Source organism: Patella vulgata, chromosome 1 (assembly GCF_932274485.2).
Source record: "Patella vulgata chromosome 1, xgPatVulg1.2, whole genome shotgun sequence".
In the NCBI taxonomy this organism is placed as follows: domain Eukaryota; kingdom Metazoa; phylum Mollusca; class Gastropoda; family Patellidae; genus Patella; species Patella vulgata.
Genome location: NC_065879.2, coordinates 261,602 through 545,113, shown reverse-complemented (window position 1 = coordinate 545,113; position 283,512 = coordinate 261,602). Strand labels below are relative to the sequence as shown.

General features: G+C 37.0%; 5 protein-coding genes, 8 long non-coding RNA genes and 1 other non-coding gene across 21 annotated transcripts; 7 read left to right on the top strand and 7 right to left on the bottom strand.

Annotated features, from left to right (window-relative positions):
• Positions 1 to 13,006: 13,006 nt before the first annotated feature.
• Positions 13,007 to 20,129, bottom strand: LOC126808521 (serine/threonine-protein phosphatase 6 regulatory ankyrin repeat subunit A-like). Its single transcript, XM_056102402.1, has one exon. It carries the CDS (start codon positions 20,096 to 20,098, stop codon positions 16,973 to 16,975), a length of 3,126 nt encoding a protein of 1,041 aa, XP_055958377.1. The 5' UTR covers positions 20,099 to 20,129; the 3' UTR covers positions 13,007 to 16,972.
• Positions 20,130 to 20,166: 37 nt separating this feature from the next.
• LOC130013616 (uncharacterized) lies at positions 20,167 to 44,468 on the bottom strand. 2 transcript variants are annotated; one of them, XR_008788810.1, is made up of 4 exons: positions 44,083 to 44,468; positions 24,952 to 25,066; positions 21,639 to 23,469; positions 20,167 to 20,687 (listed from the first exon to the last, which is right to left on the bottom strand). It is a non-coding gene; the product is annotated as an uncharacterized LOC130013616 (long non-coding RNA). The 2 variants fall into 2 exon arrangements; XR_008788809.1 differs by lacking the exon at positions 24,952 to 25,066 and having other exon boundaries at positions 21,639 to 21,702.
• Positions 27,516 to 28,607, top strand: LOC126808589 (uncharacterized). The gene is made up of 3 exons (XR_007674691.2): positions 27,516 to 27,812; positions 28,245 to 28,433; positions 28,558 to 28,607. It is a non-coding gene; the product is annotated as an uncharacterized LOC126808589 (long non-coding RNA).
• On the top strand, positions 28,662 to 39,002 carry LOC130013613 (uncharacterized). The gene is made up of 6 exons (XR_008788804.1): positions 28,662 to 29,312; positions 34,620 to 34,752; positions 35,688 to 35,820; positions 36,713 to 36,845; positions 37,536 to 37,624; positions 37,988 to 39,002. It is a non-coding gene; the product is annotated as an uncharacterized LOC130013613 (long non-coding RNA).
• A 16,159-nt stretch (positions 44,469 to 60,627) lies between the features above and the next one.
• On the bottom strand, positions 60,628 to 83,866 carry LOC126808517 (uncharacterized). Its single transcript, XR_008788808.1, has 4 exons — positions 83,773 to 83,866; positions 83,302 to 83,371; positions 61,804 to 61,867; positions 60,628 to 60,852 (listed from the first exon to the last, which is right to left on the bottom strand). It is a non-coding gene; the product is annotated as an uncharacterized LOC126808517 (transcript).
• LOC126829600 (uncharacterized) lies at positions 68,220 to 77,911 on the top strand. Its single transcript, XR_008788802.1, has 6 exons — positions 68,220 to 68,632; positions 69,065 to 69,253; positions 69,378 to 69,653; positions 75,745 to 75,877; positions 76,563 to 76,651; positions 77,092 to 77,911. It is a non-coding gene; the product is annotated as an uncharacterized LOC126829600 (long non-coding RNA).
• Positions 70,976 to 71,906, bottom strand: LOC126808580 (uncharacterized). The gene is made up of 2 exons (XR_007674680.2): positions 71,765 to 71,906; positions 70,976 to 71,262 (listed from the first exon to the last, which is right to left on the bottom strand). It is a non-coding gene; the product is annotated as an uncharacterized LOC126808580 (long non-coding RNA).
• A 12,505-nt stretch (positions 83,867 to 96,371) lies between the features above and the next one.
• On the bottom strand, positions 96,372 to 123,801 carry LOC130010256 (putative ankyrin repeat protein RF_0381). The gene is made up of 3 exons (XM_050533289.2): positions 123,418 to 123,801; positions 100,965 to 101,028; positions 96,372 to 99,957 (listed from the first exon to the last, which is right to left on the bottom strand). Exons 2-3 carry the CDS (start codon positions 100,976 to 100,978, stop codon positions 97,416 to 97,418), a joined length of 2,556 nt encoding a protein of 851 aa, XP_050389246.1. The 5' UTR covers positions 100,979 to 101,028; positions 123,418 to 123,801; the 3' UTR covers positions 96,372 to 97,415.
• LOC130013617 (uncharacterized) lies at positions 106,847 to 107,938 on the top strand. Its single transcript, XR_008788812.1, has 3 exons — positions 106,847 to 107,143; positions 107,576 to 107,764; positions 107,889 to 107,938. It is a non-coding gene; the product is annotated as an uncharacterized LOC130013617 (long non-coding RNA).
• LOC126808572 (uncharacterized) lies at positions 107,993 to 118,373 on the top strand. The gene is made up of 6 exons (XR_008788803.1): positions 107,993 to 108,643; positions 113,951 to 114,083; positions 115,019 to 115,151; positions 116,044 to 116,176; positions 116,867 to 116,955; positions 117,319 to 118,373. It is a non-coding gene; the product is annotated as an uncharacterized LOC126808572 (long non-coding RNA).
• A 21,555-nt stretch (positions 123,802 to 145,356) lies between the features above and the next one.
• Positions 145,357 to 227,029, bottom strand: LOC130013609 (putative ankyrin repeat protein RF_0381). 4 transcript variants are annotated; one of them, XM_056102394.1, is made up of 4 exons: positions 226,864 to 227,029; positions 168,466 to 168,535; positions 150,638 to 150,701; positions 145,357 to 149,686 (listed from the first exon to the last, which is right to left on the bottom strand). In XM_056102394.1, the coding sequence occupies exons 3-4, from the start codon at positions 150,649 to 150,651 to the stop codon at positions 146,464 to 146,466; spliced, it is 3,237 nt and encodes a 1,078-aa protein (XP_055958369.1). In that variant the 5' UTR covers positions 150,652 to 150,701; positions 168,466 to 168,535; positions 226,864 to 227,029; the 3' UTR covers positions 145,357 to 146,463. The 4 variants fall into 4 exon arrangements, with proteins under 4 accessions (XP_055958369.1, XP_055958368.1, XP_055958375.1 ...); XM_056102393.1 differs by lacking the exon at positions 226,864 to 227,029 and adding an exon at positions 168,929 to 169,163; XM_056102400.1 differs by lacking the exon at positions 226,864 to 227,029 and adding an exon at positions 168,977 to 169,163.
• LOC126808586 (uncharacterized) lies at positions 170,448 to 174,086 on the top strand. 2 transcript variants are annotated; one of them, XR_007674688.2, is made up of 3 exons: positions 170,448 to 170,556; positions 171,439 to 171,817; positions 172,941 to 174,086. It is a non-coding gene; the product is annotated as an uncharacterized LOC126808586 (long non-coding RNA). The 2 variants fall into 2 exon arrangements; XR_007674687.2 differs by lacking the exon at positions 170,448 to 170,556 and adding an exon at positions 170,581 to 170,826.
• Positions 227,030 to 234,581: 7,552 nt separating the features above from the next.
• On the bottom strand, positions 234,582 to 240,912 carry LOC126814470 (ubiquitin carboxyl-terminal hydrolase 32; the record flags this gene model as incomplete). The annotated part of the gene is made up of 6 exons (XM_050539624.1): positions 234,582 to 236,366; positions 237,220 to 237,363; positions 238,172 to 238,317; positions 239,076 to 239,192; positions 239,908 to 240,315; positions 240,899 to 240,912. Coding segments are annotated over 6 exons (957 nt in total), but the record flags the coding sequence as incomplete, so codon positions are not given.
• A 14,938-nt stretch (positions 240,913 to 255,850) lies between these two features.
• Positions 255,851 to 269,594, top strand: LOC126811290 (activating signal cointegrator 1 complex subunit 1). 3 transcript variants are annotated; one of them, XM_050536834.2, is made up of 8 exons: positions 255,851 to 256,043; positions 257,299 to 257,423; positions 260,869 to 261,075; positions 263,095 to 263,273; positions 263,722 to 263,858; positions 264,337 to 264,456; positions 265,510 to 265,714; positions 268,224 to 269,594. In XM_050536834.2, the coding sequence occupies exons 2-8, from the start codon at positions 257,309 to 257,311 to the stop codon at positions 268,338 to 268,340; spliced, it is 1,080 nt and encodes a 359-aa protein (XP_050392791.1). In that variant the 5' UTR covers positions 255,851 to 256,043; positions 257,299 to 257,308; the 3' UTR covers positions 268,341 to 269,594. The 3 variants fall into 3 exon arrangements, with proteins under 3 accessions (XP_050392791.1, XP_050392792.1, XP_050392790.1); XM_050536835.2 differs by lacking the exon at positions 255,851 to 256,043 and adding an exon at positions 256,105 to 256,208; XM_050536833.2 differs by lacking the exon at positions 255,851 to 256,043 and adding an exon at positions 256,222 to 256,336.
• The last annotated feature ends 13,918 nt before the right edge of the window (positions 269,595 to 283,512 follow it).

Here is a 283,512-nt window from a genome sequence, read left to right as displayed (position 1 = left end):
CCACCCCTCTCTGACAAAAGGGTCACAGAATACAATTTTCACAAATTTGGGAAAATTTCAATGTTTTCAACATCTCAAGGCTCAGAGGCACCATACAAATCTTTATTGCAATTCTTGTGCTGAAGCAAGATGTCTGGACCTTTACATCAATTGCCTGAAAAAATGATGTCCAAAAAGGAATTATGACAGAGTTGACAAGATGAAGGAGGCCTGAAAAGGAGCAATATTAACATTTAACTGTTCTATAAGTAACATAAATGCAACAATCACCACAAATTCTAGACTTTGATAAGAAAATATTGAACATTAAACTGACATTTACACATCTACACCAGTTTTATATTAGGGTGTGGTCTCATTGGCCTGACATGTCTCTGGGTTCTAAGTTTGACTTTAAACAAAAAGGCTTAGAAATCTTTGAAATGTACAAAATAGCTATTTATTAGTGAAAAACAACATTCCTAGCTGTAATTCAACCACAAATTCCAATTACTATCATTTAATTGTCAACACAGGTGCAATTAAATCTCTCAAAACACATTAATAAAAAAAGGGTGGGGTGGGGCATTTATAGCCTCTCCTAAGGAAGTGGTGGAGTTAAAAATGGCTAGAAAGACTGGAATATTGCTTTCTACGTGAAGGAAATGCAAGAATTTAATGTTACAAAGAAGAAAAAAATGCTTGTTCTGGGTAAAACAGTAGCAAAATTGAGCCAACCCCTGTTTTGAACATGTTGTACAAACCCACCTGCTGTACATTATTAACTCAGTTTTACCAATTTTCAATTTTCTGCAAGAAAGCTGGGGCTATTTCTAAACCTGATAAACTTGTAGATCCCATCTAAGTTATATTAGCAATGAAACTCAGATGCATTTTAGACATTTTGACTCATTTGAGTAGTCATGAAAGGATTGATTTCTACATTGAAATGGGGGGAATCCAAAGATTTTCTGTGAATATTCCTGATTTTTAGACAAAATTTGGTGAAATTACAATACTGTTCACTGTATCTGTGCTTTCTGAGGTTGAATAAGCCAAAATTGGACATTAAAATATTTTTCTTACTAATAGAAATTAAATAAAAACTGAAAATTGAGAAATTTGCAGTAAAATCACAATTTTTCTCCAAATTTTGATTTTTTTTTTTTTTAAATTTAACTTTTTTTAGTTTTTCAGTAGTCAAAATATTTTATTCATATTTTCTGAGAGTTTAATCTTCATATTTTCAAAACTAAGGCATATCAGTCTCAGCCTGTCACACATAGACAGGCCACAGATCACTAAATATTTGCCCATTGACTTTAATGTTAATTCTCATCTCTTAGACCGGCTCTAACCTTTTTCCCAAATTTTCATTGGGTAGAACGCTTTCTACCATAGATGGAGCAACATGTGGCAACTTCTTGCCCAAAAGCACGTATGAGGTTCACCATGGAAAACTTGAGATACACAAGCTGGAAGTAGAGACAAGAAAACATGCAATTTTGGACCCTACATTTCAACAATAGGTGACTTGTACCAAAAACAAGATAGAAGTCAAATTATTATTATTTTATTTGCCTGAAGGGAAATAAAAACTTGATACTGACATGTTGGTGTTTTTACTCAATATTTAGACATGATTAGGGACTAGCTAATTCAAACATGATAGGGGCTAGCTAATTCAAACATGATAGGGGCTAGCTAATTCAAACATGATAGGGGCTAGCTAATTCAAACATGATAGGGACTAGCTAATTCAAACATGATAGGGGCTAGCTAATTCAAACATGATAGGGGCTAGCTAATTCAAACATGATAGGGACTAGCTAATTCAAACATGATAGGGACTAGCTAATTCAAACATGATAGGGGCTAGCTAATTTAAACATGATAGGGGCTAGCTAATTCAAACATGATAGGGACTAGCTAATTCAAACATGATAGGGGCTAGCTAATTCAAACATGATAGGGGCTAGCTAATTCAAACATGATAGGGGCTAGCTAATTCAAACATGATAGGGGCTAGCTAATTCAAACATGATAGGGGCTAGCTAATTCAAACATGATAGGGACTACTGTGTATATTTATTATAATTGTCTGTTCTAATTGACATGGATTTATTTTTTCAGGAACGAACCAGGAATGCTCAGTTTATAATTATATCACTACGTAGTAATATGTTTGAACTAGCAGACAGACTTGTTGGTATTTATAAAACCCACAACTGTACCAAATCTGTCACCATTAATCCCAATAAACTATCCCTCGGCAGTCTCGATACCAATGCAAACATAGAACCGGCTGTCAAAGAAACAGAGAAAACAGAGAAAAATGATGAAGAAATTTTTACAGAAATAATCCAAGCTGTGTCATAAATACAAAAACTTTCAGTCATCTGAAGTTTAAGATGTGCCATAAATACAAAAACTTTCAGTCATCCGAAGTTTAAGATGTGTCATAAATACAAAAAAAACTTTCAGTCATCTTGTGTAAAAAAACAATGGGAGGGTGCTTGGTACAGAGAATGTATGTTTAAGTAGGGAGGGGGGGGGGTGTGGGGGGGTGTAATTCTGTGATTGTGTATTAAGACAAAGGTTACAGAGATGTAGAGATTGTTTTAAAATGTTCTATTGGTAGTTATAGATAATTATACAGTAGAAATTATTTTGGTGCAGGGGGGTGGGGTGGTTATCCATTATATTGATGTCAATAAAATTTATCAGGGATTTGATAATTGAACCTTCGGTACATTTCCGTTTTTTATTCAAATTTCTTTATATAATAACACGTGGCAGGTCTAGTTAATTGTTGTAAAACGTGGACAAGATTTATAGGCGGTAGACTGTTCTTTATAATAAGTGGACAAGATTTATAGGCGTTGGACCGTTGTTATAACATGTGGACAAGATTTATAGGCGGTAGACCGTTCTTCTAACACGTGGACAAGATTTATATGTGGTAGACCGTTCTTATAGTTTGAAATAAAAAAAGGTCAAACAGCTCTTTATAAGTGATGTAGGAGTTTTTGAGAAGAAAAATAATTTGTTAAGTTGGCCTTACCTGTCGGTGTAGAGATATCAACATATTTCTGTAACATTTTATAACTAAGGTATATTTTGTTACACCTTTGTTTAATTGGCCTTACCTGTAGGTGTAGAGATTATATTTCTGTAAGATTTTATAGATTATATTTCTGTAAGATTTTATAACTAATAATATTTGTCTAATTGAGATTAAAATTGATGGCAGAAATTATAGTCATAAAATATATAAAAATATCAAATTGATTGTTTGTATTTTACTGTAAATGTGAAACAAGAACTGAATTTAGCATCAAGTTAAAAATCAAAAGTTGAACTACATGTCACCTGTCATATACTTTCATGGGGGCTTGTCCAGTCATCTGTCATATACTTTCATGGGGGAGTGTCCAGTCATCTGTCAAATACTTTCATGGGGGCTTTTCCAGTCATCTGTCATATACTTTCATGGGGGCGTGTCCAGTCATCTGTCATATAGTTTCATGGGGGCGTGTCCAGTCATCTGTCATATACTTTCATGGGGGCGTGTCCAGTCATCTGTTATATACTTTCAAGGGGGCGTGTCCAGTAATCTGTCATATATGTCCACGGAGGCTTGTCCAATAATACTTCCACTGTCAACGGGCGCGTCCAGTATATCACATACTTTCAGGGGGCGTGTCTAGCAATCAGTCGCAACATTTCAGGTTGGGGGGGGGGGGGCGTGTCCAGTAATCTATCGGATCAGCTCACTATATCATATACTTTCAGGCGGAGTGTCGGATAAGCTCACGATATCATATACTTTCAGGGGGCGTGTCCAGTAATCTGTGGGAAAATTTTACTATATCGACTACTTTCAGGGGACGTGTCCAGGAATTTGAGCAGCCAGGGGTATCCATGATTAAGTTAACGTCACGTTTAGCATCAGGTCTCTGGGATTAGCCGCCAATGTTAAGAAATCCGAAACTCTGGGAATACATGTATATGATTACAGTGAAGGGAGGCCAAAATGGCAGCAATATTTTACATGATTTTACAATATAGGAGAGATAATGATCTACGTGAGCTAGGAAGATTCTGCGCCGCCCTTTTAAACATGCGCCTGACTTGGTGGTGTCAGTGGTCAGAATACTGTCCTTCCTGTTTTTATAAATACAAGATGTTGAATATGTTTAGTAATTTAGAAATTGTTCTTTCACAAGTATGTGTTATAGTTTATTGTTCTATTTACTAGACACATATAGACGGCCATCTTGTTTTATCACATGACCTGACACATATAGACGGCCATCTTGTTTTATCACATGACTTGACACATATAGACGGCCATCTTGTTTTATCACATGACTTGACAGATATAGACGGCCATATTATTTTACAGACAGACCTCTATGTTATTTGTGTATTATAAATTCTATTATCTTAAACGAGCTAAATCTCTATTCCTTGTCATCTAGAAATTGATACAAATGGACCACAACACATATAACAATGTAATTTGAATGTATATAAACTGATTTACATTCAATCGTTTCTGTTTTACTGTAAATTCTTATCAGCTATGGTTGGCGAAACACGCGTAGAGTACAAATTGTCTGGTTATTCCAGTCTACACCGGTAGTATTCCTCTGTGGGTGCCCGTTCATCGAGTCGCTTCATTACAAATGGCGCCTGAAAGCATTCTAGAACGTGATTCGTGTGCCAATTATAAAATGTTTTTTTTTGCAAGAAGCCCATGTTTTCACTGTAATGTATATTATATATTATATCCCCATTGTTTCATGTCATATCAACATCTCTCTGTTAAGCGATAGACTGTCGCCATATTTCAAGACTTAAGTCTAAATGAATGCCTCGTTGAGAGATCTCCATTAGCTAAAGATATAATAAAATATTGGTTCATGTGTAACACTATGCGTCGCTGGTTAGATGTGGAAAGACAGACTACCAAAAAGCTCCCAACATCCAACGTGTAACGTAGGCCTATACTCTCTTCACTGCTACATATTATATCCCTGTGATCGTCTAGTATTGTCTCTGGTTATTTTTGTAATTCTTTACTCCAGGACTCCACTTTAAATATTGTGTATATATCTTTATCGCAGCCGCTAAAACATTAACTCTGGAAAACTTTTTATGTTATAAATCCGTTTATATATCGAATACAACATCCACAATACAAAGGTTACATACAGGAAACTACACACACAGCTATGACATTAAATATAAGTTTTCTGTCCCGTAAATAAGCTATCCACTAGCTTGTGTTTTGCGGTGGTGTTTCCCAGCTTTAGCCGAGGAGGCTGTGCGAGCGTCCTTTTGAGAATACCAAATGATGCCTTCACCCTAGCCTCTTAGCCGAAGAGGTTGTGGGTAAGATGTTCCCCTGAACCCGCGGGAGGGTGGCGAGGTACATCTTTATCTGATTGGTCAAATGCTGAGACTCTACCCCGGATTTAAACCCATTGTTAGGGTGACCCACCATAAATAAATATCTCCAAATATCTCGACAATTACGCCACAATATTTATATATATACCAAGCCTCAAATCAGTTTCACACAATTATAGTCACTAAATAAACGATCATGTTGTACTTAATAAGCTATGACCATTAATCATGTAGAAATAATAGACTGAAAACTGGTTCCAAGTGTCGTCCATAACATCCAGTCACTTTTGAGTAAAAGATAGGTTACGTGCCCTTGTTTTGAAATTAGTCTCGCTTAACCAGTCTATCGATCATTCTACGTCTGATTGACAGGTCGGGATAATCAAGACTACTTTTTTACGAAACATAACAGAAAGCTAGAACAAGAAATTGAATATAGAAATAAGCACTTTAGACAACTCAACAATTGTTTTAAGAAACTTGTAAAAGTAAAATGAAACTACTGCTAGTATCACGTTCCTGTCTAACCCGAGTGTTTCAGAGATATTATTTGTACTAAACCAAAAGATGCCGCTCTTAACGGTACAGTTAATGATAAAGCAATTTAAAAAATAAAACAAACGTAATTTCTAAAGCTGCTGTAATAACCAAGAAGCTAAATTTTACTGCTATTCAAAATCGTCAACAATAGATTTTTTACGGCTGTAATAGTTGATATATTTGTAGAGAATTGCACGTGCATGGCTATTTATCGACTCAAAGAGAGTGCGGGGTAGTCAGAAATCAGTTCGAGACACGCAACTGAAGCGTGCACATTTAGCCGTGTCGAGACCAACTTTCTGTAGAGTGCACGGGTCATCCTACCATTGTACTAATATGGGCAGAAGGAGGTTTGTTGATTATCTATTGACTTCCGGTATAGATAATGGACGGCATTCAGAGATTTATTCTCGTAGTATGATGTAGATGGATCTCTGTGTGCAGAATACCATATTTGGTGGTGTTTGTTATTGACTTTTCTCTGTAAATCTAGGGGCTGAGTGGGAGACGTTTTATGGGAAATAATGTATTTGTAATCTTTTATTTATAATCTAGCGAGTGGGAAACACAATACCTGTAAATGTTTTAGGTTTATTCAATAACACGACGCTTCGAATATATTGAATTAATAGGATCACATTGTAATTCAATTTCATTGATGCAAAGCATTCAATTTTTTATGTAGCTGAGCAGAGTTGGGTTATGACCCTCACCCCCAGGATCCGTCCCTGGATAGATATCAAGTAAGTCCAATAATAGTTTCTGAACATTCAGTAGCCCGGTTGTTTCAACATGTTACTGCTCCGGGCCCTTATTCACGAAAACTTAAACTAAGATACAATCGAAATTTTAAGAAATACTGCAATTCGATTGGCTGACCAGTAAAATCAATTTGCATATATCCAATTTGCATATTGGTCAGCCAATCGAATTGCAGTATTTCTTAAAATTTCGATTGTATCTTAGTTTAAGTTTTCGTGAATAAGGGCCCCGAGTCACACAATCCTTACTAGTACCGGAAGAGCACGGGTTGGACTGATTTAATGTATGAAGGACCAGTAAGTGTGGATACCAATGTACGAGCAAAGGAGGCGGGCAGATTTCATTCGAAATCTGCATGACTTTCCACAAGAGGTGTCTGAAAATTTACCAGCAGTCAAAATTTTGGTGCGCCAGACAAATTAAGCAGGTCTAGGCAAATCAGACAAATAACGAGGATCACGTGGTGTCGGTTATTGTTATCTGTTGCTGTGCAATTGCCTATGTATTTATACGGGGGTTTGATGACTTAATGGTTAGCGTACGTGTGTTGTATCATAAGGTCTATCATTGAGTCAACAGGCGTGGTTTCGATTCGCCGGGTGTACGTGACAAGTAGTAGGCTAGCCTGTCCAACCCCGTGGGTCTTCTCATGGTCCTCCCATGATTATCCTTCACTCATTGTTCCTACATTGTACCCATATACAATAGATTAACACGGGTGTGTGCATGTTTTCTGTTTGTTACCGATATACTATGTAACTGAGAACGTGTATCCGTTTGCTAAGTAATTGGTAGTATTAGGTTGGGGATCATTCACGTTCTCACAGTGTATTCTGGGGGATCTAAAAATTGTAAGGACTAGTAAGATATTTATAACGCTTTTCAGAGAGTATAGCTTCATGAGTATATCCTGGAGACAGCCTGGTTGATGGGGAGTTAAAATGGATTGGTTCATCAGGATGATGCAGGAAAAAGCGAAAGCCAATTGCAGAAAAATCAAACGCATACCTATCTTTTCTAGTGCCTAGATGTACACGCATAACGCTTTTTGCGTGGAACTTAAGCGGTGTGTAGTCATATGTCTTATTCAAATATCTCCCGTTAAAAGTTAAACATTTTTCTAAGGGTCTCCTGTAGGTTACTGACAATTCGGATTTCACATTGTACACTTTTGGAGTAGCTATTACTGAAAACATTATCATATCATAGATATCAAATCCCAACTTGTTTAATTCTGTTTCGTTCGGTCTCAAATCTAGCCATTTGGAATCAGATGGATTAATAAATGTACGTATTGTTCCACATAGTCCACCACCCGAGGATCCGCTTTATTAATGTTATTGAAGTTGGATTCATTAAATTTATTTTTGTCAAACGGATCTAAGTTTCAGAGAGTGACAGTCAGGAATTCCCGTTCAGGATGATACGTCACACTTGTCCTGGTCAAAAAATTAAATTCCAGATATTTCATAAAGAAAGTACAAGTCGTGTAGATCAGGGTTCTAGCCATTATACTAACACATAAAAACCACAGTGTTCTTTTCACAGGCCCATGCTGCTAACTAAATGTATTCTTACAGCTATGTAAGTTTACAATAATACAATATAACATAAGTATGTGTTATAGTTTAATAATACGAACCGTTGGGATATTTTAAAATGGCATTATACCAGGCTATATCGGTTCCGTTCCGTCTTCAATAGCTCAGTCGGATCAGAACAATAGGTCATGAAACCCCATTTCATTAATATAGGTTACATCATTGTACCATAATAATTCATTAATAAATGGCAGCTATATTTTCTAATAGTAATGGCGAATTGTTTACATTTTGACATTTACCATCGATCCTCTTAGGAAGTTGTGTTGGTTTTGTGGCGTCTATTCATATCTAGTTAAATGTAATTAGTTGACCAGCTAGGGAAATATCAACCTATAATGGAGGGAATTTAGTTTGTCAACTTTTTATCAGAATCGGCTTGATTGATTTCAACCATACTTAGTGCGTTTGTTGATTATCTATTGACTTCCGGTATAGAAAGTAGTGGTACCAGTCAATAACCCCCTCCCCCCGATAATTATTACGTAATATTTTTTAATGGACGGCATTCAGAGCAGAGATCTATTCTCCAAGTATGATGTAGGTGGATCTCTGTGTGCAGAATGCGAAGAGTCTTCCCACAAGATCAAGACTTGGATGAACTCAAACATGCTCAAGCTAAATGAAAACATGACTGAAGCCATAACATTTGGAACAACAACAAAAGTATCTAATTACAATACCAGCCCCATTAAAATTGTCTCCAGCATCTGCATTTCATCCTCAGTGAAAAATCTGGGAGTGATTCTTGATCCAGCTTTGTCTATGAATAAACAGGTTGACGATGTTCGTTCAAAATGTGTGTTCCATCTCCGAAATATTGGTTCCATCCGAAATCTAATTACCCCTTCTGCCATGGCAACACTAGTCCGTTCTCTTGTATTTTCCCGTTGGACTACTGCAATAGTCGATATATAAACTGCAGCGCAGCGCGGATCGTAACACGAACTTCTTTGAGAGACCGTATTACCCTGTACTTAGGTAACTTCACTGGCTTCCAGTGCAAGCGAGAATCGACTTTAAATTGATGTCTCTCACATATCAATGCGTATACTGTGAAATGTTATCTTATCTGAGAGAACTTATGGTACCTTACATGCCATCAAAAAAACTCAGATCTAGTACTAAGAACAACCTTGTTGTCCCAAAATATAAACTAAGCTCCTTTGGAGCTCGATCATTTAGTGTTGTTGCTGCCAATTTGTGGGAATCGCTACCTGAAAATCTTCGATCCAGTCCATCATTAGACTCCTTTAAATCCAGATTGAAAACATATTTATTTGAGAAATATTTGCATGAGTGATTGTGTGTTTTTGAAGCGCTATGGGCACGACTATATGGGGAATTAGCGCGATATAAATGGATTTATTATTATTATTATTTATGGACGTCAGAAGCTTTTAGGGTCATCAACCAAATCTCCGACAGCCGAGCTATATAAAACGCGTACTAACCCGTGGAAACGCTTAACCAAAAAATTAATGTTGTACACGAAAGTTGAGTTAAATTATCTCTGATGGGGGTAAAGGGGACGTTCTTAAGGGGCGAACAATGGATCGGGCATCTATAAGCAGAGTTTTTAAATGTAATCTGAGGTAAGTTTACATTGCCAGGAAGGATGGTATATGTAGGCTGAAGTTGACTTAAATCGTCAGTTTTGGCCATTTCATCCTAGTCCCGTTCCCTCTTTCTTATCCGAGATAGAAGGGGATTTCGGGTTCTAAAGTTAGTGTTATGTTCTAGTGAACCAATAGCGAAACTTTTAATAAAACAATTAATGCTGAACGCGGAATTCGAATTAACTCATCTCTAAGGGTGGGGGGGGGATAAAGGGGGTGTTCTTAAGGGAGGAAGGAAGGATTGTGGGTCTTCTTAAGCAGTGTTTTTGATGACATCTGAGGTTGGTCGACGTATGCACGAAAGTTGATCGCTGTACGCAAAAGTCGAATTAAATCGTCATTTTGGTCATTTCACCCATGGGTCCCCAGTTGGCGTTCTTATCCGGGATAGAAGGGGATTTCGCGTTCTTAAGTTAGTGTTATGTTCTAGCGGACCAATAGTGAAACTTTTAACGAAAAAATTAATGTTGTACGCGGAAGTCGAATTAACTCCTCTCTCAGCGGGGTAAAGGGGGTGTTCTTAAGCAGTGTTTTTGGGGACATCTGATTTTGGTCGACGTATGCACGAAAGTTGATCTTTGTACGCAAAATTCGAATAAAATAGTCATTTTGTTCATTTCACCCATGCCCTCCCCCCTTTTTTGTCGCTCTTATCCGGAATGGAAGGGGATGTCGCGTTCTTAAGTTAGTGATATGTTCTAGCGGACCAATAGTGAAACTTTTAATGAAAAAATTAATGTTGTACGCGGAAGTCGAATTAACCCCTCTCTCGGGGGGGGGGGGGTAAAGGGGGTGTTCTTAAGGGAGGAAGGAAGGGTCGGGGTCTTCTTAAGCAGTGTTTTTTGGCGACATCTGAAGTTGGTCGACTTATGCACAAAAGTTGATTGTTGTACGAAAAAATCGAATTAAACTCAAAAATTTGACGTTTTGTCGGGTTCAGAGTATCGGACACCACTGTCCACTTATCTAGCATAGTAGAAATTTTGTACGCGATTTTCGAAACAACCTGAACCTAGCTCCCTAACAATATGGGGAGGGGGTCATAGTTCATCCTTCAAACTGTTGACGTTTACACCGTACACATCACGTGCATAGGGAGGGGTCATAGTTCATCCTTCAAACTGTTGAGGTTTACACCCTACACACCACGTGCATGGGGAGGGGTCATAGTTCATAGTTCAAACTGTTGAGGTTTACACCTTACACACCACGTGCATTGGGAGGTGGTCATAGTTCATCCTTCAAACTGTTGAGGTTTACACCCTACACATCACGTGCATGGGGAGGGGTCATAGTTCATAGTTCAAACTGTTGAGGTTTACACCTTACACACCACGTGCATGGGGAGGAGGTCATAGTTCATCCTTCAAACTGTTGAGGTTTACACCCTACACATCACGTGCATGGGGAGGGGCCATAGTTCATCCTTCAAACTGTTGAGGTTTACACCCTACACATCACGTGCATGGGGAGGTGGTCATAGTTCATCCTTCAAACTGTTGAGGTTTACACCCTACACATCACGTGCATGTGGAGGGGTCATAGTTCATCCTTCAAACTGTTGAGGTTTACACCCTACACATCACGTGTATGGGGAGGAGGTCATAGTTCATAGTTCAAACCGTTGAGGTTTACACCCTACACATCACGTGCATGGGGAGGTGGTCATAGTTCAAACTGTTGAGGTTTACACCCTACACATCACGTGCATGGGGAGGAGGTCATAGTTCATAGTTCAAACCGTTGAGGTTTACACCCTACACATCACGTGCATGGGGATGAGATCATAGTTCATAGTCCATACCGTTGAGGTTTACACCCTACACATCACCTGCATGGGGAGGAGGTCATAGTTCATAGTTCAAACCGTTGAGGTTTACACCCTACACTTCACATGCATGGGGAGGAGGTCATAGTTTAAAGCAGTGATTCTCAACCAGTGTGCCGCGGTACACAGGTGTGCCGTGAGATTTTCCTAAGTGTGCTGCAAAATTTTGTACGGCGCACTAAGAAAACGTGAAAAACCACGTGATCCCAATTGAGCATTCACTGGTGTCTACTGGTAAGTTCATCGCTGTGTTTTTCTTTATTTAGTTCTAAGTCATTCTATGTGTCTTTGACTAGTCTGCGTCGGTTGTAAAATTCAACTATTTTTCATATATATTAAGCCAGGCGCGCTAGCCAACCTGATAACCCTGTTATCCCTCCGCCTCAACATCATGAATATTTACAAAAACCTGGCAGAAAAGTTTAATTCAAACCCTCTTCGTCCATTCTAGACCAAAAAATCAACAAAAATGGGCATGCAAAAGGCGAGAAAAGAGAGAGAGAGAATTGCTAAAAATAGACAAACTACGTGGGTACCGAGATGGTGAAATTTAATGGTGGTCTGAATCCAATTCTATTGATCAAGGGGCATAACTCTTGAGGCAATAATTCTATTGTAGGCGAACAACATATTATCAATTGTTAAGTGGTTTTTTAAAGATAGGTTGCCAGGCAACGAAACATACGCCCACAGCAATTAAATCGTTCGGGCAGTCAACAAGAGTTGTCGCATATTTTTAACATTCCACGAAAGTTCATCTGGATTTGTCAGTGTGGTTTCCCCTTTGTTAATGATGGAGGACGAAGTATCCAATTCGTTAGGGTGGTACAAAATACCATGGCTAGAACCCCACCTGTCTGGTAGTGATACAAAATACCTAGGCTAGAGCCCCACCTGTCTGGTAGTGATACAAAATACCAAGGCTAGAACCCCACCTGTCTGGAAGTGATACAAAATACCATGGCTAGAACCCCACCTGTCTGGTAGTGATACAAAATACCTAGGCTAGAACCCCACCTGCCTGGTGGTGATACAAAATACCATGGCTAGAATCCCACCTGTCTGGTAGTGATACAAAATACCTAGGCTAGAACCCCACCTGTCTGGTAGTGATACAAAATACCAAGGCTAGAACCCCACCTGTCTGGTAGTGATACAAAATACCATGGCTAGAATCCCTACTGTCTGGACAAAATTAATTACACATTTCTGCCCCACTGTTGATATAAAAAACAAAGTTTCGTTTTTTACATATTTTTTATTTCTCGTACAATATATTTTCTTTTCTTATTTTACATCAAATGATTTTATATTTTTATATTTACACAATTTTATCACGTTTATCTGAACAACTGAAGGTTTTACAACAAAAACACGTATTTATTATACATCAGTCAAGCCTAGGTGAGGAACTCATATAAATTCTAGTTACAGTGGAACCCTTGTTACAGTGGAACTAGATACATGTATACAGTAACTACAAACCAGGGCCCTGTTTCTTGAAATTTTAACTAAAGATAAAATCCAAATTTTAGTAGATACTTCAATTTTGATTGGCTAAACACTAAAATCAATCTAATATTATCCTATAAAATTACTAAAATTTGGATTTTATCTTAGTTAAAATTTCGTGAAACAGGCCCCGGGTTTTTTGACACGCCTGTACTGGTAGGCATGAGCATGATCTGTAGCTACCCGATTTAATCATTTTGATATTTTTATATTTGGCCCCAGTTAACTATGTTAGATCCATGTCCATTTGATAGACATAACCTTCTGTAGGAATCCAAGTTATGATTTTTGTATTGTTTATTGTCAAGTTGAGTGCAACTTCCTGTTTAAAACACGTGTTGACATTTTGATAAAGTTAGTCTTTAATTGCCTATATTATGGCAAGAGAGCGGTTTACGTGTGTGCTACATATGGTTAGACGGCGTGTGTAATTAATCAGAGGGCAGCGTGTTTTCAACTATACCATGCCGTTTTGTAACCTTTTTTAATTTGCGAACTTTGACCTTTGCCCTTGTTATGGGAATTTGTTTGCATTATAATATTAACAAACTTTCTGATATTTTCAACTGATTATTCTTATATATCTAGTGTGACGGGATTCACCTAATCATTATCATTATCAGTATCAATACCATCATAAGAAAAACTACGACCATAAGGGAATTTCTCAGGTTTTATGAAATATTGTCTTCTTAGTGTGACGAGATTCACATAATCATTATCAGTATCATTATCATAAAAACTACGGCCATTAGGGAATGTGTCAGATTTTATGCAATCTTGGTCCAATCAACATATTCATCCTCTTCATTATCATAAATAATACAGCCATTAGGGAATCTAGCAGTTTTTATGAAATCTTGTCTTAGTTCATGATCCGTATTGAGAGTAGAATACTGGTAGTTATATTGACTAATCATCATCTCTATCTTTACCTATTAGGCGGGTCAAACTAACATTTGACGTAGAACAAATTGCAACAAAAGGTTTTTTGATTTCTATTGACTCATTATGATGTCCTAAGTAAGGAAAAGAAAGTTTACCAAAATCGGAGTCCAAATAAGGCCAGGGGGCGTGGCCAAATCCAAGATGGCGGTTGTCGATCAAAAATTGCAAATATCTCTAAAGCTATTGGATTTAGACACCATAAATGTATTGCGGACACATAGGAAGTCGGTATCAGCTAGTCCAAAAATTGCGACGTTATGTCTCTATGACGTCAGGACGTTGCTGTGACGTCACAACGGCATACCAGACGTCGCATTTCTTCCAAAATTAGTTCATTTATGCATCTTAACAGCAGAAACGAATGCTGATGCAGAGAAGAGTGTTTCCCCATTATGTTGGGTTGATAAAGAAGAACACTATGTTACAAGTACAGAGAAGGGGGCTAAAAGAACTACTGCTGGATTGCCGATATGTGATACTATTAGAGTAGCTGCAGGAACACGGATTCATTTCAATTGTTGCAGAAATGAAATAAAATGAGTTAATACATCCTATTGCTCTGCTCCGATTTGGCCTCCTTAGTGTGCTATGAGGGAAAATTTGCCAGCCTTCACGTATATCGAATTTCATCCGCCAAGAGGTCTTTTACTGAAGAATAAGTGCATCAAAGGGTGAATGGGTGGGGCTGATCAATTTTGACATTTGGCCCAAAAATCATCAGAAAGATTTATATTTTGACACCGGTTTCGTAGATGTACCCGATATGTGTTACAAAACCAACTTTCGCGGTAATGTGAACAGCACCCCCAGGCGTTGTCCTCAAAAGCATTACTTTATATGTGGACAGATAGGAACTCGATACCAGAGAGTCCATAAAGGTGCAAATCGGCCTGCCCTGTCCATGCAAAATTCAATGCACTTCCACAGTACAAGCACCAAGTGGGTGTCAAACATTGAATCGCTGAGCTCCTTAATGTTGCTCCTTCATGGCCTGCTACAGCGAGATCCAGGCCCTGGGACAAGCAACTCGGCGAAAGGCTTTGAAAGACACATAGTCAGCTTCACTTGGCGTATATCCGGGGTAACTGGAGGTCACTTTGCTAAAGCAAACGAGAACGGGTCGGGGCTCCAGGGCACTAAGGCTGGGGCAGGTGATTTATAGTTTTAAATTTACCAATTTTTCCAAAAAAGTAGAACTGACAGAATCCGATTCTAATCTTCCCCATGGAACTAGATACCTACATTCAGAAAAGTTACCGGTTTTCTTCTGCTTTACGATCAAGTAACATTGTGGGTTTTTTTATTACTTTATACCAACAAATGTATTTTTTTTAAACATTACCATTACGCGGCATACCTCCGGTACCCTGGACAAATGTCGCAGTCCCCCCCCCCCTCTTACGGCCCCTGCTTTATTTCCATTGCAAAGCTTAACTTGGTCTTTGACTACCGGACTAGTACCATTATGTCACCGTCAGACCGGGTGGCGTCCTTACTGCGCTGCTGCGACCGTACAACGACCAGAAAATGTACAAGGTCGCCACGAAACGTAAACATAACGTGAGAAATGTCCCCAAAAATTACAGACTTGAAAAAAGTCGTGTGCTTATACCCCTTTACTGCGCTGCTACGGCGACGGAAAATGAACCCAGAGTACGTCAAGATCGCCATAAGCGTGATAAAAGCGTGGAAAAACGCCAGATATTGCGCTGTGGTCTCGATGGTCGCAAATGATCGCCGAGTCACGGCGTTTGTTTTGAGTATGTTCAAAACAAACGCCAAGGTTCTGTGATCTGCCCTGGAAAGATGTGAAAACGCGATTTTTTTTTTCGAGTTTGTAATATTTTGGGACATTTTCGCACGTTGTGTTCACGTTTGCCGGCGACCTTGGGCATTTTCTGGTCGCTGTACGGTCGCCGCAGCGCAGTAAGGACGCCATCCCGGTCGGACGGGGGCATAACAACTTTCCAGATTAGATCTTAGAGCCTTGGTGTTTGTTTTTAATATGCTTAAAACAAACGCCGTGACTCGGCGATCATTCATGACCATGGAGACCACAACAAGATATTCGGCGTTTCCACCACGCTTTTACCGCGCTTATGTCGATCTTGACGCGCTCTGCGACCAATTTCCATCGCCGTAGCGTCGCAGTAAGGACGCCACCCCTGCAGTCTGACGGGGTTATTAGCCTGGCTCATCAGGAAAAATACATCCCAACAGACTTTCAGCTAGAGCCCGTGGCAAAACGTAAAATGTCGGGTAGACCAGTTTTCATCTTTTTGAACTCTGTGGTATTGACTTCCTGTCTGTCCACATATACGGGGCCCCAAAACGTAATTCTTTAAGTGATGCTTTAAGGAACACTGCCAGAGGGCGCTGGTCGCATTGCAGCCCCAATTTTTTTTTTGTAACACATCTCGAATACGCTTGTGTCAAAATATAAATCCTTATGGTGATTTGGGGGATTAACCAAATGTCAAAACTGGTCAGCCCCGCCCATTCAACCTTTAATGCACTTCTCCAGTAAAAGGCAGCTTTGCAGTTGGAATTCGATATAAGAATGTCTTTGCGCCACTGCACGGCAAAACTCCCCTCATAGCACACAGTAGGACGTATATGTATCACCCCATTTCATTTCATTTCTTTTTATTGATGTAGGCTATTTTTGTCGACAATTGAAATGAATCCGTGTTCCTACGGCTACTGTAATAGTATCACCTTTCGACAATGCAGAAATATTCATATACTTTTAGCTTCCTTCTACGTTATTGTAACACATTGTTCTTGTTTATCAACCCATAATGGGCATACCCATATTCATCCTCTTCATTATCATAAATAATACAGCCATTAGGGAATCTCGCAGTTTGTATGCAATCTTGTCTTAGTTCATGATCCGTTTTGAGAGTAAAATACTGGTAGTTATATTGACTATAATCATCATCTCTATCTTTATCTATATCATAACCATCATAATCATCATCATCATCATCATTACAACCATCATCAATATTATCTATGTTGTAATCTTTAGGATGAAGAACATCTTTCAATAGAAGAAAGTCGTTTAATTCGCGAGGCAATTCCAGATCCTTAACCTTCTCCTTTATTCCCAATCCAAGATTCTGTCTGATGAATCTTCTGCACAGGGACTTGAGAGATATATTACTACAGAAACTAACGAATTCTGCTCTGTCTCGTGAGTGGATAATGTCTGTTCGTTCATATCTTTTGTCTTCCTCGTCAAAATTTAACGAAGTCATAATTTCCTCCCCTTCGGCGCCACTAAGATACAACAGTTTTCTCAGCCTATCTCTTTCTTGAAGGTTTAACTCAGTAAGATCAATTTGGTTATAGCTACTTTCAAGTGATGATGGTACGAGAATCTGAAGACAGCAGTTTTCAGCAACTAAATATCTCATAAAACAAACAACATGGTATGGTTCCCAGAAAAAGGGAAAACACATGGTTGTTTGAATAATTGTGTTACCATCGATACAGGGTAAATTGAGAAGACCAGTGCTACCATTAGATAGAAGTAATTTAAAACAAGTCAAATCAAACACACTCTGATAAATATTAAGATATTGTAGAGCAGATCTTCCTGAATAGTCTAACATGGTAACTATGGCACCAGCTTGAAGTAGTTTCCTTGTAAGAACTCTGTCGTTTTTCATTGCAGCCATCATTAAACTAGTTCTACCTCCATTATCGGGAATATTTACATCAATTCCATCAACACCAAGCAAAATATCAATACAAGCCATGTATATTGGATATATCTGTCTACAATAATTCTTAACAACATCATTTACCTGTCTCTTGTTCAAGCCATCTTTAAACATAGTAAATCCAATGATACAAAGGTGTAGAGCTGTATGACCCTGGTTATTTTGTGTATTGATCTCTAGTCTGGGATGATGTGTCAACAATTCTAAATATTTACTGTTTAATAAAAAGGATGTTATCATAGTAGGTGTGTTGGTATTAAAACAGGGATGGTTGATGTCTAGTTCGTTATTTAACAGCCATTTAAACTTGCTTACAGAATAATCATAGTTTAAACGAGCTAAAAGATGAAGCATATTTTCTCCTTCAATTGTAAAACCATTAACAATCAACTTACGCCCGATGTAACTGAACACCCACAACCTCTTACATTTTAAAATATCATGGAATAACTTAACTCCGTTGTCACGTGACATCAGATCTGAACCTGAATCTACTAAAAGTTTAAAGACGGCTGTAGAATTGAACATGTGATATTTGACACAATACCTAATTGCTGTTTTACCCTTATTATCAGTTAAACTTAGATCAGAATGTGGAATTAACAGTTTTAATATACTGATATCAGCTTGGTATTTTATATAGCTCATTAAAGCCGTTCGTCCCAGTTTATTTTGATGGTTCACATTACAACCAGCTTTTAATAAAATGTTAACCAATTTAAAATACAGTGGACCACGACTGTCCTGTCCTGTCTTTAGTTTCGATTGTAATTCGATCCGTTCAAGCCGTTTATCCGCGTAGATTCGAACGACATAGAACAACGGGGTTTTACCATCATTGTCAGGTTGATTTATGTCTACTCCTGTTTTTATTAAAGTATTAACGACCTGTATACACTTCTCTTCAAATTTAACATGGGAATCCGAAAAAACTAAAACATGGTGAAGAATGTTGCGTTTTAAACAATCAACATAATGTACATCTACTCCGTGTTTTAAAAGATATATCATAACCTCATACAACCCTTTACTAGCAGCTATCAATATAGGTGTATCTCTATCATCATTCCCCTGGTTGACATCTACACCAGCATCAACTGATTTAACCACACATTGTAATAACAAATCACGCCTAGCTGGTTTGTAATATCTATAGTTAGATACAAGTATGTTTAACAGGTTATTCTTATAGCGATCAACATAATGTACATCTACTCCGTGTTTTAACATATATATCACAACTTCATACAACCCTCGTCTAGCAGCTATAAATATAGGTGTCAGTTTATCACCATACTCCTGGTTGACATCTACACCAAGATCAACTAATCTAACTACACATTGTAATAACAAATCACGTCTATCTGGTTCGTCATCACTATCAAAGTTAGATAAAAGTATGTTTAACAGGTTGTTATGACGATCATCAACATAATGTACATCTACTCCGTGTTTTAACAGATACATTACAACTTCATACAACCCTCGTCTAGCAGCTATAAATATAGGTATCAGTTTATCATCATTCTCCTGGTTGACATCTACACCAGCATCAACTAATCTAACTACACATTGTAATAACAAATCACGTCTATCTGGTTTGTCATATCTGTTATAGCTAGCTAAAAGTTGATGTATCAGGTTGTTCTTATATCTATCAACATGATATATATCTACTCCGTGTTCTAACAGATACATTACAACTTCATACAACCCTCGTCCAGCAGCTATAAATATAGGTGTCTGTTTACAATCATTCTCCTGGTTGACATCTACACCAGCATCAACTAATCTAACTACACATTGTAATAACAAATCACGTCTATCTGGTTCGTCATCACTATCAAAGTTAGATAAAAGTATGTTTAACAGGTTGTTATGACGATCATCAACATAATGTACATCTACTCCGTGTTTTAACATATATATCACAACTTCATACAACCCTCGTCTAGCAGCTATAAATATAGGTGTCAGTTTATCACCATACTCCTGGTTGACATCTACACCAAGATCAACTAATCTAACTACACATTGTAATAACAAATCACGTCTATCTGGTTCGTCATCACTATCAAAGTTAGATAAAAGTATGTTTAACAGGTTGTTATGGCGATCATCAACATAATGTACATCTACTCCGTGTTTTAACAGATACATTACAACTTCATACAACCCTCGTCTAGCAGCTATCAATATATGTGTCTCTTTATGTCTATTCTCCTGGTTGACATCTACACCAAGATCAACTAATCTAACTACACATTGTAATAACAAATCACGTCTATCTGGTTTGTTATATCTGTTATAGTTATATAAAAGTTTATGTATCAGGTTTTCCTTATATCTATCAACATGATGTACATCTACTCCGTGTTTTAACAGATACATTACAACTTCATACAACCCTGTACTAGCAGCTATAAATATAGGTGTCTCTTTATGTCTATTCTCCTGGTTGACATCTACACCAGCATCAACTAATGTATCTAGACATTGTAATAACAAATCACGTCTATCTGGTTTGTCATATCTGTTATAGTTATATAAAAGTTGATGTATCAGGTTGTTCTGATGGGGATTAATATAATGTGAATCAATACCGTGTTCTAACATATAAATTACAACTTCATACAACCCTTGTCTAGCACATGTAATTAAAACGTGCTGCTTATCTTGTAATGATAATGTTTCTACGAATCCCTGTATATTTCCGTCTGTGTGAGCTTGAAGTAGTTTAATCCCCAACCTAAAATATATTAAACATATTGTTTTAGTTTTAAAGATGGTATAAATACAATAACAATGTAAAAATTCAACGTATTCTGTCTTATTAATCACGAATTATTCAATACCTCTTTATTATAAAACAATTCTTATATTTGAAATATGTAATTGTCTAAATATACATGAATTATTTATACCGTTTAGTTAGAGTGTTATTATAATCTGTCCACTGGAGATGATTTAAACAGGATACCGTACACCAGTTAACCCTGATGTTCACCGTATGTACAATAGGCTAGTGTATACAGTGGCGGCGCCAGCCGTCGGTGATTGGAGGGGCAAAGCTGGGGCAAAGTCCAAGGTTAAGGGGGCAAAGGCACGAGCTTCAACTAGGGGTAGGGGGCCTCCCCCAGAAAATTTTGAAAAACAGGTTGCCGGAAATGCACCCTGGCAGTATTTCAGGCACTGATCGATGAGGTAAAGTGTCAAACGAACTGACTTGCGAATCACCAAAGCCCACTCACGAGCGTCAAAGTAGGGAGTCCTCCCCCAGAAAATTTTGAAAAATAGACTGCCGGAAATGCTGTCTTACAGTATTCTGTCAGGTACCGATCGTCGAGATAAATAGATCTGCCCAGATACTGTTCGTCGCCTGAGCACTAGTTTATCCGACTAGAGAACAAAATTTTAAACGAACGGACTTGCGAACCTCAACGAATTCCCCTTGTGAGCGCCGAAGTAGCGAGTCCATTGGGGACCTCGACTAGAAAATTTTGAAAAATAGACTGTCGGAAATGCTCTACAACATGCAAGTTTATGACTGAGTGGGGATGTGGGATTTATTCACCGTAGAAGGTATTGATTACCGAAACGTATCACAATTATTTTTCTTTATTTTCTAAAATTATTGGGGGGGGGGGGGCAAACAGAGGGCGCCGCCACTGAGTGTATATAATATATTAAATATACGAACCTATATTCATCCATCTTAATTCTCTGTTTGACTATATCCTGTAGCCGTTATTATGTCAACATCACTAAAAAAACATATAAATACAGACTATTAGTTATGTATATATACCTACTTCTGTACACCATACCATACTCGAGATATCTAATACTGGATTCTGTGTGATGGACAGATTCTACAGACATGAAACCATACCATACTCGAGATATCTACGACTGGATTCTGTGTGATGGACAGATTCTACAGACATGAAACCATACCATTCTCGGGATATCTACGAACTGGTGTCTGTGTAGTGGACAATCATTTTCTAGCCAGTAAAGAACTTCAATTTATGTTAAGAGGGATCGCCTAAAACGACTGAATAATTTTATATTGTCGTCGCCCCTATCCTTCCACACGTCTGAACGTCCGTCCATAATTTGTATGTGGGTACTATCCGATTTTGAGGAAACTTAAAACTCCCAAAAATTGCGGTTCCTGTCGATACTGTCATGTATCGGACCCCCACTTCATGGATTAGGGCCCCTGATTTTTAGCTTGTGGACACTCTAGAGTTCACTTGATGAAATATATATCTATAACCAAAGATCTCGGTTGATTCGATATTTGCACTAATCGGACTGTAACTTTTTGATTATGGCACCTGATTGTACGAGATAATGGACCCGCTAGAAGTCAGAATTTCAATCCGATTTTGTTGAAACTTAAGATGTAAGTTTATATCCCAAACATCTCGGTTCTTTTCGACATTCGCGCAAATTGGATTGTATTTTACTGGATTATATGTATAATACTATAGGGTCTATATACAGTAGCGTTTATTTAAGTTCTGTAAAATGCTTTTGTTAATGTATTTTAGCTAGTACCAGTGAGAACTAGGCAAGAATATGTCTGGTAGTTAAAAATCGGGCAATGGCATCATAGTCTGCTAAAATAAATATGGTAATCCCATGTGTTAGAAACGTGGTTAGCCGCCATCCTAGGTGCCCATATAAGTACACTGTGTTTAAATCCAGGGTTGCGTCTGTGCATCTGACCAATCAGATAAAGGACGTACCTGGTCAATTTTCCGGGGCTCAGTACTGACTCATGCGCGTATCATCTTTATATGATGATATAAGTTTAATTTCAGTCCAGACATTATTCGGAGCTCAAGGGGAACATACCCATAGCCTCCTCGGCTTAGAGGCTTGGTCGAAGACATCATAGCGAGAACATCATGTAGAACTAACATTAGGTGTGTGGCTCTTGTCATGTTTCAGCCGTTTTTGTCTGAGATAAAACAGATATTAAACTCAGACCGTCGATATTTTAATAACTCGAAAAGTACTATCATAGATATTTTAGTTTCCCTTATTTAACCTTTGTAGTTTGCTGTATTTGATATATAAACAGAGGAGCAACACAAACTGTGTTTTTAGAGTTATTGATCATTGGAAAAAGTTATCACAACGTGAAGTCAAAGAAAGTCCTAGACGATAGTGTCACCCTAGTGTCACGGGCCGTATCCACAATGTGGAAGGAATTCATAATTTATTTATTTAACGACACACAGTAGTGTCACAGTTTAGTCTTTTTGGTTCCGCGACACAGGATAGTGTTACATATGGTCCCTGATTGAACGAAAAATAAATCGTACATGTAACACTATTTTAGTCAAAATTTATTTACATCGGGAACAGGAACATAAATACACACGAACATAAATCAAACATCAACACGGTACATTACGCCCTTCTGTCTCGGCAGCGGCTGAACTCGGGTGAGCCCATTCGCTGGTCTCTGCTCCTCTCTTCTCCTCCCCGTTCGTCTTTCTTCTGCGTCTCTTTTACTGTAAGTAAACTGGTGGTTATATACCTTTCAAATGGGTCTACACACACGAAATCATTACTATATATGGTATTTACAAGTTATCAAATTTCGCTGACTGATATAAATATATACATGTGGAATTGATAGTCGTTAATTAGTGCGTACGTGTTTAGAACAAAGTGTATAGTTGAAAAGCCAATATCATGTACATGTATTATCAAAACCAGCTGGGATCAATAAGTTCACTGCATCTAAATAATTGTTTGTATTTTATAAAATAGAAAATTAAGCACTTTGTCACATACATCCTAATGATCGTTGAGTTTTAATTTCGTGAAAATCTGACTGAAACTTCTCGATAAAATTGCCGCTCCTTGTGCGCAAATGGCATTACATACTTTTACACTAAGATTGTGGATTCTCTAGAGGTCACAATTTTTATTCGATTTTGATGAAACTTAAAATACATGTTTATATCCCAAAGATCTCACTTCCTTTGGATATTCACACATTTTGGATCGTAACTTCTTGGATTATGGCCCCTGATTGTATGAAAAATCGATTAGCTTGTGGACCCTCGACTAGAGGTCACAATTTTTATCGATTTTAAAAACCGTTCAAATATATCACCTTTACATCATTGTTGAAATGATTTCCATGTTAATGTTTTTGTTATCACAGGCTAAAATTTACATGAATATATTAAATGATTCCCTCAAAATTCCTATAATTCTTTTGTAGAATTCCTTAGAACCTTTTTTTTAAGTTGTCCTGAAAACTTAGTAGATTTTGTAAGACTTACTGACATTAGCAGCATTAATCGTAAGTAGATTTAGAGAATCATTTGTAGATCTTATTTTCATTTAGTTTTTATCGTAAACAATGATAATTAATAAATGGGTTGTAGTTTGTTGCTCTAATTGCCCATCACATGTGGTACCTTGTGCGAGGTCCAGCTTACTTAAATTTATTCAAGGGAGACAACTACAGTTAAAGTCATTACGTAAAAAATCGAAACTAGTAGAAGGAACAGTTGAATATGCTGTGTTATAATTATATGGTACATGTTTGAATTGTTAGATAATATGAATAACTAATGTATGAATAGTTAGTTAATATGTTGTTATTTCTTTATGGTAGTGAATCACAGTTTATTTGAATCGCAGTTTACCAGTTACCAGATTTCATAGTTGTAGAATATGGTCATCAGTTACAAAAGGTTTGCCCCCCCCCCCCCCTCCAAATTGGTAGCAGGTGTCCGTACGAGTAAAAATCAATTGGTCAGATCGGGCAATACTGGAGCGTATAGCAACACACCTTAAAGTAGCCCCCAGGGGTGCTTAAAACTGAGCTTCTCCTTATTGGACCTGATCACAGACTTAATACCTGCATTGTGAAATCTCTCAATAGGCAATTCAGATATTCCGATATCAAATGTTGTGAAAAATCTTGGTGTGTCCTTAGATTCAACACTCATATAAACAATATCTGCAAAATTTACCATTTTCATCTTCGAAGAATAGGATCAATCCGTCATCTGATACCCGAAGGTGCAGCCGCTGCACTGGCTCGATCATTCGTGCTGTCCAGAATTGACTACTGCAATGCCGTACTTTCTGGAATAAATGATGAACAAATTTCCAAGTTGCAAGGATCCAAAATCGTGCTGCACGAATTGTGATTTAAGCTAGATCAAAATCACACATCACTCCCATCTTAAATAATCTTCATTGGCTCCAAGTGCACGAGAGGATTAACTTTAAAATTTTAACTCTGACATAAAAAAAAACATTAAATAAAACAGCACCAAGATATCTTCAGAATCTCTTGACACACTACCAACGAAACAGGTCACTGAGATCCCAGAATAAATTATTGTTAGATGTACCGGTTTATAAGATGAATAAATTTGGTTCAAGGACCTTTCAGTATAATGCATCAATTCTATGGAATTCACTGCCACCTTCCATTCGAACATGTGAAACATTGTCTGTCTTCAAATCAAGTGTGAAAACCTGGCTGTTTAGGCACTATAGTTGACCCATGTGAACACTTTCATGGTCCTAGAGCATTCCCAAGTGGGATGAATTGTTGCAAAATATAAATTTTGTTATTATTAATAATTATTATTAAAATTTAAACGGCGCGAGTAAGCGCGAGGGGCGTTAGCCCCGAAGTTTTTCTTTGTATTTACATAATGGACAGTCTGAGGCTATTATCAAACTTAAAACATAGCACCATAGAGATACAAATAACGGATAGTTTTCTAAAAGAGTAAGCCACAAAATAATGGATATATTCTTAAAACAACATGCACATGACAAATCACTCCAGTCATATAATGCAAGCATACACAGATAGTCCAAAATATTCATTTAGCAAGATATCTTTAAGTGGAGACGACATGTTTATAACACAGCCGAAAACAAATATTAATGATGAGAATATTTGTGATAAGAATTTGGATACTGATAACATTTGGTGATGTACTCGATAAAGGGTAATAGCCACAAAAATTGTGATGTTCTTGATATTGGGGATAACGGACGTCAAAGCTGTGATGGAAAGGCTGCTCACGAAAATGATTTAGGTATTGATAATATTCTTAGTACTGTGGTTAATGTGGAGGGTATTAGCCGTCCAAATATTGATTTAAAATTAAATATATACTCTGATATAAGTGACAGTGAAATAGGATCAAAGCGACAAACCAATTCACGAATTTCAAAGTCAACCGTTATTATGGTGTAAAGGTGATATATTTGAACGGTTTTTAAAATCGGATAGAAATGGTGACCTGTACAGTTTCCACAGGCTACACTGAAAAAACACTTGTGTTGGATCTCAACACAAGTACTTGTGTTAAAACTAATCTACACAAGTTATGTGTTGTTTTGCATTGTATTAACACAAACTTGTGTCGATTTATAAAATCTTGTGTTTTTTTCATATCATTAACACAAGTAATGTGTACCTTCCAAGATTTGTTTTCTTTTTTAAAAAAAAACTCCATACAAAGTCTGAATTCGGGAGTCGTCAAGTTTTAAGAAAAGTAATAAAGGGCTTAATTCACATCTCGAAAATCACATGCTGTTCTTCACTGGAAGGGTGTGAGTACCAATTAATCAGACAATTGCCAGACAGACTTGAATGTTAATTGATGTTAAGTTGTCTGTAAAGTTAAAATGTCTGTCTTTTTTTATTGACCCAATAAACTGATAGATCAAATGAATATATAGTGTACATGTGATTTTCAGCACCCTGGTGTTTTCGAAAATTGATTCAATGTACAATGAACAAAAAAAATGAGTAAAACTCTTAATAATGTAATTGGTTGATGTAATCGAAATTGGACAGTATTGGTTAACTGTAAAGTAACCAATCAAATTTAATTGACCATCCACGTGTATCTCATAATCGACTTATTGATATAATGGTTCTCCAAGTTATCTATACTTTTTGTCTGCGATATCACTTCGGTGGAAGCGGACGTAAAATACAACTAACTAAGAAGAAGTATCTATACTTTAGTCATTGCGACAAATTCTTTCTTTGATATTATATCAGCGACATTCAGTTAGATAGATGTAGTGAAGTTAGCATCAACAGGGTGCTTTAGCCGTGATATTTTAAAAAAAATTATAATGGTCACATAGAATACCAGACCGCAGGTTTGTAAATTTTTACAAAAAATAAAACCGTGTATTTAATTTAGCATGTATATATTGCTTCTATGTATATAATAATTCGTTTCGTTTAAAACATTCAGATTTAGATCTACTGCCACTAACTGCACCGGAAGTCTATTTAAAAAATGTTCCGCTAATTCAGCGATCTAATGAATCTGTCTTAATTTTTCTGAAATCGTGCTTAATTATTATTAGCTAATCGGCGCTACACCGTTGTTCAAATACTTATAATTCCTTGAAACCCCCGACTAGGACCAGCAGGTAATTGTTGTTGTTGTTGTTGAGTTAGTTGTATTTTACGTCCGCTTCCACCGAGGTGATATCGCAGACAAGCCAGCAGGTAAGAATCTGTCTTTATTTTATAGTAATACCCGGTTGCAATTATTGGCCGCCATCTTTGATTTTTATAGACGTTCGGGCAAAAGGAGAAATGTATATCCAGACATGGACTATAGCTAGATACTAACTTTTGTGTTAGTTGTTTAGTTGAAATGTAATCTTATTTCTGTAAAAGAAAAAAACAACAACAAACAAATCAGCCTTTTTTTTTATATCAATGTCATCAATGTGTAGGCCTAATATTAGACTTTCAATGATTCAGAAGTTTCTCTACAGTTTCGTTATTTTTTTTTCCAGTCATTGATGTTAGCATGTACTACACAAAGAAAAACAGGTAACAGAATTTCATTTCCTTTTAATATATTTTTTTAATAATGGCCAATAATTGTTATTGTATGTAACACGAAAAGTATTTATCTCTGTAGAGAGAGGGCGAGTAAATGGGGTTTAAAGTTCACTAAATTCACTTGACACAAACTATGCCATTCATTTCCTTGTATTAAATTGGTCGAATCAAGTAGGTCCATGCTATATATATGTCCTAAAATCAAGTAGGACAGGTAGTCTTCTTCCGCCCTTTTTCTGAACACTGTCTCATTCTATTGCCATCTGTGTATGTTGTGTTATATTAATTCTGCATAATTAACTCTAGTTAACCTAGTTAACTCTATAATAATAAATGAATTTAATATATAAATAAATAAATAAAATATAAATAAACCAATAATATATTTGTAGTTTAATATGTTTTATCTTATCATTACAGGCAAAGCATGAAGCCAAAGAAAATGTTTTTACCAAGGCATGTTCCTCAATAGCGGAGAGAGTTTTATCCAGTGTCGGTTCTGCAGAAGAACCCATTCATAGCAGACCACCCATTGCAGCACTTGTAAGGTCGCTATAAAGAACCCGACAGACTCTGCGACCAAAAGATCCCACTGACGTGTCGTCAAGCGTAAGTACTCATGCAATTAAATACCCATGTATATAAGAATTTATTAACATGTAATTAAATGTACAATTTTATTTATTTATTAACATGTACTTAAATGTACTTTTTTATTTATTTTTTGTTTTAGCTTGACGAAGATTTCATCGATCATAGTGCACCGGGATTTTATCAAAAAAGTATAACATAGTTTGAGTTAATAGAAATAAAACATGATCTGGATGCAACATTTTATTCTAGCATACTAGATATACTATAAAGTCGTACCTGGTCAGCCGCCAAAGCTGGTCTGATTTACATGAAAAACCAAAGCCAATTTATACTAAATTCACTTTGATAACACGGGTAATTAATAATATGGAACAAAAGGACTTATGTAAAGACTACATAATTAAATCATTTGTCATTGATAGATTATCTCACTATAAGCATATGGCAGGCTTCAGAACAATTGATGTGTGACAGCTAACGCTAGTAAACGTCATTAGTGATCAGCGGATTATCTAACTTGACCATTATACATATGGCAGCATCTGGTTCTTTATTAAATGAACAATAGTGTGGTCAATTAGAGAACAGTGGAGAGTTTATTACACATGCGGTCATAGGATAATTATAATCTTTTACCTATCACTGTCTCTCACACTATGTAACAAAAGAGTAAAAGTTGGGGAAAGGCGCCATCACATTTTTTGTACTGATAGACAGATGCAACTACTCGCACGTGCAAAAACTTGGTATATGGATGCAACTTTTCGGGTGGTGAACAAGCCATGGTCTCAGCTGTTTTCCATACACGCCTTCATTAAGACTGGAGAGACCACCCGACAGTTACCATTGGTGTTTTGTGTAATGTCGGGTAAAAGCCAAGACGACTATTATAAGGTAAATAGCACTTACTGATTGAATTACTATTAATAGTAAAAAAGGACTATTATTTGGGACCTTGAAATTGTCACAAATGGGTCGCACTAACAGCGACATTTGTTTCAGGCATATTTGTTTCATCGGTGACACGTCTGGTGTCATGTGAATGCAACGACAACAGCCTGGTTGATTGATTTGTTGATTGGAGTTCAGATGTCTACATTAAAATCGACCACTTTCAGGTTGCCGTATTCACGGCCAGGCAAGACCGACTTGAAATTTCTGGAAATTTTTCTGGGGGAGACAGGCCCCAACAAATCCCCCGACGGTGCGTTTCACGACTTTGGCGCAAGACGGTGACCTTGAAGAGACGTCGAAAACCATTTAATAGACATAGTAAAAGTCATATCTTACGAGATTATCGCTGGTCTTGTCAGAAAATGCTATTTTATATATGACCAGTTTGTGTTTAAAAAATAAAATTATTTATTCTCCCACCATTAAAGCACACTAATTACGAAATATCGCTCTCAGAAACTTCATGGTTTCTTTTGCAATTTGTTTGGGGTAAGACGTTAAATAAATAATATCAATCTGTCTACCACACAAATTTAACAGATACAAATGCATGTTATTCCACAGGTAGACAGACAGGGCCTCCTTTGAAGGGACTCAGTGAAGGGAACGCGGTTGGTTTAGAGTTTGTCTGACCCCTTTGAATATTTGCGTCTCATCTCCAATGAAAACAATCATGTTGCTCTCATGCTGTTCTCAACCAGAATCAAACATATATCGTACCTGAGATTTGTTAGCATGTTCCACACAACCCAACATTTATCGGCACCGGGATTAAGGGTGTATATCTTTGTTTCTAACGCTTATTGGGAATACGCCACGGAAACTACAATAAAAAATTATTTACAAAAACATTCTAAAGAGGGAAAACTGACATATTTCAAGCTTTACTGTATTTAAAGAAATAATTTAAATCAGCCGGCTGAAACCCCGTCTCCGCTATTTGTTAAGTCATTCTATAGGTATAGTGCCAGTTTCCACCGACAATGATATTGCAAACAAGTGTCCAATCTATAAAAGCATACATTCCTACAAAATGTTTCTTTAGTCAAGTGAAACAATAAATTCATAACTATGCGAGGGTGTGGTGAGTAAATTCGTGGTAACAAGTGTGAATAGGCTAATGTGACATAGAACAAGGTCACATTGATGTTGACAAATACGTAAGACGATATGAACATCAACTAAAAAGATATGTAATGTGATTCAGCTGCAAGGTGATATATGCATATATGCAGCATAGATAATTAAAACTTCTATTCAAGTTAAACCAACTGTATCTATTTATTTAAGTCTTACGTCGAGCTGAATACATTTTATGATTTATTTTCATCTATTGGTGGTTAACAGTGTGTAACTAAAAACTAAAATTGGATCTTATTATTGCCAATGATATAATGTACATGTAATAGCAAGTGTATATATATTTTTTGTTCAGTCTGTACACAGTAACATATCTGAGAACCATATTATTATCATTTCTGCCCAAGGCTCCCTGTGCCTTATAGTTAGCAGTGATACAAGGCAATTAACAATTTTCCATGTTCTTGGCCTGAAGAAATAAAATAATAAAAGTCAAGTTTTTATTATTATGGAAGTGGAAAAATACACTTATTCATAGTATGATTTGAATAAATACAACTGATTTGAAGTTGGAATTATTATTTGTCTAAGATGACTGGGCATTTACAAATTGAAATAGCTACTCTTCATCAAGAAAATACATGAATATTTTTCCCAATTCACCTGGATTTTATTGTAGGTCTTTGTACGTGAAATAGCTTTATTTAACGTCCGCTACCACCGACGTGATATTGCAGAAAATTAACAAATTCGGATTCCCTTTTAAAGGAAATTGACTGCACTATCGCTGGATTTTATTATATAGGTCATGTCAGTTTTTTTTCAAAATGGCGCCCAGAACACAAAACAAACATTGCAATTCAGGGCTGACTGGTGTCGAGGCTGTATCCTAAGAATGATTTTTTGAATATTTAATCACACAGAAACACAAGTATGCACATGCAGTTATGATATAATATTAAATTAGCTTACCTCAAATACCTCGAAATATACTGTTTGGTCAGTTTGTCCGCCCGCCATATTTCTATTAGTCACACATCCTTCGGCCAATTAAAATGGACGTATATTTTGTTTTAACCGAAACGAAAAATTTGCGTTATAAATAGTAAACGAGCTTGATTGACCGACCACTGCTAATGTTTTTTCGTGAAACGGTATAACTGCAATCAACACACGGCCGCCATTCTCGATGATTGACAACTCACGTTTTTCCTCATCCACCAAAGAACCGTTAGGTTTCTTTGAACATACTGCAATAACATCGGGATTATCAGTTAATCAGCTTTAATTATCCCGCTTTGATCGTTGCCATTTCTTATATTTTCCACAAAAAAACTTTGCCTTGTACGCACTAATTTATCAATTGGTATTGCCATCTACGACAAGCATGTCAACGTGCAGCTCACGGATTATCGTTAACAATTTCTAGGGGCTTGTAAAAAAAGATTGCATGTCGTGTAAATATTTATTTTGTTTTTTGTGTAGGTCATTTTCAAATAAATTCATCAGCATATTATTCGTTTTAAATAAATATAAAACTTTTATGAGAAACGATGATTATCAAAGAACCATAAGTGCAACTAATGTTTTATCGTTTGGTTGAGCCTTTTACTAACCACGTGTTTCATGTTAATAAATATTTTCTTTCGTGTTTTGTTTGAATTGGCCTATTTCTAATAAATTATCCCGAGTCCCAAACGTCGTTAACCCGAGTCCCAAACGACGTATACCAAAGTCCCAAACGTCGTATACCGGAGTCCCAAATGTCGTGGTCATATTTTTTTGAGTCCCAAATGACGCGAGTCCCAAATGACGTGAGTCCCAAATGACATGTAATCAACCTAGAGTTGTTAGTGTTTGTCGGATAGATCCTTTATACTTACTGGCGCTAGGTAATTTCGAGGCTAATATTGTTCAATTTTATTTGAATGATTTGCTTGCGCGTACCGTAGGAGTGTATTAGAAACAGTGTTTGCGCAGGTTCGAGAACGGCTGAAGAACATGAAAACACTTTCATGAGTCTCGAACATGAGAGAACGGTATCCATGGTAACAAGATGAATTAATTTTATACAATCTGTTACGATAACTTGTTTAGTATTTACTTCGCTATTAAGCATAATTTTGATAAATTATGACACCGTTTTACTCCTTTTCAATTCTTTGGATGACGATTACATCACCTTTTGATACGCCCTCGTCCGTAGGTTTGTCCGTCGTCTACAGAACTGATTATTTTGAAATTGATATGTTGTTTATTGTAATGAGATGAATCCTATTTAATTTCAATAATTTCTGTTAGTTTCTTCTGGAGTTATGGCCCTTGTTTCACTTTGTGAAATTCATTTGAATCTTTTAAATTAGTGAAACGAAGACGTCTATTAAATTACTGCGATTTCTGTGAATTATGTCTAGAGTTGTGGCCCTTGTTTCACTTTTTCGAACCTTGTGAACGCACGAACAACAAAATTATCATCCGATTTGTATGAAAATTGTATGCATTATTTAAATTAGTAAAACACAAAACAAAAAAATCTGTCAAATTTCAACAATTAAGGCCCTTGTTTCAGTGTGTAGAACCTTTGTAAACCCACAAACGACGAAAATTATAATCTTGTATGAAATTTTCTTGTAAATGCCCACATTACCTACAAAAGAATGAATATGTGACAATCCCTGTTGACTGCCCAAACGATTAAACTGCTGTGGGCATATGTTTCGTTGCCTGGCAACCTAACTTACTTGATGTTATACTGGCCACATACTACATCCAATTTTCGAACGGTATTAAACTTCTAAATTAATAAATGCACCCATGATGCTGTTTTCTCAGCAGTTATCGATGCGTCGACCATGTTTGTTCTCCCTCACTATGAGGTAGTGTGGGATTTGAGAACGGGAATGTGTTCGTGAACGCATTCCAGACTGCTCAAGTCCGACAAGAACCCATTCTCCGTCCGTTCTCTGCACCGGAACACTGTTTCGAATACACCCTAGGGGTATTTAGCAAAGGGAGGAAACCGGAGGACCCGGAGAAAACCCACAAGGCTGGACAGGCGACCCTATTCCTAGTCACATTCAAGTGGGGAATCACATAATAATGGCCTATTTCAAATAAGATATTTGCATATAAAGAAAGTAGGCTTACAGCCTCTTTCAAATGTGATATTTGCATATAAAGAAAGTACAAACTTAAATCGTCAGTGCTGGATAAACTAGCCAAAGGATTTGGCTGAATCAATTGGCGCTAAACTTCACCTAGTTTATCCACTGACATACGCCCGAATCAAACATGTTTGATATATTTGGCCGAATTGTATTTGAGTGGTGTGTCCGCTTCGCCGAAGCATTCGTCTGATTTTAGAATTCATTAGCCAATCACCACTCATTCATATCGAGTGGGTATCGCAAACTAGCAGTCGAACTGTGACACGGGTGCTACAGCCAACAAATTCCAACTACCATACTATCGGCTTAAATGCACGCCAATGGGACCTCAGGTTTTGTGTTCCATTGAAACGACTAGAAATGAAATGAAATGGGGTTTAACGTCCTACTGTTTTGCTCCGAACTGGGCTAATGAAGACAGGCATGCACCACACAGTGTGCTATATGAGGGAAATTTTGCCCGGACAGCGGCACTGCGGTGTATCGAATTCCAACTGTCAAGGGATCTTTTACGTGCACGCCAACGTGTACACGGGACCTCGTTTTTTCATTTCATCCGAATGACTAGACAGCTGTCCTTGTCAGGCCCTCCGTCCTGCATCACTGACAAGGGGGAACCACGCCGGGAAATCTGGGTGAACTTTCTCGGCCAATGCAGGGATCGAACACCCGACCTCCAGGCTAGCGAGCCAGCGTCTTACCCACCATGACGACTAGGCATGGAATCCATGCTGAAAAATCCAAATGAGCTTTCTCGGTCAACACTGGGAGCGAACCCGCAACCTCCCGGGTACCAAGCCAGTGCCTTACACACTAAGCCACATGACTCTCTTCTAATTACTGTGACAGTCCAGTCACATGACAAACAAGGGTTATTAAAACAGATTTTCAAGGCGTGGGTAAGACCTTCGGGATTCAAATGGTTTTAGATATCACACAGTTTGTATATGGTAAGGTATCTTAAACAGTTTATTACATGTCACATATTCATATTTTTCAGTTTCCATATTAGATGCCATAGCAAATCAAAGATCATATAATAAAATAAGTCAAAAAACCCAAATATGGAAAAAGAAAGTGCTGAAGAAATGGTGATTTGAGCACCTATGCTTTCTCATAGGTGTTTTTGGAGGGTGAGTGTTCAATTCTAATAGAAAAGATTGTTGTTATGGTATTTTAGAATCTCACCATAATGTGTTTGGCACAATATATCCCGGTTGGAGCTGATGTGACATAAACCTCCATTTCATTTTATTGTTTTGAAATTTAAAATTCAGTTTAGTATAGTAAATTTGTACACGTACATGTATGTGCACAAACAGAATCTTACTTATGTCCAGATACATGTAGATATGACTGTCTCATCTGTGGGGGACCACGGTGGCCAAGTGGGTTAGACACTGGCTCGCATATTTTAAGGTCGCGGGTTTGCAGTAAGACATTGCAGTACGGAGGACTGGGCTAATGAAGTTGGGCATATGCCATACAGTGTGCTACGAGATAAATTTTGCCGGGTACCGTGATCTTAAGGCCTTCTCTGGTATCAAATTCTAACTGCCAGGGGATCTTTTACATGCACACCAATGTGTACACGGGACCACGTTTTTTTGTTCAATCTGAATGACTAGACAGCTGTCCTTGTCAGGTCCTCCGTCCTGCATCACTAACAAGAGGAAACCACGCCGGAAAATCTGGGTGAACTTTCTCGGCCAATGCAGGGATCGAACACCCGACCTCCAGGCTAGCGAGCCAGCGTCTTACCCACTTAGCTACTATGACGACTAGACAGGGAATCCATGCTGAAAAATCCAAATGAGCTTTCTCGGTCAACACTGGGAGCGAACCCGCAACCTCCCGGGTACCAAGCCAGTGCCTTACACACTAAGCCACATGACTCTCTTCTAATTACTGTGACAGTCCACTCACATGACAAACAAGGGTTATTAAAACAGATTTTCAAGGCGTGGGTAAGACCTTCGGGATTCAAATGGTTTTAGATATCACACAGTTTGTATATGGTAAGGTATCTTAAACAGTTTATTACATGTCACATATTCATATTTTTCAGTTTCCATATTAGATGCCATAGCAAATCAAAGATCATATAATAAAATAAGTCAAAAAACCCAAATATGGAAAAAGAAAGAGCTGAAGAAATGGTGATTTGAGCACCTATGCTTTCTCATAGGTGTTTTTGGAGGGTGAGTGTTCAATTCTAATAGAAAAGATTGTTGTTATGGTATTTTAGAATCTCACCATAATGTGTTTGGCACAATATATCCCGGTTGGAGCTGATGTGACATAAACCTCCATTTCATTTTATTGTTTTGAAATTTAAAATTCAGTTTAGTATAGTAAATTTGTACACGTACATGTATGTGCACAAACAGAATCTTACTTATGTCCACGGTGGCCAAGTGGGTTAGACACTGGCTCGCATATTTTAAGGTCGCGGGTTTGCAGTAAGACATTGCAGTACGGAGGACTGGGCTAATGAAGTTGGGCATATGCCATACAGTGTGCTACGAGAGAAATTTTGCCGGGTACCGTGACCTTAAGGCCTTCTTATGTATCAAATTCTAACTGCCAGGGGATCTTTTACATGCACACCAATGTGTACACGGGACCACGTTTTTTTGTTCAATCTGAATGACCAGACAGCTGTCCTTGTCAGGCCCTCCGTCCTTCATCACTAACAAGAGGGAACCACGCCGGAAAATCTGGGTTAACTTTCTCGGCCAATGCAGGGATCGAACACCCGACCTCCAGGCTAGCGAGCCAGCGTCTTACCCACTTAGCCACCATGACGACTAGACAGGGAATCCATGCTGAAAAATCCAAATGAGCTTTCTCGGTCAACACTGGGAGCGAACCCGCAACCTCCCGGGTAGCAAGCCAGTGCCTTACACACTAAGCCACATGGCTCTCTTTTAATTACTGTGACTCTCCAGTCACATGACAAACAAGGGTTATTAAAACAGATTTTCACGGTTTAGGTAAGATCTTCGGGATTAAAATGGTTTTAGATATCACACAGTTTGTATATGGTAAGGTATCTTAAACAGTTATATGTCACATATTCATATTTTTCAGTTTCCATATTAGATGCCATAGCAAATCAAAGATCATATAATAAAATAAGTCAAAAAACCCAAATATGGGAAAAGAAAGAGCTGAAGAAATGGTGATTTGAGCACCTATGATTTCTCATAGGTGTTTTTGGAGGGTGAGTGTTCAATTCTAATAGAAAAGATTGTTGTTGTGGTATTTTAGAATCTCACCATAATGTGTTTGGCACAATATAGCCCGGTTGGAGCTGATGTGACATAAACCTCGATTTCATTTTAATATTTTGAAATTTAAAATTCAGTTTAGTATAGTAAAACTGTACACGTACATGTATGTGCACAGACAGAATCTTACTTATGTCCAGATACATGTAGATGTGACTATCTCATCTGTGGGGACCCATGGTGACCAAGTGGGTTAGACACTGGTTTGCATATTTTAAGGTCGCGGGTTTGCAGTAAGACGATGCAGTACGGGGGGCCTTACAAGGACAGCTGTCTAGTCGTTCAGATTGAACAAAAAAACGTGGTCCCGTGTACACATTGGCGTGCATGTAAAAGAGCCCCTGGCAGTTAGAATTTGATACAAGAGTAGGCCTTAGGGTCACGGTACCCGGCAAAATTTCTCTCGTGGCACACTGTATGGCATATGCCCAGCCTCATTAGCCCAGTCGAAGCTGAACAGCAGGACGCCAAACCCCATTTCATTTCATTTTTTTCATTTTGTCTCATCTGTGACAAAGCAAACCAACACATTACAATACAATTTAATTAAATTTAAAACTTTCGTCTATTTAAATATTGAATCGATTTAAGTCAACTAAAACATAGTATGTTTTTTTTCTCAGTTAACTACATCAGAAAGATGAAGACAGTTGGAAATGGCTATTCATATTATGGAAACTTTTTCTCACAGAGCTTGATAATCAGGTAAAATGTAAGTAACATACATATTTGTATTTTTAATCATCAACTAGTTCTATACACTTGATTAGTAATCTAGTTATTCTTCTTGGGGCAATGCCTAGGACTCTCCTATTCAAGTCTTGGCATTCTTGATTTTTGACAATCACATCCATTGATTTTCTTCAAGTTGTGATAGACCCTATGTGTATTTTTACAGTAAGTAGCAGTATAAAAATGGACAATATTTTACTTTTCAAATAGATTTTAATAGGTAATATCCAATTTGTTGTCGATGGAGACTCAGTCTCGATGTGGCAAAATAAATTGTTTATTTAAACATTGTGAACCATAAATAGTAAGAAAGTATTCTTATTGCCTACTTTTTATTTTTTAGGCTGGAAGATTATTTGATGTATGATAACAACAAGAGATCCCAAGCATCAATTTATTTTATAATTCTGGAAAAGAATGCATTTGACCCAATTTTTGAATATTTTTTTTTGTTTTTACTGTTAAATATTCATCCCAAACACAATTAGATTTTAATTCTCTACAGAAATTTATGTATAATATAGAATGTAAAGTGACATATAATTCACTTAGAATTTGGTCGGAAATCATAAAGTATTTAATAGGCATAGTCTAGAAACCAAATGTAGATCAAATATACCCAGAATTACAAAAAACCTTGACCTACATTAAGGTGACTTTCCCTTGCTTATGAAATGAAATAGGGTTTAATATCCTACTTTTCTGTGTTATTATGGTGATTCTGCCCTACAACCTACTCTTATATCAAATATTTCAACTGTCAAGGGTTGTTTAAAGGGAACCCAGGAGGGCCGAATGGTTAACAAACGCACATTGGATCAGAAGGGTCTGTCATTGAGTCAGATAATTCAATTGTCAAGGGTTCTTTAAAGTAAACGCAGTGGGGGTAGTTTCAATTCTGGGCTTATACCCAATTATCCCTTGCCATGTCCTACACTACTGACGTGTGGGAACTATGTCGGAAAATCCAGTTGAAATTTCTCGGCCAATGCACTCACTGAACCACAGTGGCTCCTCCTTGCTTTTGACTTGTGATTATTTATATATATTTTGTACATATTATTTAATGTTTGCGATTTTCTCTGATATTTTTTTATTTTTCAATCCTGTAATCTTGATGCTTTGCTCCTTTTATGTACAAAATATTCATTTTGTTTGTTTTGTTTTTTTTAATGAGGAAAAGGTTCTACATCATTTTATTACTCCTGCAAAATAGTGCATTTTCCTTTTGTTAGTTTTCTGTGTATGCTAGTTATTTCTAGATGCCTCACAAATCACTTGTAATATGACTTTGTAGCACTTTTCAGTTTCTGAAAGTATTTCAATTTAGTGCATAATTAATCTAATTAGGGCTTGGTTTGGATGTTATTAAATTGAGATATATTTGAATTATATATTTTTGGGGTTATGGGGTAGGGATCTTTCTTTTCTCAGTTCTTGTTTTCGGGTAAAGAAAAAATTAAATAGCTATTTTGTATTTTGTGATGTGGGGGGGGGGGGAGGGGGGCAAAGTATAACAGAAATTTTATTAGTATTAGAATTATATCTCTGTTTTTCTGTTAACATTTCAAATGATGTCTATTTAGTTTTGATTTGGTGGTGTTAATTTACTTTTTCCTATCATTTTATGAATAAATGATAATTTAACAAATAAAATTATTGTTACCTCATTTATCAAACTTTACAGGTTAAACAGAGCAAAAGGGGTGGGGGGCTGCATGGGAAAGATTGCTAAATTGAGGGAAAATAAAACACAAGTTTTTGTTGGTGGTTATACACAAGTTTTTATGAAACCACACAAGTTTCAGAAATTTCAACACAAGTTTCAGAAATTTCAACACAAGTTTCAGAAATTTTGATACAAGTTTCAGAAATTTCAACACAAGTTTCAGAAATTTCAACACAAGTTTCGACACAAGTATTGTGTAGATTTTCACACAAGTTTCAACAAAAGTTTGTGTTGTTTGGTAAATTTTAACACAAGTCTTGTGTTGTTTCAACATTTAACACAAGTTTGTGTTCTTTCAACACAAATTTGTGTTGTTAAATAGAGACACCTAACTTGTGTACAAACACGGTTTTTTGTTCAATCAAGGGCCATAGTCCAGGAAGTTACGTTCAGATATGCGCCAATATCGCAAGGAATCGAGATCTTTGGGTTATAAACATACATGTTCAGTATCTTCAAAATAGGATAAAAATTGCGACCTCTAGTGGGTACAATCAGGGGCCATAATCCATGAAGACACGATCCCATACAAGCCAATATCGAAAGGAACCGAGATCGTTGGGATATACAGTTATAACCCGTAGAGTGTCTACAAAGAAATTGTGAACGAACGGACGGACATAAGCGACGTCAATATACGTCCACGTGAAAATGTGAGCGTATAAAAAACGTATCATCGATCAAGTGCCGAACGTACTTATAAACAGACCAGTGACATACAACAGGCGGATTTAAGTTGAATTCTTTATGTAGGAAAGAAACCAAAATTCGCTGACAACAAAATAGACAATATGGAAACAGTAATTTCTTCACATCGACAAACAAGCGAAATCAACATTAGGTTATCTGAGATTTCGATAACTATGAAGTTTTAAAGTATTTTCATGCACTGGTCTAATATTGGTAAAACTGTCCATTATTTTCAATAAATAGTGGACAATTTTATAAATAATAGGCGATTGTTTAAGAAAAGTGTACAATCTCCTATATACCGGTTAAAAACACCAAAGGGTGACGTCATATCTATGTATTAACATCTATTTCTATGTAACTATTGTAACACCTCACTGCTTTCCACGAATAAAATGAATAGTCAGACCTTTTATGCCCCTTAAATCCGTCACACGTGTAAAAATAAAATGGATATATGAGTAACATCCTTGTTGAATAAGTATGCCAATAACAATATTTATAATATAAAAGAAGACGGTGTGTGAAATTGTATACGTATGTATAACATCAACGATAAATAGATTCATTATTTATACATTTAGATCATGGTGAGACATTTAAATTTTTTAATAACAAAAAGCCTTTTATGAAGGGTGTTTTACCAGTGTCCTCTTACCGAGATACATCTACAAATATCAGATAAATTTATACATAAATTGTCCCGTGATACATAGGCGTCCGGGGTCGATGAGTGGTAGAGGTTAGGAGTTGAGAGGGTGGATGGGTGGCAAAACCTGCCATGCCCGAAAAAAATGAGAGTCACAGACGGTGGTGTCCGGTGAAGGAGCGGACGGTAACAAACGCGTTTTCCTGCGATCCCAGCTCATGAATACATCAAGTACAAAATGGCCTAACTTAAGTAGCTGACTCGAATTCCTATCAACCAATCAATCTTATACTGTCCACGAAGATGGAGCCATTAGGAGAAAATTTTGAAAATTTAACTGCCGCAAACGCATTGTCCTGCTATTCCAGCCACTTCCATGTGGTCCAATATAGCCTACCTACGACGCGATAAAACTGACGGAGACTCGAAATCGGCGACTCGTTTACGATCAAGTGGAACTGATTAGTCGTGACTACTTGGGCGACCTGAGCGCTCTTGTGTTTGGTGTAAGTCGGACGGCAACCAGTCGCCGTCCAGTCGTCTCCAGTTTCTCTGAGAAACATGTTCTACTCTTACGACTGATGACAAGCAGTTGTCCCTAGTTGCAAGCGACATGAACGCACCTATGACTGGCGTGAGTCGGCGCTCCGCTGACGTAGCCAATAGGATTCGGTTATTTAGTCACGTGGTACCCAGGGGACAAGTGGAATGAGGTCATTTTGAAGGTTATTACGTGTCAGTCATGTGATCCGTTGTGGCTCCGATTCTTCAATTGATACCGGGCGACATGGGCGCGCTTACGACTATGATCAACTGATTGCTCGTGATTGCGTCCAGTCGTGGATAAATTCAATCATAGCGACTAGTTAAGTCAGAATGTCACGTTTGACATTTTTGTCCCAACCTGGCAAAAGCTTGTTAATATTTTGCAAGACTTGTAGATGGCATTCAAAACAGACAATTCCAAAAGAAAAGCAAGAGCACATCGCTTTAATCTAAATTTAATCTGTTTCTTGTGTCTTTTCAAGCAAAAACAGAGCAAATGTAACTGGATATCAGCCCACTGTAATTCATTGTCCGAATACTAAACCTGTCGTACTCTAGTTTACTTGACTATCTTATTTCATGGCCCCCGAAAATCTGGTGGAATGTGGTACCACAACGGGGATTGAGGGTCTCAGAAGAAATTTTTGAAAAAATTGAATTATTTTCTATGTCCAATATCTTGTGGAACTCTTGTGGTGAAAAACACCACAGAACAAAACTTTGTAGGATATACTTTCCCAAAATCTTAGAAGATGATAGGATAAACTACTAATGTTCAAACAAAATAAATAGAAAATGTATCATAAAATGTTCACGGTCCAAGTTTTCCAAACGCCCCCAAACCTTACCATGTCTATAGATAATTTTAGCCATAGTATAAAGACAAACCCCTACAAAATTTGGTAATGTTGACTTTTGCTTTTATTTTGAAAGTTATTCGTTTGTTATCATCATTTATTTGAAGCGCAATATATTCTACTAATTTCAGCAATGTTATAGTTTAGCATTTTATGATTTATATACAGTTCTATAAATTGGAATTTCAAGCTAATAAAATAGTAATAAAAGAATGTAATTATGCTGTTTCAATTTGTAAATAATTTTGATTCCAGAGAGCATGTCCTTCCTGTAAAATCAATCCAGAAACATCACACCATTAACATAAATTTGATATCACGGTTTTTTTTTTTTTGGTTTTTTTTTTAAAGCAATATTTTTATTCAGATTTGTATCTGAATAGGGATTGAGGAACAATCATAGCCTATATTAAACCCTTCTCCCGTTTGTCTGGAAATATATGATGCTAGTGCCAGTCAGTACTCATGTGACGTAGTTTGTGGAAATATATTTCTTGACAGAATATTTCCAGTTTTCTTTCAAAAACAGATAACTTTATGTCAACCCTGTAACAATTGTGTCTTTACTGTAACATAATAGTCCTTTCTGTAAGACTGTGAATAAACAGTCAGTAAAAATGATAGCAAGCCTAAATCTTCAGTCGTCCTACTTATCTTCAAGGATTCATTGATGTATCTCAACAGAACATGACGAAATAATTGTCTGAGTACACATACATACTTAAATTAGAAACAATCCATAATAATTCATCTAAGTATAAACTAGGTACACAAAAAAAGTAGCCAAACTGAGGAAAACATGTTTTAGTATGCTTGAATGACCAATCATTAGAAATAATATGCTTTAAAAATGATCTTATGAAATATTCACAAATTTTCAACAAAATTATTAATCGTTGAGGGAAATTTCATATTTCCAACTGGTGACCGATAAAAGCTGGCAAAAAAATATTAATTCTGTAAAATTGTTCTAAATTCAGAACTGACACTTTGAACTATGGTTTATCAAATAATAATAAAAAATAAACAATTAATCAAATCTGAAATTTGCTCATTTGGGATTTGCAATTAAATAAACAATAGACTAGTGTTTATTTAATCTAACATATGCTAGGAGAAGAACCACCAACCGCCATGTTTATTATACACAATAGAATTCCAGTGAAGGAAACCATCATATTAATTAACTATATTTATGATATCCCGATAAATAATCTAATTTGTAGATCTGCAGTTATTCACGTGAAGGTCGAGACATTATATGTGTGGCTCTATTTGATGATGGCAAGTACCGGTTATAATTATTTTGAAGAAAACGTGGCATTTTTTTACCCAACCTCGTTTCGGACAAAATACCTCGTTTCAAAAACATGGCAATCTAAAAAGCTACGTTTCTGCACTCCAGACAAACGTGGCATTTTTTTTACCACTTTTTTTACCACGTTACAACGTGGCAAAATTGTAGGTAAAATATTAACACACTTTTGCCACGTTTTGCCAAAAATGGCATTCAATTAAAAAATTTGCGGCACTTTATTTTGCCAAATAGATGAAATAATAATTTTCGCTTTCACTTTACCCGTTGCCCGAAAAGTTAGATTGCCCGAAAGCTAGGGGGCAGCTGACCCCCTCCCCATCCCACCAACTGGCTTGTACGCCTATGAATATACTTTTTTCATTCTTGACCAAAAAACCGACAAAATCAAAGGGAATTTACCTCCCCGGCCCCCCACTCCCAATGAGAGTAACAAAAACATAAACAAATCGAAACACCAGTCGATGGGCACATATTACCTTTCCCCTTGCAGGCCTACTGGGCTATCGGGGGTGTCGGAGGGAGAGGGGGCTCCCGAACAGTCTTAATCACAACCCGCCACCAAAGAAAGTGTAGCCTACCTTACCCAGTCGAACAATGTTCCTCGGAAATTTCCCGTCTTTATAACCCCTTTATCATAATAAAAACTCACCTATTTACTTGAACAATCTTGTAGTTGCCTGATTCTATTCCAAAATGTCAACAAAAGTTTCCATGTAAATCTGTGAATATTATATCATATTGGTCACTTGTATATTACTGTATAAATGTCGGGTTGTATCTAATATAATATTATAATAGTCAGTTTCAATAAATGAATACCTGCTTGTCTCGATAACATAACATAAGTATAGTGGCCTATATACAAGTCTATAACGTATATATATTTATATAGACGATAAAATAGTCACGGTCTGTTTGGCAGTAAATAAGCCCCACCTAACTATTACACCTGTAGATTACAGTTGAAATTCCTGTTGTTAAATCTAGTATCCGATAGACGATGACAACTATTAGGGTCCCCTCTCGCTCTCCCTCTGTACAGTGTGGGGGGGGGGGGCATGACATCCACTCCCTTCTGCTCGAACAACTATACTCAAAATTTTTACCTACTTTCAGATCGTCCATTCTGTTCCACTATGCATTGATTGTAATACTTAAACATGTATCCCCACCCCCTAAATATGTCACTGACTGAATGAATCTAATCTTTGGTTGCAGAAGTAACATCATCAAAGCAATATGTCTAATAGCTATGTTTTACCATCCCTGGCTAACATATGTACATATAAACTAAAATATGTGCAATAAATATGAATTATGGTTAAAAATAGGCCTTGATGAAAGCAAAAAAATGTCATATTTGGTCTATGACCACCCCTCTCTGACAAAAGGGTCACAGAATACAATTTTCACAAATTTGGGAAAATTTCAATGTTTTCAACATCTCAAGGCTCAGAGGCACCATACAAATCTTTATTGCAATTCTTGTGCTGAAGCAAGATGTCTGGACCTTTACATCAATTGCCTGAAAAAATGATGTCCAAAAAGGAATTATGACAGAGTTGACAAGATGAAGGAGGCCTGAAAAGGAGCAATATTAACATTTAACTGTTCTATAAGTAACATAAATGCAACAATCACCACAAATTCTAGACTTTGATAAGAAAATATTGAACATTAAACTGACATTTACACATCTACACCAGTTTTATATTAGGGTGTGGTCTCATTGGCCTGACATGTCTCTGGGTTCTAAGTTTGACTTTAAACAAAAAGGCTTAGAAATCTTTGAAATGTACAAAATAGCTATTTATTAGTGAAAAACAACATTCCTAGCTGTAATTCAACCACAAATTCCAATTACTATCATTTAATTGTCAACACAGGTGCAATTAAATCTCTCAAAACACATTAATAAAAAAGGGTGGGGTGGGGCATTTATAGCCTCTCCTAAGGAAGTGGTGGAGTTAAAAATGGCTAGAAAGACTGGAATATTGCTTTCTACGTGAAGGAAATGCAAGAATTTAATGTTACAAAGAAGAAAAAAATGCTTGTTCTGGGTAAAACAGTAGCAAAATTGAGCCAACCCCTGTTTTGAACATGTTGTACAAACCCACCTGCTGTACATTATTAACTCAGTTTTACCAATTTTCAATTTTCTGCAAGAAAGCTGGGGCTATTTCTAAACCTGATAAACTTGTAGATCCCATCTAAGTTATATTAGCAATGAAACTCAGATGCATTTTAGACATTTTGACTCATTTGAGTAGTCATGAAAGGATTGATTTCTACATTGAAATGGGGGGAATCCAAAGATTTTCTGTGAATATTCCTGATTTTTAGACAAAATTTGGTGAAATTACAATACTGTTCACTGTATCTGTGCTTTCTGAGGTTGAATAAGCCAAAATTGGACATTAAAATATTTTTCTTACTAATAGAAATTAAATAAAAACTGAAAATTGAGAAATTTGCAGTAAAATCACAATTTTTCTCCAAATTTTGATTTTTTTTTTTTTTAAATTTAACTTTTTTTAGTTTTTCAGTAGTCAAAATATTTTATTCATATTTTCTGAGAGTTTAATCTTCATATTTTCAAAACTAAGGCATATCAGTCTCAGCCTGTCACACATAGACAGGCCACAGATCACTAAATATTTGCCCATTGACTTTAATGTTAATTCTCATCTCTTAGACCGGCTCTAACCTTTTTCCCAAATTTTCATTGGGTAGAACGCTTTCTACCATAGATGGAGCAACATGTGGCAACTTCTTGCCCAAAAGCACGTATGAGGTTCACCATGGAAAACTTGAGATACACAAGCTGGAAGTAGAGACAAGAAAACATGCAATTTTGGACCCTACATTTCAACAATAGGTGACTTGTACCAAAAACAAGATAGAAGTCAAATTATTATTATTTTATTTGCCTGAAGGGAAATAAAAACTTGATACTGACATGTTGGTGTTTTTACTCAATATTTAGACATGATTAGGGACTAGCTAATTCAAACATGATAGGGGCTAGCTAATTCAAACATGATAGGGGCTAGCTAATTCAAACATGATAGGGGCTAGCTAATTCAAACATGATAGGGACTAGCTAATTCAAACATGATAGGGGCTAGCTAATTCAAACATGATAGGGGCTAGCTAATTCAAACATGATAGGGACTAGCTAATTCAAACATGATAGGGGCTAGCTAATTCAAACATGATAGGGACTACTGTGTATATTTATTATAATTGTCTGTTCTAATTGACATGGATTTATTTTTTCAGGAACGAACCAGGAATGCTCAGTTTATAATTATATCACTACGTAGTAATATGTTTGAACTAGCAGACAGACTTGTTGGTATTTATAAAACCCACAACTGTACCAAATCTGTCACCATTAATCCCAATAAACTATCCCTCGGCAGTCTCGATACCAATGCAAACATAGAACCGGCTGTCAAAGAAACAGAGAAAACAGAGAAAAATGATGAAGAAATTTTTACAGAAATAATCCAAGCTGTGTCATAAATACAAAAACTTTCAGTCATCTGAAGTTTAAGATGTGCCATAAATACAAAAACTTTCAGTCATCCGAAGTTTAAGATGTGTCATAAATACAAAAAAAACTTTCAGTCATCTTGTGTAAAAAAACAATGGGAGGGTGCTTGGTACAGAGAATGTATGTTTAAGTAGGGAGGGGGGGGGTGTGGGGGGGTGTAATTCTGTGATTGTGTATTAAGACAAAGGTTACAGAGATGTAGAGATTGTTTTAAAATGTTCTATTGGTAGTTATAGATAATTATACAGTAGAAATTATTTTGGTGCAGGGGGGTGGGGTGGTTATCCATTATATTGATGTCAATAAAATTTATCAGGGATTTGATAATTGAACCTTCGGTACATTTCCGTTTTTTATTCAAATTTCTTTATATAATAACACGTGGCAGGTCTAGTTAATTGTTGTAAAACGTGGACAAGATTTATAGGCGGTAGACTGTTCTTTATAATAAGTGGACAAGATTTATAGGCGTTGGACCGTTGTTATAACATGTGGACAAGATTTATAGGCGGTAGACCGTTCTTCTAACACGTGGACAAGATTTATATGTGGTAGACCGTTCTTATAGTTTGAAATAAAAAAAGGTCACACAGCTCTTTATAAGTGATGTAGGAGTTTTTGAGAAGAAAAATAATTTGTTAAGTTGGCCTTACCTGTCGGTGTAGAGATATCAACATATTTCTGTAACATTTTATAACTAAGGTATATTTTGTTACACCTTTGTTTAATTGGCCTTACCTGTAGGTGTAGAGATTATATTTCTGTAAGATTTTATAACTAATAATATTTGTCTAATTGAGATTAAAATTGATGGCAGAAATTATAGTCATAAAAAATATAAAAATATCAAATTGATTGTTTGTATTTTACTGTAAATGTGAAACAAGAACTGAATTTAGCATCAAGTTAAAAATCAAAAGTTGAACTACATGTCACCTGTCATATACTTTCATGGGGGCTTGTCCAGTCATCTGTCATATACTTTCATGGGGGAGTGTCCAGTCATCTGTCATATATACTATTCAAAAAAAGTAGGGGATATTTGATTTTGGGGGCATAATACTAAAATATGCAAATGACTACGAAAAAAGTCACTATAGAACCTAACAGAAGAAACATTTCCAGTTACATGTGACGCCCAAACGCACCAATAGCTACCGCATGGAATGCAGGTGATGCTTGGGATCATCATGGGGGTCCAACCCAAGATTTGCACGACTCTGACTTTGAATGTTACAGTCATTGTGGCATTGAATTCCAGGGTGGAAACATCAGTTTAATTGTTTTAGTGACCAGAAAACAAATTTTGATATGCGTCGGCTTACCCAAAATGAAAGGTTACGTGCCCTTGGCATGCTACAGATCGGCACAACACAGGCGGTTGTGGCGCGGACGATGAATGTTTCTCAGTCTGTCATAAGCAGGCTATGGTCCAGATACCTTGATACACAATCTGTACATGACAGACCACGCTCAGGTCGACCAAGGGCGACAACTCAAGCCCAGGATCGATTTATCCGTACCTTGGCCTTGAGAAATCGTGTCATCACAGCAAATCAGATCAGCGCTCGTCTTCAAACAGACACTGGTGTGAGAGTGAGTGGCCAGACGATTCGGAATCGACTGCATAGGGGTCACCTTCGCGCCCGACGTCCTCGCGTGATCCCTTGTTTGAGAGATCATCACATTCAGGCAAGACGTCGTTGGTGTAGGGATCGTCAACACTGGGATAATCGACGCTGGAGCAGTGTGATGTTTTCAGATGAGTCAAGGTTCACTGTTGATTTTTTGGACAGACGTAGGGGGGTGTGGCGTCGTCGAAACGAGCGCTTCCAAGACGTTAACGTCATCAGACATGATCGATTTGGGGGTGGTTCTGTTATGGTGTGGGGAGGCATCACTGTTGCTGGAAGAACGGCTTTACATGTTGTTGCAGGGCGTGTTACAGGCCAGTACTACCGGGACAACATCTTGGCAGTCCATGTTGTGCCGTTCGCACGACGTCATGGCCGCCGTTTCATCTTCCAGGATGACAACGCAAGATGTCACAGGGCCAGGATCGTTACAGGTTACCTCCAACAACAGAACATCACCACATTACCTTGGCCAGCACTGAGTCCCGACCTCTCCCCCATCGAGCATGTCTGGGACATGCTTGGACAGAGGTTATGTCAACGTCAACAACGTCCTGCCAATGTCCAAGAACTTGCTGCTGCGTTGCAACAGGAATGGGACAATCTGGACCAAAATGACCTTAGACGTCTCATTAGGAGTATGCCACGTCGGATCAATGCTTGTTTGGCAAACAGAGGAGGATTTACCCGTTACTGACTTGGTTGTGATGCTGTGGTAACTTTGCTGTTTGACCCCGGGTATCATTTTACCCTTATAATGGTCAGTCTGTGCCTTACTTAGTCTAACGATCATTTGGAATAAATCGATGAATGTGAACTTCATTTCATTTTGTCATTTGTTTCTTCGCCAGTTTCATTAGGTGACTTTAATAACACTTAAAAATCAAATATCCCCTACTTTTTTTTGAATAGTATAGTTTCATGGGGGCGTGTCCAGTCATCTGTCATATACTTTCATGGGGGCGTGTCCAGTCATCTGTTATATACTTTCATGGGGGCGTGTCCAGTAATTTGTCATATATGTCCACGGGGGCTTGTCCAATAATACTTCCACTGTCCAGTAATCTGTCATATACTGTCAACGGGCGCGTCCAGGATATCACATACTTTCAGGGGGCGTGTCTAGCAATCAGTCGCAACATTTCAGGTATGGGGGGCGGGGGCGTGTCCAGTAATCTATCGGATCAGCTCACTATATCATATACTTTCAGGCGGAGTGTCGGATAAGCTCACGATATCATATACTTTCAGGGGGCGTGTCCAGTAATCTGTGGGAAAAATTTACTATATCGACTACTTTCAGGGGACGTGTCCAGGAATTTGAGCAGCCAGGGGTATCCATGATTAAGTTAACGTCACGTTTAGCATCAGGTCTCTGGGATTAGCCGCCAATGTTAAGAAATCCGAAACTCTGGGAATACATGGATATGATTACAGTGAAGGGAGGCCAAAATGGCAGCAATATTTTACATGTTTTTACAATATAGGAGAGATAATGATCTACGTGAGCTAGGAAGATTCTGCATCGCCCTGTTAAACATGCGCCTGACTTGGTGGTGTCAGTGGTCAGAATACTGTCCTTCCTGTTTTTATAAATACAAGATGTTGAATATGTTTAGTAATTTAGAAATTGTTCTTCCACAAGTATGTGTTATAGTTTATTGTTCTATTTACTGGACACATATAGACGGCCATCTTGTTTTATCACATGACCTGACACATATAGACGGCCATCTTGTTTTATCACATGACTTGACACATATAGACGGCCATCTTGTTTTATCACATGACCTGACACATATAGACTGCCATCTTGTTTTATCACATGACCTGGCACATATAGAACGCCATCTTGTTATATCACATGACTTGGCACATATAGAACGCCATCTTGTTTTACAGACAGACCTCTATGTAATTTGTGTATCATAAATTCTATTATCTTAAACGAGTTAAATCTCTGTAATTTGGCATCTAGAACGGACATAAATGGGTTGCAACACATATAACAATGTAATATGAATGTATATAAACTGATTTACTTTTAAAGGACAATATTGGTGCCAGTCATTATCACATATGTGATAGAACTGGTTAAACACATTCCAAATATAATTTTAACAGAGAGATCACTGCTACGATAGCTGAGTAATACAGGCTTCGCGAATCGGAAGTGACGAACGCCAAAGGAAAACACGGGGCATACCTCTATATAACTGGCTGAAGTGCCGACTGATAACAGATACATGGGCGAATTTCTGCTCACTAATAATTCCTTCGAAGACCAAAAGTTGTTATATGGGACTGTAAGAGAGGATAGCTGACAATTCAATACAGTAATTGAATGTCATTAGATAAGAGAACACGAGAAAAATAGAAACAGTCCGTACATTCCCTTGTTTATATTCATTCTATAGGGGAGAGCGGGGCTAGTTCGCACCATTTTTAATGAAACCAACATATCTCGATAACTTATGAAGCTACGTTACCGTAGACCAGTGATTCCCAACCAGTGTTTCGCGGCACACAGGTGTGCCGTGAGATCTTCCTATGTGTGCCGTTTAGTTTGAGCCATACTATGTGTCTATAACTAGTCTGTGGCTACAGTTGTATGCTGTCTATGATTTGCCATGTTTTTTATTTTGCAAAAAAAAATCAATTTTTCATATATACTATTCAAAAAAAGTAGGGGATATTTGATTTTTAAGTGTTATTAAAGTCACCTAATGAAACTGACGAAGAAACAAATGACAAAATGAAATGAAGTTCACATTCATCGATTTATTCCAAATGATCGTTAGACTAAGTAAGGCACAGACTGACCATTATAAGGGTAAAATGATACCCGGGGTCAAACAGTAAAGTTACCACGGCATCACAACCAAGTCAGTAACGGGTAAATCCTCCTCTGTTTGCCAAACAAGCATTGATCCGACGTGGCATACTCCTAATGAGACGTCTAAGGTCATTTTGGTCCAGATTGTCCCATTCCTGTTGCAACGCAGCAGCAAGTTCTTGGACATTGGCAGGACGTTGTTGACGTTGACGTAACCTCTGTCCAAGCATGTCCCAGACATGCTCGATGGGGGAGAGGTCGGGACTCAGTGCTGGCCAAGGTAATGTGGTGATGTTCTGTTGTTGGAGGTAACCTGTAACGATCCTGGCCCTGTGACATCTTGCGTTGTCATCCTGAAAGATGAAACGGCGGCCATGACGTCGTGCGAACGGCACAACATGGACTGCCAAGATGTTGTCCCGGTAGTACTGGCCTGTAACACGCCCTGCAACAACATGTAAAGCCGTTCTTCCAGCAACAGTGATGCCTCCCCACACCATAACAGAACCACCCCCAAATCGATCATGTCTGATGACGTTAACGTCTTGGAAGCGCTCGTTTCGACGACGCCACACCCTCCTACGTCTGTCCAAAAAATCAACAGTGAACCTTGACTCATCTGAAAACATCACATTGCTCCAGCGTCGATTATCCCAGTGTTGACGATCCCTACACCAACGACGTCTTGCCTGAATGTGATGATCTCTCAAACAAGGTATCACGCGAGGACGTCGGGCGCGAAGGTGACCCCTATGCAGTCGATTCCGAATCGTCTGGCCACTCACTCTCACACCACTGTCTGTTTGAAGACGAGCGCTGATCTGATTTGCTGTGATGACACGATTTCTCAAGGCCAAGGTACGGATAAATCGATCCTGGGCTTGAGTTGTCGCCCTTGGTCGACCTGAGCGTGGTCTGTCCTGTACAGATTGTGTATCACGGTATCTGGACCATAGCCTGCTTATGACAGACTGAGAAACATTCATCGTCCGCGCCACAACCGCCTGTGTTGTGCCGATCTGTAGCATGCCAAGGGCACGTAACCTTTCATTTTGGGTAAGCCGACGCATATCAAAATTTGTTTTCTGGTCACTAAAACAATTAAACTGATGTTTCCACCCTGGAATTCAATGCCACAATGACTAACATTCAAAGTCAGAGTCGTGCAAATCTTGGGTTGGACCCCCATGATGATCCCAAGCATCACCTGCATTCCATGCGGTAGCTATTGGTGCGTTTGGGCGTCACATGTAACTGGAAATGTTTCTTCTGTTAGGTTCTATAGTGACTTTTTTCGTAGTCATTTGCATATTTTAGTATTATGCCCCCAAAATCAAATATCCCCTACTTTTTTTGAATAGTATATATTAAGTCGGGTGTGTCGCTGTTTTTTCATGTGTTTCAAGGTGTGCCGTTGGCACAAAACGGTTGAGAACCACTGCCGCAGACCATACTAGATTAAAGACAGTGGAGTTGGCTAATTTACGGCATACATTAAATAGTTTTATTGACAGGCGTATACAAGTAATTTCATCTCAAAGTCACCATGTCCGAATGGGCGAACATCAAGCCTCGGCTGTATGACAGTAAGTGATATGTACCTACGCCTATACAATTGCGATGCGGCACCGGTTTACTTATGCCCCCGTCAGACCGGGGTGGCGTCCTTACTGCGCCTCTGCGACCGTACGGCGACCAGAAAATGCACAAGGTCGCCGGCAAACGTGAACACAACGCGCGAAAATGTCCCCAAAAATTACAAACTTGAAAAAAAAGTCGTATTCTCATAGTTTTACAGTTTAGATCGCAGAACCTTGGCGTTTGCTTTGAACATGCTCAAAATAAACGCGGTGACTCGGCGATCATTGGCAACCATGGTGACTACAGCACGATAGCTTATGGCGATCTTAACGCGCTCTAAAACTATTTTCAATCGCCGAAGCAGCGAAGTAAGGACGCTACCCCGGTCTGACGGGGGTATTATTAGGAAAACTTGCCGCTTTTAGAAAGAAGTTCTCAAAACTGCGTCGTTCGAAACGTATGTAGACTTTTCAGTTCAAACTGGTCCGTGTCTAAAGGAAATAGGATAAACTTGAAAGAAAAACAGCTTCAGACTTTGAAATCTTTGTATGGTAAAACTTTCTTTAAATGCGTCGTCATGGGCAACGGCGTTGGTAATCCGGAACTTGAAAGTAGTCCCAATGGCGGACTTCGTCATACAGCCGAGGCTAGATGTAGGGTACTGGAATCTGCTGAGGTTTGGCCGAGTGGGCGCGAGATATGAATGGGGTCGGACTAACCCCGCTTTCCCCTACCTTATAAAAACATGGTAATGCACGGACTTTTTTTCTGGTTTTTTTTTGTGTTCTCTTATCCACTGGCAGTCAATTCTTTTTATAAATTGTTAGATATCCTCTCACAGTCTCACACAACAACTTTTAGTCTTCGAAGGAATTATTAGTGAGCAGAAATTCGCCCATGTATCTGTTATCAGTCGGCACTTCAGCCAGTTATATAGAGGTATGTCTCGTGTTTTCCTTTGGCGTTCGTCACTTCCGATTCGCGAATCCTGTATTACTCAGCTATCGTAGCAATGATCTCTGAGTTAAAATTATATTTGGAACGTGTTGAATTAGTTCTATCACATATGTGATAATGACTGGCACCAATATTGTCCTTTAATCGATTTGTTTTACTGTAAATTCTAATCAGTTATGTTCTGCGAAATACGCGATGGGTACAAATTGAATGACACTCTTTTAGCGTTTGGTTATTCCGTCTACACCGGTGGTATTCCTCTGTGGGATATGTTTAGCTTCGTTCATCGAGTCGCTTCATTACAAATGGCGGCCGAAAGCATTCTAGCACGCGATTCGTGTGCCAATTTTAAAATGTTCATTTTGTCTTAAATATTGGACATCAGAAGCCCATGTTTGTTTTTACGGTAAGATCACAACATCAATGTTGATTTAAATTTACCAGTAAGTCGTGTTTACAAGAAGACTGTGGATGATATTGAGTTAAAGACTTAGCTCCTTTAATCTTTTTATTTTATTTTCATCTTGCTGTAGATTAAATATTATATTATACCCTCATTGTTTCATGTCATATCAACATCTCTCTGTTAAGCGATAGACTGTCGCCAAATTTCAACACTCGCGTCCTAATGAATACCCAAGCGGATAGATCTCCATTAGTTACTTTAGCAAGTTTAGTCCGTTAATTGATGTACAGCACGAATTTTTCGTTTACGGTAAAATTCCATTCCTAAATTTGGAATATTGACCGAGTGCAATTATGAACTGGTCCGCTCAGGTGCAAATTTTACAAAGGCGGATCAATTCAAACAAATGCTGTTTGAGTTTTTGTATCGCGCAATTCTACATGAAAATAGTGTTGTGTTGGATTATTCTAAATTTGTGTCGGATGTGACAAGAAATGATTCGCTTTGGCGATCAAAGAAGAATCACGGTGAAGAATAGACAGTGGGCCTGCTTGATTTGTCCGCCGATAGGCGAGCCGGTTTGTACAAGGCGTACGCCGGTCAGGTTACCGTATCAGTGCAAATCAAGTGACCCGGCTGATAATAAATTTGGCGTCGGATAATATTAAACCGGTAACATCACATGTTTTAATAACGATAGGCTGCCAGTCAACGAAACATACGCCCACAGCAGCTAAAGCGTCCGTGCAGTCAACAAGAGTTGTCGCATATTTTTACTTTTTTCGGTAATGAAACATTTATAATACAATAAAATCTGATTAAAAGTCACAACACATTAAGTAATTATCAAGTTCTGTCACATGCTAACGTTTAGAATACGAAACATTTAATATCATGGATTTAGCTGTTCAGTTATCAAAAGTCATTGAAAAATATACCTGTTCGTCTCAAGACCTTAAACTCTGTATCAATCTGAAGTCAATCGGATGATAAATTTGGCCATAACGCTGGCGGTAATTATCGCTGAAAATCAATAGGCTTCTTCGTCCCATGACCTTAAACACTGTATAAATTTAAAGTCAATCGGATGTTAGCTTTGGCCTCTAGAGCGTCCACAAGCAATTGTGGACATCGGACCGATGGATGGACGGACGGACGACAATATACGACCACATTTCAAGGTGGGCGTGTAAAAACAGTATTCATGAAAGCATTACCATAAGTACGTGACTGCAAAAAAATACAGAAAATTATTTGTAGCATTACCGAAAAAAATAAATAAATAAATGACATGTGAACATTTGGTTAATTCAACTTTAAAGCATTTGGTTTAATTTTAACGCTTTAATATTCGTGTTTAATGGCATTCCTAACTAACGTGAATTTTATCTCGTTGACATGTTCACCATCTTGCGCCGGTGATCGCCGCTGCCGACAGATAAGAAATCGTTACAAAAGTAACTAGATCTCGATTAGCTGACGGAGTAATAAAATATTGGTTCATGATTGAATAATTATCACAATTTAATTTAACATGTTCTATCCGTGATGTCGTTTAAACCGCTCACCCAGTTCCACGGTCTATTCATTTAGTATGTTCTATCCGTGATGTCGTTTAAACCACTCACTCAGTTCCACGGTCTATTTATTTGTACGCAAGTGTTAAAATTTGGCGACGTTCTCAAATATTACCTTGAATGCTTTGTTTCCAAACATAAAATTGTTGTGTCATATCAAAAGCAAAATCACACCCTACAAAACACGTACATGGGGAGGGGGCCATAGTTCATCCTTCAAACTGTTGAAGTTTACACCTTACACTTATTTGTATGGGAAGAGGTTCAAAGTTCAAATCATTGAGCTTTACACCCTACATATCGCGTGTATTGGGAGGGGATCATAGTTCATCCTTCAAACTGTTGAGGATTACACGCTACACATCACGTTTATGGGGAGGAGGTCATAGTTCAAACTTCAAACTGTTGACGATTACACTCTACACATCACGTGTATGGGGAAAAGGGTCATAGTTCAAAGTTCAAACTGTTGAGGATTACACTCTACACATCACGTGCATGAGGAAAAGGGTCATAGTTCAAAGACATAACTCTGGCAGTCATAATTCTATTGTAGACGGAAAACATGAATTTCTCAAAGACCAATAAACAGTGGTATTGAGAAGATATGCTTGCATTCCTTGATAAATTCTTGGGGGGATTCTTGATTTTCTTCTCGGAAATTGTGCAGGTAGATGGTGAAGTTTGAATTTTAGAGCCAACTGCAGATTTCATCAAGGGCATGTGATTGCTGACGAGATTGTGAGCTAGGGTAGGATTAGCACTAGCCTGTTTACATCTCGTGGCCTTTGACCAAATCTGCAGTTGACCTTAATGTTTAGACCAAACCGCAGGCAGACCGGTTGACCCATTAAGACTGATGACTGGAAATCATCGTGTGATGAGACCCTAACATGATCAAAACACTAATTAGGGCCTAACATTCCACGAAAGTTCATCTGGATTTCTCAGGGTGGTTTCCCTTTGTTAGTGGTGCAGGACGGAGTATCCAAGTCGATAGGATTGTACAAAATACCATGGCTAGAACCCCTACTGTCTGTTAGTGATACAGGACGGAGTATCCAGTCGATATAATGGTACCAAATACCATGGTTAGAACCCCTTTTGTCTGGACAAAACTAATTTTACACTTCTTACCCACTGTTGATATACAAAACAAAGTCTTGTTGTTTTTTTTTTACATATTTTTGGTACAATATATTTTCTTTTCTTTTTTACATCAAATGATTTTATGTTTTTATATTTACACAATTTTATCACATATTTATCTGAACAACTGTGGGTTTTACAATAAAACAAAAACACACAGTAATATGGCTACATTACATCACTCAATCATACAAACCGTGGGGGGCACTCATACAAGTGCATGAAGGGGGAGGGGGTGCGGGGTCACTCATACGAGCTAAGAAGAAGAGAGCAATAGAACAGTAGATAGACAGGTAGACACACCTGTACAGATAGTCAGATTTAATATATTGTTATAATAATAATAATGATGTACATTTATATAGTGCTTAATCCATCCATGCTTTACTACTAGATAATCTACGAGTTGAGATTCAGTCAGATTACAGGTAGTGCTCGATTGTTTCTACCCAGGGGCGGATCCAGGAAGTTTTGCAGGAGGGGGTTTGCCAGGTTCCTGAGACAATGTATTCCCCCCCCCCCTCCCGCATGGTCTCTATCGTCATTGTGGCGTATATACATACACATTGAGCTTTTTAAACAGAGAAATTCAAAACCTCGTTTGGCGTCAATTTTTATTATGAATTAATACAATGACATTGTGATTCAATTTCATGGATGCAAAGCATTAATTGTGATATCACATAATGTCTTTATCATTATCTCGTGCTTTGCGTGCCCATCCTGTCCCACATCTGACGATAAAGGATAAAGCACACGGTCTAGAAACTTCTCATAAAAAGGGTTGATTTACAAAAAAATTATGTAGCTGAGCAGGAGGGGGGGGGGTCACAACTCTCCCCACCCCCTCTGGATCCGCCCCGGCTACTATATCAAGCTGCAGGTGATGCTCGCTTGTTTCTACCATATCAAGATTACAGGTAGAGCTCGCTTGTTTTTACCATATCAAGATTACAGGTGTTGCCAGCTTGTTTCTATCATATCAAGATTACAGGTGGTGTTCGCTTGTTTCTACCATATCCAGTTTTTATCGTCTTTAGAACAATGACCAGTTCACTATATCTTTCTTATAATCAACGTCCTTATATTAAATAAACATCACTATAAACAGCACTACTACCATTAGGAAATATCCTGTTTATGAAATCATCATCATCATCATCATCAGCACTACTACCATTAGGAAATATCCTGTTTATGAAATCATCATCACTATCATCATCATCACTACCACCATTAGGAAGTGGGTTGTTTTCTAGGAAATCTTGTCTTAGTTCATGATCCGTATTGAGAGTAAAATACTGGTAGTTATATTGACTATAATCATCATCTCTATCTTTATCTATATCATAACCATCATAATCATCATCATCATCAAAATCATTACAAACATCATCAATATTATCTATGTTGTAATCTTTAGGATGAAGAACATCTTTCAATAGAAGAAAGTCGTTTAATTCGCGAGGCAATTCCAGATCCTTAACCTTCTCCTTTATTCCCAATCCAAGATTCTGTCTGATGAATCTTCTGCACAGGGACTTGAGAGATATATTACTACAGAAACTAACGAATTCTGCTCTGTCTCGTGAGTGGATAATGTCTGTTCGTTCATATCTTTTGTCTTCCTCGTCAAAATTTAACGAAGTCATAATTTCCTCCCCTTCGGCGCCACTAAGATACAACAGTTTTCTCAGCCTATCTCTTTCTTGAAGGTTTAACTCAGTAAGATCAATTTGGTTATAGCTACTTTCAAGTGATGATGGTACGAGAATCTGAAGACAGCAGTTTTCAGCAACTAAATATCTCATAAAACAAACAACATGGTATGGTTCCCAGAAAAAGGGAAAACACATGGTTGTTTGAATAATTGTGTTACCATCGATACAGGGTAAATTGAGAAGACCAGTGCTACCATTAGATAGAAGTAATTTAAAACAAGTCAAATCAAACACACTCTGATAAATATTAAGATATTGTAGAGCAGATCTTCCTGAATAGTCTAACATGGTAACTATGGCACCAGCTTGAAGTAGTTTCCTTGTAAGAACTCTGTCGTTTTTCATTGCAGCCATCATTAAACTAGTTCTACCTCCATTATCGGGAATATTTACATCAATTCCATCAACACCAAGCAAAATATCAATACAAGCCATGTATATTGGATATATCTGTCTACAATAATTCTTAACAACATCATTTACCTGTCTCTTGTTCAAGCCATCTTTAAACATAGTAAATCCAATGATACAAAGGTGTAGAGCTGTATGACCCTGGTTATTTTGTGTATTGATCTCTAGTCTGGGATGATGTGTCAACAATTCTAAATATTTACTGTTTAATAAAAAGGATGTTATCATAGTAGGTGTGTTGGTATTAAAACAGGGATGGTTGATGTCTAGTTCGTTATTTAACAGCCATTTAAACTTGCTTACAGAATAATCATAGTTTAAACGAGCTAAAAGATGAAGCATATTTTCTCCTTCAATTGTAAAACCATTAACAATCAACTTACGCCCGATGTAATAACTGAACACCCACAACCTCTTACATTTTAAAATATCATGGAATAACTTAACTCCGTTGTCACGTGACATCAGATCTGAACCTGAATCTACTAAAAGTTTAAAGACGGCTGTAGAATTGATAATGTGATATCGGACACTATAACTAATTGCTGTTTTACCCTTATTATCAGTTAAACTTAGATCAGAATGTGGAATTAACAGTTTTAATATACTGATATCAGCTTGGTATTTTATATAGCTCATTAAAGCCGTTCGTCCCAGTTTATTTTGATGGTTCACATTACAACCAGCTTTTAATAAAATGTTAACCAATTTAAAATACAGTGGACCACGACTGTCCTGTCCTGTCTTTAGTTTCGATTGTAATTCGATCCATTCAAGAAGTTTACCCGCGTAGATTCCAACGACATAGAACAACGGGGTATTACCATCATTGTCAGGTTGATTTATGTCTACTCCTGTTTTTATTAAAGTATTAACGACCGGTATACACTTCTCTTCAAATTTAACATGGGAATCCGAAAAAACTAAAACATGGTGAAGAATGTTGCGTTTTAAACAATCAACATAATGTACATCTACTCCGTGTTTTAACAGATATATCACAACTTCACACAACCCATAAATAGAAGCTATAAATATAGGTGTATGTTTATCATCATTCTCCTGGTTGACATCTACACCAAGATCAACTAATCTAAATACACATTGTAATAACAAATCACGTCTATCTGGTTCGTCATCACTATCAAAGTTAGATAAAAGTATGTTTAACAGGTTGTTATGACGAACATCAACATAATGTACATCTACTCCGTGTTTTAACAGATATATCACAACTTCATACAACCCTCGTTCAGCAGCTATAAATATAGGTGTACGTTTAAGTCTATTCTCCTGGTTGACATCTACACCAGCATCAACTAATGTATCTAGACATTGTATTAACAAATCACGTCTATCTGGTTTTTTATATCTGTTATAGTTATATAAAAGGTGATGTATCAGGTTGTTCTGATGGGGATTAATATAATGTGAATCAATACCGTGTTCTAACATATAAATTATAACTTCATACAACCCTTCTCTAGCACATGTAATTAAAGCTTGCTGCTTATCTTGTAATGATAATGTTTCTACGAATCCCTGTATATTTCCGTCTGTTTGAGCTTGAAGTAGTTTAATCCCCAACCTAAAATATATTAAACATATTGTTTTAGTTTTAAAGATGGTATAAATACAATAACAATGTAAAAATTCAACGTATTCTGTCTTATTAATCACGAATTATTCAATACCTCTTTATTATAAAACAATTCTTATATTTGAAATATGTAATTGTCTAAATATACATGAATTATTTATACCGTTTAGTTAGAGTGTTATTATAATCTGTCCACTGGAGATGATTTAAACAGGATACCGTACCCCAGTTAACCCTGATGTTCACCGTATGTACAATAGGCTAGTGTATACAGTGGCGGCGCCAGCCGTCGGTGATTGGGGGGGCAAAGCTGGGGCAAAGTCCAAGGTTAAGGGGGCAAAGGCACGAGCTTCAACTAGGGGTAGTGGGCCTCCCCCAGAAAATTTTGAAAAACAGGTTGCCGGAAATGCACCCTGGCAGTATTTCAGGCACTGATCGATGAGGTAAAGTGTCAAACGAACTGACTTGCGAATCACCAAAGCCCACTCACGCGCGTCAAAGTAGGGAGTCCTCCCCCAGAAAATTTTGAAAAATAGACTGCCGGAAATGCTGTCTTACAGTATTCTGTCAGGCACCGATCGTCGAGATAAATAGATCTGCCCAGATACTGTTCATCGCCTGTGCAGTAGTTTATCCGACTAGAGAACAAAATGTTAAACGAACGGACTTGCGAACCTCAACGAATTCCCCTTGTGAGCGCCGAAGTAGCGAGTCCATTGGGGACCTCGACTAGAAAATTTTGAAAAATAGACTGTCGGAAATGCTCTCCAACATGCAAGTTTATGACTGAGTGGGGATGTGGGATTTATTCACCGTAGAAGGTATTGATTACCGAAACGTATCACAAATACTTTTTTTTATTTTCTAAAATTATTGGGGGGGGGGGGGGCAAACAGAGGGCAAACCACTGAGTGTATATAATATATTAAATATACGAACCTATATTCATCCATCTTAATTCTCTGTTTGACTATATCCTGTAGCCGTTATTATGTCAACATCACTAAAAAAACATATAAATACAGACTATTAGTTATGTACATATACCTACTTCTGTACACCATACTCGAGATATCTACGACTGGATTCTGTGTGATGGACAGATTCTACAGACATGAAACCATACCATACTCGAGATATCTACGACTGGATTCTGTGTGATGGACAGATTCTACAGACATGAAACCATACCATTCTCGGGATATCTACGAACTGGTGTCTGTGTAGTGGACAATCATTTTCTAGCCAGTAAAGAACTTCAATTTAAGTTAAGAGGGATCGCCTAAAACGACTGAATAATTTTATATTGTCGTCGCCCCTATCCTTCCGCACGTCTGAACGTCCGTCCATAATTTGTATGTGGGCACTATCCGATTTTGAGGAAACTTAAAACTCCCAAAAATTGCGGTTCCTGTCGATACTGTCATGTATCGGACCCCCACTTCATGGATTATGGCCCCTGATTTTTAGCTTGTGGACACTCTAGAGTTCACTTGATGAAATATATATCTATAACCAAAGATCTCGGTTGATTCGATATTTGCACTAATCGGACTGTAACTTTTTGATTATGGCACCTGATTGTACGAAATAATGGACCCGCTAGAAGTCAGAATTTCAATCCGATTTTGTTGAAACTTAAGATGTAAGTTTATATCCCAAACATCTCGGTTCTTTTCGACATTCGCGCAAATTGGACTGTATTTTACTGGATTATATGTATAATACTATAGGGTCTATATACAGTAGCGTTTATTTAAGTTCTGTAAAATGCTTTTGTTAATGTATTTTAGCTAGTACCAGTGAGAACTAGGCAAGAATATGTCTGGTAGTTAAAAATCGGGCAATGGCATCATAGTCTGCTAAAATAAATATGGTAATCCCATGTGTTAGAAACGTGGTTAGCCGCCATCCTAGGTACCCATATAAGTACACTGTGTTTAAATCCAGGGTTGCGTCTGTGCATCTGACCAATCAGATAAAGGACGTACCTGGTCAATTTTCCGGGGCTCAGTACTGACTCATGCGCGTATCATCTTTATATGATGATACGAGTTTAATTTCAGTCCAGACATTATTCGGAGCTCAAGGGGAACATACCCATAGCCCCCTCGGCTTAGAGGCTTGGTCGAAGACATCATAGCGAGAACATCATGTAGAACTAACATTAGGTGTGTGGCTCTTGTCATGTTTCAGCCGTTATAGTCTGAGATAAAACAGATATTAAACTCAGACCGTCGATATTTTAATAACTCGAAAAGTACTATCATAGATATTTTAGTTTCCTTTATTTAACCTTTGTAGTTTGCTGTATTTGATATATAAATAGAGGAGCAACATAAACTGTGTTTTTAGAGTTATTGATCATTGGAAAAAGTTATCACAACGTGAAGTCAAAGAAAGTCCTAGACGATAGTGTCACCCTAGTGTCACGGGCCGTATCCACAATGTGGAAGGAATTCATAATTTATTTATTTAACGACACACAGTAGTGTCACAGTTTAGTCTTTTTGGTTCCGCGACACAGGATAGTGTTACATATGGTCCCTGATTGAACGAAAAATAAATCGTACATGTAACACTATTTTACTTTAGTCAAAATTTATTTACATCGGAAACAGGAACATAAATACACACGAACATAAATCAAACATCAACACGGTACATTACGCCCTTCTGTCTCGGCAGCGGCTGAACTCGGGTGAGCCCATTCGCTGGTCTCTGCTCCTCCCCGTTCGTCTCTCTTCTGCGTCTCTTTTACTGTAAGTAAACTGGTGGTTATATACCTTTCAAATGGGTCTACACACACGAAATCATTACTATATATGGTATTTACAAGTTATCAAATTTCGCTGACTGATATAAATATATACATGTGGAATTGATAGTCGTTAATTAGTGCGTACGTGTTTAGAACAAAGTGTATAGTTGAAAAGCCAATATCATCTACATGTATTATCAAAACCAGCTGGGATCAATAAGTTCACTGCATCTAAATAATTGTTTGTATTTTATAAAATAGAAAATTAAGCACTTTGTCACATACATCCTAATGATCGTTGAGTTTGAATTTCGTGAAAATCTGACTGAAACTTCTCGATAAAATTGTCGCTCCTTGTACGCAAATGGCATTACATACTTTTACACTAAGATTGTGGATTCTCTAGAGGTCACAATTTTTATTCGATTTTGATGAAACTTAAAATACATGTTTATATCCCAAAGATCTCACTTCTTTGGATATTCACACATTTTGGATCGTAACTTCTTGGATTATGGCCCCTGATTGTATGAAAAATCGATTAGCTTGTGGACCCTCGACTAGAGGTCACAATTTTTATCGATTTTAAAAACCGTTCAAATATATCACCTTTACATCATTGTTGAAATGATTTCCATGTTAATGTTTTTGTTATCACAGGCTAAAATTTACATGAATATATTAAATGATTCCCTCAATTCCTATAATTCTTTTGTAGAATTCCTTAGAACCTTTTTTTTAAGTTGTCCTGAAAACTTAGTAGATTTTGTAAGACTTACTGACATTAGCAGCATTAATCGTAAGTAGATTTAGAGAATCATTTGTAGATCTTATTTTCATTTAGTTTTTATCGTAAACAATGATAATTAATAAATGGGTTGTAGTTTGTTGCTCTAATTGCCCATCACATGTGGTACCTTGTGCGAGGTCCAGCTTACTTAAATTTATTCAAGGGAGACAACTACAGTTAAAGTCATTACGTAAAAAATCGAAACTAGTAGAAGGAACAGTTGAATATGCTGTGTTATAATTATATGGTACATGTTTGAATTGTTAGATAATATGAATAACTAATGTATGAATAGTTAGTTTATATGTTGTTATTTCTTTATGGTAGTGAATCACAGTTTATTTGAATCGCAGTTTACCAGTTACCAGATTTCATAGTTGTAGAATATGGTCATCAATTACAAAAGGTTTGCCCCCCCCCCTCCAAATTGGTAGCAGGTGTCCGTACGAGTAAAAATCAATTGGTCAGATCGGGCACTACTGGAGCGTATAGCAACACACCTTAAAGTAGCCCCCAGGGGTGCTTAAAACTGAGCTTCTCCTTATTGGACCTGATCACAGACTTAGTACCTGCATTGTGAAATCTCTCAATAGGCAATTCAGATATTCCGATATCAAATGTTGTAAAAAATCTTGGTGTGTCCTTAGATTCAATACTCATATAAACAATATCTGCAAAATTTACCATTTTCATCTTCGAAGAATAGGATCAATCCGTCATCTGATACCCGAAGGTGCAGCCGCTGCACTGGCTCGATCATTCGTGCTGTCCAGAATTGACTACTGCAATGCCGTACTTTCTGGAATAAATGATGAACAAATTTCCAAGTTGCAAGGATCCAAAATCGTGCTGCACGAATTGTGATTTAAGCTAGATCAAAATCACACATCTTAAATAATCTTCATTGGCTCCGAGTGCACAAGAGGATTAACTTTAAAATTTTAACTCTGACATAAAAAAAACCATTAAATAAAACAGCACCAAGATATCTTCAGAATCTCTTGACACACTACCAACGAAACAGGTCACTGAGATCCCAGAATAAATTATTGTTAGATGTACCGGTTTATAAGATGAATAAATTTGGTTCAAGGACCTTTCAGTATAATGCATCAATTCTATGGAATTCACTGCCACCTTCCATTCGAACATGTGAAACATTGTCTGTCTTCAAATCAAGTGTGAAAACCTGGCTGTTTAGGCACTATAATTGACCCATGTGAACACTTTCATGGTCCTAGAGCATTCCCAAGTGGGATGAATTGTTGCAAAATATAAATTTTGTTATTATTAATTATTATTATTAAAATTTAAACGGCGCGAGTAAGCCGTTTAAATGACGTCATCGGTAACCCGAACGCACTCATGGAGGCTCGCGTAAGCGCGGCGCAAGTAATCGAACGTACCATATATATATAAGAAAAAGAGAGGTTAAATTTCCCTTCAGACGTAATTCCGAGACCCTAGAGAAGACATCATTTGGTGTTCCCAGGGAGGACATCATTGTCGTTCCCTGAGGGACGTACAGCTGCCTTGGCTTAGGGTCCGGGATAGAGACAATATATAGTGTTTCAGCCGTTAGGTCTGAGTTCTAGGCTTGTTAAACTCAGGGTGTAGATGTTGTACTATTAAAGATTTTGTAGTTCCCTGTATTTCATATATAAACATAGTTATAACAACACAAGACAGTGTTCCGGAGTCAATTAATAATTGAGGTTGTATATGAAGCATGAATGGCCTGACTAGATAAGTGTTACCCTAGTGTCACTGGCTATATACACAACGTGGAAGTAATTCATAATTCATCTATTTAAGGACACCGTAGTATCACATTTTGTGGACATTTTGTAGCTGTGCATCCATCAAATCTGCTTTTTTTGAGATTTAAGTTTGAATATCGAAAAACGAGCTAGTTGCTTTTCGATATTCACCAATATCGAAACCGAAAATCGAGCTAACTTCACACTTGTCACCTAGCATTAGGACGGTTGTATTATGTGATGGATAATGGTCGAAGACTGTCCATTATGTAAATATAAGAAAGAACAACTGAGGGGCGTTAGCCCCGAAGTTTTTCTTTGTATTTACATAATGGACAGTCTGAGGCTATTATCAAACTTAAAACATAGCACCATAGAGATACAAATAACGGATAGTTTTCTAAAAGAGTAAGCCACAAAATAATGGATATATTCTTAAAACAACATGCACATGACAAATCACTCCAGTCATATAATGCAAGCATACACAGATAGTCCAAAATATTCATTTAGCAAGATATCTTTAAGTGGAGACGACATGTTTATAACACAGCCGAAAACAAATATTAATGATGAGAATATTTGTGATAAGAATTTGGATACTGATAACATTTGGTGATGTACTCGATAAAGGGTAATAGCCACAAAAATTGTGATGTTCTTGATATTGGGGATAACGGACGTCAAAGCTGTGATGGAAAGGCTGCTCACGAAAATGATTTAGGTATTGATAATATTCTTAGTACTGTGGTTAATGTGGAGGGTATTAGCCGTCCAAGTATTGATTTAAAATTAAATATATACTCTGATATAAGTGACAGTGAAATAGGATCAAAGCGACAAACCAATTCACGAATTTCAAAGTCAACCGTTATTATGGTGTAAAGGTGATATATTTGAACGGTTTTTAAAATCGGATAAAAATGGTGACCTGTACAGTTTCCACAGGCTACACTGAAAAAACACTTGTGTTGGATCTCAACACAAGTACTTGTGTTAAAACTAATCTACACAAGTTATGTGTTGTTTTGCATTGCATTAACACAAACTTGTGTCGATTTATAAAATCTTGTGTTTTTTTCATATCATTAACACAAGTAATGTGTACCTTCCAAGATTTGTTTTCTTTTTTAAAAAAAAACTCCATACAAAGTCTGAATTCGGGAGTCGTCAAGTTTTAAGAAAAGTAATAAAGGGCTTAATTCACATCTCGAAAATCACATGCTGTTCTTCACTGGAAGGGTGTGAATACCAATTAATCAGACAATTGCCAGACAGACTTGAATGTTAATTGATGTTAAGTTGTCTGTAAAGTTAAAATGTCTGTCTTTTTTTATTGACCCAATAAACTGATAGATCAAATGAATATATAGTGTACATGTGATTTTCAGCACCCTGGTGTTTTCGAAAATTGATTCAATGTACAATGAACAAAAAAAATGAGTAAAACTCTTAATAATGTAATTGGTTGATGTAATCGAAATTGGACAGTATTGGTTAACTGAAAAGTAACCAATCAAATTTAATTGATCATCCACGTGTATCTCATAATCGACTTATTGATATAATGGTTCTCCAAGTTATCTATACTTTTTGTCTGCGATATCACTTCGGTGGAAGCGGACGTAAAATACAACTAACTAAGAAGAAGTATCTATACTTTAGTCATTGCGACAAATTCTTTCTTTGATATTATATCAGCGACATTCAGTTAGATAGATGTAGTGAAGTTAGCATCAACAGGGTGCTTTAGCCGTGATATTTTAAAAAAAATTATAATGGTCACATAGAATACCAGACCGCAGGTTTGTAAATTTTTACAAAAAATAAAACCGTGTATTTAATTTAGCATGTATATATTGCTTCTATGTATATAATAATTCGTTTCGTTTAAAACAGTCAGATTTAGAACTACTGCCACTAACTGCACCGGAAGTCTATTTATATAATGGCGCCACAAAGAAAATTTTTTTGATGTGTTCTAAAAGTGTTCCGCTAATTCAGCAATCTAATGAATCTGTCTTAATTTTTTTGAAATCGTGCTTAATTATTATTAGCTAATCGGCGCTACACCGTTGTTCAAATACTTATAATTGCAAGAAACCCCCGACTAGGACCAGCAGGTAAGAATCTGTCTTGATTTTATAGTAATACCCGGTTGCAATTATTGGCCGCCATCTTTGATTTTTATAGACGTTCGGGCAAAAGGAGAAATGTATATCCAGACATGGACTATAGCTAGATACTAACTTTTGTGTTAGTTGTTTAGTTGAAATGTAATCTTATTTCTGTAAAAGAAAAAAACAACAACAAACAAATCAGCCTTTTTTTTTTATATCAATGTCATCAATGTGTAGGCCTAATATTAGACTTTCAATGATTCAGAAGTTTCTCTACAGTTTCGTTATTTTTTTTTCCAGTCATTGATGTTAGCATGTACTACACAAAGAAAAACAGGTAAAAGAATTTCATTTCCTTTTAATATATTTTTTTAATAATGGCCAATAATTGTTATTGTATGTAACACGAAAAGTATTTATCTCTGTAGAGAGAGGGCGAGTAAATGGGGTTTAAAGTTCACTAAATTCACTTGACACAAACTATGCCATTCATTTCCTTGTATTAAATTGGTCGAATCAAGTAGGTCCATGCTATATATATGTCCTAAAATCAAGTAGGACAGGTAGTCTTCTTCCGCCCTTTTTCTGAACACTGTCTCATTCTATTGCCATCTGTGTATGTTGTGTTATACTAATTCTGCATAATTAACTCTAGTTAACCTAGTTAACTCTATAATAATAAATGAATTTAATATATAAATAAATAAATAAAATATAAATAAACCAATAATATATTTGTAGTTTAATATGTTTTATCTTATCATTACAGGCAAAGCATGAAGCCAAAGAAAATGTTTTTACCAAGGCATGTTCCTCAATAGCGGAGAGAGTTTTATCCAGTGTCGGTTCTGCAGAAGAACCCATTCATAGCAGACCACCCATTGCAGCACTTGTAAGGTCGCTATAAAGAACCCGACAGACTCTGCGACCAAAAGATCCCACTGACGTGTCGTCAAGCGTAAGTACTCATGCAATTAAATACCCATGTATATAAGAATTTATTAACATGTAATTAAATGTACAATTTTATTAATTTATTAACATGTACTTAAATGTACTTTTTTATTTATTTTTTGTTTTAGCTTGACGAAGATTTCATCGATCATAGTGCACCGGGATTTTATCAAAAAAGAGTAAAAGTTGGGGAAAGGCGCCATCACATTTTTTGTACTGATAGACAGATGCAACTACTCGCACGCGCAAAAACTTGGTATATGGATGCAACTTTTCGGGTGGTGAACAAGCCATGGTCTCAGCTGTTTTCCATACACGCCTTCATTAAGACTGGAGAGACCACCCGACAGTTACCATTGGTGTTTTGTGTAATGTCGGGTAAAAGCCAATACGACTATTATAAGGTAAATAGCACTTACTGATTGAATTACTATTAATAGTAAAAAATGACTATTATTTGGGACCTTGAAATTGTCACAAATGGGTCGCACTAACAGCGACATTTGTTTCAGGCATATTTGTTTCATCGGTGACACGTCTGGTGTCATGTGAATGCAACGACAACAGTCTGGTTGATTGATTTGTTGATTGTTGTTCAGATGTCTACATTAAAATCGACCACTTTCAGGTTGCCGTATTCACGGCCAGGCAAGACCGACTTGAAATTTCTAGAAATTTTTCTGGGGGAGACAGGCCCCAACAAATCCCCCGACGGTGCGTTTCACGACTTTGGCGCAAGACGGTGACCTTGAAGAGACGTCGAAAACCATTTAATAGACATAGTAAAAGTCATATCTTACGAGATTATCGCTGGTCTTGTCAGAAAATGCTATTTTATATATGACCAGTTTGTGTTTGAAACATTTAATTATTTATTCTCCCACCATTAAAGCACACTAATTACGAAATATCGCTCTCAGAAACTTCATGGTTTCTTTTGCAATTTGTTTGGGGTAAGACGTTATATAAATAATATCAATCTGTCTACCACACAAATTTAACAGATACAAATGCATGTTATTCCACAGGTAGACAGACAGGGCCTCCTTTGAAGGGACTCAGTGAAGGGAACGCGGTTGGTTTAGAGTTTGTCTGACCCCTTTGAATATTTGCGTCTCATCTCCAATGAAAACAATCATGTTGCTCTCATGCTGTTCTCAACCAGAATCAAACATATATCGTACCTGAGATTTGTTAGCATGTTCCACACAACCCAACATTTATCGGCACCGGGATTAAGGGTGTATATCTTTGTTTCTAACGCTTATTGGGAATACGCCACGGAAACTACAATAAAAACTTATTTACAAAAACATTCTAAAGAGGGAAAACTTACATATTTCAAGCTTTACTGTATTTAAAGAAATAATTTAAATCAGCCGGCTGAAACCCCGTCTCCGCTATTTGTTCAGTCATTCTTTAGGTATAGTGCCAGTTTCCACCGACAATGATATTGCAAACAAGTGTCCAATCTATAAAAGCATACATTCCTACAAAATGTTTCTTTAGTCAAGTGAAACAATAAATTCATAACTATGCGAGGGTGTGGTGAGTAAATTCGTGGTCACAAGTGTGAATAGGCTAATGTGACATAGAACAAGGTCACATTGATGTTGACAAATACGTAAGACGATATGAACATCAACTAAAAAGATATGTAATGTGATTCAGCTGCAAGGTGATATATGCATATATGCAGCATAGATAATTAAAACTTCCATTCAAGTTAAACCAACTGTATCTATTTATTTAAGTCTTACGTCGAGCTGAATACATTTTATGATTTATTTTCATCTATTGGTGGTTAACAGTGTGTAACTAAAAACTAAAATTGGATCTTATTATTGCCAATGATATAATGTACATGTAATAGCAAGTGTATATATATTTTTTGTTCAGTCTGTACACAGTAACATATCTGAGAACCATATTATTATCATTTCTGCCCAAGGCTCCCTGTGCCTTATAGTTAGCAGTGATACAAGGCAATTACCAATTTTCCATGTTCTTGGCCTGAAGAAATAAAATAATAAAAGTCAAGTTTTTATTATTATGCAAGTGGAAAAATACACTTATTCATAGTATGATTTGAATAAATACAACTGATTTGAAGTTGGAATTATTATTTGTCTAAGATGACTGGGCATTTACAAATTGAAATAGCTACTCTTCATCAAGAAAATACATGAATATTTTTCCCAATTCACCTGGATTTTATTGTAGGTCTTTGTACGTGAAATAGCTTTATTTAACGTCCGCTACCACCGAAGTGATATTGCAGAAAATTAACAAATTCGGATTCCCTTTTAAAGGAAATTGACTGCACTATCGCTGGATTGTATTATATAGGTCATGTCAGTTTTTTTCAAAATGGCGCCCAGAACACAAAACAAACATTGCAATTCAGGGCTGACTGGTGTCGAGGCTGTATCCTAAGAATGATCTTTTGAATATTTAATCACACAGAAACACAAGTATGCACATGCAGTTATGATATAATATTAAATTAGCTTACCTCAAATACCTCGAAATATACTGTTTGGTCAGTTTGTCCGCCCGCCATATTTCTATTAGTCACACATCCTTCGGCCAATTAAAATGGACGTATATTTTGTTTTAACCGAAACGAAAAATTTGCGTTATAAATAATAAACGAGCTTGATTGACCGACCACTGCTAATGTTTTTTCGTGAAACGGTATAACTGCAATCAACACACGGCCGCCATTCTCGATGATTGACAACTCACGTTTTTCCTCATCCACCAAAGAACCGTTAGGTTTCTTTGAACATACTGCAATAACATCTGGATTATCAGTTAATCAGCTTTAATTATCCCGCTTTGATCGTTGCCATTTCTTATATTTTCCACAAAAAAACTTTGCCTTGTACGCACTAATTTATCAATTGGTATTGCCATCTACGACAAGCATGTCAACGTGCAGCTCACGGATTATCGTTAACAATTTCTAGGGGCTTGTAAAAAAAGATTGCATGTCGTGTAAATATTTATTTTGTTTTTTGTGTAGGTCATTTTCAAATAAATTCATCAGCATATTATTCGTTTTAAATAAATATAAAACTTTTATGAGAAACGATGATTATCAAAGAACCGTAAGTGCAACTAATGTTTTATCGTTTGGTTGAGCCTTTTACTAACCACGTGTTTCATGTTAATAAATATTTTCTTTCGTGTTTTGTTTGAATTGGCCTATTTCTAATAAATTATCCCGAGTCCCAAACGTCGTTAACCCGAGTCCCAAACGACGTATACCAAAGTCCCAAACGTCGTATACCGGAGTCCCAAATGTCGTGGTCATATTTTTTTGAGTCCCGAGTCCCAAATGACGTGAGTCCCAAATGACATGTAATCAACCTAGAGTTGTTAGTGTTTGTCGGATAGATCCTTTATACTTACTGGCGCTAGGTAATTTCGAGGTTAATATTGTTCAATTTTATTTGAATGATTTGCTTGCGCGTACCGTAGGAGTGTATTAGAAACAGTGTTTGCGCAGGTTCGAGAACGGCTGAAGAACATGAAAACACTTTCATGAGTCTCGAACATGAGAGAACGGTATCCATGGTAACAAGATGAATTAATTTTATACAATCTGTTACGATAACTTGTTTAGTATTTACTTCGCTATTAAGCATAATTTTGATAAATTATGACACCGTTTTACTCCTTTTCAATTCTTTGGATGACGATTACATCACCTTTTGATACGCCCTCGTCCGTAGGTTTGTCCGTCGTCTACAGAACTGATTATTTTGAAATTGATATGTTGTTTATTTTAATGAGATGAATCCTATTTAATTTCAATAATTTCTGTTAGTTTCTTCTGGAGTTATGGCCCTTGTTTCACTTTGTGAAATTCATTTGAATCTTTTAAATTAGTGAAACGAAGACGTCTATTAAATTACTGCGATTTCTGTGAATTATGTCTAGAGTTGTGGCCCTTGTTTCACTTTTTCGAACCTTGTGAACGCACGAACAACAAAATTATCATCCGATTTGTATGAAAATTGTATGCATTATTTAAATTAGTAAAACACAAAACAAAAAAATCTGTAAAAATTTCAACAATTAAGGCCCTTTTTTCAGTGTGTAGAACCTTTGTAAACCCACAAACGACGAAAATTATAATCTTGTATGAAATTTTCTTGTAAATGCCCACATTACCTACAAAAGAATGAATATGTGACAATCCCTGTTGACTGCCCAAACGATTAAACTGCTGTGGGCATATGTTTCGTTGCCTGGCAACCTAACTTACTTGATGTTATACTGGCCACATACTACATCCAATTTTCGAACGGTATTAAACTTCTAAATTAATAAATGCACCCATGATGCTGTTTTCTCAGCAGTTATCGATGCGTCGACCATGTTTGTTCTCCCTCACTATGAGGTAGTGTGGGATTTGAGAACGGGAATGTGTTCGTGAACGCATTCCAGACTGCTCAAGTCCGACAAGAACCCATTCTCCGTCCGTTCTCTGCACCGGAACACTGTTTCGAATACACCCTAGGGGTATTTAGCAAAGGGAGGAAACCGGAGGACCCGGAGAAAACCCACAAGGCTGGACAGGCGACCCTATTCCTAGTCACATTCAAGTGGGGAATCACATAATAATGGCCTATTTCAAATAAGATATTTGCATATAAAGAAAGTAGGCTTACAGCCTCTTTCAAATGTGATATTTGCATATAAAGAAAGTACAAACTTAAATCGTCAGTGCTGGATAAACTAGCCAAAGGATTTGGCTGAATCAATTGGCGCTAAACTTCACCTAGTTTATCCACTGACATACGCCCGAATCAAACATGTTTGATATATTTGGCCGAATTGTATTTGAGTGGTGTGTCCGCTTCGCCGAAGCATTCGTCTGATTTTAGAATTCATTAGCCAATCACCACTCATTCATATCGAGTGGGTATCGCAAACTAGCAGTCGAACTGTGACACGGGTGCTACAGCCAACAAATTCCAACTACCATACTATCGGCTTAAATGCACGCCAATGGGACCTCAGGTTTTGTGTTCCATTGAAACGACTAGAAATGAAATGAAATGGGGTTTAACGTCCTACTGTTTTGCTCCGAACTGGGCTAATGAAGACAGGCATGCACCACACAGTGTGCTATGATAGGGTGACCCACCATAAATAAATATCTCCATATATCTCGACAATTTCGCCACAATATTTATATATGCCAAGCCTCAAATCAGTTTCACACAATTATAGTCACTAAATAAACGATCATGTTGTACTTAATAAGCTATGACCATTAATCATCTATAAATAATAGACTGAAAACTGGTTCCATGTGTCGTCCATAACATCCAGACACTCTTGAGTAAAAGATAGGTTACGTGCCCTTGTTTTGAAAGGAGTCTCGCATAACCAGTCTATCGACCATTCTAGGGCTGATTGACAGGTCGGGATAATCAAGACTACTTTTTTACGAAACATAACAGAAAGCTAGAACAAGAAATTGAATTTAGAAATGAGCACGTTAGCTAGCTAAACAATTGTTTTAAGAAGCTTGTAAAAGTAAAATGAAACTACTGTTAGTATCATGTTCCTGTCTAACCCTAGTTCTTCAGAGATATTATTTGTACTAAACCAAAAGATGCCGCTCTTAACGGTACAGTTAATGATAAAGCGATTTAAAAAATGAAACGAACGTAATTTCTAAATCTGCTGTAATAACCAAGAAGCTTAATTTTACTGTTATTCAAAATCGTCAACAATAATTTTTTTACGGCTGTAATAGTTGATAGATTTGTAGAGAATTGCACGTGCCATGGCTATTTATAGTATCATACTGTCAGAAAGTTGGGCTCGACACGGCGAATGTGCACGCTTCAGTGGTAGTCTCGAACTATCAGCGGTTGACTGTATTTATGTAGGTGCATGGGCCACCCTAGCTATGAGGGAAATTTTGCCCGGACAGCGGCACTGCGGTGTATCGAATTCCAACTGTCAAGGGATCTTTTACGTGCACGCCAACGTGTACACGGGACCTCGTTTTTTCATTTCATCCGAATGACTAGACAGCTGTCCTTGTCAGGCCCTCCGTCCTTCATCACTAACAAGAGGGAACCACGCCGGAAAATCTGGGTTAACTTTCTCGGCCAATGCAGGGATCGAACACCCGACCTCCAGGCTAGCGAGCCAGCGTCTTACCCACTTAGCCACCATGACGACTAGACAGGGAATCCATGCTGAAAAATCCAAATGAGCTTTCTCGGTCAACACTGGGAGCGAACCCGCAACCTCCCGGGTAGCAAGCCAGTGCCTTACACACTAAGCCACATGGCTCTCTTTTAATTACTGTGACTCTCCAGTCACATGACAAACAAGGGTTATTAAAACAGATTTTCACGGTTTAGGCAAGATCTTCGGGATTAAAATGGTTTTAGATATCACACAGTTTGTATATGGTAAGGTATCTTAAACAGTTATATGTCACATATTCATATTTTTCAGTTTCCATATTAGATGCCATAGCAAATCAAAGATCATATAATAAAATAAGTCAAAAAACCCAAATATGGGAAAAGAAAGAGCTGAAGAAATGGTGATTTGAGCACCTATGATTTCTCATAGGTGTTTTTGGAGGGTGAGTGTTCAATTCTAATAGAAAAGATTGTTGTTGTGGTATTTTAGAATCTCACCATAATGTGTTTGGCACAATATAGCCCGGTTGGAGCTGATGTGACATAAACCTCGATTTCATTTTAATATTTTGAAATTTAAAATTCAGTTTAGTATAGTAAAACTGTACACGTACATGTATGTGCACAGACAGAATCTTACTTATGTCCAGATACATGTAGATGTGACTATCTCATCTGTGGGGACCCATGGTGACCAAGTGGGTTAGACACTGGTTTGCATATTTTAAGGTCGCGGGTTTGCAGTAAGACGATGCAGTACGGGGGGCCTTACAAGGACAGCTGTCTAGTCGTTCAGATTGAACAAAAAAACGTGCTCCCGTGTACACATTGGCGTGCATGTAAAAGAGCCCCTGGCAGCTAGAATTTGATACAAGAGTAGGCCTTAGGGTCACGGTACCCGGCAAAATTTCTCTCGTGGCACACTGTATGGCATATGCCCAGCCTCATTAGCCCAGTCGAAGCTGAACAGCAGGACGCCAAACTCCATTTCATTTTTTTCATTTTGTCTCATCTGTGACAAAGCAAACCAACACATTACAATACAATTTAATTAAATTTAAAACTTTCGTCTATTTAAATATTGAATCGACTTAAGTCAACTAAAACATAGTATGTTTTTTTTCTCAGTTAACTACATCAGAAAGATCAAGACAGTTGGAAATGGCTATTCATATTATGGAAACTTTTTCTCACAGAGCTTGATAATCAGGTAAAATGTAAGTAACATACATATTTGTATTTTTAATCATCAACTAGTTCTATACACTTGATTAGTAATCTAGTTATTCTTCTTGGGGCAATGCCTAGGACTCTCCTATTCAAGTCTTGGCATTCTTGATTTTTGACAATCACATCCATTGATTTTCTTCAAGTTGTGATAGACCCTATGTGTATTTTTACAGTAAATAGCAGTATAAAAATGGACAATATTTTACTTTTCAAATAGATTTTAATAGGTAATATCCAATTTGTTGTCGATGGAAATAAAATATAATAATCTGCCTGGGCCTGTTACTGGACAAGACACAATAAGTGTTACCCAAAGATGAAACAAAATAGAGACTCAGTCTCGATGTGGCAAAATAAATTGTTTATTTAAACATTGTGAACCATAAATAGTAAAAAAGTATTCTTATTGCCTACTTTTTTTTTTTAGGCTGGAAGATTATTTGATGTATGATAACAACAAGAGATCCCAAGCATCAATTTATTTTATAATTCTGGAAAAGAATGCATTTGACCCAATTTTTGAATATTTTTTTTTGTTTTTACTGTTAAATATTCATCCCAAACACAATTAGATTTTAATTCTCTACAGAAATTTATGTATAATATAGAATGTAAAGTGACATATAAATCACTTAGAATTTGGTCGGAAATCATAAAGTATTTAATAGGCATAGTCTAGAAACCAAATGTAGATCAAATATACCCAGAATTACAAAAAACCTTGACCTACATTAAGGTGACTTTCCCTTGCTTATGAAATGAAATAGGGTTTAATATCCTACTTTTCTGTGTTATTATGGTGATTCTGCCCTACAACCTACTCTTATATCAAATATTTCAACTGTCAAGGGTTGTTTAAAGGGAACCCAGGAGGGCCGAATGGTTAACACACGCACATTGGATCAGAAGGGTCTGTCATTGAGTCAGATAATTCAATTGTCAAGGGTTCTTTAAAGTAAACGCAGTGGGGGTAGTTTCAATTCTGGGCTTATACCCAATTATCCCTTGCCATGTCCTACACTACTGACGTGTGGGAACTATGTCGGAAAATCCAGTTGAAATTTCTCGGCCAATGCACTCACTGAACCACAGTGGCTCCTCCTTGCTTTTGACTTGTGATTATTTATATATATTTTGTACATATTATTTAATGTTTGCGATTTTCTCTGATATTTTTTTATTTTTCAATCCTGTAATCTTGATGCTTTGCTCCTTTTATGTACAAAATATTCATTTTGTTTGTTTTGTTTTTTTTAATGAGGAAAAGGTTCTACATCATTTTATTACTCCTGCAAAATAGTGCATTTTCCTTTTGTTAGTTTTCTGTGTATGCTAGTTATTTCTAGATGCCTCACAAATCACTTGTAATATGACTTTGTAGCACTTTTCAGTTTCTGAAAGTATTTCAATTTAGTGCATAATTAATCTAATTAGGGCTTGGTTTGGATGTTATTAAATTTAGATATATTTGAATTATATATTTTTGGGGTTATGGGGTAGGGATCTTTCTTTTCTCAGTTCTTGTTTTCGGGTAAAGAAAAAATTAAATAGCTATTTTGTATTTTGTGATGTGGGGGGGGAGGGGGGCAAAGTATAACAGAAATTTTATTAGTATTAGAATTAAATCTCTGTTTTTCTGTTAACATTTCAAATGATGTCTATTTAGTTTTGATTTGGTGGTGTTAATTTACTTTTTCCTATCATTTTATGAATAAATGATAATTTAACAAATAAAATTATTGTTACCTCATTTATCAAACTTTACAGGTTAAACAGAGCAAAAGGGGTGGGGGGCTGCATGGGAAAGATTGCTAAATTGAGGGAAAATAAAACACAAGTTTTTGTTGGTGGTTATACACAAGTTTTTATGAAACCACACAAGTTTCAGAAATTTCAACACAAGTTTCAGAAATTTCAACACAAGTTTCAGAAATTTTGATACAAGTTTCAGAAATTTTGATACAAGTTTCAGAAATTTCAACACAAGTTTCAGAAATTTCAACACAAGTTTCGACACAAGTATTGTGTAGATTTTCACACAAGTTTCAACAAAAGTTTGTGTTGTTTGGTAAATTTTAACACAAGTCTTGTGTTGTTTCAACATTTAACAAAAGTTTGTGTTCTTTCAACACAAATTTGTGTTGTTAAATAGAGACACCTAACTTGTGTACAAACACGGTTTTTTGTTCAATCAAGGGCCATAGTCCAGGAAGTTACGTTCAGATATGCGCCAATATCGCAAGGAATCGAGATCTTTGGGTTATAAACATACATGTTCAGTATCTTCAAAATAGGATAAAAATTGCGACCTCTAGTGGGTACAATCAGGGGCCATAATCCATGAAGACACGATCCCATACAAGCCAATATCGAAAGGAACCGAGATCGTTGGGATATACAGTTATAACCCGTAGAGTGGCTACAAAGAAATTGTGAACGAACGGACGGACATAAGCGACGTCAATATACGTCCACGTGAAAATGTGAGCGTATAAAAAACGTATCATCGATCAAGTGCCGAACGTACTTATAAACAGACCAGTGACATACAACAGGCGGATTTAAGTTGAATTCTTTATGTAGGAAAGAAACCAAAATTCGCTGACAACAAAATAGACAATATGGAAACAGTAATTTCTTCACATCGACAAACAAGCGAAATCGACATTAGGTTATCTGAGATTTCGATAACTATGAAGTTTTAAAGTATTTTCATGCACTGTCTAATATTGGTAAAACTGTCCATTATTTTCAATAAATAGTGGACAATTTTATAAATAATAGGCGATTGTTTAAGAAAAGTGTACAATTTCCTATATACCGGTTAAAAACACCAAAGGGTGACGTCATATCTATGTATTAACATCTATTTCTATGTAACACCTCACTGCTTTCCACGAATAAAATGAATAGTCAGACCTTTTATGCCCCTTAAATCCGTCACACGTGTAAAAATAAAATGGATATATGAGTAACATCCTTGTTGAATAAGTATGCCAATAACAATATTTATAATATAAAAGAAGACGGTGTGTGAAATTGTATACGTATGTATAACATCAACGATAAATAGATTCATTATTTATACATTTAGATCATGATGAGACATTTAAATTTTTTAATAACAAAAAGCCTTTTATGAAGGGTGTTTTACCAGTGTCCTCTTACCGAGATACATCTAGAAATATCAGATAAATTTATACATAAATTGTCCCGTGATACATAGGCGTCCGGGGTCGATGAGTGGTAGAGGTTAGGAGTTGAGAGGGTGGATGGGTGGCAAAACCTGCCATGCCCGAAAAAAAATGAGAGTCACAGACGGTGGTGTCCGGTGAAGGAGCGGACGGCAACAAACGCGTTTTCCTGCGATCCCAGCTCATGAATACATCAAGTACAAAATGGCCTAACTTAAGTAGCTGACTCGAATTCCTATCAACCAATCAATCTTATACTGTCCACGAAGATGGAGCCATTAGGAGAAAATTTTGAAAATTTAACTGCCGCAAACGCATTGTCCTGCTATTCCAGCCACTTCCATGTGGTCCAATATAGCCTACCTTAAGCCTAGCTTATGTCGCCCTACGACGCGATCAAACTGACGGAGACTCGAAATCGGCGACTCGTTTACGATCAAGTGGAACTGATTAGTCGTGACTGCTTGGGCGACCTGAGCGCTCTTGTGTTTGGTGTGTCGGCGCTCCGCTGACGTAGCCAATAGGATTCGGTTATTTAGTCACGTGGTACCCAGGGGACAAGTGGAATGAGGTCATTTTGAAGGTTATTACGTGTCAGTCATGTGATCCGTTGTGGCTCCGATTCTTCAATTGATACCGGGCGACATGGGCGCGCTTACGACTATGATCAACTGATTGCTCGTGATTGCGTCCAGTCGTGGATAAATTCAATCATAGCGACTAGTAAAGTCAGAATGTCACGTTTGACATTTTTGTCCCAACCTGGCAAAAGCTTGTTAATATTTTGCAAGACTTGTAGATGGCATTCAAAACAGACAATTCCAAAAGAAAAGCAAGAGCACATCGCTTTAATCTAAATTTAATCTGTTTCTTGTGTCTTTTCAAGCAAAAACAGAGCAAATGTAACTGGATATCAGCCCACTGTAATTCATTGTCCGAATACTAAACCTGTCGTACTCTAGTTTACTTGACTATCTTATTTCATGGCCCCCGAAAATCTGGTGGAATGTGGTACCACAACGGGGGTTAAGAGGGTCTCAGAAGAAATTTTTGAAAAAATTGAATTATTTTCTATGTCCAATATCTTGTGGAACTCTTGTGGTGAAAAACACCACAGAACAAAACTTTGTAGGATATACTTTCCCAAAATCTTAGAAGATGATAGGATAAACTACTAATGTTCAAGCAAAATAAATAGAAAATGTATCATAAAATGTTCACGGTCCAAGTTTTCCAAACGCCCCCAAACCTTACCATGTCTATAGATAATTTTAGCCATAGTATAAAGACAAACCCCTACAAAATTTGGTAATGTTGACTTTTGCTTTTATTTTGAAAGTTATTCGTTTGTTATCATCATTTATTTGAAGCGCAATATATTCTACTAATTTCAGCAATGTTATAGTTTAGCATTTTATGATTTATATACAGTTCTATAAATTGGAATTTCAAGCTAATAAAATAGTAATAAAAGAATGTAATTATGCTGTTTCAATTTGTAAATAATTTTGATTCCAGAGAGCATGTCCTTCCTGTAAAATCAATCCAGTAACATCACACCATTAACATAAATTTGATATCACGGTTTGTTTTTTTTGGGGTTTTTTTTTTAAAGCAATATTTTTATTCAGATTTGTATCTGAATAGGGATTGAGGAACAATCATAGCCTATATTAAACCCTTCTCCCGTTTGTCTGGAAATATATGATGCTAGTGCCAGTCAGTACTCATGTGACGTAGTTTGTGGAAATATATTTCTTGACAGAATATTTCCAGTTTTCTTACAGTCAGTAAAAATGATAGCAAGCCTAAATCTTCAGTCGTCCTACTTATCTTCAAGGATTCATTGATGTATCTCAACAGAACATGACGAAATAATTGTCTGAGTACACATACATACTTAAATTAGAAACAATCCATAATAATTCAAGTATAAACTAGGTACACAAAAAAAGTAGCCAAACTGAGGAAAACATGTTTTAGTATGCTTGAATGACCAATCATTAGAAATAATATGCTTTAAAAATGATCTTATGAAATATTCACAAATTTTCAACAAAATTATTAATCGTTGAGGGAAATTTCATATTTCCAACTGGTGACCGATAAAAGCTGGCAAAAAAATATTAATTCTGTAAAATTGTTCTAAATTCAGAACTGACACTTTGAACTATGGTTTATCAAATAATAATAAAAAATAAACAATTAATCAAATCTGAAATTTGCTCATTTGGGATTTGCAATTTCTACCGATTTTGATAATGACCCATATAGGTGTTAAGTAACCACTGCGGTTTGGTGATACCTGATTGAGCTCGTAAATTAATTAACAACGCCGTCTGTGTGAAATAATGATAATAATAATCCTCTATTTATATAGCGCGATAATACTAAAACTAAAGTTTCTATTGCGCTTTACTTGACGTCTGCTTCCACCTAACTGATAATTAAATAAACAATAGACTAGTGTTTATTTAATCTAACATATGCTAGGAGAAGAACCACCAACCGCCATGTTTATTATACACAATAGAATTCCAGTGAAGGAAACCATCATATTAATTAACTATATTTATGATATCCCGATAAATAATCTAATTTGTAGATCTGTAGTTATTCACGTGAAGATCGAGACATTATATGTGTGGCTCTATTTGATGATGGCAAGTACCGGTTATAATTATTTTGAAGAAAACGTGGCATTTTTTTACCCAACCTCGTTTCGGACAAAATACCTCGTTTCAAAAACATGGCAATCTAAAAAGCTACGTTTCTGCACGTGGCATTTTTTTTTACCACTTTTTTTACCACGTTACAACGTGGCAAAATTGTAGGTAAAATATTAACACACTTTTGCCACGTTTTGCCAAAAATGGCATTCAATTAAAAAATTTGCGGCACTTTATTTTGCCAAATAGATGAAATAATAATTTTCGCTTTCACTTTACCCGTTGCCCGAAAAGTTAGATTGCCCGAAAGCTAGGGGGCAGCTGACCCCCTCCCCATCCCACCAACTGGCTTGTACGCCTATGAATATACCTTTTTCATTCTTGACCAAAAAACCGACAAAATCAAAGGGAATTTGCCTCCCCCGCCCCACACTCCCAATGAGAGTAAAAAAACAAAAACAAATCGAAACACCAGTCGATGGGCACATATTACCTTTCCCCTTGCAGGCCTACTGGGCTATCGGAGGGAGAGGGGGCTCCCGAACAGTCTTAATCACAACCCGCCACCAAAGAAAGTGTAGCCTACCTTACCCAGTCGAACAATGTTCCTCGGAAATTTCCGGCACGGTGTCGCCTTTGTCAGTGGTGCAGGACGGATAGTCTGGCCAGGACAGGGTCGTTTGGATGTGATGAAAACCCGAGGTTCCGTGTACACATTGACGTGCATATAAAAGATCCCGTCTTTATAACCCCTTTATCATAATAAAAACTCACCTATTTACTTGAACAATCTTGTAGTTGCCTGATTCTATTCCAAAATGTCAACAAAAGTTTCCATGTAAATCTGTGAATATTATATCATATTGGTCACTTGTATATTACTGTATAAATGTCGGGTTGTATCTAATATAATATTATAATAGTCAGTTTCAATAAATGAATACCTGCTTGTCTCGATAACATAACATAAGTATAGTGGCCTATATACAAGTCTATAACGTATATATATTTATATAGACGATAAAATAGTCACGGTCTGTTTGGCAGTAAATAAGCCCCACCTAACTATTACACCTGTAGATTACAGTTGAAATTCCTGTTGTTAAATCTAGTATCCGATAGACGATGACAACTATTAGGGTCCCCTCTCGCTCTCCCTCTGTACAGTGTGTGTGTGTGGGGGGGGGGGGGCATGACATCCACTCCCTTCTGCTCGAACAACTATACTCGATAATTGCAACCTACTTTCAGATCGTCCATTCTGTTCCACTATACTCGATAATCCCAACCTACTTTGAGACCGTCCATTATGTTCCACCACATCCCATACTTCCAACCTATTCTCGACCATCACTGTGATTGAACCCTGTATAATACTATAGGGCCTGTATACTGTAGAGGTTACCCAAGTTCTGTAAATATGTTCTGGTTAATGTATTGAAGTCGTTAGCTAGTACCAGTGACAACAAGAACTAGGCTAACAAGGATAAGTCTGGTAGTTTAAAATCAGGCAATGACATCATAGTCTCATAATCCAAATATGGTAATCCATGCTGTAGACACGCGGGTAACTGTCCTCCTAGGTGCCCATATAAGTACACTGTGTTGAAATCCAGGGTAGCTTTCTTTGCAACTGACCAATCCGAGAAAGGAAGTACCTGGTCAATTTCCCGGGGCTCGATACACGACTCATGCACGTAACCTTTTAAAAAGAACGCGCGGGGTTTAGTTTCCTTTAGATATCATTGAGGGGCTTCCCAGGGTATCATCACAGCCTCCTAGGCTGAGAGGCTGGGAAACAAACATCATTCGGACATCATCTAGACACCACTTGGATTAGACCACTCCGTTATGTCGTAGGCGAGCCATATGATGTTGGGGGTACGTCATTAAACTTTTCCTACGAAATGGTAGGGTAAAGAGAATGATGTTAATTGTAATCTAGTAAAAACAAGTTGGGGAAAGAGACCTTATATTTAGCTTATATTTAATGTCATAGTTGTGTGTGTAGTTTCCAGTATTATGGATGTTATAAAGATATAAAAACATAGTTAATGTAAAAGGTGTTCCAGACTTAATTGAACATTGGAAATAGTTATCATGACATGATGTCAAAGAAAGTCCTAAACGATAGTGTCACGCACGGTTGTCTGGAAGTTCCTGATTACACATCTGACTCCGTAGTGTCACACCTGGACATTCTGATTGTTAGAACGCGACAGGTATGGATGATAAAACTGATGTATACAATTCAGTTACTCAGAACAAAAACATTTCATGGTGAAGAATACTTAATATAATTTGATACATAATGATAGAATTTATTGATATACAGATCACTAAATATTTGCCCATTGACTTTAATGTTAATTCTCATCTCTTAGACCGGCTCTAACTTTTTCCCAAATTTTCGTTGGGTAGAACGCTTTCTACCATAGATGGAGCAACATGTGGCAACCTCTTGCCCAAAAGCACGTATGAGGTTCACCTTGGAAAACTTGAGATACACAAGCTGGAAGTAGAGACAAGAAAACATGCAATTTTGGACCCTACATTTCAACAATAGGTGACTTGTACCAAAAACAAGATAGAAGTCAAATTATTATTATTTTATTTGCCTGAAGGGAAATAAAAACTTGATACTGACATGTTGGTGTTTTTACTCAATATTTAGACATGATTAGGGACTAGCTAATTCAAACATGATAGGGGCTAGCTAATTCAAACATGATAGGGGCTAGCTAATTCAAACATGATTAGGGACTAGCTAATTCAAACATGATAGGGGCTAGCTAATTCAAACATGATAGGGGCTAGCTAATTCAAACATGATAGGGACTAGCTAATTCAAACATGATAGGGGCTAGCTAATTCAAACATGATAGGGGCTAGCTAATTCAAACATGATAGGGGCTAGCTAATTCAAACATGATAGGGGCTAGCTAATTCAAACATGATAGGGGCTAGCTAATTTAAACATGATAGGGGCTAGCTAATTCAAACATGATACGGACTAGCTAATTCAAACATGATAGGGACTAGCTAATTCAAACATGATAGGGACTAGCTAATTTAAACATGATAGGGGCTAGCTAATTCAAACATGATACGGACTATCTAATTCAAACATGATAGGGGCTAGCTAATTCAAACATGATAGGGGCTAGCTAATTCAAACATGATAGGGGCTAGCTAATTCAAACATGATAGGGGCTAGCTAATTCAAACATGATAGGGGCTAGCTAATTCAAACATGATAGGGGCTAGCTAATTCAAACATGATACGGACTAGCTAATTCAAACATGATAGGGACTATCTAATTCAAACATGATAGGGACTAGCTAATTCAAACATGATAGGGGCTAGCTAATTCAAACATGATAGGGACTACTGTGTATATTTATTATAATTGTCTGTTCTAATTGACATGGATTTATTTTTTCAGGAACGAACCAGGAATGCTCAGTTTATAATTATATCACTACGTAGTAATATGTTTGAACTAGCAGACAGACTTGTTGGTATTTATAAAACCCACAACTGTACCAAATCTGTCACCATTAATCCCAATAAACTATCCCTCGGCAGTCTCGATACCAATGCAAACATAGAACCGGCTGTCAAAGAAACAGAGAAAACAGAGAAAAATGATGAAGAAATTTTTACAGAAATAATCCAAGCTGTGTCATAAATACAAAAACTTTCAGTCATCTGAAGTTTAAGATGTGCCATAAATACAAAAACTTTCAGTCATCCGAAGTTTAAGATGTGTCATAAATACAAAAAAAACTTTCAGTCATCTTGTGTAAAAAAACAATGGGAGGGTGCTTGGTACAGAGAATGTATGTTTAAGTAGGGAGGGGGGGGGGGGTGTAATTCTGTGATTGTGTATTAAGACAAAGGTTACAGAGATAGTTATATATAATTATACAGTAGAAATTATTTTGGTGCAGGGGGGTGGGGTGGTTATCCATTATATTGATGTCAATAAAATTTATCAGGGATTTGATAATTGAACCTTCGGTACATTTCCGTTTTTTATTCAAATTTCTTTATATAATAACACGTGGCAGGTCTAGTTAATTGTTGTAAAACGTGGACAAGATTTATAGGCGGTAGACTGTTCTTTATAATAAGTGGACAAGATTTATAGGCGTTGGACCGTTGTTATAACATGTGGACAAGATTTATAGGCGGTAGACCGTTCTTCTAACACGTGGACAAGATTTATATGTGGTAGACCGTTCTTATAGTTTGAAATAAAAAAAGGTCACACAGCTCTTTATAAGTGATGTAGGAGTTTTTGAGAAGAAAAATAATTTGTTAAGTTGGCCTTACCTGTCGGTGTAGAGATATCAACATATTTCTGTAACATTTTATAACTAAGGTATATTTTGTTACACCTTTGTTTAATTGGCCTTACCTGTAGGTGTAGAGATTATATTTCTGTAAGATTTTATAACTAATAATATTTGTCTAATTGAGATTAAAATTGATGGCAGAAATTATAGTCATAAAAAATATAAAAATATCAAATTGATTGTTTGTATTTTACTGTAAATGTGAAACAAGAACTGAATTTAGCATCAAGTTAAAAATCAAAAGTTGAACTACATGTCACCTGTCATATACTTTCATGGGGGCTTGTCCAGTCATCTGTCATATACTTTCATGGGGGAGTGTCCAGTCATCTGTCATATATACTATTCAAAAAAAGTAGGGGATATTTGATTTTGGGGGCATAATACTAAAATATGCAAATGACTACGAAAAAAGTCACTATAGAACCTAACAGAAGAAACATTTCCAGTTACATGTGACGCCCAAACGCACCAATAGCTACCGCATGGAATGCAGGTGATGCTTGGGATCATCATGGGGGTCCAACCCAAGATTTGCACGACTCTGACTTTGAATGTTACAGTCATTGTGGCATTGAATTCCAGGGTGGAAACATCAGTTTAATTGTTTTAGTGACCAGAAAACAAATTTTGATATGCGTCGGCTTACCCAAAATGAAAGGTTACGTGCCCTTGGCATGCTACAGATCGGCACAACACAGGCGGTTGTGGCGCGGACGATGTATGTTTCTCAGTCTGTCATAAGCAGGCTATGGTCCAGATACCTTGATACACAATCTGTACATGACAGACCACGCTCAGGTCGACCAAGGGCGACAACTCAAGCCCAGGATCGATTTATCCGTACCTTGGCCTTGAGAAATCGTGTCATCACAGCAAATCAGATCAGCGCTCGTCTTCAAACAGACACTGGTGTGAGAGTGAGTGGCCAGACGATTCGGAATCGACTGCATAGGGGTCACCTTCGCGCCCGACGTCCTCGCGTGATCCCTTGTTTGAGAGATCATCACATTCAGGCAAGACGTCGTTGGTGTAGGGATCGTCAACACTGGGATAATCGACGCTGGAGCAGTGTGATGTTTTCAGATGAGTCAAGGTTCACTGTTGATTTTTTGGACAGACGTAGGAGGGTGTGGCGTCGTCGAAACGAGCGCTTCCAAGACGTTAACGTCATCAGACATGATCGATTTGGGGGTGGTTCTGTTATGGTGTGGGGAGGCATCACTGTTGCTGGAAGAACGGCTTTACATGTTGTTGCAGGGCGTGTTACAGGCCAGTACTACCGGGACAACATCTTGGCAGTCCATGTTGTGCCGTTCGCACGACGTCATGGCCGCCGTTTCATCTTCCAGGATGACAACGCAAGATGTCACAGGGCCAGGATCGTTACAGGTTACCTCCAACAACAGAACATCACCACATTACCTTGGCCAGCACTGAGTCCCGACCTCTCCCCCATCGAGCATGTCTGGGACATGCTTGGACAGAGGTTATGTCAACGTCAACAACGTCCTGCCAATGTCCAAGAACTTGCTGCTGCGTTGCAACAGGAATGGGACAATCTGGACCAAAATGACCTTAGACGTCTCATTAGGAGTATGCCACGTCGGATCAATGCTTGTTTGGCAAACAGAGGAGGATTTACCCGTTACTGACTTGGTTGTGATGCTGTGGTAACTTTGCTGTTTGACCCCGGGTATCATTTTACCCTTATAATGGTCAGTCTGTGCCTTACTTAGTCTAACGATCATTTGGAATAAATCGATGAATGTGAACTTCATTTCATTTTGTCATTTGTTTCTTCGCCAGTTTCATTAGGTGACTTTAATAACACTTAAAAATCAAATATCCCCTACTTTTTTTTGAATAGTATAGTTTCATGGGGGCGTGTCCAGTCATCTGTCATATACTTTCATGGGGGCGTGTCCAGTCATCTGTTATATACTTTCATGGGGGCGTGTCCAGTAATTTGTCATATATGTCCACGGGGGCTTGTCCAATAATACTTCCACTGTCCAGTAATCTGTCATATACTGTCAACGGGCGCGTCCAGGATATCACATACTTTCAGGGGGCGTGTCTAGCAATCAGTCGCAACATTTCAGGTATGGGGGGCGGGGGCGTGTCCAGTAATCTATCGGATCAGCTCACTATATCATATACTTTCAGGCGGAGTGTCGGATAAGCTCACGATATCATATACTTTCAGGGGGCGTGTCCAGTAATCTGTGGGAAAATTTTACTATATCGACTACTTTCAGGGGACGTGTCCAGGAATTTGAGCAGCCAGGGGTATCCATGATTAAGTTAACGTCACGTTTAGCATAAGGTCTCTGGGATTAGCCGCCAATGTTAAGAAATGCGAAACTCTGGGAATACATGGATATGATTACAGTGAAGGGAGGCCAAAATGGCAGCAATATTTTACATGTTTTTACAATATAGGAGAGATAATGATCTACGTGAGCTAGGAAGATTCTGCGCCGCCATTTTAAACATGCGCCTGACTCGGTGGTGTCAGTGGTCAGAATACTGTCCTTCCTGTTTTTATAAATACAAGATGTTGAATATGTTTAGTAATTTAGAAATTGTTCTTCCACAAGTATGTGTTATAGTTTATTGTTCTATTTACTAGACACATATAGACGGCCATCTTGTTTATCACATGACCTGACACATATAGACGGCCATCTTGTTTTATCACATGACTTGACACATATAGACGGCCATCTTGTTTTATCACATGACCTGACACATATAGACTGCCATCTTGTTTTATCACATGACCTGGCACATATAGATGGCCATCTTGTTATATCACATGACTTGACACATATAGAACGCCATCTCGTTTTACAGACAGACCTCTATGTAATTTGTGTATTATAAATTCTGTTATCTTAAACGAGTTAAATCTCTGTAATTTGGCATCTAGAACGGACATAAATGGGTTGCAACACATATAACAATGTAATATGAATGTATATAAACTGATTTACTTTTAAAGGACAATATTGGTGCCAGTCATTATCACATATGTGATAGAACTGGTTAAACACATTCCAAATATAATTTTAACAGAGAGATCACTGCTACGATAGCTGAGTAATACAGGCTTCGCGAATCGGAAGTGACGAACGCCAAAGGAAAACACAGGACATATCTCTATATAACTGGCTGAAGTGCTGACTGATAACAGATACATGGGCGAATTTCTGCTCACTAATAATTCCTTCGAAGACCAAAAGTTGTTATATGGGACTGTAAGAGAGGATAGCTGACAATTCAATACAGTAATTGAATGTCATTAGATAAGAGAACACGAGAAAAATAGAAACAGTCCGTACATTCCCTTGTTTATATTCATTCTATAGGGGAGAGCGGGGCTAGTTCGCACCATTTTTAATGAAACCAACATATCTCGATAACTTATGAAGCTACGTTACCGTAGACCAGTGATTACCAACCAGTGTTTCGCGGCACACAGGTGTGCCGTGAGATCTTCCTATGTGTGCCGTATAGTTTGAGCCATACTATGTGTCTATAACTAGTCTGTGGCTACAGTTGTATGCTGTCTATGATTTTTCATATATACTATTCAAAAAAAGTAGGGGATATTTGATTTTTAAGTGTTATTAAAGTCACCTAATGAAACTGACGAAGAAACAAATGACAAAATGAAATGAAGTTCACATTCATCGATCTATTCCAAATGATCGTTAGACTAAGTAAGGCACAGACTGACCATTATAAGGGTAAAATGATACCCGGGGTCAAACAGCAAAGTTACCACGGCATCACAACCAAGTCAGTAACGGGTAAATCCTCCTCTGTTTGCCAAACAAGCATTGATCCGACGTGGCATACTCCTAATGAGACGTCTAAGGTTATTTTGGTCCAGATTGTCCCATTCCTGTTGCAACGCAGCAGCAAGTTCTTGGACATTGGCAGGACGTTGTTGACGTTGACGTAACCTCTGTCCAAGCATGTCCCAGACATGCTCGATGGGGGAGAGGTCGGAACTCAGTGCTGGCCAAGGTAATGTGGTGATGTTCTGTTGTTGGAGGTAACCTGTAACGATCCTGGCCCTGTGACATCTTGCGTTGTCATCCTGGAAGATGAAACGGCGGCCATGACGTCGTGCGAACGGCACAACATGGACTGCCAAGATGTTGTCCCGGTAGTACTGGCCTGTAACACGCCCTGCAACAACATGTAAAGCCGTTCTTCCAGCAACAGTGATGCCTCCCCACACCATAACAGAACCACCCCCAAATCGATCATGTCTGATGACGTTAACGTCTTGGAAGCGCTCGTTTCGACGACGCCACACCCTCCTACGTCTGTCCAAAAAATCAACAGTGAACCTTGATTCATCTGAAAACATCACATTGCTCCAGCGTCGATTATCACAGTGTTAACGATCCCTACACCAACGACGTCTTGCCTGAATGTGATGATCTCTCAAACAAGGTATCACGCGAGGACGTCGGGCGCGAAGGTGACCCCTATGCAGTCGATTCCGAATCGTCTGGCCACTCACTCTCACACCACTGTCTGTTTGAAGACGAGCGCTGATCTGATTTGCTGTGATGACACGATTTCTCAAGGCCAAGGTACGGATAAATCGATCCTGGGCTTGAGTTGTCGCCCTTGGTCGACCTGAGCGTGGTCTGTCCTGTACAGATTGTGTATCACGGTATCTGGACCATAGCCTGCTTATGACAGACTGAGAAACATTCATCGTCCGCGCCACAACCGCCTGTGTTGTGCCGATCTGTAGCATGCCAAGGGCACGTAACCTTTCATTTTGGGTAAGCCGACGCATATCAAAATTTGTTTTCTGGTCACTAAAACAATTAAACTGATGTTTCCACCCTGGAATTCAATGCCACAATGACTGTAACATTCAAAGTCAGAGTCGTGCTAATCTTGGGTTGGACCCCCATGATGATCCCAAGCATCACCTGCATTCCATACGGTAGCTATTGGTGCGTTTGGGCGTCACATGTAACTGGAAATGCTTCTTCTGTTAGGTTCTATAGTGACTTTTTTCGTAGTCATTTGCATATTTTAGTATTATGCCCCCAAAATCAAATATCCCCTACTTTTTTTGAATAGTATATATTAAGTCGGGTGTGTCGCTGTTTTTTCATGTGTTTCAAGGTGTGCCGTTGGCACAAAACGGTTGAGAACCACTGCCGCAGACCATACTAGATTAAAGACAGTGGAGTTGGCTAATGTACGGCATACATTAAATAGTTTTATTGACAGGCGTATACAAGTAATTTCATCTCAAAGTCACCATGTCCGAATGGGCGAACATCAAGCCTCGGCTGTATGACAGTAAGTGATATGTACCTACGCCTATACAATTGCGATGCGGCACCGGTTTACTTATGCCCCCGTCAGACCGGGGTGGCGTCCTTACTGCGCCTCTGCGACCGTACGGCGACCAGAAAATGCACAAGGTCGCCGGCAAACGTGAACACAACGCGCGAAAATGTCCCCAAAAATTACAAACTTGAAAAAAAAGTCGTATTCTCATAGTTTTACAGTTTAGATCGCAGAACCTTGGCGTTTGCTTTGAACATGCTCAAAATAAACGCGGTGACTCGGCGATCATTGGCAACCATGGTGACTACAGCACGATAGCTGGCGTTTCCACTACGCTTATGGCGATCTTAACGCGCTCTAAAACCATTTTCCATCGCCGAAGCAGCGAAGTAAGGACGCTACCCCGGTCTGACGGGGGTATTATTAGGAAAACTTGCCGCTTTTAGAAAGAAGTTCTCAAAACTGCGTCGTTCGAAACGTATGTAGACTTTTCAGTTCAAACTGGTCCGTGTCTAAAGGAAATAGGATAAACTTGAAAGAAAAACAGCTTCAGACTTTGAAATCTTTGTATGGTAAAACATTCTTTAAATGCGTCGTCATGGGCAACGGCGTTGGTAATCCGGAACTTGAAAGTAGTCCCAATGGCGGACTTCGTCATACAGCTGAGGCTAGATGTAGGGTACTGGAATCTGCTGAGGTTTGGCCGAGTGGGCGCGAGATATGAATGGGGTCGGACTAACCCCGCTTTCCCCTACCTTATAAAAACATGGTAATGCACGGACTTTTTTTTCTGTTTTTCTTTGTGTTCTCTTATCCACTGGCAGTCAATTCTTTTTATAAATTGTTAGATATCCTCTCACAGTCTCACACAACAACTTTTAGTCTTCGAAGGAATTATTAATGAGCAGAAATTCGCCCATGTATCTGTTATCAGTCGGCACTTCAGCCAGTTATATAGAGGTATGTCTCGTGTTTTCCTTTGGCGTTCGTCACTTCCGATTCGCGAATCCTGTATTACTCAGCTATCGTAGCAATGATCTCTGAGTTAAAATTATATTTGGAACGTGTTGAATTAGTTCTATCACATATGTGATAATGACTGGCACCAATATTGTCCTTTAATCGATTTGTTTTACTGTAAATTCTAATCAGTTATGTTCTGCGAAATACGCGATGGGTACAAATTGAATGACACTCTTTTAGCGTTTGGTTATTCCGTCTACACCGGTGGTATTCCTCTGTGGGATATGTTTAGCTTCGTTCATCGAGTCGCTTCATTACAAATGGCGGCCGAAAGCATTCTAGCACGCGATTCGTGTGCCAATTTTAAAATGTTCATTTTGTCTTAAATATTGGACATCAGAAGCCCATGTTTGTTTTTACGGTAAGATCACAACATCAATGTTGATTTAAATTTACCAGTAAGTCGTGTTTACAAGAAGACTGTGGATGATATTGAGTTAAAGACTTAGCTCCTTTAATCTTTTTATTTTATTTTCATCTTGCTGTAGATTAAATATTATATTATACCCTCATTGTTTCATGTCATATCAACATCTCTCTGTTAAGCGATAGACTGTCGCCAAATTTCAACACTCGCGTCCTAATGAATACCCAAGCGGATAGATCTCCATTAGTTACTTTAGCAAGTTTAGTCCGTTAATTGATGTACAGCACGAATTTTTCGTTTACGGTAAAATTCCATTCCTAAATTTGGAATATTGACCGAGTGCAATTATGAACTGGTCCGCTCAGGTGCAAATTTTACAAAGGCGGATCAATTCAAACAAATGCTGTTTGAGTTTTTGTATCGCGCAATTCTACATGAAAATAGTGTTGTGTTGGATTATTCTAAATTTGTGTCGGATGTGACAAGAAATGATTCGCTTTGGCGATCAAAGAAGAATCACGGTGAAGAATAGACAGTGGGCCTGCTTGATTTGTCCGCCGATAGGCGAGCCGGTTTGTACAAGGCGTACGCCGGTCAGGTTACCGTATCAGTGCAAATCAAGTGACCCGGCTGATAATAAATTTGGCGTCGGATAATATTAAACCGGTAACATCACATGTTTTAATAACGATAGGCTGCCAGTCAACGAAACATACGCCCACAGCAGCTAAAGCGTCCGTGCAGTCAACAAGAGTTGTCGCATATTTTTACTTTTAATGAAACATTTATAATACAATAAAATCTGATTAAAAGTCACAACACATTAAGTAATTATCAAGTTCTGTCACATGCTAACGTTTAGAATACGAAACATTTAATATCATGGATTTAGCTGTTCAGTTATCAAAAGTCATTGAAAAATATACCTGTTCGTCTCAAGACCTTAAACTCTGTATCAATCTGAAGTCAATCGGATGATAAATTTGGCCATAACGCTGGCGGTAATTATCGCTGAAAATCAATAGGCTTCTTCGTCCCATGACCTTAAACACTGTATAAATTTAAAGTCAATCGGATGTTAGCTTTGGCCTCTAGAGCGTCCACAAGCAATTGTGGACATCGGACCGATGGATGGACGGACGGACGACAATATACGACCACATTTCAAGGTGGGCGTGTAAAAACAGTATTCATGAAAGCATTACCATAAGTACGTGACTGCAAAAAAATACAGAAAATTATTTGTAGCATTACCGAAAAAAATAAATAAATAAATGACATGTGAACATTTGGTTAATTCAACTTTAAAGCATTTGGTTTAATTTTAACGCTTTAATATTCGTGTTTAATGGCATTCCTAACTAACGTGAATTTTATCTCGTTGACATGTTCACCATCTTGCGCCGGTGATCGCCGCTGCCGACAGATAAGAAATCGTTACAAAAGTAACTAGATCTCGATTAGCTGACGGAGTAATAAAATATTGGTTCATGATTGAATAATTATCACAATTTAATTTAACATGTTCTATCCGTGATGTCGTTTAAACCGCTCACCCAGTTCCACGGTCTATTCATTTAGTATGTTCTATCCGTGATGTCGTTTAAACCACTCACTCAGTTCCACGGTCTATTTATTTGTACGCAAGTGTTAAAATTTGGCGACGTTCTCAAATATTACCTTGAATGCTTTGTTTCCAAACATAAAATTGTTGTGTCATATCAAAAGCAAAATCACACCCTACAAAACACGTACATGGGGAGGGGGCCATAGTTCATCCTTCAAACTGTTGAAGTTTACACCTTACACTTATTTGTATGGGAAGAGGTTCAAAGTTCAAATCATTGAGCTTTACACCCTACATATCGCGTGTATTGGGAGGGGATCATAGTTCATCCTTCAAACTGTTGAGGATTACACGCTACACATCACGTTTATGGGGAGGATGTCATAGTTCAAACTTCAAACTGTTGACGATTACACTCTACACATCACGTGTATGGGGAAAAGGGTCATAGTTCAAAGTTCAAACTGTTGAGGATTACACTCTACACATCACGTGCATGAGGAAAAGGGTCATAGTTCAAAGACATAACTCTGGCAGTCATAATTCTATTGTAGACGGAAAACATGAATTTCTCAAAGACCAATAAACAGTGGTATTGAGAAGATATGCTTGCATTCCTTGATAAATTCTTGGGGGGATTCTTGATTTTCTTCTCGGAAATTGTGCAGGTAGATGGTGAAGTTTGAATTTTAGAGCCAACTGCAGATTTCATCAAGGGCATGTGATTGCTGACGAGATTGTGAGCTAGGGTAGGATTAGCACTAGCCTGTTTACATCTCGTGGCCTTTGACCAAATCTGCAGTTGACCTTAATGTTTAGACCAAACCGCAGGCAGACCGGTTGACCCATTAAGACTGATGACTGGAAATCATCGTGTGATGAGACCCTAACATGATCAAAACACTAATTAGGGCCTAACATTCCACGAAAGTTCATCTGGATTTCTCAGGGTGGTTTCCCTTTGTTAGTGGTGCAGGACGGAGTATCCAAGTCGATAGGATTGTACAAAATACCATGGCTAGAACCCCTACTGTCTGTTAGTGATACAGGACGGAGTATCCAGTCGATATAATGGTACCAAATACCATGGTTAGAACCCCTTTTGTCTGGACAAAACTAATTTTACACTTCTTACCCACTGTTGATATACAAAACAAAGTCTTGTTGTTTTTTTTTTACATATTTTTGGTACAATATATTTTCTTTTCTTTTTTACATCAAATGATTTTATGTTTTTATATTTACACAATTTTATCACATATTTATCTGAACAACTGTGGGTTTTACAATAAAACAAAAACACACAGTAATATGGCTACATTACATCACTCAATCATACAAACCGTGGGGGGCACTCATACAAGTGCATGAAGGGGGAGGGGGTGCGGGGTCACTCATACGAGCTAAGAAGAAGAGAGCAATAGAACAGTAGATAGACAGGTAGACACACCTGTACAGATAGTCAGATTTAATATATTGTTATAATAATAATAATGATGTACATTTATATAGTGCTTAATCCATCCATGCTTTACTACTAGATAATCTACGAGTTGAGATTCAGTCAGATTACAGGTAGTGCTCGATTGTTTCTACCCAGGGGCGGATCCAGGAAGTTTTGCAGGAGGGGGTTTGCCAGGTTCCTGAGACAATGTATTCCCCCCCCCCCCTCCCGCATGGTCTCTATCGTCATTGTGGCGTATATACATACACATTGAGCTTTTTAAACAGAGAAATTCAAAACCTCGTTTGGCGTCAATTTTTATTATGAATTAATACAATGACATTGTGATTCAATTTCATGGATGCAAAGCATTAATTGTGATATCACATAATGTCTTTATCATTATCTCGTGCTTTGCGTGCCCATCCTGTCCCACATCTGACGATAAAGGATAAAGCACACGGTCTAGAAACTTCTCATAAAAAGGGTTGATTTACAAAAAAATTATGTAGCTGAGCAGGAGGGGGGGGGGGGTCACAACTCTCCCCACCCCCTCTGGATCCGCCCCGGCTACTATATCAAGCTGCAGGTGATGCTCGCTTGTTTCTACCATATCAAGATTACAGGTAGAGCTCGCTTGTTTTTACCATATCAAGATTACAGGTGTTGCCAGCTTGTTTCTATCATATCAAGATTACAGGTGGTGTTCGCTTGTTTCTACCATATCCAGTTTTTATCGTCTTTAGAACAATGACCAGTTCACTATATCTTTCTTATAATCAACGTCCTTATATTAAATAAACATCACTATCATCATCATCACTATCATCATCATCACTACCACCATTAGGAAATAGGTTGTTTTCTAGGAAATCTTGTCTTAGTTCATGATCCGTATTGAGAGTAAAATACTGGTAGTTATATTGACTATAATCATCATCTCTATCTTTATCTATATCATAACCATGATAATCATCATCATCATCAAAATCATTACAAACATCATCAATATTATCTATGTTGTAATCTTTAGGATGAAGAACATCTTTCAATAGAAGAAAGTCGTTTAATTCGCGAGGCAATTCCAGATCCTTAACCTTCTCCTTTATTCCCAATCCAAGATTCTGTCTGATGAATCTTCTGCACAGGGACTTGAGAGATATATTACTACAGAAACTAACGAATTCTGCTCTGTCTGGTGAGTGGAAAATGTCTGTTCGTTCATATCTTTTGTCTTCCTCGTCAAAATTTAACGAAGTCATAATTTCCTCCCCTTCGGCGCCACTAAGATACAACAGTTTTCTCAGCCTATCTCTTTCTTGAAGGTTTAACTCAGTAAGATCAATTTGGTTATAGCTACTTTCAAGTGATGATGGTACGAGAATCTGAAGACAGCAGTTTTCAGCAACTAAATATCTCATAAAACAAACAACATGGTATGGTTCCCAGAAAAAGGGAAAACACATGGTTGTTTGAATAATTGTGTTACCATCGATACAGGGTAAATTGAGAAGACCAGTGCTACCATTAGATAGAAGTAATTTAAAACAAGTCAAATCAAACACACTCTGATAAATATTAAGATATTGTAGAGCAGATCTTCCTGAATAGTCTAACATGGTAACTATGGCACCAGCTTGAAGTAGTTTCCTTGTAAGAACTCTGTCGTTTTTCATTGCAGCCATCATTAAACTAGTTCTACCTCCATTATCGGGAATATTTACATCAATTCCATCAACACCAAGCAAAATATCAATACAAGCCATGTATATTGGATATATCTGTCTACAATAATTCTTAACAACATCATTTACCTGTCTCTTGTTCAAGCCATCTTTAAACATAGTAAATCCAATGATACAAAGGTGTAGAGCTGTATGACCCTGGTTATTTTGTGTATTGATCTCTAGTCTGGGATGATGTGTCAACAATTCTAAATATTTACTGTTTAATAAAAAGGATGTTATCATAGTAGGTGTGTTGGTATTAAAACAGGGATGGTTGATGTCTAGTTCGTTATTTAACAGCCATTTAAACTTGCTTACAGAATAATCATAGTTTAAACGAGCTAAAAGATGAAGCATATTTTCTCCTTCAATTGTAAAACCATTAACAATCAACTTACGCCCGATGTAATAACTGAACACCCACAACCTCTTACATTTTAAAATATCATGGAATAACTTAACTCCGTTGTCACGTGACATCAGATCTGAACCTGAATTTACTAAAAGTTTAAAAACGGCTGTAGAATTGATCATGTGATATTGGACACTATAACTAATTGCTGTATCACCATTATAATCAGTTAAACTTAGATCAGAATGTGGAATTAACAGTTTTAATATACTGATATCAGCTTGGTATTTCATATAGCTCATTAAAGCCGTTCGTCCCAGTTTATTTTGATGGTTCACATTACAACCAGCTTTTAATAAAATGTTAACCAATTTAAAATACAGTGGACCACGACTGTCCTGTCCTGTCTTTAGTTTCGATTGTAATTCGATCCATTCAAGCCGTTTATCCGCGTAGATTCCAACGACATAGAACAACGGGGTATTACCATCATTGTCAGGTTGATTTATGTCTACTCCTGTTTTTATTAAAGTATTAACGACCTGTATACACTTCTCTTCAAATTTAACATGGGAATCCGAAAAAACTAAAACATGGTGAAGAATGTTGCGTTTTAAACAATCAACATAATGTACATCTACTCCGTGTTTTAACATATATATCACAACTTCATAAAACCCTCGTCTAGCAGCTATAAATATAGGTGTCAGTTTATCATCATTCTCCTGGTTGACATCTACACCAGCATCAATTGATTTAACTACACATTGTATTAACAAATCACGCCTAGCTGGCTTGTTATATCTATCATAGTTATTTAAAAGTTGACATATCAGGTTTTCCTTATATATATCAACATAATGTACATCTACTCCGTGTGTTAACAGATACATTACAACTTCATACAACCCTCGTTCAGCAGCTATAAATATAGGTGTCTCTTTATGTCTATTCTCCTGGTTGACATCTACACCAGCATCAACTAATCTAACTACACATTGTAATAACAAATCACGTCTATCGGGTTCGTCATCACTATCATATTTATATAAAAGATAATGTATCAGGTTGTTCTGATCGGCATTAATATAATGTGAATCAATACCGTGTTCTAACATATAAATTACAACTTCATACAACCCTCGTCTAGCACATGTAATTAAAGCTTGCTGCTTATCTTGTAATGATAATGTTTCTACGAATCCCTGTATATTTCCGTCTGTTTGAGCTTGAAGTAGTTTAATCCCCAACCTAAAATATATTAAACATATTGTTTTAGTTTTAAAGATGGTATAAATACAAAAACAATGTAAAAATTCAACGTATTCTGTCTTATTAATCACGAATTATTCAATACCTCTTTATTATAAAACAATTCTTATATTTGAAATATGTAATTGTCTAAATATACATGAATTATTTATACCGTTTAGTTAGAGTGTTATTATAATCTGTCCACTGGAGATGATTTAAACAGGATACCGTACCCCAGTTAACCCTGATGTTCACCGTATGTACAATAGGCTAGTGTATACAGTGACGGCGCCAGCCGTCGGTGATTGGAGGGGCAAAGCTGGGGCAAAGTCCAAGGTTAAGGGGGCAAAGGCACGAGCTTCAACTAGGGGTAGGGGGCCTCCCCCAGAAAATTTTGAAAAACAGGTTGCCGGAAATGCACCCTGGCAGTATTTCAGGCACTGATCGATGAGGTAAAGTGTCAAACGAACTGACTTGCGAATCACCAAAGCCCACTCACGAGCGTCAAAGTAGGGAGTCCTACCCCAGAAAATTTTGAAAAATAGACTGCCGGAAATGCTGTCTTACAGTATTCTGTCAGGCACCGATCGTCGAGATAAATAGATATGCCCAGATAATGTTCGTTGCCTGAGCACTAGTTTATCCGACTAGAGAACAAAATGTTAAACGAACGGACTTGCGAACCTCAACGAATTCCCCTTGTGAGCGCCGAAGTAGCGAGTCCATTGGGGACCTCGACTAGAAAATTTTGAAAAATAGACTGTCGGAAATGCTCTACAACATGCAAGTTTATGACTGAGTGGGGATGTGGGATTTATTCACCGTAGAAGGTATTGATTACCGAAACGTATCACAAATACTTTTTTTTATTTTCTAAAATTATTGGGGGGGGGGGCAAACAGAGGGCAAACCAGATTAATGGGGGGGCAAATGCCCCCCCCCCCTTGCCCCCCCCCCCCCCTGGCGCCGCCACTGAGTGTATATAATATATTAAATATACGAACCTATATTCATCCATCTTAATTCGCTGTTTGACTATATCCTGTAGCCGTTATTATGTCAACATCACTAAAAAAACATATAAATACAGACTATTAGTTATGTATATATACCTACTTCTGTACACCATACCATACTCGAGATATCTAATACTGGATTCTGTGTGATGGACAGATTCTACAGACATGAAACCATACCATTCTCGGGATATCTACGACTGGATTCTGTGTGATGGACAGATTCTACAGACATGAAACCATACCATTCTCGGGATATCTACGAACTGGTGTCTGTGTAGTGGACAATCATTTTCTAGCCAGTAAAGAACTTCAATTTATGTTAAGAGGGATCGCCTAAAACGACTGAATAATTTTATATTGTCGTCGCCCCTATCCTTCCGCACGTCTGAACGTCCGTCCATAATTTGTATGTGGGCACTATCCGATTTTGAGGAAACTTAAAACTCCCAAAAATTGCGGTTCCTGTCGATACTGTCATGTATCGGACCCCCACTTCATGGATTAGGGCCCCTGATTTTTAGCTTGTGGACACTCTAGAGTTCACTTGATGAAATATATATCTATAACCAAAGATCTCGGTTGATTCGATATTTGCACTAATCGGACTGTAACTTTTTGATTATGGCACCTGATTGTACGAAATAATGGACCCGCTAGAAGTCAGAATTTCAATCCGATTTTGTTGAAACTTAAGATGTAAGTTTATATCCCAAACATCTCGGTTCTTTTCGACATTCGCGCAAATTGGACTGTATTTTACTGGATTATATGTATAATACTATAGGGTCTATATACAGTAGCGTTTATTTAAGTTCTGTAAAATGTTTTTGTTAATGTATTTTAGCTAGTACCAGTGAGAACTAGGCAAGAATATGTCTGGTAGTTAAAAATCGGGCAATGGCATCATAGTCTGCTAAAATAAATATGGTAATCCCATGTGTTAGAAACGTGGTTAGCCGCCATCCTAGGTACCCATATAAGTACACTGTGTTTAAATCCAGGGTTGCGTCTGTGCATCTGACCAATCAGATAAAGGACGTACCTGGTCAATTTTCCGGGGCTTAGTACTGACTCATGCGCGTATCATCTTTATATGATGATACGAGTTTAATTTCAGTCCAGACATTATTCGGAGCTCAAGGGGAACATACCCATAGCCTCCTCGGCTTAGAGGCTTGGTCGAAGACATCATAGCGAGAACATCATGTAGAACTAACATTAGGTGTGTGGCTCTTGTCATGTTTCAGCCGTTATAGTCTGAGATAAAACAGATATTAAACTCAGACCGTCGATATTTTAATAACTCGAAAAGTACTATCATAGATATTTTAGTTTCCTTTATTTAACCTTTGTAGTTTGCTGTATTTGATATATAAATAGAGGAGCAACATAAACTGTGTTTTTAGAGTTATTGATCATTGGAAAAAGTTATCACAACGTGAAGTCAAAGAAAGTCCTAGACGATAGTGTCACCCTAGTGTCACGGGCCGTATCCACAATGTGGAAGGAATTCATAATTTATTTATTTAACGACACACAGTAGTGTCACAGTTTAGTCTTTTTGGTTCCGCGACACAGGATAGTGTTACATATGGTCCCTGATTGAACGAAAAATAAATCGTACATGTAACACTATTTTACTTTAGTCAAAATTTATTTACATCGGAAACAGGAACATAAATACACACGAACATAAATCAAACATCAACACGGTACATTACGCCCTTCTGTCTCGGCAGCGGCTGAACTCGGGTGAGCCCATTCGCTGGTCTCTGCTCCTCCCCGTTCGTCTCTCTTCTGCGTCTCTTTTACTGTAAGTAAACTGGTGGTTATATACCTTTCAAATGGGTCTACACACACGAAATCATTACTATATATGGTATTTACAAGTTATCAAATTTCGCTGACTGATAGTCGTTAATTAGTGCGTACGTGTTTAGAACAAAGTGTATAGTTGAAAAGCCAATATCATCTACATGTATTATCAAAACCAGCTGGGATCAATAAGTTCACTGCATCTAAATAATTGTTTGTATTTTATAAAATAGAAAATTAAGCACTTTGTCACATACATCCTAATGATCGTTGAGTTTGAATTTCGTGAAAATCTGACTGAAACTTCTCGATAAAATTGCCGCTCCTTGTACGCAAATGGCATTACATACTTTTACACTAAGATTGTGGATTCTCTAGAGGTCACAATTTTTATTCGATTTTGATGAAACTTAAAATACATGTTTATATCCCAAAGATCTCACTTCCTTTGGATATTCACACATTTTGGATCGTAACTTCTTGGATTATGGCCCCTGATTGTATGAAAAATCGATTAGCTTGTGGACCCTCGACTAGAGGTCACAATTTTTATCGATTTTAAAAACCGTTCAAATATATCACCTTTACATCATTGTTGAAATGATTTCCATGTTAATGTTTTTGTTATCACAGGCTAAAATTTACATGAATATATTAAATGATTCCCTCAATTCCTATAATTCTTTTGTAGAATTCCTTAGAACCTTTTTTTTAAGTTGTCCTGAAAACTTAGTAGATTTTGTAAGACTTACTGACATTAGCAGCATTAATCGTAAGTAGATTTAGAGAATCATTTGTAGATCTTATTTTCATTTAGTTTTTATCGTAAACAATGATAATTAATAAATGGGTTGTAGTTTGTTGCTCTAATTGCCCATCACATGTGGTACCTTGTGCGAGGTCCAGCTTACTTAAATTTATTCAAGGGAGACAACTACAGTTAAAGTCATTACGTAAAAAATCGAAACTAGTGGAAGGAACAGTTGAATATGCTGTGTTATAATTATATGGTACATGTTTGAATTGTTAGATAATATGAATAACTAATGTATGAATAGTTAGTTAATATGTTGTTATTTCTTTATGGTAGTGAATCACAGTTTATTTGAATCGCAGTTTACCAGTTACCAGATTTCATAGTTGTAGAATATGGTCATCAGTTACAAAAGGTTTGCCCCCCCCCCCCTCCAAATTGGTAGCAGGTGTCCGTACGAGTAAAAATCAATTGGTCAGATCGGGCAATACTGGAGCGTATAGCAACACACCTTAAAGTAGCCCCCAGGGGTGCTTAAAACTGAGCTTCTCCTTATTGGACCTGATCACAGACTTAATACCTGCATTGTGAAATCTCTCAATAGGCAATTCAGATATTCCGATATCAAATGTTGTGAAAAATCTTGGTGTGTCCTTAGATTCAACACTCATATAAACAATATCTGCAAAATTTACCATTTTCATCTTCGAAGAATAGGATCAATCCGTCATCTGATACCCGAAGGTGCAGCCGCTGCACTGGCTCGATCATTCGTGCTGTCCAGAATTGACTACTGCAATGCCGTACTTTCTGGAATAAATGATGAACAAATTTCCAAGTTGCAAGGATCCAAAATCGTGCTGCACGAATTGTGATTTAAGCTAGATCAAAATCACACATCACTCCCATCTTAAATAATCTTCATTGGCTCCAAGTGCACGAGAGGATTAACTTTAAAATTTTAACTCTGACATAAAAAAAAACATTAAATAAAACAGCACCAAGATATCTTCAGAATCTCTTGACACACTACCAACGAAACAGGTCACTGAGATCCCAGAATAAATTATTGTTAGATGTACCGGTTTATAAGATGAATAAATTTGGTTCAAGGACCTTTCAGTATAATGCATCAATTCTATGGAATTCACTGCCACCTTCCATTCGAACATGTGAAACATTGTCTGTCTTCAAATCAAGTGTGAAAACCTGGCTGTTTAGGCACTATAGTTGACCCATGTGAACACTTTCATGGTCCTAGAGCATTCCCAAGTGGGATGAATTGTTGCAAAATATAAATTTTGTTATTATTAATAATTATTATTAAAATTTAAACGGCGCGAGTAAGCGCGAGGGGCGTTAGCCCCGAAGTTTTTCTTTGTATTTACATAATGGACAGTCTGAGGCTATTATCAAACTTAAAACATAGCACCATAGAGATACAAATAACGGATAGTTTTCTAAAAGAGTAAGCCACAAAATAATGGATATATTCTTAAAACAACATGCACATGACAAATCACTCCAGTCATATAATGCAAGCATACACAGATAGTCCAAAATATTCATTTAGCAAGATATCTTTAAGTGGAGACGACATGTTTATAACACAGCCGAAAACAAATATTAATGATGAGAATATTTGTGATAAGAATTTGGATACTGATAACATTTGGTGATGTACTCGATAAAGGGTAATAGCCACAAAAATTGTGATGTTCTTGATATTGGGGATAACGGACGTCAAAGCTGTGATGGAAAGGCTGCTCACGAAAATGATTTAGGTATTGATAATATTCTTAGTACTGTGGTTAATGTGGAGGGTATTAGCCGTCCAAATATTGATTTAAAATTAAATATATACTCTGATATAAGTGACAGTGAAATAGGATCAAAGCGACAAACCAATTCACGAATTTCAAAGTCAACCGTTATTATGGTGTAAAGGTGATATATTTGAACGGTTTTTAAAATCGGATAGAAATGGTGACCTGTACAGTTTCCACAGGCTACACTGAAAAAACACTTGTGTTGGATCTCAACACAAGTACTTGTGTTAAAACTAATCTACACAAGTTATGTGTTGTTTTGCATTGTATTAACACAAACTTGTGTCGATTTATAAAATCTTGTGTTTTTTTCATATCATTAACACAAGTAATGTGTACCTTCCAAGATTTGTTTTCTTTTTTAAAAAAAAACTCCATACAAAGTCTGAATTCGGGAGTCGTCAAGTTTTAAGAAAAGTAATAAAGGGCTTAATTCACATCTCGAAAATCACATGCTGTTCTTCACTGGAAGGGTGTGAGTACCAATTAATCAGACAATTGCCAGACAGACTTGAATGTTAATTGATGTTAAGTTGTCTGTAAAGTTAAAATGTCTGTCTTTTTTTATTGACCCAATAAACTGATAGATCAAATGAATATATAGTGTACATGTGATTTTCAGCACCCTGGTGTTTTCGAAAATTGATTCAATGTACAATGAACAAAAAAAATGAGTAAAACTCTTAATAATGTAATTGGTTGATGTAATCGAAATTGGACAGTATTGGTTAACTGTAAAGTAACCAATCAAATTTAATTGACCATCCACGTGTATCTCATAATCGACTTATTGATATAATGGTTCTCCAAGTTATCTATACTTTTTGTCTGCGATATCACTTCGGTGGAAGCGGACGTAAAATACAACTAACTAAGAAGAAGTATCTATACTTTAGTCATTGCGACAAATTCTTTCTTTGATATTATATCAGCGACATTCAGTTAGATAGATGTAGTGAAGTTAGCATCAACAGGGTGCTTTAGCCGTGATATTTTAAAAAAAATTATAATGGTCACATAGAATACCAGACCGCAGGTTTGTAAATTTTTACAAAAAATAAAACCGTGTATTTAATTTAGCATGTATATATTGCTTCTATGTATATAATAATTCGTTTCGTTTAAAACATTCAGATTTAGATCTACTGCCACTAACTGCACCGGAAGTCTATTTAAAAAATGGCGCCACAAAGAAAATTTTTTTGATGTGTTCTAAAAGTGTTCCGCTAATTCAGCGATCTAATGAATCTGTCTTAATTTTTCTGAAATCGTGCTTAATTATTATTAGCTAATCGGCGCTACACCGTTGTTCAAATACTTATAATTCCTTGAAACCCCCGACTAGGACCAGCAGGTAATTGTTGTTGTTGTTGTTGAGTTAGTTGTATTTTACGTCCGCTTCCACCGAGGTGATATCGCAGACAAGCCAGCAGGTAAGAATCTGTCTTTATTTTATAGTAATACCCGGTTGCAATTATTGGCCGCCATCTTTGATTTTTATAGACGTTCGGGCAAAAGGAGAAATGTATATCCAGACATGGACTATAGCTAGATACTAACTTTTGTGTTAGTTGTTTAGTTGAAATGTAATCTTATTTCTGTAAAAGAAAAAAACAACAACAAACAAATCAGCCTTTTTTTTTATATCAATGTCATCAATGTGTAGGCCTAATATTAGACTTTCAATGATTCAGAAGTTTCTCTACAGTTTCGTTATTTTTTTTTCCAGTCATTGATGTTAGCATGTACTACACAAAGAAAAACAGGTAACAGAATTTCATTTCCTTTTAATATATTTTTTTAATAATGGCCAATAATTGTTATTGTATGTAACACGAAAAGTATTTATCTCTGTAGAGAGAGGGCGAGTAAATGGGGTTTAAAGTTCACTAAATTCACTTGACACAAACTATGCCATTCATTTCCTTGTATTAAATTGGTCGAATCAAGTAGGTCCATGCTATATATATGTCCTAAAATCAAGTAGGACAGGTAGTCTTCTTCCGCCCTTTTTCTGAACACTGTCTCATTCTATTGCCATCTGTGTATGTTGTGTTATATTAATTCTGCATAATTAACTCTAGTTAACCTAGTTAACTCTATAATAATAAATGAATTTAATATATAAATAAATAAAGAAAATATAAATAAACCAATAATATATTTGTAGTTTAATATGTTTTATCTTATCATTACAGGCAAAGCATGAAGCCAAAGAAAATGTTTTTACCAAGGCATGTTCCTCAATAGCGGAGAGAGTTTTATCCAGTGTCGGTTCTGCAGAAGAACCCATTCATAGCAGACCACCCATTGCAGCACTTGTAAGGTCGCTATAAAGAACCCGACAGACTCTGCGACCAAAAGATCCCACTGACGTGTCGTCAAGCGTAAGTACTCATGCAATTAAATACCCATGTATATAAGAATTTATTAACATGTAATTAAATGTACAATTTTATTTATTTATTAACATGTACTTAAATGTACTTTTTTATTTATTTTTTGTTTTAGCTTGACGAAGATTTCATCGATCATAGTGCACCGGGATTTTATCAAAAAAGTATAACATAGTTTGAGTTAATAGAAATAAAACATGATCTGGATGCAACATTTTATTCTAGCATACTAGATATACTATAAAGTCGTACCTGGTCAGCCGCCAAAGCTGGTCTGATTTACATGAAAAACCAAAGCCAATTTATACTAAATTCACTTTGATAACACGGGTAATTAATAATATGGAACAAAAGGACTTATGTAAAGACTACATAATTAAATCATTTGTCATTGATAGATTATCTCACTATAAGCATATGGCAGGCTTCAGAACAATTGATGTGTGACAGCTAACGCTAGTAAACGTCATTAGTGATCAGCGGATTATCTAACTTGACCATTATACATATGGCAGCATCTGGTTCTTTATTAAATGAACAATAGTGTGGTCAATTAGAGAACAGTGGAGAGTTTATTACACATGCGGTCATAGGATAATTATAATCTTTTACCTATCACTGTCTCTCACACTATGTAACAAAAGAGTAAAAGTTGGGGAAAGGCGCCATCACATTTTTTGTACTGATAGACAGATGCAACTACTCGCACGTGCAAAAACTTGGTATATGGATGCAACTTTTCGGGTGGTGAACAAGCCATGGTCTCAGCTGTTTTCCATACACGCCTTCATTAAGACTGGAGAGACCACCCGACAGTTACCATTGGTGTTTTGTGTAATGTCGGGTAAAAGCCAAGACGACTATTATAAGGTAAATAGCACTTACTGATTGAATAACTATTAATAGTAAAAAAGGACTATTATTTGGGACCTTGAAATTGTCACAAATGGGTCGCACTAACAGCGACATTTGTTTCAGGCATATTTGTTTCATCGGTGACACGTCTGGTGTCATGTGAATGCAACGACAACAGCCTGGTTGATTGATTTGTTGATTGGAGTTCAGATGTCTACATTAAAATCGACCACTTTCAGGTTGCCGTATTCACGGCCAGGCAAGACCGACTTGAAATTTCTGGAAATTTTTCTGGGGGAGACAGGCCCCAACAAATCCCCCGACGGTGCGTTTCACGACTTTGGCGCAAGACGGTGACCTTGAAGAGACGTCGAAAACCATTTAATAGACATAGTAAAAGTCATATCTTACGAGATTATCGCTGGTCTTGTCAGAAAATGCTATTTTATATATGACCAGTTTGTGTTTAAAAAATAAAATTATTTATTCTCCCACCATTAAAGCACACTAATTACGAAATATCGCTCTCAGAAACTTCATGGTTTCTTTTGCAATTTGTTTGGGGTAAGACGTTATATAAATAATATCAATCTGTCTACCACACAAATTTAACAGATACAAATGCATGTTATTCCACAGGTAGACAGACAGGGCCTCCTTTGAAGGGACTCAGTGAAGGGAACGCGGTTGGTTTAGAGTTTGTCTGACCCCTTTGAATATTTGCGTCTCATCTCCAATGAAAACAATCATGTTGCTCTCATGCTGTTCTCAACCAGAATCAAACATATATCGTACCTGAGATTTGTTAGCATGTTCCACACAACCCAACATTTATCGGCACCGGGATTAAGGGTGTATATCTTTGTTTCTAACGCTTATTGGGAATACGCCACGGAAACTACAATAAAAAATTATTTACAAAAACATTCTAAAGAGGGAAAACTGACATATTTCAAGCTTTACTGTATTTAAAGAAATAATTTAAATCAGCCGGCTGAAACCCCGTCTCCGCTATTTGTTAAGTCATTCTATAGGTATAGTGCCAGTTTCCACCGACAATGATATTGCAAACAAGTGTCCAATCTATAAAAGCATACATTCCTACAAAATGTTTCTTTAGTCAAGTGAAACAATAAATTCATAACTATGCGAGGGTGTGGTGAGTAAATTCGTGGTAACAAGTGTGAATAGGCTAATGTGACATAGAACAAGGTCACATTGATGTTGACAAATACGTAAGACGATATGAACATCAACTAAAAAGATATGTAATGTGATTCAGCTGCAAGGTGATATATGCATATATGCAGCATAGATAATTAAAACTTCTATTCAAGTTAAACCAACTGTATCTATTTATTTAAGTCTTACGTCGAGCTGAATACATTTTATGATTTATTTTCATCTATTGGTGGTTAACAGTGTGTAACTAAAAACTAAAATTGGATCTTATTATTGCCAATGATATAATGTACATGTAATAGCAAGTGTATATATATTTTTTGTTCAGTCTGTACACAGTAACATATCTGAGAACCATATTATTATCATTTCTGCCCAAGGCTCCCTGTGCCTTATAGTTAGCAGTGATACAAGGCAATTACCAATTTTCCATGTTCTTGGCCTGAAGAAATAAAATAATAAAAGTCAAGTTTTTATTATTATGGAAGTGGAAAAATACACTTATTCATAGTATGATTTGAATAAATACAACTGATTTGAAGTTGGAATTATTATTTGTCTAAGATGACTGGGCATTTACAAATTGAAATAGCTACTCTTCATCAAGAAAATACATGAATATTTTTCCCAATTCACCTGGATTTTATTTTAGGTCTTTGTACGTGAAATAGGTTTATTTAACGTCCGCTACCACCGACGTGATATTGCAGAAAATTAACAAATTCGGATTCCCTTTTAAAGGAAATTGACTGCACTATCGCTGGATTTTATTATATAGGTCATGTCAGTTTTTTTTCAAAATGGCGCCCAGAACACAAAACAAACATTGCAATTCAGGGCTGACTGGTGTCGAGGCTGTATCCTAAGAATGATTTTTTGAATATTTAATCACACAGAAACACAAGTATGCACATGCAGTTATGATATAATATTAAATTAGCTTACCTCAAATACCTCGAAATATACTGTTTGGTCAGTTTGTCCGCCCGCCATATTTCTATTAGTCACACATCCTTCGGCCAATTAAAATGGACGTATATTTTGTTTTAACCGAAACGAAAAATTTGCGTTATAAATAGTAAACGAGCTTGATTGACCGACCACTGCTAATGTTTTTTCGTGAAACGGTATAACTGCAATCAACACACGGCCGCCATTCTCGATGATTGACAACTCACGTTTTTCCTCATCCACCAAAGAACCGTTAGGTTTCTTTGAACATACTGCACTAACATCGGGATTATCAGTTAATCAGCTTTAATTATCCCGCTTTGATCGTTGCCATTTCTTATATTTTCCACAAAAAAACTTTGCCTTGTACGCACTAATTTATCAATTGGTATTGCCATCTACGACAAGCATGTCAACGTGCAGCTCACGGATTATCGTTAACAATTTCTAGGGGCTTGTAAAAAAAGATTGCATGTCGTGTAAATATTTATTTTGTTTTTTGTGTAGGTCATTTTCAAATAAATTCATCAGCATATTATTCGTTTTAAATAAATATAAAACTTTTATGAGAAACGATGATTATCAAAGAACCATAAGTGCAACTAATGTTTTATCGTTTGGTTGAGCCTTTTACTAACCACGTGTTTCATGTTAATAAATATTTTCTTTCGTGTTTTGTTTGAATTGGCCTATTTCTAATAAATTATCCCGAGTCCCAAACGTCGTTAACCCGAGTCCCAAACGACGTATACCAAAGTCCCAAACGTCGTATACCGGAGTCCCAAATGTCGTGGTCATATTTTTTTGAGTCCCAAATGACGCGAGTCCCAAATGACGTGAGTCCCAAATGACATGTAATCAACCTAGAGTTGTTAGTGTTTGTCGGATAGATCCTTTATACTTACTGGCGCTAGGTAATTTCGAGGCTAATATTGTTCAATTTTATTTGAATGATTTGCTTGCGCGTACCGTAGGAGTGTATTAGAAACTGTGTTTGCGCAGGTTCGAGAACGGCTGAAGAACATGAAAACACTTTCATGAGTCTCGAACATGAGAGAACGGTATCCATGGTAACAAGATGAATTAATTTTATACAATCTGTTACGATAACTTGTTTAGTATTTACTTCGCTATTAAGCATAATTTTGATAAATTATGACACCGTTTTACTCCTTTTCAATTCTTTGGATGACGATTACATCACCTTTTGATACGCCCTCGTCCGTAGGTTTGTCCGTCGTCTACAGAACTGATTATTTTGAAATTGATATGTTGTTTATTTTAATGAGATGAATCCTATTTAATTTCAATAATTTCTGTTAGTTTCTTCTGGAGTTATGGCCCTTGTTTCACTTTGTGAAATTCATTTGAATCTTTTAAATTAGTGAAACGAAGACGTCTATTAAATTACTGCGATTTCTGTGAATTATGTCTAGAGTTGTGGCCCTTGTTTCACTTTTTCGAACCTTGTGAACGCACGAACAACAAAATTATCATCCGATTTGTATGAAAATTGTATGCATTATTTAAATTAGTAAAACACAAAACAAAAAAATCTGTCAAATTTCAACAATTAAGGCCCTTGTTTCAGTGTGTAGAACCTTTGTAAACCCACAAACGACGAAAATTATAATCTTGTATGAAATTTTCTTGTAAATGCCCACATTACCTACAAAAGAATGAATATGTGACAATCCCTGTTGACTGCCCAAACGATTAAACTGCTGTGGGCATATGTTTCGTTGCCTGGCAACCTAACTTACTTGATGTTATACTGGCCACATACTACATCCAATTTTCGAACGGTATTAAACTTCTAAATTAATAAATGCACCCATGATGCTGTTTTCTCAGCAGTTATCGATGCGTCGACCATGTTTGTTCTCCCTCACTATGAGGTAGTGTGGGATTTGAGAACGGGAATGTGTTCGTGAACGCATTCCAGACTGCTCAAGTCCGACAAGAACCCATTCTCCGTCCGTTCTCTGCACCGGAACACTGTTTCGAATACACCCTAGGGGTATTTAGCAAAGGGAGGAAACCGGAGGACCCGGAGAAAACCCACAAGGCTGGACAGGCGACCCTATTCCTAGTCACATTCAAGTGGGGAATCACATAATAATGGCCTATTTCAAATAAGATATTTGCATATAAAGAAAGTAGGCTTACAGCCTCTTTCAAATGTGATATTTGCATATAAAGAAAGTACAAACTTAAATCGTCAGTGCTGGATAAACTAGCCAAAGGATTTGGCTGAATCAATTGGCGCTAAACTTCACCTAGTTTATCCACTGACATACGCCCGAATCAAACATGTTTGATATATTTGGCCGAATTGTATTTGAGTGGTGTGTCCGCTTCGCCGAAGCATTCGTCTGATTTTAGAATTCATTAGCCAATCACCACTCATTCATATCGAGTGGGTATCGCAAACTAGCAGTCGAACTGTGACACGGGTGCTACAGCCAACAAATTCCAACTACCATACTATCGGCTTAAATGCACGCCAATGGGACCTCAGGTTTTGTGTTCCATTGAAACGACTAGAAATGAAATGAAATGGGGTTTAACGTCCTACTGTTTTGCTCCGAACTGGGCTAATGAAGACAGGCATGCACCACACAGTGTGCTATATGAGGGAAATTTTGCCCGGACAGCGGCACTGCGGTGTATCGAATTCCAACTGTCAAGGGATCTTTTACGTGCACGCCAACGTGTACACGGGACCTCGTTTTTTCATTTCATCCGAATGACTAGACAGCTGTCCTTGTCAGGCCCTCCGTCCTGCATCACTGACAAGGGGGAACCACGCCGGGAAATCTGGGTGAACTTTCTCGGCCAATGCAGGGATCGAACACCCGACCTCCAGGCTAGCGAGCCAGCGTCTTACCCACCATGACGACTAGGCATGGAATCCATGCTGAAAAATCCAAATGAGCTTTCTCGGTCAACACTGGGAGCGAACCCGCAACCTCCCGGGTACCAAGCCAGTGCCTTACACACTAAGCCACATGACTCTCTTCTAATTACTGTGACAGTCCAGTCACATGACAAACAAGGGTTATTAAAACAGATTTTCAAGGCGTGGGTAAGACCTTCGGGATTCAAATGGTTTTAGATATCACACAGTTTGTATATGGTAAGGTATCTTAAACAGTTTATTACATGTCACATATTCATATTTTTCAGTTTCCATATTAGATGCCATAGCAAATCAAAGATCATATAATAAAATAAGTCAAAAAACCCAAATATGGAAAAAGAAAGTGCTGAAGAAATGGTGATTTGAGCACCTATGCTTTCTCATAGGTGTTTTTGGAGGGTGAGTGTTCAATTCTAATAGAAAAGATTGTTGTTATGGTATTTTAGAATCTCACCATAATGTGTTTGGCACAATATATCCCGGTTGGAGCTGATGTGACATAAACCTCCATTTCATTTTATTGTTTTGAAATTTAAAATTCAGTTTAGTATAGTAAATTTGTACACGTACATGTATGTGCACAAACAGAATCTTACTTATGTCCAGATACATGTAGATATGACTGTCTCATCTGTGGGGGACCACGGTGGCCAAGTGGGTTAGACACTGGCTCGCATATTTTAAGGTCGCGGGTTTGCAGTAAGACATTGCAGTACGGAGGACTGGGCTAATGAAGTTGGGCATATGCCATACAGTGTGCTACGAGATAAATTTTGCCGGGTACCGTGATCTTAAGGCCTTCTCTGGTATCAAATTCTAACTGCCAGGGGATCTTTTACATGCACACCAATGTGTACACGGGACCACGTTTTTTTGTTCAATCTGAATGACTAGACAGCTGTCCTTGTCAGGTCCTCCGTCCTGCATCACTAACAAGAGGAAACCACGCCGGAAAATCTGGGTGAACTTTCTCGGCCAATGCAGGGATCGAACACCCGACCTCCAGGCTAGCGAGCCAGCGTCTTACCCACTTAGCTACTATGACGACTAGACAGGGAATCCATGCTGAAAAATCCAAATGAGCTTTCTCGGTCAACACTGGGAGCGAACCCGCAACCTCCCGGGTACCAAGCCAGTGCCTTACACACTAAGCCACATGACTCTCTTCTAATTACTGTGACAGTCCACTCACATGACAAACAAGGGTTATTAAAACAGATTTTCAAGGCGTGGGTAAGACCTTCGGGATTCAAATGGTTTTAGATATCACACAGTTTGTATATGGTAAGGTATCTTAAACAGTTTATTACATGTCACATATTCATATTTTTCAGTTTCCATATTAGATGCCATAGCAAATCAAAGATCATATAATAAAATAAGTCAAAAAACCCAAATATGGAAAAAGAAAGAGCTGAAGAAATGGTGATTTGAGCACCTATGCTTTCTCATAGGTGTTTTTGGAGGGTGAGTGTTCAATTCTAATAGAAAAGATTGTTGTTATGGTATTTTAGAATCTCACCATAATGTGTTTGGCACAATATATCCCGGTTGGAGCTGATGTGACATAAACCTCCATTTCATTTTATTGTTTTGAAATTTAAAATTCAGTTTAGTATAGTAAATTTGTACACGTACATGTATGTGCACAAACAGAATCTTACTTATGTCCACGGTGGCCAAGTGGGTTAGACACTGGCTCGCATATTTTAAGGTCGCGGGTTTGCAGTAAGACATTGCAGTACGGAGGACTGGGCTAATGAAGTTGGGCATATGCCATACAGTGTGCTACGAGAGAAATTTTGCCGGGTACCGTGACCTTAAGGCCTTCTTATGTATCAAATTCTAACTGCCAGGGGATCTTTTACATGCACACCAATGTGTACACGGGACCACGTTTTTTTGTTCAATCTGAATGACCAGACAGCTGTCCTTGTCAGGCCCTCCGTCCTTCATCACTAACAAGAGGGAACCACGCCGGAAAATCTGGGTTAACTTTCTCGGCCAATGCAGGGATCGAACACCCGACCTCCAGGCTAGCGAGCCAGCGTCTTACCCACTTAGCCACCATGACGACTAGACAGGGAATCCATGCTGAAAAATCCAAATGAGCTTTCTCGGTCAACACTGGGAGCGAACCCGCAACCTCCCGGGTAGCAAGCCAGTGCCTTACACACTAAGCCACATGGCTCTCTTTTAATTACTGTGACTCTCCAGTCACATGACAAACAAGGGTTATTAAAACAGATTTTCACGGTTTAGGTAAGATCTTCGGGATTAAAATGGTTTTAGATATCACACAGTTTGTATATGGTAAGGTATCTTAAACAGTTATATGTCACATATTCATATTTTTCAGTTTCCATATTAGATGCCATAGCAAATCAAAGATCATATAATAAAATAAGTCAAAAAACCCAAATATGGGAAAAGAAAGAGCTGAAGAAATGGTGATTTGAGCACCTATGATTTCTCATAGGTGTTTTTGGAGGGTGAGTGTTCAATTCTAATAGAAAAGATTGTTGTTGTGGTATTTTAGAATCTCACCATAATGTGTTTGGCACAATATAGCCCGGTTGGAGCTGATGTGACATAAACCTCGATTTCATTTTAATATTTTGAAATTTAAAATTCAGTTTAGTATAGTAAAACTGTACACGTACATGTATGTGCACAGACAGAATCTTACTTATGTCCAGATACATGTAGATGTGACTATCTCATCTGTGGGGACCCATGGTGACCAAGTGGGTTAGACACTGGTTTGCATATTTTAAGGTCGCGGGTTTGCAGTAAGACGATGCAGTACGGGGGGCCTTACAAGGACAGCTGTCTAGTCGTTCAGATTGAACAAAAAAACGTGGTCCCGTGTACACATTGGCGTGCATGTAAAAGAGCCCCTGGCAGTTAGAATTTGATACAAGAGTAGGCCTTAGGGTCACGGTACCCGGCAAAATTTCTCTCGTGGCACACTGTATGGCATATGCCCAGCCTCATTAGCCCAGTCGAAGCTGAACAGCAGGACGCCAAACCCCATTTCATTTCATTTTTTTCATTTTGTCTCATCTGTGACAAAGCAAACCAACACATTACAATACAATTTAATTAAATTTAAAACTTTCGTCTATTTAAATATTGAATCGATTTAAGTCAACTAAAACATAGTATGTTTTTTTTCTCAGTTAACTACATCAGAAAGATGAAGACAGTTGGAAATGGCTATTCATATTATGGAAACTTTTTCTCACAGAGCTTGATAATCAGGTAAAATGTAAGTAACATACATATTTGTATTTTTAATCATCAACTAGTTCTATACACTTGATTAGTAATCTAGTTATTCTTCTTGGGGCAATGCCTAGGACTCTCCTATTCAAGTCTTGGCATTCTTGATTTTTGACAATCACATCCATTGATTTTCTTCAAGTTGTGATAGACCCTATGTGTATTTTTACAGTAAGTAGCAGTATAAAAATGGACAATATTTTACTTTTCAAATAGATTTTAATAGGTAATATCCAATTTGTTGTCGATGGAGACTCAGTCTCGATGTGGCAAAATAAATTGTTTATTTAAACATTGTGAACCATAAATAGTAAGAAAGTATTCTTATTGCCTACTTTTTATTTTTTAGGCTGGAAGATTATTTGATGTATGATAACAACAAGAGATCCCAAGCATCAATTTATTTTATAATTCTGGAAAAGAATGCATTTGACCCAATTTTTGAATATTTTTTTTTGTTTTTACTGTTAAATATTCATCCCAAACACAATTAGATTTTAATTCTCTACAGAAATTTATGTATAATATAGAATGTAAAGTGACATATAATTCACTTAGAATTTGGTCGGAAATCATAAAGTATTTAATAGGCATAGTCTAGAAACCAAATGTAGATCAAATATACCCAGAATTACAAAAAACCTTGACCTACATTAAGGTGACTTTCCCTTGCTTATGAAATGAAATAGGGTTTAATATCCTACTTTTCTGTGTTATTATGGTGATTCTGCCCTACAACCTACTCTTATATCAAATATTTCAACTGTCAAGGGTTGTTTAAAGGGAACCCAGGAGGGCCGAATGGTTAACAAACGCACATTGGATCAGAAGGGTCTGTCATTGAGTCAGATAATTCAATTGTCAAGGGTTCTTTAAAGTAAACGCAGTGGGGGTAGTTTCAATTCTGGGCTTATACCCAATTATCCCTTGCCATGTCCTACACTACTGACGTGTGGGAACTATGTCGGAAAATCCAGTTGAAATTTCTCGGCCAATGCACTCACTGAACCACAGTGGCTCCTCCTTGCTTTTGACTTGTGATTATTTATATATATTTTGTACATATTATTTAATGTTTGCGATTTTCTCTGATATTTTTTTATTTTTCAATCCTGTAATCTTGATGCTTTGCTCCTTTTATGTACAAAATATTCATTTTGTTTGTTTTGTTTTTTTTAATGAGGAAAAGGTTCTACATCATTTTATTACTCCTGCAAAATAGTGCATTTTCCTTTTGTTAGTTTTCTGTGTATGCTAGTTATTTCTAGATGCCTCACAAATCACTTGTAATATGACTTTGTAGCACTTTTCAGTTTCTGAAAGTATTTCAATTTAGTGCATAATTAATCTAATTAGGGCTTGGTTTGGATGTTATTAAATTTAGATATATTTGAATTATATATTTTTGGGGTTATGGGGTAGGGATCTTTCTTTTCTCAGTTCTTGTTTTCGGGTAAAGAAAAAATTAAATAGCTATTTTGTATTTTGTGATGTGGGGGGGGGGGGGGGGAGGGGGGCAAAGTATAACAGAAATTTTATTAGTATTAGAATTATATCTCTGTTTTTCTGTTAACATTTCAAATGATGTCTATTTAGTTTTGATTTGGTGGTGTTAATTTACTTTTTCCTATCATTTTATGAATAAATGATAATTTAACAAATAAAATTATTGTTACCTCATTTATCAAACTTTACAGGTTAAACAGAGCAAAAGGGGTGGGGGGCTGCATGGGAAAGATTGCTAAATTGAGGGAAAATAAAACACAAGTTTTTGTTGGTGGTTATACACAAGTTTTTATGAAACCACACAAGTTTCAGAAATTTCAACACAAGTTTCAGAAATTTCAACACAAGTTTCAGAAATTTTGATACAAGTTTCAGAAATTTCAACACAAGTTTCAGAAATTTCAACACAAGTTTCGACACAAGTATTGTGTAGATTTTCACACAAGTTTCAACAAAAGTTTGTGTTGTTTGGTAAATTTTAACACAAGTCTTGTGTTGTTTCAACATTTAACACAAGTTTGTGTTCTTTCAACACAAATTTGTGTTGTTAAATAGAGACACCTAACTTGTGTACAAACACGGTTTTTTGTTCAATCAAGGGCCATAGTCCAGGAAGTTACGTTCAGATATGCGCCAATATCGCAAGGAATCGAGATCTTTGGGTTATAAACATACATGTTCAGTATCTTCAAAATAGGATAAAAATTGCGACCTCTAGTGGGTACAATCAGGGGCCATAATCCATGAAGACACGATCCCATACAAGCCAATATCGAAAGGAACCGAGATCGTTGGGATATACAGTTATAACCCGTAGAGTGTCTACAAAGAAATTGTGAACGAACGGACGGACATAAGCGACGTCAATATACGTCCACGTGAAAATGTGAGCGTATAAAAAACGTATCATCGATCAAGTGCCGAACGTACTTATAAACAGACCAGTGACATACAACAGGCGGATTTAAGTTGAATTCTTTATGTAGGAAAGAAACCAAAATTCGCTGACAACAAAATAGACAATATGGAAACAGTAATTTCTTCACATCGACAAACAAGCGAAATCAACATTAGGTTATCTGAGATTTCGATAACTATGAAGTTTTAAAGTATTTTCATGCACTGGTCTAATATTGGTAAAACTGTCCATTATTTTCAATAAATAGTGGACAATTTTATAAATAATAGGCGATTGTTTAAGAAAAGTGTACAATCTCCTATATACCGGTTAAAAACACCAAAGGGTGACGTCATATCTATGTATTAACATCTATTTCTATGTAACTATTGTAACACCTCACTGCTTTCCACGAATAAAATGAATAGTCAGACCTTTTATGCCCCTTAAATCCGTCACACGTGTAAAAATAAAATGGATATATGAGTAACATCCTTGTTGAATAAGTATGCCAATAACAATATTTATAATATAAAAGAAGACGGTGTGTGAAATTGTATACGTATGTATAACATCAACGATAAATAGATTCATTATTTATACATTTAGATCATGGTGAGACATTTAAATTTTTTAATAACAAAAAGCCTTTTATGAAGGGTGTTTTACCAGTGTCCTCTTACCGAGATACATCTACAAATATCAGATAAATTTATACATAAATTGTCCCGTGATACATAGGCGTCCGGGGTCGATGAGTGGTAGAGGTTAGGAGTTGAGAGGGTGGATGGGTGGCAAAACCTGCCATGCCCGAAAAAAATGAGAGTCACAGACGGTGGTGTCCGGTGAAGGAGCGGACGGTAACAAACGCGTTTTCCTGCGATCCCAGCTCATGAATACATCAAGTACAAAATGGCCTAACTTAAGTAGCTGACTCGAATTCCTATCAACCAATCAATCTTATACTGTCCACGAAGATGGAGCCATTAGGAGAAAATTTTGAAAATTTAACTGCCGCAAACGCATTGTCCTGCTATTCCAGCCACTTCCATGTGGTCCAATATAGCCTACCTACGACGCGATAAAACTGACGGAGACTCGAAATCGGCGACTCGTTTACGATCAAGTGGAACTGATTAGTCGTGACTACTTGGGCGACCTGAGCGCTCTTGTGTTTGGTGTAAGTCGGACGGCAACCAGTCGCCGTCCAGTCGTCTCCAGTTTCTCTGAGAAACATGTTCTACTCTTACGACTGATGACAAGCAGTTGTCCCTAGTTGCAAGCGACATGAACGCACCTATGACTGGCGTGAGTCGGCGCTCCGCTGACGTAGCCAATAGGATTCGGTTATTTAGTCACGTGGTACCCAGGGGACAAGTGGAATGAGGTCATTTTGAAGGTTATTACGTGTCAGTCATGTGATCCGTTGTGGCTCCGATTCTTCAATTGATACCGGGCGACATGGGCGCGCTTACGACTATGATCAACTGATTGCTCGTGATTGCGTCCAGTCGTGGATAAATTCAATCATAGCGACTAGTTAAGTCAGAATGTCACGTTTGACATTTTTGTCCCAACCTGGCAAAAGCTTGTTAATATTTTGCAAGACTTGTAGATGGCATTCAAAACAGACAATTCCAAAAGAAAAGCAAGAGCACATCGCTTTAATCTAAATTTAATCTGTTTCTTGTGTCTTTTCAAGCAAAAACAGAGCAAATGTAACTGGATATCAGCCCACTGTAATTCATTGTCCGAATACTAAACCTGTCGTACTCTAGTTTACTTGACTATCTTATTTCATGGCCCCCGAAAATCTGGTGGAATGTGGTACCACAACGGGGATTGAGGGTCTCAGAAGAAATTTTTGAAAAAATTGAATTATTTTCTATGTCCAATATCTTGTGGAACTCTTGTGGTGAAAAACACCACAGAACAAAACTTTGTAGGATATACTTTCCCAAAATCTTAGAAGATGATAGGATAAACTACTAATGTTCAAACAAAATAAATAGAAAATGTATCATAAAATGTTCACGGTCCAAGTTTTCCAAACGCCCCCAAACCTTACCATGTCTATAGATAATTTTAGCCATAGTATAAAGACAAACCCCTACAAAATTTGGTAATGTTGACTTTTGCTTTTATTTTGAAAGTTATTCGTTTGTTATCATCATTTATTTGAAGCGCAATATATTCTACTAATTTCAGCAATGTTATAGTTTAGCATTTTATGATTTATATACAGTTCTATAAATTGGAATTTCAAGCTAATAAAATAGTAATAAAAGAATGTAATTATGCTGTTTCAATTTGTAAATAATTTTGATTCCAGAGAGCATGTCCTTCCTGTAAAATCAATCCAGAAACATCACACCATTAACATAAATTTGATATCACGGTTTTTTTTTTTTTGGTTTTTTTTTTAAAGCAATATTTTTATTCAGATTTGTATCTGAATAGGGATTGAGGAACAATCATAGCCTATATTAAACCCTTCTCCCGTTTGTCTGGAAATATATGATGCTAGTGCCAGTCAGTACTCATGTGACGTAGTTTGTGGAAATATATTTCTTGACAGAATATTTCCAGTTTTCTTTCAAAAACAGATAACTTTATGTCAACCCTGTAACAATTGTGTCTTTACTGTAACATAATAGTCCTTTCTGTAAGACTGTGAATAAACAGTCAGTAAAAATGATAGCAAGCCTAAATCTTCAGTCGTCCTACTTATCTTCAAGGATTCATTGATGTATCTCAACAGAACATGACGAAATAATTGTCTGAGTACACATACATACTTAAATTAGAAACAATCCATAATAATTCATCTAAGTATAAACTAGGTACACAAAAAAAGTAGCCAAACTGAGGAAAACATGTTTTAGTATGCTTGAATGACCAATCATTAGAAATAATATGCTTTAAAAATGATCTTATGAAATATTCACAAATTTTCAACAAAATTATTAATCGTTGAGGGAAATTTCATATTTCCAACTGGTGACCGATAAAAGCTGGCAAAAAAATATTAATTCTGTAAAATTGTTCTAAATTCAGAACTGACACTTTGAACTATGGTTTATCAAATAATAATAAAAAATAAACAATTAATCAAATCTGAAATTTGCTCATTTGGGATTTGCAATTAAATAAACAATAGACTAGTGTTTATTTAATCTAACATATGCTAGGAGAAGAACCACCAACCGCCATGTTTATTATACACAATAGAATTCCAGTGAAGGAAACCATCATATTAATTAACTATATTTATGATATCCCGATAAATAATCTAATTTGTAGATCTGCAGTTATTCACGTGAAGGTCGAGACATTATATGTGTGGCTCTATTTGATGATGGCAAGTACCGGTTATAATTATTTTGAAGAAAACGTGGCATTTTTTTACCCAACCTCGTTTCGGACAAAATACCTCGTTTCAAAAACATGGCAATCTAAAAAGCTACGTTTCTGCACTCCAGACAAACGTGGCATTTTTTTTACCACTTTTTTTACCACGTTACAACGTGGCAAAATTGTAGGTAAAATATTAACACACTTTTGCCACGTTTTGCCAAAAATGGCATTCAATTAAAAAATTTGCGGCACTTTATTTTGCCAAATAGATGAAATAATAATTTTCGCTTTCACTTTACCCGTTGCCCGAAAAGTTAGATTGCCCGAAAGCTAGGGGGCAGCTGACCCCCTCCCCATCCCACCAACTGGCTTGTACGCCTATGAATATACTTTTTTCATTCTTGACCAAAAAACCGACAAAATCAAAGGGAATTTACCTCCCCGGCCCCCCACTCCCAATGAGAGTAACAAAAACATAAACAAATCGAAACACCAGTCGATGGGCACATATTACCTTTCCCCTTGCAGGCCTACTGGGCTATCGGGGGTGTCGGAGGGAGAGGGGGCTCCCGAACAGTCTTAATCACAACCCGCCACCAAAGAAAGTGTAGCCTACCTTACCCAGTCGAACAATGTTCCTCGGAAATTTCCCGTCTTTATAACCCCTTTATCATAATAAAAACTCACCTATTTACTTGAACAATCTTGTAGTTGCCTGATTCTATTCCAAAATGTCAACAAAAGTTTCCATGTAAATCTGTGAATATTATATCATATTGGTCACTTGTATATTACTGTATAAATGTCGGGTTGTATCTAATATAATATTATAATAGTCAGTTTCAATAAATGAATACCTGCTTGTCTCGATAACATAACATAAGTATAGTGGCCTATATACAAGTCTATAACGTATATATATTTATATAGACGATAAAATAGTCACGGTCTGTTTGGCAGTAAATAAGCCCCACCTAACTATTACACCTGTAGATTACAGTTGAAATTCCTGTTGTTAAATCTAGTATCCGATAGACGATGACAACTATTAGGGTCCCCTCTCGCTCTCCCTCTGTACAGTGTGGGGGGGGGGGGCATGACATCCACTCCCTTCTGCTCGAACAACTATACTCAAAATTTTTACCTACTTTCAGATCGTCCATTCTGTTCCACTATGCATTGATTGTAATACTTAAACATGTATCCCCACCCCCTAAATATGTCACTGACTGAATGAATCTAATCTTTGGTTGCAGAAGTAACATCATCAAAGCAATATGTCTAATAGCTATGTTTTACCATCCCTGGCTAACATATGTACATATAAACTAAAATATGTGCAATAAATATGAATTATGGTTAAAAATAGGCCTTGATGAAAGCAAAAAAATGTCATATTTGGTCTATGACCACCCCTCTCTGACAAAAGGGTCACAGAATACAATTTTCACAAATTTGGGAAAATTTCAATGTTTTCAACATCTCAAGGCTCAGAGGCACCATACAAATCTTTATTGCAATTCTTGTGCTGAAGCAAGATGTCTGGACCTTTACATCAATTGCCTGAAAAAATGATGTCCAAAAAGGAATTATGACAGAGTTGACAAGATGAAGGAGGCCTGAAAAGGAGCAATATTAACATTTAACTGTTCTATAAGTAACATAAATGCAACAATCACCACAAATTCTAGACTTTGATAAGAAAATATTGAACATTAAACTGACATTTACACATCTACACCAGTTTTATATTAGGGTGTGGTCTCATTGGCCTGACATGTCTCTGGGTTCTAAGTTTGACTTTAAACAAAAAGGCTTAGAAATCTTTGAAATGTACAAAATAGCTATTTATTAGTGAAAAACAACATTCCTAGCTGTAATTCAACCACAAATTCCAATTACTATCATTTAATTGTCAACACAGGTGCAATTAAATCTCTCAAAACACATTAATAAAAAAGGGTGGGGTGGGGCATTTATAGCCTCTCCTAAGGAAGTGGTGGAGTTAAAAATGGCTAGAAAGACTGGAATATTGCTTTCTACGTGAAGGAAATGCAAGAATTTAATGTTACAAAGAAGAAAAAAATGCTTGTTCTGGGTAAAACAGTAGCAAAATTGAGCCAACCCCTGTTTTGAACATGTTGTACAAACCCACCTGCTGTACATTATTAACTCAGTTTTACCAATTTTCAATTTTCTGCAAGAAAGCTGGGGCTATTTCTAAACCTGATAAACTTGTAGATCCCATCTAAGTTATATTAGCAATGAAACTCAGATGCATTTTAGACATTTTGACTCATTTGAGTAGTCATGAAAGGATTGATTTCTACATTGAAATGGGGGGAATCCAAAGATTTTCTGTGAATATTCCTGATTTTTAGACAAAATTTGGTGAAATTACAATACTGTTCACTGTATCTGTGCTTTCTGAGGTTGAATAAGCCAAAATTGGACATTAAAATATTTTTCTTACTAATAGAAATTAAATAAAAACTGAAAATTGAGAAATTTGCAGTAAAATCACAATTTTTCTCCAAATTTTGATTTTTTTTTTTTTTAAATTTAACTTTTTTTAGTTTTTCAGTAGTCAAAATATTTTATTCATATTTTCTGAGAGTTTAATCTTCATATTTTCAAAACTAAGGCATATCAGTCTCAGCCTGTCACACATAGACAGGCCACAGATCACTAAATATTTGCCCATTGACTTTAATGTTAATTCTCATCTCTTAGACCGGCTCTAACCTTTTTCCCAAATTTTCATTGGGTAGAACGCTTTCTACCATAGATGGAGCAACATGTGGCAACTTCTTGCCCAAAAGCACGTATGAGGTTCACCATGGAAAACTTGAGATACACAAGCTGGAAGTAGAGACAAGAAAACATGCAATTTTGGACCCTACATTTCAACAATAGGTGACTTGTACCAAAAACAAGATAGAAGTCAAATTATTATTATTTTATTTGCCTGAAGGGAAATAAAAACTTGATACTGACATGTTGGTGTTTTTACTCAATATTTAGACATGATTAGGGACTAGCTAATTCAAACATGATAGGGGCTAGCTAATTCAAACATGATAGGGACTAGCTAATTCAAACATGATAGGGACTAGCTAATTCAAACATGATAGGGGCTAGCTAATTCAAACATGATAGGGGCTAGCTAATTCAAACATGATATGGACTAGCTAATTCAAACATGATAGGGGCTAGCTAATTCAAACATGATAGGGACTAGCTAATTCAAACATGATAGGGACTAGCTAATTCAAACATGATAGGGGCTAGCTAATTTAAACATGATAGGGGCTAGCTAATTCAAACATGATAGGGACTAGCTAATTCAAACATGATAGGGGCTAGCTAATTCAAACATGATAGGGGCTAGCTAATTCAAACATGATAGGGGCTAGCTAATTCAAACATGATAGGGGCTAGCTAATTCAAACATGATAGGGGCTAGCTAATTCAAACATGATAGGGACTACTGTGTATATTTATTATAATTGTCTGTTCTAATTGACATGGATTTATTTTTTCAGGAACGAACCAGGAATGCTCAGTTTATAATTATATCACTACGTAGTAATATGTTTGAACTAGCAGACAGACTTGTTGGTATTTATAAAACCCACAACTGTACCAAATCTGTCACCATTAATCCCAATAAACTATCCCTCGGCAGTCTCGATACCAATGCAAACATAGAACCGGCTGTCAAAGAAACAGAGAAAACAGAGAAAAATGATGAAGAAATTTTTACAGAAATAATCCAAGCTGTGTCATAAATACAAAAACTTTCAGTCATCTGAAGTTTAAGATGTGCCATAAATACAAAAACTTTCAGTCATCCGAAGTTTAAGATGTGTCATAAATACAAAAAAAACTTTCAGTCATCTTGTGTAAAAAAACAATGGGAGGGTGCTTGGTACAGAGAATGTATGTTTAAGTAGGGAGGGGGGGGGGGGGGGTGTGGGGGGGTGTAATTCTGTGATTGTGTATTAAGACAAAGGTTACAGAGATGTAGAGATTGTTTTAAAATGTTCTATTGGTAGTTATAGATAATTATACAGTAGAAATTATTTTGGTGCAGGGGGGTGGGGTGGTTATCCATTATATTGATGTCAATAAAATTTATCAGGGATTTGATAATTGAACCTTCGGTACATTTCCGTTTTTTATTCAAATTTCTTTATATAATAACACGTGGCAGGTCTAGTTAATTGTTGTAAAACGTGGACAAGATTTATAGGCGGTAGACTGTTCTTTATAATAAGTGGACAAGATTTATAGGCGTTGGACCGTTGTTATAACATGTGGACAAGATTTATAGGCGGTAGACCGTTCTTCTAACACGTGGACAAGATTTATATGTGGTAGACCGTTCTTATAGTTTGAAATAAAAAAAGGTCAAACAGCTCTTTATAAGTGATGTAGGAGTTTTTGAGAAGAAAAATAATTTGTTAAGTTGGCCTTACCTGTCGGTGTAGAGATATCAACATATTTCTGTAACATTTTATAACTAAGGTATATTTTGTTACACCTTTGTTTAATTGGCCTTACCTGTAGGTGTAGAGATTATATTTCTGTAAGATTTTATAGATTATATTTCTGTAAGATTTTATAACTAATAATATTTGTCTAATTGAGATTAAAATTGATGGCAGAAATTATAGTCATAAAATATATAAAAATATCAAATTGATTGTTTGTATTTTACTGTAAATGTGAAACAAGAACTGAATTTAGCATCAAGTTAAAAATCAAAAGTTGAACTACATGTCACCTGTCATATACTTTCATGGGGGCTTGTCCAGTCATCTGTCATATACTTTCATGGGGGAGTGTCCAGTCATCTGTCAAATACTTTCATGGGGGCTTTTCCAGTCATCTGTCATATACTTTCATGGGGGCGTGTCCAGTCATCTGTCATATAGTTTCATGGGGGCGTGTCCAGTCATCTGTCATATACTTTCATGGGGGCGTGTCCAGTCATCTGTTATATACTTTCAAGGGGGCGTGTCCAGTAATCTGTCATATATGTCCACGGAGGCTTGTCCAATAATACTTCCACTGTCAACGGGCGCGTCCAGTATATCACATACTTTCAGGGGGCGTGTCTAGCAATCAGTCGCAACATTTCAGGTTGGGGGGGGGGGGGCGTGTCCAGTAATCTATCGGATCAGCTCACTATATCATATACTTTCAGGCGGAGTGTCGGATAAGCTCACGATATCATATACTTTCAGGGGGCGTGTCCAGTAATCTGTGGGAAAATTTTACTATATCGACTACTTTCAGGGGACGTGTCCAGGAATTTGAGCAGCCAGGGGTATCCATGATTAAGTTAACGTCACGTTTAGCATAAGGTCTCTGGGATTAGCCGCCAATGTTAAGAAATGCGAAACTCTGGGAATACATGGATATGATTACAGTGAAGGGAGGCCAAAATGGCAGCAATATTTTACATGATTTTACAATATAGGAGAGATAATGATCTACGTGAGCTAGGAAGATTCTGCATCGCCCTGTTAAACATGCGCCTGACTTGGTGGTGTCAGTGGTCAGAATACTGTCCTTCCTGTTTTTATAAATACAAGATGTTGAATATCTTTAGTAATTTAGAAATTGTTCTTCCACAATGATGTGTTATAGTTTATTGTTCTATTTACTAGACACATATAGACGGCCATCTTGTTTTATCACATGACCTGACACATATAGACGGCCATCTTGTTTTATCACATGACTTGACACATATAGACGGCCATCTTGTTTTATCACATGACTTGACACATATAGACGGCCATATTATTTTACAGACAGACCTCTATGTTATTTGTGTATTATAAATTCTATTATCTTAAACGAGCTAAATCTCTATTCCTTGTCATCTAGAAATTGATACAAATGGACCACAACACATATAACAATGTAATTTGAATGTATATAAACTGATTTACATTCAATCGTTTCTGTTTTACTGTAAATTCTTATCAGCTATGGTTGGCGAAACACGCGTAGAGTACAAATTGTCTGGTTATTCCAGTCTACACCGGTAGTATTCCTCTGTGGGTGCCCGTTCATCGAGTCGCTTCATTACAAATGGCGCCTGAAAGCATTCTAGAACGTGATTCGTGTGCCAATTATAAAATGGTTTTTTTTGCAAGAAGCCCATGTTTTCACTGTAATGTATATTATATATTATATCCCCATTGTTTCATGTCATATCAACATCTCTCTGTTAAGCGATAGACTGTCTCCATATTTCAAGACTTAAGCCTAAATGAATGCCTCGTTGAGAGATCTCCATTAGCTAAAGATATAATAAAATATTGGTTCATGTGTAACACTATGCGTCGCTGGTTAGATGTGGAAAGACATACTACCAAAAAGCTCCCCACATCCAACGTGTAACGTAGGCCTATACTCTCTTCACTGCTACATATTATATCCCTGTGATCGTCTAGTATTGTCTCTGGTTATTTTTGTAATTCTTTACTCCAGGACTCCGCTTTAAATATTGTGTATATATCTTTATCGCAGCCGCTAAAACATTAACTCTGGAAAACTTTTTATGTTATAAATCCGTTTATATATCGAATACAACATCCACAATACAAAGGTTACATACAAGAAACTACACACACAGCTATGACATTAAATATAAGTTTTCTGTCCCGTAAATAAGCTATCCACTAGCTTGTGTTTTGCGGTGGTGTTTCCCAGCTTCTTAGCTGAGGAGGCTGTGCGAGCGTCCTTTTGAGAATACCAAATGATGCCTTCACCCTAGCCTCTTAGCCGAAGAGGTTGTGGGTAAGATGTTCCCCTGAACCCGCGGGAGGGTGGCGAGGTACATCTTTATCTGATTGGTCAAATGCTGAGACTCTACCCCGGATTTAAACCCATTGTACTAATATGGGCAGAAGGAGGTTTGTTGATTATCTATTGACTTCCGGTATAGATAATGGACGGCATTCAGAGATTTATTCTCGTAGTATGATGTAGATGGATCTCTGTGTGCAGAATACCATATTTGGTGGTGTTTGTTATTGACATTTCTCTGTAAATCTAGGGGCTGAGTGGGAGACGTTTTATGGGAAATAATGTATTTGTAATCTTTTATTTATAATCTAGCGAGTGGGAATCACAATACCAGTAAATGTTTTAGGTTTATTCAATAACACGACGCTTCGAATATATTGAATTAATAGGATCACATTGTAATTCAATTTCATTGATGCAAAGCATTCAATTTTTTATGTAGCTGAGCAGAGTTGGGTTATGACCCTCACCCCCAGGATCCGTCCCTGGATAGATATCAAGTAAGTCCAATAATAGTTTCTGAACATTCAGTAGCCCGGTTACATTCAGTAGCCCGGTTTCAACATGTTACTGCTCCGGGCCCTTATTCACGAAAACGTAAACTAAGATACAATCGAAATTTTAAGAAATACTGCAATTCGATTGGCTGACCAGTAAAATCAATTTGCATATATCCAATTTGCATATTGGTCAGCCAATCGAATTGCAGTATTTCTTAAAATTTCGATTGTATCTTAGTTTAAGTTTTCGTGAATAAGGGCCCCGAGTAACACAATCCTTACTAGTACCGGAAGAGCACGGGTTGGACTGATTTAATGTATGAAGGACCAGTAAGTGTGGATACCAATGTACGAGCAAAGGAGGCGGGCAGATTTCATTCGAAATCTGCATGACTTTCCACAAGAGGTGTCTGAAAATTTACCAGCAGTCAAAATTTTGGTGCGCCAGACAAATTAAGCAGAGGCAAATCAGACAAATAACGAGGATCACGTGGTGTCGGTTATTGTTATCTGTTGCTGTGCAATTGCCTATGTATTTATACGGGGGTTTGATGACTGAATGGTTAGCGTACGTGTGTTGTATCATAAGGTCTATCATTGAGTCAACAGGCGTGGTTTCGATTCGCCGGGTGTACGTGACAAGTAGTAGGCTAGCCTGTCCAACCCCGTGGGTCTTCTCATGGTCCTCCCATGATTATCCTTCACTCATTGTTCCTACATTGTACCCATATACAATAGATTAACACGGGTGTGTGCATGTTTTCTGTTTGTTACCGATATACTATGTAACTGAGAACGTGTATCCGTTTGCTAAGTAATTGGTAGTATTAGGTTGGGGATCATTCACGTTCTCACAGTGTATTCTGGGGGATCTAAAAATTGTAAGGACTAGTAAGATATTTATAACGCTTTTCAGAGAGTATAGCTTCATGAGTATATCCTGGAGACAGCCTGGTTGATGGGGAGTTAAAATGGATTGGTTCATCAGGATGATGCAGGAAAAAGCGAAAGCCAATTGCAGAAAAATCAAACGCATACCTATCTTTTCTAGTGCCCAGATGTACACGCATAACGCTTTTTGCGTGGAACTTAAGCGGTGTGTAGTCATATGTCTTATTCAAATATCTCCCGTTAAAAGTTAAACATTTTTCTAAGGGTCTCCTGTAGGTTACTGACAATTCGGATTTCACATTGTACACTTTTGGAGTAGCTATTACTGAAAACATTATCATATCATAGATATCAAATCCCAACTTGTTTAATTCTGTTTCGTTCGGTCTCAAATCTAGCCATTTGGAATCAGATGGATTAATAAATGTACGTATTGTTCCACATAGTCCACCACCCGAGGATCCGCTTTATTAATGTTATTGAAGTTGGATTCATTAAATTTATTTTTGTCAAACGGATCTAAGTTTCAGAGAGTGACAGTCAGGAATTCCCGTTCAGGATGATACGTCACACTTGTCCTGGTCAAAAAATTAAATTCCAGATATTTCATAAAGAAAGTACAAGTCGTGTAGATCAGGGTTCTAGCCATTATACTAACACATAAAAACCACAGTGTTCTTTTCACAGGCCCATGCTGCTAACTAAATGTATTCTTACAGCTATGTAAGTTTACAATAATACAATATAACATAAGTATGTGTTATAGTTTAATAATACGAACCGTTGGGATATTTTAAAATGGCATTATACCAGGCTATATCGGTTCCGTTCCGTCTTCAATAGCTCAGTCGGATCAGAACAATAGGTCGTGAAACCCCATTTCATTAATATAGGTTACATCATTGTACCATAATAATTCATTAATAAATGGCAGCTATATTTTCTAATAGTAATGGCGAATTGTTTACATTTTGACATTTACCATCGATCCTCTTAGGAAGTTATGTTGGTTTTGTGGCGTCTATTCATATCTAGTTAAATGTAATTAGTTGACCAGCTAGGGAAATATCAACCTATAATGGAGGGAATTTAGTTTGTCAACTTTTTATCAGAATCGGCTTGATTGATTTCAACCATACTTAGTGCGTTAGTTGATTATCTATTGACTTCCGGTATAGAAAGTAGTGGTACCAGTCGATAACCCCCTCCCCCCGATAATTATTACGTAATATTTTTTAATGGACGGCATTCAGAGCAGAGATCTATTCTCTAAGTATGACGTAGATGGATCTCTGTGTGCAGAATGCGAAGAGTCTTCCCACAAGATCAAGACTTGGATGAACTCAAACATGCTCAAGCTAAATGAAAACATGACTGAAGCCATAACATTTGGAACAACAACAAAAGTATCTAATTACAATACCAGCCCCATTAAAATTTTCTCCAGCATCTGCATTTCATCCTCAGTGAAAAATCTGGGAGTGATTCTTGATCCAGCTTTGTCTATGAATAAACAGGTTGACGATGTTCGTTCAAAATGTGTGTTCCATCTCCGAAATATTGGTTCCATCCGAAATCTAATTACCCCTTCTGCCATGGCAACACTAGTCCGTTCTCTTGTATTTTCCCGTTGGACTACTGCAATAGTCGATATATAAACTGCAGCGCTTCCAGTGCAAGCGAGAATCGACTTTAAATTGATATCTCTCACATATCAATGCGTATACTGTGAAATGTTATCTTATCTGAGAGAACTAATGGTACCTTAAATGCCATCAAAAAAACTCAGATCTAGTACTAAGAACAACCTTGTTGTCCCAAAATATAAACTAAGCTCCTTTGGAGCTCGATCATTTAGTGTTGTTGCTGCCAATTTGTGGGAATCGCTACCTGAAAATCTTCGATCCAGTCCATCATTAGACTCCTTTAAATCCAGATTGAAAACATATTTATTTGAGAAATATTTGCATGAGTGATTGTGTGTTTTTGAAGCGCTATGGGCACGACTATATGGGGAATTAGCGCGATATAAATGGATTTATTATTATTATTATTTATGGACGTCAGAAGCTTTTAGGGTCATCAACCAAATCTCCGACAGCCGAGCTATATAAAACGCGTTCTAACCCGTGGAAACGCTTAACCAAAAAATTAATGTTGTACACGAAAGTTGAGTTAAATTATCTCTGATGGGGGTAAAGGGGACGTTCTTAAGGGGCGAACAATGGATCGGGCATCTATAAGCAGAGTTTTTAAATGTAATCTGAGGTAAGTTTACATTGCCAGGAAGGATGGTATATGTAGGCTGAAGTTGACTTAAATCGTCAGTTTTGGCCATTTCATCCTAGTCCCGTTCCCTCTTTCTTATCCGAGATAGAAGGGGATTTCGGGTTCTAAAGTTAGTGTTATGTTCTAGTGAACCAATAGCGAAACTTTTAATAAAACAATTAATGCTGAACGCGGAATTCGAATTAACTCATCTCTAAGGGTGGGGGGGGGATAAAGGGGGTGTTCTTAAGGGAGGAAGGAAGGATTGTGGGTCTTCTTAAGCAGTGTTTTTGATGACATCTGAGGTTGGTCGACGTATGCACGAAAGTTGATCGCTGTACGCAAAAGTCGAATTAAATCGTCATTTTGGTCATTTCACCCATGGGTCCCCAGTTGGCGTTCTTATCCGGGATAGAAGGGGATTTCGCGTTCTTAAGTTAGTGTTATGTTCTAGCGGACCAATAGTGAAACTTTTAACGAAAAAATTAATGTTGTACGCGGAAGTCGAATTAACTCCTCTCTCAGCGGGGTAAAGGGGGTGTTCTTAAGCAGTGTTTTTGGGGACATCTGATTTTGGTCGACGTATGCACGAAAGTTGATCTTTGTACGCAAAATTCGAATAAAATAGTCATTTTGTTCATTTCACCCATGCCCTCCCCCCTTTTTTGTCGCTCTTATCCGGAATGGAAGGGGATGTCGCGTTCTTAAGTTAGTGATATGTTCTAGCGGACCAATAGTGAAACTTTTAATGAAAAAATTAATGTTGTACGCGGAAGTCGAATTAACCCCTCTCTCGGGGGGGGGGGGGGGGGGTTAAGGGGGTGTTCTTAAGGGAGGAAGGAAGGGTCGGGGTCTTCTTAAGCAGTGTTTTTTGGCGACATCTGAAGTTGGTCGACTTATGCACAAAAGTTGATTGTTGTACGAAAAAATCGAATTAAACTCAAAAAATTTGACGTTTTGTCGGGTTCAGAGTATCGGACACCACTGTCCACTTATCTAGCATAGTAGAAATTTTGTACGCGATTTTCGAAACAACCTGAACCTAGCTCCCTAACAATATGGGGAGGGGGTCATAGTTCATCCTTCAAACTGTTGACGTTTACACCGTACACATCACGTGCATAGGGAGGGGTCATAGTTCATCCTTCAAACTGTTGAGGTTTACACCCTACACACCACGTGCATGGGGAGGGGTCATAGTTCATAGTTCAAACTGTTGAGGTTTACACCTTACACACCACGTGCATTGGGAGGTGGTCATAGTTCATCCTTCAAACTGTTGAGGTTTACACCCTACACATCACGTGCATGGGGAGGGGTCATAGTTCATAGTTCAAACTGTTGAGGTTTACACCTTACACACCACGTGCATGGGGAGGAGGTCATAGTTCATCCTTCAAACTGTTGAGGTTTACACCCTACACATCACGTGCATGGGGAGGGGCCATAGTTCATCCTTCAAACTGTTGAGGTTTACACCCTACACATCACGTGCATGGGGAGGTGGTCATAGTTCATCCTTCAAACTGTTGAGGTTTACACCCTACACATCACGTGCATGTGGAGGGGTCATAGTTCATCCTTCAAACTGTTGAGGTTTACACCCTACACATCACGTGTATGGGGAGGAGGTCATAGTTCATAGTTCAAACCGTTGAGGTTTACACCCTACACATCACGTGCATGGGGAGGTGGTCATAGTTCAAACTGTTGAGGTTTACACCCTACACATCACGTGCATGGGGAGGAGGTCATAGTTCATAGTTCAAACCGTTGAGGTTTACACCCTACACATCACGTGCATGGGGATGAGATCATAGTTCATAGTTCATACCGTTGAGGTTTACACCCTACACATCACCTGCATGGGGAGGAGGTCATAGTTCATAGTTCAAACCGTTGAGGTTTACACCCTACACTTCACATGCATGGGGAGGAGGTCATAGTTTAAAGCAGTGATTCTCAACCAGTGTGCCGCGGTACACAGGTGTGCCATGAGATTTTCCTAAGTGTGCTGCAAAATTTTGTACGGCGCACTAAGAAAACGTGAAAAACAACGTGATCCCAACTGAGCATTCACTGGTGTCTACTGGTAAGTTCATCGCTGTGTTTTTCTTTATTTAGTTCTAAGTCATTCTATGTGTCTTTGACTAGTCTGCGTCGGTTGTAAAATTCAACTATTTTTCATATATATTAAGCCAGGCGCGCTAGCCAACCTGATAACCCTGTTATCCCTCCGCCTCAACATCATGAATATTTACAAAAACCTGGCAGAAAAGTTTAATTCAAACCCTCTTCGTCCATTCTAGACCAAAAAATCAACAAAAATGGGCATGCAAAAGGCGAGAAAAGAGAGAGAGAGAATTGCTAAAAATAGACAAACTACGTGGGTACCGAGATGGTGAAATTTAATGGTGGTCTGAATCCAATTCTATTGATCAAGGGGCATAACTCTTGAGGCAATAATTCTATTGTAGGCGAACAACATATTATCAATTGTTAAGTGGTTTTTTAAAGATAGGTTGCCAGGCAACGAAACATACGCCCACAGCAATTAAATCGTTCGGGCAGTCAACAAGAGTTGTCGCATATTTTTAACATTCCACGAAAGTTCATCTGGATTTGTCAGTGTGGTTTCCCCTTTGTTAATGATGGATGACGAAGTATCCAATTCGTTAGGGTGGTACAAAATACCATTGCTAGAACCCCACCTGTCTGGTAGTGATACAAAATACCATGGCTAGAATCCCTACTGTCTGGACAAAATTAATTACACATTTCTGCCCCACTGTTGATATAAAAAACAAAGTTTCGTTTTTTACATATTTTTTATTTCTCGTACAATATATTTTCTTTTCTTATTTTACATCAAATGATTTTATATTTTTATATTTACACAATTTTATCACATGTTTATCTGAACAACTGAAGGTTTTACAACAAAAACACGTATTTATTATACATCAGTCAAGCCTAGGTGAGGAACTCATATAAATTCTAGTTACAGTGGAACCCTTGTTACAGTGGAACTAGATACATGTATACAGTAACTATAAACCAGGGCCCTGTTTCTTGAAATTTTAACTAAAGATAAAATCCAAATTTTAGTAGATACTTCAATTTTGATTGGCTAAACACTAAAATCAATCTAATATCTAAATTACTAAAATTTGGATTTTATCTTAGTTAAAATTTCGTGAAACAGGCCCCGGGTTATTTGACACGCCTGTACTGGTAGGCATGAGCATGATCTGTAGCTACCCGATTTAATCATTTTGATATTTTTATATTTGGCCCCAGTTAACTATGTTAGATCCATGTCCATTTGATAGGCATAACCTTCTGTAGGAATCCAAGTTATGATTTTTGTATTGTTTATTGTCAAGTTGAGTGCAACTTCCTGTTTAAAACACGTGTTGACATTTTGATAAAGTTAGTCTTTAATTGCCTATATTATGGCAAGAGAGCGGTTTACGTGTGTGCTACATATGGTTAGACGGCGTGTGTAATTAATCAGAGGGCAGCGTGTTTTCAACTATACCATGCCGTTTTGTAACCTTTTTTAATTTGCGAACTTTGACCTTGTTATGGGAATTTGTTTGCATTATAATATTAACAAACTTTCTGATATTTTCAACTGATTATTCTTATATATCTAGTGTGACGGGATTCACCTAATCATTATCATTATCAGTATCAATACCATCATAAGGAAAACTACGACCATAAGGGAATTTCTCAGGTTTTATGAAATATTGTCTTCTTAGTGTGACGAGATTCACATAATCATTATCAGTATCATTATCATAAAAACTACGGCCATTAGGGAATGTGTCAGATTTTATGCAATCTTGGTCCAATCAACATATTCATCCTCTTCATTATCATAAATAATACAGCCATTAGGGAATCTCGCAGTTTTTATGAAATCTTGTCTTAGTTCATGATCCGTATTGAGAGTAGAATACTGGTAGTTATATTGACTAATCATCATCTCTATCTTTACCTATTAGGCGGGTCAAACTAACATTTGACGTAGAACAAATTGCAACAAAAGGTTTTTTGATTTATATTGACTCATTATGATGTCCTAAGTAAGGAAAAGAAAGTTTACCAAAATCGGAGTCCAAATAAGGCCAGGGGGCGTGGCCAAATCCAAGATGGCGGTTGTCGATCAAAAATTGCAAATATCTCTAAAGCTATTGGATTTAGACACCATAAATGTATTGCGGACACATAGGAAGTCGGTATCAGCTAGTCCAAAAATTGCGACGTTATGTCTCTATGACGTCAGGACGTTGCTGTGACGTCACAACGGCATACCAGACATCGCATTTCTTCCAAAATTAGTTCATTTATGCATCTTAACAGCAGAAACGAATGCTGATGCAGAGAAGAGTGTGTCCCCATTATGTTGGGTTGATAAAGAAGAACAATATGTTACAAGTACAGAGAAGGGGGCTAAAAGAACTACTGCTGGATTGCCGATATGTGATACTATTAGAGTAGCTGCAGGAACACGGATTCATTTCAATTGTTGCAGAAATGAAATAAAATGAGTTAATACATCCTATTGCTCTGCTCCGATTTGGCCTCCTTAGTGTGCTATAAGGGAAAATTTGCCAGCCTTCACGTATATCGAATTTCATCCGCCAAGAGGTCTTTTACTGAAGAATAAGTGCATCAAAGGGTGAATGGGTGGGGCTGATCAATTTTGACATTTGGCCCAAAAATCATCAGAAAGATTTATATTTTGACACCGGTTTCATAGATGTACCCGATATGTGTTACAAAACCAACTTTCGCGGTAATGTGAACAGAACCCCCAGGCGTTGTCCTCAAAAGCATTACTTTATATGTGGACAGATAGGAACTCGATACCAGAGAGTCCATAAAGGTGCAAATCGGCCTGCCCTGTCCATGCAACATTCAATGCACTTCCACAGTACAAGCACAAAGTGGGTGTCAAACATTGAATCGCTGAGCTCCTTAATGTTGCTCCTTCATGGCCTGCTACAGCGAGATCCAGGCCCTGGGACAAGCAATTCGGCGAAAGGCTTTGAAAGACACCTAGTCAGCTTCACTTGGCGTATATCTGGGGTAACTGGAGGTCACTTTGCTAAAGCAAACGAGAACGGGTCGGGGCTCCAGGGCACTAAGGCTGGGGCAGGTGATTTATAGTTTTAAATTTACCAATTTTTCCAAAAAAGTAGAACTGACAGAATCCGATTCTAATCTTCCCCATGGAACTAGATACCTACATTCAGAAAAGTTACCGGTTTTCTTCTGCTTTACACTGAAAAAACCCTTGTGTTGGATCTCAACACAAGAACTTGTGTTAAAAATATTTAACACATGTTTGTGTTGTATTGCATTGCAATGACACAAGTTTGTGTTCTTTTCAATGTCTTAACACAAACTTGTGTACATTTATAAAATCTTATGTGGTTTTTTTTCCATATAATTAATTACGTCGACATTAAAGATAACATTTGTTATGTTCCTTTATCACATTATGTTTTTTATTTATTGAGAAAATCTGAATGGGATTGGGGAACTGGATTAGGGATCTGGCCTAGCCTATATGTAAAACCACTCTTCCTGAATTTGAATGTCGAGTAATTCACTTGATTTATTTTTTAATATTTCTAATTATCTAAAAGGATATATTAATTATTACAAACATTAAGTAGAAATCGCAATGTATGTATCGTGCGATGCATTTAATAGCTCTTTTAAAACAACGTATTTTATAACAGTATACTGATATAAGAGATCAAAGTTTTAGTCAATTATTATCTAAATATAAACTATTTATTTAATCAGATATAATAAAAGATTATTCTGATTCTACTCTTTGTTTATTTTCACATCTTGTCTAAGACAATATACAGAGACAGGTTATTACAATGTCTGCATTTGGAAGTGTCTGATTGATATCGCCCCAATAAATTTGACACATCAAAGACAATAACAATTGTGTTATATCTACGTTTTAAAAAAATGTTTGAATGGGCGTGGAAATAGTCGAGTTAATCTTTTTATTTAATTTAATTGGTTCATTAATCGAAATGGAAATTTATTCTTACCTGTAAATGACCAATTAAAATGAATTACTCTTAAAACAAAGAAAGAAATATTTATTGAAGTAATTTTGCGGTATTAAACCCTGTGGTACTGCAAATGTTAACTGTATTATTAAGCATTAGTATCGAAAAAAGTGATATTGTTGTGAAAAAAGTTTGTTCAGAAAATAAGAATATCAGGTTTGTGATTTTGGTATTTTTTAATACAATGTATTTATAACGCAAATTTTTCGTTTCGGTTAAAACAAAATATACGTCCATTTTAATTGGCCGAAGGATGTGTGACTAATAGAAATATGGCGGGCGGACAAACTGACCAAACAGTATATTTCGAGGTATTTGAGGTAAGCTAATTTAATATTATATCATAACTGCATGTGCATAATTGTGTTTCTGTTTGATTAAATATTCAAATAATCATTCTTAGGATACAACCTCGACACCAGTCCGCCCTGAATTGCAATGTTTGTTTTGTGTTCTGGGCGCCATTTTGAATATAATACAATCCAGCGATAGTGTAGTCTAATTCCTTTAAAAGGGAATCCGAATTTGTTAATTTTCTGCAATATCACTTCGGTGGAAGCGGACGTTAAATAAAGCTATTTCACGTACAAAGACCTACAATAAAATCCAGGTGAATTGGGAAAAATATTCATGTATTTTCTTGATGAAGAGTAGCTATTTCAATTTGTAAATGCCCAGTCATCTTAGACAAATAATAATTCCAACTTCAAATCAGTTGTATTTATTCAAATCATACCATGAAGAATTGTATTTTTCCACTTGCATAATAATAAAAACTTGACTTTTATTATTTTATTTCTTCAGGCCAAGAGCATGGAAAATTGGTGATTGCCTTGTATCACTGCTAACTATAAATCACAGGGAGCCTTGGGCAGAAATGATAATATGGTTCTCAGATATGTTACTGTGTACAGACTGAACAGAAAATATTTATACACTTGCTATTACAGTACTGGCCAAATTAATAGCAATTTTTTCTAAAAACGTTGCAGAAGTAACTCACTAAAATTGAAGTATGAATAAAATCATACACCGTGAATATATTGAACTGAATATTCTTACACATAACCATATTGACATCTACTTCACATTGCATGGTTGGTCGACGCAACGCCGTGTATAGATAAAGTTGCGACAACTGTGAAGCCAGGAATTTCATATGACGTCATGCAAACTTATTATCTATTTATATGACCTATTATATTGTTGGATGTCATAGATTTCAGCGAATAAGTGTATATAGGACATAAAACGTACATTTTTTAAACGAAAAGTATAGCTGAACATACTCTTATTAGTATTATATAACAAGAAGCGCACATTATTGTTATATAACCTTATTCTATAAGAAAAATCAAAATAAAAGATACACTAGATAAAAGTACTATTAAACCAGGGGCGGATCTAGGAATTTTGAAAAGGGGGGGGGGCGCTGCAAAATAAAGGCATTGACCGCGGAGACGGGGCTTGCCGCTGAGGGGGGGGGGGGTCTCAAGAAAAATTATCCGTCATTTCCTTGCATCTGTAGCCATTCCAAGAGCTATTTCCCAGACTGGTGTGTTTGAGTCGATGGTTCGAGTCATTTAGGATCCCTACAACGGGTTGGGAACGGACATATTTGAGTCTGAGAAAAGGCACTTTCAGCCGTAAAAAAGGGCACTGTTGAAAATTAGGGGGGGGGGGGCGCCCCTCGCACCCCCCATTGAATCCGCCTCTGATTAAACATATTTAACTTGCATTCGCTTTTAAAGGAGCTAAATCGCTAATATTTGGGAACTAGAAATTGTCACAAATGGGTCGCACTAACCTTGATGTTGACAAATACGTAAGACGATATGAACATCAAGGTGATATATGCATATATGCAGCATAGATAATTAAAACTTCTATTCAAGTTAAACCAACTGTATCTATTTATGTCTTACGCTTAGCTGAATACATTTTATGATTTATTGTCATTAAAACATCTATTGGTGGTTAACAGTGTGTAACTAAAAACTAAAATTGGATCTTATTATTGCCAATGATATAATGTACCTTGAATTTTTTATCACGAAGTCTATCGCATCCAGATATTTAAAGCGCGTTTACAATATATTCATTTTTTTGTATCGTAAAATTCATCTTCATTTGACGAACTACACCCAAACTACAGTCAGTGTAAACACGGTTTGGAGACTGTATCTGAACTACAGGGTACATCGAACTACAGTGTACATCATGCTTAAGAGACACTATCTAATATCCAACAGGAAAAATGACGATTAATTTAATATCCGCCAATTGGTGTTGCTGCTATTTTGTATTTTCAAAATTTATCTTCAAATTCAGAGACATCGAAAACCATATAAAAGACATTGCAAAAGTCATATCTTATGTATCTTAAGAGATGCCCTTTTAGTCTACCAAATTTATGTTTTTTTTGTTAAATTGCCTTATACATGTATTACCAGATTCGGTAGCCCTTTTAAAAGAAATGCCCGCCACCACATGGAAAATACATTTCTTTAATTGATGTTTGTCAAATTCGATTTCCGCACATTTCGCGCACATAACCACGATATAATGGTCGAACATTACGTACATCAGATAAACTATTTTTAAAGCCCAAAACTGTTCAACTAGTCTCTTTTAGTTATCAAGCACCTGTTTTATGGGATAATCTACCATTTAGTTTAAGATGTTGTACATCTCTATATTCTTTTAAAAAGCAACTTAAATCACATTTATTTAATGAGGCTTTTAACTGACTCTGTATACAATTGTTAACATGTCCATAATCTTGTTGTTTATTTATGATTACATTGTCACTTTGTAAAGTGCCCCTGAACATGTTTTATGAAAGGGCGCGCTATAAATATGCTGCAATAATAATAATAATAATAATAATAATAATATTACCAAATTTGGCGACCATTATGAAAGAAACGCCCGGCACCATATAACAAATACTTCTTTTTTTTAATTTGACGTTTGTCAAATTCGATTTTCGGCACATTTCGCTTTCATAACCACTCTGTGTTTGAGGAATTTAAAAAGAAATCATTTATAATCCAACGAGTAAATAGTAAAACACACTGATTACGAGATATCGATCTCAGAAAATTCCCCGATTTTGGGTATGATTTTGTTTGATATATTTATCACTGAACCAAACTGCATTGGTTTCTTTTGCATTTTTTTTTTTTAGGGTAAAACGTTATATTATCCCTCAACGTCTAATACTGCAAAAAAAAAACAAATTTTGGTATGTAAACCTGTATGAAGCCATGACGTCATAGCTTTTATGGCGTCATAATTGGGACCCAAAATGGCGCCTGGAAATGAGTTGTCGTAACTTTCCCACAGTCTACTCACTCATGTGCTCATCGTTGTATACCAACTATCGTTGAAAAAATCAATTTACGTAGATTTTTGAACATTTTAAAAGCCGTAGTTCGATTCGGCGCCCAAGAAAAGATATAAATATACACCAAAAACATGGCAATCAATCAAGTTGAAGCGTTTTGGCGTAAAACATCTGTTTAGGCGAGATGACGTGTTTTTGGTGTACATGAGTAAGCAATAATGCTACCTGACTAAAATACCCCCCCCCCCCTCTTGCATTCGCATGTAGTCATACATATGAGTCTCAAAATAATATAATATATTGTTAAATTATGCTCTTTTCAACTCCCCCGCCTCCGCCGCCGCCCCCTGCTCAATGAGTTATTTTACTTTTATTCTGCCATCTAAATAACTCTATACCCATGACTGGTGTACCAAGTTAAATCCACATCAAAACCCCATTTGTCGATAAGTGTATTTATAATAATCACTTGAACATCCTTGGAGAATTATATCTATTTAGTGAATATTAATACCAAAGAAAGAAAACAACTCTAAATTCTGAATATAAAGTCATCAAATTCTTTTACAGATCTTATTGTGGAAACCCAAAAGTTATATGTCACCATTGCCTTTTTAATCACATTTTTGTTTTTAATGTCAAATACCAAACCATCTCTAAAATTGTTTCATTATATAGAATGCAGTGTAATATAGAGGGATCATCAATAATTAATAGTAACATTCGATAATTATAAAAATGTATTATTGTAGGATGAAATCAACCTTTATTTTTAAACATTTAGTGAACATTTCGAATGTTAATGCCTCTTTTATATAAAATGGTTTTATTAATTAATCAATTTTTGTTTTACAAATTTTTAATTTTCTCCATTTTGTTTGATTTTTATGCTATATTTATTTTATCTATCTATAATTATTTTCCTGTGCTTTATCTATTAGTTCCCATTCATATACTGTAGAAAATTTTGAATTCCTAATCTGTTAAAGGGACTATTTTTTCTTAAAAGTATTTCAATTTAGTGCATTATTAATGTCTTTAGTGCTTGGTTTGGTTGATATTAAATTTAGATATATTTAAAATCTATGTTTTGGGACCATGGGGTAGGGATATTGTGAACATATATATTATATTCTCAGTTCTTTTTAAGGTTAATTGTAAAAAAAAATTAAATAGCTTTTTTTGAGGGGTGGGGGGATATTGTTATTATTGAACACAATTTTATTAGTATTGAAATTAACTTTGTTGATTAATATTCCAAATGTCTCGGTGCTTTATTTTTCAATTGAAATAGCTACTTTTTATTTAATAATTGGGAATGGGGGGGGGGGGGTATTTTTTCATTGTATAACACAATTTTATTAGTATTGGAATTAACTTTGTTTATTAACCTTCGAGATGTCTGTATTGGTATTAATTAGGCATTAATTTATTTTTTCATATCATTTATTGAATAAATAATAATTTAACAAACAAAATTATTATGTCATTTATCAATAATTACAGTTTAAACAGAACGAATGGAAGGGGTTGCATTCGAAAGGTTGCTATACTGGATATAAATTGGTAAAATACAACACAAGTTTTTGTTATACACAAGTTTGTACGAAACAACACGAGTTTCAAAAATTTCAACACAAGTTTCAGAAATTTCAACACAAGTTTCAGAAATTTCAACACAAACAAGTTTCAGAAATTTCAACACAAATAATGTGTAGATTTTCACACAAATTTTGTGTTGTTTCAACATTTAACACAAGTTTTGTGTTGTTTCAACATTTAACACAAGATTGTGTTGTTAAATAGAGACACCTAACTTGTGTTGAAAATAACACAAGTTTGTGTTGTTTCAACACAAGTTTTTTTTCAGTGTACGATCAAGTAACATTGTGGGTTTTTTATTACTTTATACCAACAAATGTATTTTTTTAAACATTACCATTACGCGGCATACCTCCGGTACCCTGGACAAATGTCGCAGTTCCCCCCCCCCCCTCTTACGGGCCCTGCTTTATTTCCATTCCAAGGCTTAACTTGGTCTTTGACTACCGGACTAGTACCATTATGTCACCGTCAGACCGGGTGGTGTCCTTACTGCGCTGCTGCGACCGTACAACGACCAGAAAATGTACAAGGTCGCCACGAAAGGTAAACATAACGTGAGAAATGTCCCCAAAAATTACAGACTTGAAAAAAGTCGTGTGCTTATACCCCTTTACTGCGCTGCTAAGGCGACGGAAAATGACCCCAGAGTACGTCAAGATCGCCATAAGCGTGATAAAAGCGTGGAAAAACGCCAGATATCGCGCTGTGGTCTAGATGGTCGCAAATGATCGCCGAGTCACGGCGTTTGCTTTGAGTATGTTCAAAACAAACGCCAAGGTTCTGTGATCTGCCCTGGAAAGATGTGAAAACGCGATTTTTTTTTTCAAGTTTGTAATATTTTGGGACATTTTCGCACGTTGTGTTCACGTTTGCCGGCGACCTTGGGCATTTTCTGGTCGCTGTACGGTCGCCGCAGCGCAGTAAGGACGCCACCCCGGTCGGACGGGGGCATAACAACTTTCCAGATTAGATCTTAGAGCCTTGGTGTTTGTTTTTAATATGCTTAAAACAAACGCCGTGACTCGGCGATCATTCATGACTATGGAGACCACAACAAGATATTCGGCGTTTCCACCACGCTTTTACCGCGCTTATGTCGATCTTGACGCGCTCTGCGACCAATTTCCATCGCCGTAGCGTCGCAGTAAGGACGCCACCCCTGCAGTCTGACGGGGGTATTAGCCTGGCTCATCAGGAAAAATACATCCCAACAGACTTTCAGCTAGAGCCCGTGGCAAAACGTAAAATGTCGGGTAGACCAGTTTTCATCTTTTTGAACTCTGTGGTATTGACTTCCTGTCTGTCCACATATACGGGGCCCCAAAACGTAATTCTTTAAGTGATGCTTTAAGGAACACTGCCAGAGGGCGCTGGTCGCATTGCAGCCCCAATTTTTTTTTTGTTACACATCTCGAATACGCTTGTGTCAAAATATAAATCCTTATGGTGATTTTGGGGATTAACCAAATGTCAAAACTGGTCAGCCCCGCCCATTCAACCTTTAATGCACTTCTCCAGTAAAAGGCAGCTTTGCAGTTGGAATTCGATATAAGAATGTCTTTGCGCCACTGCACGGCAAAACTCCCCTCATAGCACACAGTAGGACGTATATGTATCACCCCATTTCATTTCATTTCTTTTTATTGATGTAGGCTATTTTTGTCGACAATTGAAATGAATCCGTGTTCCTACGGCTACTGTAATAGTATCACCTTTCGACAATGCAGAAATATTCATATACTTTTAGCTTCCTTCTACGTTATTGTAACACATTGTTCTTGTTTATCAACCCATAATGGGCATACCCTCTTCTCTGAATCAGCATTCGTTTCTAGTGCTAACATGCATAAATGGACTAATTTTGGAAGAAATGCGACGTCTGATATGCCGTTGTGACGTCACAGTAACGTCATGACGTCGTAGAGACATAACGTCGCCATTTTTGGACTCGCTGGTACCGACTTCCTATCTGTCCGCAATACGTTTATGGTGTCTAAATCCAATAGTTTTAGAGATATTTGCAATTTTTGATCGAGAGCCGCCATCTTGGATTTGGCAACGCCCCCTGTCCTTATTCGGGCTCCGATTTTGGTAAACTTTCTTTTCCTTACTTAGGACACCATAATGAATCAATAGAAAACAAAAAACCTTTTGTTGCAATTTGTTCTACGTACGACATCATTTAGCCATACCAAACACCATATTCATCCTCTATCTCTTCATTATCATAAATACAGCCATTAGGGAATCTCGCAGTTTGTATGCAATCTTGTCTTAGTTCATGATCCGTTTTGAGAGTAAAATACTGGTAGTTATATTGACTATAATCATCATCTCTATCTTTATCTATATCATAACCATCATAATCATCATCATCATCATCATTACAACCATCATCAATATTATCTATGTTGTAATCTTTAGGATGAAGAACATCTTTCAATAGAATAAAGTCGTTTAATTCGCGAGGCAATTCCAGATCCTTAACCTTCTCCTTTATTCCCAATCCAAGATTCTGTCTGATGAATCTTCTGCACAGGGACTTGAGAGATATATTACTACAGAAACTAACGAATTCTGCTCTGTCTCGTGAGTGGATAATGTCTGTTCGTTCATATCTTTTGTCTTCCTCGTCAAAATTTAACGAAGTCATAATTTCCTCCCCTTCGGCGCCACTAAGATACAACAGTTTTCTCAGCCTATCTCTTTCTTGAAGGTTTAACTCAGTAAGATCAATTTGGTTATAGCTACTTTCAAGTGATGATGGTACGAGAATCTGAAGACAGCAGTTTTCAGCAACTAAATATCTCATAAAACAAACAACATGGTATGGTTCCCAGAAAAAGGGAAAACACATGGTTGTTTGAATAATTGTGTTACCATCGATACAGGGTAAATTGAGAAGACCAGTGCTACCATTAGATAGAAGTAATTTAAAACAAGTCAAATCAAACACACTCTGATAAATATTAAGATATTGTAGAGCAGATCTTCCTGAATAGTCTAACATGGTAACTATGGCACCAGCTTGAAGTAGTTTCCTTGTAAGAACTCTGTCGTTTTTCATTGCAGCCATCATTAAACTAGTTCTACCTCCATTATCGGGAATATTTACATCAATTCCATCAACACCAAGCAAAATATCAATACAAGCCATGTATATTGGATATATCTGTCTACAATAATTCTTAACAACATCATTTACCTGTCTCTTGTTCAAGCCATCTTTAAACATAGTAAATCCAATGATACAAAGGTGTAGAGCTGTATGACCCTGGTTATTTTGTGTATTGATCTCTAGTCTGGGATGATGTGTCAACAATTCTAAATATTTACTGTTTAATAAAAAGGATGTTATCATAGTAGGTGTGTTGGTATTAAAACAGGGATGGTTGATGTCTAGTTCGTTATTTAACAGCCATTTAAACTTGCTTACAGAATAATCATAGTTTAAACGAGCTAAAAGATGAAGCATATTTTCTCCTTCAATTGTAAAACCATTAACAATCAACTTACGCCCGATGTAATAACTGAACACCCACAACCTCTTACATTTTAAAATATCATGGAATAACTTAACTCCGTTGTCACGTGACATCAGATCTGAACCTGAATCTACTAAAAGTTTAAAGACGGCTGTAGAATTGATCATGTGATATTGGACACTATAACTAATTGCTGTATCACCATTATAATCAGTTAAACTTAGATCAGAATGTGGAATTAACAGTTTTAATATACTGATATCAACTTGAGATATTATATAGCTCATTAAAGCCGTTCGTCCCAGTTTATTTTGATGGTTCGCATTACAACCAGCTTTTAATAAAATGTTAATCAATTTAAAATACAGTGGACCACGACTGTACTGTCCTGTCGTTAGTTTCGATTGTGATTCGATCCATTCAAGCCATTTATCCGCGTAGATTCCAACGACATAGAACAACGGGGTATTGCCATTATAGTCAGGTTGATTTATGTCTACTCCTGTTTTTATTAAAGTATTAAAGACCTGTATACATTTCTCTTCAAATTTAACATGGGAATCCCAAAAAACTAAAACATGGTGAAGAATGTTGCGTTTTAAACAATCAACATAATGTACATCTACTCCGTGTTTTAAAAGATATATCACAACCTCATACCACCCTTTACTAGCAGCTATCAATATAGGTGTATTTGTATCATCATTCCCCTGGTTGACATCTACACCAGCATCAACTGATTTAACCACACATTGTAATAACAAATCACGCCTAGCTGGTTTGTAATATCTATAGTTAGATACAAGTATGTTTAACAGGTTATTCTTATAGCGATCAACATAATGTACATCTACTCCGTGTTTTAACATATATATCACAACTTCATACAACCCTCGTCTAGCAGCTATAAATATAGGTGTCAGTTTATCATCATTCTCCTGGTTGACATCTACACCAAGATCAACTAATCTAACTACACATTGTAATAACAAATCACGTCTATCTGGTTCGTCATCACTATCAAAGTTAGATAAAAGTATGTTTAACAGGTTGTTATGACGATCATCAACATAATGTACATCTACTCCGTGTTTTAACAGATACATTACAACTTCATACAACCCTGTACTAGCAGCTATAAATATAGGTGTCTCTTTATGTCTATTCTCCTGGTTGACATCTACACCAGCATCAATTGATTTAACTACACATTGTATTAACAAATCACGCCTAGCTGGTTTGTTATATCTGTTATATAAAAGTTTATGTATCAGGTTTTCCTTACATCTATCAACATGATATATATCTACTCCGTGTTCTAACAGATACATTACAACTTCATACAACCCTGTACTAGCAGCTATAAATATAGGTGTCTCTTTATGTCTATTCTCCTGGTTGACATCTACACCAGCATCAACTAATCTAACTACACATTGTAATAACAAATCACGTCTATCTGGTTCGTCATCACTATCAAAGTTAAATAAAAGTATTTTTAACAGGTTGTTTCGACGATCATCAACATAATGTACATCTACTCCGTGTTTTAACATATATATCACAACTTCATACAACCCTCGTTCAGCAGCTATAAATATAGGTGTATGTTTAAGTCTATTCTCCTGGTTGACATCTACACCAGCATCAACTAATGTATCTAGACATTGTATTAACAAATCACGTCTATCTGGTTTTTTATATCTGTTATAGTTATATAAAAGGTGATGTATCAGGTTGTTCTGATGGGGATTAATATAATGTGAATCAATACCGTGTTCTAACATATAAATTATAACTTCATACAACCCTTCTCTAGCACATGTAATTAAAGCTTGCTGCTTATCTTGTAATGATAATGTTTCTACGAATCCCTGTATATTTCCGTCTGTTTGAGCTTGAAGTAGTTTAATCCCCAACCTAAAATATATTAAACATATTGTTTTAGTTTTAAAGATGGTATAAATACAATAACAATGTAAAAATTCAACGTATTCTGTCTTATTAATCACGAATTATTCAATACCTCTTTATTATAAAACAATTCTTATATTTGAAATATGTAATTGTCTAAATATACATGAATTATTTATACCGTTTAGTTAGAGTGTTATTATAATCTGTCCACTGGAGATGATTTAAACAGGATACCGTACCCCAGTTAACCCTGATGTTCACCGTATGTACAATAGGCTAGTGTATACAGTGGCGGCGCCAGCCGTCGGTGATTGGGGGGGCAAAGCTGGGGCAAAGTCCAAGGTTAAGGGGGCAAAGGCACGAGCTTCAACTAGGGGTAGTGGGCCTCCCCCAGAAAATTTTGAAAAACAGGTTGCCGGAAATGCACCCTGGCAGTATTTCAGGCACTGATCGATGAGGTAAAGTGTCAAACGAACTGACTTGCGAATCACCAAAGCCCACTCACGCGCGTCAAAGTAGGGAGTCCTCCCCCAGAAAATTTTGAAAAATAGACTGCCGGAAATGCTGTCTTACAGTATTCTGTCAGGCACCGATCGTCGAGATAAATAGATCTGCCCAGATACTGTTCATCGCCTGTGCAGTAGTTTATCCGACTAGAGAACAAAATGTTAAACGAACGGACTTGCGAACCTCAACGAATTCCCCTTGTGAGCGCCGAAGTAGCGAGTCCATTGGGGACCTCGACTAGAAAATTTTGAAAAATAGACTGTCGGAAATGCTCTCCAACATGCAAGTTTATGACTGAGTGGGGATGTGGGATTTATTCACCGTAGAAGGTATTGATTACCGAAACGTATCACAAATACTTTTTTTTATTTTCTAAAATTATTGGGGGGGGGGGGGGCAAACAGAGGGCAAACCACTGAGTGTATATAATATATTAAATATACGAACCTATATTCATCCATCTTAATTCTCTGTTTGACTATATCCTGTAGCCGTTATTATGTCAACATCACTAAAAAAACATATAAATACAGACTATTAGTTATGTACATATACCTACTTCTGTACACCATACTCGAGATATCTACGACTGGATTCTGTGTGATGGACAGATTCTACAGACATGAAACCATACCATACTCGAGATATCTACGACTGGATTCTGTGTGATGGACAGATTCTACAGACATGAAACCATACCATTCTCGGGATATCTACGAACTGGTGTCTGTGTAGTGGACAATCATTTTCTAGCCAGTAAAGAACTTCAATTTAAGTTAAGAGGGATCGCCTAAAACGACTGAATAATTTTATATTGTCGTCGCCCCTATCCTTCCGCACGTCTGAACGTCCGTCCATAATTTGTATGTGGGCACTATCCGATTTTGAGGAAACTTAAAACTCCCAAAAATTGCGGTTCCTGTCGATACTGTCATGTATCGGACCCCCACTTCATGGATTATGGCCCCTGATTTTTAGCTTGTGGACACTCTAGAGTTCACTTGATGAAATATATATCTATAACCAAAGATCTCGGTTGATTCGATATTTGCACTAATCGGACTGTAACTTTTTGATTATGGCACCTGATTGTACGAAATAATGGACCCGCTAGAAGTCAGAATTTCAATCCGATTTTGTTGAAACTTAAGATGTAAGTTTATATCCCAAACATCTCGGTTCTTTTCGACATTCGCGCAAATTGGACTGTATTTTACTGGATTATATGTATAATACTATAGGGTCTATATACAGTAGCGTTTATTTAAGTTCTGTAAAATGCTTTTGTTAATGTATTTTAGCTAGTACCAGTGAGAACTAGGCAAGAATATGTCTGGTAGTTAAAAATCGGGCAATGGCATCATAGTCTGCTAAAATAAATATGGTAATCCCATGTGTTAGAAACGTGGTTAGCCGCCATCCTAGGTACCCATATAAGTACACTGTGTTTAAATCCAGGGTTGCGTCTGTGCATCTGACCAATCAGATAAAGGACGTACCTGGTCAATTTTCCGGGGCTCAGTACTGACTCATGCGCGTATCATCTTTATATGATGATACGAGTTTAATTTCAGTCCAGACATTATTCGGAGCTCAAGGGGAACATACCCATAGCCCCCTCGGCTTAGAGGCTTGGTCGAAGACATCATAGCGAGAACATCATGTAGAACTAACATTAGGTGTGTGGCTCTTGTCATGTTTCAGCCGTTATAGTCTGAGATAAAACAGATATTAAACTCAGACCGTCGATATTTTAATAACTCGAAAAGTACTATCATAGATATTTTAGTTTCCTTTATTTAACCTTTGTAGTTTGCTGTATTTGATATATAAATAGAGGAGCAACATAAACTGTGTTTTTAGAGTTATTGATCATTGGAAAAAGTTATCACAACGTGAAGTCAAAGAAAGTCCTAGACGATAGTGTCACCCTAGTGTCACGGGCCGTATCCACAATGTGGAAGGAATTCATAATTTATTTATTTAACGACACACAGTAGTGTCACAGTTTAGTCTTTTTGGTTCCGCGACACAGGATAGTGTTACATATGGTCCCTGATTGAACCAAAAATAAATCGTACATGTAACACTATTTTACTTTAGTCAAAATTTATTTACATCGGAAACAGGAACATAAATACACACGAACATAAATCAAACATCAACACGGTACATTACGCCCTTCTGTCTCGGCAGCGGCTGAACTCGGGTGAGCCCATTCGCTGGTCTCTGCTCCTCCCCGTTCGTCTCTCTTCTGCGTCTCTTTTACTGTAAGTAAACTGGTGGTTATATACCTTTCAAATGGGTCTACACACACGAAATCATTACTATATATGGTATTTACAAGTTATCAAATTTCGCTGACTGATATAAATATATACATGTGGAATTGATAGTCGTTAATTAGTGCGTACGTGTTTAGAACAAAGTGTATAGTTGAAAAGCCAATATCATCTACATGTATTATCAAAACCAGCTGGGATCAATAAGTTCACTGCATCTAAATAATTGTTTGTATTTTATAAAATAGAAAATTAAGCACTTTGTCACATACATCCTAATGATCGTTGAGTTTGAATTTCGTGAAAATCTGACTGAAACTTCTCGATAAAATTGTCGCTCCTTGTACGCAAATGGCATTACATACTTTTACACTAAGATTGTGGATTCTCTAGAGGTCACAATTTTTATTCGATTTTGATGAAACTTAAAATACATGTTTATATCCCAAAGATCTCACTTCCTTTGGATATTCACACATTTTGGATCGTAACTTCTTGGATTATGGCCCCTGATTGTATGAAAAATCGATTAGCTTGTGGACCCTCGACTAGAGGTCACAATTTTTATCGATTTTAAAAACCGTTCAAATATATCACCTTTACATCATTGTTGAAATGATTTCCATGTTAATGTTTTTGTTATCACAGGCTAAAATTTACATGAATATATTAAATGATTCCCTCAATTCCTATAATTCTTTTGTAGAATTCCTTAGAACCTTTTTTTTAAGTTGTCCTGAAAACTTAGTAGATTTTGTAAGACTTACTGACATTAGCAGCATTAATCGTAAGTAGATTTAGAGAATCATTTGTAGATCTTATTTTCATTTAGTTTTTATCGTAAACAATGATAATTAATAAATGGGTTGTAGTTTGTTGCTCTAATTGCCCATCACATGTGGTACCTTGTGCGAGGTCCAGCTCACTTAAATTTATTCAAGGGAGACAACTACAGTTAAAGTCATTACGTAAAAAATCGAAACTAGTGGAAGGAACAGTTGAATATGCTGTGTTATAATTATATGGTACATGTTTGAATTGTTAGATAATATGAATAACTAATGTATGAATAGTTAGTTAATATGTTGTTATTTCTTTATGGTAGTGAATCACAGTTTATTTGAATCGCAGTTTACCAGTTACCAGATTTCATAGTTGTAGAATATGGTCATCAGTTACAAAAGGTTTGCCCCCCCCCCTCCAAATTGGTAGCAGGTGTCCGTACGAGTAAAAATCAATTGGTCAGGTCGGGCACTACTGGAGCGTATAGCAACACACCTTAAAGTAGCCCCCAGGGGTGCTTAAAACTGAGCTTCTCCTTATTGGACCTGATCACAGACTTAATACCTGCATTGTGAAATCTCTCAATAGGCAATTCAGATATTCCGATATCAAATGTTGTGAAAAATCTTGGTGTGTCCTTAGATTCAACACTCATATAAACAATATCTGCAAAATTTACCATTTTCATCTTTGAAGAATAGGATCAATCCGTCATCTGATACCCGAAGGTGCAGCCGCTGCACTGGCTCGATCATTCGTGCTGTCCAGAATTGACTACTGCAATGCCGTACTTTCTGGAATAAATGATGAACAAATTTCCAAGTTGCAAGGATCCAAAATCGTGCTGCACGAATTGTGATTTAAGCTAGATCAAAATCACACATCACTCCCATCTTAAATAATCTTCATTGGCTCCGAGTGCACGAGAGGATTATTAAAATTTTAACTCTGACATAAAAAAAAACCCATTAAATAAAACAGCACCAAGATATCTTCAGAATCTCTTGACACACTACCAACGAAACAGGTCACTGAGATCCCAGAATAAATTATTGTTAGATGTACCGGTTTATAAGATGAATAAATTTGGTTCAGGGACCTTTCAGTATAATGCATCAATTCTATGGAATTCACTGCCACCTTCCATTCGAACATGTGAAACATTGTCTGTCTTCAAATCAAGTGTGAAAACCTGGCTGTTTAGGCACTATAATTGACCCATGTGAACACTTTCATGGTCCTAGAGCATTCCCAAGTGGGATGAATTGTTGCAAAATATAAATTTTGTTATTATTAATTATTATTATTAAAATTTAAACGGCGCGAGTAAGCCGTTTAAATGACGTCATCGGTAACCCGAACGCACTCATGGAGGCTCGCGTAAGCGCGGCGCAAGTAATCGAACGTACCATATATATATAAGAAAAAGAGAGGTTAAATTTCCCTTCAGACGTCATTCCGAGACCCTAGAGAAGACATCATTTGGTGTTCCCAGGGAGGACATCATTGTCGTTCCCTGAGGGACGTACAGCTGCCTTGGCTTAGGGTCCGGGATAGAGACAATATATAGTGTTTCAGCCGTTAGGTCTGAGTTCTAGGCTTGTTAAACTCAGGGTGTAGATGTTGTACTATTAAAGATTTTGTAGTTCCCTGTATTTCATATATAAACATAGTTATAACAACACAAGACAGTGTTCCGGAGTCAATTAATAATTGAGGTTGTATATGAAGCATGAATGGCCTGACTAGATAAGTGTTACCCTAGTGTCACTGGCTATATACACAACGTGGAAGTAATTCATAATTCATCTATTTAAGGACACCGTAGTATCACATTTTGTGGACATTTTGTAGCTGTGCATCCATCAAATCTGCTTTTTTTGAGATTTAAGTTTGAATATCGAAAAACGAGCTAGTTGCTTTTCGATATTCACCAATATCGAAACCGAAAATCGAGCTAACTTCACACTTGTCACCTAGCATTAGGACGGTTGTATTATGTGATGGATAATGGTCGAAGACTGTCCATTATGTAAATATAAGAAAGAACAACTGAGGGGCGTTAGCCCCGAAGTTTTTCTTTGTATTTACATAATGGACAGTCTGAGGCTATTACCAAACTTAAAACATAGCACCATAGAGATACAAATAACGGATAGTTTTCTAAAAGAGTAAGCCACAAAATAATGGATATATTCTTAAAACAACATGCACATGACAAATCACTCCAGTCATATAATGCAAGCATACACAGATAGTCCAAAATATTCATTTAGCAAGATATCTTTAAGTGGAGACGACATGTTTATAACACAGCCGAAAACAAATATTAATGATGAGAATATTTGTGATAAGAATTTGGATACTGATAACATTTGGTGATGTACTCGATAAAGGGTAATAGCCACAAAAATTGTGATGTTCTTGATATTGGGGATAACGGACGTCAAAGCTGTGATGGAAAGGCTGCTCACGAAAATGATTTAGGTATTGATAATATTCTTAGTACTGTGGTTAATGTGGAGGGTATTAGCCGTCCAAATACTGATTTAAAATTAAATATATACTCTGATGTAAGTGACAGTGAAATAGGATCAAAGCGACAAACCAATTCACGAATTTCAAAGTCAACCGTTATTATGGTGTAAAGGTGATATATTTGAACGGTTTTTAAAATCGGATAAAAATGGTGACCTGTACAGTTTCCACAGGCTACAAACACGGTTTTTTGTTCAATCAAGGGCCATAGTCCAGGAAGTTACGTTCAGATATGCGCCAATATCGCAAGGAATCGAGATCTTTGGGTTATAAACATACATGTTCAGTATCTTCAAAATGGGATAAAAATTGCGACCTCTAGTGGGTACAATCAGGGGCCATAATCCATGAAGACACGATCCCATACAAGCCAATATCGAAAGGAACCGAGATCGTTGGGATATACAGTTATAACCCGTAGAGTGTCTACAAAGAAATTGTGAACGAACGGACGGACATAAGCGACGTCAATATACGTCCACGTGAAAATGTGAGCGTATAAAAAACGTATCATCGATAAAGTGCCGAACGTACTTATAAACAGACCAGTGACATACAACAGGCGGATTTAAGTTGAATTCTTTATGTAGGAAAGAAACCAAAATTCGCTGACAACAAAATAGACAATATGGAAACAGTAATTTCTTCACATCGACAAACAAGCGAAATCAACATTAGGTTATCTGAGATTTCGATAACTATGAAGTTTTAAAGTATTTTCATGCACTGTGTCTAATATTGGTGTAACAGGGTCATATTTTGGGACTCTGTCAATTAATGTTGGTGAAGAATGTCCTGATCAGTGTCTTGATTGTTGGAAGTTTTTAATAAGTGAGTTTATAGTTTTGGTTGTGAGATAATGTAAATTCATTAAAATGTTTTGGGGGATGGATTTTCAGTTGTATGGGTCTGGAATTGTATTGTCCGGATTATGGTGTTTTATTTTAGTGGTTGAAATGTCTTAGTTCTTATATGGGTTTACTTTTAATATTTTTTGGTATAGTTGAAAGGATAACTCGTTGGACTCTTTATAGTTCTGAAGGTGGTCTCTTTCTGAAATATTGTTTATCAGGTGATTAGTAATTCTTTGTCCTGGTTGGTTATTCAGAAGTTTAGCTGGGATAAAACTAAATTACACGCATGCATCAGTACCACATGTTACAGATTTAGTGAAGGTCAATACCGGCTCTTTTCCACAAATGGGTAAGCTATTTAATTTAACTTTCTTGTAATAGATGACTGCAAGTGGACTGTGAGTTTCATGAGTGTTTGATATATAATTATATATGTAATTCAAATACTGTAAGGTAAAAATTGTAGGATGTGTAGCCAATAGAACTGTTGGTTACGAATATATGGATAATGGCAACTATTGTATTTTCAGGGCCAACTTGTCGAGCATAAATGTATTTTGTGTTATAGTTATGTGTAGTACCAACAGAAATGGTGTTTAATGGTTATGGTGAATTGAAATACATCTAGATCGACCAACATCGACTACGCGCTTACGCGTTTCATTTAATTGTTTTAAACTGTATCATGTGTCGTTTGTGGATTATATAAACTTATTTAAACCTTATCGTGTTGTCAATCAAGAAATCTATTTTCCCGAACTAAGCAGGTTCAATCTATCAACTTTACCACACCATTGCAGGTGATGGAAAGGGTAGGTCTGCAATAATGGAGGCACCAGGGGGAGTAGATTTTCTTGGTTGTACCAGTAACAAGTTGAACTGTTTAGTTTTCAATTAACTTATCGTTAGACTTTAAAGTGAATCCGATGGCGTTTAATTACTGACATTCAAATTTATATGCACATTATCATCAAGCTTGAATTCTCGTGACTTTGTGACAGTGTTTAACCACTGGAACTGAAATTATAACAGATTCTGGATGAAGATTGGAACTGTGTAACAGTGAATATTGAACATTAATATTATGAACTATTGATTAATTTAGTGTTAATTTGATTAATTTAGTGTTAATTTGTTTGTTTTCATTTATTTTTAGTGTCGGTAAACCTGGTATGTATGGTTGTAAGTATGGATGTTGACAGCACTAATAAATAAATAGGTCAAGTTTAAATAAGTTAGGGCATAAAATTCCGTAACTATTGATAATCTTAGAACATCATTCAATACACATTGCATTATACTAAAATATATAACAGTTATCCCAGTAACACTATAACTTGTATTGTCTTTATTTTATCAACAGTGGAGTTTTTTTTATGTAGAGTTTAGAGTAGTTTGGTCAGTTGATTGGTTTGAATATGTCGGAGGAAGAAGTTGTGGTCTTGGGTAACACACTAAGAAAGTTGGGTCTTTTTCCAAAGCGTATAGGTAAGACTGAAGATGACGTTGCTGAGTGGATGGAAGATGTTTTGAAATCTAAAGGTAAGTGGCCGGTTAAATCGGATGATGAAACAGAGTCGTCTACTAAATCAAGACCACCAGTTAATCCGATGCCGAAGTTGTCAATGTTTTATGGTGAACCAGGAAAAGGTGAAGTTAGTTACGACCTTTGGAGATACGAAGTAGATTGTTTAATTTCAGAAGGTGTATATGATAACCATGTAATACTGTTGGCTATTCGCCGATCACTTAAAGGGGAGGCCGGTAAGGTTATAATGCGGTTAGGTCCGCATGTTGATGTTAAAACTGTCTTAGCCAAATTGCATAGTGTTTACGGTACATGTGAAGAAGCAGAATCTTTAATCGGACTCTTTTACAGTGCTAAACAATATCCATCTGAAACGGTTACAGATTGGGCATGCCGGTTAGAAGATATACTCGCAAGAGTAACTCGAGAGGGTAGTCCAGATCCTAAAGAATCCGATGAGACATTAAGGAATGTATTTTGGCGTGGATTGTTGCCACACTTACGTGATTTGTCTGCTCACAAATATGATAAATCAACAAGTTTCGACACACTACGTGTTCAACTTCGCCGTATAGAGCATGATGTTAACCAACGAAACTTATCAGCGAGTACCGCTACTTCGAAGCCAAATCCTTTTAACATGATACATACAAAGTCTTCTAATTCTGAATTTCAGGAACTTAAAGGGATAGTTCACAGTATTTCTTCACAAGTTAGTGGATTGAAGGATCAAGTTTCGCAATTAGCTTATAAAGTTGACAGACCTAAGGTTCCACGATGGCAGTCACAAGGAAATGATTCAAGAGGTGAGATGTCAAATAATTTTAGTAGTAATAACCGGGATAATCGGCGTAGTAGTCAAGGACCGGGACCCAAGTGTTGGGCTTGTGGTCAGTACGGTCATATTAGGTTGGGTTGCAGAGCAGCATTTAACCAGAATCGTTCTTTAAACGTTCACAACCTCAGGCCAAGGGAAGCGCCCTGGGGTACTCCACGCAGAGACTTCCCAGAGCGACGTTGAAATCGAATTTTGTAGTTGGTGAACCTAATGAAGCCAATGTTAAAGTTGAGGGAAATTGTTGTACTGCACTTTTAGATACTGGATCAACTGTGTCTACTGTAAGTGAAGAGTTATATAATTCTAAATTAAAACATTTACCTTTACAACCGCTTAAAACTATGTTGGATATAGAATGTGCTGATGGTAAACCATTGCCGTATAAAGGATATATTGAAGCAGATTTACAGTTTTCAGAATTGACAGATGAAACAATAACTTGTATTTTATTAGTAGTTCCGGTGAGTAGATATAATTCATTGGTTCCGGTTTTACTTGGAACAAATGTATTGACTCTTCTGATGAAACAATGTAAAGATGAACATGGGAAATCTTTTCTCCAAAAAGCGAAATTAACCACTTCTTGGTATTTATCTTTTCGTAGTATGGATTTATCAGAAAAAGAATTAGTCAAACGAGATTTCAGTTTAGGAATAGTGAAAAGTGCCTCAGTCAATAGGATACTAGTTCGTCCAAATTCTCGTATAACGTTACCATGTTATGTTGATAAAAAGTTACGATACCCGAAGGTGTCGGTGATGGTACACCCATGTCAACGTTCCAGTATTTCATCTGATTTAGATGTTTCTCCATCCATAATGATGTATGATTACAATAATACAGATTATATTTCAGTTAACGTTTCAAATGTGTCTACAAATACTATTGTTATTTCACCCAAAGCTATTGTGTGTGAACTACAGCCGGTAAATATTGAAGATAACGAAGTTACTTCAGATGGATCCAATGCCTCGGTCTTAAATAAAGTAGAAATTGACGAAAGCGATTTATCAGAGGAAGAGATAATTCAAGGTAAGAACCTGTTGTTAAGTTTTGACGATATTTTCGCACATAATGATCTGGACTTGGGACATACATCCAGAGTACAACACAGAATTGAACTTATAGATGAACAACCGTTTAAGCAACGGCACCGCCGTATACCTCCATCGATGTTTACTGAAGTAAAAGATCATTTAAAGCAGTTGTTAGCATGTGGTGTTATAAGAAATTCACATAGTCCATGGGCATCAAACGTGGTACTTTGTCGTAGAAAGAACGGTAAATTACGCATGTGCACTGATTTCAGACAATTGAATAATAGAACGATCAAGGATTCGTACGCTCTTCCCAGAATTGATGAGTTATTGGATCATTTAGCAGGTAACAAATTTTATTCAAAGTTAGATATGAAGTCCGGATATTACCAGGTCGAAGTTGCCGAAGAACATAAGGAGCGTACCGCTTTCACAATTGGTCCGCTTGGTTTTTATGAGTATAACAGACTTCCTTTTGGTCTTTGTAATTCTCCCGCGACGTTTCAGAGGCTTTTAGAAGATTGCTTAGGAGATCTTCATTTGACGATATGTGTAGTGTATATTGATGATTTGATTATTTTTGCAGATTCATTCGAGGAGCATCTACAGCGCTTAAATAAGGTTTTAGAGCGTTTACGTCAGTGTAATTTAAAATTAGCACCTGATAAATGTAGTTTCTTTAAAAGACGTGTAAACTATGTTGGACATGTTATCTCCGAAGCGGGTATTGAACCAGATCCAGAGAAAATTGAGGTGATCCAAAAATGGCCACGCCCATTGAATTCTGTCGAGGTAAGAAAATTTCTTGGATTTGCTGGTTATTATCGTCGTTTTGTGAAAGATTTTTCGAAAATATCAAAACCTTTATCTATTTTGATGCCCACAACGGGTAAGAAAAATAAAAGTAATGTTTCCGTCAAGTGGAAGTGGGATATTGAGCAGGAAAATGCATTCTGTGAATTAAAGGATCATTTGTGTAGTTCTCCAATTCTTACAAGCTGTGACTATACGTTACCATTCGTTTTACATATTGACGCTTGTCAAACTGGTCTGGGTGCAGTTCTTTATCAGAAACGAGATAATTTATTGAAAGTTGTGGCTTACGCGAGCAGAAGTGTGAATAAATCGGAACAAAATTATTCTGCTCATAAATTGGAATTTTTAGGGTTAAAATGGGCCGTTACAGAAAAGTTTCATGATTATTTGTATGGGAACAAGTTTGTGGTGTATACCGACAATAATCCATTAACCTATATTTTGACTTCCGCTAAATTAGATGCAACAGGTCATAGATGGCTCGCCGCTCTTTCTGCGTATGATTTTGAAATAAAATACAGACCCGGGAAAAATAATTTGGACGCCGATTTATTGTCAAGATTACATAAAGAATCGGAATATATTTCACATGAACAGGTACATGTAATTTGTAATTCTATTCAGCCGAGTAATTATGCCGAATGTTTAAGTATATCACCAGAATTAGTGCCGGAGGTAAATTTAGGTCTAAATGGTATGACACCACGTGATTGGAGAAAGGAACAAGCAAAAGATGCCTCTATATTGTCTATTCTTAAATATTTAAGGTCGGGAATAAAGCCATTTGACAAGGAGTTCAACAAAGAGGTCCAAGTATTATGTCGTCGTTTAGAACACTTAAAGCTGAAACAGGGAGTTTTATATCGATCTGTGGAACATGAAGGGGAGATAATTGAACAACTCGTACTTCCAGGTCATTATAGGAAATTAGCATTTCAGGCTCTTCACGATGATCTTGGTCACATGGGTAGAGATAGAACTATGGTATTAATGAGGGAACGATTTTATTGGCCTGGTATGGCAAGTGATGTTGAACTTTGGATCAAGAATTGTGAACGTTGTTTGAGACGAAAATCTCCTACAAATATGCGAGCCCCTTTGGTGAATATAGAAACTACTCACCCCCTTGAAGTTGTTGCGATGGATTTTCTAACACTAGAACCATCTAAAGGTAATTATCAGTATATTCTAGTTATTACAGATCTGTTCACAAAATATGCTCAAGCAATACCTACACGGAATATGACAGCTCGCACAACGGCTGAAGTATTTTTCAATAATTTTATAGTTCATTATGGTTTACCAAGTCGGATACATTCTGATCAAGGAGCTAATTTTGAGAGTAAAATTATTAAAGAATTATGTAGTTTAGTAGGTATGGATAAATCCCGCACCACAGCTTATCACCCGATGGGTAATGGGCAGTGTGAAAGATTTAATCGGACACTTTTGAATATGCTGGGTACACTTACGCCGGAGAAGAAAAATGATTGGAAAATACAAGTAGCACCTCTTGTACATGCATATAATTGCACACGACATGAAACCACTGGATTTTCACCTTTCTATTTAATGTTTGGACGCCACCCTCGTCTTCCAATAGATTTAGCGTTTGGAGTGAGTCGAGAAGTGTCTAATGTGTCATTACATTCGTATGTAAAAGCGTTAAAGGAACGGTTACAACGTTCTTATGAATTAGCGATTAAATCATCAGAGAATTGTAAAGAAAAACAGAAGACAAAATATGATCGGAAAGTTAAAGGTATTCGTCTTGATATTGGTGATCGTGTTTTAGTACGTACTTTAGCGTTTCAGGGAAAACACAAATTAGCTGATCGATGGGAACCTGGCGTTTACATTGTTGAGGATCAACCTAATTTGGAAATTCCTGTTTTTGTGGTCAGACCAGAGTCTGGGCGTGGACGATCGCGTACTTTACATCGAAATAATTTGTTATCAATCAATAGCGTTGAACCCGTGTATTTTCCGACTCCAAAACCGAGAAAGCGAAAAATAGTAATTGAGTCTAAAGTAGCTGCGGAAAAATGTGTTGAATTAGATTCAAGTTCTGATGAAGAATTTAGTTATGTGGAAGCCAATGATCCTGTAAATGAGAATTACCCGGAGGTTATTCTTACGGGAGGAGGGGAAGGTGATCATGAAATTATCGAGGATATTGTTGAGGGGGATCACAATACCGAGATATTTCATGGGGCATCTAATGACGCATCTGTAAGTAATGAAAATACTGAGGTAAAATCAATTGAAGTTAATGTTTCAGGTGACGCCGTAGATAATAATCCAAGTCCTCTACCGGCAGATGTATCTATTGAAACAAGACCTCGCCGAACATGTAACCAACCTCAATGGATGCAGAGTGGTGATTTTGTTATGGCTCAAATTAATAATCCGTCAGATTGGTATGAGAAAGCTAACTATATTCATTCATTACATCTTTCAGGTTCTTTAAGCAAAATGGCTCCAGAGGTTAGTACGGCATTGTTGTCGTTAATTACTGGTAAGTAAATGACGGGACGTCATTTTTACGGTGGGGGGAAGTATGTAACAGGGTCATATTTTGGGACTCTGTCAATTAATGTTGGTGAAGAATGTCCTGATCAGTGTCTTGATTGTTGGAAGTTTTTAATAAGTGAGTTTATAGTTTTGGTTGTGAGATAATGTAAATTCATTAAAATGTTTTGGGGGATGGATTTTCAGTTGTATGGGTCTGGAATTGTATTGTCCGGATTATGGTGTTTTATTTTAGTGGTTGAAATGTCTTAGTTCTTATATGGGTTTACTTTTAATATTTTTTGGTATAGTTGAAAGGATAACTCGTTGGACTCTTTATAGTTCTGAAGGTGGTCTCTTTCTGAAATATTGTTTATCAGGTGATTAGTAATTCTTTGTCCTGGTTGGTTATTCAGAAGTTTAGCTGGGATAAAACTAAATTACACGCATGCATCAGTACCACATGTTACAGATTTAGTGAAGGTCAATACCGGCTCTTTTCCACAAATGGGTAAGCTATTTAATTTAACTTTCTTGTAATAGATGACTGCAAGTGGACTGTGAGTTTCATGAGTGTTTGATATATAATTATATATGTAATTCAAATACTGTAAGGTAAAAATTGTAGGATGTGTAGCCAATAGAACTGTTGGTTACGAATATATGGATAATGGCAACTATTGTATTTTCAGGGCCAACTTGTCGAGCATAAATGTATTTTGTGTTATAGTTATGTGTAGTACCAACAGAAATGGTGTTTAATGGTTATGGTGAATTGAAATACATCTAGATCGACCAACATCGACTACGCGCTTACGCGTTTCATTTAATTGTTTTAAACTGTATCATGTGTCGTTTGTGGATTATATAAACTTATTTAAACCTTATCGTGTTGTCAATCAAGAAATCTATTTTCCCGAACTAAGCAGGTTCAATCTATCAACTTTACCACACCATTGCAGGTGATGGAAAGGGTAGGTCTGCAATATTGGTAAAACTGTCCATTATTTTCAATAAATAGTGGACAATTTTATAAATAATAGGCGATTGTTTAAGAAAAGTGTACAATCTCCTATATACCGGTTAAAAACACCAAAGGGTGACGTCATATCTATGTATTAACATCTATTTCTATGTAACTATTGTAACACCTCACTGCTTTCCACGAATAAAATGAATAGTCAGACCTTTTATGCCCCTTAAATCCGTCACACGTGTAAAAATAAAATGGATATATGAGTAACATCCTTGTTGAATAAGTATGCCAATAACAATATTTATAATATAAAAGAAGACGGTGTGTGAAATTGTATACGTATGTATAACATCAACGATAAATAGATTCATTATTTATACATTTAGATCATGGTGAGACATTTAAATTTTTTAATAACAAAAAGCCTTTTATGAAGGGTGTTTTACCAGTGTCCTCTTACCGAGATACATCTAGAAATATCAGATAAATTTATACATAAATTGTCCCGTGATACATAGGTGTCCGGGGTCGATGAGTGGTAGAGGTTAGGAGTTGAGAGGGTGGATGGGTGGCAAAACCTGCCATGCCCGAAAAAAATGAGAGTCACAGACGGTGGTGTCCGGTGAAGGAGCGGACGGTAACAAACGCGTTTTCCTGCGATCCCAGCTCATGAATACATCAAGTACAAAATGGCCTAACTTAAGTAGCTGACTCGAATTCCTATCAACCAATCAATCTTATACTGTCCACGAAGATGGAGCCATTAGGAGAAAATTTTGAAAATTTAACTGCCGCAAACGCATTGTCCTGCTATTCCAGCCACTTCCATGTGGTCCAATATAGCCTACCTACGACGCGATAAAACTGACGGAGACTCGAAATCGGCGACTCGTTTACGATCAAGTGGAACTGATTAGTCGTGACTACTTGGGCGACCTGAGCGCTCTTGTGTTTGTGTCCAGTCGTCTCCAGTTTCTCTGAGAAACATGTTCTACTCTTACGACTGATGACAAGCAGTTGTCCCTAGTTGCAAGCGACATGAACGCACCTATGACTGGCGTGAGTCGGCGCTCCGCTGACGTAGCCAATAGGATTCGGTTATTTAGTCACGTGGTACCCAGGGGACAAGTGGAATGAGGTCATTTTGAAGGTTATTACGTGTCAGTCATGTGATCCGTTGTGGCTCCGATTCTTCAATTGATACCGGGCGACATGGGTGCGCTTACGACTATGATCAACTGATTGCTCGTGATTGCGTCCAGTCGTGGATAAATTCAATCATAGCGACTAGTTAAGTCAGAATGTCACGTTTGACATTTTTGTCCCAACCTGGCAAAAGCTTGTTAATATTTTGCAAGACTTGTAGATGGCATTCAAAACAGACAATTCCAAAAGAAAAGCAAGAGCACATCGCTTTAATCTAAATTTAATCTGTTTCTTGTGTCTTTTCAAGCAAAAACAGAGCAAATGTAACTGGATATCAGCCCACTGTAATTCATTGTCCGAATACTAAACCTGTCGTACTCTAGTTTACTTGACTATCTTATTTCATGGCCCCCGAAAATCTGGTGGAATGTGGTACCACACCGGGGGTTAAGAGGGTCTCAGAAGAAATTTTTGAAAAAATTGAATTATTTTCTATGTCCAATATCTTGTGGAACTCTTGTGGTGAAAAACACCACAGAACAAAACTTTGTAGGATATACTTTCCCAAAATCTTAGAAGATGATAGGATAAACTACTAATGTTCAAGCAAAATAAATAGAAAATGTATCATAAAATGTTCACGGTCCAAGTTTTCCAAACGCCCCCAAACCTTACCATGTCTATAGATAATTTTAGCCATAGTATAAAGACAAACCCCTACAAAATTTGGTAATGTTGACTTTTGCTTTTATTTTGAAAGTTATTCGTTTGTTATCATCATTTATTTGAAGCACAATATATTCTACTAATTTCAGCAATGTTATAGTTTAGCATTTTATGATTTATATACAGTTCTATAAATTGGAATTTCAAGCTAATAAAATAGTAATAAAAGAATGTAATTATGCTGTTTCAATTTGTAAATAATTTTGATTCCAGAGAGCATGTCCTTCCTGTAAAATCAATCCAGTAACATCACACCATTAACATAAATTTGATATCACGGTTTTTTTTTTTGGTTTTTTTTTTTAAAGCAATATTTTTATTCAGATTTGTATCTGAATAGGGATTGAGGAACAATCATAGCCTATATTAAACCCTTCTCCCGTTTGTCTGGAAATATATGATGCTAGTGCCAGTCAGTACTCATGTGACGTAGTTTGTGGAAATATATTTCTTGACAGAATATTTCCAGTTTTCTTTCAAAAACAGATAACTTTATGTCAACCCTGTAACAATTGTGTCTTTACTGTAACATAATAGTCCTTTCTGTAAGACTGTGAATAAACAGTCAGTAAAAATGATAGCAAGCCTAAATCTTCAGTCGTCCTACTTATCTTCAAGGATTCATTGATGTATCTCAACAGAACATGACGAAATAATTGTCTGAGTGCACATACATACTTAAATTAGAAACAATCCATAATAATTCATCTAAGTATAAACTAGGTACACAAAAAATGTAGCCAAACTGAGGAAAACATGTTTTAGTATGCTTGAATGACCAATCATTAGAAATAATATGCTTTAAAAATGATCTTATGAAATATTCACAAATTTTCAACAAAATTATTAATCGTTGAGGGAAATTTCATATTTCCAACTGGTGACCGATAAAAGCTGGCAAAAAAATATTAATTCTGTAAAATTGTTCTAAATTCAGAACTGACACTTTGAACTATGGTTTATCAAATAATAATAAAAAATAAACAATTAATCAAATCTGAAATTTGCTCATTTGGGATTTGCAATTTCTACCGATTTTGATAATGACCCATATAGGTGTTAAGTAACCACTGCGGTTTGGTGATACCTGATGAGCTCGTAATTTAATTAACAACGCCGTCTGTGTGAAATAATGATAATAATAATCCTCTATTTATATAGCGCGATAATACTAAAACTAAAGTTTCTATTGCGCTCTACTTGACGTCTGCTTCCACCTAACTGATAATTAAATAAACAATAGACTAGTGTTTATTTAATCTAACATATGCTAGGAGAAGAACCACCAACCGCCATGTTTATTATACACAATAGAATTCCAGTGAAGGAAACCATCATATTAATTAACTATATTTATGATATCCTGATAAATAATCTAATTTGTAGATCTGCAGTTATTCACGTGAAGGTCGAGACATTATATGTGTGGCTCTATTTGATGATGGCAAGTACCGGTTATAATTATTTGAAGAAAACGTGGCATTTTTTACCCAACCTCGTTTCGGAAAAAATACCTCGTTTCAAAAACATGGCAATCTAAAAAGCTACGTTTCTGCACTCCAGACAAACGTGGCATTTTTTTTACCACTTTATTTACCACGTTACAACGTGGCAAAATTGTAGGTAAAATATTAACACTTTTGCCACGTTTTGCCAAAAATGGCATTCAATTAAAAAATTTGCGGCACTTTATTTTGCCAAATAGATGAAATAATAATTTTCACTTTCACTTTACCTGTTGCCCGAAAAGTTAGATTGCCCGAAAGCTAGGGGGCAGCTGACCCCCTCCCCATCCCACCAACTGGCTTGTACGCCTATGAATATACCTTTTTCATTCTTGACCAAAAAACCGACAAAATCAAAGGGAATATGCCTCCCCCGCCCCACACTCCCAATGAGAGTAAAAAAAACAAAAACAAATCGAAACACCAGTCGATGGGCACATATTACCTTTCCCCTTGCAGGCCTACTGGGCTATCGGGGGTGTCGGAGGGAGAGGGGGCTTCCGAACAGTCTTCATCACAACCCGCCACTAAAGAAAGTGTAGCCTACCTTACCCAGTCGAACAATGTTCCTCGGAAATTTCCGGCACGGTGTCGCCTTTGTCAGTGGTGCAGGACGGATAGACTGGCCAGGACAGGGTCGTTTGGATGTGATGAAAACCCGAGGTTCCGTGTACACATTGACGTGCATATAAAAGATCCCGTCTTTATAACCCCTTTATCATAATAAAAACTCACCTATTTACTTGAACAATCTTGTAGTTGCCTGATTCTATTCCAAAATGTCAACAAAAGTTTCCATGTAAATCTGTGAATATTATATCATATTGGTCACTTGTATATTACTGTATAAATGTCGGGGTGTATCTAATATAATATTATAATAGTCAGTTTCAATAAATGAATACCTGCTTGTCTCGATAACATAACATAAGTATAGTGGCCTATATACAAGTCTATAACGTATATATATTTATATAGACGATAAAATAGTCACGGTCTGTTTGGCAGTAAATAAGCCCCACCTAACTATTACACCTGTAGATTACAGTTGAAATTCCTGTTGTTAAATCTAGTATCCGATAGACGATGACAACTATTAGGGTCCCCTCTCGCTCTCCCTCTGTACAGTGTGGGGGGGGGGGGGCATGACATCCACTCCCTTCTGCTCGAACAACTATACTCGATAATTGCAACCTACTTTCAGATCGTCCATTCTGTTCCACTATACTCGATAATCCCAACCTACTTTGAGACCGTCCATTATGTTCCACCACATCCCATACTTCCAACCTATTCTCGACCACCACTGTGATTGAACCCTGTATAATACTATAGGGCCTATATACTGTAGAGGTTACCCAAGTTCTGTAAATATGTTCTGGTTAATGTATTGAAGTCGTTAGCTAGTACCAGTGACAACAAGAACTAGGCTAACAAGGATAAGTCTGGTAGTTTAAAATCGGGCAATGACATCATAGTCTCATAATCCAAACATGGTAATCCATGCTGTAGACACGCGGGCAACTGTCCTCCTAGGTGCCCATATAAGTACACTGTGTTGAAATCCAGGGTAGCTTTCTTTGCAACTGACCAATCCGAGAAAGGAAGTACCTGGTCAATTTCCCGGGGCTCGATACATGACTCATGCACGTAACCTTTTAAAAAGAACGCGCGGGGTTTAGTTTCCTTTAGATATCATTGAGGGGCTTCCCAGGGTATCATCACAGCCTCCTAGGCTGAGAGGCTGGGAAACAAACATCATTCGGACATCATCTAGACACCACTTGGATTAGACCACTCCGTTATGTCGTAGGCGAGCCATATGATGTTGGGGGTACGTCATTAAACTTGTCCTACGAAATGGTAGGGTAAAGAGAATGATGTTAATTGTAATCTAGTAAAAACAAGTTGGGGAAAGAGACCTTATATTTAGCTTATATTTAATGTAATAGTTGTGTGTGTAGTTTCCAGTATTATGGATGTTATAAAGATATAAAAACATAGTTAATGTAAAAGGTGTTCCAGACTTAATTGAACATTGGAAATAGTTATCATGACGTGATGTCAAAGAAAGTCCTAGACGATAGTGTCACGCACGGTTGTCTGGAAGTTCCTGGTTACACATCTGACACCGTAGTGTCACACCTGGACATTCTGATTGTTAGAACGCGACAGGTATGGATAATAAAACTGATGTATACAATTCAGTTACTCAGAACAAAAACATTTCATGGTGAAGAATACTTAATATAATTTGATACATAATGATAGAATTTATTGATATACAGATCACTAAATATTTGCCCATTGACTTTAATGTTAATTCTCATCTCTTAGACCGGCTCTAACTTTTTCCCAAATTTTCGTTGGGTAGAACGCTTTCTACCATAGATGGAGCAACATGTGGCAACCTCTTGCCCAAAAGCACGTATGAGGTTCACCATGGAAAACTTGAGATACACAAGCTGGAAGTAGAGACAAGAAAACATGCAATTTTGGACCCTACATTTCAACCTAACCAACCTCTCAACTCTTGTATCCTTCCGCCTCAAAATCATGAATATTCACCAAAACCCGGTAGAAAATGTATTTTCAAACCCTTTTCTTCCATTCTACACCAAAAAGTCAACAAAAATCGCCATGCAAAAGGGGGGGAAAAAGGGAAAGGGAGAGAAAGACTAAAAATAACTTCTGCCCTACATTCGTGGGTGACAGTCTTCTGACGGAAATCTAGCCGGTAGTGGCAGTAGTTCAACCACGAGTCAAAGTGACCTTGTCTTGTTGTTCTAGTAGTGATTTACCTTACAGACTACAGTTAATAGCATTGTAATTTCTGGCTACTAAAATTTTGGTGCTGGCTAGTAAATTTTTAGCATTTAGTAGCCAGTGAAGACTAAATTTTCCATGCCCATATTGACCCTTGATCAAAAAACTCTAGATAATATTACGCGCCAATTTGACCTCAAGTTCACAGGTCAAAAGGCGAGTCTGAGTTACAGTTAGCGTGTTTACTTTGAGACGATGAAGTGCCTTATTCACCTCGTAGACAAAGATTGTGGAAAGCTGATTAAATTTACAGATACCAGTTGGAATAAGGTTTTTTTAAGTTTTAAAGAATGGACTAATCTTGATGGAAACGAGCTAAAATTGTGCCAACAATATAAAGATGTATTTGAGGGCAAGTTTATCAACTAAATCATACTAAAATTGAAAGTAGAGTCGCCATTTTATTTTTTCGCGAAACACAGAATTTTTTGTTGTTTACATTTTAAATTAAATTCTTAATGATAGGCGGATTAAATTTTATAGACACCTGTGCTCATCACAAATGCTCGGGACGGTACAACGCAACGGGAGCTTACGTCCGTATATAATATTTCTTGTTTGTTGTCATTGCTGTGTGCAAGTTACGATAAATAATAATGTTTGTTGACTTTCACATTGTATAAGTCTCGTTATATAGTTCATAGATAGGTTTGTTTTAAAATCGATAGCATTCACACTAGCCTTTGGTTTTATTTTATTAACCCCAGATTGTCTAAGTGTCTTTTCACAAATCAAGTGCAAACAGGTTGCAGTGTCTTATTGTTTTTCATAAAAGAAATTGTTATTATGGATATTTGTTGCACCTAAATTCTTCTCTCAGGTTCTAATTTGCTTATTTTGTTTATGTGTGCAATAATATTAGGAGTATGTTTGTATTTATAGGGAATAAAGATGATGCACTACCGGTTTATGGCTATCATTCCAAGTGTTATTCGATATTCACAGACAGAACAAAGATTGAACGAGCTACTAAAAGAGTTGCATTACAGTCTGGTGAGAAGCAAACGAGTGATGAGAGTCAATCCATGTCTAGACAAGGTTTTCGATCAGCGCGACTAAATCATCAACCACCCAAGCTGTCCACCTGCGATAATATTTGAAAACAGGAGAGCAATATTTACAAAAGAATATTAACAAAATCATAATTGAGGACATGTCTTGCCTCCTGTGTGCATTATCTGCAAAAAAGTACCTTTGTTGTACGGGTGTCAGAATAAGACTGTCTCTGATAAGCTGGTTTTAGCAGAAACTAAAGATGGGGGTAAGTTTATATTATTTGTTCAAGCGTTGTGATTTAATATTGCCCCCCCCCCCCACCCTCCTTTCCTGGCCATGCCCAGTGTTAGGTAGTGGAAATATCTTTTTAGGGTGACTTCGAGAAGCAGCAATTAAGAAAGATGAAACCATTCTCAGGCACATCAGAGATAAAGACTGTACCATCTACAATGCTACAAAGATTATGTTCGATTCCTAACAAGAAAACCCACAGTTCAGTCGTCAGGGTAAATTTATTTCATACTTGTAGTTGTTGTGTCCTTGTGGCTTGTTGTTATATATATTTTATATCATAGACCTACATAGGCAACTAGTGGGTGGGAAGGGATTTATATAGCCAAGTGGTTACAAAAAGGTCTGTTATCAATGGACTTGAGCGACCTCAATGACAAGGTGTGGGAGTCGGTAGGCGATTTACTCTATAGTATAAGTAGTGCTGGTATCTTTGATGGCAGGGGATCACGTGGCTAAGTGGGTAAGACGCTAGCTCGCTAGCCTGGAGGTCGGGTGTTCGATCCCTGCATTGGCCGAGAAAGTTCATCCAGATTTTCCGGCGTGGTTCTCCCTTGTCAGTGATGCAGGACGGAGGGGCTGACAAGGAAGGCTGTCTAGTCGTTCGGATGGGACGAAAAACCGAGGTCCCGTGTACACATTGGCGTGCACGTAAAAGATCCCTTGGCAGTTGGAATTCGATATAAGAGTAGGCCGTAGCGCCACTGTCCGGGCAAAATTTCCCTCATAGCATACTGTATGGCGTATGCCCGTCTTCATTAGTCCAGGTTAGGAGCAGAACAGTAGGACGTTAAACCCCATTTCATTTCATTTTCATTTCTTTGATGGCAAGTGAATTGGCACAAAATGACCAGATTGTGGTGTCCAAATGCACTAAAACAAAGTACATCCGTCCTAAGAATGTGTGAACATTTTTTACTAGCACTTTTGTACTGTCAAGACTTGTTTGTGATATGATAAGTTTAAAGTGTATTAATATGTTTGTTTTTCTTAATCGACCAGCCAATACATGCGATTGATCGTTAAATCTTAAATGGAAATATCACCTAGGATGGGATTTCCTTGTACGTGTAGTAACTATGAACTTAATTTTTCAGGTCTTCAGAGGTGTCTGCATATGAGACAACCTTTGATATATTTTGTGAAGATGTGATTAGAAAAAGAATTATTTTCAACAAAGAAATTCTGCGAATGGCCAAGTTATAAGATATGTTTATTAAGATGGCAAAGGACATTGAACAAGTCGACATTTCAAACTACCGGTAATAATTTGTTATTTCTGTACAATGGTTTTGTCCTTTGGGGGTGCGGGCGATTTAGCCAATTGGTCTGTCATTAATGGGCTCAACGGTTTGAATCCTCTTCTCAATGACAAGGTGTGGGAGTATGCAGGGGTATTCCCGTTTGGCCTACTGTACTACTAATATGTAGGCGAATTATCTGTCATTGCAAGTGGATTGGTGCAAAATGACCAGATAGCAGTGTCAACGTGCAATAAAACAACATTCAGTGGATATGATTTATGTGAATTAATTTTTGAAATGTTGTTTTTAATTACAATACACAGGCATGATTTATATCTTTAAAAAATAACCAAACAATATATCTAAAGATAAATACTTTTCCATTTGTTGATTTTAGTACTTTGTTTTATATGTTTTTATATTTTACATTCTCACTATTTCAGCATTAATTATTGCACAACTGTTACAGCAAGATTTAAATAAATTATTGATATAACAGTTATTAAAAATTAAAAAAAGGGTTTTCTGTATTTTAAAAAAAATATTGATATTGAAATGTAATTGTAAATTGCAATACACAGGCCTAATTTATATCTATTTAAACCTTTAATACTAGTCACTAAATAAAAGATTAATGTTTTAAATTTGTTTGGTGATAGGGTGGATTGCCAAGGTGAAATTTGGTCTTTGTTCAATATTTATAGGACATTTATGATACGAGTTATCTCCCCTTATACCTTTTTGCCTGGGACCCCTATTTGAAATATCACATTTATGCATTGTTTTTTGGGTTGAAATCAAATATGTCTATGCAATTATCAAATTTATGTATGATTTCTGATAATAAATTAAATTCAATATCAATACAATGACGCTGTATTTTCATAAATAGACAAAAACATGCTACGATGTGCAACATTACTGCTTTGTGGGCGTTTATTATTGGTCCTGTGCAAATACAAATTGAGATATTTCCATAATTTTTTTTTTCAAATGTTGCTATGCATTTTGGCAGTACACACGAAAAAAATCATTCACCTGCAGTAATTTTATCATCCAAAATCACGACGTCAAAGTCATGTTAGACAAGCATGATAAATTGACCGAGACCCTGGGTAAATGGGTAATATTTTAAAAACTGGCAATATCTGAAGGTGGGAATATGGATTTTCCATCACTAGAAACCTTGTATTGTAAGAAAATGGCAACATTTTTTAGACCCAGGGGGGGGTGCAACAAAAATCGATTTTTAAGCACATTTTCCCTATACAGACGACAGGAGAATAGTGCATTTACCTTTGTCTGAAAATTTCAGTTCAAAATATTAAGTCGTTTGAACGTGAACGTCAAAACCGCTTATCCGGACATTAGCATTTTTAAGACATTTGGGTCAAACTTTACGTCGGCCACTTGATAAGGGCGACTATTCTATACCGATTCTTAACTTAACTGAATAGAGAGCTTTGATTCACTCAGCTTGTTGGCGGTAAGCTATAATTTGAGAAAAGAAATCTGATTGGATGTTTATTTTTACACAGCCAATTGCTATAGTTTACCGGCACACCCGCCTTAAAAGTGATTCATTCGGGTAAAATTTAAAGTTGGGATTTTTGTCTTGTTCAATTCATCATGGATAACCTTCGAAAGCACCAAAGAGAGCAAACAGTTACAGATACTGCAAAGAAAAGAAAGAAAAAGTATATGCGAGGTTACAGAGCACAGAAAAAGACGAAGGTGTGTATTTATGCAGAGAAGTAGCGAGATGGAAATTGGAATGATTTCAATAAAGCCAATTTTGATTGCAAAGATGACGAACTTCACTAAGACGTTGCCAAAATGTTACTTGATTTTTTATATAGGTAAGCGAATTATTGAAATGAAATTTGTTTGTCCAAAATAAAATGCCTGGTTACAATTCAAGCACAAATCCAATTACTGTTAATTTGGAGTCAATATATGTTCAATTGAATATCCAAATTTCATGTTCAAGAAAAGGGGTGGGGAGGGTGAGCCAGTCTAAATGAAATGAAGACAGATAAATTTCCCTGTAAACACATAGATTTTACTTTCTCGAGAAGGGAAATGCAACAATTTCAGGTTTTAAAAGATTAATATTGTGTTAAGTCAGAAGGAAAACGGCAGCAAAATGCCGTTCACTCATGTTTTGGAAATTCTAACATACCTCAGCAGTACATAATTAGACTAAATTTCTTAATTTTTAAATTTCTGACAAACACATGGATACCATTTCAATATCTGACAAACACATGGATCCTTTCCAAGTTATTTAACAAGGAAATAAAAACATGCAACACATTTTGTTGCATTTTACAACAGATGAAAAATAAAAATTTTGACAGCAATATTGGGGGTAATCTGAAGAATTTCAGACAACTTATCATGATTTTTAGGCAAAATTGAGTGAAATTATTGTACTTTCTTCCCGTCTAACCTTTATGACGCAGAAAAAGTAAAAATTATACATTAAAATATTTTCCACTAATTTTGAAAAGTAAATAAACACTGAAAGTCACAAAATTTGGACTAAAATCAAAAATTTTCCTTACAAATTTGTCAAATATTTTTGAAATTTTACCATTTCACTTTTTTTATTATCAAAATATGTCATATATCACATTTTCTGGCAATTTTGAGATCATATCAAATTTAGGCCTCTCATCCACTGTCAGGTTGTTTTCATATATGGTTTTAAAAGTTCATATATCATCAAAATCCTTTTTTTATAGCTTCACATTTATTTTTGCAAAATTATTATAATACAGAATTAAAAAAAAATTACAGAAGAAATGGTGACTCTTTAAAGTCATGTACTGTTTTGTATACCCTACCCCTAGCTCAGGTCCATGGGCCTTTTGTTCTAGAATTGACGATTCTTTCTTAATTTTGTCAAAATGTAAGTTCTGCAAAAAGATTTCAAGAGTTCCAAACAAGTCTCCTCAAAAATATTCAAAATATTGGAATATTTTTCAAAAATTGACTTTTTACCTTTTTCTACAAAATGGCCCATTTTTTACACTTTGTATGTCTCAAAATGCCAATATTTCCCTATTTCTTGGAAAGTCTGAGGAGAAAGGCATTTATTTCTAGAAACCTTGGCCAGTATGCAAGAAGACAAGCTGCAAATTGGTTGCATTGAAGGTAACTGTAAGGAACTATAATGAAACTTGTAAGCCCACCCCCTAAAAATGTTGGTGTGGTAAAAAATCCAACTTGTGTCCACATAAGTAATACTGTTGATGGAATATGGCTAATAGCCATGTTCTTCTATCCCTGGATTATATACATACACATCTACTTGTAAGACATATAAATCATTTATTAAAATATGGATTCATAAATGTAAAACAAATGCTTTATTCAGGTGATAACCAGCCACTCTAATAAAAAGGTCACAAAACACTTCTTTTTTTTTTAAAAATGGGAATATTTCAGTATTTAAAACACTTTAACAATCAGAGGTATCCTTGAAATTACATAGTGTAAATATTTTGTGGAAGCAAGTTTTAATTTTTAAATCAATTTCCTGACAAAATGAGGTGGAAAAAGGGAGTTTTGACACAATTCATAGCATAGAAGGAGTATGAAAAGGCTATTAATTAATATTTTATTGTTCTGTAAGTGCCACATTGTAAAAGATCACAAATAATAGATTTACACCCAAAATGTAAAACATTAAGCTGCAAAAGACACATCTACAACATATCCATTTTGGGGTGTGGACTCATTTGGAAAAAATGTCATAGGTAGGGTGACCCACCATAAATAAATATCTCCATATATCTCGACAATTACGCCACAATACTTATATATATGCCAAGCCTCAAATCAGTTCCACACAATTATAGTCACTAAATAAACGATCATGTTGTACTTAATAAGCTATGGCCATTAATCACGTATAAATAATAGACTGAAAACTGGTTCCAAGAGTCGTCCATAACATCCAGACACTTTTGAGTAAAAGATAGGTTACGTGCCCTTGTTTTGAAATTAGTCTCGCTTAACCAGTCTATCGACCATTCTACGTCTGATTGACAGGTCGGGATAATCAAGACTACTTTTTTACGAAACATAACAGAAAGCTAGAACAAGAAATTGAATTTAGAAATAAGCACGTTAGGTAGCTCAACAATCGTTTTAAGAAGCTTGTAAAAGTAAAATGAAACTACTGCTAGTATCATGTTCTTGCCTAACCTGAGTGTTTCAGAGATATTATTTGTACTAAACCAAAAGATGCCGCTCTTAACGGTACAGTTAATGATAAAGCGATTTAAAAAATGAAACGAACGTAATTTCTAAATCTGCTGTAATAACCAAGAAGCTTAATTTTACTGCTATTCAAAATCGTCAACAATAAAGTTTTTACGGCTGTAATAGTTGATAGATTTGTAGAGAATTGCACGTGCCATGGCTATTTATAGTATCATACTGTCAGAAAGCTGGTCTCGGCACGGCGAATGTGCACGCTTCAGTGGTAGTCTCGAACTATCAGCGGTGGACTGTATTTCTGTGAGTACATGGGCCACCCTATCATAGGATTACATGTTTGGCCATAAACAAAAAGTCTTAGAAATCCTTGAAATCTTATATGTAACTATTTGTTTGTGCAAAATAAAATGCCCTGTTACAATTCATGCACAAAATCAAATTACTGTTAATTTGGAGTCAATATATGTTTAATTGAATTTCCAAATATCATGTTCAAGAAAAGGGGTGGGGTGGGGAGGGTGAGCCAGTCTAAATGAAATGAAGACAGAAATTTCCCTGCAAACACAGATTTTACTTTCTCGAGAAGGGAAATGCAACAATTTCATCTTTTAAAAGATTACTCATGTTTTGGAAATGAAATGGGGGTTTAACGTCCTACTGTTTTGCTCCGAACTGGGCTAATGAAGACGGGCATAAGCCATACAGTGTGCTATGAGGGAAATTTTGCCCGGACAGCGGCAGTACGGCCTACTCTTATATCGAATTCCAACTGTCGAGGGATCTTTTACGTGCACGCCAATGTGTACACGGGACCTCGGTTTTTCGTCTCATCCGAATGACTAGACAGCTGTCCTTGTCAGGCCTTCCGTCCTGCATCACTGACAAGGGGGAACCACGCCAGAAAATCAGGATGAACTTTCTCGGCCAATGCAGGGATCGAACATCCGACCTCCAGGCTAGCGAGCCAGCGCCTTACCCACTTAGCCACCGTGATCCCCCTCATGTTTTGGAAATTCTAACAGACCTCAGCAGTACATAATTAGACTAAATTTCTTAATTTTTAAATTTCTGACAAACTCATGGATACCTTTTCAATATCTGACAAACACATGGATCCTTTCCAAGTTATTTAACAACCTTTTCACATCTGGCTCAAATAAACATGCCCCCGATAACTTTTACTGCAAATGATTAAGATAACCAACAAACAATAATATACTTATATGACTCAATATACATTATTCAATATAGATTCACCTATCAAGGTACGTACTTATCTTAAAATAACAAAATGTACATTTAAACCATTAACTTTTTAATAAAACACAAGAAAATAATCTTACCTAAAGTCTGCTAAAATTAGCACCTGTTCAACCTGAATGAACAATACTATAAAGACTAACCATGATGTACTATCCACCCCTGTTTTTATACCTATATTGTGCGCAAGCTGCATGCCTCAGATTGCAGTTGACAATTCAGGTGAGTTTGGGGGATACAAATGAGACAATTAACAATGAGTTTGGGTGATCCAAATGAGACAATAAATTGTGAACCTAAATAAGTTATAAAATTCATAATTGTGCCATATGATTGTGACACATATGTTAGTCCCGAAATGACCTAATTTGGGTAGAGCGGACGTTAAACCCCAGCAGGGCTCACACTGGCTTTCAATTTTTTTTAAGCCAAAACGGATGATAATTTTTATATAAAAAAATGTTCATATTTTTTTTCCGCCAACTGGAAATTTTATCTGCCAAAAATGTGTGATAAAATAGACAACATCCAACGAATTTATGTCTCAGCTAGGCTTATTAACATTCTAAAACAATTACCGATATATACAATATACAACAACTTTGGATTTAAGAAGATCTTTTTTTTTGGGGGGGGGGGGGTGAATTTAGTCTATTTGAACACCGTACTGCACAATATATTTTCAGTAAATTTATGTGTTGCGTGTACAATAGGCCTATAGTTATTTCCAGGTACCGTAAAGGTATCAGAATCTGAATGCCTGATAGAACGATATAAATTTTGGTTTTATTTGTAAGAGATGTTTACAATTATACCCGTCGTTCACCTTTAGAGCATTTTTGCGACGGTAATATGATACATATGGCGAAATGGTTTCTCGCTCAAGATGATATAATTTGAACTAATGATATCCGATCGGCATGCTTGTATATGCCGTATATGAAGCCACAGTTCAACTATCAAAATATTTAATTCTCTTCGAAAGGATCTGCCGGCCATTTTGATTACATGTATTACCATTTTTTTAAGACGAAACGAAAAATCAAATAATCACCGCTTGGTTTAATCAGTAGGAGTAAATAATGACTTGCGATAGACTTTATATACATCATGGCAATTATCAATCAACTAATCATTAATCCAAGACAACTGATTAGTATAGTATTAGTCATTGACGCGCAATCCGGATTATCAGCCAGCTGATTAATTTATAGTATTCAGCCACGTGATTGACACTCGATCAATTAATGGTTAATCCAGCTAGGATAAATACGATTAGAATTTTAAGATTTTTTTCCGCCAGTTCCCAAAAAGAATCGCCAGTACCGCAAAACATTATCGCCAAAATCAAATTTTAATCGCCACTTTCATATTTTTATCGCAAATTGCGACTTTGGCGACCGACAGCGTGAGTCCTGAACCCCAGTTCTCTCTCTCTCTCTCTCTCTCTCTCTCTCTCTCTCTCGCCTTTAGTTAAACCTGTCTACTGACCACCGTCCACTTACTACTACAAAAATGATACCATAGAGCCAAAGCCTCAGCCTGTACGTATAGAACCAAAGCCTCGGCCTGTATACCATAGAGCCAAAGCCTCAGCCTGTACGTATAGAACCAAAGCCTCGGCCTGTATACCATAGAGCCAAAGCCTCAGCCTGTACGTATAGAACCAAAGCCTCGGCCTGTATACCATAGAGCCAAAGCCTCAGCCTGTACGTATAGAACCAAAGCCTCGGCCTGTATACCATAGAGCCAAAGTCTCAGCCTGTACGTATAGAACCAAAGCCTCGGCCTGTATACCATAGAGCCAAAGTCTCAGCCTGTACGTATAGAACCAAAGCCTCGGCCTGTATACCATAGAGCCAAAGTCTCAGCCTGTACGTATAGAACCAAAGCCTCGGCCTGTATACCATAGAGCCAAAGTCTCAGCCTGTTATTTAGAATATGATTTTGTAACGTTTCATGTTGTGGCCTTGAGAGTGGTTGAGTGGGAAGTTCCCTTTATTTAATAAAAAAAACATATTGTTGTAGTGGATCAATACTGACAGCATATGCGGACATATTTGCGTTTCTTTTCCGGATTGGTTGATGTCGCCTTTGTAGATTATTGTTTAGAGGCCCGTCGCAATATAAAGCGCTTTATATTAGATGGTGTTGAGCTGAAATAATCGTTTTTGCGCCCAATTCATGAAAATAAAAGAGCCGGACTGGGCATCGTGTTCATGTAATGACAACAATGAATAAACTCTACTTAATAATCCATGGCGACCATCTATCAACTTTACCACACAGCTATTCTCATGAAATAAAAAAATGAAATGAAATGGGGTTTAGCGTCCTGCTGTTCTATTGGGCTAATTAAGTTGTGTATTCGCCATGCAGGGAATTTTAGCCCTGGTGGCGGGGCTACGGCCTATTTCGAATTCAAGATGTCAACGATTCTTTTACGTGCAGACCAATGTCACTTGCCAGACCCTCTGTTCTGCACCACTGACAAGGGAGAACCACGCCGGAAAACCCAGGGATCGCACATGGGACCGCCAGGTTAGCTAGTCAACGTCCTACTCACTGAGCCACCGTGACTCCACCTTCTAATAAGTACCGACAGCATATCAACATGTGATAATGCTTGTATAGTTTACAATGTCCGTGAATCTGTCTTCTATAAGTTTCTATCTAGTTGTTGTACTCTTGTTATTCCACCTCCATTCGAGGGTCTGGTATAGATCGGCAGTGTTAAGGCATGTGTGATGATCATCTTCCTAACCTTCTGGGTTTCATATTCATTTCTTTACAACCCAACTGACATTTAATTCCAACCAATTAATATAAAGACAGATCCGTTAATTCGCAGGACACTTTAAATTTATATAAAGCAGTAGGGCTAGATCGAAAAGATTCGGAAATGCTAAAATGTGGAAAAAATGTTATTACCTCAATTATAACTAAATTATTTAATGAAATACTTTCCACGTCAATATACCCCGATTCTTGGAGAAAAACATATATTACTTCACTACATAAAAAAGGTGACAAATCTGATCCCAATAAGTATAGAGGTATTGCGATATCTAGTCACCTAAGTAAGCTTTTTAATTCTCTGGGCCCTGTTTCACGAAATTTTAACTTAGGATAAAATCCAAATTTTAGAAGATACTTCAATTTTGATTGGCCAAGCACTTAAATCAATCTAATATCATCCAATCAAATTACTAAAATTTGGATTTTTATCTTAGTTAAAATTTCGTGAAACAGGCCCCAGATCAATAATTGGTTAAAATCGTGAATAGAAAGTAAAAACTCTCCAGTTTCTAGTTTGGGTTTAGAGAAAACCGCCGAACATCAGACAATTTACTTATATTAAAAACACTGGTTTCAAAATACGTAAAAAATAAACAGGATAAAATATATGTAGCATTTGTTGATTTCCGTAAAGCGTTTGATTCTGTATGGAGACAAGCTCTTCTCCTTAAGTTAGCTAAGGTATTGGCAAAAAGTGCTTCAATATAATCCAAGACTTATATAAAAGAACAATATCGACAGTGAAATTAGAAGATCGGCTAAGCAGAGATTTTCAGATAGATATAGGTGTTAGACAGGAAGACTGTTTGAGTCCAACCTTGTTCAACATATTCATTGATGATATAAATGAGGTTTTCAATGAAGAATGTAAACCAGTAGAACTAGATACTAAATCATTCAACAGTATTATGTTTGCTGATGATATCGTTTTGATCTCGAAAACTAAAGACGGTCTGCAAAAATGTCTCGACAACTTAGAAAATTATTCTGATGAGTGGAGACTAACTATAATTAAATACCAATAAAACAAAAGCTATGTGCTTAACACATTCCAAATCAACAAATAGAGAGAGAACGAGAGAGAGATATGAGGTTTAACGTCCACTCGACACAAACTAGGTCATTTCGGGACTAACATATGGTTTTAATTTTATTTCAATAATTCGCTTGCGCGTAGGGGTCTCTGGCAGTGGGACTAACCCGGAGGACCCGGAGAAAACCCACGAGGTTGGACAGGCGATCCTACTCCTTGTCACGTACAACCGGGGATTCGATACCACGCCAGTTGACTCAATGACAGGCTTTATGATACAGCACGCACGTGCTAACCATTCGGCCATCCACCCCCCCCCCCCTCAAAAAAAAATCAACAAGTAACTCCCATAATGTTATGTATAATGGAAAATATTTAGAAAACGTTCATGAGTTCAATTATCTTGGAACCGTCATTTCAGACACTGGTTCCTGCTTAGCTGCCATGGATAAGGAAGTAAAGCATTTAACATTATGATTAACAAGTTAACTAAAATAAATCCAGATCCATTTCTTGTAAAGAAACTTTTTATCTACCAAATTCGACCGATCATAACATATAATTCGGATATATGGTTTATGGATATGGACGAAAAAAAACAGAAAGCTAAAAACAGATGTACTTTAAAAGACAAATATTTTGATCATCTTTCTTATATAGATTCAACAATGATAGAAGAATTGAATATTAAAATGTGCAAATATGCCTTAGAAACAAGCAGAAAAAGTAGCAACATAGCTGTACGTGCAGAAATGGGATGAACACCAACTGAAAGCTTTATTAGAAGTTTAGCACTAAAAAAGTATGAAAGAATTACAAAACTACCTACTTCAAACTTAACAAGACTTGCCTTATAGTCTGGTCGAGGTAGAAAATTTGTGGGAAGAAATTCCTACCCAAATGATTTCTTCATTTTCTGAAACAACTATGTCTCTAGTGTTCCAGAAAATTTTTCCCCGCCGACCGGAGTTGAGCAAATTTTTTTACAGCATTTTGAAATTTTGACCCCCTGGGTCAACATAATGAAACTGAAATCATTTATAACTTCAAAAATATCAATTTTACAGCCTAGAAATGTATTATCAACATATAGGAAAGTGATACCAAGGATTCCAGAAATGATGTAAAAAGTAACATACGACGTCACCGTGACGTCAGAATACAAAATGGCGGAACTATGACGTCACTGTGATGTCAAAATTCAAAATGGCGGAGACGTGTTTTGAATAAAGCAACAACAGCAAGCAAAAAGACAAGAGGAACATTCTGGTGCTGATGGAAGAACAGTCGCGATGGGAACGTGTCTATTCTCTATCACTTGCCAACCTCAATTCACAGGATCGACGCCATTCTCTAGTTCATCCCAAATTCTAACCTGAACATGAACGTGGTGAGCATGCTGCTCGGCTACGGCAGCTGTTGAAGGAAGTCTATTGATTTGACAATTCATCTTCGCCACTTGGACAAAAAGCGCAACAACTATGACATAAAATCAGTCTGCAGCGCAATGGATAAAACTGTATTAGACAATTTATTGTTCATTCGCGCCTGGTCTGGGTGTGATACCACTTCTGGTTGTTTCAGAGTCGGTAAATTGGGACTTCTTAAACATACGAACAGTGACATCTTTCGGGAAGCTAGCAAGACAATAGCTTCACCTGGAGGTTCCCAGTCTGAAGTACCTGCAGCTGGAGAAAGGTTATTCTGTCTAATGTATGGTAACAAAAATGAGATACCTCTGACTAAAGTCCGGTACCTAAGGTACAAAGCTATGATCGCTGAAAAAAATTCCATTCAAATCAATAGACTTCCTCCAACAGCTGCCGCGGCCGAGCAGCATGCTCACCGCGTTCATTTTCTGGTAGAATTTGGGATGAACTAGACGATGGCGTCAATCCTGTGAATTGGGGTTGGCAAGTGATAGAGAATAGACACGTTCCCATCGCGACTGTTCTTCCATCAGCACCAGACAACGTTCTGAATTTCATCCAGTGTAAATGTAAATCGTTGAAAAACCAATGCTCGTCATGTTCTTGTACACAGAATGGTTTGAAATGTGTTGAAGCATGTGGACGATGCCACGGGGAGGGTTGTCTGAACAGCGAACAAATCAGCATTGATTTAGAAGATGAATTTGGTACGGGGTAGAACAAATCAGAACTGAAGAATATTTTTATGATTTTATTGATGATGATCCGAATGAATATTTTATGGTGTCCAGAATGTTCCTCTTGTCTATTTGCTTGCTGTTGTTGCTTTATTCACAACACGTCTCCGCCATTTTGAATTTTGACATCACAGTGACGTCACAGTTCCGCCATGTTGTATTCTGACGTCACGGTGACGTCGTACATTACTTTTTACATCATTTCTGGAATCCTTGGTATCACTTTCCTATATGTTGATAATACATTTCTAGGCTGTAAAATTGATATTTTTGAAGTTATAAATAGTTTTCAGTTTCATTATGTTGACCCAGGGGGTCAAAATTTCAAAATGCTGTAAAAAAAATTTGCTCAACTCCGATTGACGGGGAAAATTTTTCTGGAACACTAGGGACATAGTTGTTTCAGAAAATGAAGAAATCATTTGGGTAGGAATTTCTTCCCACAAAGCTGGATTTGTCACCTTCTCCAACCAGCCTATAATCCCTCATATCAACCCGAACGCGGGTCACATAAAAACAACTCTTCCAGATTCTAGTATAGTAAAGACAATTAAAACAAAATTTGAACTATAAAAAACTCAAAAGAAATAGGATCTGTTTTTTAATCAGATTGTGTTAAGCTTGTCTGAAAATTTCAACTCATAATATTGAGTCGGTTTACGTAACCGGTTTACGTAACATTTTTAAGATTTTGGGTCAAAGCTTTCGTTGGGTGAGCTGGAAAACATAACAATTCCATACCAAACGTAATCTTTTAAATTGAAGAGTTATACAAATTGAGTCGTTTGGGTTTAAAAAAAAATTTGTTTTTTTTAAACAATATTTTTATTCAGGTTGTCTGAATGGGATTGGGGAATAGGCTTAGGCTATGTAAAACCCCTCTCCCTTAGTTATCACGTATAACCATGGCCAAACGTTGCGGATCTAGAAAGACACATTTATATACGAGACGATGGCAAATTATATGGCGTATGTCCGTTTTCATTAGCCCAGTCGGAGCGGAGCAGTACGTTAAATAAACCCAATTTCATTTCTCACCCCCCACCCTCCCCCTTAAGCAATGTATATCACGTATGTGTTCAGTTCAAGGAATTCCTCTATCATGTAAAAGAGAGTAAACTAACCCAAGTCAAACTAGGGAAAAAGCAACATTTTCAGGATAACCAACCCTCATGAGTTATTGCAATATAAGAGTGTTTGAACATTGATACCTTGTATATACGGGAGAATTCGCAACAACGCTTGCTTGAACAAATCAATGTCCGAGTACCCACCAAGTACAGTCCCGGCAAATTACAACAAAGAATTCTATCAATGAGGTCCACAAATCTAGAGCATTGTCGTAAATTCTAATAAAGTGAGAATTCAATTACTTGAAAAAGTTTAAACCGTAGGTTCCAATTAGGACCTGCACTGTAGACTTTCAACTAACAGTACGTTTTGGGTATTTGTCTCTATAATAACGTATACTTTCGTATAGAGGACAACAAAATAATAATAAGGAAAACAGATATTTTGTTGGGTATAACGAAGTGAGATTTTTGTTTTTGTTTTTGCCTATTCTCTGTGATTAATAAGGGGTGGTTGGTGTGTGTGTGTGTGGGGGGGGGGGGGGGTAGTGCGGCGTGATAATTACTGTTTAGTGTGTGTCCTTTTAGTGTGTAATACTGTTTATATTGTAGTTACGTATATATAAATGTACAGTGTATTTCAATAAATAAATAAAGAATTCAATTTCTTAAAATTAAAGATGATTGTATCCAAAGTAGGGCCACGGGCCTAAAATAATACCGTGTATTCCAGCACAAAGCAATATACTTACCCAAAAACTTGACTTGAAGATATAATAAAGGTAACACTTGCAATATTTCCAACCACTTTGAATAAAAAGCCTGGCGGTACGGAGAAAGCTTGACACGCCTAGCTTCCATGAAATATGAAATACATAAGTGTTTAGATAACCGATGGTATATTAATAAGTCACGCGTTACAATTACGTATCGGGTTTCCCCAGTAAATATTAAAGATGCATTACGTAAGACCTAATTCTCCCCATTATAGGTTTTCATTTTGGCTTTAAATGTTATATAATTACTATTCAGACATTTATTTACATGAAAAGCCTATAATCAACTCTCTAGCTCACCGGGTGGCGCAGATGAACAAATGGATTAAAATACGATTGCCATTTAATGATATAATTCAAAAATGGGGTAGCAAGACTGGGTCTCGATTAACAAGTAACGTTGCTAGGATAATGAAGACTTAAATGTTGAAAAATAAGAATATGTTAGATATATATATATATATAAAATGAAATGAAATGGGGTTTAACGTCTTACTGTTCTGCTCCTAACCTGGGCTAATGAAGACGGGCATACGCCATACAGTGTGCTATGAGGGAAATTTTGCCCGGACAGCGGCACTACGGCCTACTCTTATATCGAATTCCAACTGCCAAGGGATCTTTTACGTGCACGCCAATGTGTACACGGGACCTCGGTTTTTCGTCCCATCCGAACGACTAGACAGCTTTCCTTGTCATATTTATATATATAAACAGGATTACAATTTTAAATGGCACTTTTACTATAGATGCATTAATATATGCACATTTATTAGATAAAGTGCTGTTAGTTCTTACTATAATAGTTAAGAACTAGATAATGTAAAGGAAATTTGCTGAAATTTCAGTCAACTTGAATTAATCAGAAGCAGCAGACCGGGTTCTAATCCAGTAAATATCGCAGGCTAGCGATGACATCGAGCGTTGATTATGGTCAAGCCAAGTGATCTAAATACCGACTTTATCGTCTTGATAACTTTAAACATCATTTACTCAAATTATATTGGAACCAAGATTTCTATAAATTAGTGTAGTAGGAAGTGATTCAGGTTGTCGAAATGGATTATTATTATCTTTATATATGTTTGGTTGGTTGGGTGCAAGATGGAGGGCCATAGATTGTGAATGATCCAAGTATACATGGATTAATAATTCAGAAAGTCATAATAGAATTTCGCTTTTGAAAATATTTAGATCAGTAAATGTTACTTTAAATATTAAAGGGACTTTTCCGATTTGAACAGATCGTCTCAAAAATAAAAGTCTGAGTACGATTGAAATTTAAGCTCCAAAATATAGAGGAATGGTGTGTTTACCTTGTCTCAAACATTCAGCTCACAATATTTAGTCGTTTGGACGTGAACTTCACAAATGCTTATCCGGACACGTAACCCTTTTAAGATTTCTGGTCATTTTTTCGTTGGGTGACCTGATAATCGATTCCCATTCCTTTAGAGGTCTATACAATGAATGACCCATGTGCTGTACTTGATAACCGAAGGTAAATTTCACCTACACAGTATTTTTATAAAGTAAAGGTCTGGTTTATCCATAAGCCACATAATAGAGTTTGGGACACCGGTCTCCATTTCCAGATGAAGACTGACAGGTTAAATTGTCTGAAAACGTATCACAAATATTGAGTTAGTTGCTCGGCCCTTTGGTGGAGGATTTTAAGGGATTTTAACACAAAATTAAGCAGTTTTATTCTCCTACATATTATTGGGATTGGCCCTTTAACATATTTCGAGGAATAGACACATAGGGGATTAACTTAATTTACTTGAAATTTGGACTTTTAAGCCCTCCAGATAATATACTTGGTGTTCTGTTTCATTGTGTAATATTTTATGTCAGGACAGGTTTGATATGTATAGGAGAGATTCACGTAACTGTTATTTAAATTTGAATTATATTATATTTCACTAAAGTAAATATATCTAGTTAAACAGGCTTGCAATTTCCGAGAAATGTCCCTCTTGTGTAAAAGTTCGTGTCAGGGTATCTTGAACGAAACTATTATTTATTTAAACTAAATTATATTATATTTCACTATTGTTAATTCTTTTATATATTGTATTGTCCTTCTTGATCAACGAATCCGTATTTTATTATTTTATCAAAACTGTATCCATTATTGGTTATATATCATAACAAGATTATATATTGAAATATTGTTTTAACTTATATTACATAATTTAATTTTATTTTATTTAAATTTCAACATTCAGAAACAAACATAATACGAATCAATATGCCTACATACAGGCACAGATTAAGATTAAAACAAACAAAAAACTAGTCGGGGGGCAGGGGGGACCCTATCGAAATTCAAACGCCATACAGTGTTCTATGAAGAAAAAATTTCCCGGACAGCCGCCCACAGGCCTACTCTTATATTTAATTCAAACTGTCAGGGTTCTTAAACTTGCGCGCAAATGTGTCCACTAGGCAAAACCTAGTAACTCACTTTTTTTTTTTATCAAAATTGAGTTAGGACCAAATTTGTAGTTACTAATGTGTGTGCTTCCTGTTGTTGTACTAGATATTCCAATCTTTTCATTTTGTAAGCAGTTACACCCATGGCACAACCTAGCAACTTCCTTCATTTCCCTAGTATGCCACAGTAAAACCGAGTAACTCAATTGTCCAATCAGATTGCTTGAAACAAAGGTGGCAGCCCCCGTTGTTTCAATTTATTATTAGAATATGTTTAGTTTTCTTTGAATATACATAAATTACATTATGTTTTCGACAAATCGGGGGAGGAAGTTAGTACAACTGGCCTTGGAAAATGCAAAATAAGTATTTTTTAAGACCCTATTTATTTATAGTGAGAATCAATAGACTGCTTGGGTCCTGGCTTAGGCCTAGAAAAGTAGAACGTGGTCTATGCATGGCTGATAAATAATTGAATGCAGTGCCCAATACATGACAATGTGCATGCAGAAGGTGACAGGTCTGTGCTATGACACATAACCAGCCGGTTTATGTATGGTGTAGGCCCTGCATGTTTGTTTGTTATGGGAAAGTCCTCAATATAGGCCTAAAGCCTTTTGTTTATCTACTAAGTTATCTTGGTTGGTGTATAAACTGCCTATCTTCTCTAGCGTATATTCAGTCTTGGTACTATATAAAGAGAATACCCTTTGACATATAATAATGTTTTTGATCCCCACCTTTCTTTTCACCCGCCAGTCTGTCCGATCAAATGTACGGTGGAAAGTTTGGGACACAATAACTCTTTATTCACAACACGTCTCCGCCATTTTGAATTTTGACATCACAGTGACGTCACAGTTCCGCCATTTTGTATTCTGACGTCACGGTGACGTCGTACATTACTTTTTACATCATTTCTGGAATCCTTGGTATCACTTTCCTATATGTTGATAATACATTTCTAGGCTGTAAAATTGATATTTTTGAAGTTATAAATGGTTTTCAGTTTCATTATGTTGACCCAGGGGGTCAAAATTTAAAAATGCTGTAAAAAAATTTGCTCAACTCCGGTCGGCGGGGAAAATTTTTCTGGAACACTAGGGACATAGTTGTTTCAGAAAATGAAGAAATCATTTGGGTAGGAATTTCTTCCCACAAAGCTGGATTTGTCACCTTCTCCAACCAGCCTATTAATTGAAAATCAAAAGATGCATGCTGACGGAAGATATAGCTGGTTTTCATTTATTAAAAATTGTAAATCTATAAAATCCAATGTACATGTAGACTTAAAATCATATTATAATAATTTATAGTCAAAAAAAAAAAAAATAATAATAATAAAGGCATAGATGGAACTTCCTTAAATAAGTTAAGGACAAAAATGACATAGATTATGAAAATTATTTAGATGCGATAAGAAATCCAAAACACAGAAAAGCACAAACAAATCTTAAAATAAGCGCACATAAATTGAAAATTGAAACAGGGAGATATTTAAAATTAGACGACGAAATTCATTTTCTAACAAAGTGCAAACGACATGAAGAAAATAGAATAGAACTGTTCAGATTTATCTTATTTCGAGAGCCAAATTTTTATAAAATGAATGTTTTACAACAATTTAAAATACTTATGTAAATAAAAATGTAGAGATTTTGAAATGTTTAGGAGCTTTTATATACAATTCGTTCATGTCTCTGTTTAGTATGTATGTTTATATAATTATGTACATGTATGTATCCTGTGTTTGGCTCATTTATGTTTTTTATTATAATTTTATCTGTATCTGCACATAATCTTGTAAGGTTTTTATGCAATAAAGTTTCTTCTTCTTCTTCTTCTATAATGTCGATTCCATGAGCTACAGTGGATTTATTTCGAAATAGGAGAGATTTGGAGGTTGCATTGCGACTGGATAAGCAAGGATTGTTCGTTATCATAATGCGCATTGTTCAATTCAGAATACATTTATATATAGCGGGACATTCTGATGTCAACATGTAAATCGCCGATTATCGCGATTGACGTAAGGTAGTAGTTTCAATACAAATGTAAAATTATTTAATTTTCAGGGATATAATTTACTGCATATGTCTATGTCTATGCTGGAATCCGATATATATTTTTTTTAAAAAGAGTAAATTTAGGTTGTTATACATAGAATATTTAGAAAAAAATTTTTGGTTGGATAAGCCCCATCTCAAGCAAAACATGGAGTAATATATTGAAACAACATTCGGCCTATTTCTTAATATCTCACTTCCGACAATTAAACCACTTATAATTGTATCCCGTGTATGGTGTTCTTCTGAGAAATGAACCGCTGACAAGGTCATGGGTATATCCACTCTTATAACGTTCACGATATAGTTATAATATAAGACACAGAAATTTTATAATTATCAACTTATAATTTCCGTTCCGTTTAAAAGCCTTGACTCAATTGTTTGTTGTGAGTAATAAGACGACGAGATAGAAAATCCGGATAACGCTCTAATGAAACGGTATAAAAATGACAACTGTCTAGCTAGTCGACATTTTTTTTTTATTTGACAATCTATATAATAAGTAAAATGGGGTTGAATGTCTTGCTTTTTTACACCGACTCGGCTAATGAAGACTTGCATACGCCATGCCAGGGGTGAATTCCATCTGTCAAGGGTTTTAACATGTACGCGCACGCCAATAAACCTCGTTTTTGTCCTATCTACACGACTAGACAACTGTCCTTGTAAGGCTTTCTATCTTGCACCACTGACAACGCCGGAAAATTCTGAGGAAGTTTCTCTGCCAACACAGGGCACGAACCCGAGACCTCTAGACTAGTAAGCCTGCGTCTTACTCACTGAGCCACAGCGGCTCCTTATGCTAAGTGAATATTCAGTACCAAAACAGGGAGTTTGGCCGTGGAGTTATCTAGCTCATGCGTTTTAGATCACAAGTTCTGTCATCGAGTCAAGTGAAATGAAATGGGGTTTAACGTCCTACTGTTCTGCTCTGACTGGGCTAATGAAGACGGGCATACGCCATACAGTGTGCTATGAGAGAAATTGTGCCCGGACAGCGGCACTACGGCCTACTCTTATATTGAATTCCAGCTGTCAAGGGATCTTTTACGTACACGCCAATGTTTTTTCGTCCCATCCGAATGACTAGACAGCTGTCCCTGTCAGGCCCTCCGTCCTGCATCACTGACAAGGGGGAACCACGCCGGTAAATCTGGATGAACTTTCTTGGTCAATGCAGGGATCGAACACCCGACCTCGAGGCTAGCGAGTCAGCGTCTTACCCACTTAGCCACCGTGATCCAGATTGAGTCAAGTGGCTTCCTTTCGATCTCACACCTGTACGTGACAAGGAGTAAGGTCGCCTGCTCAACGTTATGTTTTTCTACGGGGAATTTTAGGGATGTTCTAGTCACTGAGTACAAAACTGCCCATAACAGACCCTGGGATGGCCCAAAAATGGGTTATACTCATCTCATACACCCGAGGTACCGGTCAAAACCAATTTTAAATGAAACAGTACATCTCACAAAATTGCCCAAAACAGACGATTGTGCCCCTGGGACGTCCCAAACTGACACCCTAAATATAGACCCCCCTGGGCTTGAAAAAAAGTTATACATCCGAGGTAACAGTTGAAACTAATTTTAAATGAAAGAGTAGGCCCTACATCCCACTGAGTACGAAATGGCGCTTTTGGCTCTGGGATGGTCCAAACTGACACTCTTTATATTGCCCGCCCCCTTCTCTCCCTAGGTTTCAAAAAGCTTATACTGACAAGTTTTGAAATATTTCCCCCCCTTGATTCGCCTTGAATATGAGTAGTATAGGCGGTAGTCTGGAGCAATTTTGGAATTCCAGACATTCCAAAGGTCTGACGTCACACATTCCTAAGGTCTGACGTCAGAGCATTCCACAGGTGTTCTATTTATAGTTTGAATATGGTTATTGTTGACTGAACAATGAGGTTATGAATAATAAAAAAGGTCTGCATGTGTTGTATTCTTTGATCGTGTTTGACTTTTGTAACGAGGGTATGGGGTCCTCGAATTGTTTATTGGAGGGTAGGGGGGAAGATATTTCGCTTTATAGGCAGGTGTGCAGAGGTTACATTGAGTTCACGTCACGCGTAGTTATACCTGTATTAAGGGACAATGACCTCCGCCATTAAGCTTGACAGGTGATTTTGTCGATTTTGTTCTAAGCCAATAGTTTTAATCTACATATTTGTGACAGGGTGTAGTTAAATTTTGGTTTTAAGTTTCGAAAATCTAGGTATAAAAGGGGGTTGATTACACGTTCAAATGTAGAATTGTTTTATGAAGTTGAAAACAAGAGATTAACATTATGAGTATTGACTTGTATCGAAAGGATATTGGAAATGATTATTTGGTTGTAAAATGTATTTGGCAAGAAGATGTGTGTTATCACATCAGACTGTATGGTTACGGTTTTAAGAGTGATAGATATCCAACACCCAATGGTATCATGTTTTTCGAGCGGCAATGGCAGGCCTTGATGAACACTGCCTCAGAGATAGATGAGTATTTACAAAAAAACATTGTAAAGAAATCAGTGCCTATTGGTAATGACGTGTACGTAACGATCGACAACAAATACCCTGGAGTCAACATTCGTAAATTTTGGTGGTGTGAAGAGGAACGAATGCCAAAACCTACCCGAAAGGGTGTTCATTTAAACGTGAAACAATGGGAGGCATTGAAAGTTAGCTTCAAAGAGTTGTGTGAAAATAATTTTACGGGTGAGGAATCACCCCTAGGTGTAGTAGGCTTAGCAAAGGCGGAGACTTGTGTATAATTTCTGTCCAACGTATTTTGTATTGGTCGGTCTGTGCGAACCAATAATATAACGAGTTGTATATATATATATAAATAGATGCCTAACTATTGAGTTATCATACGAAACAGCATGGCTTCACCCAAGATATCAGATGTTTCAGTCGGTTTGACATTGAGTTTAGGGGACAATGATAATACAACCCCTGAAATATTACTGAAGGCTGGTTATTTAGGGTTGAAGCGTAAAATGGTTTTTAAGATGACATTAAAAGAGTGGAGTCGGGTTGTTGATCGTTTCAAAAGATATTTATCCTGTACAAAACCTACCAAATTTGCCATCAACAGTGAGTTAAGCTGTGAACTGGGAACCGCCCGCCAAATGGTTCTGGAGAGAAAAAATGGTAGACAATTGGTGATACCCGAAAAAACCTTTTCCGACCTAACGGGCGTGTCTCGAGTTACAAGATCGTTCAAGCGCGGCCGTTATCATGTGTATGGTTGTTCGCCTGCCAAGTCGGGTCTCGGGGTAAAGGATTGGAGTTTGTTAAAATCTGGACAGGCGTGGCACAATACTCCAGAGGAATGTGTTTCTGCAGCAAACAATGAAGGATGGGACCAGCCTGATTGCTACAGCACGGAAGTACGCGTAGAAGGGGTCTACGCCGAAAATCAACTCATTTTCCACGAGGATCTTGTAGATGCGGAGGAACACGTTACACACCTCGTACCGTGCACCATGTGCTCAAAACCTATGCATGTCAATGACGACCATTACTGTCCTGCCGAAAATATACGTACGTTAGTTGTGCAAATATTGGGAGACATGATCAACACGGAGATTTCAAAAAGTGTAACCGGTTGCTGTGAAGGTTGTCTCAACGGTCGTGGAGGGCAGCTTGAACATACATGCCTGGGGATCGACTATTGGTTCGATGAAATCAACTTTGTGGACTTGTACTTCGAATCCTGTTTTCTAGAGTTGAACAAAGATCGTTTTTTACAGATAGCACGATTCGTCCCAGAGATTCGCGATCAGAGCGAAGAGTTGTTTCTACACGCAACGTTGTATTGGAAACCTCAAATCCTAGAATGTGTTCACACGTTGACTAAATAACTTTTTTTTTTTTTTTTTTTTTTATGATTATAATTTTCATTTTCTATATGTATTACATTTGTACTTTGATATAATAAAAGATTAAACATTTTTAAATGGAATTAGTTATTTTTACCCCGGCTAACGAAATGGATGTAAGGCTAAAGACCCCATTTACATGTATGATATCAGGGCCCACACAATCGGGTAAGCGTCAATTGGTCAGGCGCTTGATTCTAGAACTACCACAAGTTGTCGATCAACCCATAGATCGTATCGTGTGGTGTTACGGTGTTTGGCAACCTTTGTACGAAGAATTAGCGGGTATCGTAGAATTTGTCGAAGGGTTATCCGCTAGTCTAAACCCCAAGGAAAGAACACTATTGATCATTGATGATTTGATGGACGAGACAACGGACAAAGTATCAAAACTCTTTACCCGCGGAAGTCACCACGAAAATACTTCCGTCATTTATATTGTTCAAAATCTGTTTCATAAAGGTAAACATCACAGGACGATCAGTCTCAATGCCCATTACATGATTATATTTAAGAACCCTCGAGACATGTCTGCTATAACGCAATTAGCCAAGCAGATGTACCCTGGGAAAACTAATTTTGTTCGTGAAAGTTACGAGGACGCTACAAGGAAACCCTATTCGTATTTATTTCTCGATTTGAAGAGTACAACCCCCGACCTTTTTGAGACTTCGGAGTAGTATTTTCCCTAGGGATAACCCCACGGTGTACGTACCAAAGGTATAAAAGCAATTGATTTTCGACTGTACCTACACACAGTTGTCCGAAAATAGATAATGTATGGTCTAGATCGTCACGCCAAGCTATTACAAGCACTCAAGCGGGTCAAACCAAGACAGCGAATACATATTATTAAAAACGCAAGTAAACCAGTCATTGACGCATTGTGTGAGTGTTGTCTTAACATCTTGAAAGGGAGAGTTCGACTCTCGGCATACCACAAGAAACGATTGTCGAAACACAAACGTAGTCTAAGACATTTAGCGGACCGTAAAGTCGCCCTGAAACAGAAGAAAAAAATCCTGCAGAGGGGGTGGATTTCTTGCTAGCTTGCTAGCACCTCTGGTAGGGATTCTAGGGAGTGTGGTACCTAAAATATTCGGGTTGTAATGGAATTTACTAAAAAGATGGCTCTAGTACCCGAGAGTTTGCTGGAAAATTTGCAAACACCTAAACCCCAGATATTACAGCCACCCTCTGTGAGAAAAGTTTCTGAATTAGACGTCGAAATACGACGCATCCTCGAGGACCCCGAAATGGATGAAAAATATTATCTAAAATACTTAATCATTCAATATTCCACTATTTTGAAAATAAAAACCACACAAAAAATGTTTAGGAAGCAAATTTCTGAGCGTTAATATCCCCGTGAATAATATTATCTAAAATACTAAATCATTCGAGTTACCGTATATCCCCAAAACCTGTAAGAAATAAATTAATTGTTAATTATCATCCTAGTTTATACATGCAATGTGTTCATTTTATTGTATTTCGTACTTGGTCACTTTTGAGAGTAAATAGCAGTTTTATCAATAATTTTCTCAAATTGCATCAATCACACACCAAACGTCAATTGTGATTAGCTTATCAAACGGGGGGAAATTTGTTGCAATAAGAAATACCTATATTCAGACATTGATTTACTATAACATTAATACATCAGCAGTAACTATAAAAAACGTTAAAGGAGCTAAATCGGTAATATTTATGGGACCTAGAAATTGACAGAAATGGGTCGCAACGAATATAATAATGTAATATGAATGTATATAAACTGATTTACATTCAATCGTTTCTGTTTTTACCGTAATTTCTAATCAGTTATGTTCGGCGAAATGCGCCAAAGTCTCAATTGAATGACGATCTTTAGCGTCTGGTTATTCCAGTCTAAACCGATGGTATTTATTGCGCATGCTCTCCATATAAGAATATAGCATTGACATGACTTGTGGAATATGTCTAGCCTCGGTCTTCGAGTCCCTTGTGCCAAATGGCAAATGTACCAATGGTAAAATGTTTCTTTTGTCTTGAATATTGGATATCAGAAGCTCATCTATTCCTTGTAAGATCACAAGACCAATGCTGATTTGAATTGACAAATAATTCGTGTTTTCAATGTCGAAGATTTTGATGATATTGAGTTAGAGACTTAGCTACTTTAACAATAATTTTTGTAGATATGGAAAAAAAGATATTGATCACATAGAAATACCAAAATTTTTTTAAAGATATGGAAAAAGATGTTGATCACATAAAAATACCAAATTTATATTCCATAAATGGTAGATGTAGACATTAAACATACATTATGCAAGGGCTATATCTCCCTATTGCAGGACTTCCTTTAGGCCTGAAATGTTTTCTAAATTATTAATTAGACATTAATTAACTGATCCAAGGCCATAATTAACTGATCCAAGGCCATAATCAACTCTCGATTGCTTCGGATTTCTCAGATATTAAATAGATTAGAACGGTTCAGCCATATTTTAAGGGCTGCAATTATTGCAACGTCTTGTCAAACCTTCAAAGGCTAATATCTTCTCTCGCAATAGAGTAATTGGAATGAAAATTTCAAATTATTCACTTTACATTATCTATTGTCGAACTATTATAGCAAGAATGGCTAGCTCTTTATCGAAATCTTACATACTGTATCTTTAAGTTAAAGATAAAAGTTACAAGTTTGTTTTTATATGAAATTTTACAATTTTATAATAATCTACCGGAAATATACATAACAGGGATAAAGCATAACGTTTCCACGATATAATAACCATGAATGTAAGTGAATAAACAACAAACAACACTTCAAAATTCATACGTTCATGGAAAAATCTTACCAATCGGTGCATAGATACGATAAGCATTCATTAAAAATCACAGAGAATATAAAATATGTGACTGGACAAAAATATTACTATATGATATATATGTCCAGACTGAAAAATCTCTGTTCAGACTGATATAATAAAATATCTGCAGTTTATAGCGAACTCTGTAAGATGCACATAAGTATATACCACTGTTTTATTTCGAACAAGTATAAAAACATTTCATTGGAGAGATTAAACATTATTGACATAGATTTATAATGATGTTTAGTTATTTTCGAAAGATATTTACTCGTGAAGTAAGGTTTGTTAAATAATCTCTTCAGTGTTTAATCAATTGTAACGGTGATTTTCCGAGTTGTTTGACTTGAACCGTGAATGTTAAATATGTTTTGTACTAGACAATGTAACGGCATATATATACATTTCGATAATTGCACTTTTATTAAAGTTCAAATGTTCGGGGTGCATATTCCATATGTCGTGAATGCGGCGAGGAAAATGATGCATGCCTATTTTTTAAGTCTTCATAATAAACCATCTAGAAACCTCAATTTAAAGCCGGAAATCAGCTGTATCGCGTTATGGGGAATGGAAGTAATTGTATAAGGTATTAGACAGGGAAAGATTTGTCAATGAATGTCGGTGAAGGGGAAATTTCCAAATAATGTTTAACCCGTTTCATATAAGTTGTGAATAAAAGGGGTAGCTTATTCCAAACCATATAGCTCATATTGTCTTGATCATCCCTATGTTCGTAAATAATCATCTAATAATGTGTTTAAGTAAATATAGCCTCATGCAACAGAATGACCATATGTTCAGATAGGGAAAAATGCCTCTTCAGACTAAAATATCTGCAGTTTTGCAGAACGACGAAGTCCAGTTAAGTTTATCCACGTAAAAGTAACTCCATCTCGACAAATAACGACACCCCAGTTTGAAAGGTATATTATTTGTGTGCTGGTGATATCAAATGGAAGTACTAAAATGGCTGAAGTATGTCGAATGTACAACCGTCTGTTATCAACACAATGACGACAGGGTATTCCCTTATAGTAGTAAACCAAGCATCCATTTTTTTAAATGCAGTTAAGCCCCCCCCCCCCCTTTATTATATAATCTGTTACTCTAATGAACTTTTAAAAAAACGAAAAAAAAAAACGAAGAATTAATTTATAAAATCAAAAATGAATTTAAAAAATTAAAAATGAATTTATAAAATCAAAAATGAATTTATAAAATCAAAAATGAATTTATAAAGTTAAAAATGAATTTACAAAATTGAAAACAAATTTACAAAAATAAAAATTATTCTACAAATTTAATTTATTTCTTTTTTTTTTTAAATTGAGGATTATTTTCCAAAATTAAAAATTATTTTCCAAAATTAAAAATTATTTTCCAAAATCAAAAATTATTTTCCAAAATTTCGATTTCCATACTCCCCTGGCAATACAATCTTTTGTTCTTCAAGTGCTGACAGAATCTATTTTTCACTGTCAGAGCATCTAAAATATGGAATAATCTTCTAGATACATACTTAGTCTTCGTTGTGTCATTAGTAACAATAAACAAATTGGAGGGTGGGGGGTGGAACAAGAAAACTAACAAAATTCATACTTTCAAATGAAATCTTTATTATACACATTACGGTATCAGAAATTTAAAATCGAAAAGATTATGACGAATACATATATATTTATATATATATATATTTATATATATATATATAAACAACATATTAACCATGCCAGTATGACAAAATGTGTATTGTTTTCAATACATTTTAGGTATGCCACTCTAGAATTTCGTTGGATTTCGTAATGGGGTTTTATTATCTTTCGAGACTTGTTGTCGCAGAATCTCCATTTTAAGTTTATGTTCATTCACGATAGCATTGATCTTAGCATTTAACAATGCCAGTCTTAAATCATGCGCAGATGTCCTATTATTTACACTGAATGGTTCGGAAATGATGTCGAGTGGTTGCTGACTGATTACATTCGGATCTACATTACCACCGTGGCGACCGCCACAGTATTCAGTATTATCTGAAAAAAGAAAATATCCAAATAGTTTAGTCTAACAAGGACATATCAATATTTTAATTATGTGAATAATTTATGTTGTTGCAATGTATCTAAATCTTTCAAGCAAAAACCAACGTATCCACCGATGCATCTAATGTGTCGTTTTAACATAGTATAGTGTTTTAAGTGGCTTTTAATTACTTACCAAAAGAAGCCCCATTTTTTACGCTTTCACCCGGTCTTTTCTTTGACGTTCTCGTTAGCTTCATTTCGTTTCTTTTAAGATGACGCCAGTAATTCTTTAATTGAGTCGAACTTCTAACAGGGAAATTTGGCTGTGAACAGAAACGTTTTTCAATTTCTTTCCAAGCCTGTTCTTTGAGAGAAACCGATTCTACATCCCTTCGCTTATTATCAATTATATTTAGGAATTCTTTTACCACTGTCAATAGGAATTGTTTCTCGAAATCTGTCATTGAAGGTGAGCGACTTTTTGGGGTATCCATCACGTACAAATTATGTCTGTTGTACTGAGAAAACTTATCACAACTCTACTTTATAAATAATCACAATAATACAATAATAGAAGCATTGCAAAAGAAATTGGCCAGATTATAGTACAAACGGTAGTTGTGTACAATATACACAAGATCTGCTACGTCACACAACGTCTTTCAATGCGACTTTTCCGACAACGATACCATATCGTCCACGCCGTCAGTTATTTCGCTAGAAAATTTTTTGTGGTAATTGTATCTTCAGATGTTTGGCCCCAATATACACCATACACACACCCATCAGGTATTTCGATAGGACAAATTTTGTGGTAATTGTACCTTCAGATGTTTGGTCCCCGATATACACCATACACACAGCCACACACACCACACACCACACACACCACGCCAAGCATCATTACTAGACGGTCATGTCTGAGTACATTGAGTATAATAATCGTCTAGCCACGTTTGACAACCAATGGACCCATGTTCATCCATCACCTTACAAGTTAAGTGAATCCGGATTTGTTTATTTCGGGGATAATGGTCGTGTGCAGTGTTTCAGTTGTAAATTGATATTGAAGGATTGGAAGCCATTCGACGATCCATTCCACGAACATGCTAAATATAAACCAAACTGCCCCTATATGAGAATGATTAAAGGGTCTTTGGGTGGTGGTTACCGATGGGAATACAAAGGAATACTAGATGGAAAAGTCATCCAGTTGGCACATTCCCGTGTGTTGTACAAGTGTAAAGCCGAATGTATTGCCGCTGCTAAGAAAGCCGACTTTAGCTATATTGATAGTATGGGTAGATCTTATTTATTCCTGACAGAGTGGAATTGCAAAGAAGATAAAGTCAAACAGTGGGATATAGACAACATGTCAGCCAAAACACTTGATTTCGAAGCTTATTTGTTTAAACAGTGAATTACCACAAAAAATTTTCTAGCGAAATAACTGACGGCGTGGACGATATGGTATCGTTGTCGGAAAAGTCGCATTGAAAGACGTTGTGTGACGTAGCAGATCTTGTGTATATTGTACACAACTACCGTTTGTACTATAATCTGGCCAATTTCTTTTGCAATGCTTCTATTATTGTATTATTGTGATTATTTATAAAGTAGAGTTGTGATAAGTTTTCTCAGTACAACAGACATAATTTGTACGTGATGGATACCCCAAAAAGTCGCTCACCTTCAATGACAGATTTCGAGAAACAATTCCTATTGACAGTGGTAAAAGAATTCCTAAATATAATTGATAATAAGCGAAGGGATGTAGAATCGGTTTCTCTCAAAGAACAGGCTTGGAAAGAAATTGAAAAACGTTTCTGTGCACAGCCAAATTTCCCTGTTAGAAGTTCGACTCAATTAAAGAATTACTGGCGTCATCTTAAAAGAAACGAAATGAAGCTAACGAGAACGTCAAAGAAAAGACCGGGTGAAAGCGTAAAAAATGGGGCTTCTTTTGGTAAGTAATTAAAAGCCACTTAAAACACTATACTATGTTAAAACGACACATTAGATGCATCGGTGGATACGTTGTTTTTTGCTTGAAAGATTTAGATACATTGCAACAACATAAATTATTCACATAATTAAAATATTGATATGTCCTTGTTAGACTAAACTATTTGGATATTTTCTTTTTTCAGATAATACTGAATACTGTGGCGGTCGCCACGGTGGTAATGTAGATCCGAATGTAATCAATCAGCAACCACTCGACATCATTTCCGAACCATTCAGTGTAAATAATAGGACATCTGCGCATGATTTAAGACTGGCATTGTTAAATGCTAAGATCAATGCTATCGTGAATGAACATAAACTTAAAATGGAGATTCTGCGACAACAAGTCTCGAAAGATAATAAAACCCCATTACGAAATCCAACGAAATTCTAGAGTGGCATACCTAAAATGTATTGAAAACAATACACATTTTGTCATACTGGCATGGTTAATATGTTGTTTATATATATATATATAAATATATATATATATAAATATATATGTATTCGTCATAATCTTTTCGATTTTAAATTTCTGATACCGTAATGTGTATAATAAAGATTTCATTTGAAAGTATGAATTTTGTTAGTTTTCTTGTTCCACCCCCCACCCTCCAATTTGTTTATTGTTACTAATGACACAACGAAGACTAAGTATGTATCTAGAAGATTATTCCATATTTTAGATGCTCTGACAGTGAAAAATAGATTCTGTCAGCACTTGAAGAACAAAAGATTGTATTGCCAGGGGAGTATGGAAATCGAAATTTTGGAAAATAATTTTTGATTTTGGAAAATAATTTTTAATTTTGGAAAATAATTTTTAATTTTGGAAAATAATTTTTAATTTTGGAAAATAATCCTCAATTTAAAAAAAAAAAGAAATAAATTAAATTTGTAGAATAATTTTTATTTTTGTAAATTTGTTTTCAATTTTGTAAATTCATTTTTAACTTTATAAATTCATTTTTGATTTTATAAATTCATTTTTGATTTTATAAATTCATTTTTAATTTTATAAATTCATTTTTGATTTTATAAATTAATTCTTCGTTTTTTTTTTTTTCGTTTTTTTAAAAGTTCATTAGAGTAACAGATTATATAATAAAGGGGGGGGGGGCTTAACTGCATTTAAAAAAATGGATGCTTGGTTTACTACTATAAGGGAATACCCTGTCGTCATTGTGTTGATAACAGACGGTTGTACATTCGACATACTTCAGCCATTTTAGTACTTCCATTTGATATCACCAGCACACAAATAATATACCTTTCAAACTGGGGTGTCGTTATTTGTCGAGATGGAGTTACTTTTACGTGGATAAACTTAACTGGACTTCGTCGTTCTGCAAAACTGCAGATATTTTAGTCTGAAGAGGCATTTTTCCCTATCTGAACATATGGTCATTCTGTTGCATGAGGCTATATTTACTTAAACACATTATTAGATGATTATTTACGAACATAGGGATGATCAAGACAATATGAGCTATATGGTTTGGAATAAGCTACCCCTTTTATTCACAACTTATATGAAACGGGTTAAACATTATTTGGAAATTTCCCCTTCACCGACATTCATTGACAAATCTTTCCCTGTCTAATACCTTATACAATTACTTCCATTCCCCATAACGCGATACAGCTGATTTCCGGCTTTAAATTGAGGTTTCTAGATGGTTTATTATGAAGACTTAAAAAATAGGCATGCATCATTTTCCTCGCCGCATTCACGACATATGGAATATGCACCCCGAACATTTGAACTTTAATAAAAGTGCAATTATCGAAATGTATATATATGCCGTTACATTGTCTAGTACAAAACATATTTAACATTCACGGTTCAAGTCAAACAACTCGGAAAATCACCGTTACAATTGATTAAACACTGAAGAGATTATTTAACAAACCTTACTTCACGAGTAAATATCTTTCGAAAATAACTAAACATCATTATAAATCTATGTCAATAATGTTTAATCTCTCCAATGAAATGTTTTTATACTTGTTCGAAATAAAACAGTGGTATATACTTATGTGCATCTTACAGAGTTCGCTATAAACTGCAGATATTTTATTATATCAGTCTGAACAGAGATTTTTCAGTCTGGACATATATATCATATAGTAATATTTTTGTCCAGTCACATATTTTATATTCTCTGTGATTTTTAATGAATGCTTATCGTATCTATGCACCGATTGGTAAGATTTTTCCATGAACGTATGAATTTTGAAGTGTTGTTTGTTGTTTATTCACTTACATTCATGGTTATTATATCGTGGAAACGTTATGCTTTATCCCTGTTATGTATATTTCCGGTAGATTATTATAAAATTGTAAAATTTCATATAAAAACAAACTTGTAACTTTTATCTTTAACTTAAAGATACAGTATGTAAGATTTCGATAAAGAGCTAGCCATTCTTGCTATAATAGTTCGACAATAGATAATGTAAAGTGAATAATTTGAAATTTTCATTCCAATTACTCTATTGCGAGAGAAGATATTAGCCTTTGAAGGTTTGACAAGACGTTGCAATAATTGCAGCCCTTAAAATATGGCTGAACCGTTCTAATCTATTTAATATCTGAGAAATCCGAAGCAATCGAGAGTTGATTATGGCCTTGGATCAGTTAATTATGGCCTTGGATCAGTTAATTAATGTCTAATTAATAATTTAGAAAACATTTCAGGCCTAAAGGAAGTCCTGCAATAGGGAGATATAGCCCTTGCATAATGTATGTTTAATGTCTACATCTACCATTTATGGAATATAAATTTGGTATTTTTATGTGATCAACATCTTTTTCCATATCTTTAAAAAAATTTTGGTATTTCTATGTGATCAATATCTTTTTTTCCATATCTACAAAAATTATTGTTAAAGTAGCTAAGTCTCTAACTCAATATCATCAAAATCTTCGACATTGAAAACACGAATTATTTGTCAATTCAAATCAGCATTGGTCTTGTGATCTTACAAGGAATAGATGAGCTTCTGATATCCAATATTCAAGACAAAAGAAACATTTTACCATTGGTACATTTGCCATTTGGCACAAGGGACTCGAAGACCGAGGCTAGACATATTCCACAAGTCATGTCAATGCTATATTCTTATATGGAGAGCATGCGCAATAAATACCATCGGTTTAGACTGGAATAACCAGACGCTAAAGATCGTCATTCAATTGAGACTTTGGCGCATTTCGCCGAACATAACTGATTAGAAATTACGGTAAAAACAGAAACGATTGAATGTAAATCAGTTTATATACATTCATATTACATTATTATATTCGTTGCGACCCATTTCTGTCAATTTCTAGGTCCCATAAATATTACCGATTTAGCTCCTTTAACGTTTTTTATAGTTACTGCTGATGTATTAATGTTATAGTAAATCAATGTCTGAATATAGGTATTTCTTATTGCAACAAATTTCCCCCCGTTTGATAAGCTAATCACAATTGACGTTTGGTGTGTGATTGATGCAATTTGAGAAAATTATTGATAAAACTGCTATTTACTCTCAAAAGTGACCAAGTACGAAATACAATAAAATGAACACATTGCATGTATAAACTAGGATGATAATTAACAATTAATTTATTTCTTACAGGTTTTGGGGATATACGGTAACTCGAATGATTTAGTATTTTAGATAATATTATTCACGGGGATATTAACGCTCAGAAATTTGCTTCCTAAACATTTTTTGTGTGGTTTTTATTTTCAAAATAGTGGAATATTGAATGATTAAGTATTTTAGATAATATTTTTCATCCATTTCGGGGTCCTCGAGGATGCGTCGTATTTCGACGTCTAATTCAGAAACTTTTCTCACAGAGGGTGGCTGTAATATCTGGGGTTTAGGTGTTTGCAAATTTTCCAGCAAACTCTCGGGTACTAGAGCCATCTTTTTAGTAAATTCCATTACAACCCGAATATTTTAGGTACCACACTCCCTAGAATCCCTACCAGAGGTGCTAGCAAGCTAGCAAGAAATCCACCCCCTCTGCAGGATTTTTTTCTTCTGTTTCAGGGCGACTTTACGGTCCGCTAAATGTCTTAGACTACGTTTGTGTTTCGACAATCGTTTCTTGTGGTATGCCGAGAGTCGAACTCTCCCTTTCAAGATGTTAAGACAACACTCACACAATGCGTCAATGACTGGTTTACTTGCGTTTTTAATAATATGTATTCGCTGTCTTGGTTTGACCCGCTTGAGTGCTTGTAATAGCTTGGCGTGACGATCTAGACCATACATTATCTATTTTCGGACAACTGTGTGTAGGTACAGTCGAAAATCAATTGCTTTTATACCTTTGGTACGTACACCGTGGGGTTATCCCTAGGGAAAATACTACTCCGAAGTCTCAAAAAGGTCGGGGGTTGTACTCTTCAAATCGAGAAATAAATACGAATAGGGTTTCCTTGTAGCGTCCTCGTAACTTTCACGAACAAAATTAGTTTTCCCAGGGTACATCTGCTTGGCTAATTGCGTTATAGCAGACATGTCTCGAGGGTTCTTAAATATAATCATGTAATGGGCATTGAGACTGATCGTCCTGTGATGTTTACCTTTATGAAACAGATTTTGAACAATATAAATGACGGAAGTATTTTCGTGGTGACTTCCGCGGGTAAAGAGTTTTGATACTTTGTCCGTTGTCTCGTCCATCAAATCATCAATGATCAATAGTGTTCTTTCCTTGGGGTTTAGACTAGCGGATAACCCTTCGACAAATTCTACGATACCCGCTAATTCTTCGTACAAAGGTTGCCAAACACCGTAACACCACACGATACGATCTATGGGTTGATCGACAACTTGTGGTAGTTCTAGAATCAAGCGCCTGACCAATTGACGCTTACCCGATTGTGTGGGCCCTGATATCATACATGTAAATGGGGTCTTTAGCCTTACATCCATTTCGTTAGCCGGGGTAAAAATAACTAATTCCATTTAAAAATGTTTAATCTTTTATTATATCAAAGTACAAATGTAATACATATAGAAAATGAAAATTATAATCATAAAAAAAAAAAAAAAAAAAAAAGTTATTTAGTCAACGTGTGAACACATTCTAGGATTTGAGGTTTCCAATACAACGTTGCGTGTAGAAACAACTCTTCGCTCTGATCGCGAATCTCTGGGACGAATCGTGCTATCTGTAAAAAACGATCTTTGTTCAACTCTAGAAAACAGGATTCGAAGTACAAGTCCACAAAGTTGATTTCATCGAACCAATAGTCGATCCCCAGGCATGTATGTTCAAGCTGCCCTCCACGACCGTTGAGACAACCTTCACAGCAACCGGTTACACTTTTTGAAATCTCCGTGTTGATCATGTCTCCCAATATTTGCACAACTAACGTACGTATATTTTCGGCAGGACAGTAATGGTCGTCATTGACATGCATAGGTTTTGAGCACATGATGCACGGTACGAGGTGTGTAACGTGTTCCTCCGCATCTACAAGATCCTCGTGGAAAATGAGTTGATTTTTGGCGTAGACCCCTTCTACGCGTACTTCCGTGCTGTAGCAATCAGGCTGGTCCCATCCTTCATTGTTTGCTGCAGAAACACATTCCTCTGGAGTATTGTGCCACGCCTGTCCAGATTTTAACAAACTCCAATCCTTTACCCCGAGACCCGACTTGGCAGGCGAACAACCATACACATGATAACGGCCGCGCTTGAACGATCTTGTAACTCGAGACACGCCCGTTAGGTCGGAAAAGGTTTTTTCGGGTATCACCAATTGTCTACCATTTTTTCTCTCCAGAACCATTTGGCGGGCGGTTCCCAGTTCACAGCTTAACTCACTGTTGATGGCAAATTTGGTAGGTTTTGTACAGGATAAATATCTTTTGAAACGATCAACAACCCGACTCCACTCTTTTAATGTCATCTTAAAAACCATTTTACGCTTCAACCCTAAATAACCAGCCTTCAGTAATATTTCAGGGGTTGTATTATCATTGTCCCCTAAACTCAATGTCAAACCGACTGAAACATCTGATATCTTGGGTGAAGCCATGCTGTTTCGTATGATAACTCAATAGTTAGGCATCTATTTATATATATATATACAACTCGTTATATTATTGGTTCGCACAGACCGACCAATACAAAATACGTTGGACAGAAATTATACACAAGTCTCCGCCTTTGCTAAGCCTACTACACCTAGGGGTGATTCCTCACCCGTAAAATTATTTTCACACAACTCTTTGAAGCTAACTTTCAATGCCTCCCATTGTTTCACGTTTAAATGAACACCCTTTCGGGTAGGTTTTGGCATTCGTTCCTCTTCACACCACCAAAATTTACGAATGTTGACTCCAGGGTATTTGTTGTCGATCGTTACGTACACGTCATTACCAATAGGCACTGATTTCTTTACAATGTTTTTTTGTAAATACTCATCTATCTCTGAGGCAGTGTTCATCAAGGCCTGCCATTGCCGCTCGAAAAACATGATACCATTGGGTGTTGGATATCTATCACTCTTAAAACCGTAACCATACAGTCTGATGTGATAACACACATCTTCTTGCCAAATACATTTTACAACCAAATAATCATTTCCAATATCCTTTCGATACAAGTCAATACTCATAATGTTAATCTCTTGTTTTCAACTTCATAAAACAATTCTACATTTGAACGTGTAATCAACCCCCTTTTATACCTAGATTTTCGAAACTTAAAACCAAAATTTAACTACACCCTGTCACAAATATGTAGATTAAAACTATTGGCTTAGAACAAAATCGACAAAATCACCTGTCAAGCTTAATGGCGGAGGTCATTGTCCCTTAATACAGGTATAACTACGCGTGACGTGAACTCAATGTAACCTCTGCACACCTGCCTATAAAGCGAAATATCTCCCCCCCCCCCTACCCTCCAATAAACAATTCGTGGACCCCATACCCTCGTTACAAAAGTCAAACACGATCAAAGAATACAACACATGCATACCTTTTTTATTATTCATAACCTCATTGTTCAGTCAACAATAACCATATTCAAACTATAAATAGAACACCTGTGGAATGCTCTGACGTCAGACCTTAGGAATGTGTGACGTCAGACCTTTGGAATGTCTGGAATTCCAAAATTGCTCCAGACTACCGCCTATACTACTAATATGAATGTAAGTGCAGTTCATATCGCATTTGGCTACAACAACCATCTCCTTTCATGGAAGTATATGAAAGGTAGCGTAGCGTACGTAACTAACGTACGAAAATTAAATGGTAGCTGGCTTTTTTTTTCGCACGTATACAGCGAATGGCCATTTTGCTCAGTAATCCCAGCCAGAATTTGGCTATTTTCTTTAAATTGCGTTAAAGTTTTAATTTTTTTTTTAGAACTGAAATAAATTGACTTTTAGTCAATCCCCACGCTAAAAAACACTAACAGAATTGATTGTGTATATCTGAAATAGACACGACCGAAGCACAAAATAGTGCCAATATGCCGACGTCAAATCTAGAGTTGTAGATGATGTTATTTTCGTGAAAAATCATTGGAAGAAGCGATAAGACGTTCTGTACGGATTATACAGTCCTAAAGGCTGCAAGAAGGCTATTGTTTACAATTTAACATTGTGTCTTGTACTGTTGATAATGATCATAATGATGGTGTTTACTTGTTTGTTGATGTGACCTCATGACCCGTGACGTTTAGATAACGTCATATGGATATCATGGCTATTCACTGTGTCAGAGTCACTTCTCTGCAGGTAGGGTGAGTCTGTCGTTCAGATTGGTAGCGTAGCTGTGTTCCCTGTCTCCGTCTATGCCAAAATGTATCGAAACTTGAAATCCAACAATTATTGTTAAAATTTCTGAAATATTTTTAAAAACAATAGCTTCGGTGATTTCGGACATTTCGCAGAACGTTCAAAATAGCTTTATCCTCTTAAGCCACACTCACTTTCCCAGTTAAACCGAAGAAATCGTAACGATGCCTCAAGCAGTTGCTGAGATCTAATCAAAATAGAAAAAGAATAATAATAATAATAACTAGACCTGCAAGCAGCACTGAACCGGCTTTCAGGATTCAGACAGGAAGATCGTAATACAATAGCCCATTCATCAAGCTACCAAACGATACTTTAGTTGGTTTGATCCGATGAGACCCGACGGTGAAATCACGATTTTTGCAAGAGCACCCATTTTTTTCGACTACTTCCTGTTTACAGATCATTGTCGGGATAGATTTAAAAATTGGTATGGGAACTTAACTGCCTGATAGTCCATTAATGGGGCTATCCAACGACACTTTAGTTCTTTTAGTCCGCTAATATCTAATGGAGAAATCAAGGTTTTCGCAAGAGCGCCACTTTGTTAACCTTTTTCTTCTCCATATTTAAATTACTTCTGGTATGGAGATCATTGTCGGGATAGTTTTAGTAACCGATTTGGGCAACTGAATGGTCGCGGGACTCTATAATGATATATTATATTATCTGATCAGATGAAATCACCATGAGAATCCCATGTTTAAATGTGCCATAAATGCAAAAATGTCAAAATATCGAAAATTAAATTTCAATAACTGAAAACATATCATACATCATTAGAATCGTCATTAAAACAGCTATCTTAACATATAAACCCTTTTTGAAAATCTACAAAAATAAAACAATAATAATAATACATTCGACTTTTTTTTCTATTATTCTCCTATTCCAGTTATTCAAAATCCTACCGAAAGGTCTCGATCGAGAAAGTTTAAGAAAAATTGCTAGATAAGTTTTAGAGATACAGGCGTCCAAAAACGCTCCAAATCAGAAAATACTTGATTTTCAGCGTGCCATATTTTGCTGTTTGATCACGGTATCTGTATGAATTGGGTATCAAACGATAGTCCATTCATCAGGCCACCCTACGCTAACTTAATTCGTTTAATCCTGTGATATCGGACAGAGAAATCTCGTTTTTCCCAAAAGTATCCATTTTTTGCGCTGTGTTCAACATATCGGGCATTATTTCAACTACTCCCGGACAATGAATCATTGTTGAAATTGCTTTATCCTTTGCTATGGTCATATGACTTCATGCTCCAGAAGTTTCAGAAACATCGATTTAGTCGTAAAAAAAACGTAGGATACCAAATGGGCAAAAAATCCGAAAAAAGGGCGATAACTTTAAATGAAACTTATATTACTTGAATCGGATTATCTTCAAGTATCCAAAACTGTAGGTCAAATTTGAATATTTTGAAAATTAACAAAAATTGTCTCATGTAATTTTCGAACGATATAAGTCAACGGGAAAGTTTCGAAATTTCGAAATATTCAACTGCTATCGTCCCGGAAAAAAATTCGGGTTTCCGGTAATGTCATTTGTTTCAAAATAGGGAAATAATTGACAAAACTACGGCCGGTTTCTGATTTTTTGGTACCGTATCAAATTACACCACATCCGGTCTGCGCAGAAGTTTCAAAAGTAGTTGATCAAGTAACCACTACATGGTTTCCCAATAGAAAATTAGGTCCCAGATCGGTACCTGTTACAGGGACTCGGAAATAGGCTCCCGGGGAAAAAACAATAAGAATAATAATTTTGGTAAATACAATAGGCTACAAAGTGTCAAACCCTAATAAATAATAATAATTTTAGTAATAACAAGTCTTTCAGACAAAAGTCTGAAAGCCTAATAATGAGAATAACTAGAACTGCGAATCAGTAATGACGGGTTTCACCGGTGGCATGTTACCCCTGAACTTGTGTCACGTCCGGTGCCACGTTATCCTGGAACTTATGTCACTTGCGATGCCACATTACTTTTTGGATCCTTTTAAATTTGGATTGACACCATAGGCAAGTAAAAGAATTTTAAGAAAAAAAATGAGTAATTTTCGAGATAAAAGCGTCTGAATAGGCTCCAAAAAGGAAAATACCTGTGTCACTTCCGGTGCCATGTTACTCGTGAACTCATGTCACTTCCGATGCCATTGAAACCATATAAGCATTGCACACGTGTTATAAAACGGACGCAGAATCAACCAACAATATCAATTCCATTTATATATATATGTTACCAGGTGTTACATATTTCAAAAAGGTGACCCTGACAAAATTTGTAACTAACTTACTAGTAATCTGACTCTCTAATGGGAAATTAAAATGCGAAAATAATCTTACAAAATTGGTTATTTCTCGACATGGAAAGATGCTAGAAGCAATTTTTGGTCATCTATATGTCCATTGGAATCAAATATCATTATGTTAAACGAATAATAAATATAGCTCACTGCAAATAAATATTTGTTTTGAAGGCTAAAAATACAGTTTCTGCGGAAATGATACTACTTCCGGCGATAATAAAAATGTTAAATTATTTCTATGAAATCATAAATGGCATAAGGCATCACATTGAAAATTTTATGAAAATCGAATAATAATTGACACTTTTATGGGCCGAAAACCTTGAAAAGAGACTTGTAGAAAATCGTCTATTTCTCCGCAACTGAAGAAGTTAGAAACCATTTCGTGATATCTATATGATCGCATGGGATCATTCTATTTGGTGATTTTAAGCAAATATCAACATTTTAAACAAATAACAAATACGACTCATTTGAATAAATTATTTGTTTACAGGGCTAAAAATGCAGTTTTTGCCCAAATTATATCATTTCCGGTGACATTGAAAATGTTAACTTTGTTTGACCTAGTCCAAATTGACATGACGCGTCCAATGGTGTCACTTTTATGAAAATCCAATAATAATTGACTATTTTACAGCACAATAGTGTAAAGAGTGACTCATGCAAAATTGACAATTTCTCGGCAACTGCTTATATTACAAAATAATTTTTCAGATAGATTCTCTTCGTATGGATTAATGGTACCAGTTTATGAAACTTAAGAAGAAATATTTTAAAATATGAAAAGCCTGAATGGGTTCTAAATAGCTCCTTTTTTCACATTTAAATCCAAATGACCCGAAAACGAAATCGAAATTAAAAAAAAACGAGCCCAATGTTATCTGTGCCTTTACGGGGCACACCCTTTCAGTTATACCAGATTTGAAAAATATAATATTTTCTTTCAAAAAGTAGTACCGAACTGTCAAAAACTGTAGTTTTTGCTAAATTTACGTCACTTCCGTTGCCAAAAGGCAACTTTACCGGTATCAAAAATAAAATGACATCGAACAATAAATAATTAATCCAGGACTGACAAAAAAATGCTGCCATTTTTGATCAAATCAGATGACTCTTTAACCCTGGGTAAAATACCACATAAAAATATTAATAAATAAAAAAGTTTTTTGTGAAAGGGGGGCAGCTGGAAAATATTGGAGCCCCTGATGGGCGCCGAAGGCGCTCTTTGCCCATTTTGGAAAAAAATGGTTGCCCCAATGGGCGCCAAAGGCACCCTTCCCATTTGACGCAATACGAGGCCAACGACCAACGTTCCCATATCAGTATGGGCGGGGCGCCCAACCAATGTCAATTGGTTTTATGGACGCCTTGCCAATCATGTTGTTATATATGAGGCGCCCCCCCCCCCAAATGGTGAGGCGCCTCATAATGACTCACACGATTAACACCTCTCCGTGATAAGGCGCCCATAATGACATGATTGATTGGGCACCTTATACTGACAATATATGATTGTCGGGCCGCACATTATGATAATGCATAATGAGTAAGATTGGTTGGGCGCCCACGACTTGATCAATGGGGCGTCCACAATGCTAGTAAGATTGATTAGGCGCCCATGAATGAATTTGGCGCCCAAAACGGCGTGATAATCTTCAAAAGTCGCACACTAACCTGATTCCCCACTTTTCATTTTTCTCATAAATTATTATAGGTACGCTAAATCCGTATTCCTTCCTTCAAATGTTTATAATGTTCATATCAAAATATCATAATATGCCAAGATAGCAAATTCAGCCTCAAAATTGAAATTTTCCGTCATTTTCAGGTGCAAACCCTATTTTCCAAAGTTTTCTTGGGGGTGAGCACCACATGCAATCTGATTTTCAGGCAGACAGGTAAAGTGAAAATAAAAAAATATTTTTACATATGGTTAGCAAAATAAAGTGCCCGAAATCTAATAAGACACTGATTTTACTTTTCTTTTAATTGAATACCGCGAATTTGTACTGAATTGACTATGGATTTAAAGATTTTGTCTCGAGCCACTCTACTTTGTGCCACATTTTTCGGGCATCGGTTATTATTTGTGAATGCAGCTGCAACAGTCCTATTGGATTGTTGGAATTCAGGTCGGCATAGAGTGGGATTTCGGTTACAAAACGATTGGAAACTTTGAAGTTGCTTAATTCATGGGTTAGAATAGCAGAAAAACGCATATGCGGCGGTTGAATTTTCCAAATTTTCTCGGGGAGCCCGAGGCCCCCATACCCCCGCGACGATCAATTGGTTGTTTGGGATTCAGGTAAGCCGCCTAAGTTAGGCTATATCAGAACACTTACTGTATTCAGGGACTGGAATAGCAAGAAAACGCTTTTGCGGTCGTGTGCGCCGTGGACCGTCAAGTGTAGGTACTTCGGCGCCCCCAGAAGCCCCATCGGCGCCCCAGAAGCCTTTGCCCCCGCAACAATTTTGGGCTAGCTACGGGCCTGCCTCGCAGTCGGCTAATGCAGTCAAAGTATCAGTTTGTAAATCCCCCCTCCCCCCTTGATATTGTAAAGATGTCGTACTGTATGTTATCGACGAAGACGATGATTCGATCAACACTCATCTGTCACACTATTAACGAGATAGCTACATTATCACCCTAAAAGGCTATAACGTTTAGCTATATAGTAGACACATCTGACGATAGACGAAATATAAGTGAAAAACTTACCTGAAGAATAGACAAATAAACTTATTAAATAGCAGACATATAATGACCAGTTGTAAGATAAAAATCTTGTTTGTGTATTAGAAGTTAGTGTTAAATTTGACTATATGATACATTATTAAAGAATGTAGATTACAGACGTCCTGTGATATGGAAACTTATGTATAATTTACTTCTCTAATCTGTTTACATTGACATATATGGTCATAGGCTATATATATTACTTAGAATTAAACAAACTGTAATAAGAAATAGCATGACTCAATGCCCGTCCTGTTCCCCTCACCCACATTTCGTATTAATTCAATTGAAGTAAATCAATAATTGTATTCTTTTACCAGTTTATTTTATTTATTTATTATTGTGTGTGTCTTGTTATCAATAGTTGCTTGCCATCTTTAATATACGTCTTTATAATACCCTGTATATTTCATACCAAAATACATTTATTAAGTATAATAGGGGTTAACGTCCAACTTATCTGCGCCGGTGGGGGGGGGGGGGTGGATGGCTGAATGGTTAGCGTGCGCGCGCTGTATCATAAAGTCTGTCATTGAGTCGACTGGCGTGGTTTCGAATCCCCGGTTGTACGTGACAAGGCGTAGGGTCGCCTGTCCAACCTCGTGGGTTTTCTCCGGGTCCTCCGGTTTCCTCCCACTGCTAAAGACCCCTACGCGCAAGCGAATTATTGAAATAAAATTGAACCATATGTTAGTCCCGAAATGACCTAGTTTGTGTCGAGTGGACGTTAAACCCCATTTCTCTCTCTCTCTCTCTTTCTGCACCGACTGGGCTAATGAAGATGAGTGAAATTTTGTCGGGACACCGACCCTACGGACAACCATTATTTCTAATTCCAACTTTTAACGGTTCTTTAACGTGGACACCAACGTGTACACGAGATCTCGAAATGTTCCATCCGAACAACTAGACAATGTCCTTGACAGACCCAGGTCCTGAGACGGACACTGGGAAATCTCGGAGAATTTTCATGGGGTTGTTTTTCAGCCGCAAACAATTACTTGCCATTCAATTTATCGTAATTTGGATTATTTTTGGACCAGTTGCACTATTATTTGGGGGTGGGGGGGGGGTAATTTTCACGTTGTTGATTCCAATGATTTAAACCGCTGTTCGTTTTAGAGTGAAATGTTACATAACAGATCTCTAGCACAAAATGTTTCTTTTTCAACTCATAACGGTGGATATATTCTCGATCTTGTGATAACGAATCCACGTGATTTTAAATTGGATTATCTCTGTGTCTCTGACAAATTAATATCCGATTATTTCTCTGTACATTTTATTATTAATATCCCGAAACGACAAGCGACAGGAAAGACAACATATAGAAGGTTTCAATCACCGGCCACTTATAAATTTAAAACGGAAATCGTCAACTCAGATTTTAATGGGATTAAACGTATTGAATATATACAACAGAAAACAACCCAAGATCACTCTAAGCATGCTGAAATTTTGGACTTATTTTTGCCTCAGAAAACGAAAACATTTACTATTCGCTCCAACACGCACTATTTTAGAAGCCAAAAACGGCCGTGGCAAGACTGAAGATCTATGACCGAAACAAACCTACATGGCTATAAACAGATTTATAAATGTTTAAAAAACAATGTGAATAAATTAAATTTTACTCTGATAAAATAGCAAATGTTGAAAAAACAGACAAAAAGACCTGTATAAATTTGTGAATTCATTATTGGGTCATAATGCTGAGCGGAATATTCTCCCGGACAATGATAATGAATTTATTCTCGGATTACTTTCAAGTTAAAAATACAGAAAATAAGGACTGAACTTGCTGTTTTAAATAAATTATGTTTATTTAGAAAATTTCAATTTGGTCAGTAAATGTTTAGTTTTAAACCTAATTAATTCGCTTGCTCCTGAATCTTGTTCATCAGATCCTTTTCCGTTCTTAAAGACTGTTTTGACGAAGTTATTCCTGTAATAAGGGTGGAGCGATTTACCCAATACTACCCAATACCACCCTAATAACACATGCACATACTACTGTATCCTACAACATATTGATGCTAAATGGGCATATTACTTAGTTTTGTTCAGAAATAGTGAGTTATATCGCGGGAATCTACTTCAAATGCGATTACCGGTGTCTGGCTGTACCATTTAATTCCCTACATCACCCAAAAACAAGAAAATAATAAATCAATACTACTAAATACTTATCAAATAACAATCTAATATCGTCAAATAGCAGCTAATGAGTAAAATTACTGTAACGAATATTGAAAATTTGCAGAACATTAAAATATTTACGCAGTTTCATGCTAATGATAGCTCAAGTAAATAATATTTGTAAACTGCGCTATGTTTAAAATTCTCTGGTCACTTCACGATTAGATAATTTTAATACACGTTTAGAAATTGGTTTACATTTACAGCTAATAGATAAATTACAAAAAGTACAGAATACTGCAGCTAGATTTGTTAATTTAACTAAGAATATCGAATATACCTGTTAAATATCGAATTGATTTTAAGATCTTATTACTTATTTTTAAATGTTTAAAAAGTTTGACTCCTGTTTACCTCTCGGAACTTTTAGAACTTTATACACTTGGTCTATGAAATCATAAATGGCATAAGGCATCACATGGTGAAAATTTTATGAAAATCGAATAATAATTGCCACTTTTATAGACCAAGAAAAGTGACTTGCAGAAAATTGTCTATTTCTCCGTACAAGATAGAAACCATTTTGTGGTATTGGTATGATCGTATGGGTTCATTCTATTTGTTGATAGGAATCAAATATCATAATTTTATAAAACATTACAAATCAGACTCCTTTGAAAAAAATATCTGTTTTGTAGGCTAAAAAAAAACAGTATATGCCCAAATGACGCCATTTCCAGTGACAGTGTAAATGTTAAAATGGTTTGACCTACTCCAAATTGGCATTAGGCATCAAATGATAAAAAATTGAAAATCACGGGCTAAATAACGTGAAAAGTGACGCATGCAAAATTGCCTATTTCTCGGCAATTGCGCATATTACAAATTAAATTTCACATACATTCTCTTCGTATGGATTGATGCTACAGCAGGTTCATGAAAGTTGTTAAGAAATATTTCAAAATATGAAAATCCTGAATGCATTGTAAATAGCCCATTTTTACACCCTTTTTCACCTTTAAATCAAAATGGTGCAAATGCAAAACCGAAATAAAAAAAAATAAGCAAGACATATTTTGCGGCTTTAGTAGGAGCATTCATCTTGATCTATTCGATTTGTAAACATTAATATATCTTTTTTAAAAGACCTTTAGACACGTCAAAATTACGTCACTTCCGGTGCCGACAGAAACTATTATCGGTAGAAGAAAGTTGAGAATTTGCACCACGGAGCTTATGGGCTTTTCTTTTACACAAATCAGGCAATAAATAATTAACCCAGAACCCGTAAACTAAAATTAAAATGCGAAACATCTTAAAAAGAGATCCTGACAAAATTGGTTATTTCTCGGCAAGGGAAGATGATGGAAACAATGTTGTAATATCAATATGATCGTATTGATTAATACTATTTGTCCATATGAATCAAATATCATAATTTTATACGAATAATGAATATTGCTTACTTCAAATAAGTATTTGTTTTAGAGGCTTAAAATACAGTTTTTGCCAAGGTGACGGTACTTCCGGTGATAACGAAAATCTTAAATAACGTGTATGAAATCCTAAATGGCATTAGGTATCACACAGTGAAAATTTTATGAAAATCGAATAATAATTGACATTTTTATGGGCCAAAAACCTTGAAAAGTGACCTGTTGAAAATCGCCTATTTCTCCGCAACTAAACTTGTTAGAAACCATTTTGTGATATCTATATGATCGCATGGGTTCATTCTATTAGCCGACTGGAATCAAATATCACAATTTTAAAAAAATAACAAATACGACTATTTTGAATAAGTTTCGAAGGCTATAAATACAGTTTTACCCAAACTACGTCATTTCCGGTGAAATGTAAAAAGTGAAATTGGTTTGACCTAGTCAAAATTGACATTACGCATGAAATGGTATCACTTTTATGAAAATCCAATAATAATTGACTTTTTTATAGGCAAAATAGCGTAAAAAGGAACTCATGCAAAGTTGTCCATTTCTCGGTAACTGCTCATATTACAAACTAATTTTCACATACATTTTCTTCATATGGATTAATGCTACAAGTTTATAAAAGTTACGAAGAAATATTTTAAAATCTGAATAGCCTGAATGGGTTGTAAATAGCTCATTTTTACACCTTTTTTCACCACTTAATCGAAAATGAAATCCAAATTAAAAAAACTGAGCTCACTATTTTGTGCGCCTTTAAAGGCCACTGTCTTTTCGTTATATCAGTTTAAAAAAAAAATAATATTTGTTTTTGGAAAGTGCTACCTAACTGTCATAATTTCAGTTTTTGGTAAATTTACGCCATTTCTGGTCCGACGGGAAACTCTATCGGTAACAAAATAAAAATGACAATTGAGGCAACGGAGCATATGAACTTTGTTTTATACAAATCGAACAATAAATAATTAATCTAGGACTGAAAAACTGAATTAGCCAATGGCAGCCAAGAAAAATTACTGAGACAAAAAAAATCACATTTCAGATGACTCTTAGTCTTTAATTCTGTGTAAAACACGGCCAAAAAATATTCATAAATAAAAAAGTTTTTTGCAAAAATTTAAATTTTCTAAATTTGGCGCCTAATATCTGCGAAGATTTGCCGAAAATCAAAAACCAAAAGTAGCGTAGCAATGTTCCCCGTCTCCGACTATGCCAAAATGTATCGAAAGTTAAAATCCAACGATTATTGTTAAAATGTCTGCAATAATATTAAAAACAATATCTTCGGTGATTTTGGACATTTCGCATTGTAGCAGAACGTTCAAAATAGCTTTATCCTCTAAGTCACACTAACTTTCCCAGTAAAACCGAAGAAATCGTAACGATGCAACAAGCAGTTGCTGAGATCTAATCAAAATGGAAAAAGAATAATAATAATAAGAACTAGACCTGCAAGCAGCACTGAACCGGCTTTCAAGAATCAGACGGGAAGAGTGTAATGCAATAGACCATTCATCGTGCTACCAAACGATACTTTAGTTGGTTTGATCCGATGTGACCCGACGGTGAAATCACGCTTTTCGCAAGAACTTCCGGTTTACAGATCATTGTCGGGATAGATTTAACAAGTGGTATGGGAACTTAACTTCCTGTTCCAGAAACATCCATCGAGCAATTTAAAATATAAATTAGAAGGGCATTTCCAGTAATTTAACGATTTTTCGTTAATATATATCATATTAAGGCTTTTAAATTTGGTTTCATACCCTAGACCACCGATAGGACTCTCAGAAGTTTAAGAAAAAAAATAAGAGTAGTTTTCGAGATAAAAGCGTCCGAATAGGCTCCAAAAGGAAAATACTAGATTTTCAGCGTCCCATAATCTATTACGTTAAGCCTCGAATTTGTATCATTTGGGTGTCATAAGATCGTCCATTATTCGAGCTATTCAATGACACTTTAGTTGTTTTGGTTCGGTGAAAGGTTGCATAATATTCACTTTTTTCGTAAGGTCACTTTTTCAATTTTTATGTTTTTCTTTTTTTAAATAGCGGATATAATTTCGACTACTTCCGGTTGTGTCGATACTTAACTTTCTGTACCAGAAATGTCAGAAACATCCAATGAGCTGTTTTAAAAAAACCATCGGCTTCCAGGCAGGATACGCCCACATTTTCGAGAGATGGATAGAGAACAAGCTAACAAGAAAGTGATTTTTCCTACAATCAAGGGCGCCAAAATTCAGGAAATTACAATTCGATATGCGCGAATATCGAAAGGAACTGAGACCTTTGTGTTATAAACTTACATTTCAAGTTTCAACAAAATCGGATAAAAATTGTGACCTCTATAGGGTCCACAACCTTGATATACCATATTTTTAGGCTATTTGAGAACGAACGGCGGCCATTTTGTCTGTCAATTTTGGGTTGATTTTCATGAAATTCGAATTCAGTCGTCCTTAGGGTGTAACAGTGATATAATAATACGTTTTTTTAAATCGGATAAAAATCATGACCTCTATAGGGTCCACACGCTAAAAACGTAATTTTTCATAAATCAGGGGTCATAATTCAGGAAGTTACGGTCCGATATGCGCGAATATCGAAAGGAACCGAGATCTTTGGGTTATAAACTTACATTTCAAGTTTCAACAAAATCGGATAAAAATTGTGACCTCTATAGGGTCCACAACCTTGATATACCATATTTTTTACGCTATTTGAGAACGTACGGCGGCCATTTTGTCTGTCAATGTTGGGCCGATTTTCACGAAATTCAAACTCAGTCATCCTTAGGGTGTAACGGTGATATAATAATACGTTTTTTTAAATTGGATAAAAATTATGACCTCTATAGGGTCCACAAGCTAAAAACGCGATATTTCGTACAATCAGGGGCCATAATTCAGGAAGTTATGGTCCGATATGCGCGAATATCGTAAGGAACCGAGATCTGTGGGTTATAAACTTACATTTCAAGTTTCAACACAATCGGATAAAAATTGTGACTTCTATAGGGTCCACAACCTTGATATATCATATTTTTACGCTATTTCAGAACTAAAGGCGGCAATTTTGTCTGTCAAATTTGGGCCGATTTTCACGAAATTCGAACTCAGTCGTCCTTAGGGTGTAACGGTGATATAATAATACGTTTTTTTTTAAATCGGATAAAAATTATGACTTCTATAGGATCCACAAGCTAAAAACGCGATTTTTCGTACAATCAGGGGCCATAATTCAGGAAGTTATGGTCCGATATGCGCAAATATCGAAAGGATCCGAGATCTTTGGATTATAAACTTACATTTCAAGTTTCAACAAAATCGGATAAAAATTGTGACCTCTATAGGGTCCACAAGCTAAAAACGTGATTTTTCGTACAAACAGGGGCCATAATCCATGAAGTTTCGATCCGATACATGCCAATATCGAAAGCAGTCGAGATCTTTTGGAGATAAACCTATATTTCAAGTTTCGTCAAAATCGGATAAGAATTGTGACCTGTAGAGTGTCCACAAACAATTGTGGACGAACGGACGGACGGACGTCCGGACGGACAGGGGCGACGACAATATACGTCCACATGAAAATGTGGGCGTATAAAAATAGAAGAGCATTTTCAGTAATTTAACGATTTTTCAACTTTTTTCAAAGATTGGGGTTCTATTTGGACCACTTATATTATTTCAATGCTTTTATTTTTGGATTCACAACCTAGATTGAGTAAGAAAAGTTTAAGAAAAATCGCAGGTGTCGTTTTCGAGAAAAAGGCTCCGAAACGGAAAATATTAGATTTTCGGAGTACCATAATTATTTTCCTAACCATCGAAATCGTATCATTTAGATGTCACATGGTAGTCCATTAATGTGGCTACCCAACGACACTTTAGTTCTTTTAGTCCGCTAATATCTGGCAGAGAAATCACGTTTATCGCAAGAGCGCCAGGTTTTTTTTTTCATTTCTTGAATACTTCCGGTATGGAGATCGATGTCGGGATAGTTTCAATAACCTATTTTGGCAATTAAATGGTCGCAGGGCTCTATAATGATATATTACATTATCTGATCAGATGAAATCACCATGAGGAATCCCATGTTCAAATGTGCCATGAATACAAAAATGTCAAAATATCGAAAATTAAATTTCAATAACTGAATACATATTATACATTATTAGAATCGTCATTAAAACTGCTATCTTAGTATATAAACCTTTTTTGAAAATTTATAAAAATAAAAAAAATATAATAGAGCATTTTCCCAAATTTAACGATTTTTCGATTATTAGCCCCATTTTTCTCCTATTCCAGTTATTTCAAAATCCTATTGAATGTCTTCATGCACAACACTACCGAAAGGTCTCTCGGTAGAGGCGTCTAAAAAGGCTCGAAATCAGAAAATACTTGATTTTCAGCCTGCTATATTTTGCTGTTTGATCACTGTATCTGTGTGAATTTGGTATCACACGCTACCTTAATTGGTTTAATCCGGTGATATCGGACGGAGAAATCGCGTTTTTCCCAAAAGTATCCAATTTTTGCGTTGTTTTCAACATATCTGACATTATTTCGACTACTTTCGGTCTACGGATCATTGTGGAAATTGCTTTATCCCTTGCTATTGTCATATGACTTCATGCTCCAGAAGTTTCAGAAACATCGATTTGGTCGTAAAAAGAAAAAAGTATGATACAAAATGGGCAAAAGATTCGAAAAAAAGGGGCGATAACTCTGAATGAAACTTATATTGCTGGATGCGGATTGACTTCAGGTATCCAAAAATGTAGGTAAAATTTGAATATTTTGAAAATTAAAAAAAATGGTGATCTTGCGAAAAAAGTGATTACTACGCCAGATTTCACCGAATCAAAATAACTAATAGGCAATCTTATGACATCCAAATGGTACAAATTCGCTGGTTAGGCAATATATTATGGGACACTGAAAATCCAGTATTTTCCTTTTTGGAGCCTATTCAGACGCTTTTATCTCGAAAATTACTCTTATTTCATTTCTGTTACTTAGAGTCCTAACGGTGGTCTAGGGTGTGAATCCAAATTTAAAAGCCTTGGTATAGTATAAATGGTCCAAAAATGGCCCCAATCTTATATTACTGAAAAAGCTTCTATTTGCTAAATATCGTTAAATATCTGATAATGTTCTTCTAATTTCTTTTCTTTTAAAAATTGTCCAATATTTTAAACTGCTCGATGGATGTTTCTCAAACTTCTGGTACAGGAAGTTAAGTTCCCATACCACTTGTTAAATCTATCCCAACAATGATCTGTAAACCGGAAGTAGTCGAAAAAATATCCAATATTTTGAGGAAAAAAAACCAGTAAAAAATTGGTAGCTCGATGAATGGGCTATTGTATGACACTCTTTCTGTCTGATTCCTGAAAGCCGGTTCAGTGCTGCTTGCAGGTCTAGTTATTATTTTTTTCCCCGGGAGCCTATTTCTCAGTGCCTGTAACAGATACTGATCTGGAACCTAATTTTAATACGCCCACATTTTTATGTGGACATATATTGTCGTCGCCCCTGTCCGTCCGTCCGTCTGTCCACAATTGTTTGTGAACACTATACAGGTCACAATTTTTATCCAATTTCAATGAAACTTGAAATATAGGTTTATCACCCCAACATCTCAGTTCCTTTCGATATTGGCATGTATCGGACTGTAACTTCATTGTTTATGGCCCTTGGTTGTACGAAAAATCACGTTTTTAACTTGTGAACACTATAGAGGTCACAATTTTTATCCGATTTGGTTTAAACTTGAAATGTATGTTTATAACCCAAAGATCTCGGTTCCTTTCGATATTCGCGCATATCTGACTGTAACTTCCTGAATTATGGCCCCTGTGGACCCTATAGAGATCATAATTTTTATCTGATTTTAAAAAAACGTTTTATTTTATCACCGTTACACCCTAAGGACGACGGAGTTCGAATTTCGTGAAAATCTGCCCAAAACTGACAGACAAATGGCCGTCCCTCGTTCTCAAATAGTGTAACCAGCGGCTGCCAGCCAGGATACGCCCACATTTTCGAGAGATGGATAGAGAACAAGCTAAAAAGAAAGTGATGTTTCCTACAATCAAGGGTCATAATTCAGGAAATTACAATTCGATATGCGCAAATATAGACAGGAACCGAGATCTTTGTGTTATAAACTTACATTTCAAGTTTCAACAAAATCGGATTAAAATTGTGACCTCTATAGGGTCCACAGCCTTGATATGCCACATTTTTACGCTATTTAACAACGAAGGGCGGCCATTTTGTCTGTCAGTTTTTGGCCGATTTTCACGAAATTCGAACTCAGCCATCCTTAGGGTGTAACGGTGATATAATAATACGTTTTTTTTAAAATCAGATCAAAATTATGATCTCTATAGGGTCCACAAGCAAAAAACGTGATTTTTCGAACAATCAGGGGTCATAATTCAGGAAGTTACGGTCCGATATGCGCGAATATCGAAAGGAACCGAGATCTTTGGGTTATAAACTTACATTTCAAGTTTCAACAAAATCGGTTTAAAATTGTGACCTCTATAGGGTCCACAAGCTAAAAACGTGATTTTTCGTACAATCAGGGGCCATAATTCAGGCAGTTACGGTCCGATATGCGCAAATATCGAAAGGAACTGAGAACTTTGGGTTATAAACTTACATGTCAAGTTTCAACAAAATCGGATAAAAATTGTGACCTCTATAGGGTCCACAAGCTAAAAACGTGATTTTTTGTACAATCAGGGGCCATAATTCAGGAAGTTACGGTCCAATATGCGCGATTATCGAAAGGAACTGTCTCGAAATATTCAACTGCTATCGTTCCGGAAAAGACTCACAGTTTCCGGTAATGTCATTGGAATGAAAATAGGGAAATAATTGACAAAACAAGGGCCGGTTTCTGATTTTTTGGCACCGTACCAATTTCGACCACTTCCGGTCTCCACAGAAGTTTCAAAAGTAGTCCATCAAGTAACCACCACATGGTTTCCAATTAGACCAGCGGCTGCCAGGCAGGATACGCCCACATTTTGCAAGAGATGGATAGAGAACAAGCTAAAAACAAACAGGATTTTTTGTACAATCAGGGGTAATAATCCAGAAAGTTATGGTCTGAAATGCGCAAATGTCAAAAGGGACTGAGATCTTTGGAATATAAAGATATGATTCAAGTTTCATCAGAATCGGACAAAAATTGTGACCTCTAGAGGGTCGACAACTTTTACACAATTTGCGTACAAAGAGCGGCCATTTTGTTGGCAGTTTCATTTCGATTTTTAAGAAATTCGAATTCAACCTTCATTCTGGTGGAATGGTGAAATATTTAAACGGTTTTTAAAATCGGAAAAAAAATTGTGACCTCTAGAGAATCCGCAAGCTAAAAATGCCATTTTTCGAACAAGCAGGGCCCATAATCCAGGAAGTTAAGTTCGGGTATCCGCGATTATCAAAAGGATCCATGATCTTAGTGTGTAATGGTGATATATTCACACATTTTTTTTGAATCAGATAAAAATTGTGACCTCTACAAGGACAACAAGCTAAAAACGCGATTTTTTGTAAAATCAAGGGCCATAATTCAGGAAGTTACTATCCGATATGCCGAATATCGAAAGGAACCAAGATCTTTGGGTTATTAACTTACATTTCAAGTTTCATCAAAATCAAAAGAAAATTGTGACCTCTAGAGGGTCCACAACATTGATATAACATATTTTTTACACTATTTGAGTACAAGGGGTGGCCATTTTGTCTGTCAGTTTTGGTCCGATATTTACGAAATTGGAACTCAACTATCCTTAGGGTGTAATGGTGATATATTCGAATGTTTTTTTCTAAATCGGATAAAAATTATGACCTCTATAGGGTCGACAAGCTCAAAACATGATTTTTCGTACAATCAGGGGCCATAATTCAGGGAGTTAAGGTCAGATATGCGCGAATATCGACAGAAAACAAGATCTTTGGGTTATAAACTTACATTTCAAGTTTGAACAAAATCAGATAAAAATTGTAACCTCTATAGGGCCCACAACCTTGATATACCATATTTTTACGCTATTTGAGAACGAACGGCGGCCATTTTGTCTGTCAATTTTGGGCCGATTTTCCCGAAATTCGAACTCAGTCGCCCTTAGGGTGTAACGGTGATATAATAATACGGTTTTTTAAATCGGATAAAAATTATGACCTCTATAAGGTCCACAAGCTAAAAACGCGATTTTTCGTACAATCAGGGGTCATAATTCAGGAAGTTACGGTCCGATATGAGCGAATATCGAAAGGAACCGAGATCTTTGGGTTATAAACTTATATTTCAAGTTTCAACAAAATCGGATAAAAATTGTGACCTCTATAGGGTCCACAAGCTAAAAACGTGATTTTTCGTACAATCAGGGGCCATTAGTAATTGGTATCAAGCTTTGTAACTGTGCCAACTCTCCTAAATATGCACATTGTCCACGTACGATTAACTTTAAGCAGGTAGCTATAGGCCTACTAGGTAGTCTATGAATGAACGATTGTTATGTTACTACTAGTGTTAGTATTAAAATTTTATATATTATAAACGATGCTGGAAACTTTTGCCTTGTTGAGTAATTAACGGTAATGGGCTTGTATCAACAAACTGCACAACTCAAATTAAAACTGTTTATCAAACCAAACTACATGTGAATTTACTCACCACCTAAATTGGCCGTTATTTTCTAAACTGTATTGTGCTGTAAACACCATGCTCTCTTCCCTTGTCGAGCTCAACGTGCCAATCAAAGAAAAATCACGTGACTCTTCCATTCGCACAACATCAACATTTGCTGTTTTATTATTTGTTATTTCTCCTTATCTGTGTTTTTTTTTTGGGGGGGGGGGGAGGGGGGCTTTTTGGTTTGTTTTTTTTTTTTTTTTTTTTCTTTACGGATTATTTTTAATTGGTATCAGTCCTTGTTATTTTATGGGATTAATTTACTTTGTACCAATCCACGCACAGCGCCGCATCAATGCTATACCGTGATTATCGATCTTTTATTAGTAAATATGTATATAGATGTGATAACCAATATTTTTGTAAATATGCATATAAGTACTATTTAACATATCAAAATGATTTAAATCATTACCAATGTACATCATCATGTGTATGTGTGTTTTCCTGTTTATAGCTTTGCTTGTTGTTTGTTATTTTTTCAATACGTCCCAAATATTATATCTATGACCCTCTTAGTTTCTGGTGATATTGAAAGCAATCCTGGCCCTCCCCGCAATTTGTCTATTGTCCATCTGAATATAAGGAGTCTCCGCCACAAAGTTGATATTTTAGCAGCTGAACTATCTGAAAAATTTGATATTATTCTCCTCACTGAAACATGGCTTGATAAATCAGTAGACACCAACACATTACTAATAAGATCTTTCCACGCACCTATAAGAAACGACAGGACGTAAGGACAGGGTGGGGGTATTGTGACTTACATACGGGACACGCTTTCTGTGAAAAGAAGACCTGACCTGGAAGTCGACGGTACAGAATGCATATGGTTACAACTAAATACTTCATACAAAACTATTTTGATAGGTACATTTTATAGACCTCAAAGTTCTACTGCCGAACAAAACAATAAATTTTTTGATTCGATTGCTAAATCAGCATGCGATAATGTCGATAACTGTTTTATATTTGGCGATTTTAATATCGATTTTATGACTTCAACTCAATCATTTTTATACAATGCAATGATACTTTTTGATTTTTCCCAAGTAATTAATACTCCAACGCGATTCGGAAATCATAATAACTCACTTATAGATTTAATTTTAACTAACTGTCCTAACTATATAAAAGAATCAGGCTGTCTAGATAATTTTTGTAGTGATCATTGTCCTGTGTACTGTCGACTTTCATTTCAGAATCCAAAATTAACATGCTACAGACGAGTTGTTTGGCACTTTAACAATATTAATACAGAGGAAATGCGACTGGACGCTACTGACACGGACTGGGAAAGCCTAATTAACACAGATTCGATTAATACAGCTTGTGTTAACTTCACAAGTGAGCTGACAAGGCTAGCAAAGAAACACATTCCGAATAAAACAGTAACTATTAGACCAAATGACCAACCATGGATGAATAATGCGATTCGAAAATTGAGTAGGAAAAAAAATAAAATACATAAAAAGGCAGTTCAAAGAAATTTAGAATCAGATTGGCATAAGTTCAGAACTATTAGAAATGAATATATAAACCTAATCAGAAATTGTAAAAAGGAATATTTTGACAAAATCGACAACAAAATCAATAATTGCAATAATTTTGGAAGTAAAAATTGGTGGGGCCTTGTCAACTCATTTATGAAAAATAAACGTGCTGGCACGAGCAATGAACTGCCGCCTCTATCAGTGAACGACACCACATATTACACACCTTCCGACAAATGTAACTGCCTTAACGATTTCTTTATTGGCCAATCTAACATTGATAGCGATAATGCACAACTTCCTGCACTAGAAAGAATACCCAACTCATTAACTACTATTACCCTAAACCAGAAGGAAGTTGAAGACATAATTACTACTATTGATCCCTCGAAAGCCAATGGTCCCGATAACATCAGTGGAAAACTAATAAAACTAATATCCAGCGAAATTTCTGAACCTCTATCTAAATTATTTAACTACTCTCTTTCGACGAAAACAGTACCGAACATCTGGAAATTTGCCAATGTAACTGCCATATTAAAAAAAGGTGACCCATATCTCTACTTAGTATCCTAGTTAAAATATTCGAAAAATGCATCTACAAAAATGTCTTCAACTTCCTAAGGGAGAATTCTGTTCTAACTAACCTCCAGAGTGGCTTTTTGCATGGTGATTCATGTGTTTACCAACTTACAGATATTGCACACTACTTTTGTCAGGCCATTGATCAGGGATTCTATACGAGAGCAGTGTTCTGTGACATCAGTAAAGCTTTTGACAGGGTCTGGCATGCTGGACTCTGTCACAAGCTTGAAGCTGCGGGGATAAGGGGAGACATCCTTCAATGGTTTCACAACTATTTAGAGGGAAGACAACAATCAGTTGTTGCTGGGGGTGTCTCTTCCACCGCAAAAACCATTCCCTCGGGCGTGCCACAGGGCTCTGTTCTCGGTCCCCTCCTTTTTCTCATTTATATCAATGACGTTGTGAATGATATTTCATCAAATGTTCGACTCTTTGCTGATGATACTTCCCTCTATCTGAAAATTGATGACCCTACTGAATGCGCGAATATCCTAAACAATGACCTGAATAAAATTAACGCGTGGGCTAAAACATGGCTGGTATCATTCAACCCACTGAAGACCGAAACACTAGCACTGACAACCAAACAAAATCCCATTTTACCTACCCTGACTCTAAATAATGTTCCCATCAAGGAAGTCCCCCATCATAAACATTTAGGCTTGACATTTCAACAAAATTGTAAATGGAACCGACACATTAATGACGTTATAGAAAAAACCAGCAAATCTGTCAATTGTTTAAGATCCCTTAAATACAGACTTAACCGGAAATCGTTACAAACTATCTATACCTCTTTTATCTTACCCCATTTTGATTATTGCGACGTCATCTGGGACAACTGCACAGACCAACTAGCTAACAAATTAGAGCACCTACAACTGGATGCACTTAGGTCCATATGTGGTGCTGTAAAGGGTACCAGCCATAGACTGTTATATAAAGAAACCGGTTTTATTACGCTAAAAGAGAGACGCAGAAGACATAAACTCAAATTCATTTATAAAATTATAAACGGCCTTTCTCCATCTTATCTCCATGATTTAATCTTGACAAAAAGCGCACACTATAATCTCCGAAAAACAAGCCTACCTGAATATAAATGCAAAACAAATATCTTCTATAATTCCTTCATACCATCGTCAATAAGAGAATGGAACAAATTAAGTTCGGAGACAAAAAATTCAACATCTCTAAATATTTTCAATTCGAAACTCATGGCTCAAGATCTGATACCACCTAAAACATTCTCTTTTGGAACCCGTGTAAACCAAATCATACATTCTAAACTGCGTCTCTCTTGCAGCAATCTAAACGGACATAAATTTTTACGCCATATTTCTGATAACCCATCCTGCAGATGTTGTCATCAATTTGAAGACACTGAACATTTTTTATTGAATTGCTCCTTATATTCAGATGCCCGAAATAATACAATAAATAATTTACCTACTATTCACCGAAATACTACAACCCTATTGTATGGAATTGACAGCATAGAAAACTCATTCATTATTTTTAAAACTGTTCACTCGTTTTTTGAAATCACCAGACGATTCGAGGGACAATTATAACCATTCATTGTAAATATATTTTCACTTGTACATTATTTGCCTATTACATAACTGTAAATCCATTCCAGAGACAACTATAACACACTCACTGTAAAATAACTGCACTTGTACATTGTATGTTTCTTTATGTAAATACATGTATCTATATCTGACAGGGAGAAGGGTTTAATATAGGCTATGCCTGTTCCCCAATCCCTATTCAGATAGAAATCTGAATAAAAATATTGCTTATAAAAAAAAAAATCAAAAAAAAATCGCGTTTTTGTAGAGGTCACAATTTTTATCTGATTTAAAAAAAATGTGTGAATATATCACCATTACACACTAAGATTATGGATCCTTTTGATAATCGCGGATACCCGAACTTAACTTCCAGGATTATGGGCCCTGCTTGTTCGAAAAATGGCATTTTTAGCTTGCGGATTCTCTAGAGGTCACAATTTTTTTTCCGATTTTAAAAACCGTTTAAATATTTCACCATTCCACCAGAATGAAGGTTGAATTCGAATTTCTTGAAAATCGAAATGAAACTGCCAACAAAATGGCCGCTCTTTGTACGCAAATTGTGTAAAAGTTGTCGACCCTCTAGAGGTCACAATTTTTATCCGATTCTGATGAAACTTGAATCATATCTTTATATTCCAAAGATCTCAGTCCCTTTTGACATTTGCGCATTTCAGACCATAACTTTCTGGATTATTACCCCTGATTGTACAAAAAATCCTGTTTGTTTTTAGCTTGTTCTCTATCCATCTCTTGCAAAATGTGGGCGTATCCTGCCTGGCAGCCGCTGGTCTAATTGGAAACCATGTGGTGGTTACTTGATGGACTACTTTTGAAACTTCTGTGGAGACCGGAAGTGGTCGAAATTGGTACGGTGCCAAAAAATCAGAAACCGGCCCTTGTTTTGTCAATTATTTCCCTATTTTCATTCCAATGACATTACCGGAAACCGTGAGTCTTTTCCGGAACGATAGCAGTTGAATATTTCGAGACAGTTCCTTTCGATAATCGCGCATATTGGACCGTAACTTCCTGAATTATGGCCCCTGATTGTACGAATTTTTATCCGATTTTGTTGAAACTTGACATGTAAGTTTATAACCCAAAGTTCTCAGTTCCTTTCGATATTTGCGCATATCGGACCGTAACTTCCTGAATTATGGCCCCTGATTGTACGAAAAATCACGTTTTTAGCTTGTGGACCCTATAGAGGTCACAATTTTTAACCGATTTTGTTGAAACTTGAAATGTAAGTTTATAACCCAAAGATCTCGGTTCCTTTCGATATTCGCGCATATCGGACCGTAACTTCCTGAATTATGACCCCTGATTGTTCGAAAAATCACGTTTTTTGCTTGTGGACCCTATAGAGATCATAATTTTGATCTGATTTTAAAAAAACGTATTATTATATCACCGTTACACCCTAAGGATGGCTGAGTTCGAATTTCGTGAAAATCGGCCCAAAACTGACAGACAAAATGGCCGCCCTTCGTTGTTAAATAGCGTAAAAATGTGGCATATCAAGGCTGTGGACCCTATAGAGGTCACAAATTTAATCCGATTTTGTTGAAACTTGAAATGTAAGTTTATAACACAAAGATCTCGGTTCCTGTATATATTTGCGCATATCGAATTGTAATTTCCTGAATTATGACCCTTGATTGTAGGAAACATCACTTTCTTTTTAGCTTGTTCTCTATCCATCTCTCGAAAATGTGGGCGTATCCTGGCTGGCAGCCGCTGGTTACACTATTTGAGAACGAGGGACGGCCATTTGTCTGTCAGTTTTGGGCAGATTTTCACGAAATTTGAACTACGTCGTCCTTAGGGTGTAACGGTGATAAAATCAAACGTTTTTTTAAAAATCAGATCAAAATTATGATCTCTATAGGGTCCACAAGCAAAAAACGTGATTTTTCGAACAATCAGGGGCCATAATTCAGGAAGTTACAGTCAGATATGTGCGAATATCGAAAGGAACCGAGATCTTTGGGTTATAAACATACATTTCAAGTTTAAACCAAATCGGATAAAAATTGTGACCTCTATAGTGTTCACAAGTTAAAAACGTGATTTTTCGTACAACCAAGGGCCATAAACAATGAAGTTACAGTCCGATACATGCCAATATCGAAAGGAACTGAGATGTTGGGGTGATAAACCTATATTTCAAGTTTCATTGAAATCGGATAAAAATTGTGACCTGTATAGTGTTCACAAACAATTGTGGACAGACGGACGGACGGACAGGGGCGACGACAATATATGTCCACATAAAAATGTGGGCGTATTAAAATTAGGTTCCAGATCAGTATCTGTTACAGGCACTGAGAAATAGGCTCCCGGGGAAAAAATAATAACTAGACCTGCAAGCAGCACTGAACCGGCTTTCAGGAATCAGACAGAAAGAGTGTCATACAATAGCCCATTCATCGAGCTACCAATTTTTTACTGTTTTTTTTTTCTCAAAATATTGGATATTTTTTCGACTACTTCCGGTTTACAGATCATTGTTGGGATAGATTTAACAAGTGGTATGGGAACTTAACTTCCTGTACCAGAAGTTTGAGAAACATCCATCGAGCAGTTTAAAATGTTGAACAATTTTTAAAAGAAAAGAAATTAGAAGAACATTATCAGATATTTAACGATATTTAGCAAATAGAACTTTTTCAGTAATATAAGATTGGGGCCATTTTTGGACCATTTATACTATATCAAGGCTTTTAAATTTGGATTCACACCCTAGACCACCGTTAGGACTCTAAGTAACCGAAATGAAATAAGAGTAATTTTCGAGATAAAAGCATCTGAATAGGCTCCAAAAAGGAAAATACTGGATTTTCAGTGTCCCATAATATATTGCCTAACCAGCGAATTTGTACCATTTGGATGTCATAAGATTGCCTATTAGTTATTTTGATTCGGTGAAATCTGGCGTAGTAATCACTTTTTTCGCAAGATCACCATTTTTTTTACTTTTTACGTTCTTTTTTTTAAAAATATCGGATATTTTTTTTGACTACTTCCGGTTTTTGGATCATTGTCAGGATAGTAGATCTAACCTGGTATTACCTGTAATTAGGGAAGCGACCATGTTGTCCGTCAGTTCGGTCTCATTTTCAGGAAATGTGAATTCAACCATAATTATGGTATAACGGCGATATATCTGAATGCCTTTTAAATCAGATAAACATTGTAACCTGCACAAGCTAAAAACGTGATTGTTCGTACAATCAGAGGCTATAATCCAGGTAGTGATGGTCCTATGCGCCAATATCGAAAGGAACCAAGATCTTTCGGTAATGAACATACATGTACCTTGTAAGTTTCATCAAAATCGGATAAAAGTTATGACATCTAGAGTGTCCACAACCTTGGTATTATTATGCATTTTTTTTTTGTTAAGTTCAGCATCACCAGATTTAACCACCATTTTACAGTAAGGGAGTTGAAGGAGGTAAATCACTAATGTTTGGGACCTTGAAACCCAAATGGGTCGCAACACATATAATAATTTAAACTGATTTACATTCAGTTGTTTCCGTTTTGACTAATTTCAAATCAATTATGTCCAGCGAAATACGGTATGAGTCTCAACCGAATGGAAATTTGTAGCGTCTGATTATTCCAGTCTATTGCGCATGCTCTCCAGATAAGTTATGGCGTCACCGTTTGACAAGAGTTGTGGAATATGTCTGGCCTCGTTCTTTCTGGTCACTTGTTACAAATGACGCTGAAACGCGCTATGATACACGATTCGTGTACCAATAGTAAAATGTTTATTTTATCTTAAATATTGGATATCAGAAGCCTACCTTTTTCCAGTAAGATCACAACATCAATGTTGATTTGAACTGACAAATAATTCGTGTATCAATGTGTGAGACTTTGGATGATATTGAGTTAGCGACTTAGATACTTTAAAATATCATGGTTAGAACCTCACCTGTCTGGTTGTGATACAAAACACCATGGTTAGAACCCCTACTGTCAGGACAATACTAATTTCTACCCCACTGTTGATATAAAAAAAATAAAGTTGTTTTTTACACATTTTTTATTTCTCGTACAATATATTTTGTTTTCTCTTCTTACATCAAATGATTTGATATTTTTATATTTACACAATTTTATCACATATTTATCTGAAAAACTGAGGGTTTTACAACAAAAACACGTAGTGATATAGCTACAATATCATACAAACTCATACAAGTGGCGGAGAGGGGGTGGGGTAGACATTCATACAAGCCAAGATGAAGGTGGGGGTGGGGGTCTTATACAAGCCAAAATGAGCGTTTGGGCACTCATACAAGCCCACATGGGAGGGGTCGGCACTTTCATACAAGCCAAGATGAAGCGGAAAACACATACAACCAAGACGAGGGTGAGATGTCACTGATACAAACCAAGAAGAGAAGAGTAGTAAAAGTTAGAATATTCACATCACTATAAATTCTTGTTACAGTCGAATTAAAACACGAGTCAATCATTAACAAACACACAAACTACATCTTAATAAACACACCTCTACAGGTAGACAGATAGACATACCTGTATAGGTAGACAGATAGAACACCTGTACAGGTAGACAGATAGACATATCAACATTACAGGTAGTGTTAGCTTGTTTCGACAAGTTAGAATCGATCAATCATTTCAACATTATTAACATTACAACAAAACCTAATAATAACAGCAAAATCGGTCTTAACATGGTTTTCAGCTGACAAATTCCAACGTCAATATTTCGTTATTCAACACTCCAAATCGCATTATTTTTCGGAACTTGACTCAGCTATTAAGATTACTATTTTGGAAGCCAAGTAATTATAATCAGGGGAATTATTTCCTTGGCCTAAAAAAACTAAACAAAATGTTAATTTGAATAATTTCTAATAAATTAAATCAGAAGAGAATTATGTACAATTAAAATGTTAATTTGATAATAAACAGTTGATATAACTGCAGACTGGACTAAACAGCTAAACAGACATCGGGTTAGATTAGATAAAGAGATGACAGTTCTTGCTATATTAGCAACTTTCTGAAAATTTCAGTCAAATTGCTTAACTCTAAACCATGATAATACGAATTCAATTTTAGGCAAGCTTTGATCGTCATTACTAATGTTGGTACGATAATAAACTTGATTGTCCATTTTAACGTTTCGTCATCCATCAAAAAACGGATTCAAATCCACTAAATATCGGAAGCTAACGATGACATCAAGAGATGATTATGGTCTTGTCATGTTAATTAATGTCTAATTTAGTTAACATTTCAGGCCTAAAGAAAGACCTGCAATAGGTAGGTTTACCTCTAGCATAATGTATGTTTAACTTAAGAGGCTTATGTTAGGCTAAGTTCTAAACCTTGTTTCCTTAAAATCAACTTCATGAAAAAAATACACTAAAATTATGAAGTGAACAGCAGTGTATATGCCCATCAACCTGATTGATGCAGGAAAGTAGAATGTTAAACACCATTTCATTTCATTTCTCTTTAAATTTATCTCTCTGTGTTGATCTGTTTGTGTTGAGTTGAGTGATCTGTGTGTGTTGACCTGTGTGTGTGTTGACCTGTATGTGTGTTGACCCGTGTGTGTTGGTCTGTGTGTGTTGACCTGTGTGTGTGTTGATCTGTTTGTTATATATATAGTTGAGTGATCTGTGTGCTGTGTCTAGAGATATAAATTAAGAGTAAAAGTCTAATTGTGTAGGATCTATATCGTGTTGTGTATCGTCGTCTATACAACAGACAGAGGGTAGTAGATTATCACAGTTTGAATATTTTACTCCAGGTGTAATCCTAACATTCGATCCTGAAATAAAATAAATAAATTATAAAATATCCCTTGGCTTAATGGAGAGAGGGGGAATTGTTCACATGACACAAATGAGGTCATTTCGGGACTAACATGTTTCAATTCCACTTCAATAATTTGATTAGGCCTAGGGTTTTCTCTTTGACATGGAGAAAACACATAAGTTTTGACTAGCGACCCTAATCCATGTCACGTACAAAAGCCGGGAATCAAAAACATGCAACCTTATGATCTAAAGTGCCCACAGACCCAAACCCTCTTGGTGAATATTGACAAGGCAGCACCATTTCTGTCTATTCTTGATCAGATTTACAAACTGTCAGGGGTTTAAATATACCTTGATCATTTAGAGGCAATAAAATGGTAGTTTTTTTATTTTAATGTTGGAGAATTTTGTCTGGGCAGTGGTGCTTCAGCCTTTTTTTTAATTTTTCATATATAATGGGCTCTTTTACATGCACAGTAATATGCACAAGGGTGGACCTCGTTTTATTTTCTCATTGACACAGTTTCTGATTCAGCCTTGTCCACTCACAACCGTTGTTCTGGGTCCAGGTCTGGAATCGAACCAGTGACATTCTAGCTGAAAGATCAGTGTCCTGGATAATCAACTACCATGGCCCCTGACTCAACAATACCTGAGCCATTTTGGGACTAACATATGCTTACTCAAAGGGGTCTTTATCTGGGAGAGGAAACTGGTGAAAACCTTGCATGTTTGTACCAATGATCCTACTAATTGTCAAATTTTAGCTAGGGATCAAACCCTTGCCACTTGACTCAATGACAGAGCTTATGATCTTAATCTTACATCTAAGCCTAAGTCTATATACGATGAATTACAACTCACCAAGTTTTTGATAGAATAAAACGTAGCCGCTGCTGTATTCCTCATCTTTAGGTACAGATTGTGTCACAGTTTCATCGTTATAATAAAACCACTCACCATTAATAGGGTGTCGTGTATACGATGTATAGTGACCAGAATTAGACCCTGTAATATAAAACATCATTAATACGATGTATAGTGACCAGAATTAGACCCTGTAATATAAAACATCATTAATACGATGTATAATGACCAGAATTAGACCCTGAAATATAAAACATCATTAATACGATGTATAGTGACCAGAATTAGACCCTGTAATATAAAACATCATTAATATGATGTATAGTGACCAGAATTAGACCCTGTAATATAAAACATCATTAATACGATGTATAATGACCAGAATTAGACCCTGTAATAGCAACACTTACTAGCAATATATTTAGACATGAAATTGGACAAGAAATCTCAAAAATTTGCTCGTAAAGTTTTAATCAGGTTATACATACAACAGTGTAGGTTGACACTGATTGATGAGAGGGTATCGGTTGACACTGTTTGACGAGAGGGTATCTGTTGACACTGATTGACGAGAGGGTATCTGTTGACACTGATGGTCGAGAGGGTATCGGTTGACACTAATTGATGAGACAGTATCGGTCAACACTGATTGTCAAGAGGGTATGGGTCGACACTGATCGGCGAGAGGGTATTATATTGATCAATTAATGGCAATCATGTCGTTTACAGATTTTTAACGTCCGATACATGATATTATGGACAAGTTGATTTAATTTGGAAATCATCAATTTGGCGATCTATAAGATTATCATACTGCGTGATTAAACACGACATTCGCCGTGCTGAGTCCAACTTTCTGTAGAGAAAATTTTCACTCATGGGTCACGTGAATTCGGGGATCTATAGAAAATCATCTAGTTGATCAGGAAGAAATGAATATATTACAAACCTCCAAAATGGCAAACAATACTGTAGAGGTCGTATTGAAGGTCGTTGTTTTTAGGCCCGGAGAGAAAGTCCGTTAATTGGAGGTTTTTTTGGGGAAATATCACAGGGTTGTCAATTTTCGTACTCGAAAACTCATGAAAGACAAAACTGAAAGATAAATTAAAGGCATGATTTATAGATGAATTTTAAAACTTTCTGTGTTAACTCTGCTCAGTCTAGCACCTCCAGCTACTGGCACTGCTCAGTCTAGCATCTCCAGCTACTGACACTGCTCAGTCTAGCACCTCCAGCTACTGACACTGCTCAGTCTAGCACCTCCAGCTACTGACACTGCTCAGTCTAGCACCCCCAGCTACTGACACTGCTCAGTCTAGCACCTCCAGCTACTGACACTGCTCAGTCTAGCACCTCCAGCTACTGACACTGCTCAGTCTAGCACCCCCAGCTACTGACACTGCTCAGTCTAGCACCTCCAGCTACTGGCACTGCTCAGTCTAGCACCTCCAGCTACTGACACTGCTCAGTCTAGCACCTCCAGCTACTGACACTGCTCAGTCTAGCACCCCCAGCTACTGACACTGCTCAGTCTAGCACCCAGGTTACTAGCAATGCCTTATTTTATATCCCAATTTGAATATATGAACTGCTTTTGTACGGAATAATAGGTTTTGAGTTCTACTGTGTTCTCTGTGATATAAGGGATTAATAGATAATCCTTTAATTAGCCCCACTGCATTTATTGTCTAGTTAACTGGCTTAGGGATATTAAGGAATAGTTTGTTGTATCATTAAGGGTTCAATGAGTTAAAACGTTGAATATTGGACTCACCGTTTGAAATGAACAATCAATGTATCATTAAGGGTTGTAGGGTTCAATGCGTTAAAACGTTGAATATCAGACTCACCGTTTTAAATGAACAATCAATGTATCAGGGTATCGCCAGACGGTCATTCGTTTATTGGCACATTGATTTTTACGACATTGTGGACAAAACCACGGATTCTGTTCGTCCAAAACTTCACTGAAAACATTAATGATATTATTATTACAATTCTTTAAAAAAGGACAAACTATTGACTAATTTAATTACTGACATATTGGGTCTATTGGCCGAGTTTGGGAAATACTTCTTGGGTGACACAGGGATCCAAACTAATGCAGATGGGATACACCATGTAGTGTGCTATGAGGGAAATTTGGCCAGGGCAGTGACGCTACTGTATACTCTAATTCTGAAGTGCAAATGTCAAGGGTTCTTTTACATGCTCTCCGTCCTGCTGCACTGACAAGGGGAACCATATTGGAACTTTGCCGGCTAAACATTAGGATTGAACCCTTTCTGGTAGCGATTTCAACTCACTGACTTCTCGACCACCCCGGAAACGAACGTGAAATGGGGTTTAACATCCTACCACACCGACTAGGCTAATGAAGAAGGAAGAACGCCATACAGTGTACTATCAGAGAAATTTTGCCAGGACAGTGGCACTACGGCTTACTCTTATATCAAATTCCAACAGGCAATGGTTCTTTCACATGCACGCCAATGTGTACAGAGGACCTCAGATTTTTGTCCTATCTGAACAACTAGATACTGTTCTTGTCTGGCCAGGAAACCGCTGGTTGGTGAGCCAGTGTCTTACTTCACTGAACCAAAGCGGCTCCCTCTAGTTTAAAATATAAAAAAAACGTAGCTTGACGACATCAGCCCAGACCCCTGGATATTGTTATCTTACCATTGAGTAAAGGCAGTAAAACAATCATAAATAGTAACAGGTTCATCAGGTCGAAGGTCATTCATAGTCACATGATCAACCAAACATTCGGCTTGAGTTATCTGCCCCCTAGTTACATCTTCTACTTGAACAGCAAGATGATCTCCAGGCTGTAGAGTGATCTCCCCTTCACGACTCATAACACATCCAGTACAATGATCCATATGTTGACACCGTGAACAATGTTTACCCTGTCCATCTGTTAATACAACCGAATACACCGTATCAGGGGGGATAACTGTACTTATAGTACTATATAATGTCTGTCCTGTCACATGACTAGGTAGATATACTATATTAGGATGGTTAAATAGAACAGGTTTATTGTCATCGTTGATATATCGTTGACAAACAGGTATTGCCAATATCCTACAATCACAGAAAAACACACAATTAAAGATAAGTTATGGGAGATTAGATAACGAGTTGGCAGTTTTCACTATAACAGTTAAAAACTAGATAATGTTAAGAGAATTTGCTGAAAATTTCAGTAAAATTCATCCACTCTGAACCGAGAATTTAGCAATTGAATTTTCGGCCTAGCCTCCATCATCATTACATAGTCTTGATTATCCATTTCATGATTTAATCATGAATAAAAGTTGAGCAGCAAATCAGATCATAATCCAGTAAATATCGCAGGCTAGCGATGACATTGAGAGTTGATGACGGTCTGGATAAGTTAATTAATGTCTAAATAATTTAGATAACATTTCAGGCCTAAAGAAAGACCTGCAATAGGCAGATTTAGCTCTTGCATAATGTATGTTTAAACATCCACTCGACACAGGCCATTTCGGGACTAACATATGGTACAATTTTATTCTAATAATCACTCTTGCACGAATCAGGGACATCAAGGTTGGTGAGTCAGCACTTCTTCCACTGTGGCCCCCGTCTTCAGAGTGGAAATTTATTCATTAGATAGATTAAAAGATTTGTTGTTGCTCACCTAGCAGCAGGTTTATGACCAAAAGGAGAGAGAGGGGGAGGGAGAGAGAGAGAGAGAGAGAGAGAGAGAGAGAGGGGGAGAGAGAGGGGAGAGAGAGAGAGGGAGAGAGAGAGAGAGGGGGAGTTTAACGTCCACTTGACACAAACTAGGTCATTTCGGGACTAACATGTTTCAATTTTATTTCAATAATTCGCTTGCACGTAAGGGTCTTTAACAGTGGGAGGAAACTGGAGGACCCAAAGAAAACCCACGAGGTTGGACAGGCAACCCTACTCCTTGTCACTACAACAATGAATATTAACTCACCTAGCAGCAGGTTTATGACCCATGGAACTTGATAGCGGAATAAAATCATCTGTTCTACTGGCAGGAGATTGACAGATCTACAAAATACCAATCATAAAAATATCTTTAATCGGGTTTCTTACTCCATTTTGAAACCAACCGGCCAGAATTGGGTTAAATGAGGTTTCGGTGGGAAATAGGGTAATTAAAAGCTTCTATTCCCTTTAATATAACCAGAACTCAACAGAAATAATTCTTAGGAATTTGTTATAGAGAATGTCATATGTGATTACCACAAAAATAACGACAAATAGGTGCACCTTTCGGAAAATTTTCCATATTAAATTCACGTACTGTCTTAAAGTTCACATCAGTAACATTTATGAATAAATTACTGTCTTCGTTTATTCGATGGATAAAGCGAAACATTCATCAGTCAATCGAAATTAATATTTTTCTACCACTGCCAGGATCAAAAAATGCTTTAGTCAAAATAAGCTGATATGGCACCACAACATTTCTGGGTAAAACAATTTATAGTTTTTGTCTATCATGTAACTTGCACAAGTTTTTATTCATTCGTCAACCATAATTGAAATAGTTTTAGAATAAAATTCCATACCACTATGACATATAGCCTTCGATAATAACGGCAATATTTTAAAAATTAAGCCTGTCAGCATGTGTATAAAATCATAATGGTAAAGGCTATTTAAAACTAAAGCTAGCATCGCTGGTTTATTGACCTCATTCTGTGGTAATGCCGTACATGTAGACACCACACATTTCGTGCTATTCCCGTAAACGACCATAATAACTCAAGAAAAAATAAAATCATCAACTTACAGGACAGCAATGGCCGTTATCAGAACTATGTTTCATTGACATCTGAAATATCAGAAGAGATATATATATATTTTAATATAAATATACAAATAAAATGAAATAAAATGGGGTTTAACGTCCTACTGTTCTGCTCCTATACATGGCTAATTAAGACGGCATACGCCATACAGTGTGATATGAGGGATATTTTGCCAGGCAGCGGCACTATGGCCTACTCTTATATCGAATTCCAACTGCCAAGGGATCTTTCACGTACATGCCAACGTGCACACAGGACCTCGATTTTTCGTCCCATCTGAAGGACTAGACAGCTGTCCTTGTCAGGCCCTACGTTCTGCACCACTGACTAGGAGAAACCATGCCGGAAAATCCTGATGAACTTTCTCGGCTGGTACATTGTGGCTCGGTGAGTAGGGTGCAGGCTCATTAACAGGGACGTCCCACATTTCATATTAACAACCTAACCTTGGCTCACTAACTGGGAAGTACCACATTTTATCTTGGCGACACGGATAAGCTTCCTCAGGATTTTCCACCATGTCATTGGTGCAAAGGCAAACAGACGCAAAACCCAAGACCACCTCATTAGCAAGTCAGCGGATTTACTGAACCATGTTTTCTTTTAGACGACATCGACTTTCATAACTTCAATAAAGTATGACATAAACTAATGAAGTGTATACAGCCCTTAGTTTACCTCAAGACAGGAATCACAGAAAGTTCCACCACATGACGTATGCACCAATAGTTCGCTATCTGCCAGTTCTTCGAGACATATAGCACATGACTTCCACTGATCAGCTATACCACACATACCCGTACTGTTCTCTATACAACTAGGGTTAAAGTTCACAGGACTTGACCTCGGAGCAGGACCAATAGGATTATCATAAACATTACTATCCCATGATGCACCTGGTAATGGATTAATTCGTTCATCGTATTGTGTCCATTCCCACATTCCTGTCCCTATAATAAATTTTTATTATTTATTTTAAAAATGGCAAATCATATCTTGATGTTTACTGACACTACAGCCAGACGGACATTGATTCAGATAAACAGATGTAACTACAGCCAGACGGACATTGATTCAATCTTATATTTGCTGTTTTCTTATTGCTTAGTGTTTAACTAAAGGAGACGGTATTGAATTAATCATATTAAATTGCCAATCTACTACAGCATACCCAATCTACTACAGTGTGCCCTCTCACACCCACCGACTACACAATTCAATATGTGATAATGACTTTAACTTCTGCTGTTCTTTGCATCACACAATTTATTATTCAGTTAACATTACATGTACAGTAGAACTTGTATTCAGCAAGCACCCAAGGGAAATTTAAAAATGCTTGCTTAATGGAGGTGCTCTTTGACTAAAGGTATCCAATATTGCCACAACCCCTACCACAAAAAATAAAGATATAGATTGCATATATTTTTTTATTCATGTAGTATAACAATAACAATACATGTACTTTTTAACTAGTTTTGAATTCAAAGTAGTCGCGTATAAATGTTTGTTTAGTAATACTGGATCTCTGACAACCCAATATTTCTTTTACTTTCATCATACTGAATCATAGCGTCTAAAAGCGTTTCAAAATGCCGTGCATTTGAGAATTTCCCACCCCAACTATTTTAGCGATTACGCGACCACATAATAAAATCTCGGTGCTTTTTGTGCTGACATCAATTAATTACGCTTGGTGCATTGGGAGCGAACATCAATACTTGCATCGATAAATTTGACCGTCGCTGAATCTTGTGCCGAACGAAAATTCTTTACTCAAATCTCGAACATAACTTCTGTAAACTTGTCATTTTGTGCCAACCTTCGATACTACTGTCTACCATTGTGATGCATTCGATAATATTTATCCATTTTTGTGAAGAAAACCGATGAATTAATTTTATTTTATCAAAAAAGCACATGAACAAAAAACCATCGCTGATTTCATCACCGATTTACAGGAGGTCTAACTCTGTATGTAATATTATAGGGGGCGCTAAAACGTCTGTTCAACAATAAAGTGGCAATGGCGCCAATGGAAAAGAGATACTAGATGATCGTGACAAAACTCGGTACTTTCATTTTATTTAATCAGTATAAAATAATGTGTCGTTCCGCGTGAAAACAATGATCAGGTTAGTCGTTTAATAAAACAAAAGATTAATAAACAGATAATCCCGGGTTGATTGTTATTTTTACATTTCTTTTTACCTGATCAGTGGGGGTCCAGTTAATTAACTACATGGTATCATTCAACAATGGCCGTTGAATGGGAGATGTTTTGTTGAATTTTTAGAGGAGTGACTGTTGAAACAGTAGAATTTTTACAGGGGGAATTAATCGTGATGCCTGTTGCACGCGTTGAACAGGTGCGTGTGTAGTAGAGGTTAAATTACTTAAAAATCGCTCGTTGAAGCAAGTGTTCGCTGATTAGGAGTGCACGCCCGAGCAAGTTCTACTGTAATTAAAACAGCTCTGGATAATCTACCTATTAAAACGACCACTGGATAAAACATCTGGATAATCTGGACCATCAATGGATAAAAGCCTTTTTAAACATGTCTTTAGTTTTAGTTTTAAAAGCAGCAAGGGTTGGGTAACCCCAGTGACATTACGAATTTGAAGTGATAACAGTACCTACCTTGCGTGTCTGTATTAGAAATAAAGTTTGCTGATTGGTCATCAGAGGACAGAGAAATAAAATTTGATTGGTTGTTAAATGAGCTGTCAATTTCGGATGAGTTGAATTTGCCTGATTCTGTATCTGGAATATTATTGGTTGAATCCTTTCTAGTCAAACCTGTTGTAAAAGTTCCCATTTGACTAAAAATATCTCCCGGATTCTCGTTAGTTGTCTCTGTCGTAATTTGATCTTTCTGGCTCGTTGGATTGGTTGTTTCCATGACAACCGTTTCTGGTAGTTTGGGAGGAGCTGCCATCTCAAAGGCGTAAATAGTTCTAGTTGAATCGTTGACGTAACGAAGCATAACGTTATCATCCTGCAAAAAAATTCAAAACATAAGGTAATGATTAACAAACCTATATAAGGTCATTTAATTTTACTTTGATTTTTACCACATTTCACGAAAATGGTTATCTTAGGTTTTTCCTTTAATGTGCTGATATTAAGATTTCTGTTTGCCAATTTGTGTTGGAAATATTCCCCTTTTTTTAGAGGTTGCTTCCCTTATTGTTATTTCGTTTTTCATTTAGAGTAAAGTCTGTATAACTACAGGCTCGCGGCTCCCAGATCTGTAAGATGATGGCTCACTAATCCGTAGGTCCTGTGTTCGATCCCTGCATTGGCCAAGAAAGTTCATTAGGATTTTCCAGTCTGGTTCTCCCATGTCAGTGGTGCAGAACAGAGGAACAGGCAAGGGACATGGTAAAGTCGTTCGGTTGGGGTCTCGTGTACACATTGGCGTGCATGTAAAAGAACCCTTGAAACAGTTGGAATTCGATATTAGAGTAGGTCATAGTGCCACTGCCCTTCCAAATTTTCCGTCATATTACAGTGCATGCTGCACGCTCGTCTTCATTAGCCCAGATATATAGAACTTTAAACCCCACTAGCCTTGATTATCCAGTACTTGTGATAACTTACTAATACTAATAGCCTTTGATTATCCAGCGCTGTAACAACTTACCAATAGCCTTGATATATGATTATCCAGTACTTCAGCTAGAATGATATCAGCTTCCGGTTGTTCCATCAATGTTTTAACCTGTTTGCGTAGTTTCGCTACATTGTCTGTTTTAAACATATTGAGTAAATAACGTGTTGGTTGAGTATCAGCACAGATAACTATAACACCTGTAATAAGACATTAATATCACACCTGTAATAAGACATTAATATCACACCTGTAATTATTAAAGGTGCAGTGTTGAGTATCACCACCGATAACTATGACACCTGTAATAAGAGATTAATAGCACACCTTTAATAAGAGATTAATAGCACACCTTTAATAAGAGATTAATAGCGCACATGTAATAAGAGATTAATAGCACACCTGTAATTAGAGATTAATAGCACACCTGTAATTAGAGATTAATAGCACACCTGTAATTAGTAAAGAAATAGAGTAACTAGGTCATTTCAGACAATCATATTTTACAGTACTATTTCAACAATTTGCCTGAGTGCAGGGGTCTGTAGCAGTCAGGCCTTGAGTGCAGGGGTCTGTAGCAGTGGAGGAAACGAGAGGACCAATATAAAACCCAACATGTCTTTAGCAGTGGGAGGGGGATCCTACAAGCCTGGGATAGAAACCATGCCACTTGGATCTATGACAGACCACCACCATTTTACTGGCTCTACTAGGAGACTCTGAGACGTAAAACTATTTTAAAAATTTGACTTACAGATTTGTCGTTCCATGGCTCGGGGGATTGGCAGTGAAAGATACATGAAGGGTTCAAAGGTTACGGAGATATGGCTACATTCGGAGCAGATGATCTACAAGAAAAAAAAGAAGAGAATATTCTTTTATCAAAAAAGTATTTTTCCTGAAGTTAACATTCAATTTTTTTATCTTATTTTACATTATTCTCAGAGTAGGGTTATCGGGTGACTGTCTGGAGGAAGATGATATCAATTTGTCACACCATGTTCCTCGACAGGCCAAACAAATCAATAGGCCAGGTTGTCATCTTTAACCATATACAATGCAACACCACGTTGTAATTTTTCGAAGTACCTTTTAAAACCTACATGAGTAATTATATATATATATATATCTATTCTATCACACCAATAAAACACATGCTATCCCTTCGATATATATATATAGAAGACAACTGCACGCTTTACCATAACACATACATTACGTATACATTTAACTCATTATTATTCATACGTTCAAAGATCATTAATATGCATGAATACAATGGTCATGAATATTCGTGTATACAAAGGTGATTAATATTCATGCATACAAAGGTCATGAATATTCATGTGAACAACAAGGATCTAATCCTGGACCATCATTCTTAGTGAGCTCGTACGAAACTCCGTGAACTATTGTTCTCATTTATAAGACATTTTTAAAAGTTTTCTAAAATAGACCCAAAAAACTTACAGTGCTTTTGAACTGTCCTTGAAAAGAATTAACCACAACAGTATTATTCTCGGCGATATATTCAACCCACGCCTTATCAGCTTCCAGTTCATCAGCTTCACTAAAACTCTCTAGTACTGGAGGTACCGACGGTAAATCATCGACAGTCGAACTTCGTGATGTTATCTCACCTTCCTCGTCAGAACTCTCCCCCTCCACTTCCATCAAACTATCCGGCGTTGCAGAGCGTCGAGATAAATCGTCACGTATGTTGCTTTTATTTTTACGATATTTCTGCATTTCCTCCATTTGAAAGTTTTTCTCTGCTTCATTTTGCTCTATTTTTATGCGTTTAATGTTGGTTAAACTGTAAACCTCCTCCTCGCTGAGCGACAAATTCTTCGCACATGATATACTCCGTGATTTCTTGTCTGCTCGTAGATTAGTGTCTTTGATCCCGAAGCCAGGATCAGATTTTTCCATCTTTTCGTCGTCCGATATCACTTCCTCTAAAATGTTTATCTGTTGTTCATTACGAATCCGGTTGTCCATTTTGGCAAATTTATCGGAATCGATATTAACGTTGTTAAGGACATCGTCGAACAACATGTTCGTGTTGAGCGTCTTACAGTCTTTAGAATAATATTCCTCGAGGCCGGCCAACGTCGTAATTCTCGTATTATTCAGCTTTGGTACATCTGTTGATTTACACGGGCTGTGATGTGATGGGCCGAGATTGTTTGCTTCTACGTCGCCATGGGGATCTGTTGTCAAGGTACTTGTGGACGGTGTGATGTTATTCTGAGCAATAATTGGTAGACTATCGGCACTTTCTTTTTTAGTTTCCATGATAACAGTTGGTGACCTTGACTCTATGGTGGCAAGGTTAGTCTCCCTAAGAGGGGTACCACCATTTGAGTCTATGGTTGACATGGTAACTGCACTGCCATCCGCGCTTGTTTTAATATTTAACGTTTTAAAGTTGTTGGCGTGTTCTGAATCAGAACTATGTAGTGAAATGGTTGATTGGTTGCTGTCCTCTGAACCAAATAAGGATATGTTGCTAATGGTTACACTGCTACCTGCAGAATCAGAGTCCGCGGTTTTATCACTGATCACAGAAAGCTTGGAATTTGAATTTTTGATTTCGGATAATTTACCGTCTGCTGTTCCACTCTGACCAGGTTCCACAAATAGATCTGATTGGTCCTCTAATCCATGTAAAATGGTGTTTGATTGGGTGATATCCACTTCTTCTGATTGACTAGTCCAATGAGAAGAATTGTTATTTAAATGACTAGAGGTTGAGCTTTGTCTTGGTTCCAACGATTGGTTGAGATCAGTTGGTGTGATTTGAAGTGTTCCAGATGCCTGCGATTGGTCACAGTTTATACGAGAATTCATCAAAATTTGTTCGTGAAGAGAATCTAATAACAGCGCCAGAAATTCCTGACAATCATGCTGGAATAAAAATGAGAGAAAAAGATTAATGTTTGTTATAGTGTGATGTTCGATTGTCAGTCCGGAACGTCCAGAATTGACAGAATTGTAATCAAGTGATACAGAATTCAGTCCTGTCACAGTTCTGCCAGTTCCGACAGCTGAGCTGATGTGAGTAGAATCGTGATGTATTTTAAGTAAGTATATGTTCCGTCATGATTGGTTGAGATATTTTTTATGCAGTCGGCACATGCGCTGTACTCCGAAATTTTCCTTTTCACTCGATTGACACTATTTTTGGAATTGAGAGAATTTGATTGCGGAACGTTCTATTGAGTATCCCCACAGTATTCATATCCTCCAGACATAGTGTTTGCCATCGCCACCATTTATGGAAGAGTTTCTGTCAATTTGTTACTTGTTGCAGTTATCTCCCATTATGTAATCTATGGCGATCCTGGATTGTCCGTCCAGAACATTCCGAATTGATGGAATTACAACCGTGTGACCTGGAATTCAGACCAATCACAGTTCTGTCAGTCCTGGCAACGGAGAGAGAGAGGAATGGGGTTTAACGTCCACTCGACACAACTAGGTCATTTTGGGACTAACATATGGTTTAATTATATTTCAATAATTCGCTTGAGCCTAGGGGTCTTTAGCAGTGGGAGGAAACCAGAGGACCCGGAGAAAACCCACGAGGTTGGACAGACGACCCTACTCCTTGTCACGTACAACCAGGGATTCGAAACCACGCCAGTTAACTCAATGACAGACTTTATCGTACAGCGCGCACGTGCTAACCATTCAGCCATCCAACCCCCCTCCTGGCAACGGAGGTGGTGTGAGTAGAATCGTGACGAAATTAAGCACAACAAATATGTTTTAGATCAGATGCCAAGGGATGGGTCAACCTAGATGAAAAGTGTAACAATTTTCTCCTTCAATGTATATGGGATCAAAGCATGCATATCTGGTATCATCAGAATGTAAGTCTGCCTGGTACCTGGTGGTGGGCGTGAATATATTCAACGCCAAAAAGGCCATGCCCCCCAACTAAGCTAGATTAGCTCAAAAGTGTAACACATGAAAATCGTACAGCAATGTACCTTACATCTTCAGGTATTACAAAGACAGGTTGCCAGGCAACGAAACATACGCCCATAACAGCTACATCGTCTGGGCGGTCGACAAGGGTTGTCACATATTTATTCTTTTTGCAGGTAATTAGGCAATAACTTTTGTTGTTCGAGATTTCTTCACAAGATCAACAAAGTGAAACAAGGGCTATAACTCTAGATGTAATTAACAGAAATTGATGAAATTCGATAGGTTTCTTCATTTCACTAATTTAAACGATGCAATTTCATATAGATCGGAAGATAACTTTTGTCGTCAGAGCGTTCACAAGGTGCAACAAAGTGAAACAAGGGCTATAACTCCAGAAGAAATTAACGGGAATTATTGAAATTAAATAGGCTTCTTCATTTCAGTAATGCAAACAACATATCTCAATTTCAAAACAATCAGATGATAAATGTAGTCTGTAGAGTGTTCACAAGAAATTGTGGACAACAGACCAAAGCTAGGCTAGATTAGCTGAAATTTTTACCACCTAAAACTGTTTTGGAGTTGTTCAGTACCACCACAAGAATCATGAATGACCACTGCCAGACAGTTTGTGCGGTGGGTTACCCCTAACAGACACGCCCCAAAATGCCACGCCCCCAGCTCGGATAGATTAGCAGGCACTGTTCCTGTGGTCCAAAAATTAAATTTTTTGCCAGGATGCATAGAATACCTACACTGTATTATACCTAGTACGTATGGAAGATGCAATAAACTGCGGTTGCAGGAACAATTTTTTTAGCCCCATGGAATTGTGACGTCAAGTCAAATATTGAAGTCCTTCAATTGATGCACTATTGTATCAAGTCCATTGTATTTGAATTGGCAGAGTTTAACATCCTACTCATCAGCTTCCACTGGGCTAATGAAGAACAGCATATGACATACAATGTGCTAAGAAGTAAATTTTGCCCAGACAGCTGCACTACGGCCTACTCTTATATCGAATTCCAACTGTCAAGGCATGTTTTACATGCACTCCAATGTGTTTACAGGTCGTCAGTTTTTCAACCCATCTGAACGACTATACATGGTCCCCTTGCTTGGCTCTCTGTCCTGCACCACTGACAGGCATCGAACACAGGACCTCAAGGTTACCGAGCCAACGTCTTATCACTGAGTCACTGTGACTCCCGGACTTTTTTTCGAAGAACATGGAAAAGATGAGAAGCACATGCCGCCCAGTTCCCAGTCTAAAGAAAATAGAGAGAGAGAGAGAGAGAGAGAGAGAGAGAAATGGGGTTAAGATCAACTCGACACAAACTAGGTCATTTCAGGACTAACACAAGGTTCAATTTTTTATTTCAATAATTCGCTTGTGCATAGGGGTCTTTAGAAGTGGGAGGAAACCGGAGGACCCGGAGAATACCCATGAAGTTGGACAGACTACCCTACTCCTTGTCACGTACAACCGGGGAATCGAAACCAGGTCAGTTGACTCAATGACAGACCTTCTGATAGAGTGTGCACGTGCTAACCATTCGGCCATCCACCCCCACCGCCTAAAGAAAATAGACGGATGGGAATTATTTGTTGAATAAATTAATGAGATGATAAAATTACCTGTCTGTAGTCCTGAAACTGACTGTGATATAAACTTAACGTCTCCTTAAAATCACGGGGATAAACCACGGAATATTCTCCAGACCAAACCTTCGTTACCAGATGTTTAAAACGACCAAGTATGGTGTCATTTTGATCCGCATCCAAGATCAGATCATCCAGGCAGTATTTTATTAGTTGATCTGATGCCAGTAGACTCTGTAGTCCAGAGTTCATAAAACATGTATTACCCAGGTTGTATAGTCCGGAACTTCCAGGTGTGGCTGACGCGTCTAGAATTAAACATACATTATTTTAAAAACAATCAAAAATAACAGAGAGAGAGAGGAGAGAGAGAGGGAGGGAGAGAGAGAGGGGGAGGGAGAGAGAGAGAGGGAGAGAGAGGGGGAGGGAGAGAGAGAGAGAAGGGGAGAGAGAGAGGGAGAGAGAGAGGAGGTGAGAGAGAGAGAGAGAGAGAGAGAGAGAGAGAGAGAGAGAGAGAGAGAGAGAGAGAGAGAGAGAGGGGGGAGAGAGAGAGGGAGGGAGAGAGAGAGAGAAGGGGAGAGAGAGAGGGAGAGAGAGAGGAGGTGAGAGAGAGAGAGAGGGGAGAGAGAGAGAGAGAGAGAGAGAGAGAGAGAGAGAGAGAGAGGGGGAGAAGGGAGAGAGAGAGGAGGTGAGAGAGATAGGAGAGAGAGAGAGGGAGGGAGAGAGAGAGAGAGGGGGTGGGAGAGGGAGAGAGAGAGAGAGAGGGGGGAGAGAGGGGGAGAGAGAGAGGGGGGAGAGAGGGGGAGAGAGAGAGAGGGGGAGAGAGAGAGAGAGAGAGAGAGGGGGGAGAGAGAGAGAGGAGGAGAGAAAGAGAGCTAGGGTTTAAGGTCCACAAGACACAAACCAGGTCATTTTGGGACTAACATATTGTTTCCATTTTATTTCAGTAATTTGCTTACACGTAGGGGTCTTTATCAATGGGAGGAAACCCCTGAGGATCTGGAGAAAACCCATTCATGTACAAGCAGGGTTAGACAAGGTGTAGAGATAAATTCAAGTACAGAAATAAAGATAACAAACCTTTTATATCTTTACAATAATTAACGTCTGTTCCATCTGTCTTGTAAACAACTTGAAGTGGCTCCGAGAATTTACATGTCACTGAGGAAATAAAACAAGTATATTTATACATCACAAATATCACTTGAATTAACAACAAATTCTACAACGCTGACACAGTAATGCAGTCCTTCACATTTACGAAATGGTGCAGGAGCCATAAAAAAAAACTCCCGCCAATTAAAAATTGAGAAAAAGGTTCCCGTAAAAAAAAAACCCTCTTTTTAATTACAATGCAAGAATAATTCTACATTTTTTTTAAATTATGAAGAGCCAAATTGTATTGCTAGAGTAATTCTACGTTATATTTATTGTATTGCTAGAGTAATTCTACGTTATATTTATTGTATTGCTAGAGTAATTCTACGTTATATTTATTGTATTGCTAGAGTAATTCTACGTTATATTTATTGTATTGCTAGAGTAATTCTACGTTATATTGTATTGCTAGAGTAATTCTACGTTATATTGTATTGCTAGAGTAATTCTACGTTATATTTATATTGCTAGAGTAATTCTACGTTATATTTATATACTTTAGTTTTGTCTCATATTCTCTTTGTTATATCATTTATATGTTCCACGAATTTTCATCAGTTTGATCAATTTGTCAGCATGCTTAGCGCACAATTTGTCAGCATGCTTAGCGCACAATTTGTCAGCGTGCTTAGCGCACAATTTGTCAGCGTGCTTAGCGCACAATTTGTCAGCGTGCTTAGCGCACAATTTGTCAGCGTGCTTAGCGCACAATTTGCAATAAGTCTAAAGACCAAACCAATTTTACAAATCCATTTTTATCTCCCTTTGTGGCTATTTGGCCTCCAGTAATTTCAATTTTAAAATGTCGCATATTTGACTGTTTTGACCATCTCCAGACATATTTATAACGATAATCAATGCATTGCCAATGAGACAAGTGGTACATGAAAACATTTTAAACAACGTAATGTTATTATTCAACGTACGTCATTCTGTCATTCCGGCGGATGTTCTCCATCAACATCCTGTGAGATATTAGGGTGTCAAGTAACACCATATTCTATTGGCTGATGTTAGACTGCTATCCAATTAAAACGAGCCTTACATTAGCATTCAATATGTTTGGTCAATAATTATGGCAGCCCTAGTTTACCATGGAAACGCTCATCACTTGAAGGAGGAGGTCACTATGCTCAAACATATGCAGTTTTAAAAATAAACAAAAACTGAAAGTACAGTAGTTTATGAATCTCAATGTTTAGGAGAGCGATTTAGCTTAATTAGCAGGCGTATTTAATGACTCCCCCGAAGATAAGTGGAGGTAGGTCGGGAGGCGCAAGAGCGAAAGCGCTCCTTAAATGTGAAGGACTGGTAATGGCCTAAATATATTAATTACTGGTATTTCAACATTGGGATCAGAATGATAAACTTGTCAGGTCGAGTACTGCATGAGAAATATTCATTTTAAACCTGTCCAGTAATAGCACTTACTGGTAGGGTTAGGGTAACACTTACCGGTAGGAGCATCTGTCAATGTTGTGGATAATTTACTTTTAGTTAAATCACATTTATTAGATGTTGAGGCTTCAGCTAGAATAATTATAATATAAAAACATTTTTACAATAGATCACAATTAATATCAAAACATTTTAATTGTTATCCATAAATAGTGTGTTATTTGTTCTAATCACTAAATGTCATTCAAATTGTCAATTATTATACAATGAATATAAACTGAATCTGTACCACACAGGAGATTAAATAACAGCTTGAGAATCTATTTCGTTTACTAATATTACGCTGTATAACAGAGTCTGAACCTCTTAACAAAATCGGTGTCTAATATGTAGGCCCTACTACACAGTCCGAAGAGGCTCGGGAGGTGTTGAATACTTAGGCCTTACCAGACAAAAGCAAGAGGCCCGGGAGATGTCTAATGGTTAGGACTCACGGGACAGTTGGAAGAGGCCCGGGAGATGTCTAATGGTTAGGCCTCACGTAAACAGTAGTAAGAGGCCCGGGAGATGTCAAATGGTTAGGTCTCCCCGCCAGTAGTAAGAGAAATTTTATGAAACTTTTCTCACCTGGTTCATCTTCATTAAATGAAGCTTGGAAAGAAAGAGAGAGAGGAGGAGAATCATCCACCGAGGTGTCAACAGGAGGACTCATTTCTCCTTCAGCCATCCCTCGATCCAGATTATAAAGAGACCACCCTGTATTCGGGATAAATTTTCTTCATACATGTATCTGAAAGAAACAAAAAACTTGCATGTATCTAAAATAATAATATTGTGTATCTAAATTAAAAAAGGCAAGTATTTTACACTGAAGCTAATTATTTCATACAAGTAAACCTTGTGTTTTATTCCCAATGAGATGGGTAAGGCTGTATATAGGAAATGAAATGAACTGGAGTTAACGTCCTACTGTTCTGCTCTGAAATGGGCTAATGAAGACGGGCATAAGCCATGCAGTGTGCTAGGAGGGTAATTTTGCCCGGGCAGTGGTGCTACGGCCTTCTCTTAGTCTTATATCGAATTCCAACTTCCAAGGGATCTTTTACGTGCACGCCAATGTGTATACAGGACCTCGTTTTTTGTCTCATCCGAACGACTAGGCAGCTGTCCTTGTCAGACCTTCCGTTCTGCATCACTGACAAGGGGGAACCACGCCGGAAAATCTGGATGAACTTTCTTGGCCAAATGCAGGGATCGAACGCCCGACCTCCAGGCTAGCGAGCCAGCGTCTTACCCACTTAGCCACCGTGACCCCCTGTATATAGGAGGGTAGGCCTATATATCAGAGAGGAGGGGAGGGTGGGGGAAACCACCAGCACAATTTAGTTTTGATTGGCTATCCCTACTATGATTATGAATGGTTAGATCTATTTCATATAGCCAGCTTCAAGTTTGGTCAAAGGTCACGAGATGTAAACAGGGCTAGCACTAATCCCAACCGGGCCTAACCCTGGGTCTAGCCCTAACGCTTACATAACTTACAATCTCGCCAACAATCACCTGCCTTAGCTTTATTTACATCTCAGCTACCTTGACGAATTATTGAGTTGGCCTTAACAAATAGATCTAGCCGATACCTTGACGAATTATTGAGTTGGCCTTAACAAATAGATCTAGCCGAATATGAAGCTGACTAAAATCCACAAGGGCGTCACTCACAACAAGTCAACAAGGAAATGGGAACCAAAATCTAACATCGGTCGGGTAAATATCCTGTTTCACTGCAAGCAAGGCTGGCCCTGCAGTTTCTGTCAACATAACAAATTTAGAAAGAATAGGCTGAGAAAATTGAATACAGATACAAATATATTTATGCATAACAAAACTAACTTATATTATATATCTAACGGAATAACAGAATAAATGATAAATATTACCATCAAATTTTCTTTCATATCTTTTCACTCAACACAAGGCAGACATTTTCACGCATGCTCACCAGACCGTATAGGTTTATTTCCTGGACGGAAGGTGAAGGTCTATCGAAAACTTACCACGAAAGTTCATTTCCGGTGTAGGTCACACTGTCAGAGAAAAGTGCAAAACAAGAAGGGCGCTGAAAACCATTTCATTTGCTTGGCCGCGACAATCACTGATAAGGATGACATTGATGCGGCTTAATGAGCTAGAAATATTAACTTTTTTCCTGCGACAAATTAAATTCTAAAACATTTTTTGTATATATTGGAAAAATAAATAAAGGCGTTTGACGTATTTGTAGGTAAAAATTATTTCCTATTTAGTGTAAATGGGTATTAAAATGACTTAAATGCGGCATTCTCTCCGAAGCAGTTATGTCTTATGTAAACAATGCACGCGTCATTCAGCCAATGATTCACACCGCGTGCTGTGACAGCACGTGTTAAGGCAGTCATCTATGACAGAGGTATTATACGATACTCGTAATTCTCTGTGAAACAGATTGCATGGACACGTGTTTAATTTTGGAAAGCGGAAAATCTTAAAAATACTAGTACAGTTCAAGACAGTGCGGAGTAACTCATTACTGTATTAGTTAGTAGATTTTGCATCATGAATTCATTTCAAAAGACATTTATTATTTGATTGATTGAGTTATGAAGTGACGCCATGGCATCATATCAATCTCAATGGCATTCATTATTATTTCGTTGGTATCCGTATTCGAGTTACGGAATGGGGGGCATGGTATTCATTGGTATTGGATTGGTGACCATTGGTGTAACCAAAGTTTTGAAAATTCACTTGCTAGTTGCAGATAGTTAGTAGTATGGCTCTGAACGTAGGTCTCATTACACTCAGGGACTGTCCTATTCCTTGTCGATAATCTTAATGGCTTCCCAGTCAATTTTACTGGGCAACTTTTTACTGCAAAACGATCGCGTGTCCGTCCCTGTGAACGCCTGAACATCTTAGTGAGAAAATAAGACCTTGCTTACCTCGCTAGAACCAGTATGAGCCACACAACATCCTGTTAAAAAATACGTCTCCGTCTTCTAACCGACTTGGCGGACTTCATTGAAAGGGTAACGCACAAATTTACGTCTTCGGCCATATAAGATGAAGCGAAATTTAGGTAAGCCTGGGAGAAAACAATTTTTCCCCCCAGACTTACCTAAATTTCGTTTCATCTTATATGACCGAGTTCAAAAATTTGTGCGTTACCTTTCAATGAAGTCTGCCAAGTTGAAATAAAATAGAACCTTGAGTTAGTCTCGAAGTGACCTAGTTTGTGTCGAGTGGAATTAAAACACAATTTCTCTTCTTATATTAGGATTTTCCAGCGTGGTTTCTATTCCCCCTTATCAAAGATGTAGGATAGAAGGGCTTGACAAGGAACAGATACGACAGAATATCCTGTGTACATGCTGGTGTGGTAATGCCGCTGTCTTGAGCAAAATTTCCATTTTTGTACGCTGCATGGCATATGCTCGTCTTTAGAAAAGCTGGTTTATGCAAAAAAATGTCTTCAAAAATGTCTTTGATTTATTTTGCAGATGAAATAAAATGGATGTTTTACGTCCACCAGTTGTTTGGATTGGTGATCGATGTTACCGTAAAACTGCTGTCGAGGGGACGGAAGGCGGGGATCCAGAATTTGATGAAGAAAATGAATACAATGGTAAATATCAGATGACTAGCAGAATAAAACTAATCAGATGGCATCCCAAAAATAAAATGGAATAATTGAGTTTAATGTCCTACTGTCCTCTTGGACAGAGGATTACGAAAGTCTTCTAATAAGAGATGACTGCCTTCAACACAGGACGTCACATCACGCGGCGTCGATCATTGGCTCTATATCGAGTGCATTGTTTACATAAGACGTTACTAGTTCGGGCAGAATGCTGTCTTTCACTCATTTTAATACCCATTTACACTGAAATAGCAAATAATTTTTACCTACAAATACTTAACACCTTTATTATTTTTCTAATACATAAAAAAAAAATGTTTTAAAATTTAATTTGTCGGAGGAAAAAGTTAATATTTCTGACTTATTAAGTCGCATCGATGTCATCCGAATATTCACTGCTGATCATTGTGATGGCATCCCTGGTGTTTTATAATGATCAGACTCATCTCCAACAACTGACGTGACTTCACAATCTTTGCCTAGCAACCATCACTGTATTCTGGGTTATCATTTAATCTTGTGTATTGAGCACTAATTTCTTTCACATTCATTCAATATCAAATCTTTGTTTAAAAATTGTATAAAGTCACCCAAAATCATCTAATTTGTACTCCTGTCCAGTTTAAAGCAGACCATTCAATTTTGATGAGTGTCAAATTTACAAGCATTTTATTACTCGATCACTGTTAAAAAATAACCCAATTTATTATTGATGTATAATGATTAATTTTTGAACAGTGGTCAAGAAATTAAATATTTGTACAGTGGACTGTGTCACTTCGGACATCTGAATACTACGACATTCTGTCAAATCTGTATACATGTATATTGGACACTCATTATCAAAATTAATCAGTCAGTTTTAAACTGGACACAAGATTAAATGATTCCCGGGTTACAGTGTATGATCAAAGCAAACTTCAGAACTTTAAATCCTCACAATGGTTGTCCACAAGCCATGAGAGAGAGAGAGAAATGGGGTTTAAACGTCCACTCGACACCAACTAGGTCATTTCGGGACTAACATATGGTTTAATTTTATTTACATAATTCGCTTGCACGTAGGGGTCTTTAGCAGTGGGAGGAAACAGGAGGACCCGGAGAAAACCCACGAGGTTGGACAGGCGACCCTACTCCTTGCCACGTACAACCGGGGATTCGAAACCACGTCAGTCGACTCAATGACAGACTTTATGATACAGCGCGCGCACGCTAACCATTCAGCCATCCAACCCCCCCACAAGCCATGATGAAAGTAAAGAGAGAAATCTAAACCTTGAGCTGCCTATTAAGTTTGTTCTATCTTCACTCAAATTTGCATCACAGCTGTCACTGTAACCCAAGTATTGTTTAATCTTGTGTATCTAGCACTAATTTCTTTCACATTCGTTTAATATCAAATCTTTGTTTCAAAATTCGTAAAAATTGTTTAAAATCACCAAAAATCATCTAATTTGTACATGTGTCCAGTTTAAAGTTGACTGATTAATTTTGATAATGAGTGTCCAATTTACAAGTATTTAATTTCCTGATACTGTTCAAAAATTAATCATTATACATCATTAATCAATTGGGTTGTTTATTTTTTTAACAATAATTGAGAAATTAAACACTTGTAAATTGGACACTCATTATCAAAATTGAATGGTCATCTTTAAACTGGACAGAAGTACAAATTAAACGATTTATGGTGATTTTAAACAGTTTTTACAAATTTTTAAACAAAGATTTGATATTAAACAAATGTGAAAGAAATTAGTGCTAGATACACAAGATTAAATGATACCTGGGTTACAGTGTGTTGTGTTTTTGTCCCCCGCCTTTCGAAGAAAGCAGGGGACTATTAAAATGGGTTCGTCCGTCTGTCTGTCCGTCTGTCTGTCCGTCACACTTTTTGGGACACAATAACTCTCTTCCTAATTGAGCTATAATGTTCAAACTTGGTGTATGTGTTTATTAGGTCAATGCCTTGATGGAGTTCGAAGATGAGCATTTTCCGCTTAGGGTAAGCAGAGATAAGCAATTTGATTGGTTGATGCTTTGGGACACGATAACTTTAGTTCTAATTGAGTGAGAGTGATGAAACTTGGTGTATAGTTTCATTACATCAATACCTTGACTAAGTTCGATAATGAGCATTTTCTGCTCAGGGTAAGCAGAGCGATAAGCAGTTTGATTGGTCGAGACATTGGAACACAATAACTCTCATTCTAATTGAGTTAGAATGTTCACACTTGGCATAGGTGTCTATAAGGTGAATGCCTTGATGGAGTTCGAAGATAAGAGTTTTCGGCTTAGGGTAAGCAGAGATAAGCAATTTGATTGGTTAATATACATGAGACACAATAACTTTAATTAAGTGAGAGTGAGGACACTTGGAGTATAGCTTTATTACATCCATACCTTGACTAACTTTGATTATGAATATTTTCTGCTGAGGGTAAGCAGAGCGATAAGCAATTTGATTGATCGAAACTTTGGAACACAATAACTCGCCTTCTAATTGAGGTAGAATGCTTAAACTTGATGTAGGTGTTCATTAGGTGAATGCCTTGGTGGAGTTCTATGATGGAGATTGTCTGCTTACGGTAAGCAGAAATAAGCAATCTGATTGGTTGATGCTTTGAGGCACGATAACTTTGGTTATATAATGAAGTGAGAGCGATTGAACTCCGAATATGGATTCATTATATCATTACCTTGACTAATTTTGATGATGAGAATTTTCTGCTTAGGCTAATGAGCGATAAGCAATTTGATTGGTCAAGACTTTGGAACATAACAACTCTGCTTTTAATTGAGGTTGAATGTTTAAACTTGATGTAGCTGTTCATTAGGTGAAGTCTTGACTGATTTCAATGATTAACATTTCGTGCTGAAGCTAAGCAGAGCTAATCAATTTCATTGGTCAATGCTTTGGGACAAGATAATCTTGATTCTATCTGATAGAGAGTGATGAAACTTAGTGTATAGTTTGATTGCTTGATAATTTTGAAAAAAAAATAAATGTGCGATTAATTAATGTGTGTCATCTATTTATTTTGGGATTTCGGCGGGGGACATCAGCCTCACTGTTGGCTTGTTTTCTTTGAGATACTTTTCCCTAATGTTTAATCCTATCTGTCTCTACTTGGGTATCGGTCGGACAGTGATAGTATGAGATCAAGGGTTAGGGTATCGGTTGGACAGTGATAGTGTTAGATCAATATGAGAATTCTGTATTTAGCAGAAAAAAAACCTCTGAGCAGTACAAGGTATTTGTTCCTTCAAATGACCATGTTGATAAAGAACCCCATTTTATTTGGACATGCATCAACGATGAGAGGTTTATATTGTATTTCATCATGTGGGCTACTTTTACTTTAATACAAATTATACATGTATTTGTAAATGTAGTCTACTTTCACTTTAAAATGAATTCTATTTATAGATATGGATGAAGGAGGATGGAATGATGAAGTCTGTGATCCATTTACAAAGTTAGAAGAAACTGATTCAGGGTATCGGGTTTTATTAAGTATACCCAGTCCATATTTTAAATTTATTATTGGTAAAAAGGGGGAGATGAAGAATCGTTTAGAGAAGGAGACGAAAACACAGATAAAAATACCCAAACAAGGGCAGGAGGGAGATATAGGTACGATATTATATTTAAATGGCACTTCCTCTGATCTGGGGTCAAAATGATACTGTCCATCTCATTTCATGTGTTAATTTGTTTTCTTGTATGTTAATCTGTTTTTTTAAAATAGAGATGTGACGTCATCCTTTGATGTCGGCGTACAATGGTACAGGAAAATTGCGATTCGTACATGTATTTTAAGTCGTTTAATGGTCACAAGTTTAAGACATTGCGTAATATATTGTAAAAACACTTGAGCTATGGCCCTCTTGTTGTTACAATATATTACTTAATGTCTCGCTGTCGACCATTAAACAATACATATAGGAGAAGCCACTGGCGCTTGACTTGAGAAAGTTCTGGAAACTAGGACAAGATATAGGTACAGGATAAGATCATACTTCCTCTTATCTGGGTCAAAAATGATATTGTCAACTTTACTTTGTGTTGGAGGCCATAGTAGCTCAGTTTGTAAGGTGCTGGAGGACTCAAGAAAGTTATTCAGAATTTTCTAACGTGGTATACCCTTGTCAGTGCTGCAAAAGTGAGGGCCTGACATCAGAGTGTCTATTCGTTTGTATGGGCCCCCCCCCCCCAAAAAAAGAATGAATTCCTGGCTACACAAAAGAACCCTTGAAAAGTACAGTAGAATCTGTATGCGCAGCCACTCCTATTCAGCGACATCTCCTTGTAAGCGGTCACGATAAATTCCCCCCGTAGAAATTCTGTTGTTTCATCTCTTTATTCAACGGTCACTCCTCTAACCCGGCCAGCGGTCACTATTTTACTAATAAATTCAACAAAACATCGCCCATTCAACGGCCATTGTTGAATGATACCATCTTGTCGTTCTTTGTAACACCCCCGCTAATCCCGTGAGTAGTAGTTAATTAACTGGACCCCCACTGATCAGGTAAAAAGAAATGTAAACATAACAATCAACCCAGGATTATCTGTTAATTAATCTTTTGTTTTATTAAACGACTAACCTGATCATTGTTTTCACGCGTAACGACACATTATTTGATACTGATTGAATAAAATAAAAGTACCGAGTTTTGTCACGATCATCTAGTATCTCTCTTAGCGCCTCCTATAATATTACATACAGAGTTACACCCCCTGTAAATAGGAGATAAAATTAGCTATGTTTTTTGTTCATGTGCTTTTTTGATAAAATGAAATGAATTCATCGATTTTCTTCACAAAAATGGATAAATATTATCGAATGCATCACAATGGTAGACAGTAGTATCGAAGGTTGGTACAAAATGACAAGTTTACAGAAGTTATGTCCGAGATTTGAGTAAAGAATTTTCGTCCGGCGCAAGATTCAGCGACGGCCAAATTTACCGCTTCCAATGCATCCAAGTGTAATATTTAATATATGTCGGCACAAAAAGCAACGAGATTTTATTAAGAGGCCACTCCCGTTAAGTTATGTCCGAGATTTGAGTAAAGAATTTTCGTTCGGCGCAAGATTCAGCGACGGCCAAATTTACCGCTTCCAATGCATCCAAGAGTAATATTTAATTTATGTCGGCACAAAAAGCAACGAGATTTTATTAAGAGGCCACTCCCGTTAAGCGGTCAGTTGTGAAAATTCCCTTGGGTGGCTGCTTAATACAGATTCTACTGTATATTAAACCCCATTATATTTCATTGATCTCTTAAAAAGGCTTTATGAAAACTAAAGGCACCAAAATGGGTTGAAATACTGCATTGTTCTGTGGTGTGGGACTATTGTATTGTTCTGTGGTATGGGACTATTGCATTGTTCTGTGGTATGGGACTACTGCATTGTTCTGTGGTATGGAACTACTGCATTGCTCTATGGTATGGAACTACTGCATTTGTTCTGTGGTATAAGACTACTGCATTGTTCTGTGGTATGAGACTACTGCATTTGGTATCTTTAATTAAGGCTAGTTGACATGTCAATTATAATATGCCCGATCATATTTATTATTTCACTAAATCTAAACATCTTAATTTCCCAGTATTGTTATTATTATGTTTTTTGATATTGAACAGTGATACAGGGTCATGATAAGAAAGGTATATTTTCTGCTAAAACTAGAATAGAAGTTATGGTTGACTCGGCACGACATAAACAACCCTTTACACACTTCCTGTCTATACCTATTGTATCGGAGGCTGTCATTGGTGGATTTGAAGATTTTAAAACTGATGTGTTACGAGAATGTGATGGGGTGAGTTGCATGTTTGTAAATAAAGAGGGAGAAAAGTGAGCGGGTTCAACATCTAAATGCCGCAAACTAGGTCATTTCGAGACCAACAATCATCCCTACTCGCTTGTCACAAACAAGCGTAGAATCAAAACCACTCCTCTTGATTCAATGACATATCTTATTAACTAAAGTGTCTGCATTAAAACATTTGGCCACCCCCTTAAAAAAACAGGTAGATAAATGCATCTAGATCAGCCCTGTCCACAAACAGAAACAAACAAGACCAACGATTAGAATCTATCGGGGGATGTGATTTAACTGAACAGTCATAATTTGATGTACAAAGTTAAAGCGAGATCAAGCCTTCTATTAAAGATACATGATGTACACAGGATTATCAATCAAAAATTATTTACATTTATTTTCTCTACGAGAGTGATAATAAAATGTTAATTTGAATAAATTTCAGGCCAGAGGATTGGATGCTACCATATTTCAAAATCCCAAGAAACTCCATTTAACAATTGGAACATTAGTTTTACTGAGTGACCGTGAAATTCATCGAGCGACATCGTTATTGCAACAATGTTTAGAAGATCTTGTTGAGTAAGTTAGAATAGAATTAAATGAAAAATCACAGAGGGCTAATTTTTGGGGCTGAAAGTTTTTTGGGTCAGTTTCTGATCAAACTAATCAAATTGAGGATATCAAAACTTCATTGAATCTTCTACAGCAGATTTAGTTCTGTTAAAATTTGATTGATGTAAAATCGATTTATCGGTATAAGATTTGAATTTTCGGTGCCAAGGAAGACATCTTTGTTCTGTTATATGTTCTTGTTGAGGTCATTTTGGGACTAACATGTTATAATTTTATTTCAATAATTTGCTTGCGTGTAGGTGTCTTTAGCAGTTGGTCAGACAACCCAACTCCTTGTCACTTAAAAATTACTGATGGAAGCCAGACTTTTTGACTCAATGACAGACCCTGATGGTCTAAAGTAAGATTAGGAGTTGACTAATGAAACTTTAACACTGCGGTCTTTTAATTAAACGTTTTTACAATTGGGTTTTTTTTTTTTCAGACCAATATTAAAGGACAAGAAATTACGACTGGATGTTCAAGGGTTGGAATATATGAACGATGACCCGAATGCTGTTGATGTTCTTTACGCTAAATTACTGGGTGATCAAGACTTAGATAGGTAGGTTTCTCAGAATGGTTGGTACATATTCAGTTAGCACGTCAATCTAAAACACAGATCCTATTTCATTTCATTTTTTATAGTTCATAATTTCGTTTAACTTGTCTTTACTACACTAGGATCTGAAAGAATTATTATCATTTACGTGTTCTCGATGATGTAAGGGATTGGTCAATGAAACAATCTATTACGACAAGTTCTTGGCCTTTTGACGCACATTGATTATGTCTGTAGTGTAGGCCATCGAAAGTATAGAAACGAACGAAATATAGATCTGTATTTTATTCACTGATTATTAGAAAGTTTTATGTATTTTTGGGGCAGCTGAGAAAAGCTTTTCTTAACTTAGAAAAGCCAAACAATGCATCAGTAGGAATCCAATATTTATTTTGATGATTCTCAACGAATTGGAACATTTAGCCAACAATGGTTTGATACTAAAAATAGAAGACAGAAAATCGTGTTAAATCAGCATAACTACACGATAACCAAGTTTGTGTGTGTAAAGGGTGCTACCTGGACCGAATTCTCCTCCTTAGCATTGTGGTGGATGTAAATATAATAAATACAGCCTTATAGTTCAATCTGTATTGTAAATGATACTCATTGTGGTAAATAAATACAGCCTTACTCACCATCACAGGTTCGATTGACAACTGGTCATTCTAGGGCCTTAATATGAGTGACCTAGAAAGACCAAGGCTCAGAGAGTAGGATACTACCTCGCTAGTCTGGAGGTCTCGGGAAGAGGGGGGGGGGCAGGTATTCCTTGTGTTGACCCTTGTCAGTGGTACAGGAGGGAGGGCCCGACAAGAAACAGCATCTAGTCGCAGGGATGCGAGGAAAAAACGAGGTCTCATTTAAAGATTGGCATGCATTTAAAAGATCCCTTGACAGTTTGAAGTCGATATAAGAGTAGGCCGTAGTGCTGCTGTCTGTTCAAAATTTCCCCTCATACCACACTGTATGGCGTATACCCATCTTTATTTGCCCTGTCGCAGCTGGACGGTAAAACGTTAAACCCCATTTCATTTCATCCTATTTTTTTCACAGACTACAGAGTTTAGTTGATAGAATGGTGGACAAGTTTACGTCTGCTAATCTGATGCAGAGGGAATACGAACGAGTGAAACTTCATATTACTGTGATGAACACCCTGATGAGGAAAGATCCGACTGGTGTTTCCGTGACACGCAGTCGACAAGATGGTAAACCAGCTAAAGACCGGGAATCGTTCGATGCTGCAAGTATTATGAGGGTACGTAACCATGGTTTTTGTTTCACACGGGGTTGAACATTGATCTGATTCGCTGGGTTGGATGGCTGAATGTTGAACAGATGCATGTTAGGGTTAGGGTCTGTTTTGAATTCCCGGTTGTACGTGACAAGGAGTAGGGTCGCCTGTCCAACCTTGTGGGTTTTCTCCGGGTCCTCCTGTTTCCTCCCACTGCTAAAGACCCCTACATGCAAGCGAATTATTGAAATAAAATTAAACCATATGTTAGTCCGGAAATGACCTAGTTTGTGTCCAGTGGAGGTTAAACCCCATTTCTCTCTCTCTCTCTCTCTTCTCTCTCTCTCTCTCTCCTCTCTCTCTCTCTCTCTCTCTCTCTGTCATGTATTCAAGGGTCAAGGTTTCAATCCCAAGCTTACAGGTTTTCTCTGAATTCTCCAGTTACCTCCAATTGTTAACGACCCCTACTTGGAAGTGATTTATTTAAATAAAATTGTAAAATATGTTTGTGTCGAGTGGATGTTCAACCCCATTTCTTCTCTGTGAGAATTAGTAGAATAAGTAGCCATTTTTATACACCCACATTGAAATGTGGACAGAATATATTGCCATTGCCCCCCTCCGTCCGTAAGTCGATCCGTCGATCCATCCATCGTCCACAATTTCTTATGAACGCTCTAACGCCAAAAGTTATCATCCAATTGTTTTAAAATTGATACATGTTGTTTACTTTAGTGAGATGACGAAGCCTATTTAAATTTCAATAATTTCCATTTATTTTTAGAGTTATGGCCCTTGTTTCACATTGTTGAGCATTGTGAACGCTCTAATGCCAAAAGTTATCATCTGATCTTTCTGAAATTTATATGCATTAAGTAAATTAGTGAAAAGAAGAAGCCTATTGAATTTCAGCTATTTCCGTTTACTACATCTAGACTTATGGCCCTTGTTTCACTTTATTGAACCTTGTGAACACTGTTAACGCCAAAAGTTATCACCCAATCTTTGTGAAATTTATATGCATGATTTAAATTAGTGAAACAAAGAAGCTTATTGAATTTCATCAATTTTCGTTTATTACATCTAAAGTTATGGCCCTTGTTTCACTTGATTGAACGTTACCACCTGATCTTTTTGAAATTTATATGCATGATTTAAATTAGTGAAACAAAGTCTATTGAATTTCAGCAATTTCCGTCAATTACTTCTAGAGTTATGGCCCTTGTTTCACTTTGTTGTACCATGGGAACGCTCTAATGCTCTGCCGATAAGTATGAAATTTTCATTTGTCATTTAAATTAAGAGAAGAATCCTATTGAATTTCAGCAATTTCCGTTTATTACTTCTAGAGTTAAAGCCCTTGTTCCACTTTGTTGCACTTTGTGAACGCTCTAACTTCTACAGTTAACTGCCGATCTGTAGGACATTTTTATGTGCCATTTAAATTAGTCAAAAAGAATCCTATTGAATTTCAGCAATTTCCGTCAATTATTTCTACAGTTATGGCCCTTGTTTCACTTTGTTGCACCATGGGAACACTCTAATGCTCTGCTGATCTGTATGAAATTTACATGTCATTTAAATTAGTCAAGAGAAGAATCCTATTGAATTTCAGCAATTTCCTTTTATTACGTCTAGAGTTATCATCCGATATGTATGAAATTTATATGCATCATTTAAATTTGTGAAACAGAGGTCTATTGAATTTCAGCAATTTCCGTCAATAATTTCTAGAGTTATGGCGATTTTGAACCTTGTGAACGTTTGAATGACAAAAGTGATCATGTGATCTGTATGAAATTTATATGCACTATGTAAATTAGTAAAACGAAAAAGCCTGTCAAATTTCAACAATTTCTGTTGATTACTTCCAGAGTTGAAACCCTTGTTTCAGTTTGTAGAACCTTGTAAACCCTCAAATGACAAAATTTATAATCTGATTTGTATGGAATTGTCTTGTAAAGGCCCCCAATTACCTACAAAGGAATAAATATGTGACAACCCTTGTCAACCGCTCGGACGATTTAGCTGCTGTGGGCGTATGTCTTGTTGCCTGGCAACCTATCTTTTTCTGCTCCATTCATGTATTTAAGAATTTATTATCATATATATATATACATATATATGTATTCAGTGATATTAAATGTGCGACCTACATGCCGGCGCTGATCTACCAAACTGATCCCTCCCTTCCCGATCAACTCTTATTTACACCTTTCCCCGGAGTACTTGGAGAAAACCCACGAGGTTGAGAATGTGCCCCTGTCCCCAAGCCCGAGGTGACGGGGCAGCTGGAGCTTGAAGTGCCACATCTTTCCCCTACGCTTACTGTTTATTTATAGTCAGAGACAATGGACTCGTCACTGGCACCACCCTGGTTCAAATCCTGGCATAAACTGAAATAAACCAGCAGCTTTAGAGGTGATTATTAGTCCTGTTCCATATTGGTCCTAAATGTGTCTTGTTATAACTATGGTCCAGGTATGTCCGAACAATCGGTGAATCTAAATCGGCTTATAATTATATCTTTCAGAAATTTGGTGATTATAAATTTGGAACCCATCACATTGATTCTGTTCATATTTCAAGCCGTTCTGCTGTCGGTGCTAGCGGCTATTATCAATCGGTGGCCTTTATACAGTTACCATGACAACAAACACCAGGGAACGAATACAACTATAGCAACAAGGGAAGATCTTTGTGACGAAGGTTTGACAAGAATCGGGATATAATTATAACATCAAGGGATTCCAACAGTGAAAGTGAAGAATATGAGGTATCAATATGGATGTGCGATAGAATATTATTTATATTTATATATTCTGGATGTGCGATAGAATATTATTTATATTTTTATATTCTGGATGTGCGATAGAATATTATTTATATTTATATATTCTGGATGTGTGATAGAATATTATTTATATTTATATAAAGGTTGTTTTGGATTTAATAATAAGCCGATCTTAGGTTAATACAAATTAATTAGTTATTCTGCGTGTTCTGGTCCCAGATCACTACTCGTCTAGTGTTCTTATTGGGAGCGACAAGAAATACCCTTGCTTAGTCCGGTCAAGAACATTTAACATGGAACTTTGCATGCTTGTTCCTTGGGACAATTGCACATTCATTCCCCTGATTGACGACTATAATTTTTTAAGATTCCAAGATGGCTGCGATTGCAACATGTTCGGTTTCTGGTCCACATTGTACACTTATTCTTGTTTGATTCAAAATTTCAACGTTTCCAAAACTAGAGTTGCCTTATATTACATATTATTATTTTTGTAATGTATAAATTAAGTGAAAATTGAGCTCTGAACAAAAGAAATCAAATTATTTCTATCTTTTGGTAATATTTGAAAAGTCCAGGGGAAGAACGAACAAGTCACATTTTTGTCTTTTTGCATAAAAGGCAAAACAGACCTTTGGACCAGAATGCTTGACGCGAACAGAACAAGTGGGTTTAATTACAACTTCATAATGATGTTTAATACGAACCATAATTACCAGTACAACAAATGACTTCTACTTTTCAACCAAATTGAGGTCAAATAAAGGGTACGATGGAAGTATTTGTCCAGGAGGTCATTTCAGAAAGGCCTCCGTTCGATGTGATTGTTTTTACCTGAAATTAATTGTTCAACAGAAAGCTAATACAATTTGCTACCAGATGGCGCCATTAACTGGGGTTCTTTGAAAAAGTGACTTAGATCGTTCTTCCCCAGGTTCTTCATTTATTTCATGGGTCTAGGACTGCTGCTGATGGGTCATGTTTCAGCCATTTTTATTAGTTTAGTTTTGTTTTTGTTTGTCCAATTAGCAGCTGTCTTGACTTATTTATGCATCAGACAAGGAAATGAAAAGTTTTTATTTTGAATAATATTAAATTGATGTTTTAAGATTCTGTTTGAATGGTGTATTATAATGATAATATGATAGATATTTTGAAGCTTGACACAAGACAGGGGGAGGTAATTAATATGGGTAACTCATCCATTGCGTGAGAGCCACAGTGGTTCACAGAGTAGTACGTTGGCTCACTATGTAACTGGCTCCTTGTAAGTCAAGAAAGTTTCTCTGGATTTTTCTGCGTGTATTTCCCTCAACATAGACCCATTTTGCATGTATTTCCCTTGACACAGACCCTTTTCGTGTGTATATCCCTCGAAATAGACAGAGCCCTCCGAGGAAAAGTGACTTGTCGTTTAGGATGCAATGAACGTAAAACAACCCTTGATAGTAGTTCGACAAAGAGTGCTGCTGTCCAGGCAAAATTCCCTCACATCTCACTGCATACCCGTTTTCATTGGCCCTGTTTACAGAAAAGTAAGAAGTTCAACTCGATGTCATTTTATCCATCATTTCATTTACTGCAAGATTTCCTATTCAAAATGAACTCTTCAACTTATTTATCTGTAGACCTTTCAAATATGACGACTAATTGATCGTAGATGAAGATATGAGTCCAGGAAGCGTGACTATCAAACAATATATGTTAAACTGCCTTTCCACTGCGCTCGGGACGAGGGAGGAATTACAGTGAGCTAACCCCGAGTTCTCTTCACCCTAGTAAGATAGACGAATATCCGTTTGAATGACCTTTATTCCAATGAAAACTCTCTGTGAAAGCTAGCTGAGTGACGAGTATGACTGTCAAACAAACCAACGTACATGTTCAAGGGTAAAAAGACTGTAAATTGCACAGGATAAACAAAATAAGTTTCCGCTGAAGTAGCGGCCATGCTTGCCGAGGTTAAACAAAGGGAGATAATTCTAATGTTATGATTTACTTAATACCACAACAAAATAGTTCCAGCACACTCCCCGTCTGATATCCTGTACTGGATATCACTTAAATGAATAAAATTAAAACACTTTATGAAATAAAACACTTAAAAATAAAATGTCCAATCTTTGGGAAGAGTCACTTTAAATTATCAAAATGTTAATTGTCCGTTTCCGAATCAAGTAATACCAATTCAGTAACTGGTCTGGTATAAACAGTTGGTTCACCATCTTTTATGATCCGTAGAGTAACTTTCCTGACGTTGTTGTCATCTCCAGGGAAAATCTGTTCCACCATACCAATAGGCCAATCATTGCGATGAAGTTGGTTATCTTTAAGTAGAACAACGTCTCCTGGTTTGAGGTTTGGTTGTGTACTCTGCCATTTTCGTCTAGGTTGTAGAGTGTGAAGGAATTCACGTCTCCATCTGTTCCAGAATGTATCAGCCATAGATTGAACAGCTCTCCATTGTGATTTATATAAGTCCTTTATATTAAATTGTCCTAAAGGTTGTGTGATGTGATCAACCTTTTGAGTGAGGAGAGTTTGTGGTGAGAGAATGGCTGGTGACTGTGTGTCTGTTGAAACCGGAACTATAGGTCGAGCGTTGACTATAGCTGTAACTTCTGCCATGAAAGTTACCAATACTTCATGTGTGAGATATTTTGAAGATACCTCAGCTAACATAGAGTCTAGGATGCGTCTGGTTATACCGACCATACGTTCCCAAACGCCTCCCATGTGTGATGAATGAGGTGGATTAAAGATCCATTTAGCCTTCCTATTATTCAAAAAGTTAATAACAGGACCGTTTTCGTCCATAATGACTTCCATGTTGAGTTCATTAGTTGTACCAATAAAGTTGGTTCCTCTGTCGGATCTGAACTCGGATACGTTGCCTCGAATTGCGATGAATCTTCTGAGAGCGTTAATAAATCCTGAAGTCCCCATGTCTTCAATGACTTCCAGATGAATAGCTCTCGTGGTAAGACAGGTGAAGATGATCGCCCATCGTTTACTGTTTGCCTGGTGACCCCTAGTACGCCTTGAGACAACTGACCAAGGACCAAACGTGTCAACACCAACGTACGTGAAGGGTGGTGCTGGCTTTAGGCGGTTTCCAGGTAGATCTGACATCTTCTGGAACTCTTGTTTTCCTCGTAGTTTTCGACATTTAACACACTTGAAGATGATAGAGGAGATAAGACGTTTACCTCCAACTATCCAAAAACCTGCCGCTCTAACTGCTCCTTCGGTGAAATGTCTGCCTTGGTGTTGTACCAGTTCGTGATGATGCCTGATGATTAGAGTTGATATGTGAGCAGATGCCGGTAAAATAATTGGTGATTTCTCTTGAAAGGGTAACTCTGCTTTTGACAGCCTTCCACCAACGCGCAGCAAGCCATATTCGTCGATGACTGGATCTAGTGTGATTATGGTGCTGTCCTTTGGTAACGGTTTGTCAGCTTTTATTTTGATCAGTTCTTTTCCATAAGTTTCGAGTTGAACTTGTTTGATTATGAACCGTTCCGAATTAAGCTGGGCTTCAGTATTTTTTGATTCATTACAAACATGCCATCCTTTACAGTTTCCTGAACTGTGGTACATTTGAGCAATGTGAATTAATCTACTGATTGTCCAAGTAAGTGTTTTCCATGATGAGAATCGCTCAAACCGATGAATACCCAGCTTGCCTTTGTTGATAGTAGTGAGTAACGTTGTTACAATTGGTCGTACCTCAGAATCCTCTTCTGGATTCCGTAGTTCGTAGAAGTCATCTTCTTCGAATTGCTGTTTCTGGTAAAGGTGAGTAGGACCTTTAAGCCATACCGAATGTTCCAGATCAGATGCCGGAACGGACCTGGTTCCGAGATCTGCAGGATTTTTATCCGTAGGGATAAACTGCCATTGTAGAGGAATGGTTGACTTCCTAATGCGGTCTATTCTATTAGTGACATAGAGATAGAACCTACGTGTTCTGTTGTAGATATATCCTAACACAACCTTGCTGTCGGTGTGAAACGTGATGACATCCGGAGTAATATCAAGATGTTCTTGGATAATGTCGTGGATTTCGACTGCTAAGACAGCAGCACAGAGTTCGAGCCTGGGGATAGTATGACCAGAAGTTGGTGCTAGCTTCGCCTTTCCAAGGATGAAGCCAACATGATGATTTCCGTCAGTGTATGTAGTTCTCATGTAAGCTACTGCTGCTACGGCCTTTTCGGAAGCATCTGAATAGATATGCAGTTCCTTACGAGCAATGCCATAAGAAGTATCAGAATACATTCTAGGTATACGTAGATTATCAAGATGCTGTAATGAACATCTCCATTTATCCCATTCCGTGAGTTGTTTGGTAGGCAGAGGTTCATCCCAGTCTGTAGTTGACGACATAAGATTCCGCAATAGAATTTTGCCTTGGATGACGACTGGAGCGACAAATCCAAACGGGTCAAACAGACTGTTTATGGTAGACAATATACCTCTCCGTGTAAAAGGTTTGATTTCCTGTGATACTTGAAAGGTGAATGTGTCAGACGTTAAGTTCCAAGCTAAGCCTAAACTCCTTTGAATAGGTAGCGAGTCCGTAGAGAAATTGAGTTCTTTCAAGTCCTTTGCCAGGTCTTCGGTAGCGAATGCTTCCATGACTTCTGGGCTGTTCGAAGCTATCTTATGAAGATGAAGATTGCCTCCAACGAGAAGGGCTTTTTGAGTTCTTTTCATAAGATCAATGGCCTGTTCTGATGTGGGAAGTGAGGCCAAACCATCATCGACGTAGAAGTTCCTATCTACGAAGTTTTTGACGTCGATGCCAAATGTTTCCTGTCCTATGAGTGCAGACCGTCTCAGTCCATACGTAGCCACTGCTGGAGAAGGACTGTTTCCGAAGACGTGTACTCTCATCCTGTATTCGATAATTTCATTTTCGAATATGTTATCTTTGTACCAAAGAAATCTCAGGAAGTTTCTGTGGTTTTCCTGTACCAAAAAGCAATGAAACATCTGCTGGATGTCCGCTGTGATGCCGACTTCATGTTTGCGAAAGCGTAGAAGTACCCCAAGTAAGCTGTTGGTGAGGTCAGGACCTGTCAACATTACATTGTTAAGGGAGATATTTTCATGCTGAGCTGAAGAATCGAACACTGCTCGGATTTGGTCTTTCTTCTTAGGATGGTAGACTCCAAAAATGGGTAAGTACCAACACTCATCATCGTCTCTAAGAGGAGGTGCCAATTCGGCATGATTGTTATCGAATACCCTTTTCATAAATGTGAAGAAGTGGGCTCTTTTAGTTGAGTCCTTTCTTAAACTATAATCTAACGACTTGGCTCTGTTGGCTGCCTGAGTTCGATTATTTGGTAGACGGGGTCTATTTTCCTTAAAGGGTAACGGAGCAACCCAATTACCACTTGAATCACGCTGGAATTCTCGATCCATGATAACGAGAAATTCGCGATCTTCTACCGATGGTCCTAGTTTTTCGTCGTTGCGGGAGAGTCTAAATACGGCTTCCCCAATTCCATCGTTGAATGAATCCTGTGATGTGAAGACATCGTACCTTGTTGGATGTAGATCCTTTAATTCCAAATTATTCGGACAGGGCTCGAATAATGTATTTCGACCGTTTGGTAAAGTGTGAGTTTTGTTCACATTGATTACTTCCGGTTTATGTATGTTGCCTAGGCAAGCCTCTCCAATAATTACCCATCCTAATGGGAGTTGTTGAGCGTAAGGTGAATTACGCGGTCCTATCCGTTGATCTAAGACGTGATGAGCCTCAATCAAATCTCTGCCAATTAACAGCTGTATATTAACCAAATCATCCACTGGTGGTATGAATTCAGCTATGTCCTGTAGGTGAGAGTGATGAAGAGCTACTTCCGGAGAAGGTATTTCATCTCTAATTGCCGGTATGTGGTCGCACTCAATTAACTGCGGAAGTTCAAATTTCGCGCTTCCATCCAAAGATTCAATAGTTATTCCTGTTGCCTTTCTGCCAGACGTAGGAAACGTGCCTGCACACGATGATAGTGTGTAAGAGAATGGTTCTGCCTGAACTTCGAGTGAGTCGAAGATGCCTTTGTTTCCGAGTGACCTATTACTTTGATCATCGAAGATGCCATAAACTTGAACTGTCTTAACTGGATTTTCAGTTTGGTAGACTTTTAGTTGAATTATTTTCGCACAAGACTTGCCTCTAAACTTATCGCTGCATACTTGTGTACACTTTGATGTAAGTTGTTTTGGTTCCGTACGCTCCCCGCCGTGGTTGACTGGAGCTGAAGAGGTTCCACTGGTAACTGAATCCGAATTCACGTGCATAGCAGAAGCATGTTGGTTGCTATTGCAAATATCGCATTTGATATTTTCTGTACAAGCTGCAATTAAATGTTCTTTTGTTGCGCAACACCTATAGCAAAACCCAATAGTCTTTAAATATGCCTTCCGTTCACTGATGGGTTTATATCTAAAGGCATTACACTCGTTAATCGAGTGATTAGTATGATGGATTGGACATTTTGATCTATTATCCGTGACCTCAGATTGCTGTTTAACTTCTGTTTTCCGTGTGGAAATATTCGTCCTTAAAGCTGGAGCTGATACCTTTGAAGGGAGCCTATCCCGTTGATTATTTGGTTGATTGTAAGTGCGGTCGTAGGCAAAACTTGGATCATTCTTGGTCTTGCTTACATCTCGTATAAATTCCGCAAAGAAGGAAAATGGTGGAAATGGTACTTGATATTTGACAGCTTGGCCGGTCCATTTCTCTTGAATTCCCCGGGGAAGTTTGTTTACTATGGGGATAACTCCAGATGAAGAGTCAAAGTAGGCCAAAAGTGAAGCATACATCGGGTCTTCCTTGGCCGATTCGATTTCAGAAATAATATCGGACAACTCGAAGAGTTTCTTATTGTCTTTATCAGTGTATAACTTCGGAAAGTTAGCAAGTTTGTTCTTGAGTGATGCTTCCACCAGTTCTGGGCTTCCATACCTTTCATCAAGGCGTTCCCATATCCGTGCTAATCCGCGAGCTGGGTTGCTGACATTAGCTGCCTTAAGACTAATAGCATTTCTAGACGATTCCAATCCTAACCACTTGATCAGCAAATCCATTTCTTCTGAGGTTGTGACTTGGAGTTCCGACTTAATATGTAAGAAACCTGACTTCCATACTGCGTAGGATTCTGGTTGATCATTAAACTTTGTAAACCTTGAAAGGAGTAAGTCTTTCTTAAGTAAAAACCTTGAAAGTTCACCTGTTATGGTGGTGTTACTATTTAAAGTTGCGTGTGGAAGTGAACTAGGTTGTGAAAATGCAGTTGCGTCAGTTTTTATAGATGGTGCATTGGTGGGTGGTCCACGTTGTACCTGAGTCCTATTTCGTTCCTGTAATAGAGGAGGCGCCTGCCTGGGAAGTTGTGTGTGCTGAGCAGCAGGTTCCAATACCCGTGTTTGAGGGCTATCAACTTCAGGATAATATGGTCTGTGGTAATAATCATACTGATGATTAGACGGGTACCACTGGGATTGATAATCATAATGTTGTTCATTATAATTATCGTAAGGGTCATATTGTTGATTTTGATAATCGGTTAGGTTGTTTTCAAATAGTGTATCTTGATTCTGATCGACAAATTGTTGTGTGCGTTCCATTGTATTTTCCCTTGGTAAACTTCGTAATTCTGATTCGCATGATCTAAAACTTGAGCCTTTGTGTGATTGAAAAACACGAACTTCAGCCTCAGCGATAGCGACGTCAGTTTGCTGTTGAATAAATTCTAATTCGGCATCCAATTCTGCATTAGCATGCTTTAGACGAACAGTTTTTCGTTGTTCCGCAAATTGGGCCTTAGCACGAGCTGTCTCTGCTTTGGTCTGTTTTTCTAATATCATAGAGCTGGAGTCCGATCTGCTTGTTCCAGCCGCTCGCGACACTGTAATCATCGACCTAGAGGGGCCTTGTAAGTCGTTGTCACGTCCATTATCCGATGCCATATTTGTATGTGGAAAATTAATATTTTGCGGTAAGTGCTGTCCATACAAATATAGTTTTACCTTGCCGTGATAATATTCACCGTTATTCAATGAATATGTAGTAAGTAATGTTAAAAGAATGTAAATATTCAAGAATCCTTTTATTGTCATTTATGCCTTTTATTATTTATTTTGGCAGGAATAGTGTTCCATACAAATAAATTTAATGTTATATATGTTAAACCGTGCCGTTATTGTCAATAGAACAAACGAAAAAGTTCCTAGAATGTTTTGTAATAAAAACTGCAATCGTTGTTTTTTACAAATGGCTGAACCGGGCCACCGTAGTTTTCCAGAAATTTTTGGCGTGACTTGTTTTACAAGTGTACCAAGCACCTTTATCAGACAATGAGAGGTTGTCTCACGTTGATATTTTGTTCCTATAGCTTGTGATTGAAGCTATGATGTCCGTGTTTACATGTGCAAACTAGTCTTTTTACTAAACTGCCTTTCCACTGCGCTCGGGACGAGGGAGGAATTACAGTGAGCTAACCCCGAGTTCTCTTCACCCTAGTAAGATAGACGAATATCCGTTTGAATGACCTTTATTCCAATGAAAACTCTCTGTGAAAGCTAGCTGAGTGACGAGTATGACTGTCAAACAAACCAACGTACATGTTCAAGGGTAAAAAGACTGTAAATTGCACAGGATAAACAAAATAAGTTTCCGCTGAAGTAGCGGCCATGCTTGCCGAGGTTAAACAAAGGGAGATAATTCTAATGTTATGATTTACTTAATACCACAACAAAATAGTTCCAGCACATATGTAGATGGTCGAATGGTTAACATGTGCGCCTTGTATCATAAGGTCTGTCATTGAGTCAACTGGCGTGGTTTGGATTCCCTGGTTGTACATGGCAAGGAGTAGGGTCACCTCCTGGTTGTTCATGGCAAGGAGTAGGGTCACCTCCTGGTTGTACATGGCAAGGAGTAGGGTCACCTCCTGGTTGTTCATGGCAAGGAGTAGGGTCACCTCCTGGTTGTACATGGCAAGGAGTAGATTCACCTGTCCAACCTTGTAAACAATATATATGTGAAGTGTTATCATCCTTTAATGTATCTTGATAATAATTACTAGAATTAAGTTGAACGTTCACTAGAGAAGGTTGGGATTTTTTAGTAGCGGAAACACTAATGCCTCTCTCAGAACCTCTGTCATACAGCCAGAAGCCAAAGAGGAATTTACAATATCCGTGATAGCTGGGACCATCACGTAAAGACAAGTCGATGGCAGACTCTGGTACTATTCAGGTGAAGCCAAGTGTTTGACAACCATTAGGTATTATTTAAGTTGTACCTGACCTAAAATATGGTGGGCCTGAAACATTTGTCCCAATTTGCCCTCCCTAGATCCAGTACTGTTCGGTACTTAATATTAGACAATGATTACTAAATATTCTTTATACAAAACATTTCCTTTTTATACGTCCACATTCATAATGTGAACGTATTATGCCGTCGCCCCTGTCTGTGTGTGTGTGTGTGTGTGTGTGTGTGTGTGTGTGTGTGTGTGTGTGTGTATGTATGTATGTGTGTGTGTGTGTCTGTGGTTCGCCTACAGGGCGCAATTCTTCATGGATTTTCTTCAAACTTGGTATACTTATTCCTTATACCCCAAGGAAGATCCCTATTGTTTTTGGTGCATGCCCGACCCCCCGGGGCAGAGCCACGCCCATTTCTAGTATTTGTTTGTTTGTCGTCTACAGGCCACATTTCTTAACTAATAATCTTGAAACTTTGCATACACATTCTTTGTACCCTAAGGAACATCCCTATCGTTTGGGGTGCATGCCCAACCCCCAGGGGCAGAGCCACGCCCATTTTCTTTTCGTGTGTCTTTGTGTCGCCTACAGGGCGCAATTCTTACTGGATTTTCTTCAAACTTGGTATACTTATTCCTTATACCCCAAGGAAGATCCCTATTGTTTTTGGTGCATGCCCGACCCCCAGGGGCAGAGCCACGCCCATTTCTAGTATTTGTTTGTTTGTCGTCTACAGGCCACATTTCTTAACTTATAATCTTGCATACACATTCTTTGTACCCTAAGGAACATCCCTATCGTTTGGGGTACATGCCCAACCCCCAGGGGCAGAGCCACGCCCATTTCCCATTTTCTTTTCGTGTGTCTTTGTGTCGCCTACAGGGCGCAATTCTTACTGGATTTTCTTCAAACTTGGTATACTTATTCCTTATACCCCAAGGAAGATCCCTATTGTTTTTGGTGCATGCTCGCCTCCCCGGGGCAGAGCCACGCCCATTTTTTGTATTTGTTTGTTTGTCGTCTACAGGCCACATTTCTTAACGTATCATCTTGAAACTTTGCATACTTATTCTTTGTACCCTAAGGAACATCCCTATCGTTTTGGGTGCATGCCCAACCCCCAGGGGCAAAGCCACGGCTATTTTCTTTTTTATGTCTGTGTGTCGCCTACAGGCCACAATTCTTAATCAATCGTCTTGAAATTTTTTCATATGAATTGCTTATACCCTAACGATGATCCCTATTGTTTTTTTTACCCCCAGGGGCAGAGCCACGCCCATTTTCTTTTCTTTTTCTGTCTGTGTGTCACCTACAGGCCACAATTCTTAATCGTCTTGAAAAAATTTCATATGAATTGCTTATACCCTAACGATGATCCCTATTGTTTTTGGTGCATGCCCGACCGCCAGGGGCATAGCCACGCCCATCCATTATATTTATTTATTTGTTTGTCATCTACAGATCGCATTTTTTTATCGTATCACCTTGAAACCTAGCATACATATTCCTTCTGTCCTAAGGAACATCCCTATTATTTGTGGTGAATACCCAACCCCCAGGGGCAGAGCTACGCCCATTTTCTTTTTTTATGTCTGTGTGTCACTTGCAGACCGCATTTCTTAATCGATCATCTTGAAAACTTTTTTATACTTATTCCTTATAGCCTAAGGCTACTATTTATACTTATTCCTTAATCCTAAGGCCGACCTCTATTATTATTTTTGGTGCATGCTCGACCCCTTGGGACAGAGCCACGCCTAATGTTTGTGTGTCTTGTGTTTTGCCTACAGACCGCAATTCTTAACAGATCCTTTTGAAACTTTGCATACCTATTCGAAACGCCATGCTTTTAGAATAAAGACATCGATTGTTTTAAAATAAAATTGTGTTCTGTTAATGTGAACGAAGTGTTAAACTGATAGCAGTCCTACAACCCAGTTTTATTTCACAGACCCTCAATGCAAACTGGACCATATCAAACAAAACAGGAATGTGGACGTATATTGCTGCGTTAGCGATGCTCTTGTTTCTCTTTAATATTAACATTTTTATCACTTTGATAGCGATAAGTCACCCTCAGAGGTACATGTAGCAGGAATTTTGCTGCATGCTCCTTCTGCTTGGAAATTGTCAACGGGCTCTCTGCCTAGGGGCTCTGGGAAATAAAGTGCGTTTTACTTTTCCAATGTTGGCTCAAACTACAGAAAAAAACCCAATATAATATAAATATAAAAAATGATAGTGATATAGGAAGTATACAATATTTTCATCCTTTTTTTTTACTTTTAAATTTATCATTTTCCATTCATGTTCACCTGTATTGTACATTGTATATAAATTATGAAGAATACCTTAAAACCACTTTTTGCATTGGCCAGAATAACACCAGAAGCAATTAACTATTACATATCGCAAATGTTCGTTTGCTAACTTAAGACAAAGAACAAGACTTGATAATCTAAAGGTTGTATTACAAACGACCTTCAATCATAATCGAGGGCAATCTTTAAAAAATGTTCTATTAATTTCTGCAATCCATACACGTTCTGTGTCTTTCTCCTTAAATTCCAGATAATTTATCAATAAAAATAATGTGTTATAAGGTTTTTTATTGGGGTTGGGTCCTGTACGGATCTAAGGTTTTATTGGGGTTGGGTCCTGTACGGATCTAAGGTTTTATTGGGGTTGGGTCCTGTACGAATCTAAGGTTTTATTGGGGTACGGATCTATCATCAACACATGGAGAACCTTGACAATCCTCTGATTTCCATTCCACCAATTTGGTTCCAAGAATAATTTGTTCTATTATTCTCTCTTCTGCTTCTATAAATTTGTCCCCCACTTTATTCACACCATGAAGGTGAAATTTTCACAGCTTCCCTGTAATATTAACCGTTAGGGAAGTGAGTTTCTCATGACGTCATGTCCCCAGTGAGTGAATTCAATGCCGTAAAAATGATGTTAATACAATATTCTTTATCCATAAATAGTGTGTTATTTGATGTTAATACAATGTTATAATTACCTGTAAAAATATATACTTTATATTGATAACATTTAATAGCCCATTTACTAAAATTATAATAAATCAACAATGTGCATTATTTGATTTTTATTTTCAAGGTACTCATAACTTTGCATCGAAACACTTTTATGCTGAGCACACACTGGACATTTAAAAAAATTTATTTTCTGGAATAAAATCTATAAAATGTTGTTCGTGAAAATTATTGCAGGTAATTTCAGAATATATCGTCTCTTTTTTCTCTCGTATTTACTTCTGGACGGCTGAAGATTATTTTACAAAAAATACAAAATGGCACGGACAATGTTAGATTGGACTGTTTCTCTTCGGGATCTGTTCGGTCATCCAGGGTACATTTCTCAGGATACAAGGAATCCAATACACCTGTCCAGTACACCTGTACAAGAATCATTTGCATCGTATCCTGTGGTTTCCAGTCTTCCCTTGTGGCAAATGTTACAACAGGTGTCCATTCACTCATCAAAAGATGGAGGATATGACAAGGCTTTGGTCATCTCTCAGACCTGCATATTGGATGAGTGTTCGGGTCAAATTTTCCACTTCCTTCTCCGCCATCCAGAGACATTGGAGATTCGGCTTCAGGGCTTAACTGTTCGTTGGGAGAAAAGAAGTTAGTGAGATGAAAAGCATCGTTGATCGTTTTTTCTCCCTGGATCGTCTGTAGAGTATGAATGCTTCTCCACACTGGTACCAGTATCGGGTTGTGCGACTGGTGGTAACCGCTTCAAAATTGTCTTCAGTTTAGACTTTCTCACTCGAGCAGGCCATGTCTGAGCTGTCCACAGTTGAGGCACTTGTGATTATCGTTGATGGGACTGTTGACTCAGTAACACTTTCTTTGAGCAGTTTCTTTTCTTTTTTTTTTGTCATTCTTCGCTTTCTTGGGCCTTGGTTCATTTTCCACAATCAGGAGGCCAGTCTGTCCACAGAGGAAGCAACTCCTATAGGAGCCATAAGCTGGTCTGCCTTGTCATGGCTGTGGTTTTCGGGGATGTTGTTGGGAACGAGCTGCGAAGTCTCCATATCAATCACTGTCTGTCATTGTTACAGAAAAAAGGGTTATTTTAATTTTCCCGTACCTTGCAGTCGATCACTCATCAATATAGGTAAGTTGTTACATTCTCGAGCAACATCAGGTTATCAATATCTATTTTAAAAATATATTTACTGATCTCAATCAGTGGAGGATATTGATTCCAGGGAGTTAATTAAAGACATCCTTGAAGTATAGGTCAGCCAATCATAGGATGTTCATTGAAATATCTGTTTGAATAATCCACGAACCTTAGTGTGTCCAGTTATTAAAAAGTTTATAGTAATAGTATGGTGAAGTCCATTAAAAAGTTTATAGTGATCGTATGGTCAAGTCCATTAAAAAGTTTATTGTATTAGTATGGTCAAGTCCATTAAAAAGTTTATAGTGATCGTATGGTCAAGTCCATTAAAAAGTTTATTGTATTAGTATGGTCAAGTCCATTAAAAAGTTTATTGTATTAGTATGGTCAAGTCCATTAAAAAGTTTATTGTATTAGTATGGTCAAGTCCATTAAAAAGTTTATAGTGATAGTACGATGAAGTCTGTAAGTTTTCCTGATTATTCAAATGTAGACAACTTTTCATGCCAACCAAAGGTTCTGTTTCCGAAAATTTCTACAGATTTCCTGTGAACATGTGACACTCAATCCATAAAAATTGCTTTATTAATTTCTGCAACTAATAATGTTTCTGTATCTTCCGTTTTAAATTTGAGTTAATCCATCAATAAAAAGAAATGAGCTATGTTGTTTTTTTTTTACGTTTAGGTTCTGTACCGTTGAACCCTCCAATACATGGATAACCATTACACTCACTCAATCCTCTGATTGCTCGTCCTCTGGGAGGGCCTGGCTCGGACAGTTAGGTATAACAGTAAGGGATGGGTGTCTGTACCATTACATACTCAGTCATAGGAGTAAGGCATGGACTTTTGTACCACATCATCGTTATTCTTCAGTCATTACTGCTGGCTTAGGATAAACTAGATAGCAAGTGTCCTGTTTGCAAGGATGTTATTTTTACACAAAAATACAAAATAACAACAAAATAATCCTTTAATATAAAACCAACTATGTTAAAAAAAAACCAGTAAAATAAATCCCTACTCATAATGTCTGCTATTTCATAGTTTCCAAAATAATAGTCTCTGGACCAATACATATTTGTCCTTAGCTGTGTCGTTATACTCATAAATATCCGTATGGCTAGAAAATCACGAATTTCTTCATTCATTACATTTCTCCAGGGTTTTGTTTTAACCTCTGATTGTATTTCTCGGCGTGGTATCTATTTGTGTCTTCGGCTAACAATACGTATAAATTCGGTCCAAAAAATAAAATAAAAAAGTCAAATTAGTTTGTCTCACTTTCTAAGATGTCTGTTGGCCCAGGCTCAGGTCCCAAAAATGATGGGCATGTAACAGAATTCAGTTTTATTCCAAATAAAATCCTTGGTGAAGATCGCGTGCCATGTTAGTACGGGTCTTCTGCAAGTTGAAGGTTGCCTATACACTCCCAATGATGACGACGGGCATTTCATCGCAGAGCACCACAGGTCTTCAGCAAGTTGAAGGTTGCCTCCTCACTCCCAAGGAGTCTTGTACTTAATTCTATGTGCAGGAGGACTACAAGACAATGTAGACATTGCAAA

Excerpts from the sequence above, each read along its gene's own strand:
- LOC126808521 (XM_056102402.1), bottom strand. The coding sequence starts at position 20,098 with ATGTATCTGTTAAAACACGGAGTAGATGTACATTATGTTGATGATCGC.
- LOC126811290 (XM_050536834.2), top strand. The coding sequence starts at position 257,309 with ATGGATGTTTTACGTCCACCAGTTGTTTGGATTGGTGATCGATGTTAC. Across the intron at positions 264,457-265,509 it reads GGTGATCAAGACTTAGATAG|ACTACAGAGTTTAGTTGATA; the intron begins GTAGGTTTCTCA and ends TTTTTTTCACAG. Across the intron at positions 265,715-268,223 it reads ATGCTGCAAGTATTATGAGG|AAATTTGGTGATTATAAATT; the intron begins GTACGTAACCAT and ends TATATCTTTCAG.